Source organism: Patella vulgata, chromosome 5, assembly GCF_932274485.2.
Source record: "Patella vulgata chromosome 5, xgPatVulg1.2, whole genome shotgun sequence".
Taxonomy (NCBI): Eukaryota; Metazoa; Mollusca; class Gastropoda; family Patellidae; genus Patella; species Patella vulgata.
In genome coordinates, this window is record NC_065883.2 from 43,073,854 (window position 1) to 43,332,857 (window position 259,004).

At 36.5% G+C, this 259,004-nt stretch overlaps 1 protein-coding gene across 7 annotated transcripts; it reads left to right on the plus strand.

Annotated features, from left to right (window-relative positions):
• Positions 1–1,134: 1,134 nt before the first annotated feature.
• LOC126820263 (endoplasmic reticulum lectin 1) lies at positions 1,135–191,612 on the plus strand. 7 transcript variants are annotated; one of them, XM_050548109.2, is made up of 14 exons: positions 1,138–1,418; positions 29,742–29,828; positions 41,091–41,171; positions 60,365–60,442; positions 61,001–61,070; positions 64,703–64,740; positions 102,190–102,410; positions 122,934–123,051; positions 139,191–139,361; positions 141,695–141,754; positions 152,396–152,505; positions 188,115–188,192; positions 188,605–188,722; positions 191,366–191,612. In XM_050548109.2, the coding sequence occupies exons 1-14, from the start codon at positions 1,284–1,286 to the stop codon at positions 191,447–191,449; spliced, it is 1,449 nt and encodes a 482-aa protein (XP_050404066.1). In that variant the 5' UTR covers positions 1,138–1,283; the 3' UTR covers positions 191,450–191,612. The 7 variants fall into 7 exon arrangements, 6 of the variants coding, with proteins under 6 accessions (XP_055957245.1, XP_055957246.1, XP_050404066.1 ...); XM_050548110.2 differs by lacking the exon at positions 191,366–191,612 and adding an exon at positions 191,168–191,359; XM_050548112.2 differs by having other exon boundaries at positions 1,139–1,418; positions 188,605–188,683.
• Positions 191,613–259,004: the final 67,392 nt, after the last annotated feature.

Sequence of the window (259,004 nt, forward strand, 5' to 3'; positions counted from 1 at the left end):
TAAAAAAAAAGTATTTGTGATACGTTTCGGTAATCAATACCTTCTACGGTGAATAAATCCCACATCCCCACTCAGTCATAAACTTGCAAGTTGTAGAGCATTTCCGACAGTCTATTTTTCAAAATTTTCTTAGGGCGGTCCCCAATGGACTCGCTAGTTTGGCGCTCACAAGGGGAATTCGTTGAGGTTCGCAAGTCCGTTCGTTTGACATTTTGTTCTCTGGTCGGATAAACTAGTGATCAGGCAACGGACGGTATCTGGTAAGATCTATTTATCTCGACGATCGGTGCCTGACTGAATACTGACAGACAGCATTTCCGGCTGTCTATTTTTCAAAATTTTCTTGGGAGGTCCCCCATACTCTCTGTAAGGACTCCCTACTTTGACGCTCGTGAGTGGGCCTCGTCGAGATTCGCAAGTCCGTTCGTTTGACACTTAACCTCAACGATCAGTGCCTGAAATACTGCCAGGCTGCATTTCCGGCAACTTGTTTTTCAAAATTTTCTGGGGAGGCCACCCTATACCCGAGTAGGTAGGGCTCTCATATTTTCGTTACTAAAGTAACTACCCCTAGTTGAAGCTCGTGCCATTGCCCACTGAACCTTGGACTTTGCCCCAGCCTTGCCCCTCCAATCACCCACGGCTGGCGCAGCCACTGGTTGGGAAGCACACCGACCGCTACCCCATTCTCAATATGATGAGGGAAAAAGTAAAGCATGACTTTATTCAGCAGCGGTGGCAATAACTAAGATGACACCTTAAAGATTTAATTTGAACAATCAAATTTGAACTTAAGGGAACATACAAAATATACAAAAACAATGATAAACGATATTGGAATTAGTGCGTTTTTTCTTTAACTTATGTTTATTACAAACTATTCCAAAATTTTAATAAGCCACCGACAGGTTTATTCGACTGGCTATTTGATTTGGACTTAAGGTTGATTTTTTTCATTCCACAACTTATATTGAGCAGCTTCGCACACAATAATATGCGTGGAATATAATTTTCAATTTATCAAATATCATTTATGCATGCATATGCAACCTAGTTCCATTAAAGGTTGTTTTGTTATTCCCATAAATATTCACACTCGTTTAAAAATTATAAAAAAAATTATTTTCTTAATATTGACAAACGACAAACACAACAGAGGAACAAGATTTTATGCCCGACGCTGGCAATGGTGTTTGCTAAAATATTTAATTTCCGTTAAATGAAATTACGTGTCATCGTTTAATTATTTGGAATATTGAGGCATTGCAGATTAAAATCGAAATATGACATTGCATAACATTTTCAAAACCTTCGTATATCTTCTGTTGATTGAAAAGAAGATACAAAGTTTTAATCCGTTTATGGATAATGAATTATTTATGATAAATTGGGCTGGTCCTTTGTTGGATATACCAACAGTAAGTTGTTTTGTAGCTTTCAAAGTCTGCAGCCTCCTTTCTTCTCAACATTTTGTTGTACAGTTTTATGAATAATAATAATAATAATAATAGTTCATTCTGAACTACATGTACAAGCATGCGTGTGGAATTTACCAACAAATATTTCACATTTGGTGTAGAAATGGTTCCACAACATGACTACAACCTGTCAGTACTGAGTGATATGTCTTCCCTCTTGCTCCAGCCACAGTAGTGGACGGTCCTAACTAAGGCCTTCCTTTGAGCAAGTTTCGTAATCATTTGACTACAAAAAAGTTATTGGCCTATAACTCCCTTAATTTCCAATTACGCTGACCCCAAACTGTACTGTAGGCCTAGGTAGCTTTACCAATTCCAGACATCCAGTTGAAATAAAGGTGAAACCTTACCGTATAATTATATGATTTGATTAAACCCAACTGCCATGCAAAATTTCTGTTCATTTTAAAATGGCCGCCGAACCAGAATCATGTGATTTTATGTCACTCGAAAATGCAAAAAAACTGTTCGGTGAGATATTTGTAACATTACGTATTTCCGTGCATGATATGTGTTGAAAATTTTGCAATTGAACCTAATTTTACTTGCTCAAAGCCTCGAATGGTGTATCAATTATAGTCATGAATAAGAATTATCACAGCTATAAATATTGCAGCTAATTGTGATGGAAAACAAGGTCAGACGCTGGCTCGCTAGCCTGGAGGACGGGTGTTTGATCCCTGCATTGGCTGAGAAAGTTCATCCAGATTTTCCAGCGTGGTTCCCCCTTGTCAGTGATGCAGGACAGAGGGCCTGACAAGAACAGCTGTCTAGTCATTTGGATGATACGAAAAACCAAGGTCTCATGTACACATTGGCGTGCACGTAAAAGATCCCTTGACAGTTGGAATTTGATATAAGAGTCGGCCGTAGTTCCTCTGTCCGGGCAAAATTTCCCTCATAGCAAATTGTATGGCGTATGCCCGTCTTCATTAGCCCAGTTCAGAGCAGAACAGTAGGACGTTAAACCCCATTTTATTTCATTTCATTCCCGATGCATAACAATATCTAACTAAATATCTTACAAAATAATATTACTGTCTGGATCGTCGTAAGTTTTAAACAGATTTCTTCGATTATGAACAAACTATGGAACTTTGGTTATTATAAACTTGCCTGTGTTGAAACTAGGAATTCATGTTTACATCCCAAAGATCTTGGTTCCTTTCGATATTTGCGCATATCTGATCGTACCTTCCTAAATTATGGCCCCTAATTGTACAAAAAATCATGCTTTTAGCTTGTGGTCCCTCTAGAGGTCAAAAAAAATTTCTGATCTAAATAAAACATTTTAGTATATCACCGTTACACCCAAATAATGGTTAAGGTCGAATTTTGTGAAAATCGGACCAAAACTGTCGGACAAAATGGCCGCCCCTTGTACACAAATAGTGTAAACATCTGGTATATCAAAGTTGCGGACCCTCTAAGAGGCCACAATTTTGATTCAATTTTGATGGAACTTGAAATGCATGTTTATAACCCAAAGATCTTGGTTCCTTTCGATATTCGCACATATCGAATTGTAACTTCCTGAATTATGGCCCTTGATTGTACGAAAAATCGCGTTTTGAACTTGTGGTCCCTATTACAGGTCACAATTTTTAACTGATTTAAAAAAAAAAAAATGTGTGAATATGTCACAGTTATACACTAATGATGGTTGAGTTCAAACTTCGTGAAAATTGGACTAAAACTGACGGACATAATGGCTGCCCCTTGTACGAGGTACAAGGTTGTTGATCCTCTAAAGGCTGTGCAGTTTTTATCTAATTTGGATGAAACTTTAAATATATGTTTTTGTCATAATGATCTTGGTTCCTTTTGATAATCACATATATCCGAACGTAACTTCCTGCATTATGGCCCCCGATTGGTCTGAAAAAACACATTTTTAGCTTGTGGATTCTCTAGAGGTCACAATTTTTAAAAAAAGCGTTTAGATATAATCATCATTCCACCATAATGAAGGTTGAATTGGAATTTCAGAAAAATCGAAATGATTCTCTAGAGGTCATAATTTTTTTTCCGATTTTAGAAACCGTTCAGATATATCACCATTCCACCTTAATGAAGGTTGAATTCGAATTTCGGGAAAATCGAAACGAAACTGCCCAACAAAATGGCCGCTCTTTGTACGCAAATTGTGTATAAGTAGGTAATACAAAGGTTATGGACCCTCTAGAGGTCACAATTTTTATCCGATTTTGATGAAACTTAAAACATGTCTTTATATTCCAAAAATCTTAGTCCCTGTCAATATTTGCGCATTTCAGACCATAACTTTCTGGATTATGGCACCTGATTGTGCAAAAAATCGTTTTTGTTTTTAGCATGTTCTCTATCCATCTCTTGCAAAATGTGGGCGTATCCTGCCTGGCAGCCGCTGGTTATCCGATTTTGATGAAACGTGAAATGTAAGGTTCATAACCCAAAGATCTCAGTACCTTTCGATATTATTTGCGCATATTGGACCATATCTTCCTGGATTATGGCCCCTGATCGTATAAAAATCACATTTCAAACTGGAAAGCTATAAACTTTGCAGAGATTTTACTAGAATGTAAAAAGACGGTAACAAAATAAAGGAACGCTCAAACTCAATACCGAGTTGAGACTTGTAGCTTATATTCTTACACTATACTTGAATTATTGTAAAAGTACCGAGAACTGTTTCGGTGTAGTATGATATCTCCCGGGTAGTGATGTAATCAACTTCTATTTTGGTATTGGTCGAATTTAAAGTTTGTGGGATTTCAATTTTTCAAGAGAGAACTTTTTTATTTGTTGGGATATTAACTCTTAACTGACCCACGGTGACTTTTGTCGACACCTATAACGTTACGTTAAGTACCCACGGCAACTTTTGTCGACAAAACCAGTTAGCCGAATGCAACGTTTCTAGCGTAATGAGAGTTACTTCCCTTATGAACAGATGATTTTTTCTCGTTTGTTTACTTCGTGTTTGACATTTTGACAGTGAAAAATCGTACTATTTCTTTTTGAAAAACTATAATAAAAAAGTGATATGTCTAGGCCTATAGGACGACGTTCTCCTAACGACGGATTACCATCCATTTTGAATGACAGCGATTCAGATTTTATCGGTGGTGTAGAATTTTATAGTTTTGCGTTAGAACGTGATAGTGATAGGCTAGTAGGCCTACTGATAGGCCTAAATGATAGAAGCAAATAGGCTTAATCAACAAACTACTTAAATAAGCTTACATTAAAAGAGATTTATGATGAATGATTTTTAGTTTACAACAGCCGAACAAAAAAAATAGAACTAACCATTATATACATAAATTTTGCATGAAATGTCTAAATTTTTGGTATAAAATTTATATTTATGAAAATAACATTAAATTTAGATTATTTCATCCATTTACATGTAGGGTCTATCTACAGTTGTTTGTTTAATATTATATTATGACTTTAAAATGTATGCCCTATATGTATATTTTAACACTAATGACGATTATGACCTGGGTTTTTATGACGTTATGACATCAAACCTCTGGGTCATTTAAGAGTTAAAGGCTGGGGCTATTTGCCACATGTGGTAAGACAATTCGGAGGTTATTTGCCACTTGTAAGTCTCTGTACTGCAGTTATCAACCGATTTCAATGACACTTACAGATCACGATAACATTAATGATATCTCAGAGTAGCCAAAATTCGACCACTTCCGGTTAGCGGTTTCCGAGATATCAGGTTACCACACATTTCATGCAGCACGACTGCAGACCACAATTATGAACCGATATCCATGAAACTTACAGAATATGATAACATTAATAATATCTCAGAGTAGCCAAAATTACGACCACTTCCAGTTAGCAGTTTCCGAGATATCAGGTTACCACACATTTCATGTGGCACGACTGCAGACCGCAATTATCAAACGATTTTGATGAAACTTGCAGATTATAATTACATTAATAATATCTCAGAGTAGGCAAAGTTTCGACCACTTCTGGTTAGCAGTTTTCGAGATATCAGGTTACCACACATTTCATTGAAATCGGTTGGTAATTGCTGTCTGTAGCCGTGCCACATGAAATGTGTGGTAACCTGATATCTCGGAAACTGCTAACTGGAAGTGGTCTAGACTTTGTCTACTCTGAGATATTATTAATGTTATCATAATCTGTGAGTTCCATTGAAATTGGTTGATTTTTGCGGATTGTAGCCGTGCCACATGAAATGTGTGGTAACCCCCATTTCTCGGAAATCGCCAACCGAAAGTTTGGTTACTCAGAGATATTATCAATGTTATTATGATCAGTAAGGTTCATTAAAATCGGGTAACAATTGTGGTCTGTAGTCGTAAGGCTATTTTGAAATTCGTGCTTACCACATGTGGCAAATAGCCACTGCCGATATTAAATTGTGCAGTGGATTTTATTTAATGGGAGGTGATTTCAAACACACAGGTAAGTTTATAATAACCAAAGTTAGGTAGTTTGTTCATAATCGAAGAAATCCGTTTAAAATATACGATGATTCAGACAGTAATTTTCAAGATGTGGGGTAATCGCCAATATTTAATGTTACATATCACTTAACAAAGCTATATTTATATTCCTCTTTTCTTAAAAGCATTCAATGCGAAACTTCCAACATTTTCTACACACTCTTCATTATTAGTAAATTGAATCAGTTATGAGGTTTGATAAATGGTGAGAGATATTGTTGTCTCAAATTATCAAAATTAGACAATACAATAAGAAATGTTTTTCATCTTCTACTAACTGAAAGTTGCAGTTTTTATACACCCACATTTTCATGTGGAGGTATATTGTCGTCGGCCCTGCCCGTCCATCTATCCGCCCAAATTTGTTTGTGGACACTCTACAGGTCACAATTCTTATCCAATTTAGACGAAACTATAGATTTATCTCCAAAAGATCTCAGTTGCTTTCGATATTGTCATGGATTATGGCCCCTGATTGTACAAAAAATCACGTTTTTAGCTTGTGGACACTCTAGAGGTCACAATTTTCATCTGATTTTGATAAAACTTGAAATGCATGTTCATAACCCAAAGATCTTGGTTCCTTTCGATATCTACACATATTGGATCATAACTTCCTGAATTATGACCCCTGATTGTACGAAAAATCGCGTTTTTGTCCCCCGCCTTTCGAAGAAAGCAGGGGACTATTAAAATGGGTTCGTCCGTCTGTCTGTCTGTCCGTTACACTTTTTGGGACACAATAACTCTCTTCCTAATTGAGCTAGAATGTTCAAACTTGGTGTATGTGTTTATTAGGTCAATGCCTTGATGGAGTTCGAAGATGAGCATTTTCCGCTTAGGGTAAGCAGAGATAAGCAATTTGATTGGTTGATGCTTTGGGACACGATAACTCTCTTCCTAATTGGGCTAGAATGTTCAAACTTGGTGTATGTGTTGATTAGGTCAATGCCTTGATGGAGTTCGAAGATGAGCATTTTTCGCTTAGGGTAAGCAGAGATAAGCAATTTGATTGGTTGATGCTTTGGGACACGATAACTTTTAATTGAGCTAGAATGTTCAAACTTGGTGTATGTGTTTATTAGGTCAATGCCTTGTTTTTGGATTTCGGTGGGGGACATCAGCCTCACTGTTGGCTTGTTAGCTTGTGGTCCCTCTAGATGTCAGAATTATTATCCGATTTAAAAAAACCTTTGAATATATCATAGTCACCGTTACACCGTAATGATGGTTAAATTCAAATTTTTTGAAAATGGGACCAAAACTGCCGGACAAAATGGCCACCGCTCGTAAGCTAATAGTGTAAAAATATTATATGGTATATCATGGTTGTGGACTCTCTAGAGGTCATATTGGCACATATTGGATTATGTCCCTTCCACAAATGCGTTTTCCTGCTATTCCAGCCTGTGAATAGAGCAACTTCAATTTGGTCCAATATAGCCTACCTGGCTGACCGGAATTCCAAACAACCAATCAATCGTCGCTGGGTTCGGATGTATACCCTCCCGGAGAAAATTTTGAAAATTTAACCACCACAAATGCGTTTTCTGCTATTTCTAAACTCCAAAAGTATCCAATGGTTTTGTAACCGAAATCCCACTCTGAATTCCAACCATCCAATCAGACTGTTGCAGCTGCATTCACAAATAATAATCGATGCCCAAAAAATGTCGCACAGAGTAGAGTGACTCCAGGCAACATTTTTTAATCCATAGTCAACTCTGTACAAATTTGTGGCATTCAATTAAAAGAAAAGTAAAATTAGTGTTATATTTTAGGGTTCAATAACAGTAAGGGAAGCAAAACTAGAAATGCCCGAAAAAATTTCGGGTTTACAGGCAGCGGCGCCGGTTTTCTTCGAGAGGCGAAGAAGTGGAACTGACCTTGTATGGACCCCGCAAGAAAATTTTGGAATATTTGACAGCCGCAAACGCGTTTTCCTGCAATTTCAGCCCGTAAAGTCAGCTTGCCCGAAAGTTAGGGGGGCAGCTGCCCCCCTGGCTCGTACGCCTATGATTATGGCCCCTGATTGTACCAAAAATCGTGTTTTTAGCTTGTGGTCCGTCTAGACGTCACAATTATTATCTGATTTACAAAAACGTTTGAATATATTACCGTTACACGGTAATGTTGGTTGAGTTCGAATTTCGTGAAACTCGGACCAAAACTGTTCGACATAATGGCCGGCCCTCGTACGCAAATAGTGTAAACATTTAGTATATCAAGGTTGTGGACCCTCTAGAGGTCAAAATTTTGATGAAACTTGAAATACATGTTTATAACCCACAGATCTTGGTTTCTGTCGATATTTGAGCATATGGGATTGTAATTTCCTGAATTATGGCCCTTGATTGTTCGAAAAATCACATTTTTTGCTTACAGATTCTCTAGAGGTCACCATTTTTTCCGATTTTAAAAACCGTTTAAATATATCACCATTCCACTATAATGAAGGCTGAATTTGAATTTCGGGTAAATTGAAATGAAACTGCCCAACAAAATGACCGCTCTCTGTACGCAAATTATGTAGACGTGTGTAATACAAAGGTTGTGGACCCTCTAGAGGTCACAATTTTTATCCGATTTGATGAAACTTAAAACATATCTTTATATCCCAAAGATCTCAGTCCCCTTTGATATTTGCACATTTCAGGCCATAACTTTCTGCATTATTGCCCCTAATTGTACAAAAAATAGTGTTTGTTTTTAGCTTGTTCTCCATCCAGCTCTTGGAAAATTTGGGCGTATCCTGCCTGGCAGCCGCTGGTTTTTATGCGCCCACATTGAAATGTGGTCGGATATTGTCGTCGCCCCCATCCCTCCTTCCGTCCGTCTGTCGTCGGTCCTGCGTTCACAATTGCTTGTGGATGCTCTACAGGCTAAAGTTAAAATCCGATTGACTTTAGATTTATATACAGTGTTTAAGGCCATGGGACGAAGAAGCCTATTGATTTTCAGTGATTTTCGATAATTACTGCCAGAGTTATGGCCCTTGATCACTTCAAAAAATCTTGTGGAAGCTCTAGAGGCTAAAGTTAATATCTGATTGACTTTAAATTTATACACAGTGTTTGAGGTCATGAGACGAAGAATCCTATTGATTTTCAAAGATTTCCGATAATTACTGCCAAAGTTATGGCCTTTGATCACTTTGATACGAACTTGATACGAACAAGTAAATTTTTATGACTTGAACAGCTAAATCCATGCTATTAAAAGTTTTGTATACTAAATGTTAGCATGGGGCAGAACTTTATAAAAACCAAACAAATTCTAATGGTTTTCTGATAATTACTTCATGAGTTGTTACTCTTTATCAGATTTTAGTGTATTATAAATGTTTCATTACCGAAAAAAGTAAAAATATGCAACAACACTTGTTGACTGCCCGGACGATTTAGCTGCTGTGGGCGTATGTTTTGTTGCCTAGCAATCTATCTTTATTAATTCCATATTGTTTCAATTTAGTCAATAAAGCTTCATTCCAAGTTCATGCCAAACTTTATCAAACGCTTTTGATACATCACAAAATATAAATCGAATTTGCTTTCCTTTATTAGGATTACTTATTATAACATCATACATTTCCAAAAGTTGATTTATTGTAGAATCGTTTGGTTGAAAACCAGACTGATACTTATATAATAGGTTATTTTCTTTTATAAAATTATAAAGATTTTTGAATTAAGATTTTCTCTAATATTTTACTTAATGAGCATGATAATGAATTTGGTCTATAGTTGTCATGGTAATGCGGATCACCCTTTCCTTTATACGCTGCAATAATATGTGAAGTCTTCCAAAAACCAGGTAATAATTGGAGTTCTAATGAAAGATTAAAAAATTTGGTGAGAGGACTGGTAATTGAGGGAGTTAACTTTTTCAGTACAGCTGGACTTATATTATTGGGGCCAGAAGGCTTTGAGCAGTTAAGTAGTAGTTATTAGCACACTTTCCTCGGTGTATCGGTGAATATCAGGACAGTTTTGGTCGAGGGGCCCAGCCGAGGCAGCTCCCGACCAAAACTGTCCTGATATTCACCGATACACCGAGGAAAGGTGCTAATAAGTTACTTACATCACATTTCTATCGAGTATTGTGAAGCAAAATGTGAAAAATAGTATTTATTATCGAGTCGTTTCAACCGAAAAGTGACAAATACTTTCTGTTCTTTCATTATTTATCCCTTTCTGAGCCTCACGTTACATTTCATGGTAGAATGATTTCGCAGTGGAGAGACGACCTGAGTAGTATTTACACGTGCGTCTTGCTATGATACAATCACGTGTTTGTTTAGACCAGATCGTCAAAACAATGTCTATGGCGTAGAGGACTGCGATATTATTAAATGTAGTGTAAAGGAAATGCGAAACGTGGGTCATTCCTGGTGAAAGTATGCATCGGCGGATGGTTCTTCCGTTGAAATTTAATTGTAATAAAGTTTATGACTTTCTAGGCTTTTTTTTTCATCCTGCTTATTTTCAATGCCTGTGAAGTGTCCAGCAAGAGAACTGCGCCTTCTATCATTACAATTAATTAAAATAATTATTCAATATTCTAATTTATATATTTTGCATATTAATATAAATCAAACCAAATTATGAAATAGATGCCAATCGGTATGTATAATAATTGATTTTTGTAATATGTTGTTATGTTAATTTAATGTCATTGTATATGTTTTTGAACTGCCATGTAGTTCCCCCCATTTTGTTTTGTTACTATGAATTTGACTAGTTGTTTCATGTACATTGGTTAGAGCCTCGTTATCAATTGCGATCTGAGTCGGACTAAACGTCCGCTACTTGTTGCTTGATAGATATCTAAAACGGTATAAAAGTATCCGTGTATCAGAAATGATCAGTACTCTTTCTGTACATTTCTGATACACGGGTACTTTTAAGCATGTATTGCAATTAAACAGGACAGTTTTATCAAAGGTTGCCAGTGGCAACGAGTAGAAGTGGGATGTAAGAATTAGTAACTGGCCTTTTACTTCTTGTTCACTTCTAAGTCTAAATTTACTGAGTGCACTGCTTTCATCTTTTTTCAGTGCACATAAATATTTTTCCATGTTATATGAATTCTTATACTAAAAATCATGTTTTGAATAGGACCATTTAGATGCTGGATAGTCTAATTCTGGTCAGTGTGCTTTCAGGTCTGGATATATATACTCTTCCAAAAAAAGTAGGAGATATTGAAATGCAAATATCTATGCAGGTTGTGATATGATAAATAGTCATGGACACTTGACATGCTTTGAGAGTATGTGCACAGATGAAGAAATTATCGCCCCAACAGAACCACTGAGCTGCACGTGCGACACGCAGTAGCGCCATACACGTGGGAGGGGTTCATTGTCAAATTTGACACTTCAAGGAAGGGTTGATGAAAACTGCCACATGCTGGTTTATCCTATCCATGTTTGCTTTCCTATCGGTTCTTGCATAAATTTTACTGTTTAACGTATCTTTGCTTTAGTGTGTTACGTTTAATTTGCAATGAGACGTCTTCAACATGATGAACGTCTATGTGCTATTGGCATGCTTCAAATGGATTCTTGGACATTGGCAGGACGTTGTTGACGTTGACGTAACCTCTGTCCAAGCATGTCCCAGACATGCTCGATGGGGGAGAGGTCGGGACTCAGTGCTGGCCAAGGTAATGTGGTGATGTTCTGTTGTTGGAGGTAACCTGTAACGATCCTGGCCCTGTGACATCTTGCGTTGTCATCCTGGAAGATGAAACGGCGGCCATGACGTCGTGCGAACGGCACAACATGGACTGCCAAGATGTTGTCCCGGTAGTACTGGCCTGTAACACGCCCTGCAACAACATGTAAAGCCGTTCTTCCAGCAACAGTGATGCCTCCCCACACCATAACAGAACCACCCCCAAATCGATCATGTCTGATGACGTTAACGTCTTGGAAGCGCTCGTTTCGACGACGCCACACCCTCCTACGTCTGTCCAAAAAATCAACAGTGAACCTTGACTCATCTGAAAACATCACATTGCTCCAGCGTCGATTATCCCAGTGTTGACGATCCCTACACCAACGTCGGGCGCGAAGGTGACCCCTATGCAGTCGATTCCGAATCGTCTGGCCACTCACTCTCACACCAGTGTCTGTTTGAAGACGAGCGCTGATCTGATTTGCTGTGATGACACGATTTCTCAAGGCCAAGGTACGGATAAATCGATCCTGGGCTTGAGTTGTCGCCCTTGGTCGACCTGAGCGTGGTCTGTCCTGTACAGATTGTGTATCACGGTATCTGGACCATAGCCTGCTTATGACAGACTGAGAAACATTCATCGTCCGCGCCACAACCGCCTGTGTTGTGCCGATCTGTAGCATGCCAAGGGCACGTAACCTTTCATTTTGGGTAAGCCGACGCATATCAAAATTTGTTTTCTGGTCACTAAAACAATTAAACTGATGTTTCCACCCTGGAATTCAATGCCACAATGACTGTAACATTCAAAGTCAGAGTCGTGCAAATCTTGGGTTGGACCCCCATGATGATCCCAAGCATCACCTGCATTCCATGCGGTAGCTATTGGTGCGTTTGGGCGTCACATGTAACTGGAAATGTTTCTTCTGTTAGGTTCTATAGTGACTTTTTTCGTAGTCATTTGCATATTTTAGTATTATGCCCCCAAAATCAAATATCCCCTACTTTTTTTGAATAGTATATATGAACTGATTTACATTGAATCGTTTCCGTTTTTACTCTAATTTTAAGTCAGAAATAATCCAGAGGTCTCAATCGAATGGCGGTCACTAGCGTGGGGTTATTCCAGTCTACACCTATAGTAAATAAGAATATGTCGTCACCGTCTGACATGAATCGTGGAATTCGTCTAGCCTCATTTTTCGAGTCCCTTGTTACAAATGACACCGGAACGCATTATGGTACTCGATTCGTGTACCAAAGGTAAAATGATTATTTTGTCTTTTCCCGGTAAGATCACAACATCAATGTTGATTTAAATTGACAAATAATTCGTGTTTTCAATGTCGAAGACTTTGGATGATATTGAGTTAGAGACTTAGCTACTTTAAATTTTGGGGGTTATTGTCATTTGGAAAATATTATTTTTTTGTCCCCCCCCTTTTGAAGAAAGCTGGGGACTATTAAAATGAGTTCGTCCGTCCGTCTGTCTGTCCTTCTGTCTGTCCGTCACACTTTTTGGGACACAATAACTCTCTTTCTAATTGAGCAAGAATGTTCAAATTTGGTGTAGGTGTTTATTAGGTTAATGCTTTGATGGAGTTCGAACATGAGCAGAGATAAGCAATTTCATTGGTTGATGCTTTGGGACATGATAACTTTAGTTCTATAGTTTCATTACATCAATACCTTGACTAAGTTCAATAATGAGCATTTTCTTCTCAGGAAGCAGATCGATAAGCAATTTGATTGGTCGAGACATTGGAACACAATAACTCGCATTCTAATTGATGTAGAATGTTCAAACTTGGTGTAGGCTTTCATTAGGTGAATGCCTTGATGAAGTTCGGTGATGAACATTGTATGCTTATGGTAAGCAGAGATAAGCAATCTGATTGGTTGACGCTTTGGGGCATGATAACTTTGGTTGAAGTGAGAGCAATGAAACTCCGAATATAGATTCATTATATCATTACCTTGACTAAGTTCGATGGTGAGAATTTTCTGCTTAGGTTACCAATTTGATTGGTCAAGACTTTGGAACATAACAACTCTGCTTTTAATTGAGGTAGAATGTTTAAACTTAATGTAGATGTTCATTAGGTGAATGTCTTGACTGAGTTCAGTGATTAACATTTCGAGCTGAAGCTAAGCAGAGCTTATCAATTTCATAATCTTGATTCTATTTGATAGAGAGTGATGAAACTTAGTGTATAGTTTGATTGCTCGATACTTTTGAAAGAAATAACTGTGCTATTAATTAATATGTGTCATCTAATTATTTTGGGATTTCGGTGGGGGACATCAGCCTCACTGTTGGCTTGTTTCTATTCATATTTTTATCCATAACTTGCAAGTTACTGATCTCGCATGGCATTAATTGTATTGTGGATATCTTCAACACCAATCCTTAACGGTGCTAAAGGAATTCCAAATGCAGACGATTCATGTTAATGTCACATGGACTGAATTATCTTGCTGTAATTTTGTCCACCTTGGTTACATAGCTGTCATGCGAGTAAAATCATACATAATTAATTAAAAATGCATTGAAAAAAGCCCTATTCATTCATCCTTTTCTGAACATTCACAATACATTGTAGTAGCCTATTTGATTATGTTTTATCGTGCAGAAATTGCTGTGAATACGAGACCGACGTAAGCGAGCAATGTAGCTTCCGACTAATTACGTAATATATGTCAATCTTCGAGCATTGTTTAGATCATTGTAAAAGTTATTCAACATCGAAAATCATGAATATTACGATCAGACTAAGCATTAGTAGAGAGAAGAGTGAAGACACGCCGCATAGTACTAATTACTATTATAATACTAAGTAGTCATGTTTTCCATACATTTATTGTGTCTAGATAAGCACGACTAAAAACAGACCGACTCCTAAAATGAACGTCGTGTTGTGAATTGTAGAATAAAAAGGGTAGGTTCACGTTTTCGAGTAACCGTGAAAGGATTTTTATACGCCCAATTTTCATGTGGACGTATATTGTCATCTCCCCTGTCCGTCCATCCACAATTGTTTGTGGACACTCTACAGGTCACAATTCATATCCGATTTTGACGAAACTTGAAATATAGGTTTATCTCCCAAAGATCTCAGTTGCTTTCGATATTGGCATGTAACGGACCGAAACTTCATGGATTACACTAGGGACCGGGTATCATTCAGATTTAATGAAAAAAGGAAAGAAACTGAGCTTACCATCTATAATCTAATACACATATTCAGTTAATAGATTGTCATGCAGAAAGTGTTAAATACCATCAAGATTCATCAAAAACCGCCCAGTTTGTGCTACAGAGTTCAAATAATTGAAAAACTTCCTGGTCAGGACACCTTAGTAATGGCAAAATTGATCCTGTAGTTATACAAAAAAGAACTCAGGCAGAAGAAACTTGGATAATAAAATTACAGACCATTTTCCCTTATGGTCTCAATGATAGATTTAAAAACATACAAGAAATTGTTACAAAAAACTTGATCATAAATTTCAAAATAAAAAATGTTCCATAAAAAAATCAAAATTTCAAAAAAGACCCAGAAAGTATTTTGAATGAATTGTATTCTGTATGTCAATGCCATACTTCCGATAAATTGTCCTGTGCAGCTTGTGTACTCAACCTAGCCCGAAAAATTATACACACTTTGAACAAATCTACAGCTTAGAAACTTGGTGTCCTCATACAGGACATCATCTATTCTAATCAACTTAAAGTACGCTTTCTTCCTCAATATTACGATGTTACAAACGATTTGATAAATAGTAAATTTTCACCTAAGCATTCAGTACAGCCTCATAAAGTGCAAAAGAAAAAACCTGACGTGTTATGTAAAATCCTTTTTATACGCCCACATGGAAATGTGGTCGTATATTGCCGTAGCCCCCGTCTGTCCGTCCTTCCATTGTCCACAATTTCTTGTGAACACTCTACAAACTACATTTATCATCTGATTTTTTTAAAATTGATATATGTTGTTTGCATTAGTGAGATGAAGAAGTCTATTTAATTTCAAGAACTTCCGTTAATTTCTTCTGGAGTTATGGCTTTGTTTAACTTTGTTTCACCTTGTGAATGCTCTAACAACAAAAGTTATCTACCGATCTGTATGAAATTTATAGGCATCATTTAAATTAGTAAAACAAAGAATCCTATTGAATTTCAGCAATTTCCGTTAATTACATCTAGAGTTATGGCCCTTGTTTCACTTTGTTAAATCTTGTGAACGCTCTGATGACAACAGTTATCACCCGATCTATTTGAAATTAATATGCATCATTTAAATTAGTGAAATGAAGAAGCCTATTGAATTTTAGCAATTTCTGTTAATTACGCCGTGAGTTATGGCCCTTGTTTCACTTTGTTGTACCTTGTGAATGCTCTAACGACAAAAGTTATTATCCGATCTGTACGAAATTTATATGCATCATTTAAATTAGTAAAACAAAGAAGCCTATTGAATTTCAGCAATTTCCGTTAATCACATCTAGAGTTATGGCCCTTGTTTCACTTTGTTGAATCTTGTGAACGCTCTAATGACAACAGTTATCATCCGATCTGTTTGAAATTGATATGCATTATTTAAATTAGTGAAACGAAGAAGCCTATTGAATTTCAGCAATTTCCGTGTATTACTCCGTGAGTTATGGCCCTTGTTTCACTTTGTGAATGCTCTAACGACAAAGGGGGGCTGGGTGGCCAAATGGTTAGCACGTGCTTGCGCTGTATCATACGGCCTGTCATTGAGTCAACTGGTGTGGTTTCGAATCCCTGGTTGTACGTGACAAGGAGTAGGGTCGCCTGTCCAACCTCCGGTTTCCTCCCACTGCTAAAGACCCCTATGTGCAAGCGAATTATTGAAATAAAATCAAACCATATATTAGTCCCGAAATGACCTAGTTTGTGTCGAGTGGACATTAAACCCCATTTCTCTCTCTCTCTCTCTCTAACAAAAGTTATTATCCGATCTGTATGAAATTTATATGTATCGTTTAAATTAGTAAAACGAACAATATAATTGAGTTTCAGAAAATTTCTGTTAATTACATCTAGAGTTATAGCCCTTGTTTCACTTTGTTGAAACTTGTGAACTCTTGAACGACAAAAGTTATCACCAAATCTGTATGAAATTCATATTCATCATTTAAATTAGTGAAATAGAGAATCCTATTGAATGTCAGCAATTTCCGTCAATTACTTCTAGAGTTATGGCCCTTGTTAAACTTTGTTGAACCTTTTGAACATTTGAACGACAAAAGTTATCATCCGACCTGTATGAAATTTATATGCATTTTTTGAATTAGTAAAACGAAAAAGCCTGTCGAATTTCAACAATTTCTGTAGATTACTTCCAGAGTTACGACCCTTGTTTTAGTTTTTATACGCCCACATTGAAATGTGGTCGTATATTGTCGTCGCCCCCATCCGGCGGTCAGGCGTCCACAATTGCTTGTTGACGCTCTAGAGGCCAAAGTAAATATCCGATTGACCTTAAATTTGTACACAGTGTTTAAGGTCTTGAGACGAAGAATCCTAGTGATTTTCAGCGATTTCCAATAATTTCTGCCAGAGTTATGGCCCTTGATCAATTTGAAAAATCTTGTGGACGCTCTAGAGGCCAAAGTTAATATCTGATTGACCTTAAATTTATACACAGTGTTTAAGGTCATGAGACGAAGAAGCTTATTGATTTTCAGCGATTTCTGATAATTACTGCCAGAGTTATGGCCCTTGATCACTTTGAAAAATCTTGTGGACGCTCTAGAGGCCAAAGTTAATATCCGATTGACTTTAAATTTATACACAGTGTTTAAGGTCATGAGACGAAGATACATTTTGATTTTCAACGATTTCCGATGATAACTGCCAGAGTTATAGCCCTTGATCACTTCAAAAAATCTTGTGGAAGGTCTAGAGGCTAAAGTTAGTATTCAAGTGATTTTAAATTTATACACAGTGTTTGAGGTTATGAGACGAAGAATCCTATTGATTTTCAGCGATTTCTGATAATTACTGCCAGAGTTATGGCCCTTGGCCTTGATCACTTCAAAAAATCTTCTGGACGCTCTAGAGGCCAAAGTTAATATTCAATTGACTTTAAATTTATACACAGTGTTTAAGGTCATGAGACGAAGAAGCCTATTGGTTTTCAGCAATTTCCGATAATTACTACCAGTGTTATGGTCCTTGATTTTCAACAATTTCCGCTCTAAAGGCTAAAGTTATCATCCGATTGACTTCAGATTGATAGACAGAGTTTAAGATCTTGAGACGAACAAGTTATTGATTTTCAATAAATTTTTATGACCTGAACAGCTAAATCCATGATATTAAAAGTTTTGTATACAAAACATTAGCATTGGGCAGAACTTTATAAAAAACAAACAAATTGTAATGGTTTTCTGATAATTACTTCATGAGTTGTTGCTCTTAATCAGATTTTAGTGTATTATAAATGTTTCATTACCGAAAAAAGTAAGAATATGCAACAACTCTAGTTGACTGCCTGGACGATTTAGCTGCTGTGGGCATATGTTTCGATGCCTGGCAACCTATCTTTAGAACCTTGTGAACCCTCAAACGACGAAAATCATAATGTCATCTGTATGAAATTGTCTATTAAATTCCCCCTAATTACCTACAAAAGAATAAATATGCGACAACCCTTGTCGACCGCTGGGACGATTTAGCTGCTGTGGGTGTATGTTTTATTGCCTGGCAACCTATCTTAACAAATAAACATATACAAGACATTAGATTGAATAGAATCTTTAGAGACCGATCAGTAATTAAATCTATACCAGATACTATTCCTAAAATTTCACCAACAGTTGTATACAAATTTTTACCTCCAATTCGTAATAAAATATTTAACTACCATCAAACTATTGAAAACCTTAACGTACAAGAATTTATTAACAATTACGATAATACTACATGTCAATATGCCAACTTTCCCTTTAAAGACAAGTTTCATGACCATATACTGACAGGAAATTTCGATATTGTTGAAGATAAAAATCTTAAAAAAACTTTTTCACTTTGGACCACAATTTCGAGAACAACCAAGTAAAACTAATTTCAAAAAGTTACATAATAATCTAAAATCTCAAATCAGGAAATGCATAGTAGCTTGGTCTGATAAATTTCGTGCATCTTTAGAATTTTTTGGAGAATGGAAAAACACTGTTATTGATCTCTTGTCAAAGAGAATCAAATATATAAAACTTAACCAAAGACACCCGCCACCCGAAGTCCTAAATAATACATCCGCAATTGAATGTCTTGCTTCTCTTCAAGATAGATTTGTTCTAACGCCTGTCGATAAGGCCAGCAATAATATTGCCTTTATCTGTAAAAAATACTATATTAGAAATATTCTTACTGAAGTTGGACTTTGGCCCAATACCCATAACGACACTTATAAATGCATTACGGATTTAACTAAACTAGATATTTTACATAACAAATATACATTTAACAGGAGTAATGATATTAAAGACAATGTGAAAATAGATGCACTACCTTACATTTATTCTATACCTAAATTCCATAAAAACCCAGTAAAATTCAGATACATAATATCCTCCAGTATCTGCCAAACGAAACCATTAGCTAAGACTATCACCAATGGACTTAAATTATGCCAAACTCAACATGCCATTTGGTGCAGAACACTTCGTAGCTATACTGGAATTAATAGTTTTTTCATAATTGATAAAAATAATCCTATAGTAGACACTTTAGAAAAGATCAATAAAAAAGTTAATGCAAAAACACTAGAAACGTTTGATTTTTCTACTTTGTATACTATGCTTCAACATGCCGATCTTAAAGATAATTTGGATTGGTTTGTAGATAAAGCCTTTAATGGAGCTTTCGGGAAAGGAAGAAACTTGATGGCCATTTATGCAGAAGATGCTAAATGGATTATAAAACGTTGCAATCTGACACTGTAGTTTTTGATAAAGAAAAATTTCAAAATATCATACATTTTCTCATTGACAATGCCATATTTGAGGTTGGGGATCAGATAATACAGCAAAACATTGGTTTACCAATGGGAACTGACCCCGCCCCATTTATGGCTAATGCACATTTATATAAATACGAATTCTACTTTCAAGACCATAAAAGAAAAACAGATTACAAAGTAGCTAAAAGTCTAAACTATACCTTCCGATACATTGATGACATAACACCTATCACTGATAACGGAAATTTCAACAAATATAAAAGTGAAATATATCCTCCTGAACTAATATTAAATAAAGAAAATTCTGGCACTATAAATGCATCTGTTCTTGACCTGGACATCAATATAATTAACAATAAATTTAATGTCGGTATTTTCGACAAAACTGACAAATTTGGTTTTAAAGTAGTAAAGTCAATCTATAGTAACATACCAGATACCATACTATATAGTGTTTTCTATTCACAGGCATTACGATTTTTGACAATATGTTACAATAAAGAACTATTTCTCTCCCAAAATAACCCCCGACACTCAGTTAGCAGACATTTTCCTTTTGCTTCTTAGTATTCAGTTTTGTTTTTTGTTTTTGTGACTGATGGAACATGTGCCCTATATGTATTGAATACTGAAACGTTTCTTGATTGATTTTAGAGCATTTAGATTAAGACTACTTTTTTTTATACATTTCACCGATATGGTTACTTGTATAGTTGAATTTTACTACATATGCTTACATTCGTATTTCGTGTAGCATAAAGCAGATCATGACTCATGCTGGCATTGCACAATGGTTTCTTTGGGTTGTATTCCTGCTTGTTTTCAAATTTGAGTGAAGTCTGTGTCACTACAGACCCTGGACTGTACAGCGCAGTGGACGCTTACGGCTAGCCCCCGGATCCATTCACTTTTTTTGAATTGTCTGTCTGTTTGTGTTTTCTTGAGTATGATGTCTTGTCCGTGTATTTGTTATTTTGTGTAAATTTTGTGTGGTGCAGTCCCCTGCACTTACTATAAGGATGGTTGTGGATAGTGTAAAAATATGGTATTTCAAGGTTGTGGACCCTCTAGAGGTCACAATTTTCTTCTCATTTTGATGGAACTTTAAATGTAAGTTTATAACCCAAAGATCTCGGTTCCTTTCAATATTTGCGCATATCGGACCGTAACTTTCTGAATTATGGCGCCTGACTGTACGGAAAATCACGTTTTTAGCTTGTGGACCCTATATCGGTCATAATTTTTATGCGATTTAAAAAAACGTTTGCATATATCACCCTTACACCCTAAGGATGGTTGACAGACAAAATAGCCACCCCTCGTAGTCAAATAGCGTAAAAATATGGTATATCAATGTTGTGCACCCTCTAGAGGTCACAATTTTCTTCTGATTTTGATGAAACTTGAAATGTAAGTTTATAACCCAAACATTTTGGTTCCTTTCGATATTCGTGCATATCGGATAGTACTTCCTGAATTATTGCCCCTCATTGTACGAAAAATCGCGTTTTTAACTTGAGGTCCCTCTTAGATGTCACAATTATTATCCGATTTAAAAAACGTTCAAATATATTACTGTTACACTGTAATTTTGGTTGAGTTCGAATTTCGTGAAAATCGGACCAAAACTGCCAGACAAAATGGCCGCCCCTCGTACACAATTAGTGTAAATAACACTGTTTGACTTTCAGGGAATGTAGCTCGTCGACGTGTGTTCTCTAAGTATCAGAAATGGATACAGATTTTTGGAATGGTGATTTTTCGTAAATCAGGGGCCATAATTCAGGAAGTTATGATCTGATATGCGGAAATATCGAAAGCAACCAAGATCTTTGGGTTATAAACATGCATTTCAAGTTTCATCAAAATCAGATCAAAATTGTGACCTCTAGAGAGTCCACAACCTTGATATACCAGATGTTTACACTATTTGAGAACGAACGGCGGCCAGTTTCGAACAGTTTTTTTAAATCGGATAATAATTGTGACATCTAGAGGAACCTGAAGCTAAAAACACGATTTTTCGTACAATCAGGGGCCATAATTCAGCAAGTTACTATCCAATATGTGCGAATATCGAAAGGAACCAAGATCTTTGGGTTATAAACTTACATTTCAAGTTTCATCAAAATCAGAGGAAAATTGTGACCTCTAGAGGGTCCACAATATTTATATACCATATTTTTACTCGATTTGAGTGCGAGGGGGCGGCCATTTTGTCCGTCAGTTTTGGTCCGATTTTTACGAAATCCATACTCGGCCATCCTTAGGGTGTAACAGTGATATATTCAAATGATACTTTAAATCGGATAAAAATTATGACCGCTATAGGGTCCACAAGCTAAAAATGCGATTTTTCGTTCAATCAGGGGCCATAATTCAGGAAGTTATTATCCAATATGTGCGAATATCGAAAGGAACCAAGATCTTTGGGTTATAAACTTACATTTCAAGTTTCATCAAAATCAGAAGAAAATTGTGACCTCTAGAGGGTCCACAACCTTAATATACCATATTTTTACGCTATTTGAGAATGAGGGACGGCTCTTTTGTCCGTCAGATTTGGTCCGATAATTATGAAATTCGAAGTCTACCATCCTTAGGGTGTAACGGTGATATACTAAACCGTTTTTTTAAATCGGATAAAAAGTATGACCTCTATAGGGTCCACAAGCTAAGAACGCGATTTTTCGTACAATCAGGTGCCATAATTCAGGAAGTTATGGTCGGATATGCACAAATATCGAAAGGAACTGGGTTTTAAACTTACATTTCAAGGTTCATCAAAATCAGAAGAAAATTGTGACCTCTAGAGGGGTCCACAATCTTGATATACCATATTTTTATGCTATTTGAGAACGAGGGGCAGTCAGTTTTGGTCCTATTTTCACGAATTTCGAACTCAACCATCCTTAGGGTGTAACGGTGATATATTAAACCGGTTTTTTAAATCGGATAAAAATTATGACCTCTATAGGGTCCACAAGCTAAAAACGCGATTTTTCATACAATCAGGGGCCATAATTCAAGAAGTTATAGTCTGATATGCGCAAATATCGAAAGGAATCGAGATCTTTGGGTTATTATAAACATACTTCAACAAAATAGGATAAAAATTGTGACCTCTATAGTGTCCACAAGCTAAAAACGCGATTTTTCATACAATCAGGGGCCATAATCCATGAAGTTACGATCCGATACATGCCAATATCGAAAGGAACCAAGATCTTAGGGAGATAAACCTATATTTCAAGTTTCGTTGAAATTGGATAAAAATTGTGACCTGTAGAGTGTCCACAAACAATTGTGGATGGACAGGGGCGACAACAATATACGTCCACATTTTCATGTGGACATATAAAAAATAATAAAATAATATATGACCTAGACATCGGTCATATATCCCCCTTACTTCAAACAAAAACATGACCTCATGTTTTAAGCATTAATAAAATCAAAATCCTTATATTTTTTCAATTAATCAAAGTAACATAATCTATCACTATTTTCATGATAATAACTTCTATTTCTGTACATAGGATACCTGTAAGGCCTGAAATGATGTCCTTGCAAATTATACTAGTTAAAGTTTTCATCAGGTAAACGTAATCTGGGTCCTTGTATTCTATTTGAATTCGCATTTATGTATTGTTGAGCACTATAATCTAGTTCCTCCTCCAGAACCCAAGAATACGAAGTTGCTGGACAATTCTTCCACTGAATGAGATATTCTTGTTTTGTGTTCTTAACTCTTTGTCTAAGCACTTTGTCGGATACTTGTACAGGTGGATTTGTTGAACAAATTCCTACATGTCGATGGTCTTGACTGCTGGTACTTTTGGCACTAGAACTTGAAACATCTTTCATCGCTGCCTCACTGTCAAATTTTATTTGACAACCTTTATCATGGCTATTGGCAGGATGACACATTGTTTCTCTTGTCACCATTAACACAGGGTTATTCCCAGCAGCCACATCTTTAGTATCAGGAACATTTTGAACACCCACATCCTCTTTACTGAAGACCACAGAAATCCTTCTTAGCAAAAAATTCTAGCTGTCGCTGTCTATCCCTTTGTCTTTTGGCAAAAGAACGATATTTCTTTTTTTCCGAACTGGGCAATGAATTTTGTGAGAAGCCCCATTTAAACTATTTAAAGCTGATTTCTGTAGAACCCCTGTCCTGTTTTAAGACTCCAAGACATTGGTAGTTGATTCAGATTTCTTATTGCTGCTACTGCTGCTGAAGGAAGAATAAAGTTGATATCCATCCCCTCTTCCAAATATGTTTACAATTTATCTCGCTTAGCTGTACCGGAATCAAGAGTAGACAATTTTGTTTACTCTACCCGGCATCTCCACCATATAACACCGTTCGACTTTCAGGGAATGTAGCTCGTCGATGTGCATTCTCTAAGTATCAGAAATGAATACAGATTTTTGGAATGGATCCTCAACATTTGATTTCAGGAGCAAATAATTAAAAGCAACAATTTAACAACTTATAATTTCCTATGTATCGGACCTCCAACTAGTGTATAGGTTCCCTAAGCTGGTCTCTCAAACTAATAATCATCTTACATACATTTGTCTATTTATACAAATTAGTTACTTAGAAAGTGTTGACATAAACATATAATTATTGAAGGATTAAGACTTAGGCATTTAATTTTTTAAAACAATAACTTAACAGATCAACCACTTTAATTGCCAGCCTGTCATAATTTGACTGACAGGTTAATTGCTGTCTGCCTCTAATGACTAACCAAGCATTAATGAATATTAAAATATAGATTTGAAATTTAAAACAGAATTAAAAAATGATAAAATAACATATGACCTAGACATTGGTCATATAAACATCTGGTATATTAAAGTTGTGGACCCTCTAGAGGTCAGAATTTTGATCTGTTTTTGTTATACGCCCACATTTAAATGTGGTCGTATATTGTCGTCGCCCCTGTCCGTCTGTCCGGCGTCCACAATTGCTTGTGGACGCTTTAGAGGCAAAAGTTAATATCTGATTGACTTTAAATTTATACACAGTGTTTAAGGTCTTGAGATGAAGAATCCTATTGATTTTCAGTGATTTCTGATAATTACTGCCAGAGTTATGGTCCTTGATCACTTTGAAAAATCTTGTGGACGCTCTAGAGGTCAAAGTTAATATCCGATTGACTTTAAATTTATACACAGTGTTTAAGGTCATGAGACGAAGAATCCTATTGATTTTCAATGATTTCTGATAAGTACTGCCAAAGTTATGGCACTTGATCACTTTGCAAAATCTTGTGACGCTCTAAAGGCCAAAGTTATCATCCGATTGACTTCAGATTTATACACAGAGTTTAAGATCTTGAGACGAACAAGTATATTGAATTTCAATGAATTTTTATGACTTGGAACAGCTAAATCCATGATATTAAAAGTTTTGTATACAAAACGTTAGCATGGGGCAGAACTTTATAAAAAACAAACAAATTCTAATGGTTTTCTGAGTTATTGCTCTTAATCAGATTTTAGTGTATTATAAATGTTTCATTACCGAAAAAAGTAAAAATATGCGACAACTCTTGTTGACTGCCCGGACGATTTAGCTGCTGTTGGCGTATGTTTCGTTGCCTGGCAACCTATCTTTGAAACTTGAAATGCATGTTTATAACCCAAAGATCTTGGTTCCTTTCGATATTCGGGCATATCGGATAGTAACTTCCTTATTTATGTCCCCTGATTGTATACAATTTTCTTCTGATTTTGATGAAACTTGAAATGTAAGTTTATAACCCAAAGATCTTGGTTCCTTTCGATATTCGCAGATATTGGATAGTAACTTCCTGAATTATGGCCCCTGATTGTATGAAAAATTGTGTTTTTGGCTTGTGGTCTCTCCAGTGGTCACAATTTTTATCCGATTTCAAAAACCATTTGATTATATCACCGTTACACCGTAATGAAGGTTGAGTTCGAATATTGTGAAAATCAGACCAAAATGGCCGCCGCTTGTACGTGAATAGTGTAAAAAATATGGTATATCAAGGTTGTAGACCCAGTAGAGGTCACAATTTTAATTCGATTTTGATGAAACTTGAAATGCATGTTTATAACCTAAAGATCTTGCTTCCTTTCGATATTTGGTTTCGAATCCCCGGTTGTACGTGACAAGGAGTAGGGTCGCCTGTCCAACCTCGTGGGTTTTCTCCTGGTCCTCCGGTTTCCTCCCACTGCTAAAGACCCCTATGCGCAAGCAAATTATTGAAATAAAATTAAAAAAAACCATATGTTAGTCCCGAAATGACCTAGTTTGTGTCGAGTGGACGTTAAACCCCATTTCTCTCTCTCTCTCTCCTTTCGATATTTGCACATATCAGTTCGTAACTTCCTGAATTATGACCCCTGACTGTACGAAAAATCACCTTTATTAGCTTGTGGTCCCTCTTGAGGTCACAATTATTACCAGATTTAAAAAAACATTTGATTATATCACCGTTACAATGTATGGAAGGTTGAGTTCAAATTTCGTGAACAATGAATCAAAATTGCCGAACAAAACGGCTGCAGTTTGTACGCGAATAGTGTAAAACTATGGTATTTCAAGGTTGTGGACCCTTTAGAGGTCACAATTTTAATCCGATTTTGATGAAACTTAAAATGCATGTTTATAACTCAAATATCTTGGTTTCTTTCGATATTTGCACATATCGGATTGTAACGTCTTGAATTATGGCCGCTGATTATACGAAAAATAGCCTTTTTATACACCCACATTTTCATGTGGACGTATTATGCCGTCGCCCCTGTCCGTCCGTCCGACCGTCCACAATTTGTTTGTGGACACTCTACAGGTCACAATTCTTATCTGATTTTAACGAAACTTGAAATATAGGTGTATCTCCAAAAGATCTCGGCTGCTTTCGATATTGGCATGTATCGGATCGAAACTTCATGGATTATGGCCCCTGTTTGTACGAAAAATCACGTTTTTGGCTTGTGGACCCTATAGAGGTCACAATTTTTATCCGATTTTGTTGAAACTTGAAATGTAAGTTTACAACCCAAAGATCTTGGTTCCTTTCGATATTCGCGCATATCGGACCGTAACCTCCTGAATTATGGCCCCTGATTGTACGAAAAATCGCGTTTTTAGCTTGTGGACCCTATAGAGGTCATAATTTTTATCCGATTTAAAAAACCGTATTGTTATATCACTGTTACACCCTAAGCACGACTGAGTTCGAATTTCGTGAAAATCGGCCCAAAACTGACAGATAAAATGGCCGCCCTTCGTTCTCAAATAGCGTAAAAATAGGGTATATCAAAGTTGTGAACCCTATAGAAGTCACAATTTTTATCCGATTTTGTTGAAACTTGAAATGGAAGTTTATAACACAAAGATCTTGGTTCCTTTCGATATTTGCGCATATCGAATGATAATTTCCTGAATTATGGCCCTTGATTGTAGGAAAAATCACTTTCTTCTTAGCTTGTTCTCTATCCATCTCTCGAAAATGTGGGCGTATCCTGCCTGGCAGCCGCTGGTTTAGCTTGTGGTCCCTCTAAAGGTCACAGTTATTATCCAATTTTAAAAACCGTTTGAATATATCACCGTTACACCGTAATGGAGGTTGAGTTCAAATTTCGTGAAAATTGGACCAAAACTGTTGGACAAAATAGATGCTGTTCTACGCGAATAGTGTAAAAATATGGTTATCAAGGTTGTGGACCCTGTAGAGGTCACAATTTTAATCTGATTTTGATGAAACTTGAAATGCATGTTTATAACCCAAAGATCTTGGTTCCTTTCGATATTTGCGCATATCGGATTGTAACTTCCTGAATTATGGCCCTTGATTGTTGGAAATATCTATTTTTAGCTTGTTCTCTATCCATCTCTCGAAAATGTGAGCGTATTCTGCCTTGCAGCCGCTGGTTATCCTATTTAAAAAATAACATGAATATATCATTATTACACACTAAGATCTTTTTTAGCTTGCGGATTATCTAGAGGTCACAATTTTTTTATTTCAATTTATTTCAACGTTTAAATATTTCACCATTCCACCATAACGAAGGTTGAATTCGAATTTCGGGAAAATCGAAATAAAAATGGCCGCCCCTTGTACACAATTATTTGCGCATATCGAATTGTAATTTCCCGAATTATGGCCCTTGATTGTAGGAAAAAATCACTTTCTTTTTAGCTTGTTCTCTATCCATCTCTCGAAAATGTGAGCGTATTCTGCCTTGCAGCCGCTGGTTATCCTATTTAAAAAATAACATGAATATATCATTATTACACACTAAGATCTTTTTTAGCTTGCGGATTATCTAGAGGTCACAATTTTTTTATTTCAATTTATTTCAACGTTTAAATATTTCACCATTCCACCATAACGAAGGTTGAATTCGAATTTCGGGAAAATCGAAATAAAAATGGCCGCCCCTTGTACACAATTATTTGCGCATATCGAATTGTAATTTCCCGAATTATGGCCCTTGATTGTAGGAAAAAATCACTTTCTTTTTAGCTTGTTCTCTATCCATTTCTCAAGATGTGGGCGTATCCTGCCTGGCAGCCGCTGGTTAATGTCTGAACCCCAGCGATGTTTAGCATATCATTGTTCAATGATCTAAAGGAGATTTGTGACCGGCCTCCAGTCTATGGATAACATTACTGGATCAGTGTATTTTTTCCATAGATTGGACTGAAGTACTGGTAGTAAAAATCAAATCATGAGAGGAACTTTTCATAATAATTCAGTACTGGAAGCATAGTGTAGTGTTCTTTAGCATACAATACATTTGTATCTAAGCAATTGAGAATATGATTTGTAGGCACTTCTGCCAAAAATTAGCAATTTATTTCTTGTCAAGACTTCAAACATTCATAACTTCGCTCAGATTAAAGTCATTGACTGAATTTTTCACTACATTCATTTTTCATTATCTATTTTTATACGCCCACATTGAAATATGGTCGTATATTGTCTTCGCCCCCGTCCGGCCATCCGTCCGGCCGTCCGTCCGGCATCCACAATTGCTTGTGGACGCTCTAGAGGCTAAAGTTAATATCCGATTGACTTTAAATTTATATACAGTGTTTAAGGCCATGAGACGAAGAAGCCTATTGATTTTCAGCGATTTCCGATAATTACTGCCAGAGTTATGGCCCTTGATCACTTCAAAAAATCTTGTGGACGCTCTAGAGGCCAAAGTTAATATCCGATTGACTTTAAATTTATACACAGTGTTTAAGGTCATGAGACGAAGAAGCCTATTGATTTCCAGCGATTTCCGATAATTACTGCCAGAGTTATGGCCCTTGATCACTTCAAAAAATCTTGTGGACGCTCTAGAGGCCAAAGTTAATATCCGATTGACTTTAAATTTATACACAGTGTTTAAGGTCATGAGACGAAGAAGTCTATTGATTTTCAGCGATTTCCCATAATTACTGCCAGAGTTATGGCCCTTGATCACTTCAAAAAATCTTGTGGACGCTCTAGAGGCCAAAGTTAATATCCGATTGACTTTAAATTTATACACAGTGTTTAAGGTCATAAGACGAAGAAGCCTATAGTTATGGCCCTTGGTCACTTTGAAAAATCTTGTGGACGCTCTAGAGGCCAAAGTTAATATCCTATTGACTTCGGATTGATACACAGAGTTTAAGATCTTGAGGCGAACAAGTATATTGATTTTCAATGAATTTTTATGACTTGGAACAGCTAAATCCATGATACAGTATTAAAAGTTTTGTATACAAAACGTTAGCATGGGGCAGAACTTTATAAAAACCAAACAAATTCTAATGGTTTTCTGATTTGTTGCTCTTAATCAGATTTTAGTGTATTATAAATGCTTCATTACCGAAAAAAGTAAAAATATGCGACAACTCTTGTTGACTGCCCGGACGATTTAGCTGCTGTGGGCGTATGTTTCGTTGCCTGGCAACCTATCTTTGAACTATTTATAGCATAATGATTCCTTACTTTAAGTGAGAAATTAGGATAAAATATTTATAACATTTGTAATGACTATCGGACACCGGTATAGATATTCAATAGGATTCGCTGATGGCATATTAGTCATTACATTTTATTTTTTCAGAAAAAACTGGATGGCTCCATTGTTGTTATGACAAAGGATGAAGAAAAGTATCAGTGCATTTTGCCAGAATCAGAAGAAAAAAGACAGGTTATGTGCTTTTCAGACCCATTAACATATCAATAGGGACGGGATAAAATATATCGAAATGATGTGCAGGGTTTTTTCCTAGGCAAATTTAGCTGAAAAATTAATTCTTTGCAAAATTTTTGACCTAGCACTATTTTTGGGGTTGTGGATCGGCGGCCATTTCCCACGATGGCGACCATTTTCCAATAAATTTTGATTTTTATACGCCCACATTTTCATGTGGACGTATTATGCCGTCGCCCCTGTCCGTCCGTTCACAATTTGTTTGTGGACACTCTACAGGTCACAATTCTTATCCGATTTTAACGAAACTTGAAATATAGGTGTATCTCCAAAAGATCTCGGTTCCTTTTGATATTCGCGCATATCGGACCGTAACTTCCTGAATTATGGCCCCTGATTGTACGAAAAATCGCGTTTTTAGCTTGTGGACCCTATAGAGGTCAAAATTTTTATCCGATATAAAGAAACGTATTATTATATCACCGTTACACCATAAGGACGACTGAGTTCGAATTTCGTGAAAATCGGCCCAAAATTGACAGACAAAATGGCCGCCGTTCCTTCTCAAATAGTGTAAAAATATGGTGTATCAAGGTTGTGGACCCTATAGAGGTCACAATTTTTATCCGATTTTGTTGAAACTTGAAATGTAAGTTTATAACACAAAGATCTTGGTTCCTTTCGATATTCGTGCATATTGGATTGGAATTTCCTGAATTATGGCCCTTGATAGTAGGAAAAATCACTTTCTTGTTAGCTTGTTCTCTATCCATCTCTCGAAAATGTGGGCGTATCCTGCCTGGCAGCCACTGGTCTTTCACAATATTGTATTAGAAACATTTTGAATAGGCCTTCTAGGGTTCCCTTTCCAGGGTTTTGGGGGTTGACAAACATGAATACAATATTATTTTTCATTTTCGAAAATCCAATATGGCGACCATTATCCTTAAAAACAAATGGTGGAAAACATTTTTTTCATTGAGTATTAGATTAGATTTCATATGCAGTGTAATATGTCCTTCATAGTGTTATCGGTGTCGACAAGAGTGGATACAATATATTTTACCAATTTCAATGATCCAATTTTGTTTAAAGAAATAACCGAAAGAGTATAAATATATTGATCCAATATGGCAGATTTATTTATTTCTAATTTATTTACAAATGGTTATTTTCTAAAATTTCCCTCATAGCACACTGTATGGCGTATGCCCATCTTCATTAGCCCAGTTCGGAGAAAAACAGTAGGACGTTAAACCCCATTTCATTTCATTTCATTTCGTTATTTTCTAAAAGATTTCAAAAAATGTTTTCAACAACAAAATGTTTTCAACAACAATTTCTGAACCAAATTTTCAAATGTTCATTTTTATACCCCCACATTGAAATGTGGTCGTATATTGTCATCGCCCCCGTCCGTCTGTCCGTCAATCCAGCGTCCACAACTGCGTGGACTCTCTAGAGGCTAAAGTTAATATCCGATTGACTTTAAATTTATACACAGTGTTTAAGGTCATGAGACAAAGAAGCCTATTGATTTTCAGCGATTTCTAATAATTACTACCAGAGTTATAGCCCTTGATCACTTCAAAAGTTCTTGTGGACGCTCTAGAGGCTAAAGTTAAAGATACATTATGTAAGATTTGGATAAAGAACTAGCCATTCTTGCTATAATAGTTCGAAAGTAGATGATGTAAAATGAATAATTTGCAAATTTCATTCAAATTACTCTATTGCAAGCGAAGATATTAGCCTTTGAAGGTTTGACAGACGTATGCAATAATTTCAACCACCATACTGGTTGATCGAAGCTAAATCTCGGTCCTCCATATTTGATTAAATCAAAGTATCGCTGAACCATTCTAATCTATTTAATATCGGAGAAATCTGATGCCATCGAGAGTTGATTAAGGCCTGGGTCAGTTAATTAATGTCTAATTAATACTTTAGAAAACATTTCAGGCCTAAAGAAAGACCTGCAATAGGCAGATTTAGCTCTTGCATAATGCATGTTTAATATCCGATTGACTTTAAATATATACACAGTGTTTAAGGTCATGAGACGCAGAAGACTATCGATTTTCAGTGATTTCCGATAATTACTGCCAAAGTTATGGCCCTTGATCACTTTGAAAAATCTTGTGATGCTCTAGAGACTAAAGTTATCATCCGATTGACTTCAGATTGATACACAGAGTATAAGGTCTTGAGACGAACAAGTATATTGATTTTCAATGAATCTTTATGACTTGAACAGCTAAATCCATGATATTAAATATGGGTTCCCAGAAATGTATTTATCGGGTGGTTATTTCCAGGGGCGCAGATCGCCAAAAATTAGTGGTGGGGACAGTCCATGCGCGGGCGACTATTGGTAAAGAGGGGGGTTGGGGGATTCCTCCCCCGAATTTTTATACGCCCACATTTTCATGTGGACATATTATGCCGCGCCCCTGTCCGTCCGGACGTCACAATTTTTATCCGATTTTGTTGAAACTTGAAATGTAAGTTTATAACCCAAAGATCTCGGTTCCTTTCGATATTCGTGCATATCGGACCGTAACTTCCTGAATTATGGCCCCTGATTGTACGAAAAATCACGTTTTTAGCTTGTGAACCCTATAGAGGTCATAATTTTTATCCGATTTAAAAAAACGTTCTATTATATCACCGTTACACCCTAAGGATGACTGAGTTCGAATTTCGTGAAAATCGGCCCAAAAATGATAGACAAACAAAATGGCCGCCGTTCGTTCCCAAATAGCGTAAGAATATGGTATATCAAGGTTGTGGACCCTATAGGGGTCACAATTTTTATCCAATTTTGTTGAAACTTGAAATGTAAGTTTATAACCCAAAGATCTCGGTTCCTTTCGATATTCGTGCATATCGGACTGTAACTTCCTGAATTATGGCCCCTGATTGTACCAAAAATCGCGTTTTTAGCTTGTTGACCCTATAGAGGTCATAATTTTTATCCGATTTAAAAAAAAACGTATTATTATATCACCGTTACACCCTAAGGAAGGTTGAGTTCGAATTTCATGAAAATCGACCCAAAATTGACAGACAAAATGGCCGCCGTTCGTTCTCAAATAGCGTAAAAATATGGTATATCAAGGTTGTGGACCCTATAGAGGTCACAATTTTTATCCAATTTTTTTTAAACTTGTGGACCCTATAGAGGTCACAATTTTTATCCGATTTTTTTGAAACTTGAAATGTAAGTTTATAACCCAAAGATCTCGGTTCCTTTCGATCTTTGCGCATATCGGACCGTAACTTCCTAATTATGGACCCTGATTGTACGAAAAATCGCGTTTTTAGCTTGTGGACCCTATAGAGGTCATAATTTTTATCCGATTTAAAAAAGTATTATTATATCACCGTTACACCCTAAGGACGGCTGAGTTCGAATTTCGTGAAAATCGGCCCAAAATTGACTGACAAAATAGCCAGAGTTCGTTCTCAAATAGCGTAAAAATATGGTATATCAAGGTTGTGGACCCTATAGAGGTCACAATTTTAATCCGATTTTTTTTAAACTTGTGGACCCTATAGAGGTCACAATTTTTATCCGATTTTTTTGAAACTTGAAATGTAAGTTTATAACCCAAAGATCTCGGTTCCTTTCGATCTTTGCGCATATCGGACCGTAACTTCCTAATTATGGCCCCTGATTGTACGAAAAATCGCGTTTTTAGCTTGTGGACCCTATAGAGGTCATAATTTTTATCCGATTTAAAAAAGTATTATTATATCACCGTTACACCCTAAGGACGGCTGAGTTCGAATTTCGTGAAAATCGGCCCAAAATTGACTGACAAAATAGCCAGAGTTCGTTCTCAAATAGCGTAAAAATATGGTATATCAAGGTTGTGGACCCTATAGAGGTCACAATTTTAATCCGATTTTGTTGAAACTTGAAATGTAAGTTTATAATAAAGATCTCGGTTCCTTTCGATATTTGCGCATATCGAATTGGAATTTCCTGAATTATGGTCCTTGATTGTAGGAAAAATCACTTTCTTTTAGCTTGTTCTCTATCCATCTCTCGAAAATGTGGGCGTATCCTGCCTGGCAGCCACTGGTTTTGAAAACCAGACGCTCTAAAACGCTCTAAATGATACGAAATATAACCGAACACCGCTGGTGTGAGCTGCTAGAGGTTGGCCGGGGGGGGGGGGGGGGCTTTTACTCTGAGGGGTTTTTGCCAATGACAAAATAGTTCAGGGAGCAATTTTTTAATCGAAAAAAAATTCCAATAAAGTGTTTAATATATTTAAAGCTAAAGAACAGTACACTTATATCCACGCTGCCCGTTTCTTTTCCCTTTGTCTTCTTTCTGGACGGCCCATAACATGTTTTAGAAAATGTCTTTTCCGATAAATTTCCTAAATTTCTAAACCATCTTCAAAACAGCAAAAAAAAAAAAAAAATCACTTACATGTAATAATAAGTTCACGATTCTTGGCTCAGCTTACTGTACTCCAAAAAATAGAGGCTTCGAGTCTTAAATTTTAGATTTAATTGCCTATATTCCACAGAGAGAGATAGAAACCAGTCTTTAAAAATACGTTTATCTAGTATGACAGCAAATCTAGCAATGAAGGGTTCCCCTGATATACAAACTAAATCATTTAGTTAGGTGATTTATCATCCAGTATACCAGATAAAAACAAAATCTCAGTTATTCCTTAACCCTTCAATACCCAGCGTGTCAGATATGCACACCTACATGATATACATATATTATTATTATAATCCCTATGGACTATTTTAATTATTTACGTCACTCCAAAACCATGTGAGAAGGCGTGGACATCCAGTTTCATTCTCATTCCGAGCGTGAACTTCTTAGCCACGTGTTGTGGGTTTTTTGCTCATATTTCGGGACACAGTATATCATGTCCCCACCACTAAAAATATGGGTGGGGATGCGTCCCGGTGTCCCCACTGGGATCTGCGCCCATGGTTATTTCCAATAAAATTATGGTACTTTTGTTATATATGAGTAGAGATATCCAATCTTACTAGAAAAATACTGGATTCCCCGAAAAACACTCATGGAGCGTATACAGGACAAAAATGTAAGGGTTCCCCTAATCAACAGCTCGACGATTAAGAATTTCTGCACGCGTAATGTCAAAGGTCATACGCGAACATTGAGCGGTTGATGTTCAAGTTGATAAACTTTATGAAGAGTTAGACGTAAAACACTTTCTGAGATAAAAATGACGGAAAAAGACGCAGGTAGTGGATAATCCGAGAATTTAATTAGGATTTGATTTTTGTAATAAATAGTAAGCGATTAAAGACAACATTGTCTTATGTATGCAATGAATTCTCCACTGACTTCCAAGAGAGGTAAGTCACGCGACGTAAACATGACCTGGTTTGATCAAATTTTTATAGCAGGACATTCCTTCGCAATTAAAATGTTTGAAAAGGATTTGAAGCAAAGTTATGACAAATTAATTAGTTTGAATATGTTTTTAGTCCATATATACCATTAAATCACCCAGTTTGTACGCGGGAACCCATCTTTAAAAGTTTCGTATACTAAACGTTAGCATGGGGCAGAACTTTATAAAAACCCAAAAAATTCTAATAGTTTTTTGATAATTACTAAATAAGTTGTTACTCTTACCGGTAATCAGATTTTAATGTATTATAAATGTTTCATTACCAAATAAAGTAAAAATATGCGACAACTCTTGTTGACTGCCTGGACGATTTAGATGCTTGCTGTGGGCGTATGTTTTGTTGCCTGAAAACCTATCTTTTGTATTTATCAATAATATACTTTTTGGTATACGTACTACATAGTGAAGCATATTCAAAGAGTGTTACCTAGGTCAGAATGTACAATAGACATATCTAGGAGAGCACTAGTTATAGTAAAGTATCCACATCTCTAATAAGATTAGTTTCTGGTTTTACCACATCCTATCATGGCCTGTTTCAATTCGTTCATCTTAAAGTTTTCATATCTGTATGTACCGTTCAGTGTTTTAAAGAATATCTGGGCCATGTTTCACAAAATCTTAAATCTCCTTAAAATCGTCTTAAATTAAAATTCCATCCTAAATTTAGATTGATGCGTTTCACAAAACGATTTTAAGCATTTTAGATAAAATCCACTAAAATAATATTGTAAATTAAAATTGTATCTTAAAAGATACATTATGGGAGATTTTAATAGAGAGTTGGCCATTCTTGTTTTAAAGTTACAATTTCATATTTTCTAAGAAAGTCAAAACATAATTATTTCTATGTCTTTTGCTCAATAGGTTGTCAACTCACAATTATACGATCATAGGTTATCTTTCTCACACTTAAAAATCTTCACACTGGAAATAATAACACAATTACCCCCAATTACCTCCCTTGTTTTCCTATTCCCACCATGGAATGGCTGTCTTCAAACGATTGAATTTGAAGTTGAAAATGATATTTTTGCCAATTTCTCAACTGGCAATAGTGAATTATAGGATTAATAGATTATTCTTTAACAAGGTAGGACTGTTTATAGATACCATCTATTTTAGGGCTTTATTTTAATACATTTTAAAAATATAACTTAAAAATATGAAATTGTAACTTTAACAGTTCAAAAATAGATGATGAAAGAAGAATATTTTGAAAATTTCAGTCAAATTACTTTATTCTGAACAAAGTTATCACCATTGTAATTTTTGACTAGAGTCAACTCTCTCTTCACCGTCTCCGAGAATGGCCGATAGTTTGATTGACAGGGGTTAACTCCACCTACATAATCTCGATTATCAAGTAATGTTTTCAATGGATGTGGTACCGTTAGCCTATGTGGTTTGAGACAGGGTTGCAATTCAATTCTTATCACATTTATTTTTACTACAAATTAAAAATAAGACTTTTAATATATAGATAAGAAGCAAAAGTTTGAAAGGAATGGACCAAATCAATGAGGCATAATTATAGCCTACATTGTTATTAGCCTGCTTGTACTCTTGTACTGTAACTGGTAGGCCTACGTAACTCCCGAAGCAGACAAATAGAAAACAGTGATCCAATGGGGCTGCAATTCAACTGGGGTGATGTTAGCTATTTCCATAATTTTTCTGTAAACGCAAGTAACAAAAGAGCGTATAATACCGACATCCAAACTCTCATATATCGAACTTTCAATCAAATTGACTGACATGTGGCCTCGCTCAATAGCGGCCTCGCTTCGTACACTCTATCATTTAGCCTTGATCTAAAATTTCCGGGAGTATAACGTCAACGTAACAGTACTTATGACGCCATTTAAAAATTTAATCAATCAATGAAACCCTGTTTAAATCCAAGCTGAATCCAAGCCATCCGTGGGTCTACAGAGTTGATTTTGTGCATGTTGTGTAAATAAAGATCTAATTTATAATTTCTATGACATCTGAAGCCTAAATAAAGACTTGCAATAATCAGATTTAGCTCTTGCATAATGTATGTTTAACTTAAAATAGTGGCGTTTCACAAAACTTTTTTAGGGACAATTTTAACTAAAATCAATTTTAACTTAGGACAGCCGTCACCCTCTCCTAACTTAAGATCATGACATTAACAAACATTGATTAGAGCTACGTTGTGAGATCTATTGCGGCATATAGATGATAATATTGCCAATGGCCCGGGTTATATAATTTAAATATACTATCATTCACAAAAATAATTTCCATTCAATTTCTTTTCATTGCATGGGAAATATAGCTGCGGCCCATCCGTCTATTTTATTGTAAGGCAATATAAGCAATTAGATGACGCCCAAATTAAAACCCCAAGAACACTAGACACAAACTATGTCATTTCGGGACTAACATATGGTTTAATTTTATTTGAATAATTCGCTCTAGAGAGAAAGTTAACGTCCACTAGACACAAACTATGTCATTTCGGGACTAACACATGGTTTTTATTTTATTTGAATAATTCGCTTACTGGGTCTTTAGTAGTGGCAGGAAACTGGAGGACCCGGAGAAAACCCACGAGGTTGGACGGGCAACCCTACTCCCTGTCATGTACAACCGGGGAATCGAAACCCTGTCAGTCCTATAATACTAGATACGCCATATGCAAAGTATTTATGGTTTTGGGGTTATGATGATTTATATAGGAGCCAAGGGTATGTTATATATTGGGAAAAAATCATTTTAATTTAGTAAGATAGATAGGCATTATCCAATAAGGAGTGTGGCACTGGGACTGGGACTGAAATTTCAAATCTAGGCATTGGAACATTGGTTATTTCGTGTATTAGTTTAAAAGTTCTTAAATACTTTTAAAATTCGACAATACTTTAGTCTAGATTAATCCTTTGAGTCAGAAATATCACATGTTTGTGACAATTCTCAATAGTTTCTGTTATCCAAAATACCACAAAACTACGAAATTCAAGCGATTTAGATTATCGATACGCATTATTTCCATTGAAGCCTGCAAGTAAATCAAATGCCAAGGTCACGAAAGTGACATGCAAGTTCAAGGCCAACCAACTGATACATTTCAAAACGAATAAAACGCAATAAACTTATTTATTTCATCTCTTTACGACTATCTGACCATGTGCAGACATTGTTACAACGTATGAAACTCTCCTCATTGGTATTGTAACGGTTAGTTCAACCTGGCAACAGTTTTCAGTTCTGAAGCGTTTATGCTTAAAATCTATTTTAGTGATTTTAGTTGAAGTTTTTGTGAAACAGGGCCCTGGTGCGCAAGTTATTCTTAAGTATTTTATTTCCAGCAGGATTTGTTTTTCACTCAATTTGTTGAGCATTCTGATAATTGACACAGTAATTGGACCACCATGTCCCTTACACGATGCTAAAACCTCAAGCATTCTTGAGCATTTTTTTTTTTATACGCCCACATTTTCATGTGGACGTATATTGTTGTCGCCCCTGTCCGTCCGGACGTCCATTCGTCCATCCACAATTTGTTTGTGGACTCTCTACAGGTCACATTTCTTGTCCGATTTTGACGAAACTTAAAACATAGGTTTATCCCCAAAAGATCTTGGCTGCTTTCGATATTGGAATGTATCGGATCGAAACTTCATGGATTATGGCCCCTGTTTGTACGAAAAAATCACGTTTTTAGCTTGTGGACCCTATAGAGGTCACAATTTTTATCTGATTTTGTTGAAACTTGAAATGTAAGTTTATAACCCAAAGATCTCAGTTCCTTTCGATATTCGCGCATATCGGACCGTAACTTCCTGAATTATGGTCCCTGATTGTACGTAAAATCGCGTTTTTAGCTTGTGGACACTATAGAGGGCATAATTTTTATCCGATTTAAAAAACTGTATTATTATATCACCGTTACACCCTAAAGAAGATTGAGTATCAGTTTCTAGAAAATCGGACCAAAATTGCCTCACAAAATGGCCGCCGTTTGTACGCGAATAGTGTCAAAATATGGTAAATCAAGGTTGTGGACCCTGTATAGCTCACAATTTTAATTCGATTTGGATGAAACTTGAAATGCATGTTTATAACCTAAAGATCATGGTTCCTTTCAATATTTACGAATATCGGATAGTAACTTCCTGAATTATGGCCCCTAATTGTACGCAAAATCGCCTTTTTTAGCTTGTGGTCCCTCTGGAGGTCACAATTATTATCCGATTTAAAAAAACTTTTGATTATATCACCGTTACACCGTAATGAAGGGTGAGTTCGAATTTCGTGAAAATCAAACCAAAACTGGCGGACAAAATGGCCACCGCTTGTACGGGAAAGGTATAAAAATATGGTATATCAAGGTTGTGGACCCTGTAGAGGTCACAATTTTAATCCGATTTTGATGAAACTTGAAATGCATGTTTATAACCCAACGATCTTGCTTCCTTTCGATATTTGCGCATATCAAATTGTAACTTCATGAATTATGGCCCTTGATTGTAGGAAAAATCACTTTCTTTTTAGCTTGTTCTCTATCCATCTCTTTTTAGTGCCAATTGCCTTGCGACTTTCACTGTGGCAACAAAGTCCTTCTCTAGCTTTTTAACGTTCTTCACTGCATCTGAACATCTAGTCCACTTCCACTTGTTTAGTTTCTCCTCGGTTTCTAGATTTGTAAATTCCTGCATTATCGATAGTCCATTTGAAGTGACAATCATTTTCTTTAAATGAGTTAATAGACATCCGACACTTTTATGTTATTATCCAGCCACGCGAAGTTAGACTCACAGCCCAGGTTTGTCAGTGGTGCTCACTCTAGTTTTAGTATACTGTATATGGCCACCATATTGGATTTTCACCATGTTGGATTTCGAAAATGAAAAATGATATTGTATTCATGTTTCTTGACCCCCAAAACCCCGTGAAAGACAATCTAAAAGGCCCATTCGAGGTGTTTCTAATAAAATATCATGAAAAAACATTGAAATTTACCGGAAAATGGCCAATCCCCGGCCGAAAAAATAGTGCTATGTCAAAAATTTTGCAAAAAATAATGTTTTCTGCAATTTTGTGAAGGAAAATGGCCACCATATTGGATTTCCATCATATTGGATTTTTGAAAATGAAAAATTACATGTGTATTGTATTCAGGTTTGTTGACCCCAAAAACCCTAGAAGGCCCACTCGAGGTGGTTCTAATACAATATCTTGAAAAAAAAAAAAAAATTTACTGGAAAATGGCCTTCATCTTGGAAAATGGCCAATCCCTGACCCATAAAATACTGCTAGGTCAAAAATTTTGCAAAAAATGAATTTTTCAGCTCAATTCGGCTAAGACACACCCCTACACATTTTGAATTAGGAAAATGACTTGTTATTGTCACATCCCTAATATCAATCTACCTCCCTAGGGACACGGTGGCCCGGTGTGTGTAAGATGCTGGCTCACTATTAACCAGAGGGTTCCGGGTTTGATCCTGATGTTGGTTGAAAAAGTACCTCAGGATTTTCCTGCATGGTTTTTCCTTGTTAGTTCTGCAAGATGGTGAGCCTGGCAAGGAACATTATCTAGTCATTCAGATGGGACAAAAAAACACAAATCACTATTGTCATGCAAATAAAAGAACACATGATGAAATAAGCTGTCTAGGAAAAATGTCCATCATACTCATAGCACACTGCTTAGCATCAAACCCCATATCATTACCCTGGATAATAAATTTAACAATGAAATTACATATAGAAATTAAATTTTGTAATATATGTAAATGATTTTAATTCATTATTTCAGAGAAATTTGTTCTTCTAAAATTTTATTTGTTTTTATTTTTAGGAAAACAGTAAAAATTATAATGGCCCTACACCAGATGAATTAATGGAGGCATTATTTACACAAAGTGCTTGTTCATACAGAGTAGGTTATTCTTCTCAATAATTATTAATTATTATACAAAACTAAATATTTATGCTGCATAAAGTGTAGTTATCACGCTGAACACTATTGTTCATTCCACCATTTACTTAAATATAATAATAAGAATGCAAAACATTTATTTGATTAGCTGCAATTACCTAATCAACATCTTCAATCCCTCCAATCATGTGTGTTAATCAATTGTCTTGTCCAAGCAACTTGTACTGTAATTATCGAATGTTGCAGGTTTACATGAAATGTGTACCAATAATACGATTTATTAGTAGGGGTCTCAAAGTGTTATTAAACTTGTTTAATATAGACTTATTAGACAGTTTGAGTCTTTAATTTGGTTTTTATACTCCCATATTAAAATGTGGTCGTATATTGTCGTCGCCCCTCTCCGTTCGTCAGTCTGTCGTCCACAATCAAATTGTTAATATCCGATTGACTTTAAATTTATACACAGTGTTTAAGGTCATGAGACGAAGAAGCCTATTCATTTTCAGCGATTTTCGATAATTACTACCAGAGTTATGGCCCTTAATGACTTTGAAAATTCTTGTGGACAATCTAGAGGCTAAAAGTTAATATCTGATTGACTTTAAATTTATACACAGAATTTAAGGTCATGAGACGAAGAAGCCTATTGATTTTCAACGATATCTGACAATTGTAGCACTCTTAACTAACTCTCAATTGTGGCCAGACCTGAAGTGTGAATAAGAACAGCAAAAGTTTATAAGGTATTTATAATTCTTTAAAGAGTATGGCGAAAAACTTGTGTTTCCTTCTCTAACATGTAAAATACAAAAAGGAAGTGAAATGGGGTTTAACGTCGTACTGTTCTGCTCCTATACTGGGCTAATGAAGACAGGCATACGCCATACAATGTGCTATGAGGGAAATTTTGCCTGGGCAGCGGCACTATCACCTACTCTTATATCGAATTCCAACTGCCAGGGGATCTTTTACGTGCATTCCAATATATACATGGGACCTCTGTTTTTCGTCTCATCCGAAGGACTAGACAGCTGTCCTTGTCAGGCCCTCCGTCCTGCATCACTGACAAGGGGGAACCACACCGGAAAATCTTGATGAACTTTCTCTGCCAATGCAGGGATCGAACACCAGATCCTCCAGGCTAGCGAGCCAGCGTCTTACCCACTTAGCCACGTGATCCCCATGTAAAATACAACATATAATAAAATACAAATACTATGTTATAGTCTTGACTATTGTTACGCAATGGATATTATACAGAAGACATCTTACTCCTATGTTCTATAGTGAAAACCATTATAAATCATTCTACAAAATTGTGTTGTCTGATTCCTACCTAAATAGATCAATAACGGAGTTACGTCCCTTTAGTTTATAATAGCAACTCAATCCTACAGCTACACTCGACAGAATAATGACAAACTAGCTGACTTAAGTTATCTTATAGTTCATGACAAACTTACAGATCTATATCATACCTAACAGGTTTATAGAGAATTATTACAAGGAAATGGAAAATGAACACTTGCCTTAGAATATCAACAAAGTGTGTGGGGGGTCTGACAATTGACAATGAGCGGTACCCCTATTCAATTGTTGATGTGCGCTATGATTCCTTACATCGGGAAAACATCAAATAAACATCATAAAAAGACTAGGATAATCCTAATATGAAATGACCATTATATTCCTGACTACCTGAGCTTCAAATTGATGTACAATTTATATAATGACTATTATTATTAATTACCTGAAGTGTGAATAAGAACAGCAAAAGTTTATAGGCATTTATAATTTATAATACAGATATAATACCTAACAGGTTTATAAAGAATTATTACAACGAAATGGAAAATGAACACTTGCCTTAGAATATCAACAAAGTGCGTGGGGGGTCTGACAATTGACAATGAGCGGTACCCCTATTCAATTGTTGATGTGCGCTATGATTCCTTACATCGGGAAAACATCAAATAAACATCATAAAAAGACTAGGATTATCATAATATGAAATGTCCATTATATTCCTGACTACCTGAGCTTCAAATTGATGTACAATTTATATAATGACTATTATTATTAATTACCTGAAGTGTGAATAAGAACAGTAAAAGTTTATAAGGCATTTATAATTCTTTAAAGAGTATGGCGAAACGCGTGTTTCCTTCTGCATAACTTTAGCCAATCAAATTACTGGATTTACTAATCGTTACACTAACGTTTGTATACAAGAACATCCAGACTCTTATAGTATTTATATGCACCAAAGGATAAGACTATAACAAATAAATCGTAACAATGGGGATTCGAACCTATGTCGAACCTTGGTTGCATAATAAAATGTGATGGACAAATTTATGTGCAGTTTGAATATACTCCAAGAATCAATAAACACAATTACCCTGTACCTTACATAATTACTGCCAGAGTTAGTAGTAGGGGTCTCAAAGTGTTATTAATATAGACTTATTAGACAGTTTGAGTCTTTAATTTGGTTTTTATATGCCCACATTGAAATGTGGTTGTATATTGTCGTCGCCGGGCCCGACTAATCACCCGAATTCACCGGAATTCATTTACAATCACCGGAATTCACATATAATCACCGGAATTCACCGGAATTCACTTCGAAAACCCCAGATTCCTCCCACAAAACTAATTTATTTTAAATGTATACTATAATACATTATAATGTAACGAATTACTATCTTGATATTCCCACAGGCCAAATAAAGGCCCTGTGGGTATATTTATTTAAAAGACTACCGGAATTCATTTCAAATATATGCATCATGGTTATGATAACGTACAGGGCGCGTCGTATTACCCAATAGGCCGAACTCCAAAATAACACTAAAAAACAATTTGCGTCGAGTTACCCAATAACTCCAAAATAACAACCAAAAACATCAAAAATATTGACTGTGGAAACACAAAATAACAATTTAGTATGAGTTTAAGAAGCGTCACTGGTTTTTGTTCAAATCAGAGGTTCACGGGAGATAACTCGTGATGTGATTTTTGTTGACAAGAAACTTATGTAACTTTCGTTGCAATTCGTTGTAATGTATTGTAATTAGAGATTGATTAATAGTTTATTAAAACAGTAATTATATGCATGAAACATATTATGGTATATATAGTGCAATAAACAATTTAATATTATAGCTATATTTATTTATTTATACTTGCAAATTGTGACGATTGTGACTTTCTGTCATCGACATCGTAACTTGTTTTGAAATAAATAAATGAAATCAATTTAAATAAGTTCCGCTGACAAATAATTGTCTTTGTTCAGAGTATTCTCATGGTCCGACGAGACGGATACGCGTGGAAGTATCGAAGATTGCGGTTCTAGCTGGAGGCCGAGAATTGGGTCAGTACTGTCGTCAGTTGGTAGTCTTGAACATGTCATCCTTTCGTCAATTGAAATGAATCGTTTTGATAGAACTTTGTTTCCTTATAAACTTTATTAATTCTGTAAAAATGTCAACTGTTGAAGAATCCGACATCGATGAAGAAATTGCAACTGCGGATGAATTTGTGGAATATATTCATAGAAATATTATAAAATTGGAACTCTCAATCAGTGAATTAAGTCGACACCATGGTCAAATTGAAACGCAAGAAAAGAAGGACAAGCCGTCTTCTCCAGCCATTGAATCTGTCGTGCATCATGAAAACATTGATCACCAAGTTCTGGAAAATTCTGGTCCTGATAATTTAACGCAATCTTCAAGTTCAAGTACAGTTGGTATAAACCTATCTGCAGAAAGTGTCAACAGAACGCATTTGAAACTGCCTAAAATAGACTTGAGAAAATTTGATGGCAACCTGAGTTTGTGGCATACATTTTGGGATTCTTTTGAAGTGGCCATCCATCTTAATCAAAGTTTAGCTGATATTGACAAGTTTAGTTACTTGAATAGTCTTTTGGAAGGACATGCTGCTGACGCTGTGGCAGGACTCGACTTAACATCTGCCAATTATAAGGAAGCTGTGGACATTCTGAAACGTTGCTTCGGTAATAAACAGCTAATCATCAACAAACATATGGAAGTTCTTCTGAACATTGAGATGGCAGGTAGAAATATTAGACATATCGAATCACACGTCAGAGCTTTGAAATCACTTGGTGTTCCATCTATGTCATATGGAAGTCTCCTAACGTCCATTCTCATGAATAAGCTACCAAATGATCTTCGTTTGATATTAAGTCGTGAAATTAAAGATGACGACTGGGAATTTGACCGTCTACTGGAAATGCTTGGACATGAGGTAGAAGCATGCGAACGTGCTTAGGTCAGTCAACAAAATCCATGTACACAAGGGGCCTCTACATTCAGAAATCAATCACGTCATGAACCATTCAGGAAGAATATGGGCACAGCGACTTCATTGTTTACCAACAATCAGAACAATTCTAAACTTTATTGCACTTACTGTAGAGCACCTAATCATTCATCTAATAATTGTAATACAGTCTCTGATGTATGAGCGAGGAAACAAATTTTAGCTAAGTTTGGTCGATGCTACGTCTGTTTGAAGAAAGGACACCTCAGTCGAGACTGTTCTGAAGGAAAGCGATGTTATCGGTGTAATGGATTTCATCACATTAGTATTTGTCAGAATCGTAATCACAGTCATTTTGAATCAAGACCTCAAGCGTCATACCCATCCGAGAGTTATCAGTCAAGTTATCACATGGGAAATCAAACCGTTCATTCTTCTCAGTCAAGAATGTACCTGGCACAACACTGTACACAAGTTCAGCTGCACCAGTCTTACTTCAGACAGCCATGGCTACGGCTTTTAACACAAATTGTCCTAATTTGAAATTGAAGTTTCACATCATCTTTGACTCCGGAAGTCAGCGCACTTACGTCACAATCCAAGTTAAGAAACGATTGAATCTACCTTCTGTTGGTCAGCAAACTGTCATGATTAAAACCTTCGGGTCAGATAAAGAATCACTCCAGACTGTTGATATTGTCAAACTTAACATCCTAACTGTGGATGGAGGAGAAATAGAGTTGACTGCTTATGTTGTTCCTTTCATATGTGATCCGATACAGAATCAGGCGGTAATTGAATCCAAGAACTTTTATCAGCATCTTTCTGATTTAAAATTGGCAGATTACGTCACCGGTCAATCAGATGTTACTGTCGACATGTTAATTGGATCTGATCAATATTGGGCCTTTGTAACTGGCAGAGTCAAACGGGGGGAGGAAGGACCAATCGCCATTCATACCAAATTAGGATGGGTTCTCTCAGGTCAAACGATGGGAATCATGGGAAAGGAGATTCATAACAGTAATATGGTTACAACTCATGTACTCAAGATATCAGCATCTGAAAGAGATAATCTGGGGGAAGACTTAAACAGATTCTGGGACTTAGAATCAATAGGAATCAAGCCAACTCCAGTCTATGAAGAGTTTCTACAGAAAATAACTTTCAACGGTCGTCATTACACAGTCAACCTTCCTTGGAAATGTCCTCACAAAATGCTTCCTGATAATTACGAATTAAGTCATCGAAGATTATTAAACCTCTTAAAGCGTCTACGCCAGACTCCAGAAATCCTAATGGAATATGACTCAGTTATAAGGGACCAGATTCAAAATGGTATCGTTGAAGTTGTGCCGTCATCAACGCTCAGTAAAGTAGAAGTTGGAAATGTTCATTACATCCCGCATCACGCAGTACTCCGGCGAGACAAGTCCACAACAAAACTACGAATAGTCTATGATGCATCAGCGAAATCATCAGGGCCTTCTCTAAATGATTGTCTATACACTGGACCTGTTTTGTCACAGAAGATTTTGGATATCATCTTAAGGTTTCGTTCTTATCCAATTGCTCTGACGGGAGATATTGAAAAGGCTTTCTTGATGGTCCATGTAGCCGAGGAAGATAGAGACTGTTTAAGATTTCTCTGGATTGATAGTATTTTCAACGAACATCCATCAGTTAATGTATTGAGGTTTTCAAGAGTTGTTTTCGGAGTCTCATCCAGTCCATTTTTATTGAATGCAACTGTCAAGCATCACATCGAGACTTACTTGAAGGAAGACCCTGAATTTGTTGAACTCTTTATGAACTTATTTATGTGGACGACTTGAGTTTGGGGGCAGATAATGTTGATGATGCTTTTAAAATCTATAAAAAATCTAAACTTAGATTGTCTGAAGCTGGGTTTAATTTGAGAAAATTTCGTTCTAATTCAAGGGAACTCAGAGAATTAATTAGTCAAAATGAAACTGAATCTACTGTATTGAATTCTGGGCCTGGTAAAACTTCAGTACAAGAAGATGACACTTACACAAAGAGTTTTCTTGGTAACAAGGCAGATGGATCATTAATCGGTGAGCAAAAGATATTAGGAATATGTTGGGACTGTGACTCTGATGAAGTTGTACTCAATCTACAGGATGTTTCAAATCAAGCTCAAGAAGTCGAACCTACCAAACAGAATGTCATAAGTATCGCATCCAGATTCTATGACCCTATGGGATTTCTTTCGCCGATTATTATTCAGTTTAAACTTCTGTTCCAAGAACTTTGTCGTAATAAGCAGGATTGGGATTCTCCTCTGGAAGGAAATGTTCTTACTACATGGCAGAAGTTAATTAATGGGTTGTGTCTTATGGAACCAGTAAGACTGACAAGATGTTACTTCAATTCTAAATCGAACATTATTTCCTGTCAACTTGTGGGATTTTGCGATGGGTCTATGTTGGCTTATGGGGCTGTTGTATATCTTAGAGTTGTTGAGACTAGTGGCATTTATGTAAGATTTATAGCCTCAAGGACTCGGGTCTCTCCAATCGCACAGTTATCTATATTGTTGGTCAGCATAGGATCCACTCTTGAACCAGTCATTGAACTTCAAGATCCAATATGTTATTCAGACTCAAAGGTCGCACTCTACTGGATCCAGCAACCAAATAAGGAATGGAAACAATTCGTGCAGAATTGAGTAAATGAAATTCGGACTAACACAGCAACAACTTGGTGGATTCACTGCTCTGGACATGAAAATCCTGCAGATATTTTATCAAAGGGAAGTAATCCTTGCGGATTAGCTTCAAATCAGTTATGGTGGAATGGGACAAAATGGTTATCAGGATCATAGGATTGTAATCAAGAATACTTGAATTTTGATGAAGTTGAAGAAGATTGTTTCATCGAATTAAAGGTCACTCAGAAAGAGAAAACTCATCAAGATGGATTGAATTCAGACTATGTACCACTTATGAACGTTAACACTCAGAACATAAACAATCTCATTACTTGTGAAAACTTCAGCAACTTTGATAAACTTTTGATAGTAACTTGCTTTGTTCTAAAATTTGCCAATTCTTTCAAATCGCGAGCAGTTAGATCTGAAGGGTTACAGATAACAAGTAAAGAAATTGACTCAGCTAAGAAGTTATGGATTAGGGACGTGCAAAATTCATTAAGGTCTAATGAGAACTTTGAAACCTGGAAACAGCAACTCAGACTTTTCAGCGATGAATCCGGAGTATTGAGATGTGGTGGAAGACTTGAGAATTCAGAACTGCCTTACTCATCAACCTTTCCCATTCTGCTAGATTCGGGTCATTGGTTTACTACACTCATAGTTAGGAAGTCTCATCATGGCGGAGTAAAAAAACTCTTACAGATGTCCGATCAAGGTTTTGGATTCTTCGCGGACGTCAGTCCATACGGAAACTAGTCTTTGATTGTACAATCTGTCGAAAATTTAGTGGTAAGCCATTTAAGGCACCAGAATCACCTCCACTTCCTGAATTTCGTGTGAAGGAGGCACCTGCATTTACTTGATTACATCGGTCCACTCTATCTTAAGGATTCTAGTAAGGTATGGATATGTCTGTTCACTTGCTGTGTGACTAGAGCAGTGCATCTGGAATTGGTACCTAATCTTACACCAGAAGCCTTCTTAAGATGCTTTCAGAGATTTACGGCTAGGAGATCAGTACCTTCTATTGTAGTCTCGGATAACGCTACAACTTTCAAACCATTATCAAGAGAAGTAGTCTCAATTATGAAGAACAAGTCTGTACAATGTTTGTTTTCTAGTCAAAGAATCAAGTGGATGTTCAACCTTGCCAAGGCACCCTGGTGGGGAGGTTTCTACGAGAGATTGGTGATGTCAGTCAAGGTCTGTTTGAAGAAAACAATTGGTAAAGCCAAACTGTCCTATGATGAGCTGTTAACCTGCATAACTGAAGTAGAGTCTATTTTGAATTCGAGACCATTATCCTACTTATCCATTGACGATCTCGACGAACCACTTACTCCGTCACATTTGATTACAAGATGATGAATTTGAATTCAATCCTGAGGGTACTAGAGATGATTTAACAAGAAGGATGAAACATGTTAAAGGAGTACTTACTCACTTCTGGAAGAGATGGAAGAATGAATATCTTTTGGAACTGAGGAATTCACACAAACGTACAAAGAAACCTACAGGTCACAAATCTGTATCTGTTGGAGAACTGGTACTCGTTCATGATGATCAAAGTCCTAGGGGATTTTGGAAACTGGGTAAAATTGAGAAGCTTATCAAAGGGAAAGATGGTCAAGCTAGAGGAGCTACTGTCAAAATTCAAACGAAAACTGGTAAGACTAACACACTTCAGAGACCAGTTCAACTTTTGTATCATTAGAAGTCTCATCAAATACTTATGAGGAATTGGAGATGGAGAATCAAGATGGGGAATGTAAATCTATAACTCAAGTGGAACCTGAAATTGCTCAAGAATCGTCGTGTTCAGTACTTGTCAGTGACTCTAATAGTAATCGAATAAGACGTACTGCTGCTGTTGTTGGAGATAGTTTGCGAAGGCAGTGGATACGGGAACTACAGTCTTCTGAATGAACTCAATTTGTGAATCTAATTGTGTTTACTTAAATCTAGGAACTATTTTGTGTTGTATTGAAGCTCTTTGGGATTGGACTCTATTTTGGGAATGGTTTCTGTCGAAATGAACTCTGTGCCTAGATTGACTTTATTTTCAAATTTGGCTCTGCATAGATATTCTTTGTTTATGCCAAATTGAAAGTGTATTCAAACTCTTTGTTTAAGTTCTTACTTGCGTATTGGACTGAACTCTCATTCTTGTGTATAATTTTTATCAGTATTATTATTATGTTATGCAATTTTCTGTTTAGATACTAGGAGTATGTTGACTAGTACAAGTCAACAGGGGGGAGTGTGCGGTATCCAGATACATAATTTGGAATAAACTTGCATGGTCCACGTCAGGTATTTTTATGTAACCGGATATTCATATTAGATTTTCGTTCTGCAAAAACGTGGCCTCCAGCTAGAAGCCGGCCTATTTGATTTGGGAGCTCTGTGAGTTTGTGATGTTTATTATTTGAACAGAATAAATACGTGTCATAAAACTGAGATTATCTTCTATCCCGAACAATTGTGACGATTGTCACTTTCTGTCATCGACATCGTAACTTGTTTTGAAATAAATAAATGAAATCAATTTAAATAAGTTCCGCTGACAAATAATTGTCTTTGTTCAGAGTATTCTCATGTTATGATAGTTTATTATGTGGTGATTGTATGTTATTTGTCACTTTATACAATGACAATATTTACAAATTATATGATTTGTAAATCCGACATTTTGACCATTAAAGGGAGATTACTCGACATATGTGGAGAAAATCTCGTAACTCGTCAAATTTGAGATGTTTTAAAACAATTATATGTAGAACCTTTTTGTAATTCATCAAAAAGCCTCTTTTATCAGCATTTCAGTAATAATTGACTCTTTTACAGGCAAACTAGCGTAAATAGTAGCTCATGCAAAATTGCCCATTTCTCGGCAACTGCTCATATTACAAACTAATTTTCACATACATTCTCTTTGTATGGATTATTGCTACAAGTTTATGAAAGTTGCGAAGACTACCGGAATTGATTTCAAATATATGCATCATGGTTATGATAAAGTAGGGCGCGTCGTATTACCCAATAGGCCGAACTCCAAAATAACACTAAAAAACAATTTGCGTCGAGTTACCCAATAACTCCAAAATAACAACCAATAACTTCAAAAATATTGACTGTGGAAACACAAAATAACAATTTAGTATGAGTTTAAGAAGCATGACTGGTTTTTGTCCAAATCGGAGGTTCACGGGAGATAACTCGTGTATGTGATTTTTGTTGACAAGAAACTTATGTATACTTTCGTTGCAATTCGTTGTAATGCATTATAATTAAAGATTGATTAATAGTTTATTAAAACAGTAATTATATGCATGAAACATCAGCATTTCAGTCCTAATTTTAACTTACAATATTGTTTGACCAAATCCATACACCGGAATTCACTTTGGAGATATCAGAATTCGCCCGTACAATCTTCCTATTTAGTTATATTTCACATTGAAAACATATAAACACCGGAATTCACTTTCAACATATCTGAATTCGCACTGAAGACCTTCGTGTTTACTAATATTTTACATTAATAATAAATTACTTTAAATCACCGGGATTCACTTTGAAAACATATAAACATCGGAATTTACTTTCAACATATCGGACCTTCGTATTTACTAATATTTTACATTAATAATAAATTACTTTTAAACACCGAAAATCACCGGAATTCACATTGAAAACATATACACACCGGAATTCACTTTCAAATATCGGAATTCGCACTTCAGACCTTCGTACTCGATCACAAATATTTTACAATAATAATAAATTACTATAAAACACCGGAATTCACTTACAAAATATCTGAATTCACACTTTAGACCTTCGTATTTACTTTTATTTTACATTAATAAAAAAGTTCTTTAAAACACCGGAATTCACTTTGAGAAAATCGGAATCCGCCCCAAGACAATTGTATTTACTTATATTTTGCATTAATATTAATACTAGAATGTATCTGCTGTAAAACGATATTTCCAGATGGTCAACTCGGGGAAACATAATAAAAACACAGCAGTAATCCATGTAAAATGTCAAACCGAACATTTCTCGAATGTAGATGAGCTAAGTTTATTCTAAAATTAACTTAGTAATAATCTGATAATCAAATAATTATAAAGTCTCATCAATGATGGTTTGGATGATTTCATAGATAATCCGTTGTAGCATGAAGCAGTCCAGATTAAATGAAGTGTAATTTTAATAATATGCCAATAGTAGGCATACAGAATGTTCACCAGTTAATTTTCATTGTAAAAGGTGTCAAATCACACACAATCACACCTCCAAAAACATAACAAACTAGATGATAGGGCCTAACATGAGAATGAGAATTTATTTATTTCTAAACATCTGATTTAGATGAAACTTTAAATTTATGTTTATATCACAAAGATCTTGGTTCCTTTTGATAACAGTGCATATCCGAATGTAACTTTCTGGATTATGACCCCTATTTGTTCAAAAGTATCGCTTTTTTAGCTTGTGGACCCGCTGGAAATCAATTTTTATTGTTCCCCGCCTTTCGAAGAAAGCAGGGGACTATTAAAATGGGTTCGTCTGTCTGTCTGTCCGTCACACTTTTTGGGAAACAATAACTCTCTTTCTAATTGAGCTACAATGTTCAAACTTGGTGTAGGTATTTATTAGGTTAATACCTTGACTAAGTTCGATAATGAGCATTTTCTTCTCAGGGTAAGCAGAGCGATAAGTAATTTGATAGGTCGAGACCTTGGAACACAATAACTTTCCTTCTAATTGAGCTAGAATCTTCAAACTTGGTGCAGGTGTTTATTAGGTCAATGCCATGATGGAGTTCGAAGATAAGCATTTTCTGCTTAGGGTAAGCAGAGATAAACAATTTGATTGGTTGATGCTTTTGGACACGATAACTTTAGTTCTAATTAAGTGAGAGTGATGGAACTTGGTGTATATAGTTTCATCACATCAATACCTTGACTAAGTTTGATAATGAGCATTTTCTGCTCAGGGTAAGCGGAGCGATAAGCAATTTGATTGGTCGAGACATTGGAACACAATAACGCTCATTCTAATTGAGTTAGAATGCTCACACTTGGCATAGGTGTCTATTAGGTGAATGCCTTGATGGAGTTCGAAGATGAGAATTTTCAGGTTAGGGTAAGCAGAGATAAGCAATTTGATTGGTTAATACACATGAGACACAATAACTTTAGTTCTAATTAAGTGGGGGATCACGTGGCTAAGTGGGTAAGACGCTAGCTCGCTAGCCTGGAGGTCGGGTGTTCGATCCTTGCATTGGCCGAGAAAGTTCACCCAGATTTTCCGGCGTGGTTCTCCCTTGTCAGTGATGCAGGACGGAGGGGCTGACAAGGAAAGCTGTCTAGTCGTTTGGATGGGACGAAAAACCGAGGTCCCGTGTACACATTGGCGTGCACGTAAAAGATCCCTTGGCAGTTGGAATTCGATATAAGAGTAGGCCGTAGTGCCGCTGTCCGGGCAAAATTTCCCTCATAGCACACTGTATGGCGTATGCCCGTCTTCATTAGCCCAGGTTAGGAGCAGAACAGTAGGACGTTAAACTCCATTTCATTTCATTTCATTTCTAATTAAGTGAGAGTGAGGACACTTGATGTATAGCTTTATTACATCAATACCTTGACTAAGATCGATTATGAATATTTTCTGCTGAGGGTAAGCAGAGCGGTAAGCAATTTGATTGGTCGAGACTTTGGAACACAATAATTCTCCTTCTAACTGAGGTAGAATGTTTAAACTTGGTGTAGGCATTCATTAGGGGAATGCTTTTATGGAGTTCTATGATAAACATTGTCTGCTTACTGTAAGCAGAAATAAGTAATCTGATTGGTTGATGCTTTAAGGCACGATTATAAAACGTCGCAATGCCGACACTGTAGTTTTTGATAAAGAAAAATTTCAAAATATACATTTCCTCATTGATAATGCCATATTTGAGGTTGGGGATCAGATAATGCAACAAACCATTGGTTTGCCAATGGGAACTGACCCCGCCCCATTTATGGCAAATGCACATTTATATAAATACGAATTCGACTTTCAAGACCATAAAAGAAAAACAGATTACAAAGTAGCTAAAAGTCTAAACTATACCTTCCGAAACATTGATGACATAACACCCATCAATGCGTACGTAACTAACGTACGAAAATTAATTGGTGGCTAGCTTTTTTTTTGCACGTATACAGTGAATGGCCATTTTGCTCAGTAATCCCAGCCAGAATTTGGCTATTTTCTAAATTTGCGTTAAAGTTTAAAATATTTGTTTTAGAACCGAAACACATTAACTATTTGTCAATCTCAACGCTAAAAACATCAACAGAATTGATTGTGTATATCTGAAATAGACCCGACCGACGCACAAAATAGTGCAATATGGAGGCCTCTATGAACAACCCTTGCAGACGCTTACATTGAAGACAACGTCAATTCTATGAGTTGTAGATGTTATTTTTGTGAAAAATCATTGGAAGAAGAGAGAACATGTTGGGACTGTACGAATTATATAGTCTTTATGGGTGCAACGGACACAATGCTGAAGATAAACCTATTATTTACAATGTTGACGTCATGATCCATTGACGTCAATGTCATGACCTGTGATGTGTAGATCACGTGATATGGATATCATGGCTATTGACTGTGTCTGAGATACTTCTCCACAGGTAGCGTGTCTCAGATGTTCAGAATGCTATCAATGATAACGGAAATTTCAACAAATATAAAAGTGAAATATATCCTCCTGAACCAATATTAAATAAAAAAAATTCCGGTACTATATAAATGCATCTGTTCTTGACCTGAACATCAATATAATTAACAATAAATTTAATGTCGGTATTTTCGACAAAACGGACAAATTTGGTTTTAAAGTAGTAAAATACCCGTCAATCTGTAGTAACATACCAGATACCACGCTATATAGTGTTTTCTATTCACAGGCATTACGATTTTTGACAATATGTAACAATAAAGAACTATTTCTCTCTCGAATAAAATCTCTTTACTTTAAATGCACTGCCAAAGGCGCTACACAATTACGCATTTTAAAAGAAATTTCAAAACTTCCATTACTTCAACATACCAAGTTTGATATTTCTTGTAAGTATATAACCGACTACATACTGAATAATGATCCAATTTAAATTTTATTTTAGATTTTCTGTAGTTACCTAACCCTGTCTGAATTACCTCCCTTAATGTTATGCCTTTATAATTTATTATATATACACTTACATAGTACGATTTCTTCAACATAACTGTTTTGCATTTCTTGTGTGGGGTATTATATTAATATATTAATAATATTGTACAATTACATAATTCCGATTATTCGCTAAAACTTATGGTTTTTAAGCTTTTAACGTTATTTTATCTGGATTATCGCCCTTGTTATTGTGATTTTTTATCACCTTCTAAGATATGACGTCATTCTCAGTCAGCAGACGGCTGTCCCTCGAGACAGTCTACATTTCCTATTTACTTCTTTGTATTCAGTTTTGTTTTTGTGACGATGGAACATGAATACTGAAGCGTTTCTTGATTGAATTTAGAGTTTAGACTACTTTTTTATACATTTCACCGATGTGGTTACTTGTATAGTTGAATTTTACTACATAGCCTATGCTTAATTTAGTATTTCGTGTAGCATATAGCAGATCATGACTCATGCTGGCATTACACAATGGGTTCTTTTGGTTGTATTCCTAATTTTTTTTCAAATTTGAGTGAAGTCTGTGTCACTACAGACCCGGGACTGTACAGCGCAGTGGACGCTTACGGCTAGCCCCCGGATCCATTCACTTTTTTGAATTGTCTGTATGTTTGTGTTTTCCTGAGTATGATGTCCTGTCCGTGTATTTGTTTTTGTGTAAATTTTGTGTGGAGCAGTCCCCCTGCACTCACTATTTGGTTACAAATTATCGATGGAACTCGAATATAGATTCATTATATTGTAGTAGTGTATATTTGGTTGTCAGTTGTTATATATTTGGTATTAAGAAGTAGCCTCTTTCATCCTGTGTATGGTTTTAGTTTATTTAGTCAGTTAACTCAGTTCTTTAATAGTCTTGTTCAACAAGACACTTCATATAGCTGGTAGTCTTGCTTTTCTATGCCATCTGTAGTTTCCACCTTATTTGGAGTGAGTAGTAATCCGTTACTTAGATACTGTCCTAACATCCTGTTTCACCTTTAGTCACTTTTTCTTGCATCTCCATCTTGGATACACCATTGCATTCCACAGCACCGAATTCACTAACTCAGGTAGGTTTATATTTGTTTAACTTGACTTGACATTATTAAATATGACAATTCGTTTCTAATTTAGATACTTTTTATTCTTATATAAGTTACAAATGAAATAATACATTTTATTTTATGATCAGTAGTGGAATACCGCGTTTTATCAGTGAAATAAAAGTGTTATTCCACTGGCTCCAAGCGGACAAAGTAGTCCATGTTGTTTTTATACGCCCACATTGAAATGTGGTTGTATATTGTCGTCGCCCCCGTCCGTCGGTCCGACCGTCCGTCGGTCCGTCCGGCGTCCACAATTGCTTGTGGACGCTCTAGAGGCTAAAGTTAATATCTGATTGACTTTAAATTTTATATACAGTGTTTAAGGCCATGAGACGAAGAAGCCTATTGATTTTCAGCGATTTCCGATAATTACTGCCAGAGTTATGGCCCTTGATCACTTCAAAAAATCTTGTGGACGCTCTAGAGGCCAAACTTGATATCCGATTAACTTTAAATTTATACACATTGTTTAAGGTCATGAGACGAAGAAGCCTATTGATTTTCAGCGATTTCCGATAATTACTGCCAGAGTTATGGCCCTTGATCACTTCAAAAAATCTTGTGGACGCTCTAGAGGCCAAAGTTAATGTCCGATTGACTTTAAATTTATACACAGTGTTTAAGGTCATGAGACGAAGAAGCGATTTCTGATAATTACTGCCAGAGTTATGGCTCTTGATCACTTCAAAAAAATCTTGAGGACTCTCTAGAAGCCAAAGTTATTATATCCTATTGACTTTAAATTTATACACAGTGCTTAAGGTCATGAGACGAAGAATCCTATTGATTTTCAGCAATTTACGATAATTACTGCCAGAGTTATGGCCCTTGATCATTTTGAAAAATCTTGTGGACGCTCTAGAGTCTAAAGTTAATATCCGATTGACTTTAAATTTTATACACAGTGTTTAAGGTCATGAGACGAAGAAGTCTATTCATTTTCAGTGATTTCCGATAATTACTGCCAGAGTTATGGTCCTTGATCACTTCAAAAAACTTTGTGGATGCTCTAAAGGCTAAAGTTAATATCTGATTGACCTTAAATTTATACACAGTGTTTGAGCTCACAAGGCGAATAATCCTATTGATTTTCAAAGATTTCTGATAATTACTGCCAAAGTTATGGCCCTTGATCACTTTGAAAAATCTTGTGGACGCTCTAGAGGCCAAAGTTAATATCCGATTGACTTCAGATTGATACACAGAGTTTAAGATCTTGAGACGAACAAGTATATTGATTTTCAATGAATTTTTATGACTTGGAACAGCTAAATCCATGATACAGTATTAAAAGTTTTGTATACAAAATGTTAGCATGGGGCAGAACTTGATAAAAACCAAACAAATGCTAATGGTTTTCTGAGTTGTTGCTCTTAATCAGATTTTAGTGTATTATAAATGTTTCATTACCGAAAAAAGTAAAAATATGCGACAACTCTTGTTGACTGCCCGGACGATTTAGCTGCTGTGGGCGTATGTTTCGTTGCCTGGCAACCTATCTTTACCTAAAATGATTGTAAAATCATAAAATCAATAGAACATTTGTCGTTTTGTCGTGAATAACATATTTTATTTCATTGTCTTGATCGAGTGCAAAGATGAGCATTTTCTGCTTAGGGTAAGTAGAGATAAGCAATTTGATTGGTTGATGCTTTGGGACACGATAACTTTAGTTCTAATTAAGTGAGAGTGATGAAACTTGGTGTATACCTTGACTACGTTCGATGATGAGAATTGTCTGCTTAGGCTAAGCAGCAATAAGCATTTTGATTGGTCAAGACTTTGGAACATAACAACTCTGCTTCTAATGTTTAGACTTGATATAGATGTTCATTAGGCGAATGTCTTGACTGAGTTCAATGATTGACATTTCAAGTTAAAACTAATATGTGTCATCTATTTATTTGGGCGGGGGACATCAGCCTATCTGTTGGCTTGTTTTCATAAGATCTTGGTTCCTTTTGATAATCACACATATCCGAACGTAACTTCTTGGATTATGGTCCTTGATTGGTCGAAAAATCGCCTTTTTAGCTTGTGGATTCTCTAAAGGTCACAATTTTTATCATGATTTTAAAAACCGTTTAGATATATCACCATTCCACCTTAATGAAGGTTGAATTCGAATTTCGGGAAAATCAAAATGAAACTGCCTGACAAAATGGCCGCTCTTTGTACGCAAATTGTGTATAAGTATGTAATACAAAGGTTATGGTGGACCCTCTAGAGGTCACAATTTTTATCCGATTTTGTGCATTTCAGACCATAACTTTCTGGGTTATGGCACCTAATTGTACAAAAAATCGTTTTTGTGTTTAGCTTGTTCTCTATCCATCTCTTGCAAAATGTTGGCGAATCCTGCCTGACAGCCGCTGGTTAGCTTATGGATTCTCTAGAGGTCACAATTTTAAATATATTACCATTCCACCATAATGAAGGTTGATTTCAAATTTCTGGAAAATCAAAGTGAAACTGGCTGACAAAATGGTCACTCTTTGTACGCAAATTGTGTAAAAGTATGTAATACGAAGGTTGTGGACACTTTACAGGTCACAATTTTTATCTGATTTTGATGAAACTTAAAGATACATTACCGCGTACAAACTGGGTGATTTAATGGTATATATGGACTAAAAACATATTCAAACTAATTAATTTGTCATAATTGTAATTGCGAAGGAATGCCCTGCTATAAAAATTTGATCAAACCAAGTCATGTTTACGTCACGTGACTTACCTCTCTTGGAAGTCAGAGGAGAATTCTTTGCATACATAAGACAATGTTGTCTTTAATCGCTGACTATTTATTACAAATATCGAATCCTAATTAAATTCTCGGATTATCCACTGCCCGCGTCTTTTTCCGTGATTTTTACCTCAGAAAGTGTTGTACGTCTAACTCTTCATACGGCCTACTCTTATATCGAATTCCAACTGTCAAGTGATCTTTTACGTGCACGCCAATGTGTACACGGGACCTCGGTTTTTGGTCCCATCCGAACGACTAGACAGCTGTCCTTGTCAGGCTTGGGGCATGATAACTTTGGTTATAAACTTTGGTTATAGATAAGTTAGAGTGATGAAACTCCGAGTACAGATTCATCATATCATTACCTTGACTAAGTTTGATGATGAGAATTTTCTGCTTAGGCTTAGGAGTGATAGGCAATTTGATTGGTCTAGACTTTGGAACAACAACTCTGCTTTTAATTGAGGTAGAATGTTTAAACTTCATGTAGATGTTCATTAGGCGAATGTATTGACTGAGTTCAATGATTAACATTTCAAGTTAAAGCTAAGCAGAGCTAAGCAATTTCATTGGTCGATGCTTTGGGACAAGATAACTTTAATTCTATCTAATAGGGAGTGATGAAACTTAGTTTATAGTCGATAATCAGTTTGATTGCTTGATACGTTGAAAAAAATAAATGTCCGATTAATTAATATGTGTCATCTATTTATTTTGGGATTTCGGCGGGGGACATCAGCCTCACTGTTGGCTTGTTTCATTAGAAATACATGTTCAAATAAAAATACGTTCAGAGGGTTGAACAGAAGCTCCAGTTATGCTTGGGGGAACATCTCTATTCTTTTAGTGTAATTAATTTCAATATTTGAATTACTCGACATGCAAATTGACTGACTGCTATATTTTTCAGTAGGACATTTTTAATACGAACCAGACATTGACATGGGCAAAATATGGATTGATTGGATGTTGACTGGTTTCAAAAACAGATCTTGAAATTTTCGCATATTTCAAATTGTATTTCTTTCTTGAAAATGATAAACATGTTGGCCTTTAGAGTGTCAACTCTAGATATAGGAGTGTAAAGATAAATATAATATATAATGGCTATGATGCTGTATTGGATTTCAGATTGAGAGTTATTGGACATATGAATTATGTCATAGCAAATATTTACGACAGTATCATGAAACTAAAGAACCTGGAAAAGTAAGTTTTAATCTATTTATATGTATTATTTGTATTCTTATCCTTGGACATGGTGGAATATTTTAGATTTTTAGTGGTGTGTGACAGTTGTGGTCATTGCTTCAATTTGTTTTCAAATGAAGAAAATGTACAGAATTTAAATTGTTATTGTACTCATTTCCATTACAATTAAAGTCTCTGATCATTTGATGGATTTTTAACTTCACTAAATTGGGAAAGTTAAATCTCTAAAAAAGGAATATCAGTCCAAAAATGCTCAAATTCCGTTCAGTATTTAAAAAGATATAATTAATTGAAAATTTGTTAACATTCAGCATCCTCTGCAGATGATATGAACGGGATATGATCAAAACAAGCCAATGTTAAAATCTGTTAAAATCTTTTGATGGGTCTCGTTTCAATCCACACCACATGGTTATCAAAAGTTGTTATTTTGATTTTGTTTTCTTAGTCAAATGTTAAATAATCAATTTAATCACACTTTATTGTGGAGTTATCTGAACAATTCAAATGATGATCAGTGGCTGTAACTATTTTTTTTTTTTTTTTTTTTTTCAGAAACCGAAAATTCAAGAATATTTTCTAGGATATCATGAGAGATTCTTGAGAGATAAAAATCAGAATTCAGGTAATCAGTTAATGATATAAAAATACAATGGCATTTCACCACAATAGAGTACAAAATTCATTCTCTAGACTTATTACATGAACACATTTGTATACGCCCACATTTTCATGTGGACGTATATTGTCGTCACCCCTGTCCGTCCGTATGTCTGGACATCCGTCCGTATGTCTGGACATCCGTCCGTATGTCTGGACGTCCGTCCGTCTGTCCACAATTGTTTTTGGACTCTCTGCAGGTCACAATTCTTATCTGATTTTGACGAAACTTAAAATATAGGTTTATCCCCAAAAGATCTTGGCTGCTTTTGATATTGGCATGTATCAGATCGAAACTTCATGGATTATGGCCCCTGATTGTACGAAAAATCACGTTTTTAGCATGTGGACCCTGTAGAGGTCACAATTTTGAACCGATTTTGATGAAACTTGACATGCATGTTTATAACCCAAAGATCTTGGTTCCTTTCAATATTTGCGCCCATCGGAACGTAACTTCATGAATTATGGCCCCTGATTGTCCGAAAAATCACCTTTTTATACGCCCACATTGAAATGTGGTTGTATATTGTTGTCGCCCCGTCCGTCGGTCCGGCGTCCACAATGGCTTGTGGACGCTCTAGAGGCTAAAGTTAATATCCGATTGACTTTAAATTTATACACAGTGTTTAAGTTCTTGAGACGAAGAAGCCTATGGCCCTTGATCACTTCAAAAAATATTGTGGACGCTCTAGAGGCCAAAGTTAATATCCAATTGACCTTAAATTTATACACAGTGTTTGAGGTCATGAGACGAAGAAGCCTATTGATTTTCAACGATTTCCGATAATTACAGCCAGAGTAAAGGCCCTTGATCACTTCAAAAAATCTTGTGGACGCTCTAGAGGCCAAAGTTAATATTCGATTGAGTTTAAATTTATACACAGTGTTTGAGGTCATGAGACGAAGATTCCTATTGATTTTCAACGATTTCCGATAAATACTGCCAAAGTTATGGCCCTTAAGTTATCATCCGATTGACTTCAGATTGATACACAGAGTTTAAGATCTTGAGACGAACAAGTATTGATTTTCAATGAATTTTTATGACTTGAACAGTTAAATCCATGATATTAAAAGCTTTGCATACAAAGCTCCGGGAATGCCTCCCAGGCCTGTTTTACTGACAATGCCTCACGATGGGTCCACGTGGCTCACGATGCCTAAGGAGTTCCCCAGAGACCCTGGGAAACCTGATCCCGACGCCTCCCGAGGCTCACCAATTTATATCTGTAGTACATTTGCAAGGCAAAATATTGCCTAGTGGTACCTACGCATTATATTTAAGACAGTTGTAACTGACTTAATACGCCCTAACAAATGTCACTACTTGAAATTGCGCGACTTATTAATATTTCAATTGTTGATTATATATTATTTTATACTTATTATTTCGGCAATAATCTTATGATATGTTGCGCCTGGTAAAAATTTCGAATCTTCAATCAGAAGTAATATAATGACTAGATGGCTTGATTTTTAATATCAAACGGGTTAAAAACGGTTATTAAGTTTAGATATTGCAGAAATAATAACTTGTTTCTCCCACGTGACCATATATGATGTGTATGGTAGAAATTGGTTAACCGAGGACTTGATACACTCGCTGTTCAATAAACACTAACCGCGGACCTGATACACACAATCAAATTGTTCCATTTTCAGATACACCCTAGTTGTAGAATACCGCCTAACGCGGAGCACCCCAGATCAACCCTTAAATCAAATGGGTTATTAAATCCAGGCTTCTGAACATCGTCACAGTCTTGGATTTAGTCCAAAAAGTCCTCGGTTGACACAGGTCGGCGATTAGAAGGTGTGTATTCAGATGTGTGTCCTCAATATACACCATATACAAACGCACACACACACATATATCCGAAAAATACTAGACAATGCAAGCTCTGTTTCTGATCGCAGGCGGTTATAGTACAATAACTGAAACGGAAGTAGAAATCTCCTGAGACGCGTGAAATTATGAAATGAAAACGTGACAAATTTCACATGTCTAATGTCGGAGAAAAGATTCTATTTTTATGGCATATTCTCAGATTTATAATCATATTTTGAATGGGTTTATGTTTTTAAATAAAGAAATAAGTATGCTAGGAAATGTGGTCGTATATTGTCGTCGCGCCCGTCCGTCCGGCGGTCCGGCGTACACAATTGCTTGTGGACGCTCTAGAGACTAAAGTTAATATCTGATTGACTTTAAATTTATACACAGTGTTTGAGGTCTTGAGACGAAGAAGCCTATTGATTTTCAGCGATTTCAGATAATTGCTGCCAGATTCATGGCCCTTGATCACTTCAAAACATCTTATGGATGCTCTAGAGACTAAAGTTAATATCCGATTGACTTTAAATTTATACACAGTGTTTGAGGTTATGAGACAAATAATCCTATTGATTTTCAACGATTTCTGATAATTACTGCCAAAGTTATGGCCCTTGATCACTTTGAAAAATCTTGTAAACCCTCTAGAGGCTAAAGTTATCAGCTGACTTCAGATTGATAATTATTTCATGAGTTGTTACTCTTAATTAGATTTTAGTGTATTATAAATGTTTCATTACCAAAAAAAAGTAAATATATGCGACAATAGTTGTTGACTGCCTGGACGATTTAGCTGCTTTGGGCGTATGTTTCGTTGCCTGGCAACCTATCTTTTTAACTTCTGCATATAAATCGAAACAGAGTATAAGACGAATGCCAGACTTATACTGAAAAAGGGGGGTTGGATGGCTGAATGGTTAGCGTGCGCGCGCTGTATCATAAAGTCTGTCATTGAGTCGACTGGCGTGGTTTCGAATCCCCGGTTGTACGTGACAAGGAGTAGGGTCGCCTGTCCAACCTCGTGGGTTTTCTCCGGGTCCTCCGGTTTCCTCCCACTGCTAAAGACCCCTATGCGCAAGCGAATTATTGAAATAAAATTAAACCATATGTTAGTCCCGAAATGACCTAGTTTGTGTCGAGTGGATGTTAAACCCCATTTCTGTCTGTCTGTCTGTCTATACTGAAAAATGTATCGACTTATGCTCTTGCATAATGTATGTTTAATTGTAATAATAAAACAATTTCAAATGTATACATGTGTAACTGTCAGATTGAATTATTTGATCTCACTATGATTACAATATGATTACTAAACCTGTACACAAGCCAATTGAAAAAGCTTTTGTTTTTGATTGAAGATTGTCTTGCTCCATGATTAAGAATTCAAATATTATAACAATGAATTGCCCTTCATGGCTGGATGATCACTACTTTTTGGAAGCAGATGTTAAACCACCAGCTACTACTTCTACTACATAGGATGGGAGTCATTTTAGAATTTGGGGCTACCAGACAGTAAAAAACAACAGCTGAACAAAATTGTAGTATGAATATTCAAGAAATTCTCTTGTAATAGTAGAGACACTTCAATAGTTAACATGTTGAGTTTGGTGTAGGCCTATTTAATGCAAGCTAATCAATTTGTTTTATTTTAGAGAATGAATTATAAACCTCTTACTGAAGATCTGTAATATATGGTATATCAAATATGATGTTTAATTTATTATTCATTGTTGTTTTTTTTTTGTTTTTTTTCTTAGATAATTCAAAGTCAAAAGGCGTTGAGACAGTAGAAAGGGTAACAATTTTCTTGTAATGATATTCTGTATATTTTAGTGTGGGCGTATTATGTCGTCACTGTGTCCGTCGGTCTGTTAATCTGTCAGAGTATCAGCGGGAACAGACAGTAGATCTTTTCACTCCTGTAACAGTTCCTACTGACTGGTTTTCATCTCTAGTTCCTGTTGCGAAATGATCATCTGGGAAAATCCGCCTCTGCGTCGATCTTAAACCGCTCAAAGTAACTCTTATTATAATTAGGGTTTCACACTGCGTAGCTTGTGTGAAACACTATTGTTTTTGTTAAGATTATTGTCTTTACTAAGATTAATATTATTATTTTTTTTTTTTTCCGTTTTGCCTATTTCTCAGCAACTATAAGAGATAGAGGTCTGAAATTTGATTTTCTCTCGGGAAACTGGGTGGTAGTTAGTGCTTAAATGTAAAACAAAATTTGTGCGCATAGCGGAAATGCGTGAAATCTTTAACGTGCACGAAAATTGAAAATCGACCATTATTCCTTAATTCTCAATGGATTCTTCAGATATTTACATTTTTGGATAGCTGGAGACATTTCTGAGCAGATAGCAGTTCAAAACTGTGGAATTTTGAAACTTTGTCGCTATCATTTTTGGGGTGAAAAATGGAAAATTTTCAAAATTTTCTAAAATTTTTATTTTTGGGAATTTTGAAATTTCCGTTATATTTTTGGAGAGCTGACATCAATCCGATTCCAACAATATAAGTTTGTTCTGAAATGTGTTGACTTTGATTTTTCACTTTTTTTGGCATTTTGGTCAAATCGTAGAGTTCTTATTTTTTTAAAACGGCTCCAACGATTTTTATGAAACTTCAGGAATATGAAGTCGAAGGACCAAACCAGTCCATGAACTATAAATGAAAATCCTCTAATCACCGGAAGTAGTCAAGACAGGTATCCAAACTTTGACAAAATTGTGAAAAATGGGTGCCTGTGCGGAAAATGCGATGTATCAATTTTGTTCTTGTCGATTAGTTAAAGTTTTATATCGTTTAATAGCCAATTGAATTGTCTATCGGATGGTACTAAAGCGGCATGTTTCTATCAAAAATTTAAAAAGTTATGTGACTTTGAATAGTAACGTTTTTTACGATTTCGAGCGACTTTGGACGCATGTTTCTCGGAAACGCCCCCAACGATTTTTTAAAAACTTTCTCAATCGAGAGGATAATGGGTACTCTGTTTTGTGAAACCACTGTATCATTTTTTGAAATGTCAGGGGTAGCCGAAAAAAGAAATCGAAAATCGAAAACGTCGTATTTTTACGATTTGGAGCATTTTCAGAGGCCTATTTCTCGAAAAGTCAACATAATTCTTTTTTGGAACTTCTTCTACAGAGAGGCCTATCGGTAGTGTTAGACATAAAACGATTGTACAACAGTCCCAAATATCAGGAGTAGGAGAACAGAGGGATCGAATATTGAAAACGGCAGCTATCATTGTTAAACGAAACATAGGGTGGATACAATCTGTACGTTTTGTCAACGTATAGAGCCTATTCAAGAGTGCTTTTATCAGTTATGATATTTGAACTGAAATTATTTCAACTATGAGTGTTTTCTTCTATCCAAAATATGGGTTTAGTGACCCTGTAACAGAAATAGTTGATTGCTGTGTGTATTAGATAGTCTTTGAATTAATCTTGTTGCTTCTTTGTCAAAATTATCTTATACCGGTAATCATCTGGACAGAAATCGACGGCTCGCGCTGTTTATAAGTAAGTCCATTTTATTAAGTGGTTGCAGTAGTATCGTATAGTAGTATCGAATACTACATCTGTGATAAAAGGCATGACGTTGTTTGAGCATGGACTCTATCTGTAATTAATATTAAATTTTTATTAGTGACGTCAAATCTTTATCGTGCAGGAAACCAGAAAATTGGCGATATTTCATTGAATATTCAATCAATTTTTGAACCAATTACATATTTGAGTAGCTGACATGAACACGATTCCGAAGTCCCGTGTACACATTGATGTGACGGTAAATGATCCCTTGGCGGTTGGAATTCTATATAAAAGAAGACTAAAATTCTGAAAAATGGGTGTCTGTGCGCCAAATGCGATGTATCAATTGGTTGTTTACCGAGTACTTAAAGTATTATGATAGCTACGTGAATTATCTACGAGATGGTGCTATAGCAACAAGATTTTATTGCCAACTAAAAAATTTATGGGACTTTGAAAAGTAAGGTTATTTACGATTTCGATCAAGTTTAAACCCATGTTTCTTGGAAAATCAGCCAATGATTTTTTTCAGACTTGCTCAATCGAGATTCTACTGGGTAGTGTATTGTGAGAAACCCTTGTACAATTTTTCTAATTGTCATGGGTAGCCGAAAAAAAGAGATCGGAAATTGAAAATAGCGTATTTTTACGAGTTGGAGCATGTTTAGGGGTCAATATCTGAGTTATGCTAGAGTGTGGGTTTTTTGGGGGTGGGGGAGTGGTGGGGTAGTCTTTTGTCATATATCTGGCGATCGCGTGACGCCTTGGCGACAGTGAAAGCCATCAGCATTGCGCGCAATTCTAGTTATTTTTATTATTATTATTCAAATTCCATTTTGATTAGATCTCAGCAACTGCTTGTCGCATCGTTTCGATTTCTTCGGTTTTACTGGGAAAGTGGGTGCGACTTAGAGGATAAAACTATTTTGAACGTTCTGCGACAATGTGAAATGTCCGAAATCACCGAAGCTATCGTTTTTAAAAATATTGCAGTAATTTTAACAATAATCGTTGGATTTTAACTTTCGATACATTTTGGCATAGCCGGAGGCAGGGCAAATAGCTACGCTACTTTTGATTTTTGATTTTCGGCAAATCTTCGCAGATATTAGGTGCCAAATTTAGAAAATTTAAATTTTTACAAAAAACTTTTTTATTTATGAATATTTTTTAGTCATGTTTTACACAGAATTAAAGAGTCATCTGACTTGAGCAAAAATGTGAAAAAATTTTGTCTCCGTAATTTTCCTTGGCCGCCATTGGCTAATTCAGTTTTTCAGTCCTAGATTAATTATTTATTGTTCGATTTGTATAAAACAAAGTTCATATGCTCCGTTGTCTCAATTGTCTTTTTTTTTGTTACCGATAGAGTTATCTGTTCACACCGAAAGTGGCGTAATTTTACCAAAAACTACAATTTTGACAGTTAGGTACCACTTTTCGAAAGCAAATATTAATTTTTTCAAATCTGGTATAACTGAAAGGGTTGGGCCCAGGTTTTTTTAATTTCGATTCCGTTTTCGGGCTATTTCGATTAAAAGGTGAAAAAAGGTGTAAAATTAAACTATTTACAACCCATCCAGTGTTTTCATATTTTAAAATATTACTTCGTAACTTTCATAAACTCGTAGCAAAAATCTATACGTAGAGTATTGAAAATTAATTTGTAATATGCGCAGTTGCTGAGAAATGATCAATTTTGCATGAGTCATCCTTTAAGCTATTGTGCCTGTAAAAGCATCAATTATTTTTGGATTTTCATAAAAGTGAAACCATTTAATGCATAATCTCAATTGTGACTAGTTCAACTCAATTTAACATTTTCAATGTCACCGGAAATGTCGAAATTTGGACAAAAACTGTATTTATAGCCTTCGAAACAAATAATTTATTCAAATGAGTCGTATTTGTTGTTTGTTTAAGATTTTGATATTTGATTCTAATCAAGTAGAAGAATGAACCCATACAATCATACAGATATCACAAAATGGTTTCTAACTTGTTCAGTTGCGGAGAAATAGACGATTTTCAACAGGTCACTTTTCAGGGTTTTTTGTCCATAAAAGTGTCAATTATTATTCGATTTTCATGAAATTTTCAGTGTGTGATACCTAATGCCATTTACGATTTTATACAAGTAATTTAAGATTTTCATTATCACCGAAAGTAACGTCATTTTGGCAAAAACTGTATTTTTAGCCTTCAAAACAGATATTTTATTCAAATGAGTCTGATTTGTAATGTTTTTAAAATTATGATATTTGATAGATTGAACCCATACGATGATACAGATACCAGAAAATGGTTTCTAACGTGTACGGTTGCAGAGAAATAGACGATTTTCTACAAGTCACTTTTCAAGGTTTTTGGTCTATAAAAGTGGCAATTATTATTCGATTTACATATAATTTTCACCATCTGATGCCTTCTGCCATTTATGATTTCATCAAACTAATTGAACATTTTCATTATCACCGGAAGTACTGTACACTTACATGTAACAAATGTATAAAATGAAATGATATTGCTGGATTTGGTTGATTCGGCGCCCATTTTATTTCATGTGTGCAATGCTTATGTGGAAACCTGTTTAATGGTTTCATTGGTACCGGAAGTGACATATGTTTAGGGTAAAGTGGCACTGGTGAAACCCGTCATTACTGCATCGCAGTTCTATTTGCTAAATATCGTTAAATATCTTCTGATTTTCCTTTCTTTTAAAAACTGTCCAATGGATCTTTCTGAAACTTCTGGTACAGGAAGTTAAGTTCCCATACAACGTGTTAAATCTATCCCGACAATGATACGTAAACCGGAAGTAGTCGAAAAAATATTCGATATTAAAAAAAAACCCCAGTAAAAATAGGTGCTCTTGCAAAAATCGTGATTTCACCGTCGGATGTGACCGGATCAAAACACCTAAAGTATCGTTTGGTAGCTCGATGAATGGGCTATTGTATGACACATTTCCTGTCTGATTCCTGAAAGCCGGTTCAGTGCTGCTTGCAGGTCTAGTTATTATTATTTTTTCCGCGGGAGCCTATTTCTCCATGATCGAAAACAGATATCGATCTGGAACCTTTCTGTTGGGAAACCATGTGGTGGCTACTTGATAAAACAGTTTTGAAACTTCTGCGCATACCGGAAGTAACCGAATTTTGTACTTGTTTCCGGAATTGAAAATCGGCCGTGGTTTCGTGAATTCTTTACCTATTTTCAAACAAATGACATTTTCGAAAACCCTGAATCTTTTCCGAGATAATGGCTATCTCACATTTTTCAATTTCGAACATTCATCTATGGCTTTTGTCCTTCGAATTTTGAAAATACGTTGTTTACGAGACAATTTTTGTTATTCTGCAAAATTTTAAAATTTGACCTACATTTTTAGATACCTGAAGTCTATCCGATTCCAATAATTTAAGTTTCATTCCGAGTTATCGCCCTTTATTTTTCGATTTTTTTCGAATTTTCTGCCCATTTTATAACCCTTATATTTTTTTGAAAGCTTCAATTGATGTTTCTGAAACTACTGGAACATAAAGCTATATAGTCAGACCGGTTGGTAAAGCAATTTCAACAACGATCCGGAAACCGGAAGTAGTCGAAATAATGATAAATATTTCGAAAAAAAACGCTAAAAATGGGTGTGTTGGGAAAAAACTCGATTTCTCCGCCGAATATCAATGGATTAAACGAATTAAACTTTCGTTGGGTGGCCCAAGGAATGGACTGTCGTATGATGCCCAATTTATACGGATACTATGACCAAGCAGCAAAATATGACAAGCTGAAAATCAAGTATTTTCTGATTTGGAGCGTTTTTGGACGCCTTTATCTCAAAAACTTAAACTACAATTTTTTTTTAACTTTCTCTATCGAGAGTCCATTATCGCCCTTTATTTTTCGAATTTTTTCGAATTTTCTGCCCATTTTATAACCCTTATATTTTTTTGAACGCTTCAATTGATGTTTCTGAAACTATATAGTCAGACCGCTGCATAAAGCAATTTCAACAACGATCCGGAAACCGGAAGTAGTCGAAATATTGATAGATATTTCGAAAAAAATGGTTTTTTTTGTGAAAAACTCGATTTCTCCGCCCAGTACCAATTGATTAAACGAATTAAGCTTTCGTTGAGTGGCCCGAGGAATGGACTGTCGTATGATGCCCAATTTATACAGATAGTATGACCAAGCAGCAAAATATGACATGCTGAAAATTAAGTATTTTCTGATTTGAAGCGTTTTTGGGCGCCTGTATCTCGAAAACTGCTCCAAGGATTTTTCTTAAACTTTCCCTATCGAGAGTCCCCCCGGTAGTCTTGTGCATCAATCCATCCAATATTAAGACATTGATATGTCTGGAATAGGAAAAATAACGTATTGAAAATCGAAAAAAGTTGAAAAATCGTGAAACTTTGGAAAATGTTATATTACTTTATTATTTAAACAAATTTTTACAAAAAAAAGTTACACTTTCAGGTAGCTGACCTAATTACGATTCTAACGATGTATAATATGTATTGAAATATTTAAATTTCGTTATTTTGACATTTTTGCATTTTTGGCACTATTAAACATAGGATTTCCCAGGGGCATTTTATCTGATCAGACAATGTAACATATCATTACATAGCCAAGTGGGTATTTGATTAGCCAATCCGGTTATTAAAACTATCCCGACAATAATCTCCATACCGGAAGTATTCAAAAAATGAAGAAAAAAAGTTTTTAAAAAAGCTCTCTTGCGAAAAACTTGATTTCTCCATCAGATGTTAGCGGACCAAAAGAACTAAAGTATCGCTAGATAGCCCCATTAATGGACTATCATATGACATCTGAATGATACGATTTAGATGGCTAGAAAATAAATTATGGTAAGCCGAAAATCTAGTATTTTCCGTTCTGGAGCATTTTGAGACGCCATTTTCTCGAAAACGTAAACTACAATTTTTCTTAAACTTTTTTTACTCAGAGTCAGTCCCATCGGTGGACTATGGCGTGAGTCCAAAAATAAAAGCATTAAAATAATATAAGTGGTCCAAAAAGAACCTCAATCTTGGGAAAAAGTTGAAAAATCCTTAAATTACTGAAAATGCTCTTCTATTTTTCTTTCTTTGGAAAACAGCTGAATGGATTTTTCTGAAACTTCTTGTACAGAAGGTTAGGTAACCAAACAACTTGTTAAAATTATCCCGACAATGATCCAAAAAACGGAAGTAGTCGAAAAAATATCCGATATTTTGAGAAAAAAACCCATAAAAAGTAAAAAAAATGGTGATCTTGCGAAAAAAAGTTATTACTACGCCAGATTCCACCGAATCAAAACAACTAAAGTGTCATTGGATAGTTCGAACAATGGACGATCTTATCTAAATGGTAAAAATTCGCGGGTTAGGCAATATATAATGGAACGCTGAAAATCTATTATTTTCCTTTTTTGAGCCTATTCAGACGCTTTTATTTCGAAAACTTCTCCCATTTCCTTTCTTAAACTTCTGTTACTTAGAGTCCTAATGGTGGTCTATGGTGTGAATCCAAATTTAAAAGCCTTAATATAGTATAAATGGTCCAAAAAGGCCACAATCTTGGAAAAAACTCGAAAAATCGTTATATCTGTAAATCTGCTTCTAATGGTATAAGGGAGCTAAAACTGTCCAATGGATCTTTCTGAAACTTAAGTTCCCATACCACTTGTTAAATCTATCCCGATAATGATCCGGAAACAGGAAGTAGTCAAAAAAATATTCGATATTTAAAAAAAAAAGACAGTAAAAAAATCGAAGCTCTTGCAACAATCGGGATTTCACCGTCGGGTGTGACCGGATCAAAACATCTAAAGTATCGTTTGGTAGCTTGATAAATGGGCTATTGTATGACACACTTCCTGTCTGATTCCTGAAAGCCGGTTCAGTGCTGCTTGCCGGTCTAGTTAGGCTTTCAGACTTTTGTCTGAAATACTATTGTTTTTACTAAAATTATTAGGCTTTCAGACTTTTGTTTTTACTAAAAGTATTGTTATTATTATTATTATTATTATTTTTTTTTTTCCTGCGGGAGCCTATTTCTCCATGATCGAAAACAGATATCGATCTGGAACCAAATTTTCTATTGTGGTGGCTACTTGATAAAACAATTTTGAAACTTCTGCGCATACCGGAAGTAACAGAATTTTGTACTTTTTTCCGGAATTGAAAATCGGCCGTGGTTTCGTGAACTATTTTCAAACAAATGACATTTTCGGAAACCCTGAATCTTTTCCGAGATAATGGCTATCCCACATTCATGTATGGCTTTTGTCCTTCGAATATTGAAAATACGTTGTTTACAGAAAATGGAGTTTGTAGCCCATTCCGGAAGTGCCACCATCTTGCAATGTGAAATGTCGCTAAGGCTTGTTTGATATTTTACTTACAGACAAGGGAATTATATTTTCCGAATCCTTGAAGAAAAGCCCATAAATTGTAGAAATTAGAATTTTGATTTCTGACAAATGATGGACGCCATTTTGAATTGAAAATGAAAAATAGTGAAAAATCCATATTAATGGGCTTTAAAACATCCACAATTGGTCGTGGCTTAAAGAATCTGTCTATTATTACCAAAATTAATACATTTCAGGATAGCCTGGCTCATGGTCGAATGTTTGGTATTTGAATATTTCAAAAATTCGAATTTCGCCTTTGATGTTTTCAGTGCCCCATTTTGATCCCATTAAAAAAAATAGTTTTAGCAAAAAAACGATTTTCGGAATTTAATATTGGTTTTAATTAATTTTGAAATTGCAAATGCAAAGAGATTTTATCGCCTCTTACGTATGTGATAGGTATTAGTACTGTACACATTATCCTTAAAAGACAATTTTTTAAAATGACCGCAACGATGTATCAACACTAGAAACCGAAATCGCCTTTTTTGACTCCTGAGACATCCTTCCGATGCTCCAAATCTCTGGAATTTCTAGCGGTTGGCTGCGCCGCGATGATATTTATCACATATTAAAAGGAGAAAATGCTCAGATATCAAGAACAATAAAAATTCGATATAATACGGCAATTTTTTAAGCAAAAAAAACTTTGATGGGTGGGGTTGGGTTTCGAATTTATTTTCAACGTTCTCGGAATTGCACACTCTTCTATTTTTAATATGTGATCGCTTGAATCCGAAGGTACATTCCGTGCAAATTTGAAGGCAATCGGACCAACGGAACGTTGCCTGGGCAGAGCAAATCAACCCCGGTCGCGAAAATTTGCTCATTCTTCAACGTTATTATAATATTGTATTACGACTGCCATCTTAGATCCATCGAGGTCCCCGATCCACCGTCACTTACCAAACCACTCCAAAATATACCCAAAATCCCAAAATCGACCTTAATTTCTTTTGAATTCGAGCCTGCGCAACGCTGGAACCAAAGGTACCATGACTACCAAATTCCGGCGAGGAACTTTTCACGTTGGTACCTAGGTGCCCTGAAAAATTCAAGGCGATACCTGCATTCGTTCAGGTCGTTTGTTCTTCACACGGTTCCTGTCGTTTATCTTTTCCGCCATTTACGGCTTCAGTAAGTGCGAAAAAAGTGGAATTTCGCCACGACACCGGCACCGATTGTCCGAAAACCATGAAATTTGGACACAATACGCCCATTACCACCCCGGACTTTGTGCCTTACTCCCATTTTGATCCGATTTAATATTAAGAACAGTGAAAAATCCACTTGAACAGACGTGAAAATAAACACAATAGGCCATAATATGTTAAATGCGTCTCTTATTTCTGAAATTAATGCATTTTAGGATAGCTCGAGATCAAGATCGATTTTTTGGTGTTTGAAAATTTTCAAAATTTCGTATTTCGCCTTCGACCTTTTACGTGCCGACAAAGTTGTTTGCAGAACAATTTATACCTTTAATTTTCAAAATTTTCAAATTTAACCTAAATATTCGAACAGCTAAGGTCAATCTGATTCAAAAAATGTTTGTTCCGTTCAAAGTTATTAGGGTTTCACACTGCGTAGCTTGTGTGAAACACTATTGTTTTTGTTAGAATTATTCTTCTTATTATTATTATTATTCAAATTCAGTTTTGATTACATCTCAGCAACTGCTTGTCTCATCGTTTCGATTTCTTCTGTTTTACTGGGGAAGTGGGTGTGACTTAGGTAAAACTATTGTGAACGTTATGCGACAATGCGAATTGTGCGAAATCACCGAAGCTATCGTTTTTTAAGATATTGCCATAATTTTAACAATAATCGTTGGATTTTTACTTTCGAAGCATTTTGGTATAGCCGGAGACAGGGCACATAGCTACGCTACTTTTGATTTTTGATTTTCGGCAAATCTTCTCAGATATTACGCGCCAAATTTAGAAAATTTAAATTTTTACAATTTTTTTTTTTTCATGAATATTTTTTAGTCGTGTTTTACACCAAATCAAAAAGTCATCTGACTTGAGCAAAAATGTGAAATTTTTTTGTCTCCGTAATTTTCCTTGGCCGCCATTGGCTAATTCAGTTTTTCAGTCCTAGATTAATTATTGATTGTTCGATTTGTATAAAACAAAGTTCATATGCTCCGTTGTCTCAATTGTCATTGTTTTTGCTACCGGTAGAGTTATCTGTCGGCACCGGAAGTGGCGTAATTTTACCAAAAACTACAATTTTGACAGTTAGGTACCATTTATCGAAAGCAAATATTATTTTTTAAAAAAAAACTGATATAACTAAAAGATTATCAAAATAATCTTTAAGATTATTATTCTTATTATTATTCTTCAAATTCCATTTTGATTAGATCTCAGCAACTGCTTGTCGCATCATTTCGATTTCTTCGGTTTTACTGGGAAAGTGGGTGTGACTTAGAGGATAATACTATTTTGAACGTTCTGCGACAATGCGAAATGTCCGAAATCACCAAAGCTATCGTTTTTAAAAATATTGCAGTAATTTTAACAATAATCGTTGGATTTTAACTTTCGATACATTTTGGCATAGCCGGAGACAGGGCACATAGCTACGCTACTTTTGATTTTTGATTTTCGGTAAATCTTCTCAGATATTACGCGCCAAATTTAGAAAATTTAAATTTTTAAAAAATTTTTTTTTTATTTATGAATATTTTTTAGTCGTGTTTTACACCAAATTAAAGAGTCATCTGACTTGAGCAAAAATGTGAAATTATTTTGTCTCCGTAATTTTCCTTGGCCGCCATTGGCTAATTCAGTTTTTCAGTCCTAGATTAATTATTTATTGTTCGATTTGTATAAAACAAACTTCATATGCTCCGTTGTCTCAATTGTCATTTTTTTTGTTACCGGTAGAGTTATCTGTCGGCACCGAAAGTGGCGTAATTTTACCAAAAACTACAATTTTGACAGTTAGGTACCATTTTTCGAAAGCAAATATTATTTTTTTAAAAAAAACCCTGATATAACTAAAAGAGTGTGCCCTTTAAAAGCTGAAGAAAGTGTGAGCTCAGATTTTTTAATTTCGATTTTTAATTTATTTTCGAGCAAATTCGATTAAGAGGTGAAAAAAGGTGTAAAATTGCTTTTCAGATTTTAAAATATTTCTACGTAACTTTTATAAACTTGCAGCTATAATCCATACGAAGAAAATGTATGTTAAAATTAGTTTGTAATATAAGCAGTGGCCTAGAAATGGGCAATTTTGCATAAGTCACTGTTTTCGTTATTTGGCCTGTAAAATAGTCAATAATTATTGGATTTTCATAAAAGTGACACCATTTGATTCAAAAAGCAAGTATGCGTCATATCAAATTGATTACAATTTAAAATTGACACCGGAAGTGACGCCATTTTGTCAAAAACTGAATTTATAACTTTTAAAATCAATATTTTTTTCAACCAAGAATTATTTAATATGTATTAATATTTTTAACTTTTGGTTTAAATTAACATATTAATAAAATTCATACGGTCAAATAGATATCATAATATTGTATCTAACTTGTTCGGTTGCGGAGAAATAGACGGTTTTCTACAAGTCACTTTTGAAGGTTTTTGGTCCATTAAAGTGTCAATTATTATTCGATTTTCATACAATTTTCACCATGTGATGCCCAATATCATAGACGATGTTATAAGACTAATTTAACATTTTTAGTATCACCGGAAGTAATGTCATTTTGGCAAAAACTGTATTTTTAGCCTCCAAAACAGATATTTTATTCAAATGAGTCTGATTTGTAATGGTTTTGAAATGATGATATTTGATTCCAATCAACAAATAGAATGAATCCATATGATCATTTATTTTATGATCAGTAGTGGAATACCACGTTTTATCAGTGAAATAAAAGTGTTATTCCACTGGCTAGCAGTAGTCCATGTTGTTTTTAACATTTTTAACATGAAATAAAATATGTTATTCACTCTAAAACGACAAATACCCTCTATATAGATACCACAAAATGGTTTCTAACTTGAACGGTTGCAGAGAAATAGACGATTTTCTACAAGTAACTTCTCAAGGTTTTTGGTCTATAAAGGTGGCAATTATTATTCGATTTACATAAATTTTTAACCATGTGATGAAGCTATTTCTGATTTCATAAACCAATTTAACATTTTCATTATCACCAGAAGTAATGTAATTTTGTCAGGATCACTGACATGTAACAAATGTATCAAATGAATTGATTGCTGGATTTGGTTGATTCTGCATCCATTTTATTTCATGTGTGGAATGCTTATGTGAAAACCTGTTTAACGGTTTCATTGGTACCGGTAGTGACATAAGTTCAAGGGTAACGTGGCACCAGTAAAACCCGTCATTACTGCTTGGCAGTTCTAGTTATTCTTATTATTAAGACTTTGTCTGAAAGCCTATTGAGATTACTAAAATTATTATTAAGCTTTCATATGTATTACATATGAAAGCTTATTGTTTCTGTTAAGATTATTATTATTAAGCTTTCATATGTATTACATATGAAAGCTTATTGTTTCTGTTAGGATTATTATTCTTATTATTATTATTTTTTTTTTGTGTGTACTTTCTGCAAATCGGATTTCTCAGAATCTAACCATAGGATCTTTCTGAAACTTTGACCTACCCCCCCCCCCCAAAAAAAAAAGAAAATTGGGTGGCAGCTTTTGATTAAATATATACTATTCAAAAAAAGTAGGGGATATTTGATTTTTAAGTGTTATTAAAGTCACCTAATGAAACTGACGAAGAAACAAATGACAAAATGAAATGAAGTTCACATTCATCGATTTATTCCAAATGATCGTTAGACTAAGTAAGGCACAGACTGACCATTATAAGGGTAAAATGATACCCGGGGTCAAACAGCAAAGTTACCACAGCATCACAACCAAGTCAGTAACGGGTAAATCCTCCTCTGTTTGCCAAACAAGCATTGATCCGACGTGGCATACTCCTAATGAGACGTCTAAGGTCATTTTGGTCCAGATTGTCCCATTCCTGTTGCAACGCAGCAGCAAGTTCTTGGACATTGGCAGGACGTTGTTGACGTTGACGTAACCTCTGTCCAAGCATGTCCCAGACATGCTCGATGGGGAGAGGTCGGGACTCAGTGCTGGCCAAGGTAATGTGGTGATGTTCTGTTGTTGGAGGTAACCTGTAACGATCCTGGCCCTGTGACATCATGCGGCCATGACGTCGTGCGAACGGCACAACATGGACTGCCAAGATGTTGTCCCGGTAGTACTGGCCTGTAACACGCCCTGCAACAACATGTAAAGCCGTTCTTCCAGCAACAGTGATGCCTCCCCACACCATAACAGAACCACCCCCAAATCGATCATGTCTGATGACGTTAACGTCTTGGAAGCGCTCGTTTCGACGACGCCACACCCTCCTACGTCTGTCCAAAAAATCAACAGTGAACCTTGACTCATCTGAAAACATCACATTGCTCCAGCGTCGATTATCCCAGTGTTGACGATCCCTACACCAACGACGTCTTGCCTGAATGTGATGATCTCTCAAACAAGGGATCACGCGAGGACGTCGGGCGCGAAGGTGACCCCTATGCAGTCGATTCCGAATCGTCTGGCCACTCACTCTCACACCAGTGTCTGTTTGAAGACGAGCGCTGATCTGATTTGCTGTGATGACACGATTTCTCAAGGCCAAGGTACGGATAAATCAATTCTGGGCTTGAGTTGTCGCCCTTGGTCGACCTGAGCGTGGTCTGTCCTGTACAGATTGTGTATCACGGTATCTGGACCATAGCCTGCTTATGACAGACTGAGAAACATTCATCGTCCGCGCCACAACCGCCTGTGTTGTGCCGATCTGTAGCATGCCAAGGGCACGTAACCTTTCATTTTGGGTAAGCCGACGCATATCAAAATTTGTTTTCTGGTCACTAAAACAATTAAACTGATGTTTCCACCCTGGAATTCAATGCCACAATAACTGTAATATTCAAAGTCAGAGTCGTGCAAATCTTGGGTTGGACCCCCATGATGATCCCAAGCATCACCTGCATTCCATGCGGTAGCTATTGGTGCGTTTGGGCGTCACATGTAACTGGAAATGTTTCTTCTGTTAGGTTCTATAGTGACTTTTTTCGTATTCATTTGCATATTTTAGTATTATGCCCCCAAAATCAAATATCCCCTACTTTTTTTGAATAGTATATTTTCAAAACGTTTTACGAAACCGAAATCACCGAATTTTACGAACGAAGATACTGACCTACATACCAATAACTCTGTGACTATGAGACCTATTTTACTAATTCTTTTTTCTTTGAGTACATTGAAACATTTACTTCAAATCTGTAATTTCGGATTTTCGAATTTCGAAAATTCGTCGCTGCGATTTCGAACCGGAAGTTGAAACCAACTTGACAACTTCTTTAATAGTTGCACGATTTTAATGAAATTTAGTATGTATGTAGATCTTACCAATGCGACTTGAAAAATGTCATTAGAAATTTTCTAAATTATCTCCCCTTGATGAAATTAAGGATCAAAGTTTTCAAAAAAAATCGACGAAATATAGGTCAGATTGCCTTGAAATTTTTTTCTTTCCTAGCTACGACACTACTGATTCGTTCAAGTCGTTTGTTCTTGGCACGGCTCCAGGTCGTCAATTTACGGCTTCTATAAGGGGAAAAAGGTGGAATTTCGTCGCGAAACCGGCACCGATTGTCCGAAAACCATGAAATTTGGACAGAATACGCCCATTACCACCCCGGACTCTGAGCTTTACTCCCATTTTGATCCCATTAAAAAAAAAGAGTTTTAGCAAAAAAACGATTTTCGGAATTTAATATTGGTTTTAATTAATTTTGAAATTGCAAATGCAAAGAGATTTTATCGCCTCTCCCGTATGTGATAGGTATTAGTACTATACACATTATTCTTAAAAGACAATTTTTAAAAATGACCGCAACGATGTATCGACACTAGAAACCGAAATCGCCTATTTTGACCTTTTTTGACTGCTGAGGCATCCTTCCGGTGGTCCAAATCTCTGGAATTTCTAGCGGTTGGCTGCGCCGCGATGATATTTATCACATGTTAAATGGAGAAAATGCTCAGATATCAAGAACAATAAAAATTCGATAAAATACGGCAATTTTTTAAGCAAAAAAACTTTGATCGGTGGGGGTGGGTTTCGAATTTATTTTCAACGTTCTCGGAATTCCAGACTCTTCTATTTTTAATATGTGATAGCTTGAATCCCAAGGTACATCCCGTGCAAATTTGAACATTCTTCAATGCTTATTATAATAGATCAATCATTTGCTCATTCTTCAATGCTTATTATAATAGATCAATCCGGGTCCCCGATCCACCGTCACATACCAAACCACTCCGAAATATACCCCAAATCCCCAAATCGACCGTAATTTTTTTTGACTTCGCGCATGCGCCACGCTGGAACCAAAGGTACGATGACTACCAAATTCCGGCGAGGAACTTTTTACGCTGGTAACTAGGTGCCTTGAGAAATTCAAAGCGATACCTGCATTCGCCCAGGTCTTTTGTTCTTCACACGCTTCCTGTCGTTCGGCTTTTTCCGCCATTTACGGCTTCAGTAAGTGCGAAAAAAGTGGAATATCGCCACGACACCGGCACCGATTGTCCGAAAACCATGAAATTTGGACACAATACGCCCATTGCCACTCCGGACCTTGTGCCTTACTCCCATTTTGATCCGATTAAAAAAAAAAGAGTTTTAGCAAAAAAAAAAGATTTTCTGTCAACTGATGGTCTCCATTTGGAATTGAATATGAAGAACAGTGAAAATCCACTTGAACAGACGTGAAAATAAACCACAATAGGCTGTAATATGTTCAATGCGTCTCTTATTTCTGAAATTAATGCATTTCAGGATAGATCAAGATCGATTTTTTGGTGTTTGAAAATTTTCAAAATTTCGTATTTCGCCCTTGACCTTTTACGTGCCGACAAAGTTGTTTACAGGACAATTTATGCCTTTAATTTTCAAAATTTACAAATTTAACCTAAATATTCGAACAGCTTAGGTCAATCTGATTCAAACATTGTTAGTTCCGTTCAAAGTTATTTCATTTATTTTTTTGATATTTTCCTGCCCCTTTTTAGTTCTTTCCCGCCATTTTCGTTTCATGTTCTCATCCGTCCCGTTTTTAAACGGCTTGATTCATTTTTCTGAAACTTCTGGAACAGAAAGTCATTCCGATTACAGCAATCCAACTCTCAGTTATTTCCCTTTAGTTTTCAGATTATTTTGTTGCCCGGGTGCAATGTTTCTCACTATATTTAGACTTGTAACTTCGCGACATTTTTACCGATTTCGATAATTATTTTTTGTTGTTCTTTTTTCTTTTAGGATACCTGATATAATCCATGTCACGTGACGATGAATATGAAAGCTTTCATATCTGCATGGGACAGTAGCAGATCTAGTTATTATTATTATTATTTTTTTGTGTGTTTTTCCTGCAAATCTTATATCTCAGAATCTAACTGTGGGATCTTTCTGAAACTTTGACCTACCTCCCAAAGAATGGGTGGTGGCTTTGGAATAGGCATATTTTCAAAACGTTTTACACATCCGAAATCACCGAATTTTACGAACAAATCCATTTGACTTACTTTGCTGTAACTTTGTGACTATTTGACCTATTTTACTAAATAAAAAATTCTTTGAGTACCTTGAATCATTTACTTCAAATCTGCAATTTCGGATTTTCGAATTTCAAAAATTCGTCGCTTTGATTTCGAACCGGAAGTTAAAATCAACTTGACAACTTCTTTAATAGTTGCATGATTTTCATGAAATTAAGTATGTAAGTAGATCTTACCGATGCGACTTGAGAAGTGCCAAAAGAAATGTTCTAAATTATCTTCCCTTGATGAAATTAGGGATCAAAGTTTTCAAAAAAAATCGATGAAATATAGGTCAGATTGCCTTGAATTTTTTTTTCTGTACTAGCTACGACACTACTGATTCGTACACAAAAAATGGAGTTTGTAGCCCAAACCGGAAGTGTCACCATCTTGAAATGTGAAATATCGCTAAGGCTTTTTTGTTATTTTACTTACAGACAAGGGAATTATATTTTCCAAATCCTTGAAGGAAAGCCCATAAAATGTAGGAAGTAGAATTATGATTTAGGTCAACTGATGGACACCATTTTGAATTGAAAATGAAAAATAGTGAAAAATCCACATTAATGGGCTTTGAAAACATACACAATTCGTCGTGGCTTAGAGAATCTGTCTCCTATTACCGAAATTAATACATTTCAGGATAGCCTAGATCATGGTCGAATGTTTGGTATTTGAATATTTCAAAAATTTGAATTTCGCCTTTGATGTTTTCCGTGCCAACAAGGTTGTTTTCGATTTTAGCTGGTTTTGACTTTGCGCATGCGCTACGCTGGAACCAAAGGTACCATGAGTACCAAATTTCAGGATAAACTGGATCATGGTCGAATGTTTGGTATTTGAATACCTCAAAAATTCGAATTTCGCCTTTGATGTTTTCCGTGCCGACAAGGTTGTTTTCGAGTTTAGCTGGTTTTGACTTCGCGCATGCGCTACGCTAGAACCAAAGGTACCATGGGTACCAAATTTCAGGATAGCCTGGATCATGGTCGAACGTTTGGTATTTAAATATTTCAAAAATTCGAATTTCGCCTTTGATGTTTTCCGTGACGACAAGGTTGTTTTCGAGTTTAACTGGTTTTGACTTTGCGCATGCGCTACGATGGAACCAAAGGTACCATGAGTACCAAATTCCGGCGAGGAACTTTTCACGTTGGTACCTAGGTACCCTGAAAATTTCAAGGTGATACCTGCATTCGTTCAAGTCGTTTGTTCTTGGCACGGCTCCAGGTCAACTGTCGTTCGTCTTTTTTTTTCTATATCAAATTACGGCTTCCATAAGGGGAAAAAAGTGGAATTTCGTTGCGACACCGGCACCGATTGTCCGAAAATCATGAAATTTGGACACAATACACCCATTACCACCCTGGACTCTGTGCTTTACCCCCATTTTGATCCCATTAAAAAAAAAGTTTTACCCAAAAAAAAACCCAACCGATTTTCGGAATTTAAATTTTGTTTTAATTCATTTTGAAATTCCAAATGCAAAGGGATCTTATCGCCTCTTCCGTATGTGATTGTTATTAGTACTATACACATTATCCGGTTCAGTCTTCACTATAATTTGTGATAGAATTACTTATTTAAAAAAAAATGAATGATATAAAAATAAAAATGGTTGGAGTGCCCAAGTTTAGATTTGTCGTTGATTTCATAAAGATGTTAGGATATACATGTAGAACGTTAAATACAGTGTGATTCAACATGGCGGCCGAGGGGTTTAATATGATATAAGTAGGAAATACATGTACATGTAGTACCAAATGGTTTATATGTATGAGAGTCAAGGTTTGGGCTATAATGTCTTGGAGAGGTAGGAGGCGACTAGTATGTGCCATTCTTTAGTGGACCGATGTAAGATTGCCCATTGTATTAACTGGGCGGGTAGGCCTATTCACCTTCGGTTATGTGTCAATGTCAAATAAGCGGCTTCTTATCAACACGATCGGCTCTGGGCCGGTACTCTCGTAGCTGAGAGAAAAAAGATTTTTTAGCCGAGAGAATATCTTCCGTCAAAGTGGTTGTTGATTCATAGATTCTAATAACCCCTTTTGCAGTTTATATGAAAGCTTTGATATCTGCTATGCAGATCTAGTTATTATTAGGCTTTCAGACTACTAAAATTACTAAAATTATTATTAGGGTTTCACACTGTGTAGCTTGTGTGAAACACTATTGTTTTTGTTAAAATTATTATTAGGGTTTCACACTGCGTAGCTTGTATGAAACACTATTGTTTTTGTTAAAATTATTATTCTTATTATTATTATTCTTCTTTTGTTTTGAGTAGATCTCAGCAACTGATTGTCGGATCGTTACGATTTCTTCGGTTTTATCGGAAAAGTGGGTGTGACTTAGAGGATAAAGCTAATTTGAACATTCTGCGACAATGCGAAATGTCCGAAATCACCAAAGCTATCGTTTTTAGAAATATTGCAGTAATTTTAACAATAATCATTGGATTTTAACTTTCGATGCATTTTGGCATAGCCGGAGACGGGGCACATAGCTACGCTACTTTTGATTTTTGATTTTCGGCAAATCTTCGCAGATATTAGGCGCTAAATTTAGAAAATTTAAATTTTTACAAAAAACTTTTTTATTTATGAATATTTTTTAGTCATGTTTTACATAAATATAACGAGTCCTCTGACTTGGGCAAAAATGTGAAAAATTTTTGTCTCGGTAATCTTCCTTGGCCCCCATTGGCTAATTCAGTTTTTCAGTCCTAGATTAATTATTTATTGTTCGATTTGTATAAAACAAAGTTCATATGCTCCGTTGTCTCAATTGTCATTTTTTTTGTTATCAATAGTGTTATCTGTCGGCACCGGAAGTGGCGTAAATTGACAAAAAACTACAATTTTGACAGTTAGGTACCATTTTTCGAAAGCAAATATTAATTTTTTCAAATCTGGTATAACTGAAATTGTGCGCCCTTTTGATTTTGATTCCGTTTTCGGGCTATGAAAAAAGGTGAAAAAAGGTGTAAAATTAAGCTATTTACAACCCATCCAGCGTTTTCATATTTTAAAATATTACTTCGTAATTTCATAAACTCGTAGCAATAATCTATACGGAGAGAATGTATTTGAAAATTAATTTGTAATATGCGCAGTTGCCGAGAAATGGGCAATTATGCATGAGTCACTTTTTACGCTAGTTTGCCTGTAAAAGAGTCAATTATTATTCGATTTTCATAAAAGTGACACCATTTGATGTGTAATGTCAATTTTAACTAGGTCAAACCAATTTAACATTTTCAATATCACCGGAAATGACGTAATTTGGGCAAAAATTGTATTTATAGCCTTCGAAACCAGTAATTTATTCAAATGAGTCATATTTGTTTTTTGTTTAAAATTTTGATATTTGATTCAAATCAACTAATACAATGAACCCTTACGATCATATAGATATCACAAAATGGTTTCTAACTTGTTCAGTTGCGGAGAAATAGGCAATTTTCAACAGGTCACTTTTTAAGGTTTTTTGTCAATAAAAGTGTCAATTATTATTCGATTTTCATGAAATTTTCACTGTGTGATACATAATGCCATTTACGATTTCATACAAGTAATTTAAGATTTTCATTATCACCGGAAGTAACGTCATTTTGGCAAAAACTGTATTTTTAGCCTTCAAAACAGATATTTTATTCAAATGAATCAGATTTGTAATGTTTTTAAAATTATGATATTTGATTCCAATCAACAAATAGAATGAACTCATTCGATCATACAGATACGTCAAAATGGTTTCTAACTTGTACGGTTGCAGAGAAATAGGCGATTTTCTACAAGTCATTTTTCAAGGTTTTTGGTCTATAAAGGTGGCAATTTTTATAGGATTTACATAAAACTTTCACCATGTGATGATGCTATTTCTGATTTCATAAACCAATTTAACATTTTCATTATCACCGGAAGTAATGTAATTTTGACAGGATCACTGACATGTAGCAAATGAATTGATTGCTGGATTTGGTTGTTTCTGCGTCCATTTTATTTCATGTGTGCAATGCTTATGTGGAAACCTGTTTAACGGTTTCATTGGTACCGGAAGTGACATAAGTTCAAGGGTAACGTGGCACCGGTGAAACCCGTCATCACTGCTTCGCAGTTCTAGTTATTATTATTATTATTATTATTTACCGCGGGAGCCTTTTTCTCCATGATCGAAAACAGATATCGATCTGGGGTTAAATTTTCTCTCTGGAAACCATGTGGTGGCTACTCGAAAAAGTATTTTTGGAACTTCTGCGCAGACCGGAAGTGGCCGAATTTTGAACGGTAGCATTAAATCAAAAATCGGCCGTGGTTTCGCCAATTCTTTACCTATTTTAAAACAATTCACATTTTTGGAAACCCTGAATCTTTTCCGAGACAATGGCTATCTCACATTTTTCAATTTTGAACATTCATCTATGGCTTTTGTCGTTCGAAATTTGAAAATACGTTGTTTAGGAGACAATTTTTGTAATTTTTCAAAATTTTCAAATTTGACCTACATTTTTATACCTGAAGGCAATCCGATTCCAGGAATCTAACTTTCATTCAGAGTTATCACCCTTTATTTTTCGAATTTACTGCCCATTTTGTGTGCCCGAGTTTCGTTTTACGGCCGAATTGACGTTTCTGAAACTTATGGAACATGAAGTTATAGTCCAAAACCAACTGATAAAACTATTTCGACAAGAATCCTTAAACCGGAAGTGGTCGAAAAAATGTCAGATATTTTGAAGAAAACGCAAAAAATGGGTGCTTTTGGGAAAAACATGATTTCTTCACCCGATATCAACGGATTAAAGAAATTAAGGTATCGTTGGGTGGCCCGGGGATTCGACTGTCATATGATACCCATTTCACGCGGATCCTATGAGAGGGCAGCAAAATATGACATTCTGAAAATCAGGTATTTTCTGATTTGGAGCGTTTTTGGACTCCTGTATCTCGAAAACTGCTCCAAGGATTTTTTTAAAACTTTCCCTATCGAGAGTCCCTCTGGTAGTCTTGTGCATGAATCCTTCCAATAAGACATTAAAATTTCTGGAATAGGTAACATAACATACTGAAAATCGAAAAAAGTTGAAAAATCGTGAAATTTTGGAAAATGCTCTATTACTTTATTATTTAAAAAATATTTTACAAAAAAGTTACATATTCAGATAGCTGACGTAATTACGATTCTAACGATGTATAATATGTATTAAAATATTTAAATTCAATTTTTGATATATTGACATTTTTGCATTTTTGGCACTATTTAATATAGGATTTCCCAGGGGCATTTTATCTGATCAGACAATGTAATATATCATTACATAGCCCTGTGGCTATTTGATAAGCCAATCCGGTTATTAAAACTATCCCGACAATAATCTTTATACCGGAAGTATGCAAAAAATGAAGAAAAAAGGGTTAAAAAAATAGCGCACTTGCGAAAAACTTGATTTCTCCATCAAATGTTAGCAGACCAAAAGAACTAAAGTATCGCTGGATAGCCCCATTAATGGACTATCATATGACATCTGAATGATACGATTTAGATGGCTAGAAAATAAATTATGGTAAACCAAAAATCTAGTGTTTTCCGTTTTGGAGCATTTTGAGACGCCATTTTCAAGAAAACGAAAACTACGATTTTTCTTAAACTTCTTTTATTTAGAGTCCTATCGGTGGACTATGGCGAGAGTCCAAAAATAAAAGCATTGAAATAATATAATGGTCCAAAAAGATCCTCAATCTTGGATAAAAGTTGAAAAATCTTTAAATTACTGAAAATGCTCTTCTATTTTTCTTTCTTTGGAGAACAACTGACTGGATTTTTCTGAAACTTCTTGTACAAAAGGGTAGGTAACCAAACAACTTGTTAAAACTATCCCGACAATGATCCAAAAACCGGAAGTAGTCGAAAAAATATCTGATATTTTGAGAAAAAAACCCCATAAAAAGTGAAAAAAATGGTGATCTTGCGAAAAAAGTTATTACTACGTAAGATTTCACCCAATCAAATTAACTAAAGTGTCATTGGAGAGCCCGAACAATGGACAATCGTATGACATCTAAATGGTAAAAATTCGCGGGTTAGGCAATATATAATGAAACGCTGAAAATCTATTATTTTCCTTTTTGGACCCTATTCAGACGCTTTTATCTCGAAAACTTCTCTTATTTCCTTTCTTATACTTCTGTTACTTAGAGCCCTAACGGTGGTCTATGGTGTGATTCCAAATATAAAAGCCTCAATATAGTATAAATGGTCCAAAAGGGCCACAGTCTTTGAAAAAGTCGAAAAATCGTTTTATCTGTAAATCTGCTTCTAATGGTATAAAAGAGGTAAAACTGTCCAATGGTAGGGTGACCCACCATAAATAAATATCTCCATATATCTCGACAATTACGCCACAATATTTATATATATGCCAAGCCTCAAATCAGTTTCACACAATTATAGTCACTAAATAAACGATCATGTTGTACTTAATAAGCTATGACCATTAATCATGTATAAATAATAGACTGAAAACTGGTTCCAAGAGTCGTCCATAACATCCAGACACTTTTGAGTAAAAGATAGGTTACGTGCCCTTGTTTTGAAATTAGTCTCGCTTAACCATTCTATCGACCAGTCTACGTCTGATTGACAGGTCGGGATAATCAAGACTACTTTTTTACGAAACATAACAGAAAGCTAGAACAAGAAATTGAATTTAGAAATAAGCACGTTAGGTAGCTCAACAATCGTTTTAAGAAGCTTGTAAAAGTAAAATGAAACTACTGCTAGTATCATGTTCCTGTCTAACCCGAGTGATTCAGAGATATTATTTGTACTAAACCAAAAGATGCCGCTCTTAACGTAGTCGGGGCAAATAAAACCTAAATGTGGAGTGACCCAAAACAAATTGCAAAAGAAACTAATGAAGTTGGGTTCGATCATACATATATCAGACAGCATCATACCCAAATTCGGCCGAAATCGGCTGAGGCGAAATGCTGTAATTAACATAATTCAATACGGTCTTATCTTGACACGACAATGCCACTGTGACGTCATCAGCTTGCTCATGTCGACAATAAAAGAGGCGAAATTAAAGAGAATTTATCTACGATAAATTTCAGAAATTAGTTTATTACAGTCAATCGACACCCAAAAGCGAGTCCAATTTCTATAAGTCCATCCAAACAGTCTCTTCCAGTTCATCTTCATCCAGTACGACGGGGCTTGTAGAATTCGCACATGTCTCTCCGTTGCAACTTGTACACACATTCGTACATTCTAGTCCATATCCACGACAGGAACATTTCTTTGTAGCGCACTCTCCCTTACATGTACAGCGAACTACTTTCAGTAGATGCGGCGGTGCTAACGGTATGTCCATGCGGCGTGGCAATAGAGTTTCACCGCGTAATTCCCAACCCCAGTCCGTTGGATTCAATCTATTATCGTCCCCCATCCAGCATCGTACTTGCAAAAATACGCGTAAAGAATGATATTTCGCGGAGTCAGACGTCGGGGGTAAGGCCCTCACTTCAACAACGGAAGTGCCTGTAACCGCTTTCTCCTTGAACTTTCGCAGTCTCAATGTGTTCAGGCTCTCATTGGGTTTGCCGCCGTAGAGGCAGACCAAAGCTTTTTCGCCGGCTTCAACAATTTGATTCTGGCTTGAACATGTTTCAGCACAAAAAACACTCGCTTGTTCCCTAAACATTGCACTATCCATCTTTTTCAGTGGTGACCCCTTCTCGATGCCGAACAAACGAGATGTGGTATCACATCCAGCAACTGCGTGGAGGAAGGGTAGCCTTGAACAAATATTTTCACCAAGGGTCTGGCATACATGACCAATGTCCCACAGTTTATGTTTCGCAATTCTCTTTTCTGTTCGCAAGAACAAGCGTCCCGTTGGTGTGCCTAAGCGATTTGCGCGATAACACAGTATAACAAGCAAATCCGTGTCTTCTCCAATGACAACAGTAGGACCGGTAGCGCTGAAATCAACACCTGTCTGCGAAATCAGACAATCTGCATCTCCACTCGCCCCCCTTGTCCTTATTCCTTGTGATTCGAAATGTTTTCTCAGTAATATTATGAAATTGTTTTTGTTCGTCTCATTGCTAAGGAACCTTTCCTTCGTCGTCGTCAATACTTTGGTTCCCAAGAAACCACTGATTTTGTATCCAACTATACCCCTAGCTCTCCTTTGATAAGCACTGTCTTTGGTCGAGGGTCCATTCCCGTATCCATCGAAGACAACAACTGGACTGACACTTTGTTTCACCAAGTCGACATATCGCTTACATATAGTATCGAACGACGCCTCCTTTTTCCATTGGATTCGATGGAGAAGGGACCCACCATCAAAGACGGTAAATGTCACTTCTTTGTTTGTTTCTTCAAAGCTTGAGCACATTTGTCCAATGGTATCCGCCAGCTGTGATTTTATTGCTCCCCTCATCATTCCGCAGTCGTTGAATAATGCCGTCGGGTGAGGTGATAATTCATATTGCAGAAGATGATCTATATCGATTATCGTGTTCATCTGTGTGAGCATTCCCGACAGCAAGAAGTCGTTGGAATAATAGCTGCGGGTCGATGCTAACTTCTTCACCGCCAATGCGGACCTGTTTATCTTGGCCGAGTTGCACAACAGTATCCTTTCTGGAAAACGCATCTTTACCGTACATCTTCTCGAAAATATTCTTTCCCACCTGCTTCGCTCTGTGCACGTTAACGGTGTGATCTGCTGTGAGACCACTAGTAATGCTTCGCAGGTCTTTTGTTCGCTCAAAGGGATTGTTCTCACACAAAAACTTGAAAATGTTCATTGTGTCTTTGTTATCACGTTTCACTCTCGCGGAAGCGAAATCCTTATGTTGTTCAGTGGTAGAGAAACTGCGGTTGCACAGTTCTTGCATCGATTCATTGTATGTCGCGCACACTGGCAACGACAACAGCCATTTGGTTCGTTGTTTTTCGCTCATTACCCCTCGACCATGAACCAGTCCGCCAGTGACTTTCATTGCTCTCATGAGCGTCTGTTCAATTACAAGATCTTTCGATAAACCAGCCCAATACCGGTCACTCCTGCGGATTACGAAAAGTCCAGCACTGAACATTTCGTAGATTCGGGGATTCGTAGCTTCGAGTTCGTCAAGGTCATGCAGATATATCTGGACACTCTTCGCGTAGTGATTGTGACCAGCGGCAGCGAAATAAGGCAGCATTTCTCGAAGACAATATTTGTGCAGCAACCAGGACCCTGTCCTCTGTGAATGAATAAAATCGCGTAGTATGTCAACCATTGTCATATACTGTAGCCAAAGTTCTGGAGTGGCAAAGGTGGCCAACACGCTCTTGGTTTTCTCGAGTCCCTCTGCTATTCTAGACAGGACCGGATTGTCAAGTACTTCACAGGACGAAATATCCTTGTCCACCATTTCATCAAACAATTTCAACGCCACTTGTAGATCAGGGTCGAGAGGAGTTTGTTCGTCGTCGATTGACGGGAGTGAATCGTAAGTTTCATGAATGAGTAGACGAGTAAGAACTGACTCTACCAGAAAGTGTCCTCGAGAAGCACGAGCATATGATTTTCCATTCAGAATATAGGTAACGGCATTTTCACCATATATCACTTCAAGGACTTCGCGAAAACCGGTATTTTTCATGAAATGTCCGATGCAACCCAAGTAGCTCATCAAGGTATGAAAGCCAAAATGACTTGTTTTAGTTCGCTGCTGTCCGGTTCATTACACACTATTGTCCTCGCTTTCAGCCACAAAGGTTGGTCAAATGTTATAACAGGTGTGCAGTTGTGACGTTTGCACTCGCGAGTGATGAAGGATAGGGTCGAGTATATGCAGGTCATATTCGTGGGGTTCAAGTCTATCATTGGTAGAAACCTTACAGTTGCTTTTCCCGCATGAGTTCCATCACTGACGGCTTGCATTACACCTGACCATCCCGGTGCATTCGGCCTCAAGGATCTTGCTATCTTCAACAGCAAATCGAGTTTTGTTACTGGGTTCTCCACGTTGATAGGCGCCAGTATGGGCTTATTTTTGCTTGGAATGTCGTAGTGCAATATATCGACTGCAGATCTGACAGCCTTTGGTCCATCTCTACGAATCACCACTTTGGAACGAATTGAAGGAGTAATCGCCTCTATCATGCCCATAGCATGTAGAGAGGTTTTACCATCTAAGGTCCATGGATTCCTGTCGGCATTATCACACACGTATTGCCGAAAATGACCATTGCCTAACATCACTTGTACCGGGGAGTCACTGTCAGTGTCAATATCAGCTGTTATCGGTGTTTGCGCCGCTGCGCATGATTCGAAGTTCAGTACTTCAGCATACGACGAACACAATCCGTGGTCATGTAACGTATTGATGAGGAATTTTGAACCGAATTTGTGGTGTAGCTGAACCGCTAACCCCAACTGCAAAGGAGCCACTAGAGCCCTTGGTCTTGCAACCTGCACTAAACATTGCCCTATCGTAGCCATTTTCAATCCTTTTGACTTCCCAACAAGCAGCTCGTCTAAGAAAAGCTTCAGAGAATCTGGCAGGAAATCCAACATAACGTCCACAGACTTCAGGTCATTTGGATCCGGATAAAACTCTTTGGAAAACGATTTGTACTTATCAATCATTTCACTTTTGATGAGTGCGACTGCTGTCCGTATTATTCGATCCCTTTCTCCCTCTAGGTCACACGAAGTCTTCGAGTTTTCGTGATAGGTCTGTAAAATTGAGGCTGCCGTTTCATTGAAAGTTACCACATTTGCCTTTCCCTGAACGTTTGATATAGTTACTCTATCGCCCAGCAATTCGAGCAGACGTTTTTTCATGTACACGGTACTGTACGGTGTTTGACACAACTCCTCCATCTCTTTGCATAAATCTGTGATGGTTTTTTGTTCCTCTTCCTCATTAATAAAGTTATTAACGACAGCTAAGAAAGCGCTTTCTGTCTCAACATCCTTAGGCCTGCCGACCCTGATCTCGGGTTTGATCTGCTTGACGTCGAATTTGGCTGGTGGCTGTTTACCTGTGCGGAAATTGACGTTACATACTTGATGGTAAACAGCATGAGCCGCATTTAAATCATTACCTGCAGCAGCGATTCTTCCCAGAACGACCGCCGCCCAACGTTCCTTGCGCTCGTCACAACTTGTGAGGATAGTTGCTTGAAAGTCAAAAGTCCGAACAGGAAAAGCTTTTTTTTCCCGAACTGACCTATCTGATATTACCAGCCCACAGAAGAAACAATTGCAATCAAACCTGAATGACGAGCACTGGGATCGTCTTTTGACGGGACTGTCTGCTGCAGCACATTCACCTTCTGATTCTCTTTTCCGTTTAGTTCTTTCTATCTCCTTCTTGTTCGTAAAATCACGTCTACATGGTTCATGCACTACTGTCCCAGATGTCACATTGATGTTTAGCCCGCGATTCAGACTGGCGTCGTTCACAGTGTGTGCACCAACAGCCTGCAATGTAACAGCTTTTATACCATTCCCAAGAGATTCGTTACAAATAGGACAAGTGTTCATCTTTGCGTGGCGGAAAACATGGCGGAAAAGCAATGAACTGACGTCATAATTGCAATATGACGTCAAAATAACGTCATATACAAACTTATACGTCAGTTTCATAATAGGCGTTTAATACATTTACGGGGTCTAAAACGCACTAGTTGCGGGATATCGCTTTGCGAAAATTTCGATATTTCACCGGGGCCGATTTTGGCCGAATTTGGGTATGATGTTGTCTGATATATGTATGATCGAACCCATTTGCATTGGTTTCTTTTGCAATTTGTTTGGGGTAAAAAAATATCCTTCCCCGACTAACGGTACAGTTAATGATAAAGCGATTTAAAAAATGAAACAAACGTAATTTCTAAATCTGCTGTAATAACCAAGAAGCTTAATTTTACTGCTATTCAAAATCGTCAACAATAAAATTTTTTACGGCTGTAATAGTTGATAGATTTGTAGAGAATTGCACGTGCCATGGCTATTTATAGTACCATACTGTCAGAAAGTTGGTCTCGGCACGGCGAATGTGCACGCTTCAGTGGTAGTCTCGAACTATCAGCGGTGGACTGTATTTCTGTGAGTACATGGGTCACCCTACCAATGGATCTTTCTGAAACTTCTGGTACAGGAAGTTAAGTTCCCATACTACTTGTTAAATCTATCCTGATAATGATCCGTAAACTGGAAGTTGTCAAAAAATTATTCGATATTTTTTTTTTTTTAAAAAAAGACAGTAAAAAATCGGTGCTCTTGCAACAATCGGGATTTCACCGTCGGGTGTGACCGGATCAAAACATCTAACGTATCGTTTGGTGTCTCGATAAATGGGCTATTGTATGAAACACTTCCTGCCTGATTCCTGAAAGCCGGTTCAGTGCTGCTTGCAGGTCTAGTTCTTATTATTATTATTTACCGCGGGAGCCTATTTCCCCATGATCAAAAACAGATATCGATCTGGGGTTCAATTTTCTATCGGGAAACCATGTGGTGGCTACTTGATAAAGTATTTTTGAAACTTCTGCGCAGACCGGAAGTGGCCGAATTTCGTGCGGTGCATAAAAATTAAAAAACGGCCGTAGCTTCGTCAATTCTGTACCTATTTTCATACAAATGACATTTTCAGAAACCTTGAGTCTTTTCTCGGACGATAGCAGTTGAAAATTTCGAAATTTCGAAACTTCGTCGCTGACTTCTGGCGTTTGAAAAATGAAAATTGTTGTTTAAGGGACAATTTTTGTTATTTTTCAAAATTTTCAAATTTGACCTACATTTTTGGGTACTTGAAGGCAATCCGATTCCAGTAAAATAACTTTCATTCAGAGTTATCACCCTTTATTTTTCGATTTGTTTCGAATTTTCTGCCCATTTTGTGAGCCCGAGTTTCGTTTTACGACCGAATCGACTTTTCTGAAACTTCTGGAACATGAAGTTATAGTCCAAATCCAACTGATAAAGCTATTTCGACAAGGATCCTTAAACCGGAAGTGGTCGAAAAATTGTCCGATATTTTGAAGAAAACGCAAAAAATGGGTGCTTTTGGGAAAAACGTTATTTAAAGAAATTAAGGTATCGGTAGGTAGCCCGGGGATTTGACTATCATATGAAACCAATTTCACACGAATCCTATGAGAGGGTAGCAAAATATGACATGCCGAAAATCAAGTATTTTCTGATTTGGAGCGTTTTTGGACGCCTATATCTTGAAAACTACTCCAAGGATTTTTTTTAAACTTTCCCTATCGAGAGTCCCTCCGGTAGTCTTGTGCATGAATCCATCCAATAAGTGAGCCGAAATTCACATATGTGATAATGACTGGCACCAATATTGTCCTTTAACTTTTGGTTTACATTCACATAATAAAATAATATTCATACGGTCATATAGATTTCACAAAATTGTCACTTTTCAAGGTTTTTGGTCCATTAAAGTGTCAATCATTATTCGATTTTCATAAAATTTTCACTGTGTGATACCTAATGTCATTTACAATTTCATACAAGTAATTTAAGATTTCCATTATCCCCGAAAAAACGTCATTTTGGCAAAAACTGTATTTTTAGCCGTCAAAACAGATATTCTATTCAAATGAGTCTGATATGTAATGTTTTTAAAATTATGTTATTTGATTCCAATCAACAAATAGATTGAACCCATACAATCATACAGATTCCTGGAAAAGGTTTCTAACTTGTAAGGTTGCAGAGAAATAGACGGTTTATACAAGTCACTTTTCAAGATTTTTGGTCTATAAAAGTGGCAATTATTATTCGATTTACATAAACTTTTCACCATGTGATGCCTTATGCCATTTCTGATTTCATAAAACTAATTGAACATTTTCATTATTACCGGAAGTACTATACACTTACATGTAACAAATGTATAAAATGAATTGATATTGCTGGATTTGGTTGAATCGGCGTCCATTTTATTTGATGTGTGCAATGCTTATGTGGAAACCTGTTTAATGGTTTCATTGGTACCGGAAGTGACATGTTTAGGGTAACGTGGCACCGGTGAAACCCGTCATTACTGCATCGCAGTTCTAGTGATGATTGTTTTTACCAAAAAAAACAATCATCCAACACATTGGCCGTTTTATTTTCCACTTGGGTATATCTCAGAAACTACTTGTCGGTTCAATCCGATATCTTTGGTTTTACAGGAAAGATCTATTTCGAACATTCTGCGACAATGTGAAATGTCCGAAATCACTGAAGTTGTTTTTTTTTTCTAAATATTGCCGTAAGATTAACAATAATTGCCGGATTTTAACATTTGATACATTTGGACATAGCCAGAGACAAGGCACATAGCTACGGGTCTTTAGAGTTTTGATTTTCGATGAATCTTCGGAGATATTAGGCGCCAAATTTTGAAAATTTAAATTTTTACAATTTTTTTTTTTATTAATGAATATTTCTTTATGGTATTTTATCCAGGGCTAAAGGGTCATCTGATTTGAGCAAAAATGTGAACAATTTTTGTCTCAGTAATTTGCGTTAGCCGCCATTGGCTAATTCAGTTTTTCGATCCTAGATTAATTATTTATTGTTCGATTTGTTAATATGCTTCTTTTTCCAAAATATCATTTTTATACGCCCACATTTTCATGTGGACGTATATTGTCGTCGCCCCCGTCCGTCCGTCCGTCCGTCCACAATTGTTTGTGAACAGTCTACAGGTCACAATTTTTATCCGATTTCAATGAAACTTAAAATATAGGTTTATCACCCTAAGATCTCGGTTCCTTTCGATATTGGCATGTATCGGACTGTAACTTCATGGATTATGGCCCCTGATTGTACGAAAAATCACGTTTTTAGCTTGTGAACACTGTAGAGGTCACAATTTTTATCCGATTTAGTTTAAACTTGAAACGTATTATTATAACCCAAAGATCTCGGTTCCTTTCGATATTTGCGCATATCGGAACATAACTTCCTGAATTATGGTCCCTGATTGTACGAAAAATCGCGTTTTTAGCTTGTGGACCCTATAGAGATCATAATTTTTACCCGATTTAAATAACGTATTTTTATATCACCGTTAAACCCTAAGGACGGCTGAGTTCGAATTTCGTGAAAATCGGCCCAAAACTGATAAACAAAATGGCCGCCCTTCGTTCTCAAATAGCGTAAAAATATGGTATATCAAGGTTGTGGAACCTATAGAGGTCACAATTTTAATCCTATTTTGATGAAACTTGATATGTATGTTTATAACCCAAAGATCTCTGCATCTTTAGATATTCGCGCATATATGGTATGTATCAAGGTTGTGGACCCTATAGAGGTCACCATTTTTATCCGATTTTGTTGAAACTTTAAATGTAAGTTTATAACCCAAAGATCCCGGTTCCTTTCGATATTCGCGCATAACGGACCGTAACTTCCCGAATTATGGCCCCGGATTGTACGAAAAATCATTTTCTTTTTAGCTTGTTCTTTATCCATCTCTCGAAAATGTGGGAGTATCCTGCCTGGCAGCCGCTGGTTTTTGGTACCGATAGAGTTATCTGTCGGCATTGGAAGTGATATAATTTTAACAAAAACTATAATTTTGACAGTTCGGTACCACTTTTTGAAAGCAAATATTATTTTTTCAAAATGTGATATTACCAAAATGATGCGCCATGTAAATGTGCACAAAACATCGGACTCAGTTTTCTTAATTTCGATTTCGTTTTCGGGCTATTTCGATTAAAAGTTGAAAAACGGTGAAAAATTAAGCTATGTACAACCCATTCAGCGTCTTCGTATTTTAAAATATTTCTTCTTAACTTTAAAAAACTCGTAGCAATAATCCATACGAAGAGAATGTATGTGAAAATTAGTTTGTAATATAAGCGGTTGCCGAGAAATAGGCAATTTTTGCATGCGTCACTTTTCACGTTATTTTGCCTGTAAAGGAGTCAATTATTATTCGATTTTCTTTTTTTTTTTACCTTTGATGCCTTATGCTAATTTTGACTAGGTCAAACCAATTTTACATTTTCACTGTCAGTGGAAATGACATCACTTGGGCTAAAAATGTATTTTAAAAGAGATATTTTATTCAAATGAGTCGTATTTGGTTTTTTTTTTTAAATTTTGATATTTGATTCCAATCAACTAATAGAATGAGCCCATACGATCATATAGATATCACAAAATGGTTTCTTACTTGATCAGTTGCGGAGAAATATACGATTTTCAACAGGTTACTTTTCAAGGTTTTTGGTCCATAAAAGTTTTAATTATTATTCGATTTTCATAAAATTTTCAGTGTGTGATACCTAATGCCATTTACGATTTCATACAAGTAATTTAGTATTTTCATTATCACCGGAAGTAACGTCATTTTGGCGAAAACTGTATTTTAAGCCTTCAAAGCAGATATTTTATTCAAATGCGTCTGATTTGTAAAGTGTTTAAAATTATGATTTTTGATTCCAATCAACACATAGATTGAACCCACACGATCATACAGATACCAAAAAATGGTTTCTAACTTGTACGGTTGCAGAGAAATAGACGATTTTCTACAAGTCACTTTTCAAGGTTTTTGGTCTATAAAAGTGGCAATTATTATTTGATTTACATAAAATTTTCACCATGCGATGCCTTATGCCATTTCTGATTTCATAAAACTAATTGAACATTTTCATTATCACCGGAAGTAATGTAATTTTGTCAGGATCACTTACATGTAACACATGTATAAAATGAATTGATATTACTGGATTTGGTTGATTCTGCTTCCATTTTATTTGATGCGTGCAAAGTTTGTGGATATCTATTTATCGGTTCCATTGGTACTGGAAGTGATGAGTTCAATGGTAACATGGCACCAAAAGTGACATAAGTTCAAGGGTAACGTGGCACCAGTGAAACCCGTCATTACTGCTTCGCAGTTCTAGTTTTTTCGTGAAACTGCTCATTTAACTGTGTTGAGGTATTGTTATAGAGTTCATTAAAATAATTATACCACTCATCACTGGATATTCCACGTACGGCATTCTTCTCCTTTTTGAGGAAGGATTTCACTTGTTTCCATAAACTGTTCGTACTCGCATCTTTACCTATTGTATGTTCAGTCTCTTTCACCGCCCTTTTCTTTTGATCACATAAGTTCTTAAACTTACTTCTCCTTTTTGAGGAAGGATTTCACTTGTTTCCATAAACTGTCCGTACTCGCATCTTTACCTATAGTATGTTCAGTCTCTTTCACCGCCCTTTTCTTTTGATCACATAAGTTCTTAAAATTACTTCTTGTCTTCTAGTAATTTTCCAAATCACATGCAGAGTTTTTAGCACGGAAAATATTCAATGTGTTGAGTTTGATCTTTTTTAATTGTCATTCCACCATATTGGTTGTTTTTGTACATGCCTTCTTGTTTCACGATTTTTCATCACCATTTTATTCGCTGACTGCTGCATTATGCCATCAAGGACATAAACAGCGTTGTCTACTTCACCATAATCTATCATTAATTGTGTCTTGTGCTTTGCAGTAAGTGCTAATAATAACGTAACATATACAAATCTTCGAGCAGGAATTAAAGGACGTTAATTTACCGTGATATATTATAAATGACATGTGCTATATGAAGTGTTTATATGGTCTTTAGTGAAAGAAAACATTGTTGTGGCTACCATTCCTGGGTTTGAAGGTCAGATATGATATGAAAACGAATATCGGATTGTAGTTATTTTTAACCGTTTCACCAGTGCAACCGAACCGTGACCGGTTAACCGAGTAGCGTATACATTCTTAATTATTAGGCAATCAAGTCTATGATCTTTATTAAAAACAATACGTTGACAGGCAACAAAACATATGCCAAAATATTGAAGATTAAATCTTGTACCTTGTCTAGTGCCTGACAGTAGACTACTAGCCCTGAGCTAGTGGATTCAAAAAATTTTTTACGCCCCTGGTTTAAATATATCCCTGTTACACCCTAATGACGTTTGAGTTTAAATTTCATGAAAATCAGACCAAAACTGCCCGACAAAATGGCTGCTACTAGTACGCAAATAGTGTAAAAGTATGTAATATATACCAAGGTTGTAGACCCTCTAGAAGTCACAATTTTTATCCGATCTTGATGAAACTGAAGTTGTATGTTTATATCCAAATGAACTCGCTTCCTTTTGATATTCATGCATATCGGACTGTAACTTTCTGGATTATAAATGGCCCCTGATTGTATAAAAAAATCACACTTTTTTATGTGGGCGTATATTGCCGTCGCCCTCGTCTGTCTGTCCGTCCGTCCACAATTTCTTGTGAACACTCTACAGACTACATTTATCATCTGATTGTTTTGAAATTGATATATGTTATTTGCATAAGTGAGATGAAGAATCCTATTTAATTTCAATAACTTCTGTTTATATCTTCTGGACCTTGTTTCACTTTGTTGCACCTTGTGAACGCTCTAACGACAAAAGTTGTCAACCGATCTGTATGAAATTTATATGCATCATTTAAATTAGTAAAACAAAGAAGCCTATTGAATTTCAGTAATTTCCGTTAATTACATCTAAAGTTATGGCCCTCGTTTAACTTTTGTTGAATCTTGTGAAAGCTCTAATGTCAACAGTTATCATCCGATCTGTTTGAAATTGATATGCATCATTTAAATTGGTGAAACAAAGAAGCCTATTGAATTTCGGCAATCTCCGTTAATTACACCGTGAGTTATGGCCCTTGTTTCACTTTGTTGTACCTTGTGGATGCTGTAACGACAAAAATTATTATCCGATCTGTATGAAATTTATATGTATCGTTTAAATTAGTAAAACGAACAAGCCTATTGAGTTTCGGCAAATTTCCGTTAATTACATCTAGAGTTATGGCCCTTGTTTCACTTTGTTGAAATTTGTGAACGCTTGAACGACAAAAGTTACCATCTATATCTGTATGAAATTCACATGCATCATATAAATTAGTGAAATGAAGAAGCCTATTGAATGTCAGCAATTTCCGTCAATTACTTCTAGAGTTATGGCCCTTGTTTACTTTGTTGAACCTTGTGAACTTTCGAACGACAAAATTTATCATCCGATCTGTATGAAATTTATATGCATTATTTGAATTAGTAAAACGAAAAAGCCTGTTGAATTTCAATAATTTCTGTAGATTACTTCCTGAGTTATGACCCTTGTTTTAGTTTTTAGAACCTTAACCCTCAAATTACGAAAATTATAATGTCATCTGTATGAAATTGTCTATTAAATTCCCTTAATTACCCACAATTAACGATTTAGCTGCTGTAGGCGTATGTTTTGTTGCCTGGCAACCTATCTTTCTAGCTTGTTCTCTATCCATCTCTTGCAAAGTGTGGGTGTATCTTGCCTGGCAACCAATGGTTAACAGATAGAAGGCATTGGGGTCATGATAGGACTAACCCTATGGATATGCAATGTTCAATGTTCTTCGATATTCTGTTCCAGAGTTACCCCATCCTGTGTCGAAAACCTTGTGATCACAATAGAGGCTATAGATTTTATAGTATCGATAATCAGCATTCTGTGACTTTCAGTTCCAGAGTTACACCCCCACCCCCAATTGCTGAAATTATGAATAAGTTGCTGTTGAGACACTGCTGCTATTTTTATCATTTTCTGTAGTAAATATTGATATTTTATACAGTTTATTTGAGAGAGTAACTTATTCCAAATTGTAACACCCACTAAATATATTTTGAATGATCAGGCCATTTCATTGGCTAAGATCTTAGAACAAATACAATGTGGTCTGTTTTAAAACCTTGGGGGGTGGGAGTGGATGGCCGAATGGTTAGCATGTGCGCGCTGTATCATAAGGCCTGTCATTGAGTCAACTGGCGTGGTTTCGAATCTCCGGTTGTACATAACGAGGAGTTGGGTCGCTTGTCCAAACACGTGAGTTTTCTCTGGGTTTTCCGGCTTCCTCCCACATATAAAGACCCCCTACATGCAAGCGAATTATTGAAATAAAAAAAATAAACCATGTGTTAGTCCCGTCAAGTGGACGTTAAACCCCATCTCTCTCTCTCTCTCTCTCTCTGTTGATGCAGGACGGACGGGCTGACAAGGAAAGCTGTCTAGTCGGTCGTATGGGACGAAAAACCGAGATCCCGTGTACACATTGGCGTACATGTAAAAGATCCCTTGACAGTAGGAATTCGATGTAAGAGTAGGCCGTAGTGCCGCTGTCCGGGCAAAATTTCCCTCATAGCACACTGTATGGCCTATGCCCGTCTTCATTAGCCCAGTTCGGAGCAAAACAGTAGGACGTTAAACCCCATTTCATTTCATATCTCTCTCTCTCTCTCTCTAAGACCTTGTCAGATCAGCGCTGAAGAACTATTATACACAATTCAAACTAGAGGTGCACTGATTAATGAATTCAACCAGATAGACAATAGTTAAATTTACTATCCGATGCATCACGGGTTTGAACATTCTTACAAAAAAATGAAAATGATGTTTATTATAATTAGATTGAATTGATTTATTGATAAAGTTTAAAATAGATTAATTTAGGTAAATAAAAAATTTTTTTTTCAAGGTTAAATCTAAGAAAATAGATGGTATAGAACTACCTTATTATGAAGTTAATATGACAGATGGTACAAACTGTGATTTGTTAAATGCTCCTAGACGTACTCGACTACTTTATGTATGCCAGCCAGACGGTCATGGTGAAATCTATGATATGAAGGAATCATCAACATGTGAATATGAAATCATGGTTCTCACTGCTGTTTTATGTAGTCATCCTGATTTTAGGCAAGATAGAATACCTGTTTCAACTAAAATTGGAAATCTTTAATTAAGTGGCCAGTAGCTGTCTCAGATTTCTCTCATGAAGCTACTACTGTCTGTTCCAGGTGACACTACGACACGAAAATTGCGGTACTATTTCAGTAACGTACCTCTACCAGTTCCTGTGATCGTAGAAACTTGAAATTTACAGGGGCTGTTCACGGGGACTAGCCATGACCTCACACTAAATTTCAACCGAATCGGTCAATAACTTTTTATTTTACCGTAGTTTAGCTTCTATAAGAGATAAATTTATCCGATTTTGACGCCATTTTGTTTGTTGACTATTTAGGCTCGAATGACGTTATATGTGGATTGTGGGTTAGGATAAGGGTTAGGGTAAGGGCTAGGACCTGTAGATTTCGTCATAGTCTCAAGATGTAGACAGGGCTAGCCCTAACCCTAACCCTGTCTTGTTATTCGAGTCTTAAGTAGCCAACAAACAAAATGGGGTCAAAATCGGATAAACTTTCTCGTTATAAGCTAAACTACGGTAAAATAAAAAAGTTATTGACAGATTCGGCTGAAATTTGGTGTGAGGTCATGGCTAGGCCCCATGAATACCCCCTGAAAATTTCAAGTCTCTAGGATCATGGGAACTGGTAGAGGTACGTTACTGAAATAGTACCAAAATTGGTTGCCATTTCTTCAATTTTGAATTAAAACAGCTAAAACTTAGTGACATACCTGGAATTCCCATCCCATTACTTTCTTACACGAGGGAATCAAATTCAGATCAAACTATATAACCTCTCTCTCTCTCTTGAAAAATCGTGGTCTGTTTACATCACGCTACTGAACATCAGCCATGTTTGACCTAGTTATCTGCAATAGTCAATTTGGGCGGGGGTGCTGGTTTTCGCTTTGAGTTGTTTCGGCCTACTTGGATGTTAATGAAGTTATTTCGGCTCAGTAGAATATAACTTTCATTTTTACAGGATTTAAGACCACTGTTGTTTGTCCAACTGACTTGAATATGTAATTGGCCCCTAGGGCTGTAGCGTTTTGATATTGATATAAATTACATACAAATTTTATCCTGAACTGACATGTGATGGAAATTTGAAAGGAGGCTATAGGCGTACACAATAACTCGGTCCATAATAATAATGCGAAAGTAATCGTGGGTTGCATAGTTATTCCTTTGCTTAAAACTTAGTCTTAAGAACCCTCGGAAATAATAAACTAATTGTATACGTAACCTAATTTCTCATGAAGCCTGCAACAAAAGCAAAAAATGATTTTTATATAATAATTGGCATTATCGCCCAGTTGATGCTGGAAACACCAATTACATCATTTCATTTTACAATCAAGGACACGGCATATGTGACTATGGATGGTCTCGCTTATTATATAATTTTTTCTTTTTCCGGTTTTGGAGATGGGCCCTCCTTTTAAAAGGATTTAACGGATGTAATTAATGCGTAGGCAATCTCATTTTTTGAACTTGTATATTGTAAATAATTTTGTTTCTCGAAATAACTGCATAATACTTTGGTACATCCTTTGACACCTCACGTAATTTTCATCTTGAAATATTAAATTGTAGATAACAATAATCAATTATTCAAGGGGTTATATTTTCTGAGATCGCTTTTTATATGCCCACATTGAAATGTGGTCGTATATTGTCGTCACCCCCGTCCGTCCGTCCACAATTGCTTGTGGACGCTCTAGAGGCTAAAGTTAATATACGATTGACTTTAAATTTATATACAGTGTTTAAGGCCATGAGACGAAGAAGCCTATTGATTTTCAGTGATTTTCGATAATTACTACCAGAGTTATGGCCCTTGATCACTTCAAAAAATCTTGTGGACACTCTAGAGGCTAAAGTTAATATCGGATTGACTTTAAATTAATACACAGTGTTTAAGATCATGAGACGAAAAAGCCTATTGATTTTCAGCAATTTTCGATAATTACTGCCAGAGTTATGACCCTTGATCACTTCAAAAAATCTTGTGGACGCTCTAGAGGCCAAAGTTGATTGTGTGTCAACCGGATAATTATTATCTAGTTTATGCGCTAAAAACTGTATCAACAAAGGGAGATAACATAACAGAACATAATATTAATCTGACGAAAAAACATGAGTGTTTAACACAAGTGTGGAATCTAATAAGTATTACTGCCACAAAAGAAACAGGAGAATTTTCCATCACTAAAAATTTATAACCGAATGTACCCGATTTGTAGATCCCTTAATTTCAGGTAGGTCATCAAGTTTGGGCCATTTAAATTAAAACCTGAGAAATGGCGAGGAATTTTATAGTCAGAGTATCTCTTGGAATAGACAGTAGTTTTGTTCTTATGGGAACTCTTCCAGGTTTGTTAAAACTAGATAAAATTGGTCAGTCTATAGGAGGGAAATGTAAAGAATATTTACACATTGGTCCAGTTTTGCTAAAGAACATGTAAGACTTACATAAACGAAAATCAAACATTTTACTTTGCAAATCTAAGTGCATAAATTCACACACTTTGTGAAATTGGCACCGAATCTGTATTATATAATGAGTTCAAATGTTTTACTAGACATGAACTAAGAGTGTGATACAAGGATATGCACATAACTTCTACTATTATTGTATTGCAAGCTAACCTCTACAGTGGTTAAAGCTCCTGATCTTCAAATGTATTTTCCAGACAATATCTAAATTTTCACAACTTAATCCACACTATACTCAAACTGATTATTTAACATGTAATTAAGAAAACAAAATAAACTAGAATTGTGCGCAATGCTGAAGGCTTTCACGGTCACAAAGGCGTCACACGATCGCCAGATGCATGACAAAAGACTATCCCCTACACTCCCCCCACCCCTAAACATGCTCTAACTCGTAAAAATACGCTGTTTTCAATTTTCGATCTCTTTTTTCGGCTACCCATGAAAATTAGAAAAATTGTACAAGGGTTTCACACAATACACTACCCAGTAGAATCTCGATTGAGCAAGTTTGAAAAAAATCATTGGCGGCTTTTCCGAGAAAAGTAATTATATAACTGTTAAATTAAACAACGGATAACTCCTACCTCTTAAATGGATTTATATAATTAGTAAATAATTATTATTATCTAATGATTGTTGTTTTGTGACATATATAGTGTAACCAATATATACATTGTACTGTTATAATCAATATGATACTGTGCATTAGTCGTGTTTCTGTTCTTATGAATTTAATTTCTTCATGCAATATTTGTAAATCGCCAGTAGGAATAAATGTCTCTAATATAGATACATTATGCTGGCTGGAAATTACACGGTAGGCTAGCCTTTGGGACTGATTGTAAATCGCCAGTGGGAATAAATATTTTTTTTATATAGATACATTATACTGGCTGGAATTTGCACGGTATAGCCCTTAGGACTGCGCTGTATCATACGGTCTGTCATTGATTCAACTGGCTGGGTTTCGATTCCCCGGTTGAACGTGACAAGGAGTATGTCGCCTGTCCAACCTCGTGGGTTTTCTCCGGGTCCTCCGGTTTCCTCTAACTGCTAAAGACCCCTACGCGCAAGCGAATTATTGAAATAAAAAAAATAAAAACCATGTTAGTCCCGAAATGATCTCTCTAAACATGCTCGTACAGCGGCTCTAGTCTTCTTTTATATAGAATTCCAACCGCCAAGGGATCTTTTACGGTCACACCAATGTGTACACGGGACTTCGGAATCGCGTTCATGTCAGCTACTCAAATATGTAACTGGTTCAAAAATTGATTGAATATTCAATGAAATATCGCCAATTTTCTGGTTTCGTGCACGTTAAAGATTTGACGTCACTAATAAAAATTTAATATTAATTACAGATAGAGTCCATGGTCAAACAGCGTCACGCCTTTTATCACAGGTGCAATATTCGATACTACTGTACGATACTACTGCAACCGCTTAACAAATTGGACTTTCTTATAAACAGCGCGAGCCGTCGATTTCTATCCAGATGATTACCGGTATAAGATAATTTTGACAAAGAAGCAACAATATTAATTCAAAGACTAATCATTACACACAGCTATCAACTATTTCTGTTACAGGGTCACTAAACCCATATTTTGGATAGAAGAAAACACTCATAATTGAAATAATTTTAGTTCAAATATCATCACTGATAAAAGCACTCTTGAATTGGCTCTATACGTTGACAAAACGTACAGATTGTATCCCCTCTTTATGTTTCGCTTAACAATGAAAGGTGCCGTGTTCAATTTTCGATCCCTTTGTTCTGCTACTCCTGAAATTTCGAACTGTTGTACAATGGTTTTATATATAACACTACTGATAGGCCTCTCTGTAGAAGAAGTTCCAAAAAAGAATTATGTTGACTTTTCGAGAAATAGGCCTCTGAAAATGCTCCAAATCGTAAAAATACGACGTTTTCGATTTTCGATCTCTTTTTTCGGCTACCCCTGACATTTCAAAAAATGATACAGTGGTTTCACAAAACAGAGTACCCATTATCCTCTCGATTGAGAAAGTTTTTAAAAAATCGTTGGGGGCGTTTCCGAGAAACATGCGTCCAAAGTCGCTCGAAATCGTAAAAAACGTTACTATTCAAAGTCACATAACTTTTTAAATTTTTGATAGAAACATGCCGCTTTAGTACCATCCGATAGACAATTCAATTGGCTATTAAACGATATAAAACTTTAACTAATCGACAAGAACAAAATTGATACATCGCATTTTCCGCACAGGCACCCATTTTTCACAATTTTGTCAAAGTTTGGATACCTGTCTTGACTACTTCCGGTGATTAGAGGATTTTCATTTATAGTTCATGGACTGGTTTGGTCCTTCGACTTCATATTCCTGAAGTTTCATAAAAATCGTTGGAGCCGTTTTAAAAAAATAAGAACTCTACGATTTGACCAAAATGCGAAAAAAAGTGAAAAATCAAAGTCAATATTTCAGAAAAAAACTTATATTGTTGGAATCGGATTGATGTCAGCTCTCCAAAAATATAACGGAAATTTCAAAATTCCCAAAAATAAAAATTTTAGAAAATTTTCAAAATTTTCCATTTTTCACCCAAAAAATTAGAGCGACAAAGTTTCTAATTTCCACAGTTTTGAACTGCTATCTGCTCAGAAATGTCTCCAGCTATCCAAAAATGTAAATATCTGAAGAATCCATTGAGAATTAAGAGAATAATGGCCGATTATCAATTTTCATGCACGTTAAAGATTTGAAGCATTTCCGGGAGCCACGGTGGCTAGTTGGTTAAGACGCTGGCTCGCTAGCCTGGAGGTCGGGTGTTCGATCCCTGCATTGGCCGAGAAAGTTCATCTGGATTTTCCGACGTGGTTTCCCCTTGTCAGTGGTGCAGAACGGAGGGCCTGACAAGGACAGCTGTCTAGTCCTTCGGATGAGACGAAAAACCGAGGTCCCGTGTATACATTGGAATGCACGTAAAAGATCCCTTGGCAGTTGGAATTCGATATAAGAGTAGGCGATAGTGCCGCTGCCCGGGCAAAATTTCCCTCATAGCACACTGTATGGCGTATGCCCGTCTTCATTAGCCCAGTATAGGAGCAGAACAGTAGGACGTTAAACCCCATTTCATTTCATTTCATTTTGAAGCATTTCCGCTATGCGCACAAATTTCGAAATCGCTTTAAGCAGTAGCTGCACACCACTTTTCCGACAGAAAATCAAATTTCAAACCTCTATCTCTTATAGTTGCTGAGATCTAGCTTCCCCCAATAAAAAAAATAACTAGACTTGCTTGCAAGACTGAAGGCTTTCACCGTGCCAAGGCGTCACACGATCGCCAGATGCATGACAAAAGACTTTCCTCACCACTCCCCCACACCCCACCCCCCCAAAAAACAACCCAATACACTAACATAACTCAGATATTGACACGTTCTTTGTATTCGCATTGCGATAGAGAAGGTAATTGAAAAATAGAGTTGAACAATTCACATCATGATAATCCTAGATCGGTAGAATCGAACAGACGCCGCCAATCCAAATATGTAAGCGAAAACTCAAAATTCCAAGAAATAACAATTTTAGTAAATTTTCAAATTTTGAAGAAAAAATGAGAACGACATGGTATTTCAATTCGGCCGTTATCGCATCCGCAATATCCCAAGCTGTACAAAAATATAACTTTTTCGAAAATCGGTTCACATAATTAGGGCCGGTTTTCAATTTTCGTGCACGTTAAAGATTTACACAACTTACGGTCTGCCCACAACTTTCGCAATAGTTATAAGTAATAATTGTTAAAAACAAGGGAAAAATCAATATTCAGAACACTATCTGTTAGTTTCAGAGATCTACACGAATTGTAAATGGAATAAAAAAAACAACAAAAAACAGTTTTCCGAATGGTACAAAAACAGTCTTTTAGTCTCAGATAACAAAACCCAAAATCATAATTATCAACCTCAACTTTCCTTTATACTAAGAAAGGGGCGACTTTCTTATAAATAGCTGCAGCAGGGAGCTTTATTTTAAATGGTATAAAGAGATGACGTCATGTACACAAAAAACTGGGATATTAATTTCAGGAGCAACTGTTTTTTACTGATATGAAATATTTTCACTCTAGAATCACCAGTGCCAGATATTGGTTAACAGTAGAACACCCTTAGTTCAAATATTGCCACTTAGAAAAATAGCTCTCCATATTATACGTATGCAGAACGTTCCGATTATGACCCTTTGTTTGGCCACTCTTGATACTTTTGACCGATGTACGGTGGTTTCATAGCGGTGGGGGGGGGGTGGGTAACGCGCGCGCGCTGTATCATAAAGTCTGTCATTGAGTCGACTGGCGTGGTTACGAATCCCCAGTTGTACGTGACAAGGAGTAGGGTCGCCTGTCCAACCTCGTGGGTTTCTCTGGGTCCTCCGGTTTCCTCACACCAACAAAGACCCCTACGCGCAAAGGAATTATTGAAATAAAATTAAACCATATGTTAGTCCCGAAATGACCTAGTTTATGTCAAGTGGACGTTAAACCCCATTTCTCTCTCTCTCTCTCTAATTGTTCATACCTTTCTAACCAGGGTGGGGGGTTGGATGGCTGAGTGGTTAGCGTGAGCGTATTGTATCATAAAGTCTGTCATTGAGTCGACTGGCGTGGTTTCGAATCCCCGGTTGTACGTGACAAGGAGTAGGGTCGCCTGTCCAACCTCGTGGGTTTTTCTCCGGGTCCTCCGGTTTCCTCCCACTGCTAAAGACCCCTACGCGGAAGCGAATTATAGAAATAAAATTAAACCATATGTTAGTCCCGAAATGACCTAGTTTGTGTCGAGTGGACGTTAAACCCCATTTCTCTCTCTCTCTCTCTAACCAGGGTAATTATATAACTGTTAAATTAAACAATGGATAACTCCTACCTCTTAAATGATTGATATAGTTAGTAAATAATTATTATTATCTAATTAGGCTTTCACCTTCGGTGAAAGACTATTGTTATTACTAAGATTAATATTATTATTATTATTATTTTTTTTTTATTGGGGGAAGCTAGATCTCAGCAACTATAAGAGATAGAGGTTTGAAATTTGATTTTCTGCCGGAAAAGTGGTGTGCAGCTGGAGACATTTCTGAGCAGATAGCAGTTCAAAACTGTGGAAATTAGAAACTTTGTCGCTCTAATTTTTTTGGTGAAAAATGGAAAATTTTCAAAATTTTCTATTTTTTTTATTTTTGGGAATTTTTAAATTTCAGTTATATTTTCGGATAGCTGACATCAATCCGATTCCAACAATATAAGTTTTTTTCTGAAATGTTGACTTTGATTTTTCACTTTTTTTCGCATTTTGGTCAAATCGTAGAGTTTTTATTTTTTTAAAACGGCTCCAACGATTTTTCTGAAACTTCAGGAATATGAAGTCGAAGGACCAGACCAGTCCATGAACTATAAATGAAAATCCCCTAATCACCGGAAGTAGTCAAGAAAGGTATCCAAACTTTGACAAAATTGTGAAAAATGGGTGCCTGTGCGGAAAATGCGATGTATCAATTGTGTTCTTGTCGATTACTAAAAGTTTTATATCGTTTAATAGCCAATTGAATTGTCTATCGGATGGTACTAAAGCGGCATGTTTCTATCAATAGTGTTACATATAAAACCATTGTACAACAGTTCCAAATTTCAGGAGTAGCGGAACAAAGGGATCGAAAATTGAACACGGCACCTTTCATTGTTAAGCGAAACAAAAGAGGGGATACAATCTGTACGTTTTGACAACGTATAGAGCCAATTCAAGAGTGCTTTTATCAGTGATGATATTTGAACTAAAATTATTTCAACTATGAGTGTTTTCTTCTATCCAAAATATGTGTTTAGTGACCCTGTAACAGAAATAGTTGATAGCTGTGTGTAATAATTAGTTTTTGAATTAATATTGTTGCTTCTTTGTCAAATTTATCTTATACCGTTAATCATCTGGACAGAAATCGACGGCTCGCGCTGTTTATAAGAAAGTCCAATTTGTTAAGCGGTTGCAGTAGTATCGTACAGTAGTATCGTATATTGCACCTATGATAAAAGGCATGACGTTGTTTGGGAATGGATTCTATCTGTATTAGTGACGTCAAATCTTTAACGTGCACGAAACCAGAAAATTGGCGATATTTCATTGAATATTCAATCAATTTTTGAACCAGTTACATATTTGAGTAGATGACATGAACGCGATTCCGAAGTCCCGTGTACACATTGGTGTGACCGTAAAAGATCCCTTGGCGGTTGGAATTCTTTATAAAAGAAGACTAGCGCCCGCTGTACGAGCATGTTTAGAGGTCATTTCGGGACTAACATATGATTTTTATTTTTTTTATTTCAACAATTCGCTTCCACGTAGGGGTCTTTAGCAGTTGAAGGAAACCGGAGGACCCGGAGAAAACACACGAGTTTAGACAGGCGACATACTCCTTGTCACGTTCAACTGGGGAATCGAAACCCAGCCAGTTGACTCAATGACAGACCGTATGATTCAGCGCAGACCCAAAGGTTGTAGCCTACCGTGCAAATTCCAGCCAGCATAACGTATCTATATAAGTGACATTTATTCCTACTGGCGATTTACAAATATTGCATGAAGAAATTCAAATCATAACAACATAAACACGACTAATGCACAGTATCATATTGATTATAAAAGTATAATGTATATATTGGTTATACTATATATGTCACAAAACAACAATCATTAGATAATAATAATCATTTACAAATTATATCAATCTTTTTAAGACGTAGGAGTTATCCATTGTTTAATTTAACAGTTATATAATTACCATGGTTAGAGAGAGAGAGAGAGAGAGGTGGAAATGGGGTTTAACGTCCAGTCGACACAAACTAGGTCATTTCGGGACTAACATATGGTTTAATTTTATTTCTATAATTCGCTTCCGCGTAGGGGTCTTAAGCAGTGGGAGGAAACCGGAGGACCCGGAGAAAAACCCACGAGGTTGGACAGGCGACCCTACTCCTTGTCACGTACAACCGGTGATTCGAAACCACGCCAGTCGACTCAATGACAGACTTTATGATACAGTGCGCGCACGCTAACCATTCAGCCATCCACCACCACCCCCAGAGAGAGAGAGAGAGAGAGAGGGAGGGTTTAACGACTTTTTGATACAACGCGCTCACGCTAACCACTCAGCCATCCAACCCCCCACCCTGGTTAGAAAGGTATGAGAGAGCGAGAGAGAGAGAGAGAGAGAGAGAGAGAGATGGGGTTTAACGTCCACTTGACATAAACTAGGTCATTTCGGGACTAACATATGGTTTAATTTTATTTCAATAATTCCCTTGCGCGTAGGGGTCTTTGTTGGTGGACTATCCAATGACACTTTAGTTGTTTTGATTCGGTGAAATCTGGCGTAGTAATCACTTTTTTCGCAAGATCTCCATTTTTTTAATTATTACGGTTTTTTTTCTCAAAATATCCGAAATTTTTTCAACTACTTCCATTTTTTTTATCATTGTCGGGATAGCTTTAACAAGTTGTTTGGTTACCTTACCTTGTGTACAAGAAGTTTCAGAAAAATCCATTCAGCTGTTTTCCAAAGAAAGAAAATTAGAAGATCATTTTCAGTAATCTAAGGTTTTTTCAACTTTTTTCCAAGATTGAGGCTCTTTTTGGACAACTTATGTTATTTCAATGCTTTTATTGTTGGACTCACGCCAGAGCCCACCCATAGGAATCTGCGTTAAAAAAGTTTCAGAAAAATCAAAGTTGTCGTTTTCGAGAAAAAGACGTCTAAAAAGGCTCCAAAAACGGAAAATACTAGATTTTCGGCGTACCACAATTTATTTTCTAACCATCGAAATCGTACCATTGAGATGCCATATAATAGTCCATTAATGGGGCTATCCAAAGACACTTTACTTCTTTTGATCCAGTAATATCTCACCGAGAAGTCCAGCTTTTCGCAAGAGCGACAATTTTTTATCCTTTTTTTTTCATTTTTTGAATACTTCCGGTATGGAGATTATCGTCGGAATAATTTTAATAACCAGTTTTGGCAATTAAATAGCGGCAGGGCTCTGTAATGATATATTACATTATCTGATCAGATAAAATGACCCTGAGAAATCCTATGTTCAAAGTAATAGAGCATTTTGCAAAATTTCACGATTTTTCGACTTTTTTCGATTTTCAGTCCCTTTTTTATTGTATTCCAGACATTTCAAAGTCTTATTGGATGGCATAATTCACAAGACTATCGAATGGACTCTCGATAAAGAAAGTTAAAAAAAAAGTTGCGGTTAAGATTTCGAGATACAGGCGTCCAAAAACGCTCCAAATCAGAAAATACTTGATTTTCAGCTTGTCATATTTTGCTGCTTGGTCACAGTATTCGTATAAATTGGGCATCATACGACAGTCCATTCCTCGGGCCACTTAACGAAAGCTTAATTCGTTTAATCCATTAATACTGGACGGAGAAATCAAGTTTTTCCCCAAAACACCCATTTTTTGCATTTTTTTCGAAATATATATCATTATTTCGACTACTTCCGGTTTCCGGATCGTTTTTGAAATTGCTTTATGCAGCGATCTGACTATATAGCTTTATGTTCCAGGAATTTCAGAACTATCGATTTATCCTTTCCCAAAAATATAAGCGTTGGGAAATGGGCAGAAAATTCGAAAAAAATCGAAAAATAAGGGCGATAACTCGGAATGAAACTTATATTTCTGGTATGGAATGGTTTTCAGGTATCCAAAAATGTAGGTCAAATTTGAAAATTTTGAAAAATAACAAAAATTGTGTTTTAAACAAAAAATTTCATTTTTCGAACGCTAGAAGTCAGCGACGAAGTCTCGAAATTTCGAAATTTTCAACTGCTATCATCCGAGAAAAGACTCAGGGTTTCTGAAAATGTCATTTGTATGAAAATAGGTACATAATTGACGAAGCTACGGCCGTTTTTTAATTTTTATGCACCTCACGAAATTCGGCCACTTCCGGTCTGCGCAGAAGTTTCAAAATTGTTTTAAGGAGTAGCCACCACATGGTTTCCCAATAGAAAATTTGGTTCCAGATCGATATCTGTTTCCGATCATGGAGAAATAGGCTGCAGCGGGAAAAAATGATAATAATAATTTTAGTAAAAACAATAGTCTTTCAGAAAGCCTAATAATAACTTGACCTGCAAGCAGCACTGAACCGGCTTTCAGGAATCAGACAGGAAGCGTGTCATACATTAGCCCATTAATTGAGCTACCAAACGATACTTTAGTTGTTTTGATTCAATGACACCCGGCTGAGAAATCGCGATTTTTGCAAAATAAAAGGTGAAACGAATTGAAATTGTACCCAAATCCATATAGAATGGAAAAACGACTTTGGTTGATGCAGTATGAAATGCACAGCGTATACTTTCTTTTGGACATAAGTATATATTGAGGCTAGACCACCCAAGGACTCCAAGTAACAGAAGTTTATGAAATGAATTTAGAGTAGTTTTCGAAATAAAAGCGTCTGAATAGGCTCCTAAAAGGAAAATACAAGATTTTCAGCGTCCCATAATGTATTGCCTAACCAGCAAATTTTTACCATTTAGATGTCATAAAATCGTCCATTGATCAGGATATACAATGATACTTTAGTTGTTTTGATTCGGTGAAATCTGGCATAGTAATCACTTTTTCACAAGATCACCACTTCTTTTACTTTTTACGGTTTTTTTTCAAAAATATCGGATATTTTTTCGACTACTTCCGGTTTTTGGATCATTGTCGAGATAGTTTTAACAATTTGTTTAGATACTTAACTTTCTGTCACAGAAGTGTCAGAAACATCTATTCGGTAGTTTTTTGTAACAAAAAGTAAATAAAAGAACATTTTCAATAATTTAACGATTTTTCAACTTTTTTCAAATATTGAGGCAATTTTTGGACCCCTTATATTATTTCAAACCTTTTCCTTTTGGATTCACGCCACAGACTACCGATAGGACTCTGCGTTAAAAAAGTTTCAGAAAAATCGGAGTTGTAGTTTTCGAGAAAAAGACGTCTAAAAAGGCTTCAAAAACGGAAAATACTAGATTTTCGGCGTACCACAATTTATTTTCTAACCATCGAAATCGTACCATTGAGATGCCATATAATAGTCCATTAATGGGGCTATCCAAAGACACTTTACTTCTTTTGGTCCTGTAATATCTGACCGAGAAATCCAGCTTTTCGCAAGAGCGACAATTTTTTAACCTTTTTTTTTACATTTTTTGAATACTTCCGGTATGGAGATTATTGTCGGAATAGTTTTGATAACCAGTTTGGGCAATTAAATAGCGGCAGGGCTCTGTAATGATATATTACATTATCTGAATAGATAAAATGACCCTGAGAAATCCTATGTTCAAAGGTGCCAAAAATGCAAAAATGTCAAAATATCGAAAATTAAATTTCAATAACTCAATACATATTATACATCGTTAGAATCGTAATTAGGTCAGCTATCCGAATCTGTAATCTTTTTGTAAAAATTTGTTTAAATAATAAAGTAATAGAGCATTTTGCAAAATTTCACGATTTTTCGACTTTTTTCGATTTTCGGTCCCTTTTTTATCGTATTCCATACATTTCAAAGTCTTATTGGATGGCATAATTCACAAGACTATCGAATGGACTCTCGATAGAGAAAGTTAAAAAAAAGTTGCGGTTAAGATTTCGAGATACAGGCGTCCAAAAACGCTCCAAATCAGAAAATACTTGATTTTCTGCTTGTCATATTTTGCTGCTTGGTAACAGTATCCGTATAAATTGGGCATCATTCGACAGTCCATTCCTCGGGCCACTCAACGAAAGTTTAATTCGTTTAATCCATTGATACTGGACGGAGAAATCAAGTTTTTCCCCAAAACACCCATTTTTTGCATTTTTTTCGAAATATCTATCATTATTTCGACTACTTCTGGTTTCCGGATCGTTTTTGAAATTGCTTTATGCAGCGGTCTGACTATATAGCTTTATGTTCCAGGACTTTCAGAAATATCAATTTATCCTTTTCCAAAAATATAAGGGTTGGGAAATGGGCAGAAAATTCGAAAAAAATCGAAAAATAAAGGGCGATAACTCGGAATGAAACTTATATTTCTGGTGTCGGATGGTCTTCAGGTATCCAAAAATGTAGGTCAAATTTGAAAATTTTGAAAAATAACAAAAATTGTGTTTTAAACAAAAATTTTTATTTTTCGAACGCTAGAAGTCAGCGACGAAGTTTCGAAATTTCAAAATTTTCAACTGCTATCGTCCGAGAAAAGACTCAGGGTTTCTGAAAATGTCATTTGTATGAAAATAGGTACAGAATTGACGAAGCTATGGCCGTTTTTTAATTTTTATGCACCGCACGAAATTCGTCCACTTCCGGTCTGCGCAGAAGTTTCAAAATTGTTTTAAAGAGTAACCACCACATGGTTTCCCAGTAGAAAATTTGGTTCCAGATCGATATCTGTTTCCGATCATGGAGAAATAGGCTGCAGCGGAAAATAATAATAATAATAACTAGATCTGCTAAGCAGATATTAAAGCTTTCATATTCACAGTCACTGTCACATGTCATAGAAATAATATGAACAGAAAAAAAAAATCATTATAATGAGTAAAAATTTGGTGAAGTTAATTCGATTTTTCACTGGTAAATAATTAAATAGACAAGTGGCATAACTTGACCCGCATCCCATCAGCTATCCTGAAAAATGCTGGAAAAATTAAACAAGTAAATTGTGTTTAGTACTGGGTTAATTAAGACAGGCATATGCCTTTGCTATACAGGATGACATGAGGGAAATTTAGCTTGGGAGGTGTAGGCCTGCAGCCAAAATTTCTAGCTAGCTTAGAAACACAACTCCGCTACACGGTCTTCCATAAAAGAAAAACTATACATTTTTGGAAAGCTTATGATGCAAGGAAGACAAAATCTGGGAGTTCCAAGCAAAATGTTTGCAATTTATTGATTTAGGGCCAGATGAAATTCGTCAAAATTGTCAAATAAATGCTATTTGTGTACTAACAATTCTGAAGTTGACATAAAATTAAATAGTTGGTAAAACACCTCATGCCTTCATCCTTGGCAATGAACAGTTTATTGGACAGATTTTGATGTAAATAAAAATGCTCAAAACACAAATGTCATGGGTGAATAAAGAATTGTGGAAATCCATTAACGGTAAAAAAGAATTATCTCCCTTTCTGTCAAATGCCTGTAATTGATAGACTATCAGGTCTTGTATGAATCATAAGACCAGGTGTGGGCAAACAAGCCCAATAATTATTTTGTTTGTTGGATCTCAAAGGCCTGTTAGGGTTGGTTGTTGGATGTTTGCTCAGAAATTATCGCTTGTATAGAACATGCTAGAGTCGATTTGTAGCATATTCTAGCCAGGGGATATGTTTGACAGTAGTTGAGTGATATGCTTTTGAAATAATGGAGATCAGTAGCACTTTATAAGCATTGAACCACATGATTTTTTTCCACTAAGATAAACATTCTAAACCCACATACATGTTCCCTTTCAATTAGCCACTACAGTATTTTTACAACTGTACATGTAGCTGTGAACTACTATTTCGGATATGATTAATGGTCAAATTACAAACATACATGTAGATATAAGTTAAAAAAAAATAATTGTGTATCTGGGCTGGAATGAAGGGAAAGGTTAGAAAACAGGATGAACAGTTGTGAAATTATTTATTAAAGTGAAACAATCATTGAAAATCAAAATTAAACAGTTACTCTGCACATCAAATGTCATCAAAGTTAATCTTCATTATCATCATCACTGTCACTAAATGTATTAACATCAAATTCGGTCTCTTTAACAGTTTTTTTTTCATTTTCACATTGACTACACATGCACAGGTCTGTACAAGAAAGGGGGGTTGTGATGGCCTAGAGTGCCGCGCTTCGACCTCTAGCTGGTCGGTCACCTCTGGCTTGTGGCTGTGGCTTTGATCCCAGGTGTGAGCGTATGTGGCATGGAGATAGAGGCGTCTTCTCAACCTCGTGGGTTTCCTCCGGGAACTCCGGTTTCCTCTCACTGCTAAAGACCCATACGCGCAAGCGAATTATTGAAATAAAATTGAAACCGTATGTTAGTCCCAAAATGACCTAGTTTGTGTTGAGTGGACGTTAAACCCCATTTCTCTCTCTCTCTCTCTGTACAAGACAACTTTGCTGGCCATCTATATATGTATATGCATGCTTTATTTTACTTTACACGACCTCTAAAAGTGCCCCAAATCGTAAAAATACGACTTTTTGGATTTCGATCTCCTTTTTTCGGCTACCCCGGACATTTTCAAAAAATGATACAATGATTTCACACAACAGGCCAGCTATTAGCCTCTCGATTGACAAGAGTTTCATCGCCCTCCATTCATTATAACCAATGTCATCGTGCCCTAAAGAATCAACAAATCAGCTTGCTTATCTCTGCTTACCCTAGGCAAAAAATGCTCATCTTTGAACTCAATCATGACATTGACCTAGTGAACGCCTACACCAAGTTTGAACATTCTAGCTTAATTAGAAGGAGAGTTCTTGTGTTCCAAAGTCCCGGCCCTTCAAATTGCTTCTATTTTTCATTTTCAATTCAAAATGGTGACCATCACGTGACCGAAATCAAAATTCTGATCCGATAGATTTTTAGACATTCCTTCCAGGATTCCGAAAATATGACGCCCGAGTCTGTAAGTAAAATAGCAAAAAAGCCTTTTTGATTTTTCACGTTTAAAGATGGTGGCACTTCCGGTTCGATCGACAAACTCCATATTTTGTGTACGAATCAGTAATTACTTGTCTAGTATCGAATTTTTTTTTTAGGTCATTCTGACCTATATTTCGACGATTTTTTTGAAAACTTTGATCCTTAATTTCACCAAGGGGAGATAATTTAGAAAATTTCCAAGGACATCATTGAAGTCGCATTGGCAAGATCTACTAACATTCTAAATTTCACGAAAATCGCACAACTATTAAAGAAGTTGTCAAATTGGTAATAACTTCCGGTTCGAAATGACAGCGACGAATTTTCGAAATGCCAAAATCCGAAATTTCAGATTTGAAGTAAATGTTTCAAGATACTCAAAGAAAAAAGAATTGGTAAAATAGGTCAAATAGTCACAAAGTTACAGCATTGTAGGTCAAATGCATTCCTTCGTAAAATTCGGTGATTTCGGATTCGTAAAACGTTTTGAAAATATATTTAATCAACAGCCACCACCCATTTTTGGGGGGATAGGTAAAAGTTTCAGAACGATCCTATGGCTAGATTCTGAGAAATCCGATTTGTGGACAAAACACAAAAAAAAAATAACAATAATAATCTTAACAGAAACAATAAGCTTTCATATGTAATATGAAAGCTTAATAATTTTAGTAAAAACAATAGTCTTTCAAAGTCTGAAAGCCTAATAAATAATAATAATTTTAGTAATCACAATAGGCTTTCAGACAAAAGTCTGAAAGCCTAAATAATAATAATTTTAGTAATCACAATAGGCTTTCAGACGAAAGTCTGAAAGCCTAATAATAATTTTAGTAAAAACAATAGTCTTTCAGACAAAGTCTGAAAGCCTAATAATAATTTTAGTAAAAACAATAGTCTTTCAGACAAAGTCTGAAAGCCTAATAATAATTTTTGTAAAAACAATAGTCTTTCAGGCAAAGTCTGAAAGCCTAATAATAATAATAACCTTAACAGAAACAATATGAAATATGAATTAAAAGCTTAATAATCTTAACAAAAACAATAGTGTTTCACAAAAGCTTCGCAGTGTGAAACCCTAATAATAATTTTAGTAATCGCAATAATAATAATTTTAGTAAAAACAATAGTCTTTCAGACAAAGTCTGAAAGCCTAATAACTAGACCTGCAAGCAGCACTGAACCGGCTTTCGGGAATCAGACAGGAAGTGTGTCACACAATAGCCCATTTATCGAGCTACCAAACGATACTTTAGATGTTTTGATCCGATCACACCCGACGGTGAAATCTAGATTGTTGCAAGAGCACCGATTTTTTTTTTTAACATATCGAATATTTTTTTGACTACTTCCTGTTTACGGATCATTATCGGGATAGATTTAACAAGTGGTATGGGAACTTAACTTCCTGTACCAGAAGTTTCAGAAAGATCCATTGGACAGTTTTACCTCCCTTATACCATTAGAAGCAGATTTATAGATATAACGATTTTTCGACTTTTTTCAAAGAGTGTGGCCTTTTTGGACCATTTATACTATATTGAGGCTTTTAAATTTGGATTCACAACATAGACCACCATTAGGACTCTAAGTGAAAGAAGTTTAAGAAAGGAAATAAGAGAAGTTTTCGAAATAAAAGCGTCTGAATATGCTCCAAAAAGGAAAATAATAGATTTTCAGCGTTCCATTATACACTGCCTAACTTGCGAATTTTTACCATTTAGATGTCACAAGATTGTCTATTGTTCGAACTATCCAATGACACTTTAGTTGTTTTGATTCGGGGAAATCTGGCGTAGTAATCACTTTTTTCGCAAGATAACCATTTTTTTTACTTTTTACGTTTTTTTCTCAAAATATCGGAAATTTTTTCGACTACTTTCGGATTTTGGATCATTGTCGGGATAGCTTTAACAAGTTGTTTGGTTACCTTACCTTCTGTACAAGAAGTTTCAGAATAATCCATTCAGCTGTTTTCCAAAGAAAGAAGATTAGAAGAACATTTTCGGTAATCTAAGGATTTTTCAACTTTTTTCCAAGATTGAGGCTCTTTTTGGACAACTTATGTTATTTCAATGCTTTTATTTTTGGACTCATGCCATAGCTCACCCATAGGACTCTGAGTAAAAAAGTTTAAGAAAAACTTGTTGTGTTTGAGAAAAAGGCCTCTCAAAATGCTCCAAAACGGAAAATACTACATTTTCGGCGTACCATAATTTATTTTCTAGCCATCTAAATCGTATCATTAGTTCTTTTGGTCCGCTAAGATCTGATGGAGAAATCGCAAGAACGCTAATTTTCTTCATTTTTTGAATACGTCCGGTATGGAGATTATTGTCGAGATAGTTTTGATAACTGGATTGGCTTATCAAATAGCCACAGAGCTATGTAATGATATATTACATTGTCTGATCAGATAAAATGCCCCTTGGAAATCCTATGTTCAATAGTGCCAAAAATGCAAAAATGTCAATATATCGAAAATTAAATTTAAATATTTCAATACATATTATACATCGTTAGAATCGTAATTAGGTCGTCAGCTATCTGAATGTGTAACTTTTTTGTAAAAATTTGTTTAAATAATAAAGTAATAGAGCATTTTCCAAAATTTCACGATTTTTCAACTTTTTTCGATTTTCAGTACGTTATTTTACCTATTCCAGACATTTCAATGTCTTATTGGATGGATTCATGTACAAGACTACCGGAGGGACTCTCGATAGGGAAAGTTTAAGAAAAATCCTTTGAGCAGTTTTCGAGATACAGGCGTCCAAAAACGCTCCAAATCAGAAAATACTTGATTTTCAGCATGTCATATTTTGCTGCTTAGTCATACTATCTGTATAAATTGGGCATCATAAGACAGTCCATTCCCCGGGCCACTCAACGAAAGCTTAATTTGTTTAATCCATTGATATTGGACACAGAAATCGAGTTTTTCCCCCAAAACATCAATTTTTTGCGTTTTTTCGAAATATCGGACATTATTTCCACAACTTCTGGTTTCCGGACCGTTTTTGAAATTGCACTATCAAGCGGTTTGACTATATAGCTTTATGTTCCAGGACTTTCAGAAATATCGATTTATCCTTTCCAAAAAATATAAGGATTGGGAAATGGGCCCAAAATTCGAAAAAAATCGAAAAATAAAGGGCGATAACTCGGAATGAAACTGATATTTCTAGAATCGGATGGTCTTCAGGTATCCAAAAATGTAGGTCAAATTTGAAAATTTTGCAAATAACAAAAATTGTCTCTTAAACAATATTTTTCATTTTTCGAACGCTAGAAGTCAGCGACGAAGTTTCGAAATTTTGAAATTTTCAACTGCTATCGTCCCGGAAAAGACTCAGGGTTTCTGAAAATGTCATTTGTATGAAAATAGGTACAGAATTGACGAAACTACGGCCGTTTTTTAATTTTTATGCACCGCACGAAATTCGGCCACTTCCGGTCTGCGCAGAAGTTTCAAAAATAGTTTATCAAGTAGCCACCACATGGTTTCTCAATAGAAAATTAGGTCCCATATCGGTATCTGTTACAGGCACTGAGAAATAGGCTCCGGCAAAAAAAAAAAAAAAAAAAAAATTTAGTAATCTCAATAGGCTTTCAGACAAAAGTCTGAAAGCCTAATAATAATTTTAATAATCTCAATAGGCTTTCAGACGAAAGTCTGAAAGCCTAATAATAATAAGAAGAATAATCTTAACAAAAACAATAGTGTTTCACACAAGCTACGCAGTGTGAAATCCTAATAATTTTAGTAATCTCAATAGGCTTTCAGAGGAAAGTTTGAAAGCCTAATAATAATAATTTTAGTAAAAACAATAGTCTTTCAGTCTGAAAGCCTAATAATAATAAATTTACTAAAAACAATAGTCTTTCAGACAAAAGTCTGAAAGCCTAATAAATCAGTGGTAAATAATCTCTTGGCTTGGATTCAATCAGTTAAAAGAGGCCCACCATAAGAATTTAACAAAGGTTATGTGTGGCACCAACCTCTTCTGACCATATCCCATTTATATTGTCTGCAGTGTATGCCATAGGTCGACAATTTCCAATTCATCATATCTTTGTAAATTCTGAACGGAATTGAATCATATTTAGACTGACATTCCTTTTACAGATTGTCATATTTTGACAGATTGTAGTTGGCAAGGGATTTCTATATCACTCAAATGACACTCAAACGATGATCCGAGACTTTAAAAGTATAATATCTGATGATAATACATGTAGATTTCAATAATCTTTTAAAATAAAATTCCTTTTGCAGACCCAAGAACCCTCCTGTAAATCAGATTCAGTGTCATGCCATAGAAGCTTCTTCTGACGAACCAAAGGCAGTTTCAAATTTCGAATCCGCAAGTACAACAATAAGACATCATACTACGGTTGGTAGTCATAGCCAGGGCCCACGCTATCGGTTGCCAAAGTTGCAATTTGTGATGAAAATATGAGAGTGGCGATTTAAATTTGATTTTGCCGATAATTTTGGCAATAACATTTTTCTGTACTGGCAATTCTTTTTGAGAACAGGCAGAATAAAAACTTAAAATTCTAATCGTATTTATCCTGGATTGACCATTGAGTGTGAATCGTGTGGCGGCATACTTTAAATTAATCAATAATCTGGATCGCGTCAATGAGTAATAGTATTACTAATCAGTTGTCTTGGATTATTGATTAGTTGATTGATAATTGCCAATGATATATATTTACTTTTAATGATTAATCCAAGCGGTGATTATTTGATTGCCATGCAAGATATGCCCACATTTTGGAAGAAATGGACAGAGAACAAGAATCTACAAGCTAATAAAAAAAGATTTTTCGTACCATCAGAGGCCATAATCCAGGATTGAGAGTCCGATACGTGCAAGTATCGAAAGGAACCCAGATCTTTGAGATATAAACATATATTTTAAGTTTCATCAACATCGTATAAAAATTGTGACCTCTAAAGTGCCCACAAGTTAAAAATGTGATTGTTCATACAATCAGGGGCCATAATCCATCAGGTTATGGTCTGATACATGCCAATATCGAAAGGAACCGAGATCTTTGGGAGAAAGAACTACATATCAAGTTTCTTCAAAATTGGATAAAAATTGTGACCTGTAGAGTGTCCACAAACAAATTGTGGACAGACAGACAGGGGCGATGGCATAATACATCCACTAGTGCTCCTACGGCTAGTCGGATAACCGTAAACGGTTAGAATTGGGCGGTTAAACAGTTCGAATTGAACGATATGTTATTCAGAGATGTCCACCATTACATAGAGTTGTGTCCCATTATATTCCTCTTTATAACAAAAGTTGTCCTTTTGTATTTGATATTTGAGAATTTTAGAATGTAACTGTCGCCCTACGATGTCGACTGCTAAAAAATAATACTATTAATAGCACTTGTGGTCGTACGGCAAAGTCAACGGACCTTGTTCTGACTTTTGCTATTGTTTAATCCAATCCAAATACTTCTCCCCAGCAATTCTAACTCTATTCTACCTTGTTAAATAGTTATTGTCCCCTGCCTTTTGAGGAAAGCAGGGGACTATTAAAATGGGTCTGTCTGTCTGTCCGTCACACTTTTGGGACACAATAACTCTCCTTCTAATTGAGCTAGAATGTTCAAATTTTGTGTAGGGTGTTCGACCTTTACATTGACCGAGAAAATTCATCCATATTTTCCGGTGTGCTTTCCCTTTGTCAGTGATGCAGGATGGAGGGCCTGACAAGGACAGCTTAAGTCCTTCGGATGGAACGGAAAACCGAGGTCCTGTGTACACATTGGCGTGCACCGAACAGATCCCTTGAAAGCTGGAATTCGATAGAAGAGTAGGCCGTAGTGCCGCTGTCCGGGCAAAATTTCCCTCGTAGCACACTTTATGGCATATGCCCGTCTTCATTAGCCCAGCAGAACAGCAGTACATTAAACCCCATTTCATTTCATTTCATTTACCTCAGAGAGTCCTTCCAAGGCAGGGGATATGCCAAAAGGCATACATTTCCAGCGATAGCATTCCCAAGGGGTAGAAAACGTAGTTAGATAACTGCTTGCTTCTGTTCAATTCGCAATGCCAAAATCCATCTTTGGTATGCCCGTCTTCATTAGCCCAGTTCGAAGTAGAGCGTTAAACCCCATTCCATTTCACTTCAAACTTGGTGTAGGTGTTTATTAGGTCAGTGCCTTGATGGAGTTCGAAGATGAGCTTTTTTGACACAATATCTCTCCTAATTGAGCTAGAACTTCAAACTTTGTGTAGGTGTTTATTGTCCCCCGTCTTTCAAAGAAAGCAGATGACTATTAAAATGGGTCTGTCTGTCCGTCACACTTTTTGGGACGCAATAACTCTCTTTCTAATTGAGCTAGAATGTTTAAACTTGGTGTAGGTGTTTATTAGGTCAATGCCTTAACGGAGTTCGAGGATGGTCATTTTCTGCTTAGGTTAAACAGAACTAAATAGAATTTAATTAGAACTAAACTAATTATTGTGTTCCAAAGTCTTGACCAATCAAATTGCTTATTGCTCTGCTAACCCTGAGCAGAAAATGCTCATTATCGAACTTAGTCAAGGTATTATTGATGTAATAAAATTATACACCAGAAAATTCTCATCATCGAACTTAGTTAAGGTAATGATATAATGAATCTATACTCTTACTTAATTAAAAACAAAGTTATCATGCTCCAAAGCATCAACCAATCAGATTGCTTATCTCTGCTTACCATAAGCAGACAATGTTTGTCTTCGAACTCCATCAAGGTATTCACCCAATGAACACCTACACCAAGTTTGAACATTATACCTCAATTAGAAGGAGAGTTATAGTGTTCCAAAGTCTCGGCCAATCAGATTGCTTTTATAGCTCTTCTTACCCTGGCCAGAAAATGCTCATTATCGAATTAAGTCAAGGTATTGATGTGATAAAACTATACACCAAGTGTCCTCACTCTCACTTAATTAGAACTAAAGTTACCGTGTCCCAAAGCATCAACCAATCCTGTTGCTTATCTCTGCTTACCCTAGGCAGAAAATTCTCATCTTAAAACTCCATCATGGCATTCACCCAATAAACACCTATGCCAAGTGTGAACATTCTAGCTCAATTAGAATGAGAGTTATTGTGTTCCAAAGTCTTGACCAATCAAATTGCTTATTGCTCTGTTAACCCTGAGCAGAAAATGCTCATTATCGAACTTAGTCAAGGTATTATTGATGTAATAAAATTATACACCAAATTTCATCACTCTAACTTAATTAGAACTAAAGTTATCGTGCCCCAAAGCATCAACAAATCAAATTGCTTATCTCTGCTTACCCTAAGCAGAAAAAGCTCACCTTCGAACTCCATCAAGAAAACTAAATATCTGTAGATGCTATGTTACAGGTTAAACATTTGTTAGACCTTTATCTTCAAATTCTATCTGAAGAAAGGTTGACCTTATATAGGCCCTTGTCCAGAAAACTAAATATCTGTAGATGCTATGTTTCAGGTTAAACATTTGTTAGACCTTTAGCTTCAAAGCGGCTTCTTAAAGGGAGATAGCGCTATCTATCAACTAATTGACTTAACTCACACTTTTTGTTAAGCCATAGATCACGGAAAGTATACAAGAGCAGTGCTCTGTGACATCAGCAGGGCTATTGACAGTCTGGTACGCTGGACTCTGTCATAAGCTGAGGGCGTCTGGTGTAAAGGGGGGGGGGGCTGCTTGATTGGTTTATTGATTATTTAAAAAATAGAAAGCGTGTAGTAGTTGTTAGTGGTGCCTCCTCTGACCCCAGGATTGACCCTGCCGGTGTCCCACAGGGATCGGTTCTCGGTCCTCTTTTATTTCTGTTATACATTAATGATATTGTAAATGATATTAATTCGAATATTAGACTGTTTGCAGATGATACTTCCCTTTATTTGCAAATAACGAATCCTCAGGCGGACGCGGCTATTCTGAATAATGATTTGATAACTATTAATAACTGGTCAAAGACATGGCTTGTAACTTTCACCCCCCTAAAAACTGAAACAAAAACTTTTCAACTAAAATAAATTCAACTAGACCACACATGTACTTGGACACTGTGCAAATAAAAGAAGTATCGGAGCATAAACATCTTTGGCTAAACTTTCAACCAAATTGCAAATGGGATGTCCATATAAATCATATCTGTAATAATTATAAAGTAGGGAAACTTATCAATTGTTTTAGATCTTTAAAATATCGACTTAATAGAAAATCATTAAACATTATCTATACTTGATTTATTTTACCACATTTTGATTATGCTGGCGTAATTTGGGCTGGTTGTTCAAACAAATTAGTTTCACAATTAGAAACTTTACAGTTAGATGCACTAAGGGCTATTTGTGGAGCCATGCAAAACTCTATAAAGAAATAGGATTTGTTCCATTAGCTGAACGTCGACGAAGACACAGATTAAAATTATTCTATAAGTTAATCAATGGTCTAGCTCCTTCTTATATTTCTAACCTTATATTAAAGAAAAAATCACCATATCGTCTAAGAAACTGTAATAACCTCGATGAGTACTTTTGTAGAACAAACATTTTTTCAAATTCATTTATTCCGTCCATGATCAGAGAATGGAACACATTGGAGCCCGAAGTACAAAATTCAAATTCTGTCTCATCATTTGTTTCAAGCTTGATTAAAAACGACCATATTATTCCACAGTACTATTATATTGGAGATAGAAAAAAATCAAATAATACATAGTAAACTGAGATTAGGCTGCAGCGATTTAAATGGTCATAAGTTTTTGAGACATTTAACGGATAGCCTCGCCTGCGTGTGTAGTCACCATTTTGAAGATTGTTGCCATTATCTACTAGTATGCTCCTTGCATTTGGGTGCCCGAGGTCAAACTATTGGTTTACTAAAGCAGCAATTTCAAGATATTAGTATTTTATTCAATGGTCAGTTTGTCCTCTCAATTGATCAAAATGAGTTCATTTTTAACACTGTTCATAATTTCTTAAAATTGTCAAAATGTTTCTAACGTCCAAATCATCCCGTCTGTTATTGATTTATTGATTTTGATGAAGCTTGGAATGCATATTTATATTCAAAAGATCTTGTTTCCTTTTTATATTCGCGCCTATCGGATTATAACTTTTTTTAATTATGGCCCTTGATTGTACGAAAAATCACGCTCTTAGCTTGTGGTCCCTCAAGATGTCACAATTATTATTTGATTTTAAAAATCATGTTTTTGTATATTCCGATTTAAAAAAAAACGTTTGAATATATCACTGTTACACCTTAATGACGGTTGAGTTCGAATTTCGTGAAAATCGGACAAAATTGCCGAACAAAATTGTTAACTATGTCGTCTGCTAGTGGTGTGTGAGTGAGGTGTACAGTGAGAGTGAGTGCATGTCAATCCAGGTGTGTGCTGTGAATACACACAGGTCAGGTGAGGAGTGAAGCAAGATGGGCTGTGTGTGTATAGGAGTGAAGGTGATATGAAGGTGGCCTAAAGTTGATACTGATGATTGAATAAAGAATATTATAAATCTACTAAACATGGTAGCAGAGCGTTAATCCAAATCTCTACCTGAAGTTGAATATACAGGCTGCATCTTTCAAAACACCACCAGCTTTTAATAGCTCAGAAAAACCATATGGTCGATGGCTGGAAGAAATCAAGGCATGGAGACGTTTAACTGATTTACCTGCTGAAAAGCAAGCTTTAGCCATAGCTCTAAGCCTGGATGAGAAGGATACAAGTGGAATTCGGGATAAAGTGTTTAATGAACTTTCAACTGATGAACTTAGTTCTGATGATGGTGTAAGAAAATTGACAGATTTTATGGACAAGCTATTCAAAAAGGATGAATTAACAGAAGCTTATGAAGCATATTTAGAGTTCGACAAATTTAGAAAAAAAAAGACATGTTTACTGAAGTTTACGTCAGTGAATTTGAAAAGAGATATAACAGATCAAAGAAGTTTAGAATGGATCTACCTGCTGCTGTTCTAGCCTTCAAATTACTGGATGGAGCTGGGTTAGAGAGTAAAAATCGTCAATTGGTGTTAACTGGAGTAGATTACAGTAAGACTGAGACTTTATTTAAACAAATGGGTAATTCATTAAAGAAATTCTTTGGTAAGCAGTCGATTTCTGTTGTCATGTGATGGTATCAAAAGTGCGTCATCTAGTATTAAAGTCGAACAAGACACCTATATTAGCGAGAGAGAAGAAGATGTGTTGGAAGCGAGGAATTTAAGCAGATACGGAAGGGGAAGTAACTTTGATTTTAGAAGAGGTCAGGGAAGAATAAGAGGAGGATTTAACTATGGATATAGAGGAGTGTTTTATCAAAGTAATCAGCGTAATCAGTATTATCGGAGTAATCAAGTATCGAAACCAATAAATCCTATGTCCTTTGATGGAACACCATTAAAGTGTCGTAGTTGTGAGTCAATCCGACATCTGGTAATAGACTGCCCCTATTCTTACGAGAACATGAGTAAGTCACAAGAGCCAGAAATAGCTATTCCATTCACCGGAAGTGAGCCTATAGAAATGAAGACATTTGCAAGTGAAACATTATATTCGGCAGTTTTAGATAGTGCATGTTCTTCAACAGTTGCAGGTAAGTGGCGGCTTCAATGTTATCTAGACAGTTTAAGTGATAGGGAACGCCAGGGTATTGAACGGTTAGATAGTGATACTATTTTCAAATTTGGAGGGGGTTGTAAATTGAAACCATTAGGAATGTGTTTTAGAAACAGATGTGGAAGATAGTGATATACTATGAAACGTGCTAAAGTAAAACTTGATCTAAAAAATGATTCTGCACAAATATTCGGCACAGATGTAAAACTCCATTGTTTTACGGCTGGACATTATTGTATATTAGAACAATCTAATATAGATATTAGAGACGCATTTGAAGTTTTTCAGGCTGAGGGTACTACCGAAAAATATAAAATGGTGCAAAAACTTCATAAACAATTTACGCATCCCACAAGTTGTAGACTAAAAACCTTAACAAAAGATGCTGGATTTTATGAAACAGAATTTCAGAAGGTTATTGATGAAATCTCGGATAATTGTCAAGTATGTAAACGTTATAAACGGACTCCATCCCGACCGGTAGTATGTACCCCAATGGCTACAGAATTTAATGAATGTGTAGCAATGGATTTGAAACAGTGGAATACAAATGTTTATTTCTTGCATTTAATTGATCTTGCAACACGATTCAGTTTGGCAAGTGTTATTTATCAAAAGACCCCTGATATCATAGTAGAGGAAGTTATGGTAAAATGGATAGGTGGTGGTTTTGGTGCTCCTAAAAAGTTTTTTGCTGATAATGGTGGTGAATTTGCGAATGATCAATTCAGGGACAAGTGCGAAAATTTGAATATTCAGGTGATTAATACAGCTGCCAGGAGTCATTGGCAGAACGGACTTTGTGAGCGGAATCATTCAGTTGCAGACGATTGTGTATCTAAGCTTTTGGAGGACGATCCACAAATGAAACTTAGGGTAGCATTAGCCTGGGCCGTGAATGCGAAAAACAGCCTACAGATGGTTTATAGGTGGAGCCCCCATCAACTTGTTTTTGGTGTGAACCCAAATTTACCATCATTTATGGAAGATAAACCTCCTGCTTTAGAAGGGAAAACAATTAGTGCAAAATTTGCCAGCCATTTGAACGCGTTACATGCTGGAAGAAGAGCTTTCATTCAGGCAGAAGCCTCTGAAAGAATTCGTAGGGCATTAAGACATCAAATCAGCACATCTAGTGGTCCATTCGAACAAGGGGAACTTGTTCATTATAAAAGAGACGACAAGTGGAGAGGACCTGGTAAAGTGATTGGGCAGGACGGAAAAGTGGTTTTTGTTCGACACGGTAGTGTATATGTAAGAATTCATCCATGTCGTTTAACCAAGGTTGGAGAAGAATTCACTGAGCAGAAAAATGATAAAGTTAATGAAGATAAATTGGATGGAAATGAAAATGATAAAATTGTATCGGTTGAATCCGATAGTGATGAAGATTTGGTAACTCAGAAAGAAAATTAAACTGTAGGTAGAATTGGCACCAGAACTGTTCAAAAGTTAACGGATTTACCATGTAATAATGAGCAAATTAAATATAAGTTGAAAAATAGCGATCAGTGGATTGAAGCGACAGTATTGAGTAGAGGTGGTAAAGCGACGGGTAGAAATTGGGCGTATTTGAATATTAGAGACAGTGGTGATGATAATGCAAAAGGTGTAGATTTTGTGAATGACTTGAGTGAATGGAAACCTTCAGACCAATGTGGTGAGATAGTAGAAATAAATGAAGCGTCGTCTGATGTGAAATTAGCTAAGCATGCAGAATTAGACAATTGGAAACGTTTTAAAGTGTATGAGGAAGTGCCAGATCGAGGGCAACCAACACTTTCAACTAGATGGGTGATAACAAAGAAAATGATCAATAACAACGAATCTCTGAAAGCTCGTTTAGTGGCTCGTGGGTTTGAAGAATCAGATATACAGGCAGATTCGCCTACTGCTACAAAAGAAACTTTAAGAATATTTCTTTCATTAGCCACAACAATGAACTGGGCATGTCAATCAATTGACTTCAAAGCAGCTTTCCTGCAGGGAGATGATATTTCTCGTGAAGTGTATTTAAAACCTCCAAGAGAGGTGGATGCTATAGGTATTATCTGGAAACTGATAAAATGTGTCTATGGATTAAGTGATGCATCCAGGAATTGCTATATGAGTGTGAAAAATAATTTACTTAAGATATAGGATGTACAATATCTAGCATTGATCCTGCATTTTTCTTTTTCTTTTATGAAAATTGTATATCTGGTTTGTTTCTGACTCATGTTGATGATTTTCTATGGTGTGGAAATGATAAGTTTAAAACTTCGGTTATAGATAAAGTACTTGAATCATTTGTAAGTGGTAAACAAGAATCAGGCTTATTTAAAGGAGCTAAATCGCTAACATTTGGGACCTAGAAATTGACAAAAGTGGGTCGCAACGCATATAATACTGTAATATGAATGTATATAAACTCATTTACATTCAATGGTTTCCATTTTTACTCCAATTTCAAATCAGTTATGTTCGGCGAAATAAGCCAGCAGTCTCAAGCAAGTGCAAATTTCTAGCGTCTGGTTATTCCAGTCTACATACGCCGTTTGATTTGATGCAATGTGTCTAGCCTCGTCCCTCGAGTCTCTTGATACAACTGGGGCTGAAGCGCATTATGGTACACGATTCGTGTACCAATGGTAAAATGTTTATTTTGTCTTAAATATTGGATATCAAAAGCCCATCTTTTTTCCGGTAAGATCACAACATGAATGTTGATTTAATTTGACAAAAAAATCGTGTTTTCAATGTTGAAGACTTTGGATGATATTGAGTTAGAGACTTAGCTACTTTAAGTATATTGGCTTAGAATTACAGAATTGTATTATATTACACCAAGAATCTTACATTAAGCAAGTTGAAAATATTAATATAAATGGCGCTAGGTATCAAAATAAGGATGGTGATTTGAATGAATTTGAAATTACCAATTTAAGAGAAGTCATTGGACAGTTAAGTTGGGTTTCAAATCAATCTCGTCCAGATCTATATTTTAAATTTAGGTGTTTCCATGAAAAGGCCAAAAATTGAGCATTTAATATTAGCACATAAATGTGTAAAGAAGCTGAAAGGTGACAGTTGTAAAGTAATGTTTCCTTGTTTAGGTTCTTTAAAAGACATTATGGTTATTGTATTTTCTGATGCTTCATATGCAAATTTGTGTGATAATGTTTCAAGTGCTGAGGGATATGTAATATTTTTACAGGGTAGTTCTGATTTAGTTTGTCCAATAGTGTGGTGTTCCAAGAAAATTAGGAGGGTTGTAAAGAGCACTATAGCTGCAGAAACCTTAGCATTATGTGATGCTCTAGACATGGCAGTTTATGTCGGAGCGATTTTAAGTGAGATTGTAAATACAGCACTGTAGTTATTGTAAAATTCCAATTTTTTGTTATGTTGATAATAAGTCACTGTATGATAATGTATATTCTACAAAACTTGTTCAGGAAAAACGTTTACGTATTGATATTGCAATTGTTAAGCAAAATTTGGAGAACGGGGAAATTGGTAAAATTGAGTGGGTTCCAAACAGTCATCAACTTTCTGATTGTTTGACAAAACGTGGGGCTGCTTGAAAAACTTTAAGTGAAACCTTTAGATCTGGAAGATTGTGTTTTAAAAACAAATAATTTGTAATTGTATATATCATATATTTAAACTCTAATTTTTAGATTTCAAAGATAAAATGTGGTAATAAGAAAAAATTATATATAACGCAAATGGTGTAAATATGTGGTATTAAGGTTGTAGACCATCTAGAGGTCACAATGTTTTTCCAATTTTGAAGCAACCTTAAATTTATGCTTATATCACAAAGGTCTTAGTTCCTTTCGATATTCACGCATATCGGATCGTAACTTCCTGAATTATGGCCCCTGATTGTACGAAAAATCACTTTTTTAGCTTCAGGTTCCTCTAGAGGTCACAATTATTATCCGATTTATAAAAACGTTCAAATATACTCAGCGCCATGGAAAACGCATCACTTTTTTCCCCAAATATTTTATTACTAGGTGGATTTGTATGTATAATATTATTCAATACTATGAACTATCGTTTCACACAATGCTCCCAAACGCAAAAAATATCGGCCCGTGTGCACCAAAAAAAAATTGCACGAGATGCACATGAAAAACCCACTATTCACGTGCAGCATTGTGTGTGAGCCCTATAAAAGCATGTTGCAGTACATGAACTGTGAAACGTCAATCTGTCGTAATTTGTTGTTGGACGTGTGAAGGAATCGAGCTAGAGATGCCGAGACTTACTGAAAATCAACGGAATGAAGCCATGGGAATCTCCAGGGCCCTTATTCACGAAAACTTAAACTAAGTTACAACCGAAATTTTAAGAAATACTGCAACTTCATTGGATATATGCAAATTGATTTTACTGGTCAGCCAATCGAATTGCAGTATTTCTTAAAATTTTGATTGTATCTTAGTTTAAGTTTTCGTGAATAAGGGCCCAGGACTGGCATGTCTACACGTGCTATTGCCAGACACTTCAATTGTCATCAATCTACTATTGTAAGGTTGGTGGAACGTGTTCAAGTTACTGGATCAACACGTGACCGTCAACGTCCTGGTCCACAACGCGTTACAACCCAGGCTCAAGACCGCTACATCAGGGTCACTCATCTGCGTGACAGATTCCGCCCAGCGACTCGAACAGGTGCAGAAGTCGTCGGAGGTCAAGGACCAGTAAGTGCCAACACCGTAAGACGTCGTCTAAGAGAAATAGGACTCCGTGCACAACGACCTTATGTTGGAGCTATCCTCAGGGATCATCACCGTTAGCGGCGTTTGATATGGGCTCAAGGACACCAGACATGGAGAAGAGTAGACTGGCAAAGTGTGCTCTTCAGTGATGTGGAGACGTCTTGGGGAACGTCTTGCAGACTGCTGCATCTTCAAAACGAATCGATGGGGTGGGGGAAGTGTATTGGTGTGGGGAGGCTTCACATTTCATCACCGGACCGCCCTACACATTTGCAGGGGTCGCGTTAATGCTGTAGCCTACCGTGATGATGTCTTGCAACCAATTGTTCCGATGTTTCGAGCGCACCCACAGCTTCAGCACTTCCAACAGGATAATGCACGTCCGCATACCGCCTGTTTTAGTATGGACTACCTGGCTGCTAACAACATCAATGTCTTGGACTGGCCAGCCATGTCTCTGGACACGGCACCGATAGAACATGTCTGGGATGAGATTGGACGCCGTCTGTATCGGAGACCACAGATGCACACCATTGCTGCTTTAGAAGCTGCTCTTGTCCAAGAATGGAACAATTTGCCTCAGGCCTTCTTTCAAACATTGGTAAATTCCATGCGACGTCGCTGCACAGCGTGCGTAAGAGTCCGTGGAGGACACACGCGCTACTGACATCCGTGTCATACTTTTGGTTTTGACCCCTCTGACTTTGTACCGTTGGTTACAGATTAAACATCCATAAGTGTACAAATGTGTTGTTATTGACGTGTTCCCATTTGAATATTGTTCACAATAAGAAGCAAAATAAATAAGATATGTTTATAGGATCATTTTGTTATACGAAAAAATAAGTGATGCGTTTTCCATGGCGCTCAGTATATATCACAGTTACACCATAATTTTGGCTGAGTTTAAATTTCATGAAAATCGGTCTAAAACTGCCGGACAAAATGGCAAATAGTGTATAACATCTGGTATATCAAAGTTGTGGACCCTCTAGATGTCACTATTTTGATCCGTTTTGATGAAACTTGAAATACATGTTTATAACCGAAAGATGTTGGTTCCTTTCGATGTTTGCGCGTATCGAATCCTAACTTCCTGAATTATGGCCACTGATGGTACGAAAAATCGTGTTTTTAGCTTGTGATCCCTCTAGAGGTCACAATTATTATCCGATTAAATAAAAATGTTTGAATATATCACCGTAATTTTGATTGGAGTTCGGATTTTAAAAACCGTTTAAATATATGAGAATTGGCCCAAAACTGACAGACAAAATGGCCTCCTCTCGTTCTTAAATAGTGTAAAAATATGGTATATCAAGGTTGTGGACCCTCTAGAGGTCACAATTTTCCTCTGATATTTATGAATCTTGAAATGAAAGTTTATAACCCAAAGATCTCAGTTCCTTTTCATTTTCCTGAATTATGGCCCCCAATTGTACGAAAAATGGCATTATTAGCTTGTGGACCCTAGATCAGTCATAATTTTTTTATCTGATTTAAAAAAAAGTTTAAATATATCACCGATGAGTTCGAATTTCGTAAAAATCGGACCCTAACTGGCAGAAAAAATGGCTGCCCCTCGTACTCAAATAGCGTAAAAATATGGTATATCAATGTTGTGGACCCTCTAGAGCTCAGAATTTTGATCCGATTATGATAAAACTTGAAATACATGTTTATAACCCAAACATATTAGTTCCTTTTGATATTCACGCATATCGGTTCGTAACTTCCTGAATTATGGCCCCTGATTTTACGAAAAATTGTGTTTTTAGCTTGTGGTCTCTCAAGAGGTCACAATTTTTATCTGATCAAAAAAAAAAATGTTAAAATATGTCACCGTTACACCGTATTGTTGGTTGAGTTCAAATTGCATGAACATCAGACCAAAACTGCCAGACAAAATGGGTCATCGACGCGAATAGTGAAACCATCTGGTATATCAAGGTTGTGGACCCTCTAGAGCTCACAATTTTGATCCGATTTTGATGAAACTGGAAATGCATGTTTATAACCCAAGATCTTGGTTGGTGTCGAAATTTGGGCATATCGGATTGTAACTTCCTGAATTATGGCCCTTGATGTTATGAAAAATCGTTTTTTTATACGCCAACATTGAAATGTGGACGTATATTGCCGTCGCCCTCGTCCGTCCGTCTGTCGGTCCATCCGCCCGTCCGTCCATCGGCCACAATTTCTTGTGAACGCTCTATTGCCAAAAGTTATCATCCAATTGTGTTAAAATTGATATATATTGTTTACACTAGTGAGATGAAGAAGCCTATTTAATTTCAATAATTTCCGTTTATTACGTCTAGAGTTATGGCCCTTGTTTCACTTTGTTGAACTTTGTGAAAGCTCTAATACCAAAAGTTAACATACGATCTTTGTGAAATTTATATGCAATATTTAAGTTAGTGAAACGAAGAAGCCTATTGAATTTCAACAATTTCTGTTTATTACGTCTAGCGTTATGGTCCTTGTTTCACTTTATTGAACCTTGTGAACGCTCTAACTCCAAAAGTTATCATCCGATCTTTCTGAAATTTGCATGCATTATTTAAATTAGTGAAACAAAGAAGCCTATTGAATTTCAGCAATTTCCGTTTATTACGTCTAGAGTTATGGCTCTTGTTTCACTTTATTGAACCTTGTGAACGCCGCTCTAACTCCAAAAGTTATCATCCGATCTTTCTGAAATTGACATGCATTATTTAAATTAGTGAACCTTGTGAACGCGCCAACGCCAAAAGTTATCATTCGATCTTTGTGAAATTTATATGCATGATTTAAATTAGTAAAACGAAGAAGCCTTTTGAATTTCAGCAATTTCCGTTTATTACATCTAGAGTTATGGCCCTTGTTTCACTTTATTGATCCTTGTGAACGCTCTCATGTCAAAAGTTATCATCCGATCTTTCTGAAATTTATGGGCATTATTTAGATTGCTAAAACGAAGAAGCCTATTGAATTTCAGCAATTCCCGTTTATTACGTCGAGTGTTATGGCCCGTATTTCACTTTATTGATCCTTGTGAACGCTCTAATCGTCATAAGTTATCATCCGATCTTTCTGAAATTTATATGCATTATTTAGGTTACTGAAACGAAAAAGCCTATTGTATTTCAGCAATTTCCGTTTATTACGTCTAGAGTTATGGCCCTTGTTTCACTTTATTGATCCTTGTGAAAGGTCTAACGTCAAAAGTTATCATTCAATCTTTCTGAGAATTATATGCATTATTTAAATTAGTGAGACGAAGAATCCTATTGAATTTCAGCAATTTCGGTTTATTACGTCTAGTGTTATGGCCCTTGTTTCACTTTATTGAACCTTGTGAACGCTCTAACTCCAAAAGTTATCATCCGATCTTTCTGAAATTTACATGCATTATTTAGAATGGTGAAGCCTATTGAATTTCAGCAATTTCCTTTTATTACGTCTAGAGTTATGACCCTTGTTTTACTTTATTGAACCTTGTGAACGCTCTAACGCCCAAAGTTATCATTCGATCTTTGTGAAATTTATATGCAGTATTTAGATTAGTGAAACAGAGAAGCCTATTGAATTTCAGCAATTTCCGTTTATTACGTCTAGAGTTATGGCCCTTGTTTCACTTTATTGTTCCTTGTGAACGCTCTAACGCAAAAAGTTATCACCCGATCTTTGTGAAATTTATATGCATGATGTAAATTAGTGAAACGAAAAAGCCTATTGAATTTCAGCAATTTACAATAATTACTTCTAGAGTTATTGCCCTTGTTTCACTTTGTTAAACCTTGTAAATGCTCGATTGATGATAGTTATCATCCAATATGTATGAAATTTATATGCATCATTTAAATTTGTGAAACAGGTCTATTGAATTTCAGCAATTTCCGTCAATAATTTCTAGAGTTATGGCGATTGTGAATGACAAAAGTGATCATGTGATCTGTATGAAATTTATATGCATTATTTAAATTAGTAAAACGAAGAAGCCTGTCAAATTTCAACAATTTCTGTAGATTACTTCCAGAGTTGAGACCCTTGTTTCAGTTTGTAGAACCTTGTAAACCCTCAAACGACAAAATTTATAATCTCATCTGTATGGAACTGTCTTGTAAAGGCCCCCAATTACCTACAAAGGAATAAATATGCGACAACCCTTGAGAACCGCTCGGACGATTTAGCTGCTGTGGGCGTATGTTTTGTTGCCTGGCAACCTATCTTGTTTAGCTTGTTTTCTATCCATCCCTTGAAAAATGTGGGCATATCCTGCCTGGCAGCGGCTGGTTTTTCCAGCCAACAGTAATTTTTATTGTCCCCCGCCTTTTGAAGAAAGCAGGGGACTATTAAAATGGGTCTGTCTGTCTGTCTGTCGTCCGTCACATTTTTTGGGACACAATTACTCTCCTTCTAATTGACTTAGAATGTTCAAACTTGGTGTAGGTGTTTATTAGGTCAATGCCTTGATGGAGTTCGAAGATGATCATTTTCTGCTTAGGGTAAGCACAAGGGAGAACAGAACCACGCCGGAAAATCTGGATGAACTTTGCAGGGATCGAACACCCGACCTCCAGGCTAGCGAGCTAGCGTCTTACCCACTTAGCCATGTGATCCCCAGGGTAAGTAGAGGTAAGCAATTTGATTGGTTGATGCTTTGGGACACAATAACTTTAGTTCCAATTAAGTGAGAGTGATGAAACTTGGTGTATAGTTTTATCACATCAATACCTTGACTAAGTTCGATATTGAGCATTATCTGCTTAGGCTAAGGAGCAATAAACATTTTGATTGGTCAAGACTTTTGAACATAACAACTCTGCTTCTAATTGAGGTAGAATGTTTAAACTTGATGTAGATGTTCTTCTTGACTGAGTTCAATGATTAACATATCGAGCTAAAGCTAAGCAGAGCTAAGCAATTTTCTTGGTCGATGCTTTGGGACAAGATAACTTTGATTCTATCTGATAGAGAGTGATGAAACTTAGTGTATAGTTGATAACCAGTTTGATTGCTCGATACTTTTGAAAAAAATAGATGTGCGATTAATTAATATGTGCCATCTATTTATTTGGGGATTTCGGCGGGGGACATCAGCCACACTGTTGGCTTGTTAAATGTGAATAATGTGTTCTTTAAAATGTTGAAAATAGTCTATTAAGAATGTGAAATATATATTATATAGGATGAAGGCATAGTTAAAGAAGAGATTACTGTAAGTGATGGAGATACGATAAATAAAGTAAAAGTATATCATACACCTAAAGCTACCACCCCACCTACACCAACACTTGGTCCTAATACAGATAAACAAATACTTCGTGATTTCCTCAGCAGTGATTACTGTTTACAAGGGGTAAAAAATGTTTTCATATTACAATTATTTTTTATACGCCCACATTTTCATGTGGATGTATTATGCCGTCGCCCCTGTCCGACCTGACTTCGGTCCTAAATTTGTTTGTGGACACGCTACAGGTCACAATTTTTATCTGATTTTGACAAAACTTGAAATATAGGTCTGGCATGTATCGAACCATAACTTCATGGATTATGGTCCCTGATTGTATGAAAAATCATGTTTTTAGCTTGTGGACACTCTAGAGGTCACAATTTGTATCTGATTTTGATGAAACTTAAAATGTATGTTTGTAACCCAAACATATTAGTTCCTTTTGATATTCACGCATATCGGTTCGTAACTTCCTGAATTATGGCCCCTGATTGTACGATAAAATTGCGTTTTTAGCTTGTGGACCGTATAGAGGTCATAATTTTTATCCGATTTAAAAAAAATGTTTGAATATATTACTGTTGCACTGTAATGTTGGTAGAGTTCGAATTTTGTGAAAATCGGACCAAAACTGCTGGACAAAATAAGCAAATAGTGTAAACTTATGGTATATCAAGGTTGTGGACCCTGTAGAGGTCACAATTTTGGTCCGATTTTGATGAAACTTGAAATACATGTTTATAACCCAAAGATCTTGGTTCCTTTCGCTATTCGCGCATATCAGACCGTAACTTCCTGGATTATGGCCCTTGATTGTACGTAAAATCGTGTTTTTTAGCTTGTGGATTCTCTAGAGGTCACAATTTTTTATCCGATTTTAAAAACCATTTAAATATATCACTAAACTGCCTGACAAAAATAGCTGCTCTTTGTACGCAAATTGCGGAAAAGTATGTAATACGAAGGTTGTGGAACCTCTAGAGGTTACAATTTTTATCCAATTTTGATGAAACTTAAAATATATATGTTATGTCCTAAAGATTTCGGTCCCTTTCGATATTTGCGCACTTCAGGCCTTAACTTTCTCAATTATGGCCCTTGATTGTACGAAAAAATTTCTGTTTTTAGCTTGTTCTCTATCCATCTCTTGCAAAATATGGGCGTATCTTGCCTTGTACCCGCTGATATACATATTGTTGTGATATAATGTTCTCAAAAAAATTATCATCATTTGAATGTAGTCTACTTCAGATAGAATTTAATGGGTCAATTCAACACAAACAACACTACACAGACATTGCAAGCAATATAACAACAAATATATCAGATCAAGTGAATGTATTTGGATTATATATTTACAAAAATGTGTTTGCTATATCAATTTCACTGTAGTCTAGAGCCTCATTAGGAGGTTGGGGAGGGGGGGGGGGGCAGCGAAACCAGGACCAACTTTTCTAGAGTATTTTTTTGCATAGAATATGATGCTGAGTGGTAATCAGTCCGCCGTTGGGGCGTTTTCGAGATATTCAGGGTTAAAGGTCAAGTGAGGTCATTTACACTGAAAGTGAGCACACAGTCGTTCTTGTTTCATGATCGAAACTAATCACTCTTTTAATAAAATTGTGAACTTACTAAATTCACCTTTGTTCTTTGTGACCCTGGAGGTCAAAAGGTCAAGTTTTTGAACGTAGAAAGATTTAAAGCAATACACGTCGGCGTAAAATATAAAAACTAAAGAGAAAAATGTTCTAATTAATAATAGGAAGATTTGAAATATATCTTTAGGGGGGTCTTTGCACCGTACGTTTACTTTGGAATGTCAAAAAAGATCTTGCACAATAGGACAAAAACACTTCAAAACCTGTTTCAAAAATGAGTAAAAACTGTCAAATCGAAACTTCTCCTATTTAGTTTCACAATGTTTGCATGATATAGGAATGGCTGCACATTCACTTTCAGTGTAAATGACTTCATTTGACCTTTGTCCTCAAATATCACGAAAATGCCCCGCTCGGCAACATATTCTACGCAAAATTTTACTATAGAAGTGTTGGGTCTGGTTTTGTGCACATTTGATGGACTCTTCCCCCCCCCCCCACTGAGCCTCCGCTCTATAGATGCTTTATCTACTACAACATATTGGAATCTATTAGGAATACTCTAAGAATGCTTATTTAGCGGATTGGAATACATTTTATGAAAAATAATTAAACCTTAAAAGGAATAATCAAGACTTTGTATAGTACCAACTTTAGTAATGATGATCGAGTCTAGGCCTAAAATTCAATTGCTAATATCTTGGTTCAGAGTGAAGCAATTTGACTGAAATTTTCAGCATATTCTATTTACGTTATCTATTTTTTAACTTTTATAGCGAGAATTGTCAACTCTTAATTAATCTCCCATAATGCCCCTTTAAATATAGAGAATGTTGTAGTTGAATTTATATTTTGTAGGGAACAGGTTGGTGGAAACATGAATTTTGTTACAATAAACATGCTAGACAGTATCATGATGTAAGTAAACTAACATCATCTCTTCTATACATAACATTTCTATCTCATCTCATACAATCACTACTGTATTATGTTTCAATGAAAAATACATTGAACTTGAAGAATATTATGTGAAAACCTAGTGATAAAAATAGGTTTTAGAGTTGCATTGTGGATGAATGATCATGATCAAAGTAATATATCAGCAACATACTTTGATATCATGTAGGCCTACTGGGCAGAATATTTATCTTTTCTAGAAAATCCAATGACCACTTATTATTGGTGTTATAAGTTTTACATAGATAACATTTTATAAGTGGAGGAGGACTGTACCAATCATAAACAATCAACTAGGTTAAACCTCAGAAAAGAAACATGTGAACAAGGAATGGATCTGGTCAATTGCCATAAGTAAAGATAGCCACGCAAAGCGTGGAATACGCCCACACAGCAGCTTTGATTCAATTGCAGCTTATCCGAAAAAAAAAATTGGATGTTGAGCAAATTTGATAAGGATCTAGGATCCTTGAAGAAATCAAATGTCTAGTGTGCATCCTCTTATGATTCCATTCCTTCAATCCAAATTTGAATAACCTATAGCTTATATCGCAAAGGGGGATAACTCAGGAACTGAAGGCTGCAGATCATGAATATCAATAGGGATCAATGACCCCAATGCTTTCTATAGCCTTCTATCGCATTCATCATTAGGTCTTTTTGAAAATAGGGCATAACTCCAGAATAAAAAGTCGCGGAATGCTGAATATCGATAAGGTTCATCCTCTCATGACCCCAATGCTTCAAACAGGATTTTACAAAAATCTGTTAGAAACTATAGCCTCCTCTATTATGTTCAGGGTGAGTGTGGGACTCTGAAACAGAATGTCACAAAATGCTTAATATCGATAGGGTTCATCCTCTCATGACCCTAATGCTTACAACCAAATTTGGAAAAAATCTGTCAAAAACTGTAACCTATATCGCGTTCACAAAGTTTTCTGAAAAGGGGCATAACTCCACACCTGAAATACTGTTATCAATTGCAGACATTTGACAGAAAACTCTCTATTACCGTTAATGGATTTCCAAAATTCTGTATGTTCCCTTATTGTCCATTAGGTTTTCTGCATTTTGCTTTAAATCAAAATTTAACCAATAGCATATTCTTTGCCGATGAATCCTCAGTTACCTAGTGTACTCATTCCGTTCTACTCCACTATACCCTGGGTTAATCCATAGGGTTTCCACGATTTCAAATTATCTGCCCTGGCCAAGAATTTAGCTACAGTCTACGAACCAAACAGAAAACAGTTTACAAACCAATCGTTTCGCTATCGTTTTTATAAGGGTAGATAACCATATTCATGTCCATTGACTGAATGATTTATGTAAATGATGTAGGCCTATATATTTATAATTTATTTATATTTAATTGTATTATCAAAATCTGTAGTATGTGTTGTTGATTTCAAATATGTATAACACCTATATGTTTGACTTTTGTTATTATTATTACTATTCGTTTTTTGTCTGAAATATGTCATTCTGTTATGTTTATTATTATTGAACTTATACTTGGCAATTTGATTCACAATAACTTGTCTACGATATCACGTGGACATAAAATTCCGGGATCAAACGAACGATTCTAAATAAAACTAATGACCCTACATTATTATATGAACGTCCAGTCTTCATTAACATAATATATAATTGGTTGTTAATATACTGAGCGCCATGGAAAATGCATCACTTTTTTTCGTATAACAAAATGATCCTGTAATATTCAAATGGGAACACATCAATAACAACAAATTTGTACACTTATGGATGTTTAATCTGTAATCAACGGTACGAAGTCAGAGGGGTCAAAACCAAAAGTACGACACAGATGTCAGTAGCGCGTGTGTCCTCCACGGGCTCTTCTGCACGCTGTGCAGCGACGTCGCATGGACTTTACCAATGTTTGAAAGAAGGCCTGGGGCAAATTGTTCCATTCTTGGACAAGAGCAGCTTCTAAAGCAGCAATGGTGTGCATCTGTGGTCTCCGATACAGACGGCGTCCAATCTCATCCCAGACATGTTCTATCGGTGCCATGTCCGGAGACATGACTGGTGAGTCCAAGACATCGATGTTGTTAGCAGCCAGGTAGTCCATACTAAAACGGGCGTTATGCGGACGTGCATTATCCTGTTGGAAGTGCTGAAGTTGTGGGTGCGCTCGAAACATCGGAACAACAATTGGTTGCAAGACATCATCACGGTAGGCTACAGCATTAACGCGACCCCTGCTAATGTGTAGGGCGGTCCGGTGATGAAATGTCAAGCCTCCCCACGCCATTACACTTCCCCCACCCCATCGATTCGTATCGAAGACGCAACAGTCTGCAAGACGTCTCCACACACGTTGACGGCCATCAGCGTGATAAAGATGAAAGCGACTCTCATCACTGAAGAGCACACTTTGCCAGTCTACTCTTCTCCATGTCTGGTGCCCTTGAGCCCATATCAAACGCCGCTGACGGTGATGATCCCTGAGGATAGCTCCAACATACGGTCGTCGTGCACGGAGTCTTACTTCTCTTAGACGACGTCTTACGGTGTTGGCATTTACTGGTCCTTGTCTTCCGACGACTGCTGCACCTGTTCGAGTCGCTGGGCGGAATCTGTCACGCAGATGAGTGACCCGGATGTAGCGGTCTTGAGCTAGGGTTGTAACGCGTTGTGGACCAGGACGTTGACGGTCACGTGTTGATCCAGTAACTCGAACACGTTCCACCAACCTTACAATAGTGGACTGATGACAATTGAAGTGTCTGGCAATAGCACGTGTAGACATGCCAGCCCTGGACATTCCCATGGCTTCATTCCTTTGATTTTCAGTAAGTCTCGGCATCTCTAGCTCGATTCCTTCACACGTCCAACAACAAATTACGACAGATTGACGTTTCATAGTTCATGTACTGCACATTAATTTGAAAACATGCTTTTAAAGGGCTCATACACAATGCTGCACGTGAATATTGGGTTTTTCATGTGCATCTTGTGCAATTTTTTTTTTTGGCACACGGGCCGATATTTTTTGCGTTTGTGAGCATTGTGTGAAACAATACTTCATAGTATTGCATAATATTATACTTACAAAACCACCTAGTAATAAAATATTTGGGAAAAAAAGTGATGCGTTTTCCATGGCGCTCAGTATAATTACGCATTTAGAATAGGCCAACTTCTAACATTGTCTGATGACAGTAAATTACCTTTGCCAACTTCCTTTTCAAATAACAATTTATGGGATTGGTCGATAAAAATAGCACAATCATCAAGGGCGGATAACTTGAAAACATGTCTCCCCCATAGATTAACCCAGGGTATAGTGGAGTAGAACGGAATGAGTACACTGGGTAACCGAGGATGTTGCCGAGGATGAAGGCATTGGGTGTTTTCGCCAATATTTAATTTTATGTCAACATCACAATTGTTAGTATAAATATAGCATTTACTTGAAAATTATCACAATTTTCATCTGGCCCTAAATCGAATTAGTGCAAACATTTTGCTTGGAACTCGCTGGGTTTGTGTTCCTGGTGTTATAAGCTTTCCAAAAATGTATAGTTTGTTTATTAGGGAGGACCATGTAGCGGAATTGTCTTTCTAAGCAAGCTAGAAATTTTGGCAGCAGGCCTAAAGGGACCTGCGGCTAAGGTGTATAATGTTATTGACATTGTCATTTAAGCCTCTCTTGCACACACTTAAGAGCCATTCCACGAGAAAACCATGCAGAAGGTTCGAAGGTGGGGGTTGGCCGATTGAGTTCATATTTACAGGGTTTGGTCGAACCATCGAGCCTACTCCCCAGCCAAAATCATCAATTTTAGAAATCAACCGTTTCTGAGATACAGCCCGATTACGTTTTTCAGCTGATTTTCGTCATTTTCAGGTCAAATTTCGACCATTTTTGTAGCATTACTATAGCCGTTAATCGACCAATAGCGAACTAAGTTTTGGTTGGTGATTATAGTCCAGGTCTCACCCTACCATATTATAATGGTCACCCAATACAGCCTCACTTTCCGTAGGTGTCATGGCACTACACAAAATACGTGTCTGCAGACACCTGAATTATACTCTTTCTTCAAATTGCGATAACTCCACTGGAGCAGGGTTTGCGATAAAAATGAAAATCGTTTTATTTGCATCTTGACCTGTTCTAACAACATAAAAAATAAAATCGTTGTCAACTAACCCTCAACAGCATGAAAATTTGTGTCGAAAGTTACGAAATTCGTCAATTTTCGTGTCGAATTTCAGTTTCTTAAGTGTTTGGATTTCGCTCGTATATTCCGGACATGTCCTATGCTATTTTCCAAATGTCCGGCCAGGAATATGCCCAATCGGACATCAAGGTATGATGAATAATATTCAGAATTTCAAAATTAATATAGTAAACTGAGTGGTTAACTACCACTCATCCCGATAATTGTTGATAATAGGCTGGATTGATTAGGTATAATTACGTGATCAGCGTATTTATCGTATTATACCGTCTATACACCTACGTTGTTTACCTGCTTAATCTTCCTTGCTTGACTGACTTATTACTTTGTCCCACAAAACCAAGACCAAAACTTCAAAAGTATAACTACAATAGAAAAGTATATATGTTACAGTCAATTTATGAAATCAGTCATTTCATGTAATGACTAAACGAATCAGTCATTTCGCGAAGAGCCTGTGAGCACAAGGCAATACGTGTAATGACTGAAAATTCCAGACATTACACGGAATGACTAAACATCATGGTCAGACATTACGCGAAATGACTGAAGGACCGTCAAACCACAAAAAGTCACTGTATAACATTTATTGACTTCACATCCAACGTTAAATCATACATTGCAGAATATTAATTATAACGAAATATTAATTCTTTTAAACAAAATATTGATTTACTGAAACGAAATATTAATTCGTTGAAATGAAATATTAATTTCATCACAAAAGTCTTACTGTCAAACTACTTTTTAAAAAAAATCCTGACTGGTTCATCACTCAAGTCACTTGTTTTTGCAGAACAGGCTGCTATGACAGCGGCTGGAGCATTTGATTTTCATTTTGAAGCATTTGCATCTATTCGTCCCGCATCTCTTGGAACCTGCACAATTGCACCGGACATACCCCTGTCCACCGCAGCTGGATTCTTTATGTACAGCCTGGCGAAGTGTTACCGTCTTTGTAAGGTCTACATCAGATTCAGTAAGTAACTGTTGGGGACACAAATCAAACTGATTGCGTGAAAACTTCCCTTTTAGAATTCCTGCTTTCACACAAATGGTGTACATGTTATTCTCATCGCGGTCGATAATTATTCCCAGAATATTACGTGGATCACCACGACCTCTATCCACTAGAGGGATGGGTACAGCTGCGTTGTCTCCCACCTGGCCAGTGGCTAGTTCCACTCGACTCCTCTTGACCATACGCTGAGCTTGTATCATCTGAGCAGAGCTGGCACCATTTCTTTCGCATAGGATGTTTTGCAATCGGGCATTGAGTAAATCGGAGGGACTATTCCCCTGTTCAATTGGGCTGGCTGGAGGTTCAAAGTCAAAATCCAGACTGGTAGTTTGTGTCGGTTCCTGACTGGTAGTTTGTGTCGGTTCCGGACTGGTAGCTTGTGACGGTTCCGGACTGGTAGCTTGTGACGGTTCCGGACTGGTAGCTTGTGACAGTTCCTGGCTGGTAGTTTGCGTCGGATCCTGACTGGTAGCTTGTGACAGTTCCTGGCTGGTAGTTTGCGTCGGATCCTGACTGATAGTGTGTGACAGTTCCAGACTGGTGGTTTGTGATGGTTCCTGACTGGTAGTTTGTGACGGGTCAAGATTGGTGGTTGAGTCTTGCAGATTGGAAAATGCGAACAATAAATCATCCTCACTTTGCATCCGTTCAATAACCTCGGTCGGCAAAGATGATGATGTTAAGCCAACTTTAGCTTCACATCCAAACATAGCGGCATATGGTGATCGTTTGATTCCAGAATGCAGACTGGAATTTTTCTGGAATTGTACAAATTTTATGCCCACAGACCAATCATTTGTGTTATTATCCCCCATCCAAGCAACAAGCATATCCTTTATGTCACCATTTGCCCTTTCCACAGACCCTTGACTTTGAGGGTGTCGAGGTTTACTGTGAACCATGACCAGTCTGGGCCACACCAGCTTCAGTTCAGAGATAACCTCAGCTGTAAATTCACTTCCATTGTCTTTCTGGAGGATCGATGGGGCACGTGAAGAAGAAAAATATCCAGTAAATGATGGGCAACCTCAGCAGCACGTTTTGAGGTTAATGCTCGTAGAATAACAAATTTGGTCAAGTGGTCTTGATAGACCATGATCCACTTGAATGAATTTTGGGCCATGGACTGCATATCAATCAGATCAATTTGTGCACGTGAGGCGAATTCTTTTGTTAGAATGGGACGTGCCACCACACCCTTGGTCCTTGGGCGCTTGCGTTTCTTCTGACATTCCTGGCAGTAGGACTTGAAAATTTCAAGAGCCTGTGGCTATGTGAGCTCGCTTGACCACATCATATGTGTCTTCTATACTGACATAATATACTGGATCCTCATCTTGGGTGGTATGCTTTTTGATGAGTTTCTCAACATCACCGCACTGCAGTATCTCATATGTGGTTAACTACCACTCATCCCGATAATTGTTGATAATAGGCTGGATTGATTAGGTATAATTACGTGATCAGCGTATTTATCGTATTATACCGTCTATACACCTACGTTGTTTACCTGCTTAATCTTCCTTGCTTGACTGACTTATTACTTTGTCGGGAAATTCACCAATCTAATCTTGAACACAAGTCATTGCTTCTCTTTTGTCGGACTTTTCATCAATCCAATAATGAGTATCAACCTTATCTACGTGATTACCTTGGTGGTTTCTCCATTACCGGAAAGTTTAATCCATTGATATCAACCGACAGCATGTAGAAACTAGTCCTTGATGTCACATATTATCCTAATAGTATATAACACCCCAAATCAATGGACAGTCATTATAAATTTCAAAACCTCTGTCTATTGTTAGCTATTAAACCTTTAACTTATTTTCCGTAATGAAACTACTTCTTTTAAGACACCGTATATAAATTCCCATCCACAGTGGCACTTTCCCGCGATCTTGATTATTGCACGAAAATCGCTTACTATGTAAGGCAGTGCTTACTACGAAACAAACTGTATGTGTTATATGTTAACGGTCACGTATGCCATACGCCGAAGTTATGTATGCCTTTTACAAGTAATTTAACTATCAATGTAATTGTAAAATACCATTTTACGAAAATTATTTCGGACGCCTTTCTTCATTCGCTGACGTATAAACGAAGACTCGTAATTTTGGGGGAATATTACTGGCGTGAATTTGATTGAAACAGGCGCGGATCGGCAAATTTCATTCTATCGTATTACGAAAACACATAATTTTGTACGAATATTACTGACATAAATTTGAATACCATCCATACGGGAATTAAATATGAATAAGCGGTTGCCATGCAAGATACAGCCACAAGATGGACAGAGAACAAGCTGAATAAAAAGTGATTTTTCGTACAACCAGGGGCCATCATCCAGTATGTTACAGTCCGTCATGCGACAATATCAAAAGGAACCAAGATCTTTGGGATATAAAAGTATATAATATAAAAGTTTCATCAAGTCGAATAAAAATTGTGACAGAGGGACTACAAGATCAAAACGTGTTTTTTGTATATTCAGGGATCATAATTCAGGAAGCTACGATGTGATATGCGCGAATATCGCAAGGAACCGAGATCTTTGGGATATAAACATACATTTTAAGTTTCATCACAATCGGATAAAAATTGTGTTTCTAGAGTGTCCACAATCTTGGAATTACATACTTTTACTACACTATTTGCTTATGAGGAGCGGCCATTTTGTCCGGCGGTTTCCCTCTGATTTTCATGAAATTCAAACTTAGTTGTCATTAGGGCGTAACGGTGATATATTGAAACGGTTTTTAAAATCGGATAAAAATTGTGACCTCAAGAGGAACTTCAAGCTAAAAATGCGATTTTTCTTAAAATCGGGGGTCATATTCCACGAAGTTACGGTCCGATATGCGTGAATATCGACAGGGACCGAGATCTTTGGGATCTAAACATAATTATTTTAAGTCTCATGAAAATCAGATATAAATTGTGACCTCGAGGGTGTCCACAACCTTGGAATTACATACTTTTACACTATTTGCGTACGAGGAGCGGCCATTTTGTCTGGCAGTTTCGATCAGTTTTTCACGAAATTCGAACTCCACCATCATTAGCGTTTTTAAAAATCAAAAAAAAAAAATTGTGACCTCTAGAGGGGCTACAAGCTAAAAACACGACCTTTTGTACAATCATGGGCCATAATCCAGGAAGTTAAGATCCGATATGCGAGAATATCGAAAGGAACCGAGTTCATTGGGTTATAAAAGTACCTTTTAAGTTTCATCAAAATCGGATAAAAATTGTATCCTCCATGTGCAGTGTCCACAAGCTAAAAACGTGATTTTTCGTAAGTTCAGGGGCCGTAGTCCATGAAGTTACGGTCCGATACATACCAATATCGACAGGAGCCGAATTCTTAGAGACATAAACCTATTTCAAGTTTTGTTGAAAATGGACAAAAATTGTGACCTGTAGAGTGCCCATAAACAAATTGTTGACGGACGGGCGAACACGGGTGACGACAATATACATCCACACGAGAATGTGGGCGTACAAAAATAGCGAGGAGTTCCTATTTTTATTACGTGCGGATTTGAATATTTTGTTGACACGTGATTTTTAATTGTGGTATGAATCCGTCTGCTTAAATAACGAGTTATACCTCTTTATTTTCGGTAAAATGTCGGACAAGAACATTTTTGAAATCCCAACACTAACTCATTTGTTTTTCAATATTTTCGAATGAGATATGGTTTGTCGATAGAGCAACGTGTGAACTTCAAATTGTATCCCTGATGACCTCGCGATTGAAGGTCACGGTGAAGACTAAATAGGCGATTTTCATGGAAATTGGGTCTGTTTTGCATAATTGTCAACTTTCATCTGCTGTAACTCGACTTTTTTTCAAAATTTTGAATTGAAATTTCTCATTTTTCATAGAAAAAAAATGTGTAAATAATCAGGATCGACATTCTAGATCGAGAATTTGCGAAAATCCATATTCACTGGGAGACGCCATCCTGGATTTGTAGACTGGATACCAAACCACACCGAGACTGAATATTTTGGCAAAACTGGTTGAATGGGAGCCGGAGTTGATACATTGACCTTTTGAATAACAATATTGGCGATTGGGTACCTGAATAATCCGCCGATGTATCCCAATCAAAACTAAAGTTTTTGGTAACTTTCGACACGAATTTTCATACTTTTGCAAGTTAGTTTACGACGATTTTATTTCTTATGTTGTTAGAACTGGTCAAGCTGCAAATAAATTGATTTTAATTTTTATCGCAAACCCTGCTCCGGTGGAGTTATCGCGATCTGTACATTTCAGGTATCTCCAGACACGTATCTTGTGTAGTCTCCTGACACCTATGGAAAATGAACTTGAACCGGGTGACCATGATAATGTGATAGGGTAAGACCCCGACTATCACGAACAACCAAAACCTAGTTCGCCAGGGTCGTGCAACAGCGGTAGTAGTGCGACAAAAATAGCTGAAATTTGGCCTAAAAATGACCAAAAATCAGCCGAAAAACGTAATCAGCCTGTATCTCGGAAACGGTTGATTTCTGAAATCGGCGATTTGGGCTGGGGAGTAGGCTCGATGGGTCGGCCAAACCCCGTGAGTATGAACTTAAAGATACATTATGGGAGATATTTATAGAGAGTTGGTCATTCTTGCTATAACAGTTCAAAAGTAGATGATGAAAGAAGAATATATTGAAAAATTCAGTCAAAATACTTTATTCTGAACATAGTTATCATCGTTGTAATATTTGCCTAGAAATGGTAGCGAAATGTGTCTTCACCGTCGCCGAACGTTTGACAGGCGTTAACTCCACCTACATATCTCGATAATCAAGTAAAGTTTTCAATGGCATACGGAAACGCTTTACAGCGGCCTCGCTAAGTACACTCTATCATTTAGCCTCGATCTAACTGACGTATTTTCATCAGGTTACCCCTTATCTGATTTAATCAATTAGTGAAATCCTATTTAAATCCGAGCTGTAGCCGAGCCATCCGTGGGTCTACAGAGTTGATTTTGGTCTTGTTGTTTAAATAAAGATCTAATTTATAATTTCTATAACATCTGAAGCCTAAATTAAGACTTGCAATAATCAGATTTAGCTCTTGCATAATGCATGTTTAATCAGCCGACCCCCACCTTCGAACATCTGCCTGATATTGCATGGTTTTCTCGTGGAATGGCTCTTAAGTCGTAACCATCCTTCATCATTCTTTGCTCATTGTGTTTAAAGATGGTGGAGGATTGGGAGTGGCCCCATAAGTGGAATAGACTAAGGCCGCTCTTTATCTAAATCTGGCACTGTGTCGACATGATTAGTGATTACATATAGGATTTATTAATACATAGTAAATGTTTCTATTTTTAGGGACCTGAAGGCAGACAAGTTATTTATTTAGGTCACTGGAATTTCCAGAAACATTTAGAATGGTTACAAAAACATCCATCCAAACGGCCTAAAGAGAAGGATAGTAGAAAGTAAGTTTATTATGTCGCAACTATATGCCGCGCCCAAATAAAAGTTTAGACTCGCTGCTTTAAGTGAGGAGAAATGATAATGCTAGATGGTTTTAAAAGTTTATATAAATATCACCAATATATCACATAGTTACAACAAAATATAATGATGATCCCGCGAACGCGGTTACTGGTTAAAGAGGGGGGTTGGATGGCCGAATGGTTAGCACGCGTGCGCTGTATCATACGGTCTGGGGAGGTTGGATGGCCGAATGGTTAGTGCGTGCTGCGCTGTATCATACGGTCTGTCATTGAGTCAACTGGCAGGGTTTCGAATCCCCGATTGTACGTGACAAGGAGTAGGGTCGCCTGTCCAACCTCGTGGGTTTTCTCCGGGTCCTCCGGTTTCCTCCCACTGCTAAAGACCCTTACGCGCAAGCGAATTATTGAAATAAAATAAATTAAACCATGCTAGTCCCGAAATGACCTAGTTTGTGTCGAGTGGACGTTAAACTCCATTTCTCCTTCTCTCTGACTGGTTAAAGATGTAGCATCAGAGTATCAAAAATAACATCACATGAAGAACTTCAAAAGCATCATGAATAAGAATAACATGCCCTGAAATAACAAAAATACATTCCATACTAAACTGTAATGATACAATTTAATGTTATACAATTTCGATCATGTCACAGTAAACCCAATGATTGACTTCCATCTTTGGATAAAGTCTAAATTATTTCATAAAATCATAATATAGAATCATTCATTCAACACACTTTATTTCACAAAATAACGTCACATATCAAGCATTCATGTAATATAATTGTGTCTTACCAGTTTGTGGAAATGGGCTGTATGAATTGGGAACGAACCATTCATCCAAGCAGAAAACGAAGAGTGAGAGGAAATACTGATTCATATTATCTTTTAATAAAATGCGCCACCCAAATAAACCAATCAGAACACAAAGATTTATGTCACCTGATAAACAACCTTAAAGTGAAATGTACAACAAAACCTTCTAGAACAAAAATGAACTCTAAAATATTTTAAACTAAGGACACAAAGAATAAATTCCACCAAACATAAGAATCAAATCCTAGTTCCCACAAAACCAAGACCAAAACTTCAAAAGTATAACTACAATAGAAAAGTATATATGTTACAGTCAATTTATGAAATCAGTCATTTCATGTAATGACTAAACGAATCAGTCATTTCGCGAAGAGCCTGTGAGCACAAGGCAATACGTGTAATGACTGAAAATTCCAGACATTACACGGAATGACTAAACATCATGGTCAGACATTACGCGAAATGACTGAAGGACCGTCAAACCACAAAAAGTCACTGTATAACATTTATTGACTTCACATCCAACGTTAAATCATACATTGCAGAATATTAATTATAACGAAATATTAATTCTTTTAAACAAAATATTGATTTACTGAAACGAAATATTAATTCGTTGAAATGAAATATTAATTTCATCACAAAAGTCTTACTGTCAAACTACTTTTTAAAAAAAATCCTGACTGGTTCATCACTCAAGTCACTTGTTTTTGCAGAACAGGCTGCTATGACAGCGGCTGGAGCATTTGATTTTCATTTTGAAGCATTTGCATCTATTCGTCCCGCATCTCTTGGAACCTGCACAATTGCACCGGACATACCCCTGTCCACCGCAGCTGGATTCTTTATGTACAGCCTGGCGAAGTGTTACCGTCTTTGTAAGGTCTACATCAGATTCAGTAAGTAACTGTTGGGGACACAAATCAAACTGATTGCGTGAAAACTTCCCTTTTAGAATTCCTGCTTTCACACAAATGGTGTACATGTTATTCTCATCGCGGTCGATAATTATTCCCAGAATATTACGTGGATCACCACGACCTCTATCCACTAGAGGGATGGGTACAGCTGCGTTGTCTCCCACCTGGCCAGTGGCTAGTTCCACTCGACTCCTCTTGACCATACGCTGAGCTTGTATCATCTGAGCAGAGCTGGCACCATTTCTTTCGCATAGGATGTTTTGCAATCGGGCATTGAGTAAATCGGAGGGACTATTCCCCTGTTCAATTGGGCTGGCTGGAGGTTCAAAGTCAAAATCCAGACTGGTAGTTTGTGTCGGTTCCTGACTGGTAGTTTGTGTCGGTTCCGGACTGGTAGCTTGTGACGGTTCCGGACTGGTAGCTTGTGACGGTTCCGGACTGGTAGCTTGTGACAGTTCCTGGCTGGTAGTTTGCGTCGGATCCTGACTGGTAGCTTGTGACAGTTCCTGGCTGGTAGTTTGCGTCGGATCCTGACTGATAGTGTGTGACAGTTCCAGACTGGTGGTTTGTGATGGTTCCTGACTGGTAGTTTGTGACGGGTCAAGATTGGTGGTTGAGTCTTGCAGATTGGAAAATGCGAACAATAAATCATCCTCACTTTGCATCCGTTCAATAACCTCGGTCGGCAAAGATGATGATGTTAAGCCAACTTTAGCTTCACATCCAAACATAGCGGCATATGGTGATCGTTTGATTCCAGAATGCAGACTGGAATTTTTCTGGAATTGTACAAATTTTATGCCCACAGACCAATCATTTGTGTTATTATCCCCCATCCAAGCAACAAGCATATCCTTTATGTCACCATTTGCCCTTTCCACAGACCCTTGACTTTGAGGGTGTCGAGGTTTACTGTGAACCATGACCAGTCTGGGCCACACCAGCTTCAGTTCAGAGATAACCTCAGCTGTAAATTCACTTCCATTGTCTTTCTGGAGGATCGATGGGGCACGTGAAGAAGAAAAATATCCAGTAAATGATGGGCAACCTCAGCAGCACGTTTTGAGGTTAATGCTCGTAGAATAACAAATTTGGTCAAGTGGTCTTGATAGACCATGATCCACTTGAATGAATTTTGGGCCATGGACTGCATATCAATCAGATCAATTTGTGCACGTGAGGCGAATTCTTTTGTTAGAATGGGACGTGCCACCACACCCTTGGTCCTTGGGCGCTTGCGTTTCTTCTGACATTCCTGGCAGTAGGACTTGAAAATTTCAAGAGCCTGTGGCTATGTGAGCTCGCTTGACCACATCATATGTGTCTTCTATACTGACATAATATACTGGATCCTCATCTTGGGTGGTATGCTTTTTGATGAGTTTCTCAACATCACCGCACTGCAGTATCTCAAACCTGAAAAAATACGATACATTTTTAAAACTATATTTAAAAGATACTTAAACCATGCATATATGTAATGTTTGAAAAATACACCCCAGACCCACCCTATATTCAAAAAGCGCTGACAGAACAAAAACATGTATAACTAGATCAGCCAGGCAGATATGAAAGCTTTCATATTTATGGCCACTTCCTGTGACATGTCATTGGTTATATAAAAAATAATATGAAAAATAAAAGGAAATGACTGACACTGGTATTGCTGTAATATGATTGACTTCCAGTTCCAGAAAAATCGATCAAGCCGTTTAAAATCGAGACGAATCAGAAAATGAAATGAAAATGGCGGGAAAATATTGAAAAAAGAAATGATATAATTTTGAATGGAACTTATATTTTTGGAATCGGATTGACCTCAGCTGTTCGAATATTTAGGTCAAATTTGTAAATTTTGAAAATTAAAGAAATAAATTGTCTTGTAAACAACTTTGTTGTACTTACTTTGATAGTAAGTAGTATCCATGTCTGTTCTTTGTTCCACCAGCTCCTGCTGCTGTTTTTATATCGTCTATCATTGTGAAATACGCCTCCTTTGGAATTAAAATTCTCTTGCAAGCTTCATATTTCTTGTAAAGCTCTGCTTTAAACCGATTTTCGTAAGATTCTGCCATGAGGATATCAAGTAAATTGTTTCAATGGAATTTAGCAATTGAACTGGGATATACTGGTCACAATTCTATGGAATACTATTACTGCTTATCACTGAGTGATGTTTCGACTAGGCTTCTCTAATCCTTATAACAAGACAATATATCCATGTAAACAACAATACGTGGTTAATGCTGACCAATCAGAGACACCCTTCTAATTACCTTAAAGGAAACCCAACTTAATTAAAGTAATGTAATTATTGAGAGTGATCAAGGTTGATAAGGGTAATGCTAATGACAACATCCAATATGCCATAGACCACTCTTTCTGAAATTAAACACAATGATTAATGGATAACTTGTTTTGAAGTATTGACAATGATTTTATCAAGTTTTTAGATACACAACACCCTGAAAGAAGATTAAATTTAATTAATATTGTCAGTGAAAATAATTGTTGATACATGCATAAAGAATTAACATAATTTCACTTAAATACAAAGACCATTAATAGAACAAAGATTTGACCAATCATTAATGGTCCCCTAGAGGCCGGGTAATTAAATCAGTGAGTAGTATTTTCTCTGGGTGCTATAGTGATTCCTTCAGATTGAAATCACATCATTCATCTGTTAAAACGGCAATGGGACCATCCATTAAACTAAAAACGGGTTATTGGAAGGGCAGGATTTAAGCCTATAAATTCATTAAATTCCAATAAAAACAACCATTCTACAGACCTAATGCCAAGAAAAACGAAATAAAAACTCAAAACCAATATTAAATGGTTTTTTTTAAAGGTTATGTTGTAATTTTACGTGTTACACATATTGCCTGATTTGCAAAATCTACAATCGGGCATTATGTGTAAAAAAAGGGTAGGAATTTTAGTCATTTCGAGTAATGTCTGGAATTTTCAGTCATTACACGTATTGCCTTGTGCTCACAGGCTCTTCGCGAAATGACTGATTCGTTTAGTCATTACGTGAAATAACTGATTACACAGATTGACTGTAACACCACAACCCATAACACCTGTTTTTTTACTTTTTTAACTATGTAAAATAAAAACTCGAAATCTCATTAACCCCATGAACCCGAAATGCCGGAAAACCGGCTTGACGCGGTGACGGAGAGACCCGAAATGCCGGAAAACCGGCTGGAGAGACGTGTCTACTTCCTGGTAACAAAACAGCCAATGAAAACGTTGTTTTCGTCGCGGTTAGATACCACGTCTGTCACGGCAAGAATGTAAACAAACTTTCCTTGTTTTTAAAGTCAATTTTGACTATTTTATTTGCTAAAAATGGGTTCTAAGAGGCTCAATACCGCCGATGCCATTGTCTTGATAATGAACGATGATGACCAAGATTTGAATGCATTAGAATATGTCAATAATAGTGACTTTGAAAGTGAATCTGACGACTCAAATACGGACGATGAAAGTGACAATGATCATCAACATGATGATTAAAATAGTAATAATAATAATATCAATCTAAATCATGTTCCTCAACTAGATATCGGGGGTGACACAAATATTAGAGGTCGAGGCATTATGAGAGCACACAGTGTTATTATGCAAGTTCCTGCCCCATGGAGTTTGAATACAACCAGGTTTATTCCACAGCATTTTAGGCCTATTATGAATCACGCACCCGGACCCAGAAATATTCCTCCCTATATCAATGAAGACAGTACCCCATTGGATTTTTTAACATTATTTTGGACTGAAGATTTATGGGTGAAGATAGTCACCGAAACAAACCGACAAGCTAATTACTTGAAAGCCAATAAACCTGAAAATTATGTCAGTAAACATTGGACAAATACTTGCGTAAATGAAATGAAAGCCTTTTTTGGTTGTAGAATTGCCATCGAATCCCTTATTCATAAGGATCGATACGAACAATACTGGAAGGGAAAAGATAGTTTTCTGACAGCCACTCCCGGATTTGCTAAGGTTATAACAAGAGATCGGTTTTTAGCGACATGGTCGTCGCGCCACTGCGTTGATGAACTGGACCCAAACATAGATAAAACCGACAAGATTTATAAATCTAGACCCATTTTTGATTATTTGTTGCAACAATTTCAACTATATTTTCTTCCGGGACGTGAACTGTCATTAGACGAGGGCATGATACCAACCAAGAATGCCCTAACCATCAAACAGTACATCAAGGATAAGCCGATAAAGTGGGGCCTGAAAACGTTTTTACTGACTGATAGTCAACACGGTTACATTCTAAATGCAGAAATATATACAGGTAAAAGAGCCGATGCTTTGTGTGTTGACCATTTAGGAGTAACTGGAATGACAAAAGATTTTCAAAATCAAAACTTTACAATTTTTACGAACAGATTTAATACATCTGTGGAATTAGCTGAATATCTATTAGATAAAGGCATTGGTTTGTGTGGGACAGCCATGACAAATAGAAAACAATTTCCAAAATGCCTAAAAAGAACAAACAAACAAATGCAGAAAGGAGATAGTGATGTAATTTTCAATGGCAAAGTGTGTGCAATGGTATGGATGGATGAAAGACCCATTTATTTTGTTTCATCAGTTTATATTGATCAGCCAATGACTACAGTCCCAAGATATGATGCTAAAGAATACAGAAGGGTTCCAGTCAAGTGTCCAATGGTAGTCAAAGCCTATAACCAGTTCATGGGTGGAACAGACAAAAACGATCAAATGACAAGTCTTCAAAAGTACCGACGACCACGTCGTCTTTTCATGAAATTTTTTATGTGGGCTGCTTATAATGCCTATGTTATTCAAGGATATTACCATGAACATGTACAGCCTTCTCACAGATCTCATATTACATTCTTGTATGCTTTGCGACCCATTTGTGTCAATTTCTAGGTCCCAAATATTAGCGACTTAGCTCCTTTAAATGCTCAATCGTCGCGCAATAAAACAACCGAAATTATGGATCTTATTATTGATGATGATTTGGATGTTTTAGTGATTACAGAATCTTGGTTAAAAGTTAGTGGAGATGAAGCTACGATAGTTGAGATGACTCCATCATCCCACACTTTTCTGCACCATCCAAGACTACGGTCTGCTGGGGTGGTATTGCAGTTTTATACAGAAATTCTATTAAAGCTGAAAATATTCCAGAAAAAGACCCATCCGTACAATCCTTTGAAAAGCTGGTCCTTAAACTAGCTTTAGCAAAGTTAACATTAATTGTAGTCTGTATTTATCGACCCCCACCTTCTATGAAAAATCAATTTACAGTCGCCGACTTTCACAAAGACCTTTCTGTGCTTTTCTCCAACTACACAAAGTGTAAAACTATATTTTTAGGTGATTTCAATATCCACTATAACAATTCTACCAAGTCCGATGTTAAAAAGTTTATCACTCTTCTTCAATCACATTCACTCAAACAGCATGTAGTTGAAGCTACACACAAATCTGGTAACATTCTCGATTGGGTCGTAACACCTGAAGATTCCACTCTAATCAATGAGATATCTCTTTTTGATTTCCTTAAAGGGACATTATTGTGAAGAACCTTAGACTGCTTATGATGTACAATTTTAAAATTATCGACACTACTGTCATTACTTGAGTATGGCATTTTCTTTAAGTGAAATCTATTTCTGCGAAATTTACCACTAGCAGTAGACAATGTAAGACCTATCACTAAACTGGTTATTAACAGTTCCTGTCTCTTTACGATCTTTAATGTACACGGAATCGCCACACATTAGATGAGTTAAAGATTTAGCCGAATGTCTATTGTCAAAATTATCTTTCTGCTGTTTTGTAAGAACGGCTTCACGATTTGACAGAATATTAGAATCTATCTTTTTCCCCTCTGACAAGAAACAACAGGTATTTTAGTACGCAACTGTCGACCCATGAGTAACTCCGATGGACTATACCCATTGTGGAGAGGTGCATTACGATAATTCAAAAATGCTATGTAAGGATCGTCTGATAACATTAACTTTTTAGCGGTACGTACAGCTCGTTCAGCTTGACCATTACCAGATGAATGAGTCGGGCTACTTGTCACATGAGTAAAACCATAGTTCTTCGCAAAATCTGAAAATTCTGCAGACACATATTGAGTACCTTTGTCACTAAAGAAACTCTCAGGAATGCCATGATGGGAAAATATTGACTTTAGGTGATTAATGACACACTTTCAGGACAGTCCCGAAAGCTTAGCTACTTCAATGTACCTGGAATAAAAATCTACGACAAGTAAATAGTTATTAATTTCAAACTCAAATAAATCAGATGCAACTTTCTGCCATGGTCTTTCAGGAAAGTCTGATGGAACTAATGGTTCAAATTATTCACAGCTTGTTTACAACATACAGCACAATTTGAAATTAAGTCTGATATTTGAGAGCTTAGTCCTATCCACCAAACAGAACGTTTCGCACGATCTCTACACTTTGTAATTCTGAGGTGTCCCTCATGAAGTTAACCAAGAATATCAGCCTGGAGAGATTTTGGTATGACAATTCTAGTGCCACACATCAACAAATTATCAACTACAGTTAGGTCTCCTCTATAAGCAAAATATGCTTTAAGATGAGGTTTAACACTATGAACTGCACTAGGCCAACCATTTAAACTTAACGAGATTAGATCTTTACAAACTGGATCCGCTTCCTGTTGAGCACGTATGTCATTCAAGCGTTGATCTTTCAGAGGAAGGTCTGATACTAACGTATGAACGTATAAGCATGTATTATTCTGGAAAATAAGATCTGCTTCTGTTGCTTCAGAATAGGGAGCGCGTGATAATGTATCTGCAATGCACACATTTTTACCTGCTACATGAACAATGCTGTATGAATAACGCATTAGCCTCAATCTGTAACGTTGAATTCTAATAGGAAGACTGTCTAAGTCTTTAGTACCTAACAAAGGGACTAATGGTTTGTGGTCAGTTTCAATGAGAAATGTTCTTTGTCCAACTAAATAGTGCTGAAACTTTTCGCAAGACTAAACAACGGCTAAGGCTTCTTTGTCTATTTGCGCGTATTTTTGTTCCGTTTCTGTTAGGCTTCTCGACACAAAAGCTACTGGTCGCCAACCACTGGAATACCGTTGCAATATAACTGCACCCAGACCATACGATGAGGAATCCGCACTTACTTTGATATCCAAGTCTGGATTGTATAATGCCAACACAGGCGTATCAGTTAATACTTTAATGATTTCCTGAAACGATTTCTCTTGAGCTGTATATACCATACCCACGTTTTGGATATATGTAGCAAATCATGCAGCGGTTTTGTATTCTCTGCTAAATTACTAATTAATTTTGACAATTGGTTAACCATACCGAGTAAACGTCGAACGTTTGAAACAGTTTTAGGTCTTAGAAAGTTTTTAATAGCAGTAACCTTGTCCTTATCTGCCTGGTCACCATATTCACTTACTATTTGGCCTAAAAACTTAACTCGAGTTTTTCTAATTTCACATTTAGATTTATTAAGAGTTAAACCATGTTCACACAATCTATTCAGAACTTTCCGTAAGTTTACATCATGGTCGGCGTAAGATGAACCATATACAACAACATCATCCATTAAACATGCAACCCCTTGAAGACCTAAGATTTTAGACATTCTCTTCATAAATAATTCTGGGCCACTTGAAATTCCAAACGGTAGTCTCTTGTAGCAATACCTACCAAAAGGGCTCATAAAGGTAGTTAACAGCGATGATTTCTTTGTAAGTTCAATCTGATGGAATCCTGAATTCGCGTCTAGCTTAGAAAAAACCTTGGCACCCGTCATTTGACCTAAGACATGTTCGACCGAGGGATGCATATGACGCTCCCTTTTAACTGCATTATTCAGTTTAGTTAAATCAACACAAAAGCGGACTTGCTTTTTATTCTTTTTCAGTACAACACAAAGCGGAGCACGCCATGGCGTTGATACATCAACTGGAGTAATAACCTTTAAATCTTCGAGGCGCTTAAGTTCTTCTTTTACCATAGGCATTACTGGTAAAGGTATCCTTCTCGGTGCATTGACTGAATAGGGAACAGCATCCTCTGCTAATTCAATATCATAAGGATCTTCAAGTTTTCCCAAGCCTTTAAAAAGTTCAGGGAATTCTTCTTCTATGGAAGACAATTTATCCACGTTACCCAGAAATAAAACAACACCAAGCGACTGACATGCACTTCTACCTACTAAAGGTGTACTTAGGTTATTAATGACATAGACTTGTTCTCTGTAAGTTTGACCTTGCCACTTTAAATCTGCATGAAAATATCCCAGAGTCTTAAGTTGATGCTTGTCTGGACCCTTCAGAATTTGATTGGTAGAAAGCAAGTGTTGCCTTTAAAAGCTCTTGTTGAAATTAAACTTTGGTAGAACGGTCACATCGGCACCCGTATCTGCTCTAAACCTGATATGCGCTTGACCTACTTTAACCGTGACGTTCCAATCATCATGAACCGATTCACTATCTTGAGTGAGTTTATCTATAGCTCCAAGAAATCCACCTTCATCTGTGTCGTCGTCGTCCTGAACAGCATTAAGCACTTTTCGGTTTGATTGTGACCTTGACATACATACTGAGCTGTTTAGTTTAAACAATATTTTATTCAATACACTGAGCTGTAGTGACCTTTGATATGACAGTTATTACAATAAACACGTTTCGTTGGACCAAATCTTCTAGCGTGTGCGTCTTTTCCACAATATTTACATTTACTACCACTACTGTTATTACTATCATTATTATACATTTGACCCTGATCTGGATTCCTATGATTATTATACTGAGCACGGTTGATTTCTTACTTATATACTATTCAAAAAAAGTAGGGGATATTTGATTTTGGGGGCATAATACTAAAATATGCAAATGACTACGAAAAAAGTCACTATAGAACCTAACAGAAGAAACATTTCCAGTTACATGTGACGCCCAAACGCACCAATAGCTACCGCATGGAATGCAGGTGATGCTTGGGATCATCATGGGGGTCCAACCCAAGATTTGCACGACTCTGACTTTGAATGTTACAGTCATTGTGGCATTGAATTCCAGGGTGGAAACATCAGTTTAATTGTTTTAGTGACCAGAAAACAAATTTTGATATGCGTCGGCTTACCCAAAATGAAAGGTTACGTGCCCTTGGCATGCTACAGATCGGCACAACACAGGCGGTTCTGGCGCGGACGATGAATGTTTCTCAGTCTGTCATAAGCAGGCTATGGTCCAGATACCGTGATACACAATCTGTACAGGACAGACCACGCTCAGGTCGACCAAGGGCGACAACTCAAGCCCAGGATCGATTTATCCGTACCTTGGCCTTGAGAAATCGTGTCATCACAGCAAATCAGATCAGCGCTCGTCTTCAAACAGACACTGGTGCGAGAGTGAGTAGCCAGACGATTCGGAATAGACTGCATAGGGGTCACCTTCGCGCCCGACGTCCTCGCGTGATCCCTTGTTTGAGAGATCATCACATTCAGGCAAGACGTCGTTGGTGTAGGGATCGTCAACACTGGGATAATCGACGCTGGAGCAATGTGATGTTTTCAGATGAGTCATGGTTCACTGTTGATTTTTTGGACAGACGTAGGAGGGTGTGGCGTCGTCGAAACGAGCGCTTCCAAGACGTTAACGTCATCAGACATGATCGATTTGGGGGTGGTTCTGTTATGGTGTGGGGAGGTATCACTGTTGCTGGAAGAACGGCTTTACATGTTGTTGTAGGGCGTGTTACAGGCCAGTACTACCGGGACAACATCTTGGCAGTCCATGTTGTGCCGTTCGCACGACGTCATGGCCGCCGTTTCATCTTCCAGGATGACAACGCAAGATGTCACAGGGCCAGGATCGTTACAGGTTACCTCCAACAACAGAACATCACCACATTACCTTGGCCAGCACTGAGTCCCGACCTCTCCCCCATCGAGCATGTCTGGGACATGCTTGGACAGAGGTTACGTCAACGTCAACAACGTCCTGCCAATGTCCAAGAACTTGCTGCTGCGTTGCAACAGGAATGGGACAATCTGGACCAAAATGACCTTAGACGTCTCATTAGGATAATGCCACGTCGGATCAATGCTTGTTTGGCAAACAGAGGAGGATTTACCCGTTACTGACTTGGTTGTGATGCTGTGGTAACTTTGCTGTTTGACCCCGGGTATCATTTTACCCTTATAATGGTCAGTCTGTGCCTTACTTAGTCTAACGATCATTTGGAATAAATCGATGAATGTGAACTTCATTTCATTTTGTCATTTGTTTCTTCGTCAGTTTCATTAGGTGACTTTAATAACACTTAAAAATCAAATATCCCCTACTTTTTTTGAATAGTATATATGAAAACCCCTGTTTACCTTGGTACTGTTTACCACCATAACCATGATCAGCTTTAACCTGATGGATACTTTCATCTACCACAGATTTCTCTTGTTGAAAATTCCTATTCTGTTGATTACTGACTTCTGCACCTCTACAAAATTCCACAGCGTTTCTAAGAGTAAGTTCTGGTTTCATTAAAAGGTCTCTTCTAACTTTGTTGTCACGTATACCACATACAATACAGTCTCTAATGAGCGAATCAACAAGTGCACCAAATTCACATTCTTTTGAGAGGTTACAGATAGCCAGATAGAACGAATCAAAAGTTTCAGAATTTTCTTGATTCCTGGTATTAAACTGATGTCTATCAAAAGTAATATTCTTCCGAGGAATACAATATTCTTCATACTTCTTCAATATGTTGTCCAAATCATCTTGATTTTCGCCGTCGCCCCTCTGAAATCCATCATAGACTTTGACAGCTGGCTGACCAATAACATGGAGAAGAATGCTAGCCTTGACCTTTGACGATTTACTGTCTAACCCAGATGCAGCAAGGTAAATTTTAAATTCCTGTTTGAACTGTTTAAAATTGGCTACTTGATTACCTTCGAGGTTTAGACATGCCGGTGGAGGTAAGTTATTCATGTTGAATCAAATCTATGAGCTTAAAACATTTCCTGTTGAGCGGAAATTCTCGCCGTTTTTTCACAATGGCGAGTCTATAGGTACCAACCCACGTTGACGAGAGCTTCGTTTTCACTGATGAAAATACCCATATACCTGATTCATCGATGAAATTTAAGTCCGGAATCAAATTCTCGGGTTCGTCATCTTTCAAGATGGAACTTCTGACACCATGTTGTTTTAGTGCTGCCCATGATGGCTACCGATAGATGACACGACAATCCTTGTAGATAGACGTTTATTTAGATTCGTGTCCCGCGACGACAATCCGTCGTCAAGTACCCGGATGTGCGCGTGCACCAGTTATACATATTCATGACATAGGCCTTAAGGTATTTAAAGGGAACATAGCACTACATTATTTTATACTAATTCATTTGTGCCTCACTAGACCGGGTAACGAGAAAAAGTCTGTGCTGTGTAGAAATTTGAAAGGAATTGATGTCGATTCTTTTCGTTCAGATCTGATTAACTCTAAGCTGGTGTGTGATTACACCTCCCAGGTAAACGATCTTACACATTTATATAATGACACCCTCTCTTGTCTACTTGAACAGCATGCTCCAGTCACCCAAAAAACTGTAACTGTTAGACTAAATGCTCCATGGTATAATGAACAAGTAAACCTTGCAAAGGGTCTTCGTCGTTCTGCAGAGAGACAGTGGCGTAAATCACGACTTGAAGTCCATCGTCAGATATTTTGCGATGCTAGAAACAAGACAACCTGTGTCATTTGTCAAGCTAAACGTGATTATTGCTTGCTGAAACTTGACGAATGTAGTAACGATCCGCAAAAACTTCACAGTTTCATGAACTGCTTGATTGGCAAGAAATACAACACTAAGCTACCAGCATCTGAAAATTCAAAAACATTGGCTGACTCATTTAATAAATTCTTCGTTGACAAGATCGATAAGATTCGGTCTGATCTACAAATCTCTTCTACAGTCACCCTGGATAATACCCTGGTGAACCGCTTCTTGAATTCAGTCTTCACTGAGAAGGAGATCTCTGAAATAATCCTTTCTTCCAAGCCCACAACTTGTATTAACGATCCTATTCCAACTCGTATAGTTATACAACATTTAGATATTCTTCTTCCAGTTATCACAACAATAATAAATACTAGTATAAAAAGTGGAATCTTTCTTGACATCTTCAAAGCAGTTGTTCGACCCCTGCTGTCTGCTGAAGAAAGACAATTTAGATTCGAATATACTTAAAAACTTTAGGCCGGTATCAAATCTTTCCTTTCTCTCAAAAATATTGGAGAAGGCTGTTAACCTTAGACTTCGAGAACATTTATCCTCTAATTCTCTGTTTGATAAATTTCAGTCTGCACATAGAAAAAATCATAGTACGGAAACAGCATTACTTATGGTATTTAGTGATATTCGCTGCGCAGTAGATTGCGGTAAAGTGGTTTCCCTGGTGTTACTGGATTTATCTGCAGCCTTTGATACGATTGACCATGACCATATGTTGAAAACTCTCGAGACTCAACACGGTATTCAAGGACCTTGTCTAAAATGGTTTGCATCATACTTAAATAATCAAATTCAATCAACTGTCATTGCAGATGCTAAGTCGGGTGCAGTTGAATTAAACTGGGGAGTTCCCCAAGGCTCGGTGCTCGGACCTGTTCTGTTTATTGTCTACACAACTAGTGTATCTCATATCATCAGCCAACACAGCCTATTACATCATTCCTACGCAGATGACACTCAGATTATTGATAGTTTTTATCCTTGTGACTTTGACCAGTCATTTCAACGTACATCAAATTGCACCCAATCTTTAAAAGGCTGGATGTACACCAATATGTTGAAATTAAATGATGACAAAACTGAAGCTATCATGATTGGATCAAAACACTCATTATCAAAATCTGATAGATCAACTTTGAAAATAGCTGACTCAGAAATTAAACCAGTCAACAAAGTTAAAATCTGGGTGTTTACATCGATTCAGACCTCTCCATGGAAGTTCAGATTAATTATATCTGTAAAACCTGTTTATTCCACCTCCGCTCTATCAGAAACATTCGCCATCTAATATTCAAGGATGCAGCTCATACTCTGGTTCGATCACTCGTCTTATCAAGATTAGACTATTGTAATAGCTTGTTATCTGGAATACCTTACAAACTGATATCAATGCTCCAAACCGTTCAAAATACTGCAGCTCGAAATCATCAGTCGATTAAACAGGAACTCGCACATTACACCCGCACTCAAAAAACTACATTGGCTGCCAATTAAATCAAGAATAGATTTTAAGCTCTTGTGCCTTGCGTATAAGTGTTTACATGGAACTGGACCTTCCTATCTAGCAGATACTTTCCCGGACGTCCACTCCGTTCTCAACATGAACAAAATATAAACTCAAATCATTTGGATACAGATCGTTTGTTCATATTGTGCCTGTTTTGTGGAATTCATTACCGCTGAACATTAAACTGTCACCCAGCCTAGAAACATTTAAAACTAACTTAAAAACTCATCTATTTACGGCCTATTATGGCACCCAGTCTGTGTAGCGCCTTGAGCATGCATACTAGCATGGAACTGTGCGCGATATAAATATACATATTATTATTATTATAACTTAGGTGTTTTATCAGGCGTGTACGTCCACCGTCAGTAGTGAAGTAGTTTAATTTCTTGATTGAATCTCGTATTATCGTATGGTTCTTACAGTGTTCGACGTTCGTCCAAAATCGTCTCCGTATCGAGGTCTTCCCATTCACACTGATCAGCAGTGAATATTCGCTAGACTTTCGTAATACCACTGCCTAAGTTCTGGTCACTTGTGTTAGGTTGAGGGCCCCCACATGCTCAATGCCCCAGGGCCCCCACCATTGTTAATCCGGCGCTGGCAGTTATTATACTGGTATTCAGGGTATGCAGATATTTGATTACTATTTGATAAAAGAAAAACAACGAAGTATTACTAAATATTACTAAATATACACAAATTTTCAAATTTTCCGCCGATGGAACAAAATAAGAGAACTAGCAAGAGTTAATCGCAGTCTCAACAATCGCCGATCAATTAAATAAAACAAAAGACAACTATCAGTCTCACATAAAACGAAAACACAAACAGCTGTTACTATATATCACATATATGTGGGTATCAATAAACCTAACCCTAATAATAGATATCGGTGGACTGATGAACTCTAACCCTATCCTAACCCAGCCCTAACCCTAATAATAAATATCGGTGGACTAATGAACCCTAACCCAACCCTAAATATAATTAATAGAATCCTCTGTAACATACTGGGAATACGTGATGTAAATTGTAGGAGGTGTGTGTGTGTGTGTGGGGGGGGGGGGTAGGTGATATTCATCGTAGCCCGTTCGTAATTTAGCCATGACAACCGCTCTTATTTTGTGTGAAAATCCAGATTGGTCGTGTCCCAATTGTAATTGTTCTTTTATAATGAGGTCAACTGATTATTTACTGACAATTCAGAATAAAAGTATTGTCTACAAGACTACGACATGGTAACAATTTGTTGTTAAAGGGGCTTCTATTATAGTCAATTATCAATTCCTTTTGATGGCACGTGTGAATTCACGTAATATGGAAACTTGATTGACAGTATGCATTGACTCAGACTCTTTGGTGCCGAAATGAAAAGGTCATCACAGTATTATCCGACTGATACGTGTTAATGTACTTGTGTTCAGCAATGTGTGCTTAAAAACAGGAGACGAGCATTTAATTCATTTGTGATTTAAATCCCAAGATACATTACTTCAGGTGTTATTTACCGATTTACAATGCATTGTGTAACTTATTTGTCAGAATGGGAATAGCTATTTTAATATACAAAACTTTCGCCCACGGTAAGACCAGCATCTAATCTTTGAAATTTTCGTTATTTGAATGAGTTTGAAAGTCTTAGAAATGTCGAACATATTGACTAAGTGATGTATCGGTACAGCCATAACTCTGTTTATTTTATTATTTAAAAGCCTGCCAAGTTTGATAATTGATATTTTTCAATATAAGTCAGTAAAATCTGCTTGTCAAACCGTGTTAAATTAACAATCTTTTTTTGCATGCCGTGTTAGCGTTTATTCGACTACGATATGATTGCGGTGCAATCGCGCGATAAATAAACCTATTTCAAACCAGCTACGGATGTGCTGACTGTACATGCGTGGAAAGTCCGACTTCTTAAAATTCGCGGTGGATCTGTCAAGCTAATTTCTGCGGCGGTTTAAAATAATCGCGGAGGTCGGTGGTTTACTCATATTTGCGGAGGAAATTTAGAGTGGAATTTTGAGCGCGGCCAGAGCGGATTGATTAATTGGCGCCCGCGATTTTTCATTTCCGCCTAGGCCCGACCTCGGGGAAATTTAGTACTTCCGCCTGACTTGTACGGCATTATCTGGGATGTGATTTACTGATTTCCAAATGTATAATTACCTGGGACGTGATTTACCAATTTTTGATATATTTGTCAATGGCGGAATTACTATTTTAAATTACTATTTTAAATGGATAATAATACTACACCCACGGTAAGGTGCCTTTTTTTTTAATATTCACCTTTATTATTCGCACTTCATATGCAAATAATCGTAATCAAAATGAACCGATCGGATAGACCGCGATATTTCATTTCCGCCTAGGCCCGACCTCGGGGAAATTTGGTACTTTCGCCTGACTTGTACTGCATTATCTGGGATGTGATTTACTGATTTCCAAATGTATAATTACCTGGGACGTGATTTACCGATTTTTGATATATTTGTCAATGGCGGAATTACTATTTTAAATGGATAATAATACTACACCCATGGTAAGGTGCCTTTTTTTTAATATTCACCTTTATTATTCGCACTTCATATGCAAATAGGCGGCTCGCGGGAAAATAAACGATTCATCTAATAATTTAACACAGTAAATAAATTAAGCAGGTCTTATTTTTATACGCATCTCGGGAAATTGAACTACTCATCTAATAAATAAACGCACTAGATAAGTGAACGGTCGGCCATTTCTAAACCCCTCTCGGAGAAATTAAACGCTGTATCATTAAATTAAGCCATAGTACTAATTAAACTATTTTTGTAATTTTCAAACGATTATTATCAATTATGAAACGATGTTTTGAAATTAAACTATATACCTAGTTTTTAGCGCTGTAACCCCCATTATAAACGATACCAGTTCCAAAGTGTAATTACACTACAGTACAACGAATTACAACGAAAGCATACATTATGTTCTTATCAACACAAATCACATAGACCAGTCATCTCCCTTCTTGCGAGTGAGCGTGAAACTCCGATTTTGACACAAAGCAGACACATCTTCAACTACATTGTTATTTTTGTGTTTCCAAAGTCAGCATTTTGGAGTTATTAGATGTTATTTGGGTGTTATTGGGTAGTTAATTATTGGGTAATTCGATGTGCCGTTTGTAGGAGGTGACTTGAAACGGTTAAGAAAAGATCTTCAGTACAGTAAACAAGATCTTGAAATTTTTGTGGATACAAATGGTTAACAAAATTTTTAGATAATTTGAACCCAAATGAAAAATTTGACAGTCGAAGGCGCTTTAAATTTGGAGATGGCGTAACAATTTATTCGCACGAAAAGGTCAAAATTCCAGCCAATATTGCGAATAAACACTGTTATATGGAAACATACTGGTATAAAATTTTTGATTGAATCTCGTATTATCGTATGGTTCTTACAGTGTTCGACATTCGTCAAAAATCGTTTCTGTATACTGGTATAAAATGGAAATATTAGGTGGTTGGGGGAGGTTATAATTTCTCTGAGCTGCTGTGATAAAACTGCACTGATCAGGATGTGGGCTGAAAATCCACATGCTGATCAAGGCGTTTATGCATTAATCTGCTCCATAATACAACGAAAGCATACATTATGTTCCAATCAACACAAATCACATACACGAGTTATCCCCCTTCACGCGAATGAGAGTGAAACTCCGATTTTTGGCACAAAACACATGTGTCTTCTACTAAATTGTTATTTTGTATTTCAAAAGTCAGCATTTTGGAGTTATTGGGTGTTAATTTCGAGTTATTGGGTAATTCGATCATTGTGCCCCCCTACAAATAATGTAATGTTGCACGCATCATCGTCATCTCGGAGCCTTTAAGAATGTGTTTGCGAGAGAACCATGCAGGGACCGGCACATGGTGGGTGACCGATTTTTATGTATGATGGGTAACCCCTCCAAACCCCACTGCCACAGTTTTAGATCAATCGAACCATTTGTAGAGCGTAGAAAACAATTTGAAATTTTAATACCGAAAAAAGCCAAAAAAATCATCATTTTCAGGCCATTTTTCAATTATTTCGTACAACTAAACTACGGCGAGTAGATTAATGAAACTTTATAGCGTAGCAGATATGGTTAGTGAGTATACATTCTGAAAGTTTGATGGATTTTCATGGAGCGGTTTTTGGTATAGGGACTTATTGCTGCAAGGTACCAAAATAGCTTAATTTAGGTATGTCATTTTATTCTATCTATATCTCACCCACTGCAGGTTTATGTATTTTTTTGGAATGCTGACTGAAAAGGCAATTATCTATAGTACTAAGATCAAGAAAAAATTTGGGTGGCACTCGACCCGTTTAGTAGTAAATAATTTCCATTTTTGTACAAAAATAACGATTTTCAACAAAAATGACGAAAAATAAACCGCTTTATTTACACACTGAAAAGTGTAACGTTGCACTTGAAACCAAAATAACGTGGTTTCCAGTTCCATTAAGAGCAAGCCATAATAAAAATAGAAATAAACAAATAAATATAAACGCAGATTATATACTTTCATCAAAAAATTCAAGTTTAACAAATGTTCCATTATCAAAACTACAAATACTTACTATCTATCTATATATCTATCTATCTATCCAATAAGTATCTATTCACGAAAACTGAGCTCTGAATTACACCGTTAAAATTCTCAAACGATGAAGTTTGGTAAATACAATTAATCTGTCTAGACTATTTTTCAACATTTTATTAATTCGGCAATATAACCTCATGATCCAGTTGAAGGATGATGAATTTTTGAACAGCAAATCGTAAAAACTAAATAGTGTACTAGTGATGTACATCTGTCTATACTTGACAAACGATTCAAGCGATATTTCAAAAGCATACTCCCCGCAGTGTTTCTTTTGATTAGACCAAATCCCACTCAACACTGCCGTAATGAAAGCAAATTTCTGTTCCAAATTATGACTGGTCAAAAGTCCGATTAACAACCAATACCTAACTGCGTAGCAATATCATTCTGGTTTAAACAGAGTTTCAAATATGTTAACATAACGTTACGGCATGATTCACAAAATTTATTACGCCCAATTAACCAGTGCATAGCAGAATATCGCAGAAAAACTAATTGCGTGACAAACGAGGCTATCAACCTGGCTACAATTTAAACAATAATGTTTGGAGACGAACAATACTTTCACCATTTTTAATACCTTAAATCACTGTCCAAAGTTTTAGGGAAGACCCCAGATTAAACGAAAGACTTTACTTGGGAGCGATTTGATTGACCGGGAAGATTAGACACACTCCCTCAAAAAAGTATCAGGAGTCAATCCAGCAATGGCCAGAGCCGCATTTCTCTGGCTATTGCTTCAGGAATATGCTATTATAGCTTCTTTTGGATAACTGGCTACTAAATCGCATTTTATTTGTGCAAAAGATGGGAAAATGAACAGCTGATTTCATCCGCCATCTTGGATGCTGGAGTGCAAATCTAACTTCGCCGTGACGAATAATAATAATAATAATATTAATAAGTACATTTATATAGCGCACGAACTCCATGTGCAAAAGCATGTCCACTGATCATACAATTAAATTAATTTAATTAATCTTGATAAGTCTTGATGTAAAACAAGAAAGGGTTTGCGATCAGTGCCGGACTGGGCCCACCTGTCCACCTGTCCGTGACAGGTGGGCCTAAGCTCCTAACCTTGGATAGAAACTTGTTTCCTAAAATTAATTATCAAAATGTAAAAAGGTTAAAACTTTAAACTCGAATTAATAAATTCCGAAAGGACTTGTTGGATCCGTTGTTTGTAATTCACTCAATAAAATAAACTGAATTGTTCTTTAGAAATTAAAGTATTGTCATTACACAATTAAAATGTTTTTGTTGTTCTTATTTAAACAGTCTGTAATTTCACATTATAAAGTCTTTATATTTTGTAGGTAACTTCTTTCTACGTGTTGACTTTCTAACTTCTTTTAGTATGGGTAGATCTATTTCGTGTTGATTTTGATTATTTTGTTGATGGTTATTATGATGATATTCATCCTCCATATTTTGATTATTTTGGAAATTTTTATCATCTCTTCCACTTCTTGAAATGTGACCTCTGGGTTCACATTAACTCTTTTAAGGTGTGAAGAATTTCTAGTGACTTTGTGACCACCAGATTGAGCAGTGATCATACTTCCTTTCTTCTCTATAACTCTGTATGGCTTAGAGTTAAACGGTGTAGATAACTTTGTGGTTTTTCTCTGTTTGACTAATACTGTGTCACCAATTTTGACAGGAGACGGTTTTGTACGACGTTTTTCATCAGCATATTGTTTGGTGTTATCCTTACTCTGTTTATCTTGTTGCACCAATTCCTCATGTTTGTTATACGGTTTCTCAGTATTACTTGAAGGTAAAAGAATGTTCATTTTTCTACCATACAAAGCTTCAAACGGTGAAAGTTTGGTACTCGAGTGAGGCGTTGCTCTATATTGACGTAAAAATTCAACCAATTCTTCCTTCCATTTCAAACCAGCTGCTACTGATGTTCTGACTGATTTGTTAAGAGTGGACATAAACCGTTCAGACTCTCCATTTGCTTCTGGCCACAGCAGAGTTACTTTCCGATGATGGAATCCAAAATGATTGGCGAAACATCTAAATCTAAATTCATATCCGTTAAAGGGCGGACCGTTATCTGTCTTGAGTTTCCTGGGAATTCCTTGTCTGGCGAATATTGGGTTGAGACGTGGAATTACTGTTTGAGCTGAAGTTGTTGATATGACTTCTGCTTCAGGAAAACGACTATGTTCGTCTATAACTACCATTAAATAATCTCCATTTGGAAATGGACCAGCAAAATCCATTGATAAATTTTCCCAAGGACCTGAGGGCATTTGAGACATTACAAGTGGTTCTCTTTTCTCAGGAGTGTTGGTTGCTGCTTGGCAAGGAATGCAAGATCTGACTTTGTTTTCTACCATTCTGTCTATGCCTGGAAACCAGATTTTCTCTCTTAAAAGACATTTCGTTTTCACCATTCCCTGGTGTCCCGAATGTGCTAATTCGACCGCTTTATGATGTAGAGACGTTGGTAATACAAGACGATTTTGACGGAGTATTACACCATTTCCATAAGTCAATTCGTCTTTAATTTTGACGTATTCCTTAACGTAAGGATCAGACCAATTACCAGTTTGCAGAGCTTGTAGGATTTTCTGTAAAATTGTGTCCTCTGATGTTTTGACTTGTACATCTTTAAGAGTCATCGCTTTAGGAACCGCATTCTCTGATACGTAATTAATGTATTCATCAGAAATCGACTCCTTCTCAGGACACACATTGTTTGGATGTCTACTCAAATAATCAGCGGGATTATTTTCGTCTTTTCCAGGTTTGTAAATTAGCTGGTATTCATATGGCATTAATTTAAGTCGCCACCTTTCCATTCTAGCAGATGCAGGTTTTAGACTTTTAAAAATTCCTTGTAGTGGTTTGTGGTCTGTGATGACATTTCGAACCATACAAGTATAAGTGATAGCTAACTATTTTGCCTTCTTGGGATAATAGGGCAGATAATCCAACTGGACTAGCATCCACAATTACGTCTGATTCTAGCCCTGGATTAAAATAGGTCATGATGGAGGAACTTGTTAAAGCTGCTTTCAATTGATTTATAGCTTCTATTTGAGGTTGGCGCCATGACCAGACAGTATCGACTTTTGTTAATCGTCGTAGAGGCTCAGTAAGGGAGGCGTAATTAGGTATGAATCTAGAAACATACTGTGCCATTCCTAGTAGTGATTTCAATTCGCTGACATTCTTTGGCTGTTTAGCGTTAATGATGGAATCTATCTCTTCGGATCAGCTGAGATTCCGTTTCCATCGAAGATATGGCCATAAAATGATATTCTGCCTGTTCCGAATACGCATTTGGCCTTGTTGAGTTTTACTCCTGCTGATTCCAATTTCTGCAAAGCAGTTCTGAGGTTGCGATTGTGTTCATTCTCATCCTTTCCAAATATGATGATGTCATCGGAAAGATTAAGAGTACCAGGTGCATCGGCCAATATTTCGCTGACAGCATTTTGGAAGACTTCTGGTATCGACGAAGACCAGCATGAGTAGTAAACGTTGTGATTTGTTTACTCTCTTCATCTAATTCGAGCTGGTGGTATGCGTTTTACTTCCAGTAAGGTCAGAAATTAAGTCATCGATGGTTGGCATCGGATGTTTTTCTCGTTTAATCTCTTTATTGGCTTCTCTCATATCAATGCATATTCGAACACCAGTTTTCTTTGAAACACCACCAGTGCTTTTCAGGCCAACACCAATTTTCTTTGGGATTACAACAACCGGATTTATCCATGGTGTGGGACCATTTACCTTTTCGATTATGTCGAGTGATTCTAATCTTTGGGTACATGAAACGGGATACGTCTGTGACGTTGTTGTTTTGGTACCACAACTTTGTCAATGTGAAGGTGAACTTTCTTGCCTTTAATACTTTCAAACCCTTTGAAGATGTTTTCGTATTCAAGCAGAATTGTTTTCAGTTCTGGTGATTCATTTATTGTGTTGACTGATTCAGGTTCAATATACATCAACCCAAGATCCACAGCTGTATTATAACTTAATAGGCTACCTCGAGCTTGTTTAACAGCGTAGAATGAAGCCTCGGTAAGTTTGTCTCTGAATTTGACAGGTAGAGTGATTACTCCTTCTATGGGTATAGGAACATTTGACCCATACGCAAACAGTTTCTTGACTGTTTTCTTGAGTTTCAATTTTACTGTGGAATGGCGCTTAATTTGTTGGTAAGATGGCTTATCAATGGTGTTGACAGATGAACTGGAATCAATAACCATTGGTACTTTTGTGTTGCTAATATTAACATCACGATACGGCTGTGTTGTATGTGTCGATTTACCATCAATTGCAAACAAATACTCTTCATCATCATCATTACCATTAGCATCGAGGCTATGAATATGACCTGATTGCTGTTTATAAACATTTCTGCTATTACAAACGATAGAGAAATGGTTTCTCTTTCCACAGTAACGACATTGTTTTCCTCTTGCAGCACAGGTTTTATGGCTGCTTGGTGTTCCACATTTATTACATATAGGCTTATCTTCGTTAATTTTATCATGTTTATGATAATTTTCAGTTCTATCCCCTCTGAATTTATTACGAGAAGGGTGGTCGTATCTTATGTTATGTCCGAACGATCTGCAAGCACGACCTCTAAATCGCATGTAGTTGACATTAGGGGTAGGTGTCATGGATTTGTTTTCAAATGTTGTGTGGTCGTCAGCCTTTTCTAATTTTGTTGCTTGTGTTTCAATATAGCTTGAAGACCAAGATTTTCACGAATTGCTCGTCTTCTGAGGCGTTGTGATGCGCAGTGCAGTATAATTTGACTGGCTATTTCTCTGTCAATATCAGCATATTCACAGGTTTTAGCAAGATTTCGGAGACGTGTGTGATACGAATCTAAGTTCTCTTCCTCGGCCTGTTTAGCCTGATGAAAATTGTAAACTTCATATGCAAGGCATGTCTTTGGAATGAAGTATTGATTCAATCTTGTGACTGCTGTATCGTAGTCATTGTCTCGACCTGTATTTTCAAGTGTGTCGAAAATTTCGCCAACATCAGGACCGGCGTAATGAAGCAAAAGGGCTCGTTTTCTTTTGTTGTCATCGTCAATATCCATCGCGATTAACATACGGGAAAACCTTTCAAGCCATTTCTTCCATCTGGGTCCAACTCCATCCTGTTGAATGTCGAAAGAAGGGAAATTTGGCAAAGTTAAATTGGACATGTCTTATTTCTTGAACGTAAACGAGACTTCCGGTAATGTGAAAGGTAAAGGACTATGGCACTCTCTGAGCACGCGCACACTGCTCAAATGGCGTGTCCGTTGGCGCTAAAATTCCCAACTCAGTTGCAAAGTTCACACTAAAATTCCGCTCCTATATCACTTCGACGTCCTATTTTCAGCTTCCCTAAAACTGTAAATACTACTCTTGCATCCTCGTCGCCATTGTGATGTTTGTGTATTGTGTGGGTACGAGTCTTCTAGGGGAGAAATAACTATATAATAATAATAATAATAATTTATTTTATTTACGTGTCACGTATTACATCCAAAATATACATACAAACATACAATTACAATAAAAGTGGTGAATAATACCCAGCCGTTATCGACTTATGAGACACGATCTAAAAAAAAAAAAATATGTACATTAAGACAAAAGTCAACAGTATCTTTGAACGGACTAAATACATTAAATTAAAAGTCATTGATATATTTACAAGTAAAATCGTCTAGTTTTGAGCATATTTAAAATACAATTAGCAATTAAAGGAATATTTTCTGAAGACATCATGATGGTTAAAAACTTGTTCATAGAATCAGAATTTATAAAATCATCAAAATTGAAGGCATTAAGAAGTTTGTATCGAATATCATCTAAAAATTCACAATTAATTAAAAAATGAATCTCGTTTTCAATTTCTATATTACAAAGAGGGCAGATACGATCTTTTAAAGGAATGGGGGGGGCTTACAGTAACGACCAGTTTCTATGGCAAGGGGGAGAACTCCACATCTGAGTTTGGCAATAACACTACGTTGTTGTCTGGTCAAAGCATAATGCGTTGAATCAAAACACGCAAACAGGTGCCGTCTGGAAGAAGCTAAACGCCATGAACGGGAAGCGCAGATCATTCAACATACCAAACCTAAAGAATGGAGATGAGTACGTTACCAACGGCAATGAAAAGGCAGATCTACTTGCAAAAGCCTTCGCTGACGCAAGCAGGGACGAAAACCAATCACCAGAGTTCCTGAAGAGAAAGGAAATCTTTTACTCACAGCACCCTTCATTAGAAATTGAACCTAATGAAGGGGCTAAACAAATCAATCTACCCTTCTCTGAGGAGGAGTTAAATAAGGCTCTTTCCCTCAAGAAGGATAGTGCGGCTGGTGAGGACAAAGTAAAGTACTCAATGCTCAAACATCTGCCTAGAAATGCCAAAAGGATACTACTAAACTTCTTCAACACATCCTGGCTGGCAGGAGAGGTACCTAAAGAATGGCGGAAAGCCAACGTCATCCCTCTTCCAAAACCAGGTAAAGAGAAAACAAAGGCAGAGTCCTATCGACCAGTAAGTTTGACATCCACACTGTGCAAAACCTTGGAAACAATGGTTAACATACGACTACAGTTCTATCTGGAGAGCAACCGACTGATCGACGAAAATCAAAGCGGGTTCAGGAAAGGGCGTTCAACAATGGACCACTTGGTAAGACTGCAGCAAGTCATGTCGCAGGCACTCCTCTCTGGGAACCTGTTATGTGTCGTGTTCGTAGATTTAACTAAGGCTTTCGATTTAGTCTGGCTAGACGGGCTGCTATTCAAGTTAGGACGTATTGGTATAACGGGCATAATGTTTCGGTGGATCAAAAGCTTTCTGAGCGATAGAAGGATACAGGTGAATGTTGGCAGATTCCTGAGTGCCGAGCAAACATTAGAAAATGGCACGCCTCAGGGGTCGGTTATCAGTCCCACTCTCTTCAATATCATGATCAACGACATACAGAAATCTTCCTACCTCGACGCCAAAACTGAGTTAGCTAAATTTGCTGATGACAGTACCATATGGAGGAAAGGGAGGAACTTCTGTGAACTACAAAAGAACATGCAGAAGGCCTTAGACAAATTCATGGCATGGGCAAACGATTGGGGATTCAAGGTCTCGGAGAAGAAAACAGTCGGCATGCTTGTAAGCAGGGATAGAGGGATAAGCAGAATGACTCTGTCTATGAACGGGAAAACCATCGAGTTTAAAGACCAAACCAAGTTCCTTGGCGTAATCTTAGACCGAAGGCTGACCTGGAAACCGCACATCGACGAGACTGTAGATAGATGCACCAAAATCCTAAACTTAATGAGAAAAATAACGGGCAGTACTTGGGGGTCCAACAGAGTAACACTAATGATGGTGTATCGTGCTCTAATACGATCTGTATTAGACTACGGCTCTCTGGCCTTCATGAACTGCGCGCCATTACTCTTAAGGAAGCTTGACACCATCCAATACAAAGCTCTGTGTATTGCGACTGGCGTAGGGCAAGGGACTGGGAGAGAGGCACTACTGCAGGAAGTCGGGGAGTTGCCCCTATCCCTGAGAAGAAAAGAACTAGCGACAAGGTACTGGACTAAGATCTCGCAACTGGGCGAAAGATCCCCAACCTTTGTCAGTCTACAAAAAACAAGATATGTGAGAGATCCTAGAAAGAAAAGCTTCGGCCAGGGTATCAGGGAACAATCAAGGAACTGCGACTGGGGGAGCTCGTGATAAATGAACACGACCCCCCAGCGATCGCCCCTTGGACGCTCCCTATACCGCCGGTTAATCTAGATCTACTACAGAAAACCGAGAAGAAAAACAACCCCACTGCAGCACGTGCTTTTTCTCTAGAACACCTGGAAGACAACTGGCCGTCTGATGACTGGGACCATGTGTACACGGATGGCTCCTGAAAGGGGCACCAGCTCGTTTGGAATATACCTGCCAAACGGGGAACAGGGAATAAGCAGGAAACTGCCCAATAACTGTTCGGTGTACACTGCAGAACTTGTGGCCATTCGTGACGCTATATCATGGATTTCCCATCAAAAGACTAGTAAGTTCGTCATTCCAAGCGACTCTCTGAGCAGTCTGATTTCAATCCAAAATGACAACTCGGACTCAAGACCAGAAGTCATTTTGGAAATCAGGCAGCTGTACCAGAGGGTTTTAGAGAAGGGAAGCAAATTAGAACTCGTGTGGATTCCATCACATGTCAACATTAGAGGAAACGAGCAGGCAGATCGACTAGCCAATGAAGGTCTCAAGGACACAGCACCACTCCGCACCATAGACTACAGCACCACGGAAATCTACAGTATGGTCAAAAGACAGGTCAATTCAATCTGGGAATTAAATCTCGTTGAACTTGACACATACAGATTCCGGCTGGATGACAAGATCTATACAAAGACAACTCTCAATCACCCTAGAAGAGATATATGTAGACTTATATCGAAGCTAAGGGTGAAAGAGCGGCTGCGAGACTACAAACACCAAATCATCATCTGTGAGTGCGGAGAAGAATGTACCACCAACCATGTCCTGGTAGACTGCGAGGTATACAAGGAGGAGAGAATGGACCTAGTGAGAACAATGGAGACTAACAACATACCATTCAACACTAAGAATCTACTCTTCCCGAGACCAGATTTGAAACTGCAAATCTTCGAACAAATCCACGCCCTAATGGACACAGTTGGACTAAGTAGAATAGTGAAGTAAGAGGGGGTCACGGCTAGACGGGCTCGGCATCTAAACACTAAACTACATAGGGGATTTATACCACACTGGCAGGTTAGTGGAGTAAGGGGGAGTCACGACCAGACGGACTCGGCATCTAAACACTATTCCGCCAAAAACAGACACCAAACCTACAGAGTGGGATAGTGGAGTAAGGGGAGGTCACGATAAGACGGGCCTGGCACCTAAACACAAACCCCTCAAAGATGACATCTACCAAACTAGCAGGATAGTGGAGTAAGGGGGAGTTACGATCAGACGAACTCGGCACCTAAACACTATTCTGCAAATAAAAACTGACACCAAGCCCAAAGAGTGGGATAGTGGAGTAAGGGGAGGCCACGACAAGACGGGCCTGGCACCTAAACACTAACCCCAAACGATGACATCTACCAATCCAGAAACAGACGAAGTCATCCACCAAACGATATGTTTTATATTAAATAAAGGGAAGAACTTCCCACTAAACCAAATCCATGGCCTAATGCCAAATGGAAAGATTGCAAAATCATATTCTAAAAACAGGAATCAGCTAAATTCGGCTCTCCTATGTCTTGTCTGCGATATCACTTATGTGGAAGCAGACGTTAAACACCAAGAACTACTACTGGTCAAAGCACATGTTACATAAAATTCTGGATACAAATCCTTTTTAAACAGTCTATAAGTTCTCAGTTTATTTCCATTTAAAACATTTTGTCTGTCATTCCACAATTTACTAAACCATACGAATTCATCATAATTAAAAACCTTAGTACACATAGATTTGATGAACAGTTTTGATGAGCAATTAGTATGCGCTTGAGCGATCTCATTAGAGACATTAAATGTTTTGGCTAATGTGAGGACGCGTTTCTCCCATGACTTGGATATTCGCGATGACCATTGATGGACCTTGAACACTAGTCTGTCCGGATCACTCTTTTTCAGTTTATGCCACCACTTAAACACTTCTAGCGCTTGTTTAGTTTTTGAAGTTATCCACCCCACATCTCCGTATGCGGCTACGTTAGAGCTGCGTTTTGGTAGACCTAGAAATAGCTTACAAGCTCTTGTACGCACATTGTTAATCGCACTGTGTTCACTAGTTCCCCAGATGGCAGCACCATACAACAAAACAGGTTCAACTAGACATTCATATAGCTTATTGAATACAGTAAACGACATTCCTCCAAGTGCAAAGAATTTATTTCCGAGAGCCCCTAAAGCACGACTGGCTGATTTAGCTAATTCTTTAACCGCTATTTTATAACACAAATGTTCGTCAAACCAAAGTCCTAGATATTTATATTTCTCACTGTACAAAAGAGTTTCCTGTCCACATTTAAATTCAAACTTTGACCTTTCAGTGTTTATAGTTCTGAAGTGTAAAATATTTGATTTGGAGTTATTGATCTGTAAACGCCATTTATAGCACCATTCATTAACACAGTTTAACATCAGTTGAAGGTTCTTTTCACAAGTGACTAACAACAAAATATCATCCGCACATAAAAGAATACTTAAGTTAAATCCATCGATATCTATACCTAAATTGAGGTTCTTTATTTCTTGAGCTAGATCGTTAATATATACTATTCAAAAAAAGTAGGGGATATTTGATTTTGGGGGCATAATACTAAAATATGCAAATGACTACGAAAAAAGTCACTATAGAACCTAACAGAAGAAACATTTCCAGTTACATGTGACGCCCAAACGCACCAATAGCTACCGCATGGAATGCAGGTGATGCTTGGGATCATCATGGGGGTCCAACCCAAGATTTGCACGACTCTGACTTTGAATGTTACAGTCATTGTGGCATTGAATTCCAGGGTGGAAACATCAGTTTAATTGTTTTAGTGACCAGAAAACAAATTTTGATATGCGTCGGCTTACCCAAAATGAAAGGTTACGTGCCCTTGGCATGCTACAGATCGGCACAACACAGGCGGTTGTGGCGCGGACGATGAATGTTTCTCAGTCTGTCATAAGCAGGCTATGGTCCAGATACCGTGATACACAATCTGTACAGGACAGACCACGCTCAGGTCGACCAAGGGCGACAACTGAAGCCCAGGATCGATTTATCCGTACCTTGGCCTTGAGAAATCGTGTCATCACAGCAAATCAGATCAGCGCTCGTCTTCAAACAGACACTGGTGTGAGAGTGAGTGGCCAGACGATTCGGAATCGACTGCATAGGGGTCACCTTCGCGCCCGACGTCCTCGCGTGATCCCTTGTTTGAGAGATCATCACATTCAGGCAAGACGTCGTTGGTGTAGGGATCGTCAACACTGGGATAATCGACGCTGGAGCAATGTGATGTTTTCAGATGAGTCAAGGTTCACTGTTGATTTTTTGGACAGACGTAGGAGGGTGTGGCGTCGTCGAAACGAGCGCTTCCAAGACGTTAACGTCATCAGACATGATCGATTTGGGGGTGGTTCTGTTATGGTGTGGGGAGGCATCACTGTTGCTGGAAGAACGGCTTTACATGTTGTTGCAGGGCGTGTTACAGGCCAGTACTACCGGGACAACATCTTGGCAGTCCATGTTGTGCCGTTCGCACGACGTCATGGCCGCCGTTTCATCTTCCAGGATGACAACGCAAGATGTCACAGGGCCAGGATCGTTACAGGTTACCTCCAACAACAGAACATCTCGACATTACCTTGGCCAGCACTGAGTCCCGACCTCTCCCCCATCGAGCATGTCTGGGACATGCTTGGACAGAGGTTACGTCAACGTCAACAACGTCCTGCCAATGTCCAAGAACTTGCTGCTGCGTTGCAACAGGAATGGGACAATCTGGACCAAAATGACCTTAGACGTCTCAATAGGAGTATGCCACGTCGGATCAATGCTTGTTTGGCAAACAGAGGAGGATTTACCCGTTACTGACTTGGTTGTGATGCTGTGGTAACTTTGCTGTTTGACCCCGGGTATCATTTTACCCTTATAATGGTCAGTCTGTGCCTTACTTAGTCTAACGATCATTTGGAATAAATCGATGAATGTGAACTTCATTTCATTTTGTCATTTGTTTCTTCGTCAGTTTCATTAGGTGACTTTAATAACACTTAAAAATCAAATATCCCCTACTTTTTTTGAATAGTATATATTGCGAATAAAGAGGGCGAAAGCAGACAACCTTGTTTCACACCTAAAGTCACGTCAAACCAATCTGTTAAATGGTTGTTTACGTTGACCGCACACTTTGTGTTATTGTACAACGAACGCAGTGCATTTAATATCTTCCCGTTCACACGAAATTGCAACAGTTGAAACCACAAGCACTCTCTATCGACATTATCAAACGCTTTCTTCAGGTCTATAAAGCATGCAAATGTGGACTGCTTGACATTTTTCCTGTTATTAATGCCACTGTGTAGGGTATATAGTTGATCCATACAGCTACGTTTTTCTCGAAAACCGCATTGTTCATCCACCAACAGATTATGTGATTCAGTCCAATTAGCTAGCCTCTTATTGAGAATATCACAGTACACTTTACTTGGCACAGATAAGAGTGTTAATCCACGATAGGTGAGAGGGACCAGAGGGTGAGTAGAGTTCGCTTTAACAATGGGTTTTATAATCCCTGTCGTCCAAAGCTCCGGTACAGTTCCATTTTCAAAACAATACGAAATTATGTTGAATAACATGTCGATGCAAACAGTGTTTTTTAAAGCCTCTGATGGAATATCGTCAAACCCGACGGCTTTTCCTCGTTTGAGTCGTGATATAGCATCTTTCACTTCATCTTTTGTTATTTCTTCGTTTAGAATTGCATTATTCATATCGATATTAAACAAAGTTTTATAATATTCTTTGACTGACTGTTTATGTTGTTCATCGAAGTTAATGTGTTCACTATTATATAGTTCACTATAATCTGTTTTCCATTTGTTCAATACATCGTTTAGATCACTGTTGATTGTTCCATTATCATCAATGACTTCAAGGGGTAAGCTTAACTTTCGGTCATTCACTGTTCCGATCTTTCCGAACGTTTTCCAGAAATCACGTGTGTGTTTAACACCTGGGTTCATCAGCTTGTCTGTTAAATCTTGTTGCTTTTGTAGCTGATAACGTCTCTTATATATCCTGTGAAGTTTGTCGAAGTCTCGACGACTGTCACAGTACTCTCGTTTGAATAGTTGTCTCTCAGCGCTATTATGTTTACATCTTAACCATACTTTCTCTTTCCTGCACATATCGTCACGCATAGCTTGCAATGTTTCATCCCAATAAGGTTTAAACACACTTTTACTTTTGTTCGTGTCACCCGAGGGAATAGTTCTCTTTAATCCACAATTATCCATTTCTACTTTGAGAAAGTTCACAAGAGTTTCATAAGCTGAATTCACACTTTGGTTTCCAAAAATTTCATCTTCTATTCTGGCTATTGTTTCGTGTATCATCTGTTGAGTAGACTCATTCTGTAAGAAATTTAATGGAAAGTTTTTCACATTATAAGAGTTCACTTTTGCTAATCGCTTGGGTTCGTTTTTATTGATTTTCGGTAACAATAATTCAGGTGTCTTCATTGACCACTGAAGAACAGAGTGATCTGGTGTAGTAATCGGCACAGCTAAATTGTGTTCATTAATTATATCAGTAACTGTTTTAACTTTAAACTCAGTGTAAATCGATAACTGTTCATGGGGAACGAATACATAATCCACAACTGACTTGCCCTTTATAGATATACACGTGAAATCATTTCCAGAACCAACTCGTCCGTTTAGCATACACATATTATTATGTAGGCAGTCTGATGTTTATAATCTAAAACTTGCGAACTACAATTAGAGGGAGATAACTCTATTACAATATTATTATCAATAATCAAACCATGGATCAAACCAGAGATCGCGACACGACAAACTATCGAATCATCTGTACAGTATTGCTGGAAGGCGGTTGCATGGGGCATTATCAGGCCTAATAATCCAGGCAATGAATGATTTTATTGGAAAAATGATGTCAAAAATGAAGTCATGTCCTTCAAGTTCGACCATCAAATTTAATATGAAAGAAATCCGTGCCAGTCATTTTGTCAAAACCAAATATTAGTATTAGTAGTCCTCAACTTCCATTATTAATAGAATTGTCCTCAGACCCGCATTGGGTGAGATATAGCATCATGAAATTTATATGTTTTAGCATATAGCAAAAACTACGTCTCAAAATAAATTCCTCATAGCCTCAAATGGTTTCAGAAAAATTTAATAGTCATATATATTGAAGTAGTAGATATGATCATTCATAAAAAATAATTTTAAAAAGATAAAAAATCAATAGACAATTTATGGGAAATATTTGAATTTAGGGATCTTTTTTTTTTTAAAAAATGACGTTTTTTTTAACTCTAAAATAACCATAGCTGGTTATTCGTAACTACAAGCAAAGTTTGGTCAAAATCGCCCGACACCGCTTGTGCCATTTTTTTTAAAAATTTGCATGATTCTCTCGCGAACTCATTCTTAATTGGTTGCAAGTCTGCATGATTACTTGATGCACCAGCATTATTAGTAGGTCTCATTACACTCGCCCTGTACGTTCAGGAACTGTCCAATCGAATCCTTGTCGGAAAAGAATTGGCCCCCAGTCAATTTTACTGGGCAACTTTTTATTGCTAATCAATTGTGTGCCAGTCTCTGCAAACACCGGAACAATGTAAAGAAACATTTTAGTGTGAAAATAAGTCCTTGCTTACCTCGCTAGAGTCAGTATGTGCAACACAACATGCTGTTAAAAATATGTCCCCTTCTGCTAAACGGCTTGGCAGAAGCCATTGATGTCATTGCAATTTTAATATAAGGTAACACACACATTTACGTAACTCGGCCATATAAATTATAAGACCAATCGAAATTTAGGTAAGCAGGTGAAACAAAGTTTTATGTTATTTTTAGAGCAAAAGTATATCGTGGTTGACTTATTTCGTCTAATTAGTAAAATAGTAAGTACCTGATCAGACATAATAATTGTGTAGCAATAATATTTTCAGTAAGCTGATATAGTGATAGTGAAAAAACTTCAATCAGTCAGGACTCAGGAGGTAATTGGTAGTTGACTAGCTAACAGGATATGCACATTTTGCTTGACACGACATATACTGGATGTGGAATGGCCTGCCTATGTTTTTGTTACCCCTAAGTAAAGTATGGTTGTTGTTTAGGGTGTTAACTTTTTTTTATTTGTAAAATAAAAAAAATTTAACGCCCTAAACAAATTATTTCTGTAGTTTTGTAACTCCATGTGGAATGGCCTGCCTATGTTTTTGTTACCCCTAAGCAAAGTATGGTTGTTGTTTTGGGTGTTAACTTTTTTTTATTTGTTAAATAAAAAAAAGTTAACGCCCTAAACAAATTATTTCTGTAGTTTTGTAATCGGAGTTCCCCATTAACGATTTTGAAAAAGCAAAGGCCATGATTAGATGTAGACAGTAAAAGCCAAAATGTTTATGGTGATCTGGCAAACAGACTGAGCAAATACTGTGCTGAACATGAAATGAATGAATGACGGTCTATTAGTTATTGTTATAATAGATGACTATATGTTGAATGATTACTTCGATGCCATATCATTCAAATAATAAATGTGACATATTGATAACTATTTGTTAGAGAGGATAAAATTTGACCCCATTTTACGGTTAGATGGTAAAAAATGACATAAACAGGGGCGTGTTTAGGAATTTGAGCAGGGGAGATCCTCGGTGGAGATTACGTCAAGTTTGGCATGCAGTCTAGGGGATTACCCGAGAATTAATAAAATCAGATGCTCTGAGACAATATTTCTGCTCATTTAGATGCAGACCTATATAGGATTAGAGTGGAGTGAGGCCACAATGGTGATAGTGCTTTGCACATTTGTTTGTTCGTCATTGATTCGATAAATGTAGAAGAGAAAAAGTTTTGGGTTCTGGACATGCGCCAGAGAAATCCTTGGTACCTTTTGATTATGCCCAAGACAATTTAATCAGTATATGAGTAGGGTGTAAAATTTCAAATCTTAAGACTTTGTGAAGAGCAAACAAGTACTTCTTGGTATTTAAATTTGGACCATAGTGTATAAATAATAGCATAAATTATGTATTCATTATTGTAGACATATATCTTTATTATATACGGATGGTGATATATGTGATTTAACTGGTAATAAAAGAATAACAGAAGTTAGATTAAAGTAAGTTATAAACAACAATTCATTCATTAGGTTAAATATATAGGTTAAAGCTGCTGAACGGCACTTGAATTTTTCCATTACAAAGACATACATCAGAATATAATGCTGGCATAACAGCTTAACAAACTGACCAATTAAATATTTGTTATTTAATATAAATCAAATGATATATATTTAAATAAAATTTTGGACATTTTGACCATATCCCATTATATATCATCTGAGGATGCCAATTTTTTGGCAAAATTTTCAGTTCATATCTTTGTAAATACTGAATCATTTTTGGACTATATTCTAATATGCCTTTTAGAGATTCAGCTTTCACAATATTTTAGTTTGCAATGGATTAAAAATCTCTCAAATGAAGATCAGAGACTGATAACAGTTTTTTTTATGTTTTTTTTTATTGTAGATGTATACCAAATGAACAGCATCCACATGCAGTAGCATTATACTTAATGGAGCCTAGTCCATGTAATTATATTTTAGGAGTGAGTATAATACCAGCATGTATCTACTACCAACATCTTGTAAATATACATTACCATCTAAAAAACAAAGTATTTACTAAACATTTTTCAATGAGACAAGTAAATTGATAGCCCTTTTCTGGTGGGTTTTTGATTCTGATTCACAGCAGTGAACTACATGTTAAGTTCCTCTTGCATGACACTGAATTGACATTTGATGAATATATAATAGTCTTGTAATCTGTATAGGGAGGTTCCGTGTTCGTTCCCTGTGTTGACCAAGAAAGTTTTCATCAGGATTTCCCGACATGGTCTCCCCTTTGCAATGGTGTAGGACAGAGGATCTGGCAAGGGACAAAATATTGTCGTTCGGATGGGACGAAAATCAGAGGTCCGTGTACAGATTGCGTACATATAAAACAATCCTTGACACTTGGAATTCGAAACAAGAGTAGGCTGTAACTTGCCGATTCAGGCAAAATTTCCCTCATAGCACACAGCATGGTGTATGCCCATTTTCATTACCCCAGTTGGTGCAGAAAATTAGGATGTTATACTCCATTTCGTTTTTTATACGCTCATATTTTCATGTGGACGTATATTGTCATCGCCACCGCCCGTCCACAATTTGTTTGTGGACACTCTACAGGTCACACTTCTTATCCGATTTTGACAAAACTTGAAATATAGGTTTATCTCAGAAAGATCTCGGTTCCTATCGATATTGGCATCTATCGGATTGAAACTTCATGGATTATGGACCCAGATTTTACGAAAATTCATCTGATTTTGATGAAACTTACAGTGTATGTTTATAACCCAAAGAAATTGGTTCCTTTTGATATTTACGCATATCGGATCATAACTTCCTGAATTATAGCCCTTGATTGTATGAAAAATCGCGTTTTTAGCTTGTGGTCCCTCTAGAGGTCACAATTTTTATCTGATTTAAAAAAACCCGTGTGAAAATATCATCGCTCCACCGTAATGATGGTCGAGTTCGAATTTCTTAAAATTCTGACGAAAACTGATGAACAAAATGGCTGCCCCTTGTATAACGCAAATGGTGAAAATATGTGGTATATCAAGGTTGTAGACCCTCTAGAGGCCACATTTTTTTCCGATTTTGATGCAACCTTAAATTTATGCTTATACCACAAAGATCTTGGTTCCTTTCGATATTCACGCATATCGGATCGTAACTTCCTGAAAAATGGCCCTTGATGATATGAAAAATCGCGTTTTAAGCTTGTGGTCCCGCTAGAGGTAACAATCTTTATCCAATTTAAAAAAACCTTTGAATATATCACCGTTCCAACCTAATGTTGGTTAGTTCGAATTTTGAAAACTTCCGGACAAAATGGCCGTCCCATGTACGCTAATGGTGTAAAAATATGGTACATCAAGGTTGTTGACTCTCTAGAGGTCACAATTTTCACCCGATCTTGGTTCCTTTTGATAATCGCACATTTCCGAACGTAACTTCCTGGATTATGGCCCCTAATTGTTTGAAAAATCGCATTTTTAGCTTGCTGATTCTCTAGAGATCACATTTTTTTTCCCTGTTTTAAAAAAACGTTTAAATATATCACCATTCCACCATAATGAAGGTTGAATTCGAATTTTGGGAAAATTGAAATGAAACTGCCCAACAAAATAACCGCTCTTTGTACGCAAATTGTGTAAAAGTATGTAATACGACGGGTGTGGACCCTCTAGAGGTTACAATTTTTATCCGATTTTGATGAAACTTGAAATATATGTTCATAACCCAAAGATCTGTGTTCCTTTTGATATTCGCGCATATCGGGAGGGGGGGGGACCACATGGCTAAGTGGGTAAGACGCTGGCTCACTAGCCTGGAGGTCGGGTGTTCGATCCCTGCATTGGCCGAGAAAGTTCATCCAGATTTTCCGACGTGGTTCCCCCATGTCAGTGATGCAGGACGGAGGGCCTGACAAGGACAGCTGTCTAGTCCTTCGGATGAGACGAAAAACCGAGGTCCCGTGTATACATTGGAATGCACGTAAAAAATCCCTTGGCAGTTGGAATTCGATATAAGAGTAGGCGATAGTGCCGCTGCCCGGGCAAAATTTCCCTCATATCACACTGTATGGCGTATTCCGGTCTTCATTAGCCCAGCATAGGAGCAGAACAGTAGGACGTTAAACCTCGTTTCATTTCGCGCATATCGGACCATATCTTAAACTTAAAACATATCTTTATATTCCAAAAATCTCTGTCCCTTTTGCTATATGCACATTTCAGACTATAACTTTCTGGATTATGGCCCCTGATTGTACAAAAAATCGTTTTTGTTTTTAGCTTGTTCTCTATCCATCTCTTGCAAAATATGGGCGTATCTTGCATGGCAACCGCTTGTTTTAGGCTTGTTCTCTAGCCATCTCTTTCAAAATGTGGGCGTATCTTGCCTGGCAGCCACTGATTGTAATCGGTTTAGAAATGAAATATTTACAGGTAAAGTAATATATTCTTATTTTTCAGATTGAATCACCTTTATTTTGTTCATTATTAATGAAAGCTGATGATGATGGTATTTTTACATTAGCTGATGTAAAAGGACTATAATTTGTTAATTAAAATTTGAATTTTTTTTCTGAAAGTCATTGTCATCAAGTCTCATAGTCAAATTTATCATATCAATAACTAGTAAACTTTACTTGATATATTCTTATTTTTCAGATTGAATCACCTTTATTTTGTTCATTATTAATGAAAGCTGATGATGATGGTATTTTTACATTAGCTGATGTTAAAGGACTATAATTTGTTAATTAAAATTTGAATTTTTTTTCTGAAAGTCATTTTCATCAAGTCTCAGTCAAATTTATCATTTCAATAACTAGTAAACTTTACTTGATTATTTCTTTAAAAAATATTCACATAATGCTGAACAAATTATTTCTCTAATAAAAATATTTTCAATATTTAGTGTAGTTTAATTTTAAATAAATTAAATGTAGGCAAATGTGACGTTACTTCCTGCTTTCATTATAACTATAAACACAAAATTTTGAAACTAAGGATTGAAATATGGTTATTTATATACATGTATCTGACTAAATAACTCCCAAGAAAGTTTACTCTTTGATTCCTCAAGTTAATATAAGACTGTCAGGGGGGTAGATGGCCGAATGGTTAGCATGTGCGCGCTGTATCATAAAGTCTGTCATTGAGTCAACTGGCGTGGTTTCGATTCCCGGGTTGTACGTGACAAGGAGTAGGGTCGTCTGTCCAACCTCATGGGTTTTCTCCGGGTCCTCCGGTTTCCTCCCACTGCTAAAGACCCCTAGGCGCAAGCGAATTGAACCATGTGTTAATCCCAAAGTGACCTAGTTTGTGTCGAGTAGACATTAAACCCCATCTCTCTCTCTTGCTGGAAGAGTTTTTGATTTTAGAGTATCTTCTGTGCCTTCCTCTCAATCATATATATAACCACATCCATATTCTATTATGAGATAAGGATTAATATCTGCTCCCGTCGAAAGTGATATCGCAGACAATCCACATATATGTCTTTCATTAAATCCTTTCTGTTCTTCTCTTGGAAGGGTCAAAGCAATCCAGTTAATCATTATATTCTCTAATTTATTCAGTAGAGTAAAAATTATTTAGTTAGTTTATTATATGTATGCCAAAAGAGAAAGTTGTGTTCATTTACTTTGGAGAGATACATGTGTATTATCCTTTAGTGACAAATAGGATCACAATCTAGTCCTGTATCTACCCAGACACATTATAAATTCATCCACTTTTTTCCATTACATATATGAATAATTTATAATGGGTCGACTGGATTTCTTTATATTCCTTTTCACTTTCTTTGAACAAGAAAATTAAATATCTTGAAAGTGGTCAATCTGTAGATTTTATCTTAAAAAATAGTAGGGGATATTCAAAAATGATACAAAACTGCGGAAATGCACTGCTGTTTTTATTAGAGGTAATCAGTGTATGTTAATAACAGGCCAATTGCCTACACATGAACAGTTCATATGGACGGCTTGTCTGACGGCCCCATTTCACTCGCAAAGATATACACTGTCAAACGTGAAAATGGACGTTTATGATTTTTGTCTTAATAATGAGTAATTGCTCCACCAATCCTCAGAAATTCAGCAATTCGTCGTGGCATGCTCCTAATCAACCGTCCAATCACGATTTGGGGCAATCTGACCCACTCCTCTTGGTGTGTTTAACATCAAAATGAGAAATAGAGCCGCCGAAATTGACACACGGGAGCGACTTTGATTGCAGCTCCAAGTCGGTGGAAAACGCGTTTGCCGGTCACCGCTTTGCGCTCAGTAACTCGGGCATCATATTGGCGCCCCCCCCCCACCACTCTGCTGCACCCCGACTGTTAAAATCCCCCATACGGCCCTGATTAAAGGGACAATAACACTCTTGCTGGCTTGAAAGCTCCAGAAAATAAATAATATCTCTATCTAAGTACTAGATGTTTAAGTGTCCTACCTGTTGTGTAAATTATCCATTACATCCTATTTTACTTGTCCAGAGGGTTCGAAAATATTTTTAAATCGAAGTATCATTTGAAAAGGTTTACGTCAGACGTTTCAAACCATTATGTTGAATTTTTCAAAAATTTTAAATAAGGTGTGTTAAGATGAAAGTTGTATCATCAATTAATTGAAATATTCTAAAATAGTACAATTTGTTGACCAGAATAAAGATTGGGACATATTATTCAGTTACAACAAGAGTGGTATTGAGCCTTTAAAGGAGAACGTTTTCGAAGCCTTCGTGGAAATCCAGCTCCTAGGGATTAAAATGGATTAAAAATGGGATTAAAATTGATTAAAAATGGGATTAAAGTGGATTAAATAGGATTAAAAATGTAACAATGAAGTTATAGATTGTTATGATAAGAATTTAAACTTTCATAACCCCCTTAATATGACTAATTAACTAACATTTTAACTTGTTTGGCATAGGACTAAGAAATAAAAGCAAATTAATTTAATTTCGTCAATAAGACACCCTTTCTAAATACTCGACTAAAGTTGATTCCTCTTCTTCGTATCTTCTTTTTAATTCCTGGATCCGGCTTTGGACATATTTATGTCTCTTCCTTGGTGGTTCCTGTCCCACTGCATACTGTGCAATTCTAATTTTATTAATATTTTGCTCTTGTAAAAATGCGACCATTTTAAAAAAACATTCGGATGGGGTTTAACAACTAGCTTCTTGATCATTCAATGTCATCCTTCCAGAGTGAACACTACTTGGATGATTTGATGATATATTCATCATTAGTTGCCAATTGGTGAATAAAATTCAAAGTGAACATAAATTCATAAAATCTTTAAAACCGTTAATTGGACCCTAATAAGAACATGCCTCTCTTCAAACGAAAGCCGAGAAGTAGATATCTGTGCCTTCGTGGGAAGGATTAATTTTGGTCACGCTCTGTAACGGCACCTTCGAGGGAATACACCCAGGAGCCCATATTGATAACACCAATATTAATTTGTGTTTTTAATGTTGAATATTGCACAATGTCTGTGTGTGTGTGTGGGGGGGGGGGGGCGTTTGTGGATGGTCCTTATCGAGGACACACATAAGGATTTAAACCTTCTATTTGCGGACATGGCCCGAACCGAGGACGTCCTCGATCAGTCCTCGATTAGAACTGGCTATCCAGGCATGCTCAGAAGCCCCAAAATAGATATATCTGTAAAAATCACTTGATTATAATTCATACCTCGATAAAGCGGTTCTGTACCGTCGGGGTGTATCGGTGTGTTTAGCGTTTTTTATCAAGAAAAATTGTAGTGTGTATCGGCTAAATTTAAGATGTCCTCGTTTATGCCAATTAATACAAGGTCCTCGGTTAATGTTTACACAACACACACATAAATGGTCACGTGACGGTCAACTCTCAGAGTGACGAACGTCACTTTTGAATAGTAAATGAAAACTAATACTACACAATAATAAATATATTTGTGGTACGTGGTGTCTTACAATCGGCAACAGATAAATACACATGATTTCAACAAGGAAATATCATCATGCTCAAGAAATCCGAAATTATTGTCCTCACCGCTAAACTATTTACTTTTTAAAAGACAAGAGTGCCATCCTTTCAGAGGGGTATTTACTTTTTAAAAGACAAGAGTGCCATCCTTCCAGAGGGGGGGGGGGATATTTTAATATTGTTGCTCAAAATTTCACCTATTATTTCTTTGATTTAATCGATAAGATTCGTCATGGCCTTTGCTCTATTAACACACAGGGGTGTGATGGCAGTAAGTCCATAGTTCAATCAATTCAATTTGATTCCTTTAATCCAGTTTAATTTAAGGAGATAAAGAAGATAATCTGTCAATCCAAACCAACATCATGTTCTTTGGACATCATACCGACACATTTCCTGCTAGAAATTCGAATGCAATTTTGCCCATTATTAGTAACATCATAAACACGAGTTTGCAGCCTGGAATAGTACCGGAATGTTTTAAAACTGCAGTAGTCAAACCACTTATACAATTACTGAAAAATTGCAGTAGTCAAACCACTTATACAATTACTGAAAAACTATCGACCAGTATCAAATCTGACCTTTTTGTCCAAAGTTATAGAGAAGGTTGTTAAGCAGCAGCTTCTTAGTCATTTACAAAAATTTCAACTCCTTGAGGAGTTTCTGTCTGCTTATCGCTCTAGTCACAGCACTGAAACAGCCCTACTATGTGTTCTGGATGCCACACAATCATCTGTTGACGAAGGAAAGATCGGAGTGTTGGTCATTTTGGCTTTATGGGCAGCCTTCGATACTATTGACCACGACAACCTACTAGATCGACTGTCATCAGATTATGGACTAACTGGATACATTCTAAAATGGTTTTCATTCTATCTCACTGGACGATTTCAGTATGTTGAAGTCAACAACTTCTCATCAAGTTATCATCAACTAGTATGTGATGTTCTTCAAGGATCCGTTTTGGGCACGGTAATCTTCACAATGTATACAAAGATGTTGGGTAAATTTATTCATGGTCACAATCTGCTGTATCATTTATATGTTGATGATTCTCAGTTCCTTGACAGCTTCAAGCCACTTCCGATCGATCAAATTGTCGTCATCATGAATCTGGAAGGGTTTCTCGATAATGTCAAAATGCTTAAACAGAGTTTCTTCTCGTGGGTCCTGCCAACAGACTTAAGAAATGTGACATACGATCGATCAAAATTGGAAACACCGAAATTCATGTGCCTAGAACTGTAAAACATTTTGAAATTCTTGTCGATTCTCGTCTAAGTTTTCAAAATCATGTGAACAACTTCTATAAGATATGGCCTTATACCATCTCCAAAGGATATGGTTCATTCGTCATCTATTAAAAGAAGACGTTGCTGCAACCGTAGTCCGATTCTTCGTCCTCTCTAGAATCGACTATTGTAATTCGGTTACTAACTGGTATTACGAACGAACAGATTTCAAAAACTCCAAAGATTACAAAACCGCGCTGCTTACATTGTCACAAAAACTAAATCAAGATCACACATCACCCCAGTCTTGAACAAATTCCATAGGCTCCATGTTCGATAAAGGATCAACTTTAAAATCTTATCGTTAACCTATCGATCGATAAACAAATCCGCGCCAGGTTATCCTTAAAATCTAGTATCATTGTATCAACCTAAACGACCATTAAGATCATGTCATGTAACAGTTACAGTCAGAAGCAGATGTTTCTAACATCATGTTTATAAATAGATGCACAGTAGACATAGGTATGCCCTTTTTAAAAGAAATTTTGAAGTCATCGATTACATACTATTATACATTTACACGTCCTCTATTTGACTGGTTCCTACATTTTAAGTTATAACATTCTGGTATAATTTGTAAACAAAACGAGAGAATTATGTGGTTTAAGGGGAGACAACGTCTTCTTGCACTCAATTAGAATGTACAGTACCAACACCAATAACTTTAGAAAATTTTCAAATACATCGCATGACTCCCTTTTACAAAATACAATCTATTTTTAGAAGTGTGTTCACGTCCTCGGTCCATAGGTTCAGGCTTATATGACCATACACACTTGCATCAAGTGTCGGTCCCCATAATCGAGGACAGTTAATGAAAAGTATATGCCACTTTCCATTTTAAGTGATTGATACATGCGTTTTTTCTAATTGTCATTAAGAAACATTTCTGTTTTTGATATAGAAGATAGAAAATAATCAGCGCTTGTAAATTATGTGCCCGAATTCAATGGTCCTCGATAATGGGGACCGACGACTAATGCATGTGTGTGATCAGGATCTATTTCATATACATAAACCTATCAATCGAGGTCCATTGACACACACGTAAATGTAATGATAGGCAGTTGAAATCATTTGTTAATGTTTATCGCATTTCATAATACTAGTTATTTTATACATTTATTTATATACTTCTTTCTTTTTCCACCACTGGTTGAGGCAAATATCCCTTCACGTTTCCAAAATACAATATATTAATAGACGTGTGTTTGAGTCCTCAATTCATAGGTCCGTGCTTATCAGGTCATTCACACTTGCATTAAGTGTCGGTCCCCATAATCGAGGACATTATGCCAGGTTCCAATATACTTCATTGATAAAGTCTCTTATGGTCAGTAACAAATACATGTTACGATAATCGTGTCTTACAGTTAGATATATATGTCACATATTACAGCCAGTAAAACACTAGCCATGTCCAAGAGTCGGTAAAATGCGATGTGTCGTAAATGCAGACACATTTTGTGTCGTCCATGTAATGTCGTTTCGTACCTTTAGTTATATAAACATGTTGTTTCGTACATTATTAATGGATACATTTCGTGTCGTACATTTAATAATAGATACATGTCATGTCGTACATTTAGTAATAGATACATGTCGTACATTTAGTAATAGATACATGTCATACACTTAGTAACAGATACATGTCATGTCGAAGATTTAGTAATAGATACATATCGTGTTGTACATTTAGTAATAGATACATATCTTGTTGTACATTTATTAATAGATGCATATTGCGTTGTACATTTATTAATAGATGCATATTGCGTCATGCATTTAGTAATAGATACATGTTGTGTCGTACATTTAGATTTGAATCATGCCGTACATTTAATAATGGACGCATGCTGTGTCGTACATTTAGTAATAGATACATATTGAGTTGTACGGATAGTAACGGATACAAGTACACGGGGTGTCTTACAATCATATAACTCGGGTACCATCTTACAATAATCATTAGTAACAGGTACATGCCGTGTCCTACGGTCAGTGACAAGTATACATAGTGTAACAAGCTCACATGATGTCTTATCAATACGGTTTGTCGTACAGTCAGTAACAGATACACAAGGTCTATTCCAGTAACAGATGCACTGGAATAATCAGTAATTTATTCACATCGTGTATATATTAATGTCAGTAACAGGTACACGGGATATCTTTAATCAGTAATAGATAACAGATACACCGAGGATCTTTTATCAGTAATAGATACACCTCGTGTATAGATAGCTGTCAGTAACAGATACACAGCGTATCTTTGATTAGTAATAGATACATGTACACCTCGTGCATAGCTGCTAGTAATAGACAGACATCGTCTATAGTGGTCAATAACAGATACACGGGGGTGTCTTACATTCAGTAACATAAACATGTTTTGGGTTTGGATAATAGAACGATACTGCATCTTAAAGTTAGCAACTGATACACAAGGCGTCTTACAAGGTGCGTCATAAATCAGATACATATCGTGTATAACTGTCAGTAACAGAAACACGTGTCTTCAAGTAACAGAATACACAAGCAAGGTGTCTTATCAATATATACATGCCGTGTCTTGAAGTTAGTAGCATATAACATGGTGGCTTACAGTAAAGGATACACAGGGCATCGTAATTCATAGATACACATCGTGTATAGCCGCCAGTAACTGATACACAGGTGGTCTTACAATCAGCAGCGTACACATTAGATGCTTTGCGTCAAAGCCAGTAACAGATACATGTGGTGTCTTTCAGAAACATATGCATGTAGTGTCCTACAAGAACGTATACATGTAGTGGTATCTTACAGGAATATATTATATACATGTGTTATCGTACAATCAGTAATAGATACATGACATGTATAACTTTTGGTACGTGTTGTTTTATAAGGCATAATTGTTACAAAAGTATATACGAGTCTTACAGTCAGTAACGGCTGCCAGTAGTATCTTAGAATTCTTAACAGTTACATGTCATGTCACAGTTACAGTCAATAGCAGATGCAGACATGTTTCCATATTTATAAACAGATGCACATTATACCTAGGTATGCCCCTCTTTGAAAGAATTTTGAAGTCATCGATTACATACTATTATACATTTAGACGTCCTCTATTTGACTGGTTCCTACATTTTAAGTTATAACATTCTGGTATAATTTGTAAACAAAACGAGAGAATTATGTGGTCTAAGGGGAGACAACGTCTTCTTGCACTCAATTAGAATGTACAGTACCAACACCAATAACTTTAGAAAATTTTCAAATACATGGCATGACTCTCTTTTACAAAATACAATCTATTATTAGAAGTGTGTTCACGTCCTCGGTCCATAGGTTCAGGCTTATATGACCATACACACTTGCATCAAGTGTCGGTCCCCATAATCGAGGACAGTTAATGTAAAGTATATGCCACTTTCCATTTTAAGTGATTTATACATACATACATGTACCCGAATTCAATTGTCCTCGATAATGGGGACCGGCGACTAATGCATGTGTGTGATCAGGATCTATTTCATACACATAAACCTATCAATCGAGGTCCATTGACACACAGGTAAATTTAATGATAGGCAGTTGAAATCATTTGTTAATGTTTATCGCATTTTATAATACCAGTTATCTAATACATTTATTTATATACTTCTTTCTTTGTCCACCACTGGTTGAGGCAAATATCCCTTCACGTGTCCAAAGTACAATATATTAATAGACATGTGTTTGAGTCCTCAATTCATAGGTTCGTGCTTATCAGATCATTCACACTTGCATTAAGTGTCGGTCTCTATAATCGAGGACATTATGTTACGTTCTAATATACTTCATTGATAAAGTCTCTTATGGTCAGTAACAAATACACGTTACGATAATCGTGTCTTACAGTTAGAAATATATGTCACATATTACAGCCAGTAAAACACTAGCCATGTCCAAGAGTCAGTAAAATGCGATGTGTCGTAAATGCAGACACGTTTTGTGTCGTCCATGTAATGTCGTTTCGTATCTTTAGTTATATAAACATTTTGTTTCGTACATTTATTAATGGATACATTTCATGTCGTACATTTAATAATAGATACATGTCATGTCGTACATTTAGTAATAGATACATGTCATACACTTAGTAACAGATACATGTCATGTCATAGATTTAGTAATAGATACATATCGTGTTGTACATTTAGTAATAGATGCATATTGCGTTGTACATTTAGTAATAGATACATATCTTGTTGTACATTTAGTAATAGATGCATATTGCGTTGTACATTTAGTAATAGATACATACCGTGTCATGCATTTAGTAATAGATGCATGTTGTGTCGTACATTTAGATTTGAATCATGCCATGCCGTACATTTAATAATGGACGCATGCTGTGTCGTACATTTAGTAATAGATACATATTGTGTCGTACTGTTATTAACAGATACACGTACACGTTGTGTTGTACGGATAGTAACGGATACAAGTACACGGGGTGTCTTATAATCATATAACTCAGGTACCATCTTACAATCATTAGTAACAGGTCACAGGCACTTGAAGGGATTAAAATAAAACTTCTTACTACTGCTTGGCTATATATTATAGTATATAAGAAGGTATTTCAGCCGCCATCTTTGTTTTCACGTCTTCAAGATTTTTTTGTAGCAGTCTGTATCACCCAGTCCCTTATAAACCTATCCGTTACTCGAAATTTGGTCGGTAAATGATCGAGCCTACGAAGGGAGGCCGCACCGCAGGTGCAGTCTGGATCACCCAGTTCCTAGGAAAATTTCGAGTAACGGATAGGTTTATGAGGGACTGGGTGATACAGACTGCTACAAACTAAACTTAATCCCGGGCTGATGAAGACGAATTTCGGCAAGTGACAACGCTTCACGTTTGATTTGTAATTAATAACGCTGTTAAATGGTCAATTTAATTACATCGGAAGCTGAATAATGATCAAATAAGGTCTCGTTGGCAATAAAAACGACGGGTAGTGTTAGAACTAGTGAGTATTGAGAGATGTCAGCAGACGTAATGCCTTGAAGACGTGAAAACAAAGATGGCGGCTGGAATACCTTCTTATATACTATAATATATAGTCAAGCAGTAGTAAGAAGTTTTATTTTAATCCCTTCAAGTGCCTGTGTAACAGGTACATGTCGTGTCATACGGTCAGTGACAAGTATACATAGTGTAGCAGGCTCACATGATGTCTTATCAATACGGTTTGTCTTACAGTCAGTAACAGTTACACACGGTGTATTCCAGTAACAGATGCACTGGAATAATCGTGTATAGATTAATGTCAGTACAGGTACACGGGATATCTTTAATCAGTAATAGATAACAGATACACCGATGATCTTTAATCAGTAATAGATACACCTCGTGTATAGATAGCTGTCAGTAACAGAGGGCCATACTATATACCGGAAAACACCGGAAAACACCATTTTATACTGAATACCGGAAAACACCGGAAAAACACTAAATACCGGAAAACATCCTAAATACCGGAAAACACCCTAAATAGGTAACCCGGAGCCTGGTCCTCTGTGTGCGGTTTTGGACCAAGTGAGCGCCGATGAAGGAAGGTCAAGGTCATCACGATGTTCGTTTTACAAATAGCCCCCCCCCCCCCAAAAAAAAAATTAAAACAATTCCGATTTTTTTTCTCCAAAATTTTGTTGATGCCTATTATGTTATGAATGTTTTAAAAGACGCAATCAGTCTACCTCCATCATTGACCATATTTTATTTTGTATTTTAATTTTAGTTTTCAGTAAATTTCAGTAGATTTCAGTGTTTCAGTATTTCAGTAGATTAAACACTGCCCTCGGAGGGCCCCAATATATGCCGGTTGCGCCGGTCTCCTGATTCTTACCAGTAACGCTGGCATCAGGGTGGTACGAATTAGTGGAAGGCACGACTAGGCCAACTCCTCCCTAGGTAAAATAGCAAGTATCATCAAAAGCGAGTTAATAAATCTCTGAATAGTTCGAGTTGAAGTTCCAGGTTTAACCGCTATGTGTCCTAATCACCAAACGAAATGGATGCCACGTAATTCTCGGACAGGCTGTAATCTGAAAAGTGTCCTTTCCAAGAGCTATCCATCTCGTTGGAAGGGCTAAAAATTTACTTGTTTCTGAGCTTACTTTCATTCCAGGGTCAAATATTATCACTTGAACCATAATAATATTCAACATATTCATATTCTATCATATTCCGAGGATTTATTTTCTGGATTACTTTTCGAGCTTTTTCCCCAACTTGTTGACCAGTTTTCCTTGAGAAAACTCCAACTTACGCCCAATTGTCCATGAGAAAACTACATATTCTATCTTACTGCATTGACGGGAAGTGGTAAGCTGGACGTCTGTGAAAAGGGTTGATCGATAAATTTTCAAGGAAGCAATTGTTGTTTTTGTTTGTGAAATAGAGAACTCTAGCCGATGAGGCTACTTTCCCCCCGAGAACCTCAGGCAACCAATTTGTTTTATGTACTACTGTCGTAATAAAACATTACTGTGTTAACCACTTCCTGGTGGCTGAAGACTTACACCGAATGCGTATTCGGAAAAAAATGTCCCCGAGAAAATGTTTTTTCAGACAATCGATATTCGAGATGTCTTCTGTTGCACAAATTATGCTGCACTGTGTAAGAACTTGCATCCTTTGATCTGAAGATTGTAGATGGAAAAGTATCATTTGCACTATTTCAAAGTAAATCTGCATTTTCGTATATCATCCCGTAATTTGTGATTAATGACAATGACTGTGGAAATAATATGGGTTGAGGAACGGAAGATCTATGTTCGTCACGTGACTGGACAATTCCACCCCCGTCCCACCCTGACGATGATCCATCCCTCCCGGAGCGGCGCAGCGCGGCACGTTCTCTAAAAAAAAATCTCGGGCACAGTTTACTCTTCTAAGTTTTCCGGTAGCTATTTAGTAACCCGGAGTTTGGTCCTCGTGTGTGGTTTTGGACCAGGTGAGCGCTGATGAAATAAGTTCATTAACATACAAGCGAGCGATCGCCTACGGTCAAAGAAAAATTTCTTTTCAGATTTTTTTTAACAATTTCTTCTCCCAAATTTCTCTCAAAAAAATTTTTTTTTCCTGTATTTTTCTCTGTAAAAATATTTTCTACGGAATGTTTTTTTGTAAAACCAATTTTTCGGAAAAATTCGATTTTTTTTTTTTTTGTGACAGAAAATTTTTTTGGGGGGGTGGGTGGGGGTGGGGCTATTTGTAAAACGAACATCGTAATGACCTTGACCTTCCTTCATCGGCGCTCACTTGGTCCAAAACCGCACACAGAGGACCTATCTAGGGTGTTTTCCGGTATTTAGGGAGTTTTCCGGTATTTAGTGTTTTTCCGGTGTTTTCCGGTATTCAGTATAAAATGGTGTTTTTCGGTTGTTTTCCGGTGTTTTCCGGTCGTGTATAGATTAATGTCAGTAACAGGTACACGGGATATCTTTAATCAGTAATAGATAATAGATACACCGAGGATCCTTAATCAGTAATAGATACACCGAGGATCCTTAATCAGTAATAGATACACCTCGTGTATAGCTAGCGGTCAGTAACAGATACACAGGGTATCTTTGATCGGTAATAGATACACAGGGTATCTTTGATCGGTAATAGATACATGTACATCTCGTGCATAGCTGCTAGTAATAGACAGACATCGTTTATAGCGGCCAATAACAGATACACGGGGATGTCTTACGTTCAGTAACATAGACATGTTTTGGGTTTTGATAATAGAAATGAAATGAAATGGAGTTTAACGTCCTACTGTTCTGCTCCTAACCTGGGCTAATGAAGACGGGCATACGCCATACAGTGTGCTATGAGGGAAATTTTGCCCGGACAGCGGCACTACGGCCTACTCTTATATCGAATTCCAACTGCCAAGGGATCTTTTACGTGCACGCCAATGTGTACACGGGACCTCGGTTTTTCGTCCCATCCGAACGACTAGACAGCTTTCCTTGTCAGCCCCTCCGTCCTGCATCACTGACAAGGGAGAATCACGCCGGAAAATCTGGGTGAACTTTCTCGGCCAATGCAGGGATCGAACACCCGACCTCCAGGCTAGGGTGCTAGCGTCTAACCCACTTAGCCACGTGATCCCCCTTTTGATAATAGAAGGATACTGCGTCTTAAAGTTAGCAACTGATACACAAGGCGTCTTACAGTAAGATACAAGGCGTGGCATAAATCAGATACATATCGTGTATAACTGTCAGTAACAGAAACGCGTGTCTTTAAGTAACAGATACACAAGCAAGGTGTCTTATCAATATATACATGCCGTGTCTTGAAGTTAGTAGCATATAACATGGTGGCTTACAGTAAAGGATACATATGGCATCGTAATTCATAGATACACGTCGTGTATAGCCGCCAGTAACAGATACACAGGTGGTCTTACAATCAGCAGCATACACATTAGATGCTTTGCGTCAAAGCCAGTAACAGATACATGTGTTTTTTTTTCAGAAACATATGCATGTAGTGTCCTACAAGAACATATACATGTGGTGGTGTCTTACAGCAACATATTATATACATGTTATCGTACAATCAGTAATAGATACATGACATGTATAACTTTTGGTACGTGTTGTTTTATAAGGCATAATTGTTACAAAAGTAGATACGAGTCTCACAGTCAGTAACAGCTGCCAGCAGTATCTTAGAATTCTCAACAGTTACATGTCATGTCACAGTTATAGTCAATAGCAGATGCAGACATGTTTCGAGTGTTGATATTTTTTGATTTAAAAAAAGACGAGTAGGAGACTTTATTTATCACCCAATCCCTTCTTAATGCACAAATAGATAAATATAATTCTTTGCTGTAGATTTCACTTTTACTGAACATTATGGCGTAGTGATACATCATTTTTTGACAGCAATTCAACCATTACAAAGTCCTTTATATTGACCCAGTGTTTCTATCAAGGTCAACTGAATAACAATAGTTCATTTTTAATAAAAAAAAAGTTACTTTTAATAAGAAATGAACTGTTCTTTGAAAATACAAAAAAGTTATTCCTTTTCAACTGACCAATCAAATTCATGTAAGGAGATATCGCAGTAGATTATGAAATATATCACACAAGCGATATCTACTGCAGAATGTATTATTGGGTGATAAAATTTGTAAACAAAACGAGAGGATTCTGTGGTCTAAGGGGAGACAACGCATTGTTGAACTCAATTAGAATGTACAGTACCAACACCAATAAGTTAAGCAAAATTTTTGAATAACATACGATAACTCTTTGTTCATATGTCCAAAATACAATCTATTATTAGACGTGTGTCTAGGTCCCCATAGTCGAGAACAGTTACTGTAAAGTATACGCCACGTTCTATCCTAAATGATTGATACAAGGCGTTTCTTATTACCATTAAGAAATATTCCGTTTTTGTTAAGGACGACAGCGTATAATCAGAGGTTTTAAATTACGTACTTTAATTCAAAGGTCCTTTCACACATACAGATGTTTGATGATAGACATATTTATGAATATTTGTTAGCATTTATTGATTTTCATATTACCAGTTATTCAATTTCCCTTCACGTGTCCAAAATACAATATATTATTAGTCGCATGTTTGAGTCCTCGATTTATAGATTCCTACTTATCTGGTCATACACACTATCATTAAGTGTCGGCCCCCATAATCGAGGACAGTTAATGTAAGTGATTGGTACATGGTGTTTCTTATAGTCAGTAACAAATACATATCGGTTTATGTTACATTGTCAAGACCATAATCAGGTGTCTTAAATTACATGCTTAAAACAAAAGGTCCTCGATAAGGAGGGCCGACATCTAATGCAAGTGTGTGTCCTCAATAGACCGTGTTGATAAAGGGTCCTCGGTTTCCGATCTGAGGTGTTCCACCCCTACGATACTAAAAATCTAGCCATCTATGTCATTATATTACTTCTGACTGAAATTTCGAAATTTTTACCTGGCGTAACATGTAAGATTATTGCCGAAATAATAAGGATAAAATAATAATCAACAATTGAAATATTAATAAGTCGCGCAATTTCAAGTAGTTACACTTTTTAGGGCGTATTAAGCTAGTTACAATTATCTTATATAATATGTAGGTACCACTGGGCAATTTTTGCCTTGCGGATGTACTACAGATAGAAATTGATGAGCCTCAGGAGACGTCGGGAACAGGTTTTCCGGTGTCCCAGGGGAGCTCCTGGGGCATCGCGAGCCGTGTGGGCCCATCTTGAGGCCGCGGGAGAAATGCGAAAAGTTTCAATGCTTGCATTGTCAAGAAAACAGGCTGGGGGCGCACCCCTAGTGCTTTCCAGATCCACAAGGAAACTCTGGGAATGCTACCCTGGAGCTTCCGCGAAATATTTGTTTCACCGGGGCATCATCGAAGCATCGGCGATGTCTTGCTGAATTATCAGGGGACCTTAGAGGATATCTAAATCGGGGATGCCTCGGGGGGAAAAAGGATTTCGCGGAAGTTTCAGGGAAGCCTCCCCATCGGGAAAACATCAACACAAGCTTTGAAATTTTTCGCAGTAATTCCGAGGCCTCTCGATGATTTCATATGACTCACGACGACTCCGAAGCTTCCCCGGGGCATCACCGAAGCATCGACGGTGTCTTGCTGACTTATAAGGGGACCTTTGAGGATATTTGAAGTAAAATATTTCGCTGAAGCTTCACTGCTCCAGGGAAGCACCTTCGTAGCTTCCCCACGGAAACGTCGGGAAAACATTGGAAAAGATTTCAATGCAAGCTTTGAAATTTTTCGAAGTTCTCCTGAGGCCCCCTTATGGTTCCCTATGGCTCACGACGAGCCCGAAGCTTCCCCTGCACACCGGGGAACATGTTCCCGGCGCCTACCGGGGATCATCAATTCCCATCGGTAGTATATCGCTGATGCAAAAAATGCCCAGTAGGACTTAGGTATAAGTGCCGCCGATATGCCACCACGCAAGAGACTGAGATCTCCAGACATAAATATTCACCCGATGATGTTGATGATCGACGAAGGTACCTCGGAGCTTTCCCGAATATTGAGAGTCATCCCCGATGATTCAAGACAATTGCTCGGGGGGCATTCCCAGACGTTTTGTGACCATAGCCGAAGCATCAGTGCACATTCACCAGGCCACGCCCGGTGCTTCCCATGGGACTACTCCGTTCCTTTGGGCAAAAACATCGGGAGCCATCGGGAGAAACTTTGTTTATTTCCATATCTCTTCTTTAATTGGCATTTAGTAATTGAACATATTAACACAAGGTATAATTTTAATGATACACAATTACTGAGTTTAATACTTAGCGACGTTTCGACGAGGATACTCTCGTCTTTATCAAGCAAATGATACGGAAATACATACAGAATATGCAACAAAATAACAATCAAATACAATTAAAACTTAACACTTTTGGTTAGGTGGCCATTTACACTGTGGAAACTCTTTATCCAGATTTTTCGGCGTGGTTCCCCCCTTGACAGTGATGCAGGACGGAGGGCTTGACAAGGACAGCTGTCTAGTCGTTTGGATGGGACAAAAACCGAGGTCCTGTGTACACATTGGCGTGTACGTAAAAGATCCCTTCACAGTTGGAATTCGATATAAGAGTAGGCCGTAGTGCCGCTGTCCGGGCAAAATTTCCCTCATAGCACACCGTATGGCGTATTCCGGTCTTCATTAGCCCAGCATAGGAGTAGAACATTTAAGGAAGATCCCACGCTTAACTTAAACAGTGTATTTCATGCAAGTAGAATGTCTTTAACTTTTAGTTTTATGTCCTAAACAAATGTTCCATAAACGGGAATTTTAGTCCAAAAATATCTCGTTTTTATATGAAGGACTACTGGAGTCGATCGTTTTAAGTAAATATCTTGAAAATGTAAGTTAGTATCTTGAGAATTCAAGTTAGTGTCTTGAAAATTCAACCCAGTATCTTAATTCAAGTTAATATCAAGTTAGTGTCTAGAAAATTCAAGTTAGTGGTTTAAAAGTTTAAGTTAATATCTTAAAAGGTTAAGTTAATATCTTAAAAGTTCTTCAAGTCAATATCTTAAAAGTTCAAGTTAATATCTTAAAAGTTTAAGTTAGTATCTTAAAAGTTTAAGTTCGTTTAAATTAATATCAGAGTTTATGTTAATATCTTTAAAGTTTAAGTTAATATCTTAGATATTTTAAGGTTTTAAAAGTTTAAGTTAATAACTTAAAAATTAAGTTAATAACTTAAAAATTAAGTTAATAACTTAAAAATTAAGTTAATAACTTAAAAATTTAAGTTCGTTTAAGTAAATATCAGAGTTTATGTTAATGTCTTTAAAGTTTAAGTTAATATCTTAGATATTTTAAGGTTTTAAAGGTTTAAGTTAATAACTTAAGAATTAAATTAATAACTTAAAAATAAAGTTAATAACTTAAAAATTAAGTTAAAATCTTAAATGTTTAAGTTAGAGATGCCATCCACTGTACAAACTGTATGATGTGATGATATATTTGGGCTAAAAACATATTCAAACTAATTAATCTATCAAAAATTTGCCTCAAATCCCTTTCAAAATATTGTATTCGGGAGGAAGAACCCCAAGACGTAAAATCTATTTCTAGAAGCCATGTTTGTCACGTTACTTGATTGAGGGAGGTTCCATTTCAGAATGTATTTGTTGTTACTTACTGTCCATTTACCGTACATATTGAAGCCTAAATAAATGATTATCCTCTGCCAAATTTTTTTTCCGCCGTTTGATTGCAGGATCTTTTGTACGTTTAAACCCCTCAATGTTCCCCAAACTACACAACTATTTGATTAAGAAATAATAACCACTTCCCAAGTCAATCTAGCAGACAATACGCCGTCGGGCTGACGGCAAGAAATACCCTGACATCCACTTTCCAAGTGAATCTAGCAGACAATACGCCGTCGGGCTGATGGCAAGTAATACCCTGACGTCCTTGCCCCATCCAGTATTTTTCTAGTAGGATTGGGCGTCTCCACTTTCTAAATACATATATACCAAATTTGCCATTCTGTTATTGGATATAACTAACTACCTTATAAATACTTTCGTGAGACTGTATCGTGCATATCTTAAAAGTTCAGGTTAATATCTTAAAAAATTAAATTCAAGTTGAAATTTGAAAATTTTAGTAGTTTAAAAGCTGAAGTTAATATCTTAAACGGTTTTATTTCTCTAAAATCTTTGAGAGAAATGTTAGATTAGATACAGGGCGGTAATTTTTCCAATAGTTGTGGGTCAAGCGTAATGACTGCCAATTTCTATATTTCTAAAAACACACATCATATTTTATTCACTGATTTATCACTGCAAATATTTGACCTGGATAGATCTATTTAACACAACCCCAAATTCGACATTACACAACCTAGCGCCAATCAATTTCACACAAATATCATTGTATTACAGACAGCGAAAAATAACAATAGCTGTTATAAAATGAACACTGAAGCCACCAAATACAAAATTGATCTTGGAATTATATTTAACTTATAAGTCAATACAACACAATAATTTTATTACTCCGTAATGAACACCGGGGACAGATTCAGACAAGCAGAAAATGTCATTTGCATTTTCATATATTTGTGATATATCAATAGATGCATTGCCACTTTGGTGTCGGATTTAGATGAAGGGAGGCCCTAGGCTATTCCACCTGTGAGGACCCTCCCAAACCCTGCACTAAACCTCACGACTACGAAAGATGAGAGTGTGTTTAAGACACAATAAAATTGAGCAAAGCCGAGGATGATGACGTGTTTAAAAATAAATGTGTAAGAAAGAAGTATTGCAGAGTCAAAAATATTATACCACACCTTGGTTAAAGGGACCTTGGATCTGGCGATCTCCGTGTAGTACCATAGGTCGTCAGTCAGACGTGGAAAGCGGACATGCACTAAAAGCGTTGGCCACATCTGGCGTATGACCCATATTTCATATTACCAGTTATTTAATACAGTTATTCCTTTTCTTAGCTCAGTGAAATCTCCTATCACGTGTCCAAAATACAATCTATCATGAGTCCAGTGTTTGGGTGCTCGATTTTAGATGCATACTTATCTGGTCATACACATTTACATTAAGTGTAGGTCCCCATTATTGAGGATGGTTAATTTAAGTGAATGATACATGGTGTTCCTTATAGTCAGTAATGAATACATGTAGTGATAAATACATATCTTATGCGCGTCTTTGACCCCAATAGACGGCTTTCATACAGTGTCATCGGTTTTTGAATGTCAGTGATGTGTGACATGCGCAAAATCATCCGTGTGTGTCCTCTCTTATCATTCTTAAAAACAGTAGGAGGAGAGTATTGATAAAGAACTGAATTTACATTCCGGAATTGCTAATTATTTCATCGAAATACGGTTTCAAATGTCTACCAATGTCCTCGAAAAGAACCATCAATCAACACGTGTGTGTGTGTGTGTGTGTGAGGGGGGGGGGCACCATATAACTTTGGCGTATGTTTCATACACTAAAAGCCATGACAAATGCACCAGGTGTTTATTCGAAACTCAATACGTATTGATCAAGTAAGAGTATTAAATCCTTTCATGTAATAAAATAGGAATGAGTTATTCCATAATGTTATTCAAATATGAACAATATGTGTACCTTACATACATAAGATCTTTTATAATCCCTATTTTATTACCTGTTAAAAATATAAACCCATTTTATTAAAATATAAACCAGCTGTCTGTTCTATAATCGATTTGAAAATTATATTGCAATCGAAATTAAACTTTTCTTAACTATTCGCACTACTACTGATAAATGTCTTTTAAATCCAAAATGCAGTAATCAATGTTCGTCTAATATACGACGAATCAAGCTGTGCTTCTGTATTTTGAAAAATAACTCACATATTTTTAAAAGACATCTCAAAATTTACATGTATACCAATAATTATTCATGTAATAATGTTAATGTGCAAAGTATTCCCGAACATGGGCGCACGATCGTTTTTTTACATATGCCTTTTTTTCTGCTATACCAGGTCGAGTGTACAGTAACTTGAAAGTGGTCCAATAATAGTCTTTTTTTTTGGACCAGCAGGAACTGGTCGCTAACTGCTACTCTTCTTCTTCTTTTTAGGGTAACGCTCTTCGAAAAAGCCTAAGGCTCCGTCAATTCAAGTCCGATCGACATGAAAATTTTAAGTGGCATGCTTGTTCTTTGAACCATTCGGCATCCATTTGGTCAATTAGATTTTTGAATTTTATCCAACATGGTCAGTTCCTGGTCCATAGTACGATCGTACTTGTTTAAAATATGTGTGCTCTTGCAACCAAATGCCCACTCTATGCCCACCTGATATAAGTGGAATACCTAAAAATTCTCGTTTCAAGTCCACAGAGCCACACCCTGAGAAGCCAGTGGTCAGGGTGCGCCGTCAACGTGGAAAACATTTTAACATCCAATTTGATTTTCAGGACTATCTGAGGTGTTCCGCGTTAGGCGGTATTATATTTCGTGTGCGACAATACTATATACAGGAAAACACCGGAAAACTACCGGAAAACACCATGTTATACTGAATACCGAAAAACACCGGAAAAACACTAAATTTGATTTTCAGGACTATCTGAGGTGTTCCGCGTTAGGCGGTATTATATTTCGTGTGCGACAATACTATATACAGGAAAACACCGGAAAACTACCGGAAAACACCATGTTATACTGAATACCGAAAAACACCGGAAAAACACTAAATACCGGTATTCAGTATAACATGGTGTTTTCCGGTAGTTTTCCGGTGTTTTCCGGTATATAGTATAGCCCTTTCGTGTGTGTGGTCTGAAAAATGAAATATATGATTTTATGTATCAAGTCCGTGGTTAGTGTTTATTGGACAGGGAGAGTATCAAGTCCTCGGTTAATCGAATTCTACCATACACATCATATATGGTCACATGGGAGAAATAAGTTATTTCTGCTACATCTAAACTTAATTGAGCTTACATAAGGTGAATTTGACTATTATTATTATCATACCTTTGACAAAACATCCGATGACCTGTGTAAGATAACCATTTTCAACCGGTTGATCGATATTAAAAATCAAGTCATCTAGTCATTATATTACTTCTGACTCTGACTGAATTTTCGATCGTTTTATCTGGCGTAACATAAGAGATTATTGCCGAAATAAAATAATAAGTAATCAACTATTGAAATATTAATAAGTCGCGCAAGTTCAAGTAGTGTCACGTGTTAGCACATGTTAAGCCAGTTGCAATTGTTTTATATAAGTTTGTGAAATATAGTTAGTGATCTGCCATTTTCCAAATTACCAAAGAACTCAGTATGAAAGACAATGTTTTGTTATTAACATTTTGATCCACATATCTTAAATTATACTAGGTCTCCATGTATGCCCTTTGCATTCTACAGGAAATGGCTGCTGGTTAAGGACGATCCCACGCTTAACTTAAACAGTGTATTTCATGCAAGTAGTGTGTCTTAACTTTTAGTTTTATGTCGAATAAACATACATCGTCTTGTTATGAAAATCTTTTTAAAATTTAGATTGATGAATTGTCGTTAGAGTTTTGATATCAACAAATATTTCATAAAGGGGAATTTAGTCCAAAAATATCTCGTTTTCATATGAAGGACTATACGGGAGCCTATTGATACGTTTACGGATTTGGCCATTCATTATTTGTTTTCAATTAAATATCTCGAAAATGTAAGTTAGTATCTTGAAAATTCAAGTTAGTATCAAGTTACTATCTTCAAAGTTCAAGTTAGTATTTTGAAAATTCAAGTTAGTATGTTGAAAGTTCAAGTCGGTATTTGAAAATCCAAGTTAGTAGTTTAAAAGTAGTTTAAGTTAATATCTTAAAAGTTGAAGTTCTTTTAAGTTAATATCTTAAAAGTTTAAGTACTTTTAAGTTAATATCTTAAAATTTTACGGTAATATCTTAAAAGATTAAGTTAATAACTTAAAAGATTAAGTAGTTAAAGATGCCTTCCAATGTACAAACTTGGTGATTTGATAATATATTTGGACTAAAAACATATTCATACTAATTAATCTATCAAAAATGTGCTTCAAATCCCTCTCAAAACATTGTATTACTATCTATTTACCGTACATATTGAAGCCTAAGTAAATTCTTTGATTATCTTCTGCCATCTTCTTTTTCCGCCGTTTGATTGCAGAGTCTGTTGTACGTTCCCAAAACCGCTTAACTATTCGATCAAGAAATAATAACCGCTTTATAAGTCAAGCTGGCAGACAATAAGCCGACAGACTTACAGTTAGTGATACCCTGACATTTGTGCCCAGTGCTTGCCCCATGGCTGTTTTCAGAGAATCCGCTATTTTTCTGCTTTCATACGTTTATTGGAAATAACTACCCTATAAATACTTTCGTGAGAAGTTGGTATTTAAAAATGTTAGTAGTGTAAAAGTTCAAGTTAATATCATAAATGGTTAAGCTAATATCTTATATTACCTTGAAATTTCAAGATATTAACTTGACTTTTCAAGATATCATCTTGACTTCTCAAGATATCATCTTGACTTTTCAAGAAACAAACTTGCATTTCAAACTACTTACATTAATTTACATCACTTTTCAAGATGCCATCGTGAATTTGCAAAATACCAACTTGAATTTTCAAGGTACTAACTTGAATTTTCAAGGTACTGACTTGAATTTTCAAGATATTAACTTGAATTTTCAAGATATTAACTTGAATTTTCGAGATATTAACTGGAATTTTCGAGATATTAACTTGAATTTTCAAGATACCAACTTGAATTAACAAGAGACAAGGCGTAGGACTTTTGTAGAATTTTTGCTCTTTAAATTAGTAGCACTGAATTAATTAATATCTTTGGCAAATTATTGGATTCACATATATGTAGCTACTTAAATCAAAATGAGCGAATGAGTGACAGATTGTTACATAAAAAAGAGTCATAACGTGGTAAACATTCAATTCTATGTTGATAACATATCTTGTAGGAAATTTCTCCGGTAAGTTTCCACTGTCCACATAAGGGTGGGTTTCGACGTCATTAGGATAATTGACCAATCTCCCTAATTATTTACATCATATTTGACCAATCTCCCTACATCATATTTGACCAATTAGATAATTGAGCGTCAGGGCCCGAAGCTACAAAACTATCATATTTGTGAGAATTCGAGAGACAGCAGACAGATTCTGAAAGGGAAAAGATGTAGCAATTTCTATCAGCAGACTCGCCCCAGCGAGTCTGGCTGGATAGGGTTTGAGAGAATGACTTTAGTATTGTAATCTACTATGTTTGTATTTATGTATCCAATTATAATATATAAAATGTAAAAACGAACAGTTGCATTGTTATTCCTAGTAAGACAAATATCTTAACTACTGAGAAAACAGACGTCTTAACTATTTAGATAAGAAGAAAATACACAACGTGAAAGAGAAGCAAAGTGAAAATTCTAGACGATCACAAGACTACTAAGATATGTAGTAAGAAAAATCCATGGGTCATACGTAGGATGTGGCGACCGGTATTAGTAGTGTGCCGCTTTCCACGTCTGACAGAAAGACCCATGGTGCTACACAGGACAACAAATTTCAAGACACTAATCTGAGATTTCAAGATACATATTGGGGTTATCATGATTATAAGTAATATTGCAAAAACTGTCATTACAGAGTTTGTGCGGCCTCAAATTTTTCTACCTTTCCAATCGTTTTCAGCCCATTGTAAACAGATGATGACGATGATAATGTTAATGCTGATGCTGATAAATTACCGGTATATTGCTCCCGGAATGTAAATTTTGGGATCACTTGTTGGAGATCCGGAATCCCAGAAATAATATTCCCATGTATTCGATCGTGTGCGAGTCATCGATTGTTCACATACAGACTGTAAGACCTCACTTATATTGGTTTCGAAAATTAGAAGTTTAAGTGGCCGAATCAATAACAAAATATTCTTTCAGTGACCTACTCCTGCGGTCAAAGGGGGCCTGTTCTTGGATATAGAATGTTGAACCCATCCAATTTATATTATTGATATACACTTGTAACGTACTCGGATGTGAGTGTGTATGTAGTCGGTTGTTGGTTTTCACTATGCACAAAGTCACCATTTGTCGGTATTAAAACATAATGTGCGTCCTCGGTTGGTCACATTAATAAATAACTGTTATATCGCGATATTGCACCGCACATCAATTATAAACGGTTACATTGTCGTTCTTCCCATGTGTGGTCAAAGGTGGGGGGGGGGGACAAAAACGTAGTTATTTACAGGTTAAAGACCACAACGAGGGTGAAGTCCACAAGTCCTCGATTGTTCACATATCTCGTCTGTACTTCCTCAGTCAGATTGGTTTAGAAAATTAAAAGTTTTAAGTGGCCGAATCTTTCAGTGGGCTGCTCCTTTGTCAATTTGTCAACGGGGGTCTGTTCTCGGATATAGAGCGTTGAACCCACTCAATTTATATTATTGATATACACTTGTAACGTACTCGGATGTGAGTGTGTGTGTAGTCGGTTTTTGGTGTTCACCATACGCAAAGTCCCCATTTGTCGGTATTAAAACATAATATGCCTCCTCGGTTGATCACATTAATAACTGTTCTATCGCGATATTGTGCCATACATCAATTTTAAACAATTATATTGTATTTTTCCCATGTGTGGTCCAAGGGGGGTGGGGTGGGGGACAAAAACGTAGTTATTTACAGATTAAAGACCACAATAAGTGTCAAGTCCACAGTATGATAGTATAGAGCAAATGACCTCGTTTGGCGGCGTTCCCATACTTACACCATGCGTGTCCTCGATTAGGCGTAACTAGCATAGGGACTCGGTCGGTCTTATTTCTCCAATTATTTGCAAACTCCCGTAAAAAGTCAAATGCATAAAATATATAAATTGAGGTATGATTTATATCTTTTCATAATCGTTTGATGTAATAGAGTTCATAAATAAAGGTGCTTTTCAGCTACATGCAATATTTATCAAGACCTCGATTAGGGGGATCCATTCAAAGTCCTCGATTTACACCATTTACATGCATGTGTGTGTGTGTGTGGGTGGGTGTGTGTGGGTGGGTGTACAGACATTTAGACATAGTATGTTGGCGTTTCTCTCTAGGACTACTAGGAGACATTTTTGTGCCTCGCCTTGGTATGTGTTTTTAAATTTATTAGTTCATTTATTTAATTTGGTTTAGTAGTGCAAGGTGGTTGGCGTTACCCTCTAGGGGACCTTTTTGCGCACCACCTTGCTGTTGGTTCGTTACCTAGCTTTTGTTTTCGTCTAACATTATATGAATTTTTTCATACCTATACTTTCTATGAAGTCCCAGATAAGCTGGGAGGTTAAGTATCTTTCATCTGCGTGTGGAGAAAGGAGAATTGAGACAAAAGGTTCTGCGCCTCTTTGTTAGTTTGTTAATCATTGATTGTCGTTTGTTTGTTAGCTGATTGCAATCTATTAGTAAATGAGAGGCGGTTGCAATTACGTCCACGCGGGCATTTGATTGGTGTATAGGTGTAGTCTTTGAATACCTCTTTTGTTTTGAGCCTCGTGATGAGCTTGCATATTTTGACTGAAGGATGGTTGATGCAAACCTTGTCTACAAGATTGCTATCTATTTCATAGCGATGGGTGTTTTCTTGTTTTAGACGGGATTTCCATGTACTTTTTATCTTCTCTTTTGCTAAGTTTGCAAATTCCTGACTGCTATATTCTAAATTTTCTAGTTCGTTTAGTGACAACCACTCCTTGGTTAGTTTGTCGGCGTGTTCGTTTCCGAAAATGCTGACGTGGGAAGGGATCCATGCAAGGACTATGTCCTGTCAGCTTTTGGAGGACTTTGATTCTATGGATTTGATGCTGCTCAAGGAGTCAGACAGGATTACGGCTTTTTGGTGTGTTTGCGTAGCTAGCCATTCCATTGTAGTTTTAATGGCCATCAGTTCGGCGGTGTACACATAACAATGTTCTGGTAGCCTTTTCCTGATATTTAGCTTTGCTTTGGGTATGTATGAGCCGTATCCTGTTGCTACCTGTGTAGTGTTTTTTGATCCATCTGTGTAGATTTTAAGATGATCCGTCCATTTGGTGTCTATTAATTCTACTGCTAGTGCTCTAGCCTCTATGGGATTGGTGCGTTTGTTTGTGACGTCACATAAGTGCGTGTTAATGATTGGGTCGCTTAATTGCCAAGGTGGTGTGTCGGGGAAGGTTTTTGTCTCGATAATCGTGCCTTTAAAATTGTGCTTATTTAGGATGTCGTTTGACAATGACATTTGCCCAAATGTCATGGGCCTAGTTTTTTTCCTGGAGCCTATCCTTTGAAATTGTTTGAGACACTTATATGTTAGGCATCTTTCTTTTAGCATTTGTAGTTTACCCCAATACTTGAGTGAGAGTTCTTCGCGCCTGAGATCAAGCGGGAGCTCTCCCAGCTTGTGTAGTAGGGCAACTGTTTTGGTCCCTATAGCTGCTCTGGATGCTAGTCTTATCGCTTTGCCTTGTATTATGTCTAGCTTACAAAGACATCCGTAGTCGATTACCGAGCGGATGAGGGCTCTGTATATTAACATCAGAGTGCTCCTATTGGCGCCCCAGTGGGTCCCTCTGATGTATTTCATCATGTTGAGAGTTTTTGATGTGCGACTTACTATGCCATCTTTGAATGACCGGCTGCTATTGCTTTATAAATCACAAATTCCAGCCACCTGTCTCGGTTCCGTCTGAAACCATATCGCTCACAGACGTGTAATTACACCACCGTCGCATGGAATATACAACAGTCATAAACAAGGCCGTATTAAGCGGGGGTGCAGGGGGTACATTGCACCCCAGAAAAATAAGGCGCCCCCCACACCATCCAAAAAAACAAAAATTATTTGACAGTCTTTCAATTATAAAATAATACACTTAATTATGATCACACAGTGATGCTCTTAAGGCACTGATCAGTCGATCGGTTTTAAGGGCGCCCACACGCTAATGGGTTCGTTTGCCGTGATCGAAATTTTCTTATATCACATACGTGGAGGCTATGGCGCCCCACCACTCTGCTGCACCCCCACTTTAAAAATCCTACATACGGCCCTGGTCATAAATGTATGTCGTTAGATTCTTTGAATGGCCGTTACCTATAGTTTAATTAATCCCCTAATCCAGACACATGTCTGGGTGGTGGGTTCCATCCGAAACCACACTTTCCAGGTTTAGAGTGTCACGCTTCGACCTCTAGCTGGCCGGTCACCTCTGGCTTGCGGTTGTGGTTTAGATCCCTGGTATAAGCGTATGTGGCTTGGAAATAGGGGCGCCTTCTCAACCTCGTGGGTTTACTCCGGGTACTCCGGTTTCCTCCCACAGGAAAGACCCCTGCGCTTGCGCTAAGATAATGAAAATAAGATAACGTGTCTGCGATATCACCTTCGGTGGAAGTGGACGTTAAAAACACTAAGTACAGTACAGTACAAATTTATGCAATAGCTGGGATCCAAAGTCAATAAGGCATGAAAACATTGATATTTTTTCAAATAATCTCACTAAGGCGATAATCAGCTTAGCAGAGCAATCCATCCCCCGAACAAAAGAAACAACTAGAAAGTCCCCCAAACCTTGGTGGCCAGACCAGATACAAACACTAGTCAACATCCGCAAATCAGCCCTACGAAAATACAAACGTAGGCCGAACGAAGAAACTAGATCTGACTACCTCGATGCCAAACTTTCTGCGGAGAGAGAAATCAACCGGCTAAGGAAGAAAACTGGCAAAACTTCTGTAGTTCTCTCAATGATCGAACTGTTATATCGTGAAATTTTGGACAATGCTCTATTACTTTATTATTTAAACAATTTTTTACAAAAACGTTACACATTCAGATAGCTGACCTAATTACGATTCTAACGATGTATAATATGTATTGAAATATTTAAATTTCATTTTCGATATATTGACATTTTTGCATTTTTGGCACTATTGAACATAGGATTTCCCAGGGACATTTTATCTGATCAGACAATGTAATATATCATTACATAGCCCTGTGGCTATTTGATAAGCCAATCCGGTTATTAAAACTATCCCGATAATAATCCCCATACCGGAAGTATTCAAAAAATGAAGAAAAAGGGTTTTAAAAAAAAGCGCTCTTGCGAAAAACTTGACATCTGAATGATACGATTTAGATGGCTAGAAAAAAAATTATGGTACGCCGAAAATCTACTATTTTCCGTTTTGGAGCATTTTGAGACGCCATTTTCTCGAAAATGAAAACTATGTTTTTTTTAAAACTTTTTTTACTCAGAGTCCTATCGGTGGACTATGGCGTGAGTCTAAAAATAAAAGCATTGAAATAATACAAGTGGTCCAAAAAGAACCTCAATCTTGGAAAAAAGTTGAAAAATCCTTAAATTACTGAAAATGATCTTCTAATTTTCTTTCTTTGGAAAACAGCTGAATGGATTATTCTGAAACTTCTTGTACAGAAGGTAAGGTAACCAAACAACTTGTTAAAGCTATCCCGACAATGATCCAAAAACCGGAAGTAGTCGAAAATATTTCCGATATTTTGAGAAAAAAACCCGTAAAAAGTAAAAAAAAATGGCGATCTTGCGAAAAAAGTGATTAATACGCCAAATTCCACCGAATTAAAACAACTAAAGTGTCATTGGATAGTTCGAACAATGGACGATCTTATGACATCTAAATGGTAAAAATTCGCGGGTTAAGCAATATATAATGGAACGCTGAAAATCTATTATTTTCCTTTTTGGAGCCTATTCAGACGCCTTTATTTCGAAAACTTCTCTTATTTACTTTCTTAAACTTCTGTTACTTAGAGTCCTAACGGTGGTCTATGGTGTGAATCCAAATTTAAAAGCCTCAATATAGTATAAATGGTCCAAAAGGGCCACAATCTTTGAAAAGAAGTCGAAAAATCGTTATATCTGTAAATCTGCTTCTAATGGTATAAGGGAGGTAAAACTTCCAATGGATCTTTCTGAAACTTCTGGTACAGGAAATTAAGTTCCCATACCACTTGTTAAATCTATCCCGATAATGATCCGTAAACAGGAAGTAGTCAAATAAATATTCGATATTTTTAAAAAAAAAAGACAGTAAAAAAATCGGTGCTCTTGCAACAATCGGGATTTCACCGTCGGGTGTGACCGGATCAAAACATCTAAAGTATCGTTTGGTAGCTCGATAAATGGGCTATTGTATGACACACTTCCTGTCTGATTCCTGAAAGCCGGTTCAGTGCTGCTTGCAGGTCTAGTTATTATTTTTTTTTTTTCGCCAAAGCCTATTTCTCAGTGCCTGTAACAGATACCAATATGGGACCTAATTTCCTATCGGAAACCATGTGGTGGCTACTTGATAAACTATTTTTGAAACTTCTGCATCGACCGGAAGTGGCCGAATTTCGTGCGGTGCATAAAAATTAAAAAACGGCCGTAGCTTCGTCAATTCTGTACCTATTTTCATACAAATGACATTTTTAGAAACCCTGAGTCTTTTCTCGGACGATAGCAGTTGAAAATTTTGAAATTTCGAAACTTCATCGCTGACTTCTAGCGTTCGAAAAATGAAAAATTTTGTTTAAAAGACAATTTTTGTTATTTTTCAAAATTTTCAAATTTGACCTACATTTTTGGATACCTGAAGACCATCCGATTCCAGAAATATAAGTTTCATTCGGAGTTATCGCCCTTTATTTTTCGATTTTTTTTCGAATTTTCTGCCCATTTCCCAACCCTTATATTTTTGGAAAGGATAAATCGATAGTTCTGAAAGTCCTGGAACATAAAGCTATATAGTCAGACCGCTGCATAAAGCAATTTCAAAAACAATCCGGAAACCGGAAGTAGTCGAAATAATGATAGATATTTCGAAAAAAAAAGCAAAAAATGGGTGTTTTGGGGAAAAACTCGATTTCTCCGTCCAATATCAATGGATTAAACGATTAAGCTTTCGTTGAGTGGCCCGTGGAATGGTCTGTCGTATGATGCCCAATTTATACGGATACTATGACCAAGCAGCTTTTTTTTTAACTTTCTCTATCGAGAGTCCATTCAATAGTCTTGTGAATTATGCTTGTGTGGAAACCCGTTTAATGGTTTCATTGGTACCGGAAGTGACCTACATTTTTGGATACCTGAAGACCATCCGATACCAGAAATCTAAGTTTCATTCCGAGTTATCGCCCTTTATTTTTCGATTTTTTTCGAATTTTCTGCCCATTTCCCAACCCTTATATTTTTGGGAAAGGATAAATCGATAGTTCTGAAATTCCTGGAACATAAAGCTATATAGTCAATGGTATCTCAATGGTACGATTTCAATGGTTAGAAAATAAATTGTGGTACGCCGAAAATCTAGTATTTTCCGTTTTTGGAGCCTTTTTAGACGTCTTTTTCTCGAAAACGACAACTCTGATTTTTCTGAAACTTTTTTAACGCAGAGTCCTATCGGTTGTCTGTGGCGTCAATCCAAAAGCAAAAAGTTTGAAATAATATAAGGGGTCCAAAAATGGTCTCAATCTTTGAAAAAAGTTGAAAAATCGTTAAATTATTGAAAATGTTCTTTTATTTATCTTTTTTACAAAAAACTACTGAATAGATGTTTCTGACACTTCTGTGACAGAAAGTTAAGTATCTAAACAAATTGTTAAAACTATCTCGACAAAGATCAAAAAACCGGAAGTAGTCGAAAAAATATCCGATATTTTAAAAAAAAAACGTAAAAAGTAAAATAAGTGGTGATCTTCTGAAAAATTGATTACTATGCCAGATTTCACCGAATCAAAACAACTAAAGTATCATTGTATATCCTGATCAATGGACGATTTTATGACATCTAAATGTTAAAAATTTGCTGGTTAGGTAATACATTATGGGACGCTGAAAATCATGTATTTTCCTTTTTGGAGCCTATTCAGACGCTTTTATTTCGCAAACTACTCTTAATTCATTTCATAAACTTCTGTTACTTGGAGTCCTAGGGTGGTCTAGCCTCAATATATACTCATGTCCAAAAGAAATTATACGCTGTTCATTTCATACTGCATCAACCAAAGTCGTTTTTCCATTCTATGCGGTATTTGGGTACAATTTCAATTTGTTTCACCTTTTGTTGCTTAGATATGTTGAGTTTGGATGCAAGAGACAAGCTCAGTAATGTTTTATCAATTGTTTTTAATCTAAACAAAACTTAGATATATTAGTCTGGATCCGTTGTCAATATTTGAGAAAAATTGGCTAGATAATCCGGTCTTTTACATTATCCAAGGGAGGTAACTCCTCTTAAAACCAGATGTTTACGACCACGAAATTAATTTAAGAATGTCATTTCAAAAAATCCGTTTGATTGCATGCCAGTTCAATATCTAACACTAATTTTTTTTTGTAAAAGTTCTCTCTTCATGGGCCATATCTATGCTTTTAAAATTAATCCTAATTCGTCGTCACGATTCAGGTTTGTTTATATCAATGCAAGAATTATGGGATTTATTGTGGGAAGGGGTGCAACTCTTAGTTGACTTTGGCTAAATCGGCCGTGGTTTCGCCTATTCTTTACCTATTTTAAAACAATTCACATTTTTGGAAACCCTGAATCTTTTCCGAGACAATGGATATCTCACATTTTTTTAATTTCGAACATTTATCTATGGCTTTTGTCGTTCGAAATTTGAAAATTCAAATTTTTACAAAAAACTGTTTTATTTATGAATATATTTTAGTCGTGTTTTACACAAAATTAACGAGTCATCTGACTTGGGAAAAAATGTGATATTTTTTTGTCTCATTAATTTTCCTTGGCCGCTATTGGCTAATTCAGTTTTTCAGTCCTAGATTAATTATTTATTGCTCGATTTGTATAAAACAAAGTTCATATACTCCGTTGTCTCAATTGTCATTTTTTTTGTTACCGATAGAGATATCTGTCGGCACCGGAAGTGGTTTATTTTTACCAAAAACTACAATTTTGACAGTTAGGTACCATTTTGCGAAAGCAAATATTATTTTTTAAAAAAATTGATATAACTAAAGGAGTGTGCCCTTTAAAGACGCACAAAATGTTGGGATCGATTTTTTTAATTTCGATTTCATTTTCGAGCAAATTCGATTAAGAGGTGAAAAAAGGTGTAAAATTGACCTATTTACAACCCATTCAGGCTTTTCAGATTTTAAAATATATCTACGTAACTTTTATAAAATTGAAGCTATAAACCATACGAAGAAAATGTATGTTAAAATTAGTTTGTAATATAAGCAGTTACCTAGAAATGGGCAATTTTGCATAAGTCACTGTTTTCGTTATTTTGCCTGTAAAATAGTCAATTATAATTAGATTTTCACAAAAATGACACCATTTGATTCAAAAAGCAAGTATGCGTCGTATCAAATTGATTACAATTTAAAATTGACACCGGAAGTGACGCCATTTTGTCAAAAAATGCATTTTTAACTTTTAAAATCAATATTTTTTTCAACCAAGAATTCTTTAATATGTATTAATAATTTTAACTTTTGGTTTATATTCACATATTAATAAAATTCATAAGGTCATATAGATTTCACAAAATTGTTTCTAACTTGTTCAGTTGCGGAGAAATAGGCGATTTTCAACAGGTCACTTTTCAAGGTTTTTGGTCCATAAAAGTGTCAATATTATTCTTTTTTCATAAAATTTTCACTGTGTGATACCTAATGCCATTTACAATTTCATACAAGTAATTTAACATTTTCATTATCGCCGGAAGTAACGTCATTTCGGCAAAAACTGTATTTTTAGCCTTCAAAACAGATATTTTATTCAAATGAGTCTGATTTGTAATGTTTTTAAAATTATGATATTTGATTCCAATCAACAAATAGATTGAACCCATACGATCATACAGATACCAGAAAATGATTTCTAAATTGTACGGTTGCAGAGAAATAGACGGTTTTCTACAAGTCACTTTTCAAGGTTTTTGGTCTATAAAAGTGGCAATTATTATTCGATTTACATAAAAATTTTCACCATGTGATGCCTTATGCCATTTCTGATTTCATAAAACTAATTGAACATTTTCATTATCACCGGAAGTACTGTACACTTACATGTAACAAATGTATAAAATGAATTGATATTCATGGATTTGGTTGATTCGGCGTCCATTTTATTTGATGTGTGCAATGCTTGTGTGGAAACCTGTTTAATGGTTTCATTGGTACCGGAAGTGACATATGTTTAGGGCAACGTGGCACCGGTGAAACCGTAATCATAAAAATATTCGATATTAAAAAAAAAGTAAAAAAACCCCAGTAAAAATCGGTGCTCTTGCAAAAATCGTGATTTCACCGTCGGGTGTGACCGGATCAAAACACCTAAAGTATCGTTTGGTAGCTCGATGAATGGGCTATTGTATGACACACTTTCTGTCTGATTCCTGAAAGCCGGTTCAGTGCTGCTTGCAGGTCTAATTATTATTATTTTTTTCCGCTGCAGCCTATTTCTCCATGATCGGAAACAGATATCGATCTGTAACCAAATTTTCTATTTGGAAACCATGTGGTGGCTACTCTTTAAAACAATTTTGAAACTTCTGCGCAGACCGGAAGTGGCCGAATTTCGTGCGGTGCATAAAAATTAAAAAATGACCGTAGCTTCGTCAATTCTGTACCTATTTTCATACAAATGACATTTTCAGAAACCCTGAGTCTTTTCTCGGACGATAGCAGTTGAAAATTTCGAAATTTCGAAACTTCGTCGCTGACTTCTAGCGTTCGAAAAATGAAAATTTTTGTTTAAAACACAATTTTTGTTATTTTTCAAAATTTTCAAATTTGACCTACATTTTTGGATACCTGAAGACCATCCGATACCAGAAATATAAGTTTCATTCCGAGTTATCGCCCTTTATTTTTCGATTTTTTTCGAATTTTCTGCCCATTTCCCAACCTTTATATTTTTGAGAAAGGATAAATCGATAGTTCTGAAATTCCTGGAACATAAAGCTATATAGTCAGACCGCTGCATATAGCAATTTCAAAAACGATCCGGAAACCGGAAGTAGTCGAAATAATTATAGATATTTCGAAAAAAATGCAAAAAATGGGTGTTTTGGGAAAAACTTGATTTCTCCGTCCAGTATCAATGGATTAAACGAATTAAACTTTCGTTGAGTGGCCCGAGGAATGGACTGTCGAATGATGCCCTATTTATACGGATACTGTTACCAAGCAGCAAAATATGACAAGCAGAAAATCAAGTATTTTCTGATTTGGAGCGTTTTTGGACGCCTGTATCTCGAAATCTTAACCGCAATTTTTTTTTAACTTTCTCTATCGAGAGTCCATTCGATAGTCTTGTGAATTATGCCATCCAATAAGACTTTGAAATGTCTGGAATACGATAAAAAAGGGACTGAAAATCGAAAAAAGTCGAAAAATCCTGAAATTTTGCAAAATGCTCTATTACTTTATTATTTAAACAAATTTTTACAAAAAGATTACAGATTCGGATAGCTGACCTAATTACGATTCTAACGATGTATAATATGTATTGAGTTATTGAAATTTAATTTTCGATATTTTGACATTTTTGCATTTTTGGCACCTTTGAACATAGGATTTCTCAGGGTCATTTTATCTGATCAGATAATGTAATATATCATTACAGAGCCCCGTCGCTATTTAATTGGCCAAACTGGTTATTAAAACTATTCCGACAATAATCTCCATACCGGAAGTATTCAAAAAATGTAAAAAAAATTGTCGCTCTTGCGAAAAGCTGGATATCTCGGTCAGATATTACAGGACCAAAAGAAGTAAAGTGTCTTTGGATAGCCCCATTAATGGACTATTATATGGCATCTCAATGGTACGATTTCGATGGTTAGAAAATAAATTGTGGTACGCCGAAAATCTAGTATTTTCCGTATTTGGAGCCTTTTTAGACGTCTTTTTCTGGAAAACGACAACTCCGATATTTCTGAAACTTTTTTAACGCAGAGTCCTATGGGTGGGCTAATCTCCATACCGGAAGTATTCAAAAAATGTAAAAAAAAGGTTAAAAAATTGTCGCTCTTGCGAAAAGCTGGATTTCTCGGTCAGATATTACAGGACCAAAAGAAGTAAAGTGTCTTTGGATAGCCCCATTAATGGACTATTATATGGCATCTCAATGGTACGATTTCGATGATTAGAAAATAAATTGTGGTACGCCGAAAATCTAGTATTTTCCGTTTTTGGAGCCTTTTTAGACGTCTTTTTCTCGAAAACGACAACTCCGATATTTCTGAAACTTTTTTAACGCAGAATCCTATGGGTGGGCTATGGCGTGAGTCCAACAATAAAAGCATTGGAATAACATAAGTTGTCCAAAAAGAGCCTCAATCTTGGAAAAAAGTTGAAAAATCCTTAGATTACTGAAAATGATCTTCTAATTTTCTTTCTTTGGAAAACAGCTGAATGGATTTTTCTGAAACTTCTTGTACAGAAGATAAGGTAACCAAACAACTTGTTAAAGCTATCCCGACAATGATCAAAAAAACGGAAGTAGTCGAAAAAATTTCGGATATTTTGAGAAAAAAAAACGTAAAAATTAAAAAAATGGAGATCTTGCGAAAAAAGTGATTACTACGCCAGATTTCACCGAATCAAAACAACTAAAGTGTCATTGGATAGTTCGAACAATGGACAATCTTATGAGATCTAAATGGTAAAAATTCGCGGGTTAAGCAATATATAATGGAACGCTGAAAATCTATTATTTTCCTTTTTGGAGCCTATTGAGACGCTTTTATTTCGAAAACTTCTCTTATTTCCTTTCTTAAACTTCTGTTACTTAGAGTCCTAACGGTGGTCTATGGTGTGAATCCAAATTTAAAAGCCTCAATATAGTATAAATGGTCCAAAAGGGCCACAATCTTTGAAAAGAAGTCGAAAAATCGTTATATCTGTAAATCTGCTTCTAATGGTATAAGGGAGGTAAAACTGTCCAATGGATCTTTCTGAAACTTCTGGTACAGGAAATTAAGTTCCCATACCACTTGTTAAATCTATCCCGATAATGATCCGTAAACAGGAAGTAGTCAAATAAATATTCGATATTTAAAAAAAAAAAGACAGTAAAAAAAATAGGTGCTCTTGCAACAATCGGGATTTCACCGTCGGGTGTGACCGGATCAAAACATCTAAAGTATCGTTTGGTAGCTCGATAAATGGGCTATTGTATGACACACTTCCTGTCTGATTCCTGAAAGCCGGTTCAGTGCTGCTTGCAGGTGTAATTATTATTTTTTTTTTCCGCGGGAGCCTATTTCTCCATGATCGAAAACAGATATCGATCTGGAACCAAATTTTATATTGGGAAACCATGTGGTGGCTACTTGATAAAACACTTTTGAAACTTCTGCGCTTACCGGAAGTAACCGAATTTTGTACTTTTTTCCGGAATTGAAAATCGGCCGTAGTTTCGTCAATTCTTTACTTATTTTCAAACAAATAACATTTTCGGAAACCCCAAATCTTTTCCGAGATAATGGCTATCTCATATTTTTCAATTTCGAACATTCATCTATGGCTTTTGTCGTTCGAATTTTGAAAATACGTTGTCAAATTTGACCTACATTTTTGGATACCTGAAGACCATCCGATTCCAGAAATTTAAGATTCATTCCGAGTTATCGCCCTTTTTTTTCGATTTTTTTCGAATTTTCTGCCCATTTCCCAACCCTTATTTTTTTTGGAAAGGATAAATCGATAGTTCTGAAATTCCTGGAACATAAAGCTATATAGTCAGACCGCTGCATAAAGCAATTTCAAAAACGATCCGGAAACCGGAAGTAGTCGAAATAATGATAGATATTTCGAAAAAAATGCAAAAAATGAGTGTTTTGGGGAAAAACTTGATTTCTCCGTCCAGTATCAATGGATTAAACGAATTAAACTTTCGTTGAGTGGCCCGAGGAATGGACTGTCGAATGATGCCCAATTTATACGGATACTGTTACCAAGCAGCAAAATATGACAAGCAGAAAATCAAGTATTTTCTGATTTGGAGCGTTTTGGACGCCTGTATCTCGAAATCTTAACTGCAACTTTTTTTTTAACTTTCTCTATCGAGAGTCCATTCGATAGTCTTGTGAATTATGCCATCCAATAAGACTTTGAAATGTCTGGAATACGATAAAAAAAAGGGACTGAAAATCGAAAAAAGTCGAAAAATCGTGAAATTTTGCAAAATGCTCTATTACTTTATTATATATACTATTCAAAAAAAGTAGGGGATATTTGATTTTGGGGGCATAATACTAAAATATGCAAATGACTACGAAAAAAGTCACTATAGAAAGTAACAGAAAAAACATTTCCAGTTACATGTGACGCCCAAACGCACCAATAGCTACCGCATGGAATGCATGTGATGCTTGGGATCATCATGGGGGTCCAACCCAAGATTTGCACGACTCTGACTTTGAATGTTACAGTCATTGTGGCATTGAATTCCAGGGTGGAAACATCAGTTTAATTGTTTTAGTGACCAGAAAACAAATTTTGATATGCGTCGGCTTACCCAAAATGAAAGGTTACGTGCCCTTGGCATGCTACAGATCGGCACAACACAGGCGGTTGTGGCGCGGACGATGAATGTTTCTCAGTCTGTCATAAGCAGGCTATGGTCCAGATACCGTGATACACAATCTGTACAGGACAGACCACGCTCAGGTCGACCAAGGGCGACAACTCAAGCCCAGGATCGATTTATCCGTACCCTGGCCTTGCGAAATCGTGTCATCACAGCAAATCAGATCAGCGCTCGTCTTCAAACAGACACTGGTGTGAGAGTGAGTGGCCAGACGATTCGGAATCGACTGCATAGGGGTCACCTTCGCGCCCGACGTCCTCGCGTGATCCCTTGTTTGAGAGATCATCACATTCAGGCAAGACGTCGTTGGTGTAGGGATCGTCAACACTGGGATAATCGACGCTGGAGCAATGTGATGTTTTCAGATGAGTCAAGGTTCACTGTTGATTTTTTGGACAGACGTAGGAGGGTGTGGCGTCGTCGAAACGAGCGCTTCCAAGACGTTAACGTCATCAGACATGATCGATTTGGGGGTGGTTATGTTATGGTGTGGGGAGGCATCACTGTTGCTGGAAGAACGGCTTTACATGTTGTTGCAGGGCGTGTTACAGTCCAGTACTACCGGGACAACATCTTGGCAGTCCATGTTGTGCCGTTCGCACGACGTCATGGCCGCCGTTTCATCTTCCAGGATGACAACGCAAGATGTCACAGGGCCAGGATCGTTACAGGTTACCTCCAACAACAGAACATCACCACATTACCTTGGCCAGCACTGAGTCCCGACCTCTCCCCCATCGAGCATGTCTGGGACATGCTTGGACAGAGGTTACGTCAACGTCAACGTCAACAACGTCCTGCCAATGTCCAAGAACTTGCTGCTGCGTTGCAACAGGAATGGGACAATCTGGACCAAAATGACCTTAGACGTCTCATTAGGAGTATGCCACGTCGGATCAATGCTTGTTTGGCAAACAGAGGAAGATTTACCCGTTACTGACTTGGTTGTGATGCTGTGGTAACTTTGCTGTTTGACCCCGGGTATCATTTTACCCTTATAATTGTCAGTCTGTGCCTTACTTAGTCTAACGATCAATTGGAATAAATCGATGAATGTGAACTTCATTTCATTTTGTCATTTGTTTCTTCGTCAGTTTCATTAGGTGACTTTAATAACACTTAAAAATCAAATATCCCCTACTTTTTTTGAATAGTATATTTAAACAAATTTTTACTAAAAGATTACAGATTCGGATAGCTGACCTAATTACGATTCTAACAATGTATAATATGTATTGAGTTATTGAAATTTAATTTTCGATATTTTGACATTTTTGCATTTTTGGCACCTTTGAACAAAGGATTTCTCAGGATCATTTTATCTGATCAGATAATGTAATATATCATTACCGAGCCCTGCCGCTATTTAATTGCCCAAACTGGTTATTAAAACTATTCCGACAATAATCTCCATACCGGAAGTATTCAAGAAATGAAAAAAAAAAAGGTTAAAAAATTGTCGCTCTTGCGAAAAGCTGGATTTCTCGGTCAGATATTACCGGACCAAAAGAAGTAAAGTGTCGTTGGATAACCCCATTAATGGACTATTATATGGCATCTCAATTGTACGATTTCCATGGTTAGAAAATAAATTGTGGTACGCCGAAAATCTAGTATTTTCCGTTTTTGGAGCCTTTTTAGACGTCTTTTTCTGGAAAACGACAACTCCGATATTTCTGAAACTTTTTTAACGCAGAGTCCTATGGGTGGGCTATGGCGTGAGTCCAACAATAAAAGCATTGAAATAACATAAGTTGTCCAAAAAGAGCCTCAATCTTGGAAAAAAGTTGAAAAATCCTTAGATTACTGAAAATGATCTTCTAATTTTCTTTCTTTGGAAAACAGCTGAATGGATTATTCTGAAACTTCTTGTACAGAAGGTAAGGTAACCAAACAACTTGTTAAAGCTATCCCGACAATGATCCTTAAAACGGAAGTAGTCGAAAAAATGTCCGATATTTTGAGAAAAAAAACCCGTAAAAATTAAAAAAAATGGAGATCTTGCGAAAAAAGTGATTACTACGCCAGATTTCACCGAATCAAAACAACTAAAGTGTCATTGGATAGTTCGAACAATGGACAATCTTATGAGATCTAAATGGTAAAAATTCGCGGGTTAGGCAATATATAATGGAACGCTGAAAATCTATTATTTTCCTTTTTGGAGCCTATTGAGACGCTTTTATTTCGAAAACTTCTCTCATTTCCTTTCTAAACTTCTGTTAATTAGAGTCCTAACGGTGGTCTATGGTGTGAATCCAAATTTAAAAGCCTCAATATAGTATAAATGGTCCAAAAGGGCCACAATCTTTGAAAAGAAGTCGAAAAATCGTTATATCTGTAAATCTGCTTCTAATGGTATAAGGGAGGTAAAATTGTCCAATGGATCTTTCTGAAACTTCTGGTACAGGAAATTAAGTTCCCATACCACTTGTTAAATCTATCCCGATAATGATCCGTAAACAGGAAGTAGTCAAATAAATATTCGATATTTAAAAAAAAAAAAAGACAGTAAAAAAAATCGGTGCTCTTGCAACAATCGGGATTTCACCGTCGGGTGTGACCGGATCAAAACATCTAAAGTATCGTTTGGTAGCTCGATAAATGGGCTATTGTATGACACACTTCCTGTCTGATTCCCGAAAGCCGGTTCAGTGCTGCTTGCAGGTCTAGTTATTACTTTTTTTTTCGCCATAGCCTATTTCTCAGTGCCTGTAACAGATACCGATATGGGACCTAATTTCCTATCGGAAACCATGTGGTGGCTACTTGATAAACTATTTTTGAAACTTCTGCGCCGTCCGGAAGTGGCCGAATTTCGTGCGGTGCATACAAATTAAAAAACGGCCATAGCTTCGTCAATTCTGTACCTATTTTCATACAAATGATAGCAGTTGAAAATTTTGAAATTTCGAAACTTCGTCGCTGACTTCTAGCGTTCGAAAAATGAAAAATTTTGTTTAAAAGACAATTTTTGTTATTTTTCAAAATTTTCAAATTTGACCTACATTTCTGGATACCTGAGGACCATCCGATTCCAGAAATACAAGTTTCATTCCGAGTTATCGCCCTTTATTTTTCGATTTTTTTCGAATTTTCTGCCCATTTCCCAACCCTTATAATTTTTGGAAAGGATAAATCGATAGTTCTGAATGTCCTGGAATATATAGCTATATAGTCAGACCGCTGCATAAAGCAATTTCAACAACGATCCGTAAAGCGGAAGTAGTCGAAATAATGATAGATATTTCGAAAAAAACGCAAAAAATGGGTGTTTTGGGTAAAAACTCGATTTCTCCGTCCAGTATTAATGGATTAAACGAATTAAGCGTTCGTTGAGTGGCCCGAAGAATGGACTGTCGTATGATGCCCAATTTATACGAATACTATGACCAAGCAGCAAAATATGACAAGCTGAAAATCAAGTATTTTCTGATTTGGAGCGTTTTTGAACGCCTGTATCTCGAAATTTTAACCGCAACTTTTTTTTTAACTTTCTCTATCGAGAGTCCATTCGATAGTCTTGTGAATTATGCCATCCAATAGGACTTTGAAATTTTGTTTAAAAGACAATTTTTGTTATTTTTCAAAATTTTCAAATTTGACCTACATTTCTGGATACCTGAGGACCATCCGATTCCAGAAATATAAGTTTCATTCCGAGTTATCGCTCTTTATTTTTCGATTTTTTTCGAATTTTCTGCCCATTTCCCAACCCTTATAATTTTTGGAAAGGATAAATCGATAGTTCTGAATGTCCTGGAATATATAGCTATATAGTCAGACCGCTGCATAAAGCAATTTCAACAACGATCCGTAAAGCGGAAGTAGTCGAAATAATGATAGATATTTCGAAAAAAACGCAAAAAATGGGTGTTTTGGGTAAAAACTCGATTTCTCCGTCCAGTATTAATGGATTAAACGAATTAAGCGTTCGTTGAGTGGCCCGAAGAATGGACTGTCGTATGATGCCCAATTTATACGAATACTATGACCAAGCAGCAAAATATGACAAGCTGAAAATCAAGTATTTTCTGATTTGGAGCGTTTTTGAACGCCTGTATCTCGAAATTTTAACCGCAACTTTTTTTTTAACTTTCTCTATCGAGAGTCCATTCGATAGTCTTGTGAATTATGCCATCCAATAGGACTTTGAAATGTCTGAAATACGATAAAAAAGGGACTGAAAATCGAAAAAAGTCGAAAAATCGTGAAATTTTGCAAAATGCTCTATTACTTTATTATTTAAACAATTTTTTACAAAAAGATTACAGATTCGGATAGCTGACCTAATTACGATTCTAACGATGTATAATATGTATTGAGTTATTGAAATTTAATTTTCGATATTTTGACATTTTCTCAGGGTCATTTTATCTGATCAGATAATGTAATATATCATTACAGAGCCCTGCCGCTATTTAATTGCCCAAACTGGTTATTAAAACTATTCCGACAATAATCTCAATACCGGAAGTATTAAAAAATGTAAAAAAAAAAGGTTAAAAAATTGTCGCTCTTGCGAAAAGCTGGGTTTCTCGGTCAGATATTACAGGACCAAAAGAAGTAACGTGTCTTTGGATAGCCCCATTAATGGACTATTATATGGCATCTCAATGGTACGATTTCGATGGTTAGAAAATAAATTGTGGTACGCCGAAAATCTAGTATTTTCCATTTTTGGAGCCTTTTTAGACGTCTTTTTCTCGAAAACGACAACTCCGATATTTCTGAAACTTTTTTAACGCAGAATCCTATGGGTGGGCTATGGCGTGAGTCCAACAATAAAAGCATTGAAATAACATAAGTTGTCCAAAAAGAGCCCCAATCTTGGAAAAAAGTTGAAAAATCCTTAGATTACTGAAAATGATCTTCTAATTTTCTTTCTTTGGAAAACAGCTGAATGAATTATTCTGAAACTTCTTGTACAGAAGGTAAGGTAACCAAACAACTTGTTAAAGCTATCCCAACAATGATCCATAAAACGGAAGTAGTCGAAAAAATTTCGGATATTTTGAGGAAAAAAAACCGTAAAAATAAAAAAAAAATGGAGATCTTCCGAAAAAAGTGGTTAATACGCCTGATTTCACCGAATCAAAACAACTAAAGTGTCATTGGATAGTTCGAACAATGGACTATCTTATGAGATCGCGGGTTAGGCAATATATAATGGAACGCTGAAAATCTATTATTTTCCTTTTTGGAGCCTATTCAGACGCTTTTATTCGAAAACTTCTCTTATTTCCTTTCTTAAACTTCTGTTACTTAGAGTCCTAACGGTGGTCTATGGTGTGAATCCAAATTTAAAAGCCTCAATATAGTATAAACGGTCCAAAAGGGCCACAATCTTTGAAAAGAAGTCGAAAAATCGTTATATCTGTAAATCTGCTTCTAATGGTATAAGGGAGGTAAAAGTGTCCAATGGATCTTTCTGAAACTTCTGGTACAGGAAATTAAGTTCCCATACCACTTGTTAAATCTATCCCGATAATGATCCGTAAACAGGAAGTAGTCAAATAAATATTCGATATTTAAAAAAAAAAGACAGTAAAAAAAATCGGTGCTCTTGCAACAATCGGGATTTCACCGTCGGGTGTGACCGGATCAAAACATCTAAAGTATCGTTTGGTAGCTCGATAAATGGGCTATTGTATGACACACTTCCTGTCTGATTCCTGAAAGCCGGTTCAGTGCTGCTTGCAGGTCTAGTTATTATTATTTTTTTCTTCGCCATAGCCTATTTCTCAGTGCCTGTAACAGATACCGATATGGGACCTAATTTCCTATCGGAAACCATGTGGTGGCTACTTGATAAACTATTTTTGAAACTTCTGCGTCGACCGGAAGTAACCGAATTTCGTGCGATACATAAAAATTAAAAAACGGCCGTAGTTTCGTCAATTCTGTACCTATTTTCATACAAATGACATTTTCAGATACCCTGAGTCTTTTCTCGGACGATAGCAGTTGAAAATTTTGAAATTTCGTAACTTCGTCGCTGACTTCTAGCGTTCGAAAAATGAAAAAAAAAAATTTTAAGAGACAATTTTTGTTATTTTTCTAAATTTTCAAATTTGACCTACATTTTTGGATACCGGAAGACCATCCGATTCCAGAAATATAAGTTTCATTCCGAGTTATCGCTCTTTATTTTTCGATTTTTTTCGAATTTTCTGCCCATTTCCCAACCCTTATATTTTTGGGAAAGGATAAATCGATAGTTCTGAAAGTCCTGGAACATAAAGCTATATAGTCAGACCGCTGCATAAAGCAATTTCAAAAACGATCCGGAAACCGGAAGTAGTCGAAATAATGATAGATATTTCGAAAAAAAAAGCAAAAAATGGGTGTTTTGGGGAAAAACTCGATTTTTCCGTCCAGTATCAATGGATTAAACGAATTAAGCGTTCGTTGAGTGGCCCGAGGAATGGACTGTCGTATGATGCCCAATTTATACGGATACTATGACCAAGCAGCAAAATATGACAAGCTGAAAATTAAGTATTTTCTGATTTGGAGCGTTTTTGGACGCCTGTATCTCGAAATCTTAACCGCAACTGTTTTTTTAACATTCTCTATCGAGAGTCCATTCGATAGTCTTGTGAATTATGCCATCCAATAAGACTTTGAAATGTCTGGAATACGATAAAAAAGGGACTGAAAATCGAAAAAAGTCGAAAAATCGTGAAATTTTGCAAAATGCTCGATTACTTTATTATTTAAACAAATTTTTACAAAAAGATTACAGATTCAGATAGCTGATCTAATTACGATTCTAACGATGTATAATATGTATTGAGTTATTGAAATTTAATTTTCGATATTTTGACATTTTTGCATTTTTGGCACCTTTGAACATAGGATTTCTCAGGGTCGTTTTATCTGATCAGATAATGTAATATATCATTACAGAGCCCTGCCGCTATTTAATTGCCCAAACTGGTTATTAAAACTATTCCGACAATAATCTCCATACCGGAAGTATTCAAAAAATGGAAAAAAAAAAGGTTAAAAAATTGTCGCTCTTGCGAAAAGCTGGATTTCTCGGTCAGATATTACCGGACCAAAAGAAGTAAAGTGTCTTTGGATAACCCCATTAATGGACTATTATATGGCATCTCAATGGTACGATTTCGATGGCTAGAAAATAAATTGTGGTACGCCGAAAATCTAGTATTTTCCGATTTTGGAGCCTTTTTAGACGTCTTTTTCTCGAAAACGACAACTCCGATTTTTCTGAAACTTTTTTAACGCAGAGTCCTATCGGTAGTCTGTGGCGTGAATTCAAAAGGAAAAGGTTTGAAATAATATAAGGGGTCCAAAAATGGCCTCAATCTTTGAAAAAAGTTGAAAAATCGTTAAATTATTGAAAATGTTCTTTTATTTATCTTTTTTACAAAAAACTACTGAATAGATGTTTCTGACACTTCTGTGACAGAAAGTTAAGTATCTAAACAAATTGTTAAAACTATCTCGACAATGATCCAAAAACCGGAAGTAGTCGAAAAAATATCCGATATTTTTGAGAAAAAAAAGTAAAAAGTAAAAGAAGTGGTGATCTTGTGAAAAAGTGATTACTATGCCAGATTTCACCGAATCAAAACAACTAAAGTATCATTGTATATCCTGATCAATGGACGATTTTATGACATCTAAATGGTAAAAATTTGATGGTTAGGCAATACATTATGGGACGCTGAAAATCTTGTATTTTCCTTTTTGGAGCCTATTCAGACGCTTTTATTTCGCAAACTACTCTTAATTCATTTCATAAACTTCTGTTACTTGGAGTCCTAGGGTGGTCTAGCCTCAATATATACTCATGTCCAAAAAAAAAGTATACGCTGTGCATTTCATACTGCATCAACCAAAGTCGTTTTTCCATTCTATGCGGTATTTGGGTACAATTTCAATTTGTTTCACCATTTATTTTGCATAAATCGCGATTTCTCAGCCGGGTGTCACTGAATCAAAAGAACTAAAGTATCGTTTGGTAGCTCAATTAATGGGCTAATGTATGACACACTTCCTGTCTGATTCCTGAAAGCCGGTTCAGTGCTGCTTGCAGGTCTAGTTATTATTATTATTATTTTTTTTTTCCGCGGGAGCCTATTTCTCCATGATCGAAAACAGATATCGATCTGGAACCAAATTTTCTATTGGGAAACCATGTGGTGGCTACCTGATAAAACAATTTCGAAACGTCTGCGCATACCGGAAGTAACCGGATTTTGTACTTTTTTCCGGAATTGAAAATCGGCCGTAGTTTCGTCAATTCTTTACCTATTTTCAAACAAATGACATTTTCGGAAACACCGAATCTTTTCCGAGATAATGGCTATCTCACATTTTTCAATTTCGAACATTCATCTATGGCTTTTTTCTTTCGAATTTTGAAAATACGTTGTTTACGAGACAATTTTTGTTATTTTTCAAAATTTTCAAATTTGACCTACATTTTTGGATACCTGAAGACAATCCGATTCCAGAAATATAAGTTTCATTTCGAGTTGTCGCCCTTTATTTTTCGATTTTTTTCGAATTTTCTGCCCATTTCCCAACCCTTATATTTTTGGGAAAGGATAAATCGATATTTCTGAAAGTCCTGGAACATAAAGCTATATAGTCAGACCGCTGAATAAAGCAATTTCAACAATGTTCCGGAAACCGGAAGTAGTGGAAATAATGAAAGATATTTAGAAAAAAACGCAAAAAATGGGTGTTTGGGGGAAAAACTCGATTTCTCCGCCCAATATCAATGGATTAAACGAATTAGGCTTTCGTTGAGTGGCCCGAGGAATGGACGCCTGTATCTCGAAATCTTAACCGCAACTTTTTTTTTAACTTTCTCTATCGAGAGTCCATTCGATAGTCTTGTGAATTATGCCATCCAATAAGACTTTGAAATGTCTGGAATACGATAAAAAAGGGACTGAAAACGAAAAAAAGTCGAAAAATCGTGAAATTTTGCAAAATGCTCTATTACTTTATTATTTAAACAAATTTTTACAAAAAGATTACAGATTCGGATAGGTGATTTAATTACGATTCTAACGATGTATAATATGTATTGAGTTATTGAAATTTAATTTTCGATATTTTGACATTTTTGCATTTTTGGCACCTTTGAACATAGGATTTCTCAGGGTCATTTTATCTGATCAGATAATATAATATATCATTACAGAGCCCTGCCGCTATTTAATTGCCCAAACTGGTTATTAAAACTATTCCGACAATAATCTCCATACCCGAAGTATTCAAAAAATGAAAAAAAAGGGTTAAAAAATTGTCGCTCTTGCGAAAAGCTGGATTTCTCGGTCAGATATTACCGGACCAAAAGAAGTAAAGTGTCTTTGGATAGCCCCATTAATGGACTATTATATGGCATCTCAATGGTACGATTTCGATGGCTAGAAAATAAATTGTGGTACGCCGAAAATCTAGTATTTTCCGATTTTGGAGCCTTTTTAGACGTCTTTTTCTCGAAAACGACAAATCCGATTTTTCTGAAACTTTTTTAACGCAGAGTCCTATCGGTAGTCTGTGGCGTGAATTCAAAAGGAAAAGGTTTGAAATAATATAAGGGGTCCAAAAATGGCCTCAATCTTTGAAAAAAGTTGAAAAATCGTTAAATTATTGAATTTTTTTTATCTTTTTTACAAAAAACTACTGAATAGATGTTTCTGACACTTCTGTGACAGAAAGTTAAGTATCTAAACAAATTGTTAAAACTATCTCGACAATGATCCAAAAACCGGAAGTAGTCGAAAAAATATCCGATATTTTTGAATAAAAAACGTAAAAAGTAAAAGAAGTGGTGATCTTGTGAAAAGTGATTACTATGCCAGATTTCACCGAATCATAACAACTAAAGTATCATTGTATATCCTGATCAATGGACGATTTTATGACATCTAAATGGTAAAAATTTGCTGGTTAGGCAATACATTATGGGACGCTGAAAATCTTGTATTTTCCTTTTTGGAGCCTATTCAGACGCTTTTATTTCGCAAACTACTCTTAATTCATTTCAGAAACTTCTGTTACTTGGAGTCCTAGGGTGGTCTAGCCTCAATATATACTCATGTCAAAAAGAAAGTATACGCTGTGCATTTCATACTGCATCAACCAAAGTCGTTTTTCCATTCTATGCGGTATTTGGGTACAATTTCAATTTGTTTCACCTTTTATTTTGCAAAAATCGCGATTTCTCAGCCGGGTGTCACTAAATAAAAACAACTAAAGTATCGTTTGGTAGCTCAGTTAATGGGCTAATGTATGACACACTTCCTGTCTGATTCCTGAAAGCCGGTTCAGTGCTGCTTGTAGGTCTAGTTATTATTATTTTTTTTTTCGCCATAGCCTATTTCTCAGTGCCTGTAACAGATACTGATATGGGACCTTATTTCCTATCGGAAACCATGTGGTGGCTACTGCGCCGACCGGAAGTGGCCGAATTTCGTACGGTCCATAAAAATTAATAAACGGCCGTAGCTTCGTCAATTCTGTACCTATTTTCATACAAATGACATTTTCAGAAACCCTGAGTCTTTTCTCGGACGATAGCAGTTGAAAATTTTGAAATTTCGAAACTTCGTTGCTGACTTCTAGCGTTCGAAAAATGAAAAATTTTGTTTAACAGACAATTTTTGTTATTTTTCAAAATTTTCAAATTTGACCTACATTTTTGGATACCTGAAGACCATCCGATTCCAGAAATATAAGTTTCATTCCGAGTTATCGCCCTTTATTTTTCGATTTTTTTCGAATTTTCTGCCCTTTTCCCAACCCTTATATTTTTTGGAAAGGATAAATCATTAGTTCTGAAAGTCCTGGAACATAAAGCTATATAGTCAGACCGCTGCATAAAGCAATTTCAAAAACGATCCGGAAACCGGAAGTAGTCGAAATAATGATAGATATTTCGAAAAAAAAAGCATAAATTGGGTGTTTTGGGGGAAAAACTCGATTTCTCCGTCCAGTATTAATGGATTAAACGAATTTAACTTTCGTTGAGTGGCCCGAGGAATGGACTGTCGTATGATGCCCAATTTATACGGATACTATGACCAAGCAGCAAAATATGACATGCTGAAAATCAAGTATTTTCTGATTTGGAGCGTTTTTAGACGCCTGTATCTCGAAAACTTAACCGCAACTTTTTCTTTAACTTTCTCTATCGAGAGTCCATTCGATAGTCTTGTGAATTATGCCATCCAATAAGACTTTGAAATGTCAGGAATACGATAAAAAAGGGACTGAAAATCGAAAAAAGTCGAAAAATCGTGAAATTTTGCAAAATGCTCTATTACTTTATTATTTAAATAAATTTTTACAAAAAGATTACGGATTCAGATAGCTGACCTAATTACAATTCTAACGATGTATAATATGTATTGAGTTATTGAAATTTAATTTTCGATATTTTGACATTTTTGCATTTTTGGCACCTTTGAACATAGGATTTCTCAGGGTCATTTTATCTGATCAGATAATGTAATATATCATTACAGAGCCCTGCCGCTATTTAATTGCCCAAACTGGTTATTAAAACTATTCCGACAATAATCTCCATACCGGAAGTATTCAAAAAATGAAAAAAAAAAGGTTAAAAAATTGTCGCTCTTGCGAAAAGCTGGATTTCTCGGTCAGATATTACCGGACCAAAAGAAGTAAAGTGTCTTTGGATAACCCCATTAATGGACTATTATATGGCATCTCAATGCGACGATTTCGATGGTCAGAAAATAAATTGTGGTACGCCGAAAATCTAGTATTTTCCGTTTTTGGAGCCTTTTTAGACGTCTTTTTCTGGAAAACGACAACTCCGATTTTTCTGAAACATTTTTAACGCAGAGTCCTATGGGTGGGCTATGGCGTGAGTCCAACAATAAAAGCATTGAAATAACATAAGTGGTCCAAAAAGAGCCTCAATCTTGGAAAAAAGTTGAAAAATCCTTAGATTACTGAAAATGATCTTCTAATTTTCTTTCTTTGGAAAACAGCTGAATGGATTATTCTGAAACTTTTTGTACAGAAGGTAAGGTAACCAAACAACTTGTTAAAGCTATCCCGACAATGATCCAAAAAACGGAAGTAGTCGAAAAAATTTCGGATATTTTGAGAAAAAAAAACCCCTAAAAATTAAAAAAATGGAGATCTTGCGAAAAAAGTGATTACTACGCCAGATTTCACCGAATCAAAACAACTAAAGTGTCATTGGATAGTTCGAACAATGGACAATCTTATGAGATCTAAATGGTAAAAATTCGCGGGTTAGGCAATATATAATGGAACGCTGAAAATCTATTATTTTCCTTTTTGGAGCCTATTCAGACGCTTTTATTTCGAAAACTTCTCTTATTTCCTTTCTTAAACTACTGTTACTTAGAGTTCTAACGGTGGTCTATGGTGTGAATCCAAATTTAAAAGCCTCAATATTGTATAAATGGTCCAAAAGGGCCACAATCTTTGAAAAGAAGTCGAAAAATCGTTATATCTGTAAATCTGCTTCTAATGGTATAAGGGAGGTAAAACTGTCAATGGATCTTTCTGAAACTTCTGGTACAGGAAATTAAGTTCCCATACCACTTGTTAAATCTATCCCGATAATGATCCGTAAACAGGAAGTAGTCAAATAAATATTCGATATTTAAAAAAAAAAAAAAACAGTAAAAAAAATCGGTGCTCTTGCAACAATCGGGATTTCACCGTCGGATGTGACCGGATCAAAACATCTAAAGTATCGTTTGGTAGCTCGATAAATGGGTTATCGTACGACACACTTCCTGTCTGATTCCTGAAAGCCGGTTCAGTGCTGCTTGCAGGTCTGGTTCTTATTATTATTATTCTTCTTTTGTTTTTAGTAGATCTCAGCAACTGCTTGTCGGATCGTTACGATTTCTTCGGTTTTACTGGAAAAGAGGGTGTGACTTAGAGGATAAAGCTATTTTGAACGTTCTGCGACAATACGAAATGTCCGAAATCACCGAAGCTATTGTTTTTAGAAATATTGCAGTAATTTTAACTATAATCATTGGATTTTAAATTTCGATACATTTTGGCATAGCCGGCTACTTTTGATTTTTGATTTTCGGCAAATCGTCGCAGATATTAGGCGCCAAATTTCGAAAATTTAAATTTTTACAAAAAACTTTTTTATTTATGAATATTTTTTAGTTGTGTTTTACACAAAATTAACGAGTCAATTGACTTGAGCAAAAATCTGATTTTTTTTTGTCTCAGTAATTTTCCTTTGCCGCCATTGGCTAATTCAGTTTTTCAGTCCTAGATTAATTATTTATTGTTCGATTTGTATAAAACAAAGTTCATATGCTCCGTTGTCTCAATTGCCATTTTTTATGTTACCGATAGAGTTATCTGTCGGCACCAGAAGTGGCGTAATTTTACCAAAAACTACAATTTTGACAGTTAGATACCACTTTTTGAAAGCAAATATTATTTTTTTCAAATTTGGTATAACTGAAAGGGTGCGCCCTTTAAAGGCGCACAAAATGTTGGGCCCATTTTTTTAATTTCGATTCCGTTTTCGGGCTATTTCGATTAAAAGGTGAAAAAAGGTGTAAAATTAAGTTATTTACAACCCATCCAGCGTTTTCATATTTTAAAATATTACTTCGTAACTTTCATAAACTCGTAGCAATAATCTATACGGAGAGAATGTATGTGAAAATTAATTTGTAATAGGCGCAGTTGCCGAGAAATGGTCAATTTTGCATGAGTCACTATTTACGCTATTGTACCTGCAATTATTATTGGATTTTCGTAAAAGTGAAACCATTTGATGCATTATGTCAATTTTGACTAGTTTAACTCAATTTAACATGTTCAATGTCACCAGAAATGACGAAATTTGGACAAAAACTGTAATTATAGCCGTCGAAACAAATAATTTATTCAAATGAGTCGTATTTGTTGTTTGTTTAAGATTTTGATATTTGATTCTAATTAACTAAAAGAATGGACCCATACGATCATATAGATATCACAAAATGGTTTCTAACTTGTTCAGTTGCGGAGAAATAGGCAATTTTCAACAGGTCACTTTTCAAGGTTTTTTGTCCATAAAAGTGTCAATTATTATTCGATTTTCATGAAATTTTAACTGTGGGATACCTAATGCCATTTACGATTTCATACAAGTAATTTAAGATTTTCATTATCACCGGAAGTAACGTTATTTTGGCAAAAACTGTATTTTTAGCCTTCAAAACAGATACTTTATTCAAATGAGTCTGATTTGTAATGTTTTTACAATTATGATATTTGATTCCAATCAGCAAATAGATTGAACCCATACGATCATACAGATACCAGAAAATGGTTTCTAACTTGTACGGTTGCAGAGAAATAGACGATTTTCTACAAGTCACTTTTCAAGGTTTTTGGTCTATAAAAGTGGCAATTCGCTTTACATCAAATTTTCACCATGTGATGCCTTATGCCATTTCTGATTTCATAAAACTAATTGAACATTTTCATTATCACCGGAAGTACTGTACAATTACATGTAACAAATGTATAAAATGAATTGATATTGCTGGATTTGGTTGATTCGGCGTCCATTTTATTTGATGTGTGCAATGCTTATGTGGAAACCTGTTTAATGGTTTCATTGGTACCAGAAGTGACATGTTTATGGTAACGTGCCACCGGTGAAACCCATCATTACTGCATCACAGTTCTAGTTACTATTTGCATCGTTATATATATATTGTTTAATAGTTACTATTTCTCAAATGTAAATAGATATTCACACAATTCTTCAGTGCTCAGAATTTCAGCTTGTATATATGCATGTGTATGAAATTCAATATTATCTGCTATCATATTATCTGTTTCAATAAAATTAGTGTTGATGATCTTTTTTTAATCATTAGTTGTCATCCCAAATTTAATAATCCATACAGACATCAAAGTGCCGCACGTCCCTAAACATGTGCCAATCCGCATGTAACGAGAATAAATATAAATTGTAAATTAAATAACAATACACATTGCGCCGTATTCTGCATGGGGAACCAGGGCTGAGGTTATGGTAATGGGTAATGGTAATGGAATGTAATGATTACATTTTTTTGTAATGGTCATGTAATGAATAATGGAAGGTTTAAAATGTAATGGGTAATGGAAATATAATTAATTACATTAAAAAAAACATGGAATGGTCAATTACATTTCAATTACTTTTCAATTACTTTTGATTGCATTTTCAAGACATTGCCTTGTTGATGTTTGTAGCTGGAAATCTGTTGCCCTTGTCAATAGTAGATAGTAGTCAAACCAAGACACCTTTTGAATTACTTGATCCAAGATATCAACTACCAAGCCGTAAGCACCTAACTGTCAAGTTGTTAGCCGATAAAGCCAGTGCTTTTAAAGACAAACTCATACGATGTCTGAAATCTGTTGATAGTGTATGTCTCACTGTAGACTTGTGGTCCAACAGAACAATGCCACGAACCTGATACAACAAAGCAACAATGTTTCTGGAAGCCTTACCATCCCTGTAACGCAAGGTCTACGTCACCAACTTAACGCTCTATCAACGGTTTATTCCAATAAGATGATGGGGACATTTAAAGAACCCTTAGAAAGACGACTAGGTCACTATGAGGTGGATGAAGAATATGTGTTGGCTGCAGTACTTGATCAAAGATTCAAACTAAGATGGTGCAAAGAAGAAAGTAACAGTGTGGAGAAGACTCTCATCAACAAAGCTGAACAGTTTGAAAAAATTACTATGGATGCCAACAAAGAATGCAGTACACCACCTAAGAAGACTGCGAAATTGGATGATTTCTTTGGTTTCATGGCAGAAGATGCAGCTAGTATTAATAAACCAACATCATGTGAAATGAACGTGAAGGATCATTTGAGGCAGCCATGTATACCAATGGATTCAGACCCTATATTATTTTGGAATCAAAACCAAGCCAACCACCCAGTTTTGGCAAAGATGGCTTGTAGATATTTATGTATACCGGCTTCCAGTGCCCCTGTGAAACGTCTGTTTAGCGTGGCCGGGAAACTGTTCCGACCAGACAGATGCTCAATAAATGATGCAACATTTGAGAATTTGATGATGTTAAAATGCAACAGCGATTTGTAAACTTGATATGATGAAAGTGCTTAATATGATGTGGAAAAGTTGTTACTATGATATGCATATCTATAAGGTTTTCTGATAATTTTATTTTGACAAGTTAGTGCTTACTTGATGAAATATAAATTTTTCTAATATGAGGATAATGTTTTTATGACTTAATTAGTGCTTATTGTGATACATGCTTATTGTGATACATGTTTTGTAATTGTCCCTTAAATGTAATAAATATATTTTAAAATGAGTAAATTTGTTATTCTGTGCATTGGGGATGGGGGGGGGGGGTAAAGTAATGGGTAATGGTAATTAATTACTTTCAATGTAATGGGTAATGGTAATTAATTACATTGCTAAAAATGAGAAAGTAATTGTAATGATTACTTTCAAAAAGTAATGGTAATGTTATTAATTACATTTCCAATGTAATGGCCCCAGCCCTGTGGGGAACCCGTTGTAAGAACGGGAACGGGTACAAATAGTGCGACGAATCAAACCTTGCCACTGAGCATTTAAATTCATATTTAAATATGAACGTATTTATAATAGATCGATTTTTCTAACCATCTTCGGTGTCTTTTGCAAACTACGGCGGTAATCGAAATCGTCGACAATAGTCCCTTTGTTCACTGTCATCCATTATTCTTTAAAAAATTATCTCCAATTCGAGAATATTAATAAATAATAATTTATTCAGGATACTTATAATCACTTGTAGTACCAATACTCACCAGAAATTTATATAGTTAACGATTTCACGCTCTACTGGCGACGGTTCCACTTACTGGCGCACATCAAAGATAACTGGCGGTTTCACTCAGGTACTGAAATTAAATGAAATGCTCTGCATAGAAACTGGCAGATATTTAAATACACCCAGGAAAGAGAGATTATGTAAATATTGTACACTGAAGACGTTGGAAGATGAACACCATTTTTTGTTAATTTGTCCTGCATATAATGCCTTAAGAGAATTGTATTTACCATCTAAGTATTATACTAGTCCAAATATCTATAAATTTGTCTCTTTGATGTCGTCAACTGATCAAAAACTTATTATATCTACAGCTAAATTTATATATTTCGCTTTTGCTCAACGTACATCATTACCTTCCTAAACTTGAAAGTTAATTTTATTGTATATTTATTGTTTGTGAATAACTATTATTATTTTTGTTTTTTGTTTTTTCTTTTTCTTTTTAATTACACGTTTTTTCATTTTGATTGTATTATTGTATAATTTAAGGCTATAAGTTGTTTAACTTATTATTATAACGTCCTACTGTTCTGCTCCTATACTGGGCTAATGAAGACGGGCATACACCATACAGTGTGCTATGAGGTAAATTTTGCCCGGGTAGCGGCACTATAGCCTACTCTTATATCGAATTCCAACTGCCAAGGGATCTTTTACATGCATTCCAATGTATACACGGGACCTCGGTTTTTCGTCTCATCCGAAGGACTATACAGCTGTAATTGTCAGGCCCTCCGTCCTGCATCAAGTTCAAGTTCTTTATTCCTTTAAGTCTAAGACTCATCAGGTATAACATACAGCACAAACAAATAAATAAATACAATATGTACAAAAACAATATCAAACACATATATACAACACATTTCTAGGAATATAGGAGAGCAAACATTTTTCTATTCACGTTGTTTGTTTGCCAAGTATAGAAATTTCCCTAGATTAATAAATTCATTAGTTTTATCAGTATTTAATAGTTGGATTAACTTATAGATACTGGGGTTGGTATAAAAGTATTTTTTTATATATTTAATCCTAAGATCCGTATATAATGGGCAGATTAAGATAAAATGATATTCATCTTCAATATCATCTAAATTGCAGTTTGTGCAAATTCTATCGCATCTTTTAATTTTATTATATCTTCCCTTTTCGATATTGAGATTATGGCTTGATAATCTTATTTTAGTTATTGCTTTACGATATTTAATATTTATTTGTTTTGTTAGGTAATATTGCAGGGAAATTGTATCAATGATTTGTTTATATATAACTCCCTTAGATGATTGTCTTATTTGCCCGTAGCACTCTTGTCTAAATATGTCGAGTAGTCTCCCTTTAATGATGAAAATATCGGATTTACAAATCTTATGAAATGAGGTTTCCCACATATAACCAAGCCCTAATTTAAATAATTCATTTTTAACATTTATTACCCACGGGTCGTCATTTATAATCATATCCTTAAAACACTGGCGAAGTAAATTGTTTTCTGTATTACATAAACGGATCCAATATTTAAATATTTTAATTTTACGAGTAATTTCTAATGGGTACCTGCCCAGTTCGAAATATAACATACAGGTATTCGTAGAATTACGTGTCCACAAAATTCTTTTAAGATAATTAGTATGAATTTTTTATACCTCCCCAGCTTTGTGAAAACCCCATATCTCTGAACCGTAGGATAAAATAGTACCTATGTATGTATCAAATACCGAAAGTTTGGTTAAAATATTGAAATAATTATATTACAAACTTTTTGGACTGAAAATAAAGCTTTTCTACCCTTGTCTGCTAATTTCCGTTGTGTGGAGCTGAATTTACCATTGAAATTTAATAATAGCCCGAGGTAGTTAAAATTATCTACAATGTCGACATGAACGTTATTAATGGTCCAGGACTCAGTTGTTTTGATCTTTCCCCCATTTCTAAAAATCATAATTTTGGTCTTATCAGTGTTAACGATCATATTCCATGTCTGAGTATAATTGTATAGAGAATTTAAAAGGTTTTGAAGGCCTTCAACCGTTTCCGAAAATATGACCTTATCATCTGCATACATTAAAAGGAATAAATTAAGTGTTTGGATATTAACTGAAGGACAATTATCAGATATGAATTGAGACTCACAATCGTTAACAAAGAATGAAAATAAAAGCGGAGAGAGAACCTCGCCCTGAAATAATCCATTTGTACCTTCAAAATATTCAGATAGATCTCCATTATATTTTACACAACATTTAACTTTATCATATAATGATCTGATAATGGCAAGTATCTTCCCTTTAACGCCCTCATGAATTAGTTTATACCATAAGTTAGATCTGTTAACATAGTCGAATGCCTTTCTATAATCAATAAAACAACAATACAATCTCCTTTTATTTTTTAAACTTCTATTAACGAGAGCCTGTAAAATAAATATGGCATCCACCGTTGACTGATTTTTACGAAATCCAAACTGGCACGTGCTTATTTTGTTATTGTTTTTATCAAATTGTAACAATCTGTTATTTAAAATCGAAGTAAAGAGTTTACCCAAACAAGGTACAATTGTAATTCCTCTAAAATTATCGGGGTTATTCGGGTCCCCTTTTTTGAAAACAGGTATGATATTCCCTGCAGCCCAAGACGTCGGGTAACATCCAGAATCAAGAATGTTATTAAATATTTTAAGTACACATGGTATTAGTTCCGTCTCAAAATATTTTAGCATCTCGTTTTTAATGTTGTCACTAGCTGATGCTTTATTTAAATGTAACCGCTTAATATTTTCTCTTATTTCAGTCTCAGTAATCGGTTGATCTAGGTCCGTTACGTCATTATTCACATAGTTATCTAGGAAGTTATCGACGACAGCATTTGGGACAGGATTAGACGATGATACCCTCTTGAAATGGGTATAAAATGCATTTATATCTAAATTGGAGTTCATCCTGGATTAGCGTTTATTAAACAATTTATGGAAAGTTTTCGGGTTCGATTTTCTAATAAACTCAAAGTGATTTCCCGTTTTATTTTTATATTCATATTTCAACTTATAATTATACTTTGCTTGTACTAAATCTAATCTATTTTCTTTTGTTTTATTCTTGTTATAACGATTAAGTATTGATTTGTATTCTTTGTATTTAGCTCGACACGCCTCAGTGAACCATGGCTTGTCTATTCTGGTTACATCTCACTGTGCCCACTTTTGATTAATCCAATTAAGGTCTAATTAGGATTAGTGTATTAAGCGGATTAGGATTAGGTGTTATAGGTAATTAGATGGAAAAAAACAAATATTGAAAGTGACTAAATATTCAGTCTTATAATTGGTGAGATGAACTCACTGTAATCGTTAAAGTGATGAATTTTATTCAAAAAATGACACTTGAATATAATATGAATTATGTTCAGTAAGCCTACACATTACACGGTCTTTATAAGGACACACAGAAGTCAGTCTGTCATATTTCATCATGGCAAACGTTCAAGTAAACATCCAGTACATCCCCAATGCTCAAGGTGGAGAAAACTTAGTCCATGAAGAATACAAATTCCGAGTGAAGAATAGGAAGGCAGAACGAGTATACTGGAGATGTTGTATAAAAGGTTGTCCAGCAACCCTGAACACCCACCAAGGCTTTATTACCAAATATTCCAGAAACCACAACCATGTTGCTAACCCACACAAGGTGGCAGTCGACAAATTTCTCGTTGCCATGAAAACCAAGGTGCAAGAGGAAACCAAACCAGTCTGTTCCATCTATCAAGAAGAAGTATCAGGTATGTATTTATCTCTAATGTTGTGTGCCGTTGATTTAAATGATTCAACGTTAAAGCATACTGAACATGTTCTTCCGTAACAAACCAATCGAGTGTCTGGTCGAGTATTAATGATATAATAATATGTATAATAAATATTTTCTTTTTGTTTGTTTACAGCCCTTCGATCTGACCGTGACTCAGGTGAGATGATCAGAGAGATTCCAACATTCTATAGTTGCTGTGCTTCCCTGTATAGAGCCCGAGCAAAGATCCTCCCAGCACTTCCTCAGACCCGCAACGATATCCAGCTTCCAGATTCTTATAACCAAGACCACATCCGGAGACGACTTCCTTCTCCACGCAGCAGCCGACAGCAGGTTTCTAGTGTTTTCCACACAAGAAAATCTTTACCATCTCGCCAATGCAGACACTATATACTGTGATGAAACATTTAGCATGAGTCCTACCTTATTCACCCAGATCTACACTATACATGCTTTTGTACACAATAAAATGTTCCCTTTGGTGTATGCACTATTACCCGATAAGAAGGAGGCAACATATGTTGAGTTCCTCAGATGTGTTAGAGACAAAACATTGGCACTTGTCAATGTTAATCTTAACCCAGGCCATGTGTTTACAGATTTCGAAGTTAGTATGCAAAATGCTGTGAGAACTGTGTTGCCGAGGTCAGAACTAAAAGGTTGTTTTTTTCACTTTGGTCAGTGTATTTGGCGCAATGCGCAGAAATATGGACTACAAGCAGATTTTTCTCGGGTGCCAGAAATCAATAAAATCGTCAAGCAAGCAGCAGCATTACCATTAATTCCAATACAGCAGGTTGAAGATGTATGGCTGCATGCCCTTGATGATGCACCACTCCAAGATGCCAGAGTGTTGCAATTTGCAGATTACGTAACTGAGTTCTGGGTGGAGGGGCAGCATGACAGAATGATGTGGAACCATTTCCACACTGAAGGTTCACGCACAACGAACCATGTTGAAGGATGTCATTCCAAGATAACATCCATTATTGCCATCCCTCACCCAAATATTTTCAAGTTGGTGGCTTTTTTTAAGAATGAACAAGCTTACTCCGAAGTAACCATTCTCCAGTTAGGTGCCAACGGAAAATTACGGCCTAAGAGAAGAAAGTACAGGCAACTAGAAACCCGACTCCAAACTCTGAAAACAGATCTTCAGAACGGTATAAAGACTGTATTCGAGTATGCCGATGGCGTAGCCCGTTTAACTACATTGTAAATTTTCATTGTTTATCTTGTTTTTGTGTGATGTATGATATACCCATGTATGTTATACTTTTATTACATATTTTATATATAAAACATCGAAAATTGTTATATTTTCATTAAATTATAAAGTGCTAATGTGATGTATGATATATCCATGTATGTTATATTTTTATTAAATATTTTATATATAAAACATCGAAAATTGTTATATTTTCATTAAATTATAAAGTGCTAATGTGATGTATGATATATCCATGTATGTTATATTTTTATTAAATATATATAAAACATCGAAAAATAAAAAAAAAATTACATAAAATATTTGGTTTTTTTTTCCATCTAATTACCTAATCCTAATCCGCTTAATCCACTAATCCTAATTAGACCTTAATTGGATTAATCAAAAGTGGGCACAGTGAGGACACACCGTGAGAAATATACGTGTTGTCACTGTTGTTAGTAGTCGCTTAAACCCGCCAGTACTTGTCAGTATACAAAAATAACGTGACTAATTAAACAAACGGGAGTTTATCCGAACATATCACTAGTAAGACGCGTACGGGAGAAATTGGAAAAAGCGTGACTAATTAAGAAACCGTAGTATTTAGGCTACCGCTCAGTACCTGAGTAGGGGATCACGTGGGTAAGACGCTGGCTGGAGGTCGGGTGTTCGATCCCTGCATTGGCCGAGAAAGTTCATCCAGATTTTCCGGCGTGGTTCCCCCTTGTCAAAGAATATACAGTGGAACATCCAACATCGTGCGGGATCGTTACAATAATTCGGATCACACAGCGTTTCGGAATACCTAGTTTTCTCCAAAACCTTAAATACTGTAATTTCGAAAACCGGAAGTATTTTTATATTGTAGCTTCGAATCACCAGAATGCTATTCCCTTTATAAATGATAAAATTTTCTGTACTTTCAAAATTTTATTATATTAAATAATTAACAATAACAATGCATGCGTACAATATATTCATAAATCGTTTACATGTAATATCAATGCATGCGTACAATATATTTATAAATATCAATGCATGTAATCGTTTAAAGTAGTTTGCTTAGTTAAGATTACCGGAAGCATATCGTAAGGCGGAGTCCTGGGCAACATCTTCTAACAAATGAATTGTTGCGATCATCTTTTCGTCCTTTATCTGTGCGAAGTGTTTAATGTCATTGAGCATGCGTAGGAATTGGAGATTGTGGATAGCGCTACACAGGTTATTAATGAGGATAATACTGTTATTACACATTTGGCTGATATAATTACAAGCATAGATAAAAGATTATCCAATATTGAACGAGATATAAAAAGAATCGACTCAATAGAAAAAATCCTCACTTCCGTAACAAATACAGTCACAAGATTAGAGACAGATATTGATAGTGTGAATAATAAATGTGTGAAAACGGATACAAATGTGAAAAGGAGAGAATCCAAATGTGTCGAAATCGGAGAAAAGGCAGATTTAAATTTAGTGAGTATAGCTAACTTCACAAGTAGATTTCAACAGGTGAACGATCATATTAACAAGCTACGCGATCATGTTGACTCTGTAATGACAGAAAACGATAACCTGGAGGAAACTATTACTGATCTCCAATGCCGTTCCATGAAAAATAAGCTAATATTCAATGGGTTACGAGAAGAAACTAACGAAGACACGGAATACAAATTGAGGCAATTTATTTTCTACGAGCTAGAAATTGACTATAAAATAGAATTTGGAAATGTTCACCGGTTCGGAAGAGTAGCCGAGGGTAAATCCCGCCCCATTGTAGCCCGTTTTATTTACCACAAGGATCTGGAATTTGTTATTAGTAGGGCCTTTAAGCTAAAGGGTAAGATCTACGGTATTAATCAACAATTCCCTGTGTCAATCGAACAAGAACGGAAAAACTCTATCCAGTAATAAAGAGGCTCAAGATAGATGGACATAAGACAAAATTAGTTAGAGATAAACTCTATGTTGACGGAAAATTATATGTGTCAAACAAAAGAAATAATGGGGTGGCAGCAGATAATTCCCAAAGAATATCAAGACCGTGGGAAAATCGAGAATGTACAACTAGCAGAGTTGGTAATAAACGGAAGCATCTGTCATCGTCCTCTACACCTGATAGTATGAGATACGAAAGGACTATATAGGATAAGGAGGAGAGTAAAATATCTATAATTTCGTGGAATATTGGCAAAGGCCTATGTAGTAAGCTGAAGGACTATAATTTTGTTAAAATATTAAGTAACTATGAAATACTCGTTTTATATGAATGTTGGATAAATATTGATGATATTATAGAATTGTGCAACTATGTCACTTATGCATATGCTAGGGAATCTGGCAAAGGTGGTGGTATCGTCGTATTTGTTAAAAAATCTATAAACAACGTTTGTAATACAATTGAAAATCATTTTAATACTCTGATTGTTATAAAGATAATTAGTAAAGTAACAACTGTCTATCTGTGTGCCTGTTATGTACCACCTTATGGTAGCATATTCTATACAAAAACATTTGCTGATCATTTTATTGTCTTGGAAGATATTATTATGAATATATTGACAGGGGTGTTCTACTTGTCGCCGGTGATCTCAACTGTCGGACAGCTAAGCTGGATGATTTTATTACTAATGATAAAATATTAGATAAAAACCTTGGTAGCCTAAGTCGTTTCTGCGAATATGCTCCTGATATGCAATTGACCCCGCGCAATAACGAGGACGATACAGTCAACCAGTTTGGTCGGCAGTTAATTAACCTATGTAAAACAACAGGTTTAAGAATTGTAAATGTCAGACACAAAGATAATCTCAATGGAAATCTTACTTTTTGTAATAGTAAAGGCTCAAGTTTAATAGATTATTTATTAGTTGATTATAAAGCTATTGATATTATTAATCATTTTGAATCTGGCAAATTTAATGAATTCTCAGACCATTCCCCACTTGTTTTTAATATTTTCAAAGAAATACAATTTGATCTATTAGTGGAAGGGTCAACTAGTATCAAAACTATACCAAATGTTTCAGTGGATTGGAGTAATATTGATAAGATCGAACAAATTTGTGTTGTACTGAGAAATAATCAAGATTTGTTGTTGCAGGCATGTGACACAAACGATTCTAACCAGGTCACTATCGACTATAGTGTCGAAAAGTTCTCACTAGTCTTACAAGATTTGATGTGTGATCACACTGTGACAACAGTGCGCACCAATCGTACGAACAAGCGATACAGCATAGAGGTGTGTCCTCACTGTGCCCACTTTTGATTAATCCAATTAAGGTCTAATTAGGATTAGTGGATTAAGCGGATTAGGATTAGGTGTTATAGGTAATTAGATGGAAAAAAAAACCAAATATTTTATGTAATTTTTTTTTTATTTTTCGATGTTTTATATATATTTAATAAAAATATAACATACATGGATATATCATACATCACATTAGCACTTTATAATTTAATGAAAATATAACAATTTTCGATGTTTTATATATAAAATATTTAATAAAAATATAACATACATGGATATATCATACATCACATTAGCACTTTATAATTTAATGAAAATATAACAATTTTCGATGTTTTATATATAAAATATGTAATAAAAATATAACATACATGGATATATCATACATCACATTAGCACTTTATAATTTAATGAAAATATAACAATTTTCGATGTTTTATATATAAAATATGTAATAAAAGTATAACATACATGGGTATATCATACATCACACAAAAACAAGATAAACAATGAAAATTTACAATGTAGTTAAACGGGCTACGCCATCGGCATACTCGAATACAGTCTTTATACCGTTCTGAAGATCTGTTTTCAGAGTTTGGAGTCGGGTTTCTAGTTGCCTGTACTTTCTTCTCTTAGGCCGTAATTTTCCGTTGGCACCTAACTGGAGAATGGTTACTTCGGAGTAAGCTTGTTCATTCTTAAAAAAAGCCATCAACTTGAAAATATTTGGGTGAGGGGTGGCAATAATGGATGTTATCTTGGAATGCCATCCTTCAACATGGTTCGTTGTGCGTGAACCTTCAGTGTGGAAATGGTTCCACATCATTCTGTCATGCTGCCCCTCCACCCAGAACTCAGTTACGTAATCTGCAAATTGCAACACTCTGGCATCTTGGAGTGGTGCATCATCAAGGGCATGCAGCCATACATCTTCAACCTGCTGTATTGGAATTAATGGTAATGCTGCTGCTTGCTTGACGATTTTATTGATTTCTGGCACCCGAGAAAAATCTGCTTGTAGTCCATATTTCTGCGCATTGCGCCAAATACACTGACCAAAGTGAAAAAAACAACCTTTTAGTTCTGACCTCGGCAACACAGTTCTCACAGCATTTTGCATACTAACTTCGAAATCTGTAAACACATGGCCTGGGTTAAGATTAACATTGACAAGTGCCAATGTTTTGTCTCTAACACATCTGAGGAACTCAACATATGTTGCCTCCTTCTTATCGGGTAATAGTGCATACACCAAAGGGAACATTTTATTGTGTACAAAAGCATGTATAGTGTAGATCTGGGTGAATAAGGTAGGACTCATGCTAAATGTTTCATCACAGTATATAGTGTCTGCATTGGCGAGATGGTAAAGATTTTCTTGTGTGGAAAACGCTAGAAACCTGCTGTCGGCTGCTGCGTGGAGAAGGAAGTCGACTCCGGATGTGGTCTTGGTTATAAGAATCTGGAAGCTGGATATCGTTGCGGGTCTGAGGAAGTGCTGGGAGGATCTTTGCTCGGGCTCTATACAGGGAAGCACAGCAACTATAGAATGTTGGAATCTCTCTGATCATCTCACCTGAGTCACGGTCAGATCGAAGGGCTGTAAACAAACAAAAAGAAAATATTTATTATACATATTATTATATCATTAATACTCGACCAGACACTCGATTGGTTTGTTACGGAAGAACATGTTCAGTATGCTTTAACGTTGAATCATTTAAATCAACGGCACACAACATTAGAGATAAATACATACCTGATACTTCTTCTTGATAGATGGCACAGACTGGTTTGGTTTCCTCTTGCACCTTGGTTTTCATGGCAACGAGAAATTTGTCGACTGCCACCTTGTGTGGGTTAGCAACATGGTTGTGGTTTCTGGAATATATGGTAATAAAGCCTTGGTGGGTGTTCAGGGTTGCTGGACAACCTTTTATACAACATCTCCAGTATACTCGTTCTGCCTTCCTATTCTTCACTCGGAATTTGTATTCTTCATGGACTAAGTTTTCTCCACCTTGAGCATTGGGGATGTACTGGATGTTTACTTGAACGTTTGCCATGATGAAATATGACAGACTGACTTCTGTGTGTCCTTATAAAGACCGTGTAATGTGTAGGCTTACTGAACATAATTCATATTATATTCAAGTGTCATTTTTTGAATAAAATTCATCACTTTAACGATTACAGTGAGTTCATCTCACCAATTATAAGACTGAATATTTAGTCACTTTCAATATTTGTTTTTTTCCATCTAATTACCTATAACACCTAATCCTAATCCGCTTAATACACTAATCCTAATTAGACCTTAATTGGATTAATCAAAAGTGGGCACAGTGAGATGTAACCTTTCTCACGAGTTTCCATGAATAGTAACCACAATTAATCATTTCTACTTGCTTAATGGATATTATAACGCAGAAGCCCGTTATTAAAAGCTCTGACACCAGTTCTACACACTATGCATCTTGTAGTGTGTGGCGGCTTCTTTGATGATTATCCAATCAACAATTTTAATCTCCTGACCACTAGCTGGCACTAAGGTGCTAATTAATTGATGAGATTAACTGAGTTAATCTCACTAAAGTTATATTATACAACAGACTACTAATGTATAGATTGTTCTTCAGTATAACACTATCATGTAAATATTATGCCGTATGTGTTGTGGATGTTTCGTTACGAAAGGAGTGCATTTATTACGATTTTCGTGGTCAGCACCAAAGAAATCCTAAATAAAAAACATACTAAACGACAAAATATATAAAATGAATTGCGGAAATAGTCGGAGAAAATTTTTACTACTATTTTCGTCTCCAGCACCCCTGAAAACCCATGGAAAGATATATTCACGACAAAACAGCAGATAAATGGCCTGGTTGCTATGTGATTTTGTTTTGGAACATACCAAATCTTTGACTTGCTTTTTCTTAAAACTTACTTTTGTGAGTTGGGTAGCTTCTAATGGAAACAGCTCAGACAATTTTTGTCCAATTCAAAAAAACTATACATCAAATTGAAGGTAATGAGTTGGAGAATGTGAAAATAACAATAATTCAATTTTCAAAATTTCCTCATTGTGACTCAGTATGCTTTGGGGGGTCACAAATGGTCATCCCAAAATGGCGAACCCTCTGGTTAACTTTAGATACATTGCTAATACTAAAGGTGGTCAGAATTTAGTGCTAGACTCAGAGTTAAGTCTAGACTTAATATTATCATATACTGGCAATGTTGTAAAAAGACCACAGCTAGGGTTACCATTCGCGATGGTATTCTAGCATCGCCTCTTCAGAGGAGAACAAGATAGCAGTCCAAGAGGTTGTGGAGACGATGAAGGCCAGAGTCAGAGCTGACTGCAGAGCTGTGCCTTTTTTTTTTTACAAAGAAGAGCTTCGAAGTAAAATTATAACCTTTTGTTTGAAACAATATTTATTATGAAGATTTATACATTTATCATTTACAATTACAGAATTATGGGATCTGAAAACAAGCAAAAGCTTATGTAAAAGGTTAGTGAACTGTACTTTCATTATTTAATTATCCTTTCATTGAGAATCTAGTAACACAATCAGTTTCTTTTAATATTATTATATAATATTATATTAGATTTTAATATATTCCCTTTTCATTGTTTAGCTGTTCAAGTTATCAAACAAAATTCATTGAAAATCAATATACTTGTTCGTCTCAAGACCTTAAACTATGTTTATCAATCCAAAGTCAATCGAATGATAACTTTGGTCTCTAGAGCATCCACAAGATTTTTCAAAGTGATCAAGGGCCATAACTCTAGTAGTAATTATCGGAAAATCATTGGGCTTCTTCGTCTCCCGACCTTAAACATCGTGTATAAATTTAAAGTCAATCGGATATTAACTTTAGCCTTTAGAGCGTCCACGAGATTTTTCAAAGTGATCAAGGGCCATAACTCTGGCAGTAATTATCGGAAATCGTTGAAAATCAATAGGCTTCTTCGTCTCATGACCTTAAATAATGGGTCTAAAGTCAATCGGATATTAACTTTAGCCTCTAGAGCGTCCACTATTATTTCAAAGTGATCAAGGGCCATAAATCTGGCAGTAATTATCGGATATCGCTCAAAATCGATAGGCTTCTTCGTCTCGTGACCTTAAATGAAATGAAATGGAGTTTAACGTCCTACTGTTCTGCTCCTAACCTGGGCTAATGAAGACGGGCATACGCCATACAGTGTGCTATGAAAGAAATTTTGCCCGGGCAGCGGCGCTACGGCCTACTCTTACATCGAATTCCAACTGCCAAGGGATATTTTACGTGCACGCCAATGTGTACACGGGGCCTCGGGTTTCGTCCCACCCGAACGGATGAACTTTCTCGGCCAATGCTGGGATCGAACACCCGACCTCCAGGCTAGCGAGCCAGCGTCTTACCCACTTAGTATAAATTTAAAGTCAATGGGATAGTAACTTTGGCCTCTAGAGCGTCCACAAGCGATTGTGGACGCCGGACCGACGACAATATACAACCACATTTCAATGTGAGCGTATAAAAAGCGTGCGTAGCACCGCACCTGGGAATTGAACTTGAGCATGTACCATATTGATAGGTAACATCCTTTTATTGAAATTTAACATGGCCACTATCAGCCACCATAGCAATCACATTACTCACAAAATACTGACAAGCATGGGAACGCCCGCCTGTGGGCTACTTCCGGATATAAAATGATACAAATTGTTCGACCACATTTACCTACACCTCACTTGCAACTATTTCTATAATCATTGCGAATCGTTGTATTTAATATCTTTATCAATAGTCATGGCTACTCGTAGAAAGATTAAATACTCTAGTAGTAGGACCTTTTTTAGGCCCTGCGGTGTGTGCAGGCGAGATTGTGAAAGAACTAAAAGTATCTTGTGCGATTGTTGTGGTGTATGGTTCCATTGTGGTTCCATTTAACTTTTTTCGACAACATTCCACTATTCCCTTCAGCTGCCTGTCCTGTTATTTTGATGGAATATTAGTGATACATATTGTTATTCATCTGGTATAAAGAGATTGTTGTTGTTCGTAGTGTTTAACCTCCGCTTCCACTCAAGGTGACATCGAAGACAAATCGTCTTATTTTCATTTTTATTATCTTAGCTAATCTATAATATGATTTAATATATTTACAGCGAA

Coding starts and splice junctions, on each gene's coding strand:
- LOC126820263 (XM_050548109.2), top strand. CDS start 1,284: ATGACATTGCATAACATTTTCAAAACCTTCGTATATCTTCTGTTGATT. Junction 41,172..60,364: donor AAAGTGCTTGTTCATACAGA/GTAGGTTATTCT, acceptor ATTGGATTTCAG/ATTGAGAGTTATTGGACATA. Junction 102,411..122,933: donor TGTAGTCATCCTGATTTTAG/GCAAGATAGAAT, acceptor TTCCTTTTGCAG/ACCCAAGAACCCTCCTGTAA.